The sequence below is a fragment of the Macrosteles quadrilineatus genome, unplaced genomic scaffold (genome assembly GCF_028750875.1).
Source record: "Macrosteles quadrilineatus isolate MER2022 unplaced genomic scaffold, UCM_ALF_1.0 Scaffold_6__1_contigs__length_79288215, whole genome shotgun sequence".
Lineage (NCBI taxonomy): Eukaryota > Metazoa > Arthropoda > Insecta > Hemiptera > Cicadellidae > Macrosteles > Macrosteles quadrilineatus.
The window spans coordinates 64,030,266-64,270,996 of NW_026542599.1; the positions used below are offsets into that span (position 1 = coordinate 64,030,266).

Genomic DNA, 240,731 nt, shown 5'->3' on the forward strand with positions numbered 1-240,731 from the left:
GTAATGGAGCTTAAATATGGTTACTCTAGGATTGATGGTGTAAAAAAACAACACATAGGTAATAGGTTAATAAATGAATGACTGAATTATGACTTGAGTAAGATAACAAATACACATGTCACTATTGTGCATTCTTATAACATTTTGAAACAGTCAAATAAGTATTGAAATAAAAAGCTAAAATGTATAATATTGTGGTTTAACCCATACACATTTAAAGTATAGAATATACTACTAAACAGTGTTTAACTAAAATGGAAATATTTGTACTGCTTGAAAATTATGATTAAATCTAAATTAAACATACAGATTCCGTACAGACTACATTCTATATATGGTTGGTGTCAAGTATTGAACTATTATTTGTCAAGGGTTAGTCAGTAAGAGTATTATATTACAGTGGGACAAATATGCATAGGAATTATAGTGAAAAACTACAGCATAAAAAAAGTAGTGCATTCCAGACTGGATTAGTGATACAACTGATTGTTCAACTTGGTAACATGTTTCCACCTGGCTCACCTTACTCTATGCTCTAATGATAGTGAAGTTTATACTCTATGTGCTAAGGGAAGTTAGTGTATCCCCTCGAGAGGAGAGTAGGACTTGTACTGATAGAGATCTGAACCACCGTAGCCGTACAGTAGCTTCCCCTTGCCGTTCTCATCGTAATAGGGGTACCTGTACTTCGGCCTGGAACACCAAACACACACAGGGAAGATTAAGATTAAGAAGAAGAATAAATTATAAAATTCTCTTGGACTGAGAAAACTGATAATATAAGCCCAAATTCCAATGCATAACGGAAGCTTCTATTGCGACTCTATGCAATAATAACTGTGGCCTGGAAGTTGATCTTACTAATATGCTTATACAGTGCTGGATTTGCAAAACAATTGTTTAGGACAAAAATGCAATTATTTGGCTCTATAGGGGGTGACGATAAGGACGTCCTCTTGATCGCAAGATATATTGACAATTTTTCCACAACCGCAGGGGAGTCCATTCAACACTTATTTAGGTTTTTTCCTGTTTAGTTGTTCTATGGGTTCTTTGAGCAAATTTCCCATGCAAGGAATAAGCTATCCAATAGTCAATGCTAATACTAGGTGGGACAGTTAAGAGCTAGATCCGGGAGCTATTTTCTTTTTTCATTTATAGTTAAAAGTACAATTTATTCAAATTTGTATTCCTGTATATAAATGTGGGTCATCCATAAAGTAAAAGAACTTTTTAGCATGTTATCATTGACTCTCCACTTCTAGTAGTGGTGTACAGTCAATAATGTTAACAAAAAACAAAAGAGTTCAAGACCAAACTTTATTTACAAATCCACAGTACTTCTATTCTATTTAATTCAAATTTTTTCAAATACATTTGTTTATGCTGTAACGTTGGAACATGTTTTCTATTCGAATGTTATTCTCATTGGCCGCAGAGATTTGAGCCATTACTGCATTTTTAAAGTTCCTAGTCATTTAATTCTGAGGCTTTTTGACCCTTTACTGTCTATGGTACTCAGTTACCTTTTTTGACTACTGTATGTTTTAAAAAAACTCCACTGTCCACTCTTAGTTTCACTTTTGGCCAATGACTTGGCCTGTCTTGATCATGAGTGTTTTCTACAAATCATGTCTGTCAGTGTCTGAGATCATCAATGTAACTTTAGTGGGTTATTAGCACAAGCTTTATATCCTTCGAAGCAAGTCATGTAATCACCAATTTACTATTTTGCATTTCATGATTTTAAAGTTGTTTACAATTATAAATATTACAGTTCCACCTGAAAATCTCTATACTCAGCCAAAACGTTTATATCAAAATTTGCAAACAAGTTTTTCTCTATGTTGGGATGGCTTATGGATGAACAGTTAAAACTGAACATAAATTAAAAAGCTAGTATGCCAACAAAATTTATTAGAGAGATTTATGTTTTATTGTTCTGTATTTGCTAAAACTAGACTGATAAAATGTAATTGACAAGCCACGTCACAAGGACAGTAGTGTCATATTATACAAGATACAACTTTTTATATACCTTTCATAATATATAATAATAATATAATACCTTTCAAAGTATTGGAAGTTGGGGGCTCTCGGTTGAAGGGACTCGCAAGAGTTCAAAATCATCACCAACACAAATATCGATAGACAAAATGCCTGGAACAATAAACATGCATAGTGTTATACGACATTTTAAAAATAGTTATTGCTTCTTAATACAGTAAGGTTTCTTAATTATTTTCATTGAACCTGGGGACCGAGTCATGGCTCTGTATAATTTATTTTGATTGTAAAAGCAATAAAGGAAACTCACATTTTTATTTACAACTAATTTTGGCTTTTATTATTTAAGTTTCAGTGGAATTTCAATTTTTTATGATGAAAATGTTAACCTGGCAATCCACAACATATTAATATATTTTACAGTCGATGTCGATGGTAAAAATTACTCGTTTATAATAGCATCTTATATATTAAAAAAAATTGGTTGTTCTTTTCCGAGTTCGATTGGCTCTTCTACCCGACCGATTTTCATGATTGAGGTCTCAAATTGAAGGTATGCACGCACAGATTTGCCATCAAGCATCGGCATATATTTATCTATAATCCCACTCGGCTTATACGTAAAAGAAATTTGCTCCCCATGTATTTCTTATGGGAGTTAAATTTGGTTTATCTTTGCCGAGTCCGATTGGCTCTTCTACCCGACCGATTTTCATGATTGAGGTCTCAAATTGAAGGTATGCACGCAGAGATTTGCCATCAAGCATCGGCATATATTTATCTATAATCCCACTCGGCTGGTACGTAAAAGAAATTTGCTCCCCATGTATTTCTTATGGGAGTTAAATTTGGTTTATCTTTGCCGAGTTCGATTGGCTCTTCTACCCGACCGATTTTCATGATTGAGGTCTCAAATTGAAGGTATGCACGCACAGATTTGCCATCAAGCATCGGCATATATTTATTTATAATCCCACTCGGCTTATACGTAAAAGAAATTTGCTCCCCATGTATTTCTTATGGGAGTTAAATTTGGTTTATCTTTGCCGAGTTCGATTGGCTCTTCTAACCGACCGATTTTCATGATTGAGGTCTCAAATTGAAGGTATGCACGCACAGATTTGCCATCAAGCATCGGCATATATTTATCTATAATCCCACTCGGCTGGTACGTAAAAGAAATTTGCTCCCCATGTATTTCTTATGGGAGTTAAATTTGGTTTATCTTTGCCGAGTTCGATTGGCTCTTCTACCCGACCGATTTTCATGATTGAGGTCTCAAATTGAAGGTATGCACGCACAGATTTGCCATCAAGCATCGGCATATATTTATCTATAATCCCACTCGGCTTATACGTAAAAGAAATTTGCTCCCCATGTATTTCTTATGGGAGTTAAATTTGGTTTATCTTTGCCGAGTTCGATTGGCTCTTCTAACCGACTGATTTTCATGATTGAGGTCTCAAATTGAAGGTATGCACGCACAGATTTGCCATCAAGCATCGGCATATATTTATCTATAATCCCACTCGGCTTATACGTAAAAGAAATTTGCTCCCCATGTATTTCCTATGGGAGTTAAATTTATTTTATCTTTGCCGAGTTCGATTGACTCTTCTACCCGACCGATTTTCATGATTGAGGTCTCAAATTGAAGGTATGCACGCACAGATTTGCCATCAAGCATCGGCATATATTTATCTATAATCCCACTCGGCTTATACGTAAAAGAAATTTGCTCCCCATGTATTTCTTATGGGAGTTAAATTTGGTTTATCTTTTCCAAGTTCGATTGGCCCTTTTACCCGACCGATTTTCATGATTGAGGTCTCAAATTGAAGGTATGCACGCACCGATTTGCCATCAAGCATCGGCATATATTTACCTACTGTATTGTTTGACCAAAAAACGTAATTTGATTCATTTTCGGATTCTTTCTTCAATTTAAGATGTATTTCACCAGTTATATAATTATATAATCCTATATATTTTGGTCTAAGAACCTCCAGAGAAATACCGGCTTTCATTTAAGCTATTAGTTTTTCAAATCGGGCGAGTTTCAAGCAAACGCAAGGTGAACAACAAACATTTTTTTTTATATAAGGTAATTGTATGAGTAACAATCAATAGCTCCAGTAATGTTTAGGTTTTTTATAAGTTTTAGACTCAAAATAATCAGTCAATTATAGGCTTTAATTTGAGCTATTGATCGTTTGAATCAGTTAAGCTCAAGATACTGTTTTACTCAATCACAAATCATGAACTTGGTTAGGCCTATATCTCGGATATTATATTCATTTTATCGCTGCGGAGCAGCATGGGTCCTCTAGTTAATACTTAAATCATTGACTATTGGATACTGAAGTATACATCCCATCTATATGGAACAGCTGTCGCCATTTATTTTACTAAAAAAGAACAATAGTTATGAGAGCCAGTCACAGAATGCGTTAAGGGTGGAAACACCATGCCATCGTCCTGTTGTCAATCATCTGAACTTTTTCAAGTTTACATTTTTGTTTACGTCAAAACAGATGACCATGATACAATTTTGTTTACATCTATAAATGGGGTTATCTGTTGTAGTTGGTGATGCTTAGGTGAAATCAAGTAAAATGTTGTAATGATATTTGTATAGAATGTAATGAAGAAAATGACTGTTAGATTTTGTATTGTGATAGGATTTTGTGTTCTCATAGTATGTTTCATTAATGTTGTAGGGAATTCAAGTAAAATATTGTAATGTTATTTGTTTAAAATGTCAAGAAGAAAATGACGTTATATTTTGTGTTTTCATAGTATGTTTCATTAGTATTCGTGATTTTTTTAAGATACCTCTAAGAGTTTGCGCACACAATGAAAATAATAGGGATATGATGAGAAATAATAGTTTTTACCCTTGTCAACTATAGGTATAAAATATATCACATGTTTTGAAGTCACGGCTGCTAGTGTACATAAAATAAATGTGTAATGCTATCAAACTATTCAGTGAAATTATGTTTTGTTTTGAAAATAAATAATGGATGGAAAGGTAACTATTTCATACAGCAGATATAAAGAACCGCATTATCTCTTCCCGTTAAATCACAGGTATTGCAGTTCATAGTAGCCTATTGTATATTAAGATTTGACAAGTATTAATATAATTTTTTTTTTACTAAATGCACACTGTAGTTTGCTGTAACCGTTTACAAATGGGGTGTGAGCTTGTCTAGTGGTGTAGTTTCTTCGGTCCACGGGTCCCAGGTACTAATCCCGCCAATCCCCAATGGATTTTATCAAAGTAATAATGCCACAAAATCTAGTCCTAGTCTGTGTCAAAAACAATCCCCAGCTAAAGCCTAATAAAAAAACCATTTACAAATACTTTTTTAAGGTAGAGAAGTGAATCTCTTTTGACATCTAGTTGCATCAGTCCTCCCACTTCACAGAATGAAAGAAAAAATATAGTTCCATTACACAAAAATCTATACTGTACATGAAATTGAAAGGGGTACAGATTGAAACGATGCCAGTGTAGGCTAATTAGTATTTCATCAAAAAATTATATTCGACATACTGTATATTTGTATTTGAAAATATCTAAAATTGAGTAATTATTCAAATCTGACTTCCATAAAAAACACAAAATTGTATTTAAAACTATTTTAGATTCATATCATATTTATATCATATCATATATTAGATATATATTATTATGATATAGCATGATTTTCCATTGGTTTAGTTGCAGATTGCATTTCCCTGGCATTAGTTGCACAACATGAAGCTAGGGGGGAGGACCTAGTTTCACCAGTAATGAAGTAAGATTCGTAACCTTTCTTGGCAAACTGGGTTAGTTTCGTTTTCTCCCCTCCACTCTACCTTTTGGTTCAGGAGATGTAATGAGAGCATTAGATCACAAACTGATAATTTAGATTTTCCTGTATAAAAAATTGAAAACTAAACCAGATTTAAAAGGAAGAAACCAAAACCCCATAGGTGAAGGTGATAAAAATGGTGCCCCCACATTTTTTTAAAATGTAATTTGCTCGAATGAAAAAAATGCAAAGTTTTTGTTTGGTGTTTCTTATAATCACAGATAAAAACAGATTAAACACTTGACACATTCACATTATAATATATCAAATATGAAATGTATTTCCTAAAATGGTACATACTAACCTGCCTATCACTAGTTCTGTTTTATTGTGTTACTTACCATATCAAAATAGTGAATACTCAAATAATAATGATTTGGATCATAATGCCTGTCTGTGTGATAGTTAATACTAACGTTTTTATTTTATACAACAGTTCTTCTGGTGCAATACTATTTTTTAGTTGATGCTTGAAATGATTTTTGCAGTTAAGTATTTTGGGGCTACATTATATTTGTGAAAACAGTACAGTACTTGAATTTTGTATATCCGCTCTATTTCATTAAGGTTTACCTATTTAATTATAATTTTTTAAATATTTACTCAACTGGTTTATGAAGGCAAATTTTAGTTTGATTATCCAATAATATCCAGGTTATGCTAATGTTGATACCAGTAAACCTACATGAACTACACGTCTCTTTTCAATCTCTGTTACAATATTGTGTTCAGTACCTATATTTATTTATTTATTTATTTGTAAACGGTTGCACCATTTTTACATGAAAAATACAATAATCTTACATACAGAAGAATCAGAAAAAAAATCACAGGCCAGTACAAAAGTAGTGAAAAAAACTGGAAAATAAGACTTCAATAACAAGACATAAAAAGATAAATAACAACTATAAATAACAAACTATAAATAACAATCTATGAATAACAAACTATAAGTAACAACTAAAAATAACAAACTATCTGAACAAGTTGACAAAACGAGAGATTCGAAAAACAAAACCAGTATAGGAACAATAATGATGCAATGCAGTAAGCCGAGTGAAACATATATTTATATGTTTAATATAGAAACATACACATATTTTAAACTGTAATTTGTTGTCAAGATCATCAGTTCATTTACTCTCTTTGAGAAGACTTTAAAAAAATATTTTTCTTTTTAAATTTAATTTCAATATACCAATATCTCAAAATTCTATAACATGTGTGTATTGAGATTCTCACTGTGAACATTGTACATTAAGAAATAATACTACACACTTTTAGAGGTACTATATTACCTAAACCGTTTCCTAAAAGCATTGACAATCTAATCTAAAACTGTTATCGTTCGTTTTCATTACGTCATTGCGCGACTACACACAGCAGCGCAGCATTACGCAGGTTTGAGTGCATGTTGCGCCACCGGCCCCCTCCCCTCACCCCACAGTGTCCTGAAGTTGCGGTTACTGTTGCCTCAGCTTTTACTTTCAACTGTGAACAGTTTGAGTGGGGGGAGGAGAAGGGGGGAGGACATACTTTCATTGTTGGAGTGGAAACTTTCTTCCCGACGATGTTAGGTGCTTCTAAAATTGGACGATTCCCGATTCGTTGAAATGTATCAATGTACGAAAATAAACACAATTGGAAATCGATATACTCAAAGGTTTAGTCAAAGATGTCAACTGAAGCAAATTAAAAGCGGGAATTTAGCCTTTGAAATAGTTTTTAATATGCAAGTCCCATTATTTTGTTTATGAATTTAATGTTGTTTTTGTTGTTGTACCCAAAGTATTATAAGGCTTACGTGTATTTTTAGCTAATTTAATTTAGCCTATTAACAATCATTATTTAGTCAGGGGGATATTTATTTACAATACTGTTTATACGATCGCAAAACTATTCGACACTACATGAAATCGAGGTAAAATTAAATTAAATAAATGACTATAAACTTTTCCAGAAACAAATTATCTCCCTATGTATTTGCAAAGTACTTTAATGGCCGTTTGAAAACGTTAAGTTTAACTGGATCAATGGTAACAAATTAGTCGCCGTTTTCCTTATCGTCAATGCAAAAGACGACAGAAAAAATATCTAAATATCTTAATTATGCGTCCATTTATGTGAAGGTGCCAGCATTTACAATACTGTTTAATCATCGACTATAATTAATTATGTCATCTTCTGTGATTTTATTCTAACGTATAAGTTCTTAATTCGATCGCAACTCTATGTCCACTAAAATTCAACCATAATAAATACCGATTACGAGTGCAAACATGAAAAAGTGAAACCGTGTGTAACACTTCCGTCCAAATAAATAGTGCGCCTCATTGACGAAGAGTAATGTTGTTAGATCCCAAAGAATAATTATAAAAATATAAAAATAATTTACTGCCGTGTCGTAAATGCCTTCATGGTTTGGCAGTGTAAATCCCACAATTACTAATTCCATCTGATTGGGAATAGTTACGCTAAAAGTGTACAATGATACTACACAGTACCCTTTTCACGCATGTCTAAAGCTATAGTTCTTTTCAAGAGAATTGTCTCTAAAATTAAAATAAAACCATTTGTGTCAGTAACAACCCTTGATGAATCAATACAAGAACACACTATGACTATAACACTGTATCGTATGAAAGGCCACTTACCAGCTGATGCCCCGGCGGCCTGGCCATGACGCCGGGCGGGAACTGTCTGACAGGGTGGCGGTGGCGACGACTGGAGGGAAAGTACGGAAGAAAGTGAGAGTGTAGACGCCAAGTCAGAGTCGAAATCAAGAAGGCAGTGGCAAAGGCACTTCTGGTCGCCCCAGAATGTAGGAGGCACTGGGAGAACTTAAAGACTAGAACCATTAGAACCATAAACACATAACCACTGGATCGAAACTTTTTCTTCGCTTTTTGTTCTGACGTTTTTCATCAGATTTACATTTTGCAAGCAACATTTACACATTGCAAAAGCAATATTGTGGCTTTTTTACTTTTAAATAACCGTTTGAGTTGAAACAGATGGATATACTCTCGGTAATCTCAGTTGCACCTCGTTTTTCGCTTTTTATTTCATGATAAAAATATAGGTACTGTATATGTGCAAAGGTACTGGGTACTGTAGAACTCCCTAGATTTCTCATCCTTATCCAACAGTTGAAGCCAGTTTTATTGTTATTATTATAATTATAGCATTGACTATAAGGTTATAGTTATATTGTTTATTGTTATAGTGTTTATAGTTCTGTATATACTGTAGAGGTCGTGTTATGATTACAATTTGTTTATTGTTATTTTCAGTCATTTAAGGTTTTAAAGTTTCACCAAATAAAACGATCTAATCATAAATAATAACTAGTCCCCTAGATATGACCAAACAGTAAAGCACAATCACAAATCATTAACCCTAAAATAATATAAGCAACATTTTGTCGACACTAGCGATCAGTGTCAACGGGCATGAAACAGACACGAAAAACAAACTTCAAAGTTTACAATGGGATGAGAAGTCTACTTGTGTTGATTAGTATATGATACAACTGTTGTAAACGTATAAAGTAAACGTCCACGTATTTTAAACGTGTTAATGTTGTAATATAAATAATAATCAAGACTGGGCAGTAGTGGTCTAAGCAAGTCGTTCAACTTGTTTGTTCGACCGCTTTCACTTTCAGTTCTGTAGTTGTTTGTTATTTGTTTGTCCAGACGTGTTTTTGGTTGAGATTGTATGTTTTACATAAATCTGACAATGTAGGGTTGATTTCGCCTTCAAATTGTCAACGAAGATGACAAATTCAAATTCAAATTCTCAATGAAGATTGTGTTTAGATCCCGATTAAAGGTTGATCCTGGACGATGGGGCAATTATTGGTTGGACTATCAATTAATCAGAAAATCTAACAAAAATGAGACTTTGCATTAATTAATAGCCTATAGCAATAGAACAGGGCTTGGACCGTTCCCTTACGAGAAATCAAAAACAAAAGGCCAATGGCGAACAACAGAATGCATGCATTCTAGATACTCCTTTTATCTATGATAGAATCACTAAGTATGAATTAATCTCTGGAAATGTGGACCATTGTTGAATCTATTAAAGTGATAACGAGTTGGTACTAGTGAGTTTCTGGTTGGAATTGGGAATTGCTAATAAGCCCGACAAGAAGATACCAGAAAAAATCCATATATAAATCCCAATGTAGCCATGAACTTAAAAAAAAAAAAAAACTAAAAGTCACACCCCTATAAAACTATGTACTTAAAATGTAATTTGTTTCTAAAGGGAACTTTCCATATAACTAATGTTAAAAATACCTCAGCTGTAGGCCTACTTTTTTTGCTATCCCTTCAATTTAATAGGCTACCTTATTAACAAATTAAGTGTGATTATTTGTTTGTATTACTGTATTCTGTTTTGTTTATTTCAGCTTAACTTAACCATGGTGGAAGGAACTAAACAAATCAATAGTTTTATAATTATTACTTATGAAGTCAAACTGTGTGAAGCCCGTGGTTAGTAGCTAAAAGGGAGTATGTTTTATCCATGGTAGCAGGTAGCAGGTAACAGCTAGTTTGTCTAAATTATAATCTTAATTTAAAATTGTACTTAGGACTTTATAATTCAGTAATACCCTCGACCATTAGAGCAGACAGCGGTATGGATCACAAACATAAGCAAATGACGTAACTGGTCCGAATCCTTTTATATATATTATATACACGTGAAGGCGATTTCTACGAAGCACTACTCCTCCCTTAATAATGGGCGGATTTTTACAAACTATATGTCCAAAATTAAGTATTTTTTGTGTAGACGCCCCCTTTCACCAGTTTCTTTAATAAAAGTCCTCGGGCTTTGCCCCACAGGCCATCAAAATTCCAATGTATTTCGTATGAAGAACATTTATTTACCCAGCTGTTATGCTTCGTTCTGCTATTTAATTTATTTTGTTTACAAGGATAAAATTGTTAATTTAGCCAATGAATTATACTTTTGCATATATTTTAAATGAAATACACCATAAGTACCTAATACGTTAAGAGATCTTCATTTAAATAATCAATAAGCACGATTGAGCCTTTGCCTATAGGTTTCCTGGTAAGTGTGTTGTAACTGTTTCTTATAGTATCTTATAGTAACACCGAATTTTACTCTTTTCTGCATTCTTACCCCGTAGCGAAGCACGGGCAGAACAACTAGTCCTATACTAATAGCTTTAACATTATGGTTTATACTAATAGACCTAGCTTTAACATTATGGTTTAGACATTTTCATTGAAGCATTGTTAAATAATGTTTAATATACCCATTAACATAATTTGTTTATGTTAATGATCCATACTGTGTCCATTCAAGTATTCGTGCAATACCTATTTCATACAGCTTCTCGTTTCGGGTTGCTGATGTATTATCAGGCCTTAGTTGTTAAGAAAAATACTAATTGGCGTTACTATTCAGGCAATTGAAACAACGATGGTGGTTTGCACGGAAATAAATTGTAAATTTTAGCTATATAATATCAACAGTTAACTGCAATGCTTTATTTAAAAACTATATCCACCACGTAGGTGTAAGTTAAAAAATTATTCGTTTTACTTTCCGTATTTGCTAAATCATGCGATTTTTTACTTGGGTTTGCGGTCATCAGCCTGTAGTTAATTTTGGTACTGATGAATACTTAACCATTAAAAATTTGCATTGTTGCAAAATGACAACCGGTCTTTTTATTTTGTTTTAATTTTTTTACCCGCTTAAACAATACGTGTAGTAGCCTATGCGGCCACGGCCACCAAGATTTGCCCGCCAAAACTGCAGTAGGTGGCCACGGCCTAGGAGATCTGCTCGAAGAAGGTGAAGGTGAAGGCAGCGGAGGCTGCAAAAGAAAGTAAAAGTGAAAGTCTTTCACTTCCGCAACTGACGTCATCATCTTCTTCTTCCTCTCGATAGGATTTACACGATGGTGGTGACGGCCCATTACCAATGATAAAATGGTATTTTTTAATTTGAAGAAACCCCAGGAATTTGAGTTGAGACACTGTGATTGAGAAGTGGACATTGTTAACTGAGAAATTAAAATTTGTAATTTGAGATCGTAGCAAGGATGGAGGCAATAGCGTCTCATTTTGAATTGCTACTGACCAGTTCAATAAGGGACTGGTGTAAAAGTAACTTCCAGCTTTATTTAGTAAGTAGGAGTTGTGACAGAACTTCCATTTCCATTCGTAGTTTTGAGGTTCGGATTTGATATTATTGGAACTATTGTGTATAATAGTACGTACAGTACCTAATCATTCCAATTTAAGAACCAAATTTATAATCTTTAAAGAAGGACAATATTACAGTAGAGCAGGAATACATGCCTGGTCCAGGTAGACGGCGCTGTGAGATCACGATATTCCGCCATTTTCCCTGGCGCTATGAGCACGGCGCTGTACGATCACTCTCTGGAGGACTCAGCGTGTTTTGAGTCTTGAGTAGCGTGTACGCCTTCTATGCAAAAGCGAGTTCCAGATATGGATTCAGATAGAAAGTAATTCTATCTAGAATTCATGAATTTTTAGGGTTTTTTTTGTATGCCAATGGTGTTTTGTTTAACTTTTTGCAAGGGATCGGTTCAAGTCTTGTTCTTTTGTTATCTTAACTATCAATTGTGAGTGTTTGGTAATCTTAGGATTGGTTAAAACACAAAGGCTGCTATTCAATCAGTTTATCTTTACGAATTCTACAAGTATATTTCACATAGTAAAACAAGCGGATTTTACATGACTACCACAGGTTGTGGTTGGCTTTTTAAAAGAATGTCACATGTTAACATTTTATTCATTCATATCCCCGTCCTCGTGGATGGTAAATAATGCTTCTTCAGTATTGAAAATCGCCAACAAAGGTTTGGCCGTCTGTAGAAATCGCGGGAGAAAGCAGCACATAACGGTTACCTGGAGTGACGTCACCACCAGGCCAACACCAGATACAAGGGAATATCTTCATGTTTCACGTGTGAATTTGTGTACAAACAATGTAATATAGTGTCTTTGGTTTTTGATGGTGCAAGTGAACTTTTTAAGCTATTACAAGATATTTAGGTCATTTTGGAGTTTTTAATTTAAAAAATCCTTGTGTTTCATTATGAAAATGCACTTGCGTTGATGTTGGAAAAATAACTAACTCAATTAGTATGCAAATAGGTCTTTATTGATAGCATACTAAATGATGTATGATTGGTCGTAGCTAATCAAGAAAAGTTGGTAAACTTCAACAATCAGGATCGGACGAAAATAGTTTTGACTACTGTAAGTGCATAACAAGTAAATTGGACTAATGTGAGGCCCTCCATCCAAATATCACTTCTTGGCAACTAGCACCCAGGACGAGACGGGTATTGAGAGTAAATACAAGTTATTGCGCATCAGTCTGATCAGTTCATGTCAACTTCCTTCACGTTCCCAGTCACCGCTTCCCCGTGATCGGCACCCCGATGTCTCGGATGGCTTGTTGTTGCCTCCTCTCCTCCTCACGACCATCTTCCCCTAGCCCGAGCCTCTCTATGAGCCGCTCGGAGTGATGACCGTGGAGAGCCTCGTACCCAGGGTTGCGTCTCTTGGACACCTGGAATATTACAGATCAAAGTTGTAGCAGTAGGATTACGAAATAGTCCATATAGTTAAAGGACTACACTAATGCCAGTTGGGAGAGACTACGGCGACCAACGGCAAGAGATGCATAATCGTGCAGCAGGCCATTTCTATTTTGATGTTGGAGGCAGTTAAAAACACTTGGTTCAATTAAGCCAACGACAGAGTATACTGCTGTAGCACTGCAAAACAGTTTAATTTCTTGTACATTAACTGTTTACTCACACCAAACTGAAAGACGACTGATGAGCTTTCACGCACTTTAGTTCATAGCTACTATCACAGTTCAGAAAAATCCAAGCGATAAAATTTCGACAGCAATATATTCTAAATAAGAGGTTCATTCAATTAAATACGGTTGGTGACCCAAGTATTCAATTAAACATGGCCCAAGTCTTGGTGACTGTGGCATCTTGCGCCATTTCTTCTACAGTTACAGTTCCTGCAGTTCACATTATAGTTCCTCCTATTGTTAAAGCATCTCAATGCTTCGCTCCTAGGATTTTTAATCTTCGGAGCTTGGCAATCAAAAGTCTTTTTTTGTAAATATCGGATCAGTTGTAATCTAGGGTACCTATATAAATGACTAATTGTAGTACCATTTTTATACAGGTAGTTTTGTTGTTACTATTTAAATGAACTACGTTATTAGTAATTTAATTGTGTGTAATTGTTCTAGCAGTGTAGGTTGTGTCGTAGGTTTGTTTTCAACAAGTATACTATGAGACAAAAGATTGACTGGTCAATCTGTCAATCTAGTACAGGGTGATTCAAAATGAATGACCCAGTTTTAACGCTTTATAACTTTTATACTATTAAACTTACCGCCATAAAATGCACATCAAACGAAAAAGCAACTCAAAGAGTTTATGCCTTCCAAAGACACATCATTTAACAAAATCGATCCAGCAGAACTGTAGATTTTATTGTACAAAGTTAAAAAGTAATCCCCAACTTTTTTTATCACTAGAAATTTGGAGGTTACTTGACGTTTTTGCAAATAACTTTTAAATGGTGAGGAAATCGACCAAAGTGGAAGGTAATATTCCGAAAGAAAATAAAATTTCCTACAATCTACTATTATGCATTTTTTGAAAATACTCAAGAAAGGTACCAAAAAATGCCTCAAAATGAAAGAAAAATTGAAAATCCCCGTCTTTAATGTAGACAATAAACATAGCAAACATTAAATTTCACAATTTTTTATTTTAAGCCAAATTTAAGCTACATTTATTGAGTATTTTAAAGAAATGCATAATAGTAGATTGTAGGAAATTTTATTCTCTTTCGGAATATTACCTTCCACTTTGGTCGATTTCCTCACCATTTAAAAGTTATTTGCAAAAACGTCAAGTAACCTCCAAATTTCTAGCGGTAAAAATTTGGAGATTACTTTTTAACTTTGTACAATTAAATCTACAGTTCTGCTGGATCGATTTTGTTAAATGATGTCTCTTTGGAAGGCATAAACTCTTTGAGTTGCTTTTTCGTTTGATGTGTATTTTATATCGGTAAGTTTAATAGTATAAAAGTTATAAAGCGTTAAAACTGGGTCATTCATTTTGAATCACCCTGTATTTATTGGTTCTAAAGCCGATTTTTAGATTCATCTGCTGGTTAAACAAGACATTCGAAATATCGTATATTCACTTTATCCAAATGCTACAATTCTCTGTCGGATGTAAAATTGCAAGAACTTTCGAGCTACTGTATGATTGGCCTCAAAACGAGGAAACATTCCATCAAGTGGTTGATGAGCTTTGACACTACACTAGAACCACAGACAATACAGTATTATATTGTCTGTGGTCGTTTTTTTTCCTTTTTTGGGGGGGGGGGGAGCGAGCTGGCGTAGTGGTTAGAGCGCGGGACTTCAGTCCCTGAGGTCCCGGGTTCGATCCCCACCAAGTCACCAATGGATTTTATCTAAGTGATAATGCCGCAACCCCTAGGTCTAGCCTGAAGTAATTGTCTGTGATAGTACGGTACCTCTGGGTCAAAGTCCCAGGGCTGCTTGGCGTGGTAGGTGGGAGAACCGACGAAGGCGAAGCGCAGCGCCTCCAGAACACCCTTGATGGTAGGAACCTCCTGGTTGCTGGGGAACCTCTGAGCAGGGACAGCGGCTGAGGCAACTGCTAGAACCTGGAACATAAGGCAAGAAGTGTTCTAGTTAGAACGGTATAGTGCAGGAAGTTTACAGTTCGGAGAAGACTCTTTTTACAGGTATTCCTATAGCTTAAGGTGGGTTAAAAGAAAAAGTACACGAATTATTGGTAACAGAATAAACTTTATCACTATGGCCCAGTGGCGTAGCCGGGGGAGGAGATTTTGGGGGTTACATTGAGAGGATTTCACAGCAATCGCGGGTGAAGATAATAAGGTTTTCGTAATCATGGAAAATGTACAAAATGTCTCCGACAATTATTGACCAATTTGTTGTTCAAGACTAATACACGACAGTTATATCAATCCAAAAGCAAGTACAGCATTTCAAACGGAAATTTAAAAAGCTCCAATAATAAAAATTACTGGAGTTGTCGAATCTATTTATACCTATTGTACTAACGCTACGCTGTATTAGACCATTTTATATCGTGCTGATTATTAGTATTATCATGTAGTACTTCAGGTAGGAAAATTGTATACAATATATTTTCTTCGTTAGTTAAATAGCTTAAGTTAGTTTACGAAAATGTTTTAGTTTCGAACTTTGGACTTGGGGTGTTGGGAAAATAGTCCAGGTTGCGTTGAAACCGGGATTTATTGAACGCCTTCAAACTCCCGACACATTTCTCACAGCTTTACTGCTTTGAGTTCGTATGTTTTGGCTGCCGGTGCTAGTGAAACCGTCACTGTAGTCCTAGTTTAACTATAAAAACGCAGGCTAGGTATCTACATAAAAATTACCAAGAAAATTGATAATAGTTACATCGCTCTTGTAATTGAATTGATCCAATAGAGTGTGTTCTTGTGAGTTGGTACGGGCGCGGTGGTTTCAGAAGGTCCTGGTTTATTTATCATTTCAAAACATTAATCTCGACAAAATAAACACATTGCTAAAAATCTATTAAAAAACAAACTTTCTCTACAAATATTTAATGCATTTTTTGATAAGCCTACTGTTTTTAAAATAGAGAAATGTGTGGGCTTCTTAATATTATAATCAATGTGTTAAATAGCTGTTACGTTTACTTTAGATACTCATTGACTATACATGTTATTAAGGCATTCTTTAAAACAGAATTCTAAAACTGCAATGTGTTTATTCTCTGGTATATTTCTCTGAGAACCGCAAATTCTAGTAGAAATTAGTTTTAAAGGAATTTTTTACTTTCACTTTAAATACAATAGTGATTGAAAAATAATATTTTAAGGGTATTCAAGATTGATAGTGAAAATTCATTATTATGGTTAGATTACGGTCGGTCGAATTGTCGGGCTACGAAAAAATCTACATTCGCAACAGACTTTTAGTCTTTATTACATGTGGCAGTCAGACGGTTCATAAAAATGAAACACGTGTAGTGGGTGTGTGTAATGTGTTATGTCCATACGACTGTCAGATTTTATTAACAATTGATCGTCAAGCTACGTACCAAGGATCCGATTACAGTATTCCAAAACTATATAAAATGAACTAATATGGTGATCTTTCCATCTATCAAAAAACACTGACCACTTTAGCCTGACCTAATCAACCCTTCTCACGTTTCGGCTGTGGTTTCCTAGACGCGTATTAGATGCGCTGCGTGTGCGCATCTAATACGCAGCACACTTGTCTTATGGAGTTTCGTGTAAGCGGTTTCCAAGGCTGCGTATCTAATGCGCGCGCATCTAATACGCGCGCACCAATAGCTGCGTATTTCACTGACTGCTCTCAGAGCAGTCAAATCTGAGTTGCGCTGCGTTTTAGACATGTCTCGTGCAATGGATTCGGAAGTAAATTTTGTACATAAGGCAAAATTCTCCAACAACGACGAAAAATTAATTGAATTTGTATCTTCTAACAACATATTATTGAAGTACTCTGTTCATACAATTAAAATTTTATAGTATTAAATTTCATATCACTCGTTATGTAGTGTTAATTTCCCCATAATGTGTGATTTTAAAATTGAATTCCCTTGTTACATGTTCCCTACAATTAATTTGTCCTTACATATTTTCTTATTGTTGTTATTAGTAAATAAACCTAATCTTGACAAATATTCATTTCATGTCAGCACAACACCAATTCCCAGATATAAGAGCCCCCATAATTATTTTAAGAAGTCCTGAACATTTTAGTAATAAGCCAATATTAATTACTAGCATAGTAGGCCTACCCAAACTTCTTACGGGGTTAGCGTACTGTATAAGTATAAAACGCTTATTGCAGTTATACTTGTAAAAGGTATTTTCATCGATTCGGTAAATCCCGAATAGGTAAATGTAAACACAGGAAAAGCAAAGTTGGACAGAGTAAATTAAGATTTATTGTTTACATTTTAAATTGAAATGTTTGCTTTAACGCTACAGTTAAACGATCCGTGAGGGCCACGTACAGTTCCTAATTATATACTTTTCTCTGCTTACGCTTCTTCAAAGCTTTTAATGCCAACATATAGATATCACTATCTAAATCATCGTATAACATCATAGTAGCCACTAGTAATCTCTCCCGTGAACTTTAACGCACCAACCGTGTGTATTGTATGCAGTCTAGGAAACCACTCACGGCAGCTGCGTTTTGGGACCTGGACAAAAGCCGCAGCGCATCTAAACCGCTGCGCATCTATTACGCGTCTAGGAAACCACAGCCTTCGGCAGCCGATCTAGAGTTATCATCTTAAAAATTATAAATAGTTATCACAACCATTCAATTAATTTTGCATTTATATTTAGTCTAATTAGTTCAATTTACAATTTAATTACATCTTGCCTTTTGGATACTAAAATCACTTGACTGGAAGCATGGCTGTATTATTGTTTATTCAAACCAATTATTCATAAACAATATGAATTATCTTTGTTGTAAATTCTCTTATCGTTGGATCGGATATTTAAAATTCGCTAACGAATTTATCGGTGGTGACGTTGCTTGACCGCAGCAATGATAGGCGTATAACGTTTCCATCGGTCATGGCATGAAATGATTGTAATGAAATACGTTTGAAATTAAATGCGCATGAACGTAACCTAAAAAACACAGCATAAAGACACAACTTGCACAAACTCAATAATGTCAAGACTGGTCCAGTAGTGATAAGACGAATATTAGATCAGAAGTTGTAATATTCGTGGAGCCTAACTGTAGTGCGGGAAGCCCGGTATCCCCAAGAGCTAGAAGTGGTTGTAACTAGAAGGTGGTTCGGAGCACACCAAAGTTGTGGGTCTACCTATCTAGAAAATCCAAAGGCGACGAGAACCTTTTCTGTGCAGGAGAACTGTTTCACTAAAGTCAAACGATATACATATCCCTGCAGGAGTTTGCAGAAAATTGACCATTTATTCTATTTGTCATACTCTTGAATCAACATCGATATGATGAAAATCGAATAAGCTATAAAGCCCACTTATCTTTAGGATAACAAAAGTTCCGGTAAATATCCCTTGAGAAACCGCGTCACCAATGAGCTCAAATGGCTTGATTTTTTTACTGCACACGTTTAATCAATTTAAATATGTATACAGATCTTTTTTGTTCTGCTTGAGAATATCATCAAGCCAGAATATAAACCAGTTTGGTTTGGGAAAATGAACGGTTTGATATTCCTATTTATGACTGGGAATCTGAAGACTCAAGAAAGACCTTGAACTGTGAAAGTGTGACTCCTCGAGTGGAACTGCGACAACAAAACATTTCAGACGTTACATCACATCACATCCATCCACATGCATGTGTCAGAACCAACGGCAAAACTAAACATGTATCAATAAACAACACAAAATTAAGCCTGAAATAAACAGGTACGACTTTACAATTAATTCATGGTTTGCGACGGATTTGTTATTACCAACGCTGCGGTTGTTTAAGGGCAATTTGAGATTTACTCTGCCGTTTCTTTGAGAGCCAAAGGTCCTAGATACACTAGCAAAAGAACTATGGTTGGGCAACACGTTCCGTAAATCTCGCAACCCGTCTCAATACAGTAATCTGTTTTTACGTCAATTGTTTTTATTCCCTACGTCTTTTATCTTTAAAATGTCAAGGAACAATATTATGTAGGTACCAGTATTTAAAGTGTATAGAAATCTAAATAAAAATGTTAAGTAGTTTATAGCAAATTTCTCATATTTTACTTATGATATTACGATAATAATGCGTTACTTGACCATGCTTACAGATATTAATTCAATCCTAGATTTAAAAACCATTCTTTGAATGTGACTCTAAAAATTATATACCCAAAGTCTAAATGTATACTTAAAGTGTTTTTAAAAGTGTTTTCCTAAAGTGTTTAAAGTCCAACACTATCCATCTGTGTTTAGTGTTTTTACATGTTTTTCAATCCATCTTCATTCTGCTATTTTTCAAACATTATAAATTATTAAATTGAGCACAAATCTAGTAAAAAACGCCGGAAATCTTAAATTATGTATTTATGTGACAAATCTAGTGCATAACATAAAGGAAGACATTGCAGTTGCACTGGTTAACAATTTAATACTCATAATTTGTCAATAATACGAGCCGAGACCTCCGTTTAAAAACTATTTTTAGTAATTTCACTTTGTCGCCAGTTTTTTAATTAAATTCATAATTCATCGTAGTTGAAGTGAGCCACCAAAAGATTAATCTAAATGACTATTTTTTGTCGAATACACACAATGTGCTTTACCAAGTCAAACTTTTAGAATGACTTATTATGAGTTATAGCAACTGTTATGACCCATCAACTTTGTCAGCAAACAAAAAATAAGGTACCTAGCCTATAACATAGAATTTAGACACGCATTTTGTGACTGGCTCACACAACAACATGTTTTTCAATTAAAAAAAAAATGGCGACAGCTGGTCCTAGATGGGATGTCTACTTCAGTATCCAATAGTCAATGCGTATACATTATATATTTTTGGTCGAGTTTTCGACCACTGGACGACCACTCGTATATAATTAATAGACAAGTGTGTTTAAATAATTGGAAACCTTTATCTTCAGCTCGTGTGCATCACAGGGAAAATACCCTACTGTTAGAAAGATATTTGTATGTAGATGTGCAAAATCTTTTATAAATTAAAATAGAATAAAAAACCACAAAAAATGAATTTAAAATATAAAAAATAACATGGGTTGCCATGTTGGTGACGAAATAACTACAAAATATAAACAGAAAATCAAAACAAATTGAATAAATCCCAATCACATGTTTTATTTACAGTGAGGGGTAAAAATAGAGTGCAAACATCACAATATATACTTTTGGTCGAGTTTTTGACCACGGGGCGAGCTCTAGTATTATATTAAATATTAAGTTATTATATATACCTTTAATATTATATTTATACCACATTTAAAAAAAACATTCGATTTCACGAGTGCTTAGGTTTGCTACTACGGGGTAGGTTAACAGTGTTTTTGACCAAATGAGTATAGTATAGGACGAAATCAATAAATTTACCAGATTTGATCAATCCATAAACAAGTAAGCTATGAAAGTTTTCGTTTTCTCTATTAGAATAACTTGGGAATAAAAATGTACAGTTTTTTTGGGGATTTTCTCCGTTAAGTTTAATTGTACAACACTTCAATATACAAAATTATTTGTTGTTTTAATCTCTACACGATGGCTGTAATGAAAAATGAGTATTACCATATTTTAAGGGAACAAATTAAAAATAAAAATGTTTTGAACATTATAAAAACATTTACTGTAATACCATGTTTCTACGACCGGATCTTGCTGGTTCGCCAACTCATTCAAGTTTTAGCAAGTGCTGAAACCAAATATTTCATAAATTATACGTAGATACAATTCCGAACGAATAGTGTTTTTGGCCTCTGGAGACATCAAAATGAAAAGGGATATCGGTCCCAGGCAACCAGGTCTAGTCTTGCCTACGATAATAGGTACTTTTCTTGGAAGATTCGCTAAAAGTCTGTAAACGTGTATACTGTAAATGGATATTTTTAATAATTTAAGTAAAATCCTCATAAGGTCTAATAAATAGTTGTATATTCAATACTGTTAAAAATGTATTGTTTCAATATTGTTAGGTCAATTATAATAAACGAGAGGGCCATGTCAATTTTAATTGGGCTCAAAGCTAGTTTCCGATGCAAAACGAATAATGCAAAAGCCTTTTACCTTTTAAAGATTGCTTCTTAGTTGAGAAATATTTAGATTCAAGAAAACAATATGTTTTTAAGACAGTTATTTGGATGAAAAAAAACTACGTACAAAATTACAATATTTCAAATACTGTATATCGATTGTAAATCTACCATAGACCGACTATTAGCACAAGTAGACTTCTAATCTTATTGTAAATTTTGAAGCTCGTTTATCATGTCTAGTTCAAGTCCAGTGACACTGATCCATTCCAATGTAGCCTACTTGTAGTCGAGGGTCGCCGAAATTTTATCCCCCTGGAATTTTACCCCATGGGCAAAGCTGACGTCACTATGACGTAGTAAGCTGAGTGGCCAAAAGTTTGTTCGCGGCCGGAATTTTACCCCCGCGGATTTGGAAGTCTAATGAAAATAGTCAGAGCGTGATTAGTTATATTAGCGATAAAAACCGGAATTTTACCCCCTGTCCATATAACTAGCGTTTAGACAACTGAAGATGTACGGGCCGGATTTTTACCCCCGGAATTTTACCCCCGGAATTTTACCCCCTGGCTGATTTTAGAAAATGAATGATTGATTTTTTTTTCTGTTTTTAATTAATAGTAAACATTTCGTTATTTAGTAGCCTATCTCTATTTATTTATTTTGTAATCTCAACTAAGTAAACAGAATTCGCTGTTTCATTTTAATCATATTAACCAACAGTTGGCTTCAAAGATCCAATCCTGACATTCGAATCTCAAAATTAGTTAATGTTACATATAAATTAAGATAGGCTATTTAATAATAAAATGTTTACCATTAAATTAAAACTGAATGACGATAATTAATCATTCTCACTAATTTATATATCTGGCCAGGGGGTAAAAATCCGGGGGTAAAATTCCGGGGGTAAAATTCCGGGGGTAAAATTCCGGGGGTTAAAATTCCGGGGGTAAAATTCCGGGGGTAAAAATCCGGGGGGTAAAATTCCGGGGGTAAAATTCCGGGGGTAAAAATCCGGGCCGTACATTCGAGGTTTTTATAATTTGTTATGTTCTGATTAAACTCACAACCGTGAAAATATATGTTTAATTCAGCGTTTAATCCATCGAGCTGATGTCGCGAAACTCAAAAGTTCGCGGCCGGAATTTTACCCCCTGGTTTGTGACGTCACGTTTGCCCAGGGGGTAAAATTCCAGGGGGATAAAAATCCGCTACCCCGTAGTCGACATCGGCACACTCAGATGTAGCCAAACATGAAATGCGTCCAAAACTCTTCAGATGACACGATACCGTCAGATGATAAGTCTACTTTCGCTATTTTAAGTCGGTGTAAATACTTACCACTATCAGAAGAGCTATGCTGATGCCGGTAGAAGCCATGTCCAGCAGATAGATGATTGCAGCAGGCGCTTGGCCCACTGACTGACTGAGCCATGAAAGTGGGCCGGCCTTGGTTACGTCACAGAGTATAAGTATTAAGCAAGCGCAGTCGCTACCTGCCGTTGTACGCATCATCCCGCACCCGCATCACACACATGAATGGTAACAATATAATCTTTGTCTTTTGAGTGCTCTCAACGATTCAATCACTATCTGAACATTGTTCGATCATATTTAGCGAATTTCCCATATAGGGAATAAGCTATTACCGTAGTACTCATGGTAAGACCTGGGCCCGGGACCGATATACTTTTTCATTTTGAGGTCCCTAGAGGCCAAAAACACAATCCGTTCAAATTAATACATAAAATTTCTATCCAAACAATTTTGTAGAACTTAAAAAAACCAAATAATTTAGTATATTGAAGCGTTGTATTAAGCGCTTAATGGTTAGGCTACGGAGCAAATTCCAAAAAATTGTAAATTTAAAATTCCCATGTTATTCTTATAAGTAAACTGTTGTAGTTTGCTTGTTTATGAACAAATTTTGATCAAATTTGGAAAATGCATCCATATCTTACTAAACTACTGTATTAACATTTGAAAATAATTTTAACCCTTCCTGTTGCAGCAAACCTAAGTACAACGTTAAACTAATTATATTTAAAAATGTGATATTTTTAAGGAGTCATAGTGTAAATCCAATCAGTCGCTTAGTCGGCAGCCTCGGCAGGTTTGCTGCAGCGGGGGTTTTAAGTTAACAATGGTCCAGTCCACAAGGAATTCAATATAGGCACACTTATTTTTATAACGTGTGACGTGTATGTTTTAAAATCATTTATATAGTACATGTTTTATAACCATTCTAACTTAGCAATAAATTTAAAGTTAAACCAAACTCTTGTTAATTTCTTGTTCTTATTTTGTTAACACTGCTGTGAATAATGTTTTAAACCATCATTAAACCATAAATAAATGCTGTAAAAAGTTAATAAAAACGTCTGTCATATGACAGATGTTATTATTTTATTTGTTAATAATTAATGTACAATGAAGTATTAAACAACACAGTTACTCACTTTTACATCAATCTACATCTTGTTAATTAAATAATTTCAATTGTATCAATCTTTCAATCATCAACTCAAACAAAATATGCGTGCACCACACAGGGCTATGGCACTAATAGGCTAATAAAGAATAAATTATAATAAAACACTCCCGAACTATATTGAAGGAAAAGCAGCCACGTGTCTGTCCATTGCTCCTAAAATCTACTTATCGCTTCCGCTGTCTGATCCTGATCGCTCGATCGCTCTCTATATATGTCATACCGATCGCCCCCAACTTTGCCGATCGTTTCCGAGTTCCGACTCTACCAAACGTGCTACTGTAATGGCTTAAAACGGAAAATCCTTACTTGGCCACTCAAACCTAAGAAGTTTTTTGGCCTCCGTCAACATCAAGCTGTCTCCACTGCTGCCGGTCTGCCGCTGAGTCCAGCCTCCAGGGAAGCATCCATTCGTTGTAGATCCCTCTGTACTTTTTCTCTCCATCGCAACTAACGGTCGAGTGCCTTGTGGTTGTCAATTTGAGACCCTTTTAAGTAAGCAATTTTTCTCTTCTTTCCACATGACATGCCCATCTTATAGTCTCCTACTATTTACTTTTGCCACAATGTCAGGATCCTTACAATTCTCGGAGATCACGGTTTTTTTCTTATTCTTTATTTCTTATTCGTATTATAAAAACGCGGCATACTTTAATATTTGTATGGTAACATTTCCCTAACGTTCCACAAACTAGCAACGTTTTTATATTAGCCTACTCAAGTACTGTCATATATAAAACATATATGCTAATTTATATTTTCCTATTTAGGTGTTAAAAGTCTCGTGTAATTGACCGCACTGCACTTTAATTAAATTACATATGCTCAATTGAATTGTATAAGCATAGTAATTGGTATGTGTAAACCATGTTTTATCTATGGTGTAAACTCAATGATAGTATACAACTGTTTTAGTTGCAATTTCATTTAAAGTTGTCTACCCTGTCTGTCATCGTCATCGTCTGCTGGCAAGTGTAAGTGTAAGTGTAGTGTTTTGTATGTTGTGTGTGTTGTGGTTGCTTTTTTTTGTTTTTGATTGCAGGATAAGGAAATCTGACTCATAAATGATAAAAGAATATTGTGTCTTTTTACGATGCAGAAGGAATTCTAGGCCAAAAGTTATTTTTCAATGATAAAAAAATGTGAAAACATGAATTAGGCCTAGGCCTATGTCAAGTTTTTGAATATTTTTCACTAGGCTAGGCCTTGTTCATCAAAAATATACCCGGTAAATATTATCACCTATGTTATAGTTTGTGTAGAATTTGCAGTTTTTGGTATAATACTTATTTACTGCTTTTATGATTCAATTTTCTCAGCCACAACATTTTCTAGGGAATGAATAAGTTTAAATGCAGTTTCAATTAAGAATAAAGTTTGGTTAAGTTAAGTTATTATCTGTTATTCTTGGCCCTACCAATTGAAATATTACTGTTCAAGTGTTTTTGTGGAACAGTTTTAAAGCTTAAAGTAATATAAGGTTGGTACCTAATAAGTAAGTTATGCCTTAGACAAAAAGAATTAAATATAGACCATCAGCTGTGCTGCGGTTACCATAGGTTCTGGCGCACACCACTGGGAGCGCTATGTAGTTACAGACTACACACTACGTAACTACACTGTGCTACCAGCGGTGTGCGCCAGAACATATGGTAACCACAGCACGGCTGACAGTCTATATTATTTTTGTCTATGGTTATGCTAACCTTTAGTGGAACAAGCTCAGCTGATAGAGACTAATCCAGACTACGCTCGAATCAAGTAAAATATAATGATGGTAGAGAGGCTCTGGTATTGGTGCGACAAATTTGCTGAAGCTTTCCAACAAGAGGATGCAGCCTGTGACTTCGGAAAATCCCAGTCAAGAACTAGATCCTGTTCTACAAGACCTGAGACGTGAATCTAACCTGCTTCAACCTGAAGTTGGGAATTCTATTTAATCTGAAATTGAAATTGAAATTGAAATAAGTGGTCTAGTGGCTATGATGGGGTACCAGTTAAAGTAATAAAATTTGTTAGGGATCCACTCATCAAGCCATTAGTTCATTTAGTCAACGCTTCGTACATTTCAGGAATTTTTCCAGAGCAACTCAAAATTTCAAAAGTGGTACCAGTCTTGAAAAAGGGAGATGACACAGAAATTCAAAATTATCGTCCTATTTCTATTTTACCTTCGACATCAAAAATTTTTGAAAAAGCCATGTATTTAAGATTGGTAAAACATTTGAATGATAATAATCTCTTTTGCCCAGAACAACATGGTTTTAGACAGGACAAATCTGTCAATACCGCTCTAATTACTTTCATTGAGTCAGTAATTGAATCAATGGATGAGAAAAACATAGTACCTAACTGGAATTTTTATGGATTTATCTAAAGCCTTTGACAGCATATCCCATACCAAAATTGTTGAAAAATTAAGTAGTATAGGCGTCAAAAACTCATATTTAAATTGGTTTGAAAGTTACCTTCAAAATAGGAGTCAATATGTAGAAATATCAAAAACAGAAGGAAATCAAGTGATAAAATATCAATCAATTTTGCAACCAATCAAACACGGGGTACCACAAGGGTCAATACTTGGACCTTTATTATTTATTAGTTACATCAGGGATATGCCAAACTATCTAAGTAAACTTAAGGACATAAAAAATCAACTAATACTAGATGCAGACGACTCTAATCTTATTATGTCCGCAAAGACTGGCTTGGAAATGGAAATCAATTCATTCATAGAATTAGGTAAACTTCAGGATTTTTTTTCATCCAATAATCTAATATTAAACTCGCAGAAGACTAACTACATTCATTTCACTACAAAACAAAACCGAAACAAGAATGATTTTAACATTTTTATTGATAATAATATAATAGAAAGGGTAGATAAATCAAAATTTTTGGGAGTTTATATCGATAACCATCTTAGTTGGGACCTGCATATAGACCATCTTTTAGCAAAAATAAACTCAGGAATTTATGCCTTAAAACGATTGTATTATCTTTGTAATTCAAAAGTTCTAAAAAATGTTTTTCATGCCCACGTGCAATCCCATATATCTTATGGAGTTTGTGTCTATGGAGGTACAACCAAACAAAACCTTTGTGAAATTTTAATTAGTCAAAAAAGAGCTATAAGAGCCATGTTAAATCTCGAGTTTGATGAATCTGTAAGGGAGCATTTTATTAAACAAAATATATTAACCGTCTATAGTTTGTATATCCTTGAGTGTATTATGCATGTCAGGAAAAATAAAGCCAATTTTACAACACATGAAGACATACATAAATACAATACCAGAAATAAAAAAAACATAGTCTTACCTTTTCACAATTCTGAGCTATATAAAAAGAAACCATCCTATGCCGGTTCTGTATTCTTAAAACATATCCCAAAAGAAATATTGAACATAGAAAATCAAAACAAGTTCAAAAGCGAACTCAAAAGTTTTTTAATCAGAAATGCTTTTTACTCTCTTGAAGAGTTGTACAATTTAATCAGTGTGAATGCTGATGCTGTATGACTGAATAATTCAATGCAATGTTAGATTAAGGAACTGTGACACTATTTATTGTATTACTGTACATAAAACAAATAAAGAAGTTTTGAATTTGAATTTGAAACAAACATGCGCCGTTCCACTAGAGTCAGAAGGCATCCCACCTATCTAAGAGATTACATTTTAAAAAAAGATGGGGGAATGTTATGTCATGTGATTTCTATTGTACTGTCAAATATTTCATCAGCTGTTTTATTTAAGATTGTTTTTGTCTATGTATGTAATGTTTTCACTTTTGTGTTAATTCTCTCATATAAAATGTAGCAGATTTTTAAGTTGAATAAAACCATATAAATTTGGTACACTTCCATATCTGTTGGCACAAACAACCGAATGAAAATATCAATCTATATATCGATTTAGGTAAGGTTAACATAACCTAACTAACCAAACGATATAAAATCAAATAATCAATATTACTCATTAGGTTGTTTATGCCAACAGATATGGAAGTGTACCCTTGGTCTCTAAACATTTCTTTTCATAACATTGTTGTTTTTTTATTTTTTTATGACAAAAGATCGAGAAGGAGGTAATAAGAGGTTAACTATTCTTAACATTCTTAAACATTTTACTAACTTTTAGGCTACATTTGTTTAAATTGTCTTCTTCTGTTTTAGGATGAAGTGAGTAGCTTAAAAAAGTCTTTTTTTAGAAGAATTAAAAGCGATTAATAACAATGGAACTGCTACTTGAAAATGCTCTAAATCCAACAGTTCACCGAATGTTAGTGAATGATTTAAACAACAATGATCGTTGGCTGAACATCGTTGAAAAACTAAGAACTTACAGGTAGGCCTTAGTCATTTTTCCTCAAGATTTGTTTTCATTTGTGTTTTCTGTTAAACAAATTTATGTTTCTAATAGTAGGTATTATAGTTTAGAATATAAAAACCTAAGCAGCACTGCAAAGTTTCTTAGTTTGGGTTTAGATAGGCTGCTCAACTCTTATGACCATATAGAGCTCATATCCAGAAGACTTAGGGCCGGCGCGCACTATCCCGACCACGACCACGACCACGACTCCGACTGGTCGGATACGACCAGTTTTATAATAGGAATAAATGGGACAATGGTCGACTGGTCGGACCCTGGTCGCACGACCAAAATTTTCCAGTTTGGTCGGGCCCGACCCGCTGGTCGTTGCAGCCAGAAATAGCACACAATGTAATGGGACGACGCGCACTACCCCCGACTTGCCTCCGACCCGACCAATACACCACTCAACCCCCAGAAGTATTCCTAGATCAATCAAACGGCGAGCACGGTTTTTTGCGCCGGTCTGTGAAGTGACTCATTTGGTAAAATGTCGCAGGATTTTGACACTTTTGAAACCTGTCTTCAAATTGACGTAGCACTTTATAAAATGTTGCAAAATGCCCTTTTGTAGACCTGGCAGTTAACATTGGATGTACCCAGTATAGTTTCTTCTTCCGCTTAACGTACCTACAATACAAATGCACCCCAGCAACTACTTATTCAACAATCATCTTGACACTGAAGTTTGTAAAACATTGTTGCCTTGGTCGGGTCGTGCTCTGGTCGCATGGTGAATGACAACGATCGGTCGGGCTTTTGGTCGTGGTCGTGGTCGGGATAGTGCGCGCCTGCCCTTAGCTCAGGAATTTTCGTGAAAAGAGGTCTTTCAGGTGTACCTTGAGTGCCTATTATGGAGCGATTTATCCATTCTTGTCGTATTTAATGGCAGTCTGGAGCTTTGTGAGTGTTCAATTAAAGTTTGTCTTCTGTCTCCAAAAAAATGCTCTAAGAGCAGCATTTAGAATATCTGGTTGTACTTCTTACAATCCTCTTTTCAAGGAATATAATATTCTTACATTTCCATCCATATACATAATGAGTTGTCTGTCGTTTGAAAAAATAAATTATCTTTATCAACCGCAGTACCATCCAATGCACAGTATATACGCTCTCAGACACAAAAACAATATTAAGCTACCTAGGCACAGGCCAATATTCTTTGAAAGACACCTCTTTTACAACAGTACGGTACCGTATCAGGTTCTTCAATGGGCTACCTGAACCCCTTAAAGTGGAGCAAGTCAGCGAAAAATTTGGGAGAGCGGTGAAACTTATAGGACTACTTCTAGAACGAGCTCCCTACTCTATAAAAGATTTCTTATTTTGCCCTTTGAATTTTGTTGTTGCATTTTAGTTTTCATAGTTTTAGAATTTAGTTTTATTATATTTTTGTGAGGCTATTATAACCTACAGATTTTCTGTACAAAATAAAGATGATTTGACTTGACTTTAGATTTTGTCATAAAAAGCTTAAAGTATGCCTAATTTGTATAAATATTTTAGAATCCCAGTGTTCCTTAACGTCAATAGAGCAAGAGAGCTGGAGAGAAGGGGAATTAGTGCGGCCCAATGGCTTCTCGAGGAGCTGTTTGATAGGGAATGTTCGTACAATGAGTTTTGTGCCATGCTGCGAGAATTTGATATGTTAGAAGAGTTGTCCCTACTAACTCACGCAGGTATATCATTACATTTTTAATTTCCCATTTAGATCTATAAGTAACGTTTCATACTGAAGTAGGTGGATCTAACTAACGAAGGTTGAAATGGGGAATGACTAAATGATCCTTTTTTATGTACCTGTGGCGATTGTCAGAATATAAATACCTTAGTTGATGGTGGTTGCTCTTGGTAGATTACCCACTCTTTATAGTATGAGTAAAGCTTAAAACAGTTTTCTTGTAAAATTTTAATATTCCATAATCAAAATATTTTTTATAGAAACATTGGTGGTTTACATTCAGGCCGTATTTTAAATTCCGGCGGCTCACACTAGAGATAGCCCCACAAATCTGATACTTCAGTGAGTAAAAATAAGAATAAGACATATTTATTTCCATTGATCTTTATAAATGAAATAGGACACATAATTTTTTGTTAACATATTTACAAAGTGATTCCGTGTTTACAGTAATATATATAAAATTGTAATAATTAACTCAAATAAAAACAAAAGCTTTATTTTAACTTACTCTTCAAAATCTAATATTTATTTTACAACTTTATAATCATCAATTTTGTAAAAAGGATTTTAACCATCCAGTCATACAGTTTATTTTTAAAAATACTGTAAGAAACTAATTTTGCTTCTTCAGGAAGCTTACTAAAAAACTTAATACAATTTAATTTGTGTGAATTTTCGGTTTTTGCCAATCTGTATCTATTTTCTCCCTTGACCAGCCTTTATATTTTTAGATGACAGGAGTACAAAGATTACTCTCAAATTCACGAAAGGTGCTATTGACTGGCTCTTTTCTTTTAAGATATTTCATTACCCTGATAGTTTTTTTCTGCTTAATGAGTACACTACTCAATGCTTCATCTAAATTAGTTTTTGCTGTTGCTCCATATAGAGCATTTCTGTATGTGAATGAATTATAATGAGAAATAAAAACTCTTAGAGTCTCTAAACTGCATATTCTGGACGTATGTCAGAACATTTCATGGCCCTCCCAATATAGATGTTTATCGATAATAAATATCAAATTATCGATAATTAGATATATTATTGTCACTCCCAAACCCATATTGATTTTCACTTAACATTTTGCACTGGTGGATATAGACAACAAGTTGGTCTTTAAAAATGTTCTCTAATATTTTAGCAATTACACTTAACAAATATATCAGACGATAGTTACTCATGTCTGTAAAACCATTGGACTTGTGCAATGGAAGTATTTTGGCCAAATTCAGTTCATCTGAAAAAAAAACCAGTTACCAAAAATGTCAAGTTATCAATCAATCAGTCAACCAATTACTTGCGGCTTACCAATGCGGCTTGATTAAGAACAGAACGTACAGATACATTGTGTTAAGATTAACAATGTACAGGAAGGGAGCTCACAGAGAATGGATGTTTTCTTTGAGAACCAAGGCCAAGATACTATCAAAGCCCCTGGATGTAACCTACAGTGTTTGAATGTAAAGTTAGTGTTGAGTGAGTAGCCGGTGTCTTTTACAACTGAAGCTCCGCCTGAATTGTTTGAGTTGGGCAATTCAGAACCCACCAAAGTAAAAAAAATATTAAATTAATTTGTTATTTTAATCTTATTGTTGGATGCCCTTTAGTCGAGTCAAAATCAGGTTATGTTCAAAATTGTTGATTAAAAAAAAAATACTAACTGTTATACTATAAACTGTTTGAACAGTTTTGCAATCGTCAGTAGGGAAATATGGTCCTGTTTACGTTAAGTAAGGATATTCGACTAACACTACTGCCTCAAATTGCTGAGCGCGGCTATTATTTTTCATTAATATGAATGTTTCCAGAGCCTATGATTATCCAAGTACAGCCGGGGGGAGGAGAGGACATAGTGAGAGTGGAGAGTGGCAGTGTGTTAGAGCTGACTTGTGTGGCTTCTGGGATACCTCGACCAACGTATCAGTGGTACTACCATAACAATGTGTTACCTGGCCAGAGCAACAACACGCTCACCATATCTCCCTTCAGGTACATAGATGTTATAGTTAAAAGGAAATCCAGATATATATGCTTACTCCGGGATGTGGGTATTTTGCAATGTAATGTGTGAGCTCTTTATTCAGCCCAAACTAAATATTCAGAACAAGCTGTAGGCAAAACACATTTGTGCTTTAAATTTAATACATTTAAAAATTGTGGTTTCGAGTACAAACATACATACATGTCCTCTCCCATTCCTGTTATCTCCGGGTCTGGGTGTTTTCTAGGCCTCTCCACAATTCCTCTTCCTCCACTTAATGCCACTGCACTCCTCTTGCTTCCACATCTCCTCTCACCTCATCTATCCACCTTCTTCTAGGTCTTCCTCTTGGTCTTCTTCCGTGCGTGTGGAGTTCACTCATTTTCGGGGATTTTATAATTTTCCATTCTTTTTAAGTGGCCGAACCATCTTAATCTCACTTTCTCTACTAGTTCTCTCAAACTTTCTTCAGCCATTCCTATTCTCAACTCTTCATTCCCAATTCTACCTAATCTTGTTTTTTAATATCATTTACAGTTTGTTTCCATTTAATGTTTTGAGTTTAAGACAAGTTTATAAGTGTAAAAATTAGTACTTTTTTAAGCTATTCACAGTGAATACTTTTTGTTCATCTTCAGTCTTTTAATTATTCTGGGGTCATGTCGACACATAAACTTCACAAATTTAACTTTTAAAAAACATTTAGGTAGGCCGACCACATTTAATAGAACAACAAACCGACACAGATTGCACGGGAGACACAACGGAACTCTGTATTATTCGTAATGTTTTCGACAACAAATTCAGATTCAACAAAAAAGTATTGAATATTGGATTACTGCTGGCCTGTTCCGGCTTAGGGTGGTCTGTAGAAGTGTTGACAGGTGCGGGAGCATAAAAATCCTCAGAAGATTGAAGTGGTTCATTCAAAGTCTTTTTGATCTCTATATTTGACTGAGATAATCCTGGAATATTTAAGTTATCAGGTGGATTCTCAAGTTTAGATTTTGGCTCAGCATCTTTGGTTGAAAAAGAATCCAACAACCCCTTAGTCTTTGTCAGAAGAGCAGATTTCTTTTCTTCATCCCCATCATCCATTGAAGGCGCGCTACTTCAACTGGTTAATCCGTAATTGAGGTGATCAGTCTCAATTATTTATGAATGGGCTAAAGTGGTACACAAAAATTGTTACAGTCTGGTCTATTGCTATTGATGTGTTTTTAAATCTAGTAGCTATCTACTAGTACTATTGTGAGTAGGCGTGGTTTGGGACAGCAAGACGTTGAGCAAATGTTATTTTGTGAGATGAATTTTCAGGATGTCCACCGAGCATTTGTCATTAATTTCTATGACTTTCCATGACCATTTATCATTGATTTCCATGACTAACAAGCTTTACTCGAAAGTTATAATATAACATACACACATGAATAATACTGCCTGGATAAGTTATTTCACAGAAAATACTGAAATATGTATTAACAGATAACAAAGGAGTACAATAGGTACAACAATGAACTAATAGAAACTCAATACTCATAAACTAAAACCTCTGTAACAAATTTAGTTGCTTTACTTTTACGAAAAATCCTGAAAAATGCTACAATAGTCAGGGTTACAGCCGACTAGAGCATTGAAAGGTCCCCTCAAATCCTTCCACCATTGGGGATTTCCATGACTTTTTGCCTATTTCCATGACTTTTAATGACCAGAATTTTTTCCATGACTATCCCTAAATATCCAGAATGTGAACACCCTGATTTTGGTTTAGTTGTTTTGCCACTATTGATGTTGGGTTATTATGATGACTGGAATTGTGTCCTGAAATCATACTATTGGTGTTGCCAATTCATTGTTTATTTCATAGAGAATACATCTATTTGTATATGCCTTTTTTATTTTCTATTGAATGGTCTTTTTGGAAGGCCTATTACTTTGCGCCACTCATCATACAATCATCTCCATTCATACTTGGCTTAAAATACCTACTTTGTATGGTCGCCATTTCAAAGAAAAGTATAAAAAAAGTAAAGTATAAGTAAAGTACTTTTTTGTATTGAAAAATATACAGTTACTCAAAATTCAGCATGAACCTATTCAAGATATGTAGGTTTTAGTAGCCTTATAAAAATAGTATTTTTAGTAAATAGAAATTGGACACTTTATTTAACTTTGAATTTGGCTTGCGTTTGTGTCGTTTGAGTTTAACTTTTGTGTTTCAGGGAGGAAAATGTTGGCGTTTACTGGTGCCTTTTACGCCAGGAAATCAGAGGACACATCAATGAAACACATTCCTCTGAGGTTAGTTGATACTGTTGTTGTTGTGGAATCAGCAACAGCCTAAGATTTGTCTGACCCAAATGTATGCATGTTAGGCATATTCCATTCTATTCTCTAAACAATCAAAATGTATTTGACGTCTAAAATAAGTCGTGCTTTTCAAATTTAAATTCAAATTCTTTATTCACTCATAAACATCTTAAAAAGTACAACGTACAAGGATAGGAGTGTTGTCATAATCAAAATAAAATAAAAAAATACTATAACTAATAAATTTACACAACTCAAAAATTATTACTACTGACATCAAGTAAAAGTTACTATTATACAAAACAACAAATAAGATAAAAATCCTGTTAAAATTAATTAAGCTTTTTTTCAAATTTTTGGCATAATTGTTATATTAACTGGTTATCATGTAGTGATTGTTTGCAGGTAGTGGTAGACCTGATGGCAGTTCACCCTGTGTTGTTGGTAGACCTACCTCGTGTCAGGTCTGTACCTAGTAGGCAGACTCTGGTATTGACAGTCCAATCAGAAGGTTACCCAGCACCTCACTTTGAGTGGTTCCGCAGCTCTGATCATGTAGTGATTGTTTGCAGGTAGTGGTAGACCTGATGGCGGTTCACCCTGTGTTGTTGGTAGACCTACCTCGTGTCAGGTCTGTACCTAGTAGGCAGACTCTGGTATTGACAGTCCAATCAGAAGGTTACCCAGCACCTCACTTTGAGTGGTTCCGCAGCTCTGATCATGTAGTGATTGTTTGCAGGTAGTGGTAGACCTGATGGCGGTTCACCCTGTGTTGTTGGTAGACCTACCCCGGGTCAGGTCTGTACCTAGTAGGCAGACTCTAGTATTGACAGTCCAAGCAGAAGGTTACCCAGCACCTCACTATGAGTGGTTCCACAGCTCTAATCATGTAGTGATTGTTTGCAGGTAGTAGTAGACCTGATGGCAGTTCGTCCTGTGTTGTTGGTAGACCTACCTCGTGTCAGGACTGTACCTAGTAGGCAGACTCTAGTATTGACAGTCCAAGCAGAAGGTTACCCAGCACCTCACTATGAGTGGTTCCACAGCTCTGATCATGAATTGATTGTTTGCAGGTAGTGGTAGACCTGATGGCGGTTCACCCTGTGTTGTTGGTAGACCTACCTCGTGTCAGGTCTGTACCTAGTAGGCAGACTCTGGTATTGACAGTCCAAGCAGAAGGTTACCCAACACCTCACTTTGAGTGGTTCCACAGCTCTGATCATGTAGTGATTGTTTGCAAGTAGTGGTAGACCTGATGGCGGTTCACCCTGTGTTGTTGGTAGACCTACCTCGTGTCAGGTCTGTACCTAGTAGGCAGACTCTAGTATTGACAGTCCAAGCAGAAGGTTACCCGGCACCTCACTTTGAGTGGTTCCGCAGCTCTGATCATGTAGTGATGGTTTGCAGGTAGTGGTAGACCTGATGGCGGTTCACCCTGTGTTGTTGGTAGACCTACCTCGTGTCAGGTCTGTACCTAGTAGGCAGACTCTAGTATTGACAGTCCAAGCAGAAGGTTACCCGGCACCTCACTTTGAGTGGTTCCACAGCTCTGATCATGTAGTGATTGTTTGCAAGTAGTGGTAGACCTGATGGCGGTTCACCCTGTGTTGTTGGTAGACCTACCTCGTGTCAGGTCTGTACCTAGTAGGCAGACTCTAGTATTGACAGTCCAAGCAGAAGGTTACCCAGCACCTCACTTTGAGTGGTTCCGCAGCTCTGATCATGTAGTGATTGTTTGCAGGTAGTGTTAGACCTGATGGCGGTTCACCCTGTGTTGTTGGTAGACCTACCCCGGGTCAGGTCTGTACCTAGTAGGCAGACTCTAGTATTGACAGTCCAATCAGAAGGTTACCCAGCACCTCACTTTGAGTGGTTCCGCAGCTCTGATCATGTAGTGATTGTTTGCAAGTAGTGGTAGACCTGATGGCGGTTCACCCTGTGTTGTTGGTAGACCTACCTCGTGTCAGGTCTGTACCTAGTAGGCAGACTCTGGTATTGACAGTCCAATCAGAAGGTTACCCAGCACCTCACTTTGAGTGGTTCCGCAGCTCTGATCATGTAGTGATTGTTTGCAAGTAGTGGTAGACCTGATGGCGGTTCACCCTGTGTTGTTGGTAGACCTACCTCGTGTCAGGTCTGTACCTAGTAGGCAGACTCTGGTATTGACAGTCCAATCAGAAGGTTACCCAGCACCTCACTTTGAGTGGTTCCGCAGCTCTGATCATGTAGTGATTGTTTGCAAGTAGTGGTAGACCTGATGGCGGTTCACCCTGTGTTGTTGGTAGACCTACCTCGTGTCAGGTCTGTACCTAGTAGGCAGACTCTGGTATTGACAGTCCAATCAGAAGGTTACCCAGCACCTCACTTTGAGTGGTTCAACAGCTCTGATCATGTAGTGATTGTTTGCAGGTAGTGGTAGACCTGATGGCGGTTCACCCTGTGTTGTTGGTAGACCTACCTCGTGTCAGGTCTGTACCTAGTAGGCAGACTCTGGTATTGACAGTCCAATCAGAAGGTTACCCAGCACCTCACTTTGAGTGGTTCCACAGCTCTGATCATGTAGTGATTGTTTGCAAGTAGTGGTAGACCTGATGGCGGTTCACCCTGTGTTGTTGGTAGACCTACCTCTTGTCAGGTCTGTACCTAGTAGGCAGACTCTAGTATTGACAGTCCAATCAGAAGGTTACCCAGCACCTCACTTTGAGTGGTTCCGCAGCTCTGATCATGTAGTGATTGTTTGCAAGTAGTGGTAGACCTGATGGCGGTTCACCCTGTGTTGTTGGTAGACCTACCTCGTGTCAGGTCTGTACCTAGTAGGCAGACTCTGGTATTGACAGTCCAATCAGAAGGTTACCCAGCACCTCACTTTGAGTGGTTCCACAGCTCTGATCATGTAGTGATTGTTTGCAAGTAGTGGTAGACCTGATGGCGGTTCACCCTGTGTTGTTGGTAGACCTACCTCGTGTCAGGTCTGTACCTAGTAGGCAGACTCTGGTATTGACAGTCCAATCAGAAGGTTACCCAGCACCTCACTTTGAGTGGTTCCACAGCTCTGATCATGTAGTGATTGTTTGCAAGTAGTGGTAGACCTGATGGCGGTTCACCCTGTGTTGTTGGTAGACCTACCTCGTGTCAGGTCTGTACCTAGTAGGCAGACTCTAGTATTGACAGTCCAATCAGAAGGTTACCCAGCACCTCACTTTGAGTGGTTCCGCAGCTCTGATCATGTAGTGATTGTTTGCAGGTAGTGGTAGACCTGATGGCAGTTCGTCCTGTGTTGTTGGTAGACCTACCCCGGGTCAGGTCTGTACCTAGTAGGCAGACTCTAGTATTGACAGTCCAAGCAGAAGGTTACCCAGCACCTCACTATGAGTGGTTCCACAGCTCTGATCATGAATTGATTGTTTGCAGGTAGTGGTAGACCTGATGGCAGTTCGTCCTGTGTTGTTGGTAGACCTACCTCGTGTCAGGTCTGTACCTAGTAGGCAGACTCTAGTATTGACAGTCCAAGCAGAAGGTTACCCGGCACCTCACTTTGAGTGGTTCAACAGCTCTGATCATGTAGTGATTGTTTGCAGGTAGTGGTAGACCTGATGGCAGTTCACCCTGTGTTGTTGGTAGACCTACCCCGGGTCAGGTCTGTACCTAGTAGGCAGACTCTAGTATTGACAGTCCAAGCAGAAGGTTACCCAGCACCTCACTATGAGTGGTTCCGCAGCTCTGATCATGTAGTGATTGTTTGCAGGTAGTGGTAGACCTGATGGCAGTTCACCCTGTGTTGTTGGTAGACCTACCTCGTGTCAGGTCTGTACCTAGTAGGCAGACTCTGGTATTGACAGTCCAAGCAGAAGGTTACCCAGCACCTCACTATGAGTGGTTCCGCAGCTCTGATCATGTAGTGATTGTTTGCAGGTAGTGGTAGACCTGATGGCAGTTCACCCTGTGTTGTTGGTAGACCTACCTCGTGTCAGGTCTGTACCTAGTAGGCAGACTCTGGTATTGACAGTCCAAGCAGAAGGTTACCCAGCACCTCACTATGAGTGGTTCCGCAGCTCTGATCATGTAGTGATTGTTTGCAGGTAGTGGTAGACCTGATGGCAGTTCACCCTGTGTTGTTGGTAGACCTACCTCGTGTCAGGTCTGTACCTAGTAGGCAGACTCTGGTATTGACAGTCCAAGCAGAAGGTTACCCAGCACCTCACTATGAGTGGTTCCGCAGCTCTGATGATGACTGTGCAATGCCTAACATTGTTCTCAATGAGTCGTCCAACTTGATTGAGGTATTCTAATTAATATTTATGCTATATATCTAAGAATTGTTGTATACAAGAATAATATGCTTAAAAATAGATGCAACAAAAGTAGCACAATAGATGTCTAATTTTGTGTTTTTCTGCCTTTAAATTAAAAAAAAAAAATACTTGTATGGAAATAATTTAGTTAAACATTGTGTCAGATTTAGTCCTCATTTAAATAACATTATGTTTAATGAGTACTACTTAGGTTTGCTGACACATGGAAGGTAATAATGTGTTTTTGGTGAAATGTTAATAGTTTAGTATGGAATAACTTATATTTCCAAATTCGGTCAAATAAATTCATAAGTGAGAAAACTACAACAGTTTACTAATTCTTAAAAATAAAAAAATAACTTAGGAACTCTAATTTGCACTTTTTTCATTTTTTCCCTTAACTATTAGGCACATAACAATGCTACGACATACTAAATTATTCCATTTTCAAGCTCTACAAAATGGTGTAGAAATAGATCACACACTAGATTCATATTCCTGATATATGAATCTGAACGTATGGTGTTTTTGGCCTCTGGAGACCTAAAAACAAAAAAGCAAGTCGGTTCTGGGTCCAAGTCTTACCATGAGACCAATGGTAACAGCTTACTAAGTTTTGTAACCCGTGTGGCAAGGGAGGAAACTTTGACTTTGGCATGCGCAAAACAGGTGCGGGGTGATTGGCCGCAGTTTTGGCATATGGGATATTTGCCAAAAATGTAAGTACGGTAAATTAAAATACTCACACTAACTTCAAACATTCTTTTGGCAACACTGCTTAACAAACTTAATGATGAAACCCAAAACTCGTCTAAACTTCAATAGAAAGAGATGTAACAAAATTATAACTTTTTTCTTAGCAATATAATTGTTATTCTTTCAACATTTTTGTTTAGGTGAAGAATGCAGGACTATATGATGAAGGTCTTTACTGTTGTAGAGTTTATAATGAAGCTGGGGAAATCTTCTCCAGTACATGCAGACTCTCTGTAAGTAGTTTAAATTATTTGTAATTTTATAATTAGTTTATTTCAAGGAGTAATCAGTTTTCCCTAATTTTCCATTGGGCCTTTGAGTTATATATTCCATTATTTCCTCCATATCACAATGAAATATGTGTTTATACATTCTAATCAGGCACTCAAAGACTGTAGGAATTGTGTATTAAAATCTTTCATTAAATTATCAAACGCACATTGCTTGATCATTCCCCCCCCCCTCCCCTAAATAATAAAGAAGTGCACAACGATTAGTTTTATCAAATTGGCCAGGGTAGAATGCTTGTCAGACCTACAAGTCATTCTAAAAGTTAGGCAACCTATATATTAATAGGCAAGCATGTTTCTTTAAAACCTTTTTTCTCAGCTCGTGTGCGTCACAGGGAGATCTACACATACTGTTGGAAAGATATTTTCCTGTAGATGTGCAGAATCCCTTTATAAATTAAAATAGGCTCAAAAATAAGCAAAAAAAATCAGTTTACAAATTTGAAAAAAATAACATGTATCTTATGGGTTGCCATGCTGGTGATGAAATAACAACAAAATGTAAACAGAAAATCAAAACAAATGGAAGAAATTCCAATCACATGTTTTTATTTACAGTGTAGGGAGAAAATAGAGAAGTCTGTACATTAATTATTTTTGGTCGAGTTTCGACCACAGGACGACCACTAGTTTTTTTAAATACATAAAATTAACACTTTGATGACTATCATTAATAAGCATCGGTAATAATTGAATTTACAGATATTTTTAGGTCTTGTATAACATGGCGTATCTTGTGGAGTTTGTAGCTCAGTCAAGATAGGCTATTATAAACAACCCGAGGAGTTATTTTGTTTTAACGTACAGTTTATCTCTATTTTTCCTTCTACAGGTATTCGAAAGACCTCCAGATGACTACTTAGGTAAGAGTTGTTTATCTTACATAAAATTGAAAAGCATTTGTTGTGTGTAATCGTTAAAACTATATTTCTTGTTAATCAAAAACAGGGAAACAGGTGATGCCTATTTAAATCTGCCAGCTCTCTCTTTTCTTATTTTGTCATAGTATCAGTGTAGAATGTCAATTAGTCTCCATTCACTCATAAAGTGTACTGATATAAAAATACTATTCTCTCTTAAGGTTTTGGATACCTGCTGTGTTTATTTTTACGATGCTTCAGTTCACACTAATGTGTCTTTAGATGGACATTTTTAAAGAGTTTGTCTACAAGTCAGAAACGACATTTAACGACAATAAAACATGTAAGCACAGCTCAAAATGAAAATGATAGTTTTACTTCACAGGAGTGCAACCAGACTCAAAGTTAAATTCATTTGTTAATTAGGTATTCTTGTTAAAGGGCTCTTTGGACGGGGGGCCACCAGTTGACCGACAAGATACTTGGTCGTCTTGCCACTAGACCGTCTTTTTTAATTAAATAGATAATTACTGAAAACCAGTACGTCGACAAGTTATTTCATCGTCAGTCCAGTTGACCGGCCTGTAAATCTAAATTATTATACACGAGAAACCAACTTGTCGTCAATCCTCCCGACCGACTTACCACTTGCTCGTCTTTTAGGTGGGGATGTGTTTGAGCGGCAGTGCCAGCGGCGCGCGCAGCTGTGGAGGGCCCTGCAGGCGTACCAACTTCTGTATCTTGTAGCGGCGGTTTTCATTCCGACGATTTTCAGCTATCACAATGCAGCGGACTAGTGATGTTTTTATTACGTTTAATTGTTTGTTTCTCAATCGATATTTTGTTATACACAGTACAGTGAATATAAATAGGCCTATATTAGTTTACTTCAATGAAATAAATGTTTTATTTAACTAAATAAATAAAAATACGCCGATTGAACAAATAAAATTGTTACAGACAACAGGAAGTCCTTATATGATCAAAAAAGTGTTTATCTTTATTAAAAAATTACTGAAATTTGTAAACTTACTGCTGGCGACAAGGGTGGTGCCATGCATAGGTTTATCAATAAATAAGATAAACATGGACAACCTTATGCAGCTATAAGTCAGGAAACATTTGTAGAAACATTAAAATGCAATACCAATTTATGAAATATGATAAAATATTTACAGGAAATGTTGATTACTGTATATACATCGTGAGTATCTCCAGCAGTTACACACTGGTGATCTTTGAGTTAACTCTTTTAAACTCATTGAATATTACTTTTTTTCGTTTTGAAATAAATTCTGTAATACTTTGAAATTGCTCGAATTTGAGCAACATGTACACGAGTTTGTATATTAAATTAACTAACATATTTATGTAATAGGAGGGTCAAATATTGTGAACAGTGGTGAGGTAACTACCGTTACATTTATTCAATTGAGAGATAAATACAAATTGATAATACCGGTTATTTGCTTTGTTGTCTATTTTTCCCTCTCTTAAAAAAATAAAATAAAGAATGAATTTAGACTTTTGGTGACATTAGTTTGTACTATTTCTCCTTAAATGACACTGCTGTCTTGGTAAGCAATAGTTATCTCGGTAAACTATTTATTTGCTGAAGTGCACAGTGTGCTACTTAGCCTGAGAAACATCTTTTGTTTTATGATTTTGTTGTAGGCCTATTGAAAACCTTGTCTAGAAGGAATTCCCATTGCCTGTGTTACCGGGGAGAAGTTTTTCTTAGTAAAGTCTGTAGACGTCTTCGGTTTTACACAGAAACATGTAATTATAATTGAAGAAGTACATGTTTTATCCTCTCACGTTGTTGCATGGACAATACTATGGTGATTCAATTCTGTGTACTTCAATTGTCTAACTGGCCCTAACTGACGCATCCTTGTTCTTTTTTTTACTAAATAATGTAGTCTTTACTTCCGTAGATCTTTGCGTTTTATTGTGTAACTGTCCTCAAGTAAGTCTGTGTTCTGAGTAAGTACTTCAAATGCACGGCACTACTGTATATTCAGATTTTCTAATGAACTAATATAAGGATAAAAAGAAGTATAGACATGTATGTATGACAGAGTATGTCTACTCCTTTTATCTATGGTACTATTTCCAAGTTCATCTGGACGACCCTGCAAATCGTTTCTAGTAAAAAAAAATATTTGGTTTATGTTTATGAACTTGTATGAGTGTTGTTAACTAAAGCTAAATTCACATCAAATTAATTAATTTAATTTATTTTAATAGTTTTCTAATTAATTTCAGTTTTAAGAACATATAGTAAATAAATCCTTGTTGAAACGGCTGTACTATCCATGCACTTATTGTCAAACTATATGTTCAAAGATTCCTGGACGGCAATGTTATGGAGCAGAGGTACTGGATCTAGGGTTAATACAGTTTTGTGACGTAAGGTATATCATTGCAGAAGTAGTTAGCTCAAGAATTATGACGCGGATGACAAAGATTGGTAGTTTTTGCTATAATAATAAAAGAAATATCAAACCCCAAGTACATAAAATCATTCACAGTTTTTTTTCACAGTCTATTGAATAGCCTGCAGTTAAGTTCACTCTAATGAAGAATATAGACGTGGCCAGAGTTCCAAACTATTTAAGTAACAACTGTTTACATGAACTATCCTAGTGTGCAATGTACTTATTGAATTTTCATTAGTAATATATCATGGCTATATCGTTTATGTAAAAGTATCAAAAGATAGTAAAACGAAAACGAAACAATCAACCAAGACCAGTGACCGAAACAAGTGTCGAGCTGGCGGCGCCGCGCCTACCTCGGGATTCCCCGAGGGCAATAATTCATCTTTGAAGTAACACCGGTAACACTGACTCACTGGCCGACACGGATACCCGCCTACCACCCCCTTTGTGTCGTCACCCTATGACCACCGGTCGGTCAGCCACCCATCCAAGGAAACTCTAGACATCGGCGGCTCTTTGTAGTTCGTTGACCAGCGTATTTTCTAGAGTTGAATGTATACCCTCACTCACACCAGGGAATAAGTAAACTGTAGTAGTTTTCTTGTTTATGAAAATATTTGCATCAAATTAGAAAAAAATCATTTATTTATTTATAAAATGTTATTATTTTACACAAAAAAACACACTTTTACCCTCCCTGTTGCAGCAAACCTAAGTACTTGTTAAACTTATTCTATTTAAATATGGAATAACTGTGATATTTTCAAGAAGTCATTTTAGTGTAAATCCAATCAGGCAAATAGAAATTTGCTTAGTCTGCAGGTTTGTTGCGGTGGGGGTATATTTCGTCATAAACTCTTTTCCACTTAAGAGTCTTCAATAGTAAAGTGGCAACTAAAACGCGACTCCAGCGACCCAATTCTGGCGGCGCTCTAGAACTACCCGAAGGCCTTTTCCGGTATTACGCGTGCCGCATCACACAAGTAGTTTTCCCGCGCCCCTATTCAAACGCTTGTAGGCGAAGAAAAAGAAAGCGAGTTGACGACCGAGGCTAGGTCGACCCGATCGACTTCGACAGCTGTTTTACTGTCTCTCTCCCTCTCTCTCTCTCTCTCTCTCTGTCTTTGGATGTGTAGGGTTGGCGAGGGTTGTAAAATTGCTGAAAGTGAAAGGGACGTGGCTGGCGCTACGTTCCTAGTTTTTGGCCTCTTGATGCTAACACTGGGTCGGCTACTCGAGATCAAACAACAGCGTGTGTTTAGTACAAAATTGGGTCCACAGTCACATCTATCTATATCTATTTACTTATTTAATACGCAAGCAGGATTTTTGTGACAATTACTCATCCGAAACTACTGAACCGATTGACATGTTTTTGGTGTCATTGGAAAGAGCGTAACGTGAAGTTGTGCAGGAAACTTTCTTTTTAGGTAAATAATTAGAGAGTGAGGCCCTGGGACCCTTTAAAGTTTCGTATTTCTCCATAAGATTAACATGGGAAACAAACATTGTTTTGAAACTCCAGCTGTTGTCAGGAATTAAATATTAACTAGTGTACTTGTTGCTCGAAATCGAGCAATTGCAAAGAAGTACAGGAGTTATTTATAAACAAATGAAATAATTAATTGCTCCCCATGGAAGCATGAGAGTTCTGTAGAGTTTAAAGTAGCCTACACCTTATTGTCTACAAATTGGCTAAATAACTTAGGTACAGTACATTATAAAAGCTGACAGACTTTTTATGTTGACTTAAATTGTAAGCTTACCATTTCCCGTCCATGGGCAGTTTGATAGTTAAAAAATAACCCTTTAAACTGGAATAGGACTGTTATGTAAATTGTGAGTATTTCCATTAGTTAATAATCTTTTAGTTGACTCTTTTAAAATCATCGGAAATTATGACTGTTATTAGTTTTTTAACAAGTCATTTGTTTATATGTAACTCCTGTACTTCTTTGCAATTGCTCGATTTCGAGCAATATGTACACTAGTTAACCTATAATTTTATACAATAGCTAAAATATTCCACATTCCAACCAAATTTCTGGCCGAAAGTAGTTTTTAATTGCATTTTAATTGAATGATTTGTAACGAATCGAATTGAACCATAATTGTGGTTAATACTAGGGACTAACAATTAAGGGACACTAGGTTCTAAATACTACAAGTGCAGAAGGGCACGGTACCCATTCGAGCCGTGTCCATATTTTGTTAAATTAATAGTAGTTTACAGCAACTGGATAAACATTTTACAATATTTATGTAGAAATATGTGCATGATTTAGAAAGTCATTAAGCTGGAAAACTGCAATATACTACAGACTTTTCAGAGAGGTTACGTATTCATTCAGCTTAGTGAAAACATAATATAGATACGTATACAAATAAGAACTTGAACTCTTTGAGAGCCATTGAATGTTATTAGACGAAAAGGGTTGTGCATGTTTACTAGCGCTACTCAGCAACAAAAACCATTTAATTTATCTCTAAAATGTATATTATTAAAGTGCACTGAGCAGCAGCCTAAAAAATCTATGTAACTTACCTATATAGTTACAAAATACTCAAACTCGCATTGTGACATTATAATTCGGCTAATATTTCTCCAACAGATAATTCATCTACAGAGAAGAATTTTATTGTACTCTTACCGTGTCTAATAACATCCAAAGACAAAAACCTTGCCTAAAAATGGTACCTGTCTTAACAAATTATTTGCAGTGGCCTATATTACGGACCGTGGCTCACTGGTTGGTAACATTATTGAAAATAACACGACATTTTGGCTGTAAAAATGGCCCAATTAGTAAATACTATTTAAGCAGCTACTGTCATAACAGAAAGGTCATATTCCTTTTAAACTAGATCACATCATCCTTTATAAGATACGTTGATTAACAATGCATGTAAACGTCAATAAATTACGTAACAGCCAATTTATTTTTTTGCTTTTTGGAAATGCCAAATTTCTATGTAATTTCCATTATTTGTTGCCAATGAAGCCACACACCCATATAAATGAGGAGACCCCTAACAGTTCAAGAATAAAAGCTAACTTCACTTCAAGTATATTCCACTACACCTAACATTCCGTAGAGAGATTATATTGACATCTTTATGAAATTGATAAGGCTGAGACAATTAACTGACATCCCCCATGTCAAGGAATTCCAGTTTTAACAGTAACCCCACAACCAATTAATTTCTCCCACCAATACTATTTTAATACTATTTAAAGGTTCTTTCAAAGGAAGAGATACCAGACTAACATATTAATAAAAACTCCGATTACGTACAGTATGGGAAATATTTTATTCATTGAATGATCAACTATATTTGGCAACTAACGCAATTAATATCATTTTAGCGAATTTCCCCTATAGGGAATAAGCTATTACCGTAGTACTCATGGTAAGACCTGGACCCAGGACCGATTTACTTTTTCGTTTTGAGGTCCCTAGAGACCAAAAACACCATCCGTTCAAATGTATATATATATAGATATATATATATTTATACATAAATATACATATACATATTTATATATATATATTTTTGGATTGGTTTTTCTATGATTATTCTAAAAAAACTCCCTCCAAAAAGTTAACATAAAACAATATAACGAATAGAGACTAATCACACTATAACACTAGAACAGTTCCAGAATTTGTGTAAAACTGGTTTACAAATTGTTATACTGTACTGTATATACAACTTTATTTTACTTGGGGTTTTCTACGAAATAAACTAAAACAAAACTATAATGCGACAAGATGGTAAGGTCATAAGAATACTAGAATGATAAAATCGTCCATAAAACAACTACAAAAAAAAAAAAAAAAAAAAAAAAAAAAAAACTAAAAACCCCGCCTATGCCGTTTGAGTTCCAGTACGGGATGGGACTGGTTCTGAAGACTAGGAGTTTCCTTGTTTTTTTTTTTTAGTCATTTCTAGGAAGAGGCACTTTCTAGTTTACAGCCCCAATGTGCGGCTGTTTAGTTTGATCACATTGTTGCCGCCCTTTTCGGGACACTAAATCATAATATCCACAAAGGCAACACACAACACTACTAAACTTACCCATATTCGAAACAGATGGCTTTTAAAAACATTGGGCCCAATCAATAGATTTTAAAGTACAGAATTTAATTATGACATTTAATATGATTAAAATCTAATCTCTAATTAAATTTTAATTAGAGTACAGGTAAAATAAGCATCGCAACGTAAACAATGTCAAGCGTAAGTATTTTATGACGGTTTGCTAAACAAATTTTAATTTAAATGTGTTAAAATTTTGGTAGCATGAACTAACGTTTCGGAATCCAGACAGATAACGCAAAACTTATACAGTACGGTATGACATAAATTATAAATTAAATGTAACATGACTGTAAAAAATAAGATGGGACAACAACGATAATTAAGTTGTAAATAGTGATTTTGTGTTGTCTTCACTTGATGTTGATGTTCATTATCTGACAAGGTCATTTGTTTCTGTTTAGTAATGTAAAATGTGACAATGTTTGATTAAAACACAAGTATCAGGAGACCAAGCTTGCTCGAGGTGTCAGGTTATTTCATAAGTAGCGATGCATATTTGGCTAAATACACTCTCGCCAATTCAGTCAATACAAAAAGACTATTTTAATGTCTATCGTATTTCGTATTCGTATTTCAGGAGAAGACCTCTCGTTCATCTTTACATGCAAACACTACGTAAAATACCTTCTGGGCCGTGACAGACAGACAGAAATTGAGATAAAACACTAAAAGCTTTTTAATGTATAAACGCAAAAATAACCGAAAATAAATAATTCTGAACAGTGTACAGACAAAACTCTAATTTTATTTGTGATCAACTACCGTACATTAAAGTAAACAAAAATCAGCTGTGTGTGGTTTCTAATGCTATTCTTATGGAGACAATGTTACGTTATATATAATTTTGTGTTGAAATTTGGGGAAATTAACTATTTTTCCCGCCATCACGGGATCGAGTCCTTTAATTTGAGCCCTCTCCCGTCCTTCTACGACTTCCCAGTCACCCACAATTTTGAGGTAAAGACCGCGGCTTACGTAATAACGTAATTAATATATAGATATGAGGAGTTTACTTGTATGGTATAATGTACCAATCGTAATAGATGAAATGATTGAATCCATTGCTAAACAGCTGCTTATTTGCTATAGCAGAATTGAAAACAAGCTCATTTTGATAGGTTATCTATACACAAAACCTTATTCGTTTTCTAGTTTAGTTTGTTAATTAATGATGCATATGACGAAAAATATAGTTCACCACACGGGCAATTTTCAACTCTCGCTCATTTACCGACCTCGGCTTTGCCTAGGTCGTAAAACTTGACCTCGGGTCAAAAAGAGTCACTTGAGGTCCTAGTGATTAAATATTCTAATAAGATAATTGTTTTGACGCTAATATGCAGTTTGTAACAACTGTAAAAAATAAAGATGTTTGAGTAGCCGACCCTGTAAGTCAACATAAAGTTTAAATGAGTGTTTTAAAGTTTGTTTAATATTTATGCCAATGTTAGTAATTAACAATGTTTAATATTTAGAAAATCATAAAAAAATCTTACTTTAATAAAAACAATTGTTATTGTAGGCGTACCACTATCACACACTGTACACTACTGCAATGTCTTGTTTGTGTTTTTATGCCATATATTAGGGTCTTTTGTCTTATATATCCTTTTGTGTTCCTTGTTCACTTATAATAAATCAACATTAACAATTCATTATAATTAACAAGGGAAATCTAATTTTTTAACACATTTTACAACTAAAATTAAGTCTATTTGAATGATTAGCCAGCTGTACACTTTAATAACCCCAGTATTATGTATTCGATATTGTTACTTATGCATTGTAATTACATTTTAACGTTGGTCAATTTTAGAAAAGGGTTTGTCAATCATTAAATTTTAAGTTGTTATTTCATGACAACGTAATACGAAGTTGACGTACCACTTTAGCATTGCTCTGCATTTTACCCAGAACTGAAAGAGTAATATTTTTTTTTATTACAATTAAATAATATCTCATGAACTGCCATGCTGTAATAGCTAGTTTCCGGCGTAGGGCTATGGGAGTAATAACACCCTGGATGCCCCAAACTCGTGCCGATTATTAAGTATTGTGTGAACCCAAATCAGCTATTATTATTTCTTTTTCTTCGCCTCCATACTAGGTACATGGCTAAAACCTTCTTTTGCCATGGTGTTAGCATCGCAACTACTGAGCCACAACTGAACAGAAAATAATAAATATTCAGGCGTGAATAATATTCTAATTAATAACTATAAACTTTTTAAAACCTCATACCATCAAAAGAGTACTAGTTGGAGCAAGGTAATAAGAAAAAAAACCTATAGTTTACCCAAGAATTGAGAGTTTTAAAGCAGGAAAGAGCTAAAGACCCCCTACAGTGACAGTTCCATGTGACGTCAGGCCTCTGCCAGACCATAGGACACTATACATACAACATACAACCATGATATGAGTCATGATGACATACTGTTTTTTTGGTCAGATATTGTAGAGATTTAAATCATATACATTGTATACTTATTCCCATACTGATGGGTTGAGGCGTTCGAAAGTTATGGGACTTTGAAATCTCAAATTTAGACAACTTTCTTCACCCAGAAAATCATATTTTCAGTCTTACAGTATTTTCAATTAAATTCTCAACAGTTGATACAATTTGTCCTCTTGATTTAATGTTTAAAGGTATTTCAAACCTACATCCTTATTCCTTATAAAGTAAAATTCAGAGACATGCCGGGAGACAGCTATAGTGTAAGAGTTCCTTATCTATTATCAGGCTCATGTAACCTATATCCTTGTCCTTCTACTGTCTGTGCTGTAGTTTGACCAAGTTCATACAGCACAGGTCAGTTTCATACAGCACGGACAGGATATAGGAATATTCTCAAGTCATTAAACAAGCCAAGTACAGTTAAAAAAAAAATAAAATCGAAGATGCAGACGGAGACTCCAGAAAATTGCGGCACATCGTAAATAAGGTTGCAGGACGTCCAAGTAGGAAGGAAAAATTCCCAATAGAAGCATTCTGCGCGCACTATGGCACTGCCACCTCTGTCCAGATAATAATTGTATGCAATAATTTAGATTCAATTTAATTATTAATTAAATTAATTTAATTATTAATCATTCCCTAAGACTTTTGAAGCATGGCTTTGCATAATTCCATATTCACTTGACATTTCCCACCCTCCAACTTGCCTCCACTTCCTCTACGTCGTGGACCTGTTTCCATCATTCCCTAAGACTTTTTAAGCATGGCTTTGTATTATTCTATAGTTACTTGACATTTCCCACACTCCAGACCTTTTGCCCTTGCAACTTGCCTCCATTTCCTCTACGTCGCGGACCTGTTTCCATCATTCCCTAAGCCTTTTTAAGCATGGCCTTGTATAATTCCATCGTCACTTGACATGTCCCACACTCCAGACCTTTTGTCCTTGCAACTTCCCTCCACTTCCTCTACGTCGTGGGCCTGTTTCCATCACTCCCTAAGCCTTTTTAAGCATGGTTTTGTATTATTCCATTGTCACTTGATATTTCCCACACTCCAGACCTTTTGCCCTTGCAACTTGCCTCCATTTCCTCTACTTCGCGGACCTGTTTCCATCATTCCCTAAGCCTTTTTAAGCATGGCGTTGTATAATTCCATCGTCACTTGACATGTCCCACACTCCAGACCTTTTGTCCTTGCAACTTCCCTCCACTTCCTCTACGTCGTGGACCTGTTTCCATCATTCCTCAAGCCTTTTTAAGCATGGTGTTGTATATTTCCATAGTCACTTGATATTTCCCACACTCCAGACCTTTTGCCCTTGCAACTTGCCTCCACTTCCTCTACGTCGTGGACCTGTTTCCATCATTCCTCAAGCCTTTTTGAGCATGGTGTTGTATATTTCCATAGTCACTTTATATTCCCCACACTCCAGACCTTTTGCCCTTGCAACTTCCCTCCACTTCCTCTACGTCGTGGGCCTGTTTCCATCACTCCCTAAGCCTTTTTAAGCATTGTTTTGTATTATTCCATTGTCACTTGATATTTCCCACACTCCAGACCTTTTGCCCTTGCAACTTGCCTCCATTTCCTCTACGTCGCAGACCTGTTTCCATCATTCCCTAAGCCTTTTTAAGCATGGCGTTGTATAATTCCATCGTCACTTGACATGTCCCACACTCCAGACCTTTTGTCCTTGCAACTTACCTCCACTTCCTCTACGTCGTGAACCTGTTTCCATCATTCCTCAAGCCTTTTTAAGCATGGTGTTGTATATTTCCATAGTCACTTTATATTTCCCACACTCCAGACCTTTTGTCCTTGCAACTTCCCTCCACTTCCTCTACGTCGTGGGCCTATTTCCATCACTCCCTAAGCATTTTTAAGCATGGTTTTGTATTATTCTATAGTCGCTTGGCATTTCCCACACTCCAGACCTTTTGCCTTTGCAACTTCCCTCCACTTCCTCTACGTCGTGGACCAGTTTCCACCACTCTGATACGTCTCAGGAAGCAAGTGATACAAAATATGCCACAGAACATGAACAAGACGCAAGTGATACAACTTACTACGAGAGAGCTCAATGACGAAACTGACGAAAAATCCAACGCAAAACCTGGTACATATATATATATGTATATATATGTATATACTAGCTGTTGTACCCGTGCTTTGCAACGGGAAGAAGACACAAAATACAAACATTTTGATCTTTACATTTGTTGTATAAAATAGTTACACATATAGGCTACCACTTTTAGAAACAAAATTTGGCTGCACTTTAGTATCTGTCCTACACTCATAACAATGAAAAATATCGATATAGGCTATGGATTATTCTATATATTCATTTAAATTAATAGTACTGTGCCCTGTCAGTAAACTTTATAACTTGTTAATGCGAATTTAATATCACAGAACCAACTTGTGTATTTGAAACAGCTGACGAAATTCTTTTATTCGTTTTAAATATTACTCATAAGGTTAACATGGGAAATTCCAGAGCCACTGGGGCGGAGCCCGAACGGACTTTTGAGATAAGAATGCGTCTATATGTTAATCGGGAATGTGAGCTATCATCACACCAAATTTCAGCCCAATCCGGCCAGTATTTTCTGCGTTTACTTGTCACAAACATACATCCATACATCCAAACTTTCTCATTTATAATATTAGTAGGATTAGTAGGATATATATATATATATACCATAATACCATATAACCACACTACAAATTTAATTCTACGATATACGGTACGTAGTTTTATCCAAACAAACGATCAAAAACAACGAATGAAATTTTTAATTGACTTAATAGTCAATGCATATAAGCGAGTCTTATCTTTCGATGCAGATTAAATAATACAAAGGCAGAGGAATGCGCGAGACCAAGGACAATGTCACGGCACGGTTGCTATAGAAACGACGCAACGAGAATTGCGCGCCAACGTCAACTTAACGCCAGACTGTGTAAACACGCCGCGTGTGTAGTGTTCGACGGAGCTATAGTACTTTCAGTTGGCAATACTGGCTTCTAGCCTCGAGTGAGGTGGTTCAACCATGAGAAGCGCCTCAAACTCCTGGGTAATCCCCGGTTAGCTCCTCCCACTCTGCCCCCTATCCCCACCTAAAAGACGAGCAAGTGGTAAGTCGGTCGGGAGGATTGACGACAAGTTGGTTTCTCGAATATAATAATTTAGTTTTACAGGCCGGTCAACTTGACTGACGATGAAATAACTTGTCGACGTACTGGTTTTCAGCATTTATCTATTTAATTAAAAAAGACGGTCTAGTGGCCAGACGACAAAGTATCTTGTCGGTCTACTGGTAGGCTCCCTCTTTGGACACAAAATTTATATGTTTCATGGTCACTGACCACTTTGTCGTCGCAAAGAAATGAAGATTGTAATAGTCTTGATATTTTGTTAAATAGCTGGTGACAGAGACAGATGTTGCAGTTCCATCAAAGTCCCACTAAGGAACCAAAGGGAATTGTCAAAGTAAATCAACCCAATGTTCAATATAAAATGTAAATTTAAATATTTTATCTGTCCACTAGCAAGTGCCAAGGTGGCTTTGCTGATAGGCAACGAGGATTACCTCGATGCAGAACTGCAAGGGCTGCATGCTCCCAGTAATGACGTCGCAGTTCTCGCCTCAATATTGTCCCGTCTCGGCTTCCATGTTGTAGCACTGCACAACCTAACTCGGACAGAAATGTACAACGCTTTCCGCTGGTTCTGCAGCATTCTTCCAGAGAACGCCTATGGTTAGTGGAGTGAGTTATAATATCAAGAGCAACGAATTTTAAATTATCATATTCAAACATGGGTGCATGCAATAGATTTAGTCAACAAATCAGTATTAGAGTAAAAATAGTTTTTGACGTAAATTCTGAGTGGGGAATACAATTGTATTTACTGAACAGGCTAGGCCTACCCCTAGAACCAAGCCACTCTCTAATTTCTTCCCAGGAGTACTCAGAAAGAACCGACAAAATCCAGGGATAGATACAAAAGTTGTTCCACAGTTTTGACTAATTAATTTATTAATTATTTAATTCAAATTAAGGTTTAGAGCTTTAGAGGTGCTCAGGAAATCCTGCAGAAGCTCAGGTGGAGCTTTCGTCATCCTCACCTTTGTTAAAGTGTTTTGGAAATTTTACCTAACTTTTAGATTGACTCCGTAGGTCCGACGAGTAGGCCTATCAATCAATCAATCAATCAATCAATCAATTTATTTATTGAACTATAATGAATACATGCATATTATACAATAGGTGCAAAAACCATACAAGGCTTGTCTGCACCAACATATTATGAAAAACATTTTTAGTTAATTAATATATAAAGTTGAGTTCAATCAGCAATCAACACAGTTCTATGAGTGTCCTAACGTGTTCCATTGAGAGTTACATGCATAATTATATTACCAAAAACCACTGATATTTAAATCCAAATCTCATGAAAATAACAATAAATAAATAACAATAAATAAATAGTATTACCAAGAGACAATGAGAAACAGCACAATAGACTATAACAAATAAATAACAATATCTTATAAAATTTATAAATCTAACAAAACAGAAACAAATATAGCCAACACCTGAAACAAGCATATTAGTACAGGTAAAATATGGTTTTATAAACAACAAAATTTGTACATTCATGAAATTTCACCTGTGAGTTACTAATAATATGAGAAATGAAGATCCGATGAGTCCCCAAAATTTAGGGCGTCCTAAGGCCCTTTTTGGGGCCCTTTTTGTTCCGAAGGGCCCTTGTTCCTGAATAATTTTGTTTTTACGTTTAAGGTCGAGTGAGGTGTGGTTTTCGATGGTTTTAGTTATTTTAAATCGATTGGGATTAGTTTTAAGTGTATTAAACCACACCATACAGGGTGTTTCGAAATATTATTAATTTTTACGATATTTAAGAATTTATTCATAAAGTAATCAAATTAGTTACCACCATGCTCTATATAAAAGGGGATTATTGAAAATAATTGTAATTCTTTTTCTACGTAAGTGGAAAGGATCACAAGGAGTAAGAGAAAATATTAAATACCCCCGTCACAGCAAACCTGCAGACCTAGCGAATTTCCGTTTTACTTACCTACTAGATTTTCAATTAAATCTAAAATAGCATTACGTTTAACGATTACCTAGGTTTGCTGCTACAAGGAGGCTAATAAAGTGTGTTTATGGTAAAATATTAATATCCTAGTATAAAACAAATAAATTTGACAAGTTTGATCAAAATATATCCATCAACAAACAAACAAAATCATTTTACACTATTCTACATAAGAATAACATGGGAATTTTTAATTTACAATTTTAGTATTTTTATCCGTAACTAATAACCATACAAAAACACCTTAATATACTAAATTATTTGTTTTTAAGCTATTTAAAATGTTCTAGAGAAAAATTGGGAAACTTTGTGTTTTGAGGGTAAAGTAAATAAGAAAACCCAATTTTTACCCCATAAACCTCGTTCCCATTGTTCAGGACGAAAATTCTTGTACCGACAATGCTGCTCTGATGTCTTGGTCAGTGCTGTCCTGGTCGACATAACCACGAAAGATAACCGTACTTGTATTGATTGAAAATAGGTTTGAGGAACTTAAGATACAAGTTGCAAACGTCAGTATGTATGAAAGGTGTTTTTGAACCACATTGTTCGTGCTTTAAGATTGGTGTTGCCTGTTCTGCAATATGCAAGGTTTTAGGTTTGTAAAGGGGAATCCCGCTTGAACACCAACTTGGACAAAATCAGTAAAGATGGACAAGTTGCTAAGAATAATAAAAATGTTAATGAGTCGTCTGAGAATAATTATTGTGATGATGAAATTGTAAAGAGAGATACTACGGAAATTGTAGAAAAATAGCTTTAGTTTAATAGTTAGCCTAATAATTAGCTTTAGCTTCATTTTAATATGTAATGTAAGGTTTTATACAAATACAATTGTTTTAATTTTTAATAAATAAAAAAAAAACCTAAATAACTACCTAAGAAAAATACATACTATCAATTTGAAATTGGTCTTAATAGATTTACATAAAAAAACACGTTAAAAGATTATTCACACCACCTTAAAAGTTGAAATTTTTGCTTAGTAACCTATGTTATTATGTTATAGTGTAAAACTTAATCCATCCCCTTTTAGCGAACATCCCATATAGGAGATAAGCTATTACCGAAGGTCTTAAACATAGACATTATAGTAAAAACATTATGGTAAAACATAGACCCGAAACCGATTTACGTTTTCATTCCGATGCCCGCAGAAGCCTAAAGCACCATACTCAAAATATTATATATGTGTTTGTATACATATATATAATATAATATATCCATGTTATATACGTGTCCGTAAACACGATAACTCGAGCAATTTTGGTTAAATTTTTACGAAACCGGCATAATCGGTCCATGGAACAGGGTTTTATGTGGTAAAAATTTGTACTCTTTGGCCCTCAAAAGACAAAGTTTCCCAATTTTTCTCTAGATCATTTTAAAGAGCTTAAAGAAAACAAATAATTTAGTATATTAACGTGTTTTGTAAGTGTATCAGTTACGAATAAAATTCAAAAATTGTAAATTTAAAATTCCATGTTATTTTTAAGGAGAATAGTGTAAAATGATTTTGCTTGTTTGTTTATATAGATATGTCTTAGTAAAACTTGTCAAATTTATTTGTTTTATACAAGGCTATTAATATTTTACTATAAACACACTTTATTAGCCTCCTTGTAGCAGCAAACCTAAGTATTCATTAAACTCAATGCTATTTTAAATTTAATTGAAAATCGGGCAAATGAAAATTCGCTTAGTCTGCAGGTTTGCTGTGACGGGGGTATTTAATATTTTCTCTTACTCCTTGTGATCCTTCCCTCTTATATAGTAAAGAATTACAGTTATTTTCAATAATCCCCTTTTATATAGAGCATGGAGGTAACTAATTTTATCACTTTATGAATAAATGTTTAAATATCGTAAAAAGTAATAATATTTCGAAACACCCTGTATTTAGTGGTTTAATACACTTAAAACTAATCCCAATCGATTTAAAATAACTAAAACCATCGAAAACCACACCTCACTCGACCTTAAACGTAAAAACAAAATTATTCAGAAACAAGGGCCCTTCGGAACAAAAAGGGCCCCAAAAAGGGCATTAGGACGCCCAAAATTTTGGGGACTCATCGGATCTTCATTTCTCATATTATTAGTAACTCACAGGTGAAATTTCATGAATGTACAAATTTTGTTGTTTATATGGAGTGTTTTTGTATTATTTTACCTATACTATATAAATAGATAATAACTTAAACATTCAGATAACATTCACTGACAGAAAGACCAGTATCTATATTAAACCACTCCACATTCTTTCTTTCAGACTAGTTTTAAAAGCTCGATAAGTGGTCAAATTAAAAAAATAATTTGGCAAGTTGTTGAACATTTTTGGTACAAGGACTTCTAGAGACCTGCAACCATATTTATTTTTAAATCTGGGAACATTGTAATAGTTTCTTCTCACCCTGTAATTATGATTATTTACCTGTTTTAGCTCGTTTTGAAATAAATAATCTGTATAAATTAAGATCATGAAGAGTTTACTTACAGGCAAAGTATCGGTGAATCGAAAAATTTCCAATGGTGGCAGTTGACTTGCATCTAAAGGTACAATACTCCTGATTGTTTGTTCCTGAATATTTTCTATTTTTTTTAGATGGGTCATTGAGGCATTACCCCAAGCCCGTAAACCATAACGTATCACAGATTCACACAAGGACCTGTATATTAACAATAAGACATTGTATGGCAAGACACATTTTAAATGAAACAGCTTAAAAGTACATGATCTTATCTTTTTGCAAACATAATCTATATGTATGTCCCACTTAAATTTGTGATCAACATGTACACCTAAATATTTAAAATTATTAACATTTTCCAACAATTATCAACTAATGAGTAAGTGTTGCAATGTAAACAGTCAAAACTGTGGTATTTAATATTTACTTTGGAACACTGAAAAGCAGGTGAATGAATATGAATAACCTTTGACTTGCTACCGTTAATTATAAGGCCATTATCATGACACCATTCTAACAAGTTATTTACTGCACTCTGCATATCTGCTTCAGCCTCTTTAATGTCTTTCTTAGCAACCACAATAGCAGTATCATCTGCATACATGTATGTATTAGCCTTTTTAATATATTTGGGAAGGGTATTTGTATATATAATGTATAATATAGGTCCAAGAATACTTCCTTGAGGCACACCTGACTTAAGTTCTACTTCTTCACTTGTAATGTCTTCTATTTTAACTATCAATTTTCTACATGTCAGATAATCTGAAAACCAATTAAGAAATCTACCTCTTATTCCTATACTCCTTAACGATCCTATTATCTTTTCAAATTGCAGCGTGTCAAAGGCTTTTGTAAAATCTACAAATGTAACCAATATTTGATTTCCTTTATCTATCTCTTTATTTACGTTATTAGCAAATGCTTGCAGTAATAACTCTGTGCTTTTGTTTTTCTGAAACCCATATTGACACTTATCTATAATGTTATTCTCTGTCAGATATCTGTTCAGGTTTAGGGATATGTATCGTTCCATTATTTTATCTATTGCACATAATATTGATATAGGGCGGTAATTTTGATATAAATTGTGGCATCCTGATTTATAAATTGGTCTTACAATAGCTGTTTTAAGTCTGGTGGGAATTCTACCCTCTGAAAGTGAATTATTTATAATATTGACTATAATTTCTGAGACATCGGCACTACATTTTTTTAAGTCATCAACTCTAATTCCGTCAATACCTGGACTTTTTTTCTTTAATTTCATTAAAATCATTTCTATGTCTTGCTTTTTAGCTTTTGGGATATATAGAGAGGTGTTTTGTATTATTTCCTCAGTTTGTTCAACATCAATTAATTTAACATGGCATTTATGAACAATGCTATTTATTTCAGTTGTAAAAGTGTTTGAAAAATTATCACATATCTGTTTTAAAGTACTTCCTTTATTTACCATATATTTTTGTACCATCTCATCAATGCTCTGCTTTTTCTTCCTTCCCAAAACTATATTAATCTCTTCCCATGTCTTTTTTATATCTTTTTTATTTTCCTCAAAAATCTCGCCATAATATTTTACCTTTGCTCTAAATATATCTTTATTTATAAGATTCCTTAAATTTCTATATTCATTTATTAAGGTTGTATTCTCTGGATGTTTCTTAATCCACTTAAATAATTTATCTCGTCTCTTAATCTTATTAACTATATCCCAGTTCATCCAGGCCTTTCTTGGCTTTTTTTATGTCCTGTACGTGTGATTTTAGCCTTTTCATAAATAGAATTAAACCTATTGTACAATTGTTGATAACTGTCATTTGAGGAAAGACCTGCATTTTTTAGTGTTGTCCAATCTATATTTTTTATGCCCAGATTGATCAATTTTTTATCTAGTTGTATTTTATTAGAAATAATATTATTCAGGTTTAAGTTTCCCTCTCCTACTTGAAGATTCAACAGGCAAGGGTAGTGATCAGATATCTTTATCTTGACCACAGCTGACTTTGGCCTGCTGTTGTTTCCTCTAATGTAGATATGGTCAATAAGAGATCTAACCAGTTTTCCTTGTCTTACTTCCTCCCTAGTATATATACTGGTCAATACATGATTTTAAACCATTGGCTGCCATTAGGTTTTTATATTCATTCACATTGTTACAAAGTTTATCTTTTAAGTTAATATTAAAATCTCCAAGTGAAATAACATTTTTACTCTTAATATCTATTAATACTTCTTTTAATTCATTTATGAAAACTTTCTCATTAGTTTTAGGTGGTTTATAAACAGCTAACATGCAAATAGACATATCTATCCTCCTAAAATAAATTTCAAATAACATATGCTCGAAACTTGTCTTTTGTACATATGGCATTTTTTTAATGGTGTGTTCTTTTTTTATGAAAGCACAAATGCCTCCACCCTTACTGTGTTCTCTTAAATTATACACAACATCAAAATTATCCAAATTGAAAAGATCAGTGAGGCTTTGTTTTATATTAACTTCTGTAAAAACAATTACATCCAGGTACTTAAAGTAGTTATTAAATAGTAATACAAATTCATTCCAGTGCTTTTTTAAAGATGCTATATTTAAATGTAAAAAAGTAGCACCATTTTCAAACTTACTGTTTCTACTAAGAGATGTCAGTTCTAATATATCCTGACAACAGATAGATTTAATTTCTTCTTCCTCTACAATACAATCTACCATGGAAAAAATTTAATAAAAATATATCTACTAGGACTTACATTTTTAAAACACTACTTTATCTTCTCTAAGTCTGCTTCATTTTCAATATGGATAACACTGCTGTCGTCTTCCTTTCTCACTCGAACCATCCCGTTTTTGAACCAGGTGTACTTATAATTCAGTCCTTTTGCCTTCTTCTTCGCCTTTTTTAGTAGGTTACGGTAGAAAAAGGAGAGATTTTCACTTATGTAGATTCTTCCCCCATTCTCCCCGGTGACCTCCGCATTAGTGACAACAGTCTTCTTCGCTGCCAACACTTTATTCCGCACTTTCCTACTGACAAATTGTGCTATAATTGTTGCTGGTCGGTCCTCGGTTTTAGTTTTAGGTAGGCGATGGGCAATTTCGATATCTTCCTCCCTCAAATTCACACCTACTTTTTCAGCAATCTTCATCACCAGAAATTCGACATTTTCATTTTGTACTTCCATTACCTCATTAAATTCCAAATTTTTATTTCTACCATATTGTTCAAGTTGGTTCATTTGCATCGAAAGTTCCACAATCTGCTTGTCCTTTTCAACAATAGTTTCTCTCAATTGTTTCAATTCATTTTCCAGCTTTGGCAAACACTTTAATGCTGCATTGAATTCATCATATTGATTTGATAAAAATTCTTGACTAGCCTTAATATCATTAGTAATTTCTTTAAGAGAATCCATATCCGCAGATATAACTCGAATGAGATCCAGTTTTTTATCTACACTTTTCAAAATGTCCTCTGTTGAATATCCTTGAAAAGTGTCATCCTTAATCTTCTCTACATCTGGGGTCCCTTGATTACTTGGACCTTGTGCTTTCTTTTCAGTTTTTGATCCTTTACATTTAAGGCATTACCATTTCAGTTTTGCATCCTCAGACATTTTATTAAAAACAGATTCTCTTAAACCAGCACAGTGATAGTGAAATGTACGCTCACACTGTGGCTCCACACATTTTATAGTTTTTTTAGGCTCTAAAATAGGGTCCTTACATTGGTCACAAGCCATGGTGGAAAAAGAGAATTAAATTAAATAAATATAAATATAATTGAATAAATATAAAACAACTTACAGTCTTTAAAAACTTGAAAATTCCTACTAACAGGAACACAGTACAGTATAAGGAAAACAGCACAGAAACTGATAAGACAACAGCGAACACATAACAAAATAGAAGCGCTACTCGGAGCGCAGGAGCGTGGCAGTCTGACTAGCCGACAAAACGGACAAAGATGGCGGCGCTAGCCTAGTCCCAGCGTGTGCAACACGCTGGTCGTCTGCTATGCTTGGAGTCAGTGTTGTTTACATAGGCTTTGTTTAAATGTAAAAATACTTTTGTATAAAAATTACTTAAGTTTTTCTGGAAGTACATTGTCGTATTAGTATATTGTTGGAAATACAGTATCTTACAGTAAATCGATTGTTTTTACTATAGTAAATCGATTTTTTTTATCGCGGGAGAAATTTTTGTTTACAAATATCTGTTTAAAAACATCTTTGTTCGCATTATAAATCTGTCATATTGGTGTTATTTCTTGTGTCACGACAAACACGATGGTATTTTGAACGACATTTTTAGCGCCTTATCAACGATGTTAGTATTATACGTTTTAAAAATAAACATCAGCATAAAAACTATTGCGAGGAAAAATTTTAAAATGCATGGAACTGTTAACAATAAACCTACCAATAAGCCATAACAATTTCAGAAAGATTGGCTGAGTGGTTTGTTTACAATTAAATTTTAAACTTCAGTGTTAGTGCAGAGTTTCTTAAAAATCGGTACTTTTTAGGATCTTTCAACTATATAAATTTTTCTGGTAAACGGAAATTTTTTTAATTGTTACCACGTAAAACGTATTTAAACCAGCTTATATTTATTTTTTGTCTCAACAAACTCGGATAATTCATCTCAAGAGATATTTAGGCTCAAACTCGAGTGCACATATTTATTTCCCTGACAGTAGTCCCGGCGTTTGTGTGCAGCGCGCTAGTCGTCTGCTATGCTTGATGAGAATAGTGTAGATATGAAGTTAATGATATTAGTGTAAAGGAAAACAATGTAATTGAGGACTTGACGAACAAAGTACTTGGACAATGTGTAGGAGTAAATTTGTTTCCAAATAGTACATATTTTTAGGATATAAAACAATATGGACAAACATCATTTTTGTTTAGTACCTAATTAAAATTATTGCTCAAAAATATTTCAATATAAGAGTTCGCTACTACTGTAAAATAAGTAACGAAAGTCTTCACAAAAATAAAATCAGGCAACATCTCAATAAAACTGTAATTTTTGGGACAATAAATTGAGTTTAATTTTACAAATATATTTGGGAAGTTTCATTTAACTTACAGAATTATCTTTAGTTTATCTTGGATGATATTGAAAGCTAATTAGTTCTTAAAAAGTTGTGCTAAACAGTTTAAAATTCTACATAGACAATATATTTGAAAATTTCTTTAATATATACAATATTACAGTACAACAGTATAAAACATTAAAACACTGCACGCTTAACAACGGCCCGGCGGCGCAGCGGGCGTGGCGCGGAGCAGCGGCAATGGATCCCTTTTGTACCTGATTTTTTAGAAAACCGAACATGATAAAAATTTTTGGTGAATCGGATAGTCAAATTTGGTTATTTATCCACAACTTTCCCGCTGACGAAATTTCTCTGACAAAAAAATAAAAAATTTCCTCGCAATACAACTTTTTCATGTCTGAATCTGAAAAATTTAACTACATAAGTATTAAACATATTTATAACTCAATTACTATCATAAATAATAATTTTATATTAACACCATCGTTTTCCTCAGTATCATATCTACAAGTGTGCAAAATTTCAGAATTTTTTGTCAACTATTAATGTTGTTTATGATCGTGTATTTGTCGCGGGGTTTTTAATGCGAACTGAGCTCGCGGGTCTTGGATTCAGGCTGTATGACGGACCAAGATGGCGGATTTGGCCACACTTTCAGTGCATTTGGTTAAACGCTGTGTCCTCTCTATTATTATTATTATTATTATGTGCTCGCTGTAAGACAACCTCTCTCAACCACTGCTGACTACTGACTATAATGAGGGGGGGGGGGAAAGGCGCAGAGAATTTGTTAAGTAGGGGTTAAATTCAAAGACCGCAGGAGACGAAGATGATGTTAACACGGGCGCAGGAGGTGTTCATGATTTTGCCGTTGTTGTGGAAGATGACGATCACGTTTTCGTGACCACGGGAGACGATGATTATGTCTAACTGGCCACAGGAGATATTCATGACTTCACCGTTATTAAGTAAGGCGACACTCACGTTTTCGTGACTGCGGGAGATGATGTCTACACGGCCGTGAAATATGTTCACCATTTCTCCGTGGCTGCCGCGATCGGAAAAGACGAAGTGACGTCTCAGTACCTGAGCAAGATGCTAACTATTTTTCCGCAGCCATAGGAGACGTTAATGTTTTCACCATGAACGGAGAAGATGAAGATTATATTTTCGCAATCACGCAAGATGTTTACCATTTTTCCGCGGCCACATGAGTCGTTCATGATTCCTTCGCGATCGTAGGAGACGAAGATGACGTCTCAGCGCCTGTGCAAGATGCTAACTATTTCTTCGAGGCCATCACCTTAATTGATTTCACCGTGGTCGGTGGAGATGAAGATGATTTAATCCACGATCGCGCAAGATGGTCACCACTTCTCCGTGGCCACATGAGTCGTTTGTGATTCCGCCGGGATCGGAGACTAAGACTAAGTCTAAGCGTTCGCGCAAAAAATTAATAGACTTATTTATTAGCTAGTCTCTTAGGTCTTTTTGTTTATCCAATTGTTGGAAACAAAAATGAAATTCATCAAGTTGAAGCAATATAACGTGTATTTATAAGCCTTTAAATTCTAACCTTTAAAGAATCAGAATAAGAAGAGGGGCCTCTCTGGTAAGAGCCGCCGGGAGCCTCATAGATTCTAAGTACAGTCCTGGTTGTAGGGCACAGGTCTTCCTTCAGCATGAGCTCTGTAGTACGTGATGGCGAAGGTGGGAAGGGGAGCAGGAGGGGAGGACAAATAGAATTCACTCTCAACACTAGTGCCTGGTGCTAGCTAGGCACCACTTAAGTGTATCCTAATGTTTTTTACTTCTCTGTGGGTATTAGCACTTTGTTTTCTTAACTAACATAGACGATCACTATGGTAAAATCAAAAATGTAATTTTAATTTTAGATGACAGCTAGGCTCTTACTAGTGCATAGTCCAAGTATCTGAGGGATTGATATTATTACTGAACTAAACAACAGACATTCTTTCCAGAAAGATTACAGTCCAGTAGTCTATTAGGTCAATACCTTAAAATAGCTCTCTGTGTTTTATGTGCCTCAAAAAGTATTTTGATTCCTTGAAACTAGTTTTTGTCACACAGCCTTCTTCTACTTTGCCGGGCACGGGTTCTCCAAGCTAGCATCCAAGTTCATGATGCCCATAGACTGTCCCAAAGAGGAGATTCAGCTTCATGATTGTCTGTGTGATGAACAGCTGACTCAGATATTAGCACAAGGAGAGCAACTGCAACTACTCGTCATGCTGTTTGACTGCTGTCTCGTAGAGTCAAGGTACACTGATAAATAACTATATGTTCAATTGCGTCCAATTTCAATATTGTTTTAATAAAACTCGACATTGTTTCATACATTGTTTGTTTTGGCTTCTATAAATGCTACGAATGAAGATAGTATGAAACTGAAAACCGAGGATAAAGAATCAATTCTGTACAAACTCATTACCAGATAAAAATTGTTGTCAGTTACAGGCTCAATGTTTGTTTACTGACCAAGCCATATTATCAATTTAATGAATAATTATTTTATATGAATTTGTCTGGCTGTTTTGTTTTAAATATAATACGAGAGCTTGCTCCGTGGTCAAAAACTCGACCAAAAGTATGTATTGTACAAACTTCTCTATACTCGTACCCCACGCTGTAAATAAAACATGTGATTGGAATGTCTTCCACTTGTTTTGATTTTCTGTTTATATTTTGTTGTTATTTCGTCACTAACATGGCAACCCATTAGACCCATGTTAATTTTTTTTTAAATTTTAAATCCATTTTTTCTTTTTGTGATTATTTTTTAGCCTATTTTTCTGCATATTTTCTGCAAGGGATTCTGCATATCTATACGAAAATATCTTTCATTTGGTACCAACCGCGTGTAATTCGGTCCATTAGTATGGCCAGACAGCTGTCATATATTTTGCAAAATTTGTTTAGTATACAAGATACTTTCACCAAGATAGAGCCAGGGTTCAGTTTAACGAAACTGCACTGTAATAAGCCTACCCTTAAGGAAATTTTTAGGGAATATCCCTTAAGGAAGATTTTTCTTTGGACATAAAAGCATTTAAAATTATTTACTAAATTTGTTTGTTTCAGCTTCTTATTAGCACTTCACCAGCTTCCATAGGAGATGTTTTTATCTTTCGCTGCTGTTGCATAGATAGCATTTGTTAAACAGCTGTTTTATTGCAGAGATTTATCTATCGGGAGGACTGAGTTTGAGCATGACCTAGGCAACTGCAACATTGTTCTAGGAACTGCAACCAGAAACTATCAGAATGCTTACGAGAGCGATGCAGACGCCAATGGCTTGTTTGTCAACCATTTACGAGAACATCTGGAAGACAATCTACCCATCATAGAGGTGCTGCGGGCTAATCAGAGAGGCAAGTACCAGTATAAATGTATGTAAGAGTAAGAATGAGCAATTTTGGGTTTTGTTTGAGACAAAGTAATCACTTAATGCTAAAAATAATTGCTGTATCACAGGTGTTTTATTGATTTGTATCTCTGAGGAAAGTATTCGATATATATTTATACTTTTTGACTCAATACCCCATATGGTAAAGAATAGCATCCAATGAAAAGCAGCCCTCCCCCAAGAAAATTTGGAAACAACTGGTACAAATTAGTTATTATTGTCTGGCCTCTAAATATTAATGCTTTGTTAGTTTTTTCATAATGTTTGGACCCATATAGACATGAAAGTTTAAATTATTAGACAAGTTTAATGACAAATAATGGTTAAACATACCTAGGAAGCAGGTGCCTGCTTCCTGCCATGTCCACGGCAGTGCGTGTAGTTGATAGGCCTATCACTATAGTTTTTTATGTTTTGTGTAAAATGTGTATTTTATTTATTCTGACGACACATCAAGTGGATCCTTTTGTTTGCCTGACGATGGCGGAGATGCTTAAATAGCCGCCGAAACATATGTAGCAACTTCGACACTACCTACATGTTAAGGATTGTCTGACGAGGTATGTTTAACCATTATTTGTCATATTAACGCAATCCTGGGGCTATGAAAATGAATTTTAATTTTTACAAGTTTAATATCGTTCATCACTCATTTATGACTCAGGTTATGTAAGGTAAAACTTGCTCACACACTTGCAGGTGTGGCTCCTCGCATCAATGAGAGAAACTTGTAACACATGCCAACCTTCGCAAATGCATCAACCATGTACATTCACAATCATGGTCTTGTATCAACTATCTAGCATAACAAGTGACATTATTGTAATTGTAGTGCAGGCCTCTAGGTGTGCGGCTATGTCACCCATGCTTAAATCCGGCACTGAATATTTGTTTTAAGATTTCAAGCTTATGCTATTTTATCTGTTGTCAGATTTCAGGGAGAAACAACAACAGCCAACCATCTTCTTTAGTGGAGCTGACAATTGCAGCCTCACCGATCCCGTTGTTGGTAAGATTCTAATTGTATCTCAGTAAATGTAGTAAATTAAATTGCAATTAATATAAAATGAATGAATATATTGATTTTTTGCAGCTCTTTATTTGTAATAATGATTTTATTGATTTAACTTGTAAATACCCCCGCTGCAGCAAACCTGCCGACTTAGCGAATTTCCTTATGCCTGGATTGATTTTCAATAATTCTATTAAATTAACATTTATGTTTGACGAGTACCTAGCTTAGCTGCTACAGGGAAACTAATAAAGTGTTTTTTTTATTAAAATATCAATAGCCTAGTATGAAATAAATAAATCTGCCAAGTTTGATCAAAATATACCCATAAACAAGCCAACTACAACATATTATAATATTCTCCATAAGAATAACATGGGAATTTTAAATTAATCATTTTTTGAATTTTCTCCGTAACCAATCACTTTACAAAAACACTTTGTTGATATACTAAATTATTTGTTTTTTAAGCTCTTTAAAAAAGTCTGGAGAATTTTTTTTTTAAATTTTGTGTTTTAAGGGTAAAAAATTAGAAAACCCCATTTTTACCCCCCATAAAACCCTCCATTAAACCCTGTTGCCATGGTCCGTTCATGCTGGTTCGCAAACTCATTCAAGTTTATCCCGCCTTACACCTTCAAAACCTCTGGGGACATCAAAATGAAAAAGTAAATCGGTCCCGGGCCTAGGTCTTACCATGAGACCTATGGTAATAGCTACTTCCCTAAAGGGAAATTTACTAAAATTAACTATATTTAAATATATAGTTTTTGTTTTTATATTACCATCAACAGAATAACATTTTGTTTCAGAGAATGCACAATTAGAAGAAAAACTAAGATCAGAGGTTGATTTTGAGGTTGAGAAAAAGATTTATTTCAAAAGGATCAACAAAGGATTCACCATTCACATTACCAAAAACAAGAATTGTTTCTTGAATTCAGTTGATTTGCAGTTCCCTGAGGACTTTACTTACAACTTTTCTGTTGAAATCAACTCCCAGGTAAGGTTTAATCCCAAACTATGTTAGTTATTATCGCTTGAATACTTAAACTTGCCCCTGTTAATGCGTTCACTAGGCTTGTGTAGTAGCAAAAGTCAAGTAAGTCAGTTATGCCGGATAAATAATATTATAAATAATAATAATAATATAAATAATAAATAATGCCTCTTTGAATTGTATATACTGTTAAAAACTGTACTGAATGTGCTCTGTTGTAAAACTGATGTTAACTCGTTTTTAAACAACTTTCATGATTTTTTCAGGATGTTAAGTTGGCTGTAGAGCATAGAACAGTTACAATACACAATCTACAAAGGGTTAAGGTATGTACTGTAATATCATTATTATATTTTATTTACTAGCTGTAACCCGCGGGCTTTGCCCCGTTTAACTTCTTAATTTTCAAGATTATCTCGTTCGCATGGCTCAATCACGTCCTGGTTGAAGTTTGTTCGCTACGCTCACTCACCTTTAGGTTGGAGCTCGTTCGCTACGCTCACTCACCTTTAGGTTGGAGCTCGTTCGCTGCGTTCACTTGCCTTCAGGTTAGCTCGTTCGCTACGCTAACTCGCCTCCAGGTTGAAGTTCGTTCGCTACGCTCACTCACCTTTTGGTTGCAAATTAGCTGTTGTCATAAATGTAAAAGAAATAATAGTGCTGCACCCTGTTGGTAATCCTTGTAACTTTAATGCTATTGAACATCATAGAACAGAACCAACTTGTTTAATTGAAACAGCTGTTAAGATTCAATAATTCCATTTCTTATAAGGTTAACATGGGAAACTCCAGAGCCACTGGGGCGGATCCCAAAAGGATTTTTGAAATAAGAATATGCCTATATGTTAATCGGGAATGTGAGCTATCATCATGCCAAATTTCAGCCCAATCCGACCAATATTTTTCGCGTTCACTTGTCACAAACATACATCCATACATCCAAACTTTCTCATTTATAATATTAGTAGGATTAGTAGGATATATTGACTGGCATACTGGCAAACTAACAGCAGTTATAATAGCTGCTGTAAACTTAAATTGAATGACCCTGATTTACACATAATCAAATGGAAAACACTGCTATCCGAATTATTTATCTCTGATGTTGTATCTAAACAGTTTAAATACATTTTTTCAAATGCATTATATTACCCAAAAAATGTGTTCAATATGTCGTTAGCAGTTGTTCAGTAGTATACAATACTCTGTGTTTTGGCCTAACACAATCACCATGCTTCTTGAACATTAATCTTTTTATCAGCTTTGGCGATTCACTCTTCATTTATCCTATTCATAAACATAATATGCAATAAAGATTATGAAACAATGGAAAAACTAGATAGGCATATTATCAGTGTTATACTATGATAACCCTGGCAAACTAGACAGGCCTATTACTGGCACTGGAAAACCAGACAGACCTGTTACCTTTATTTATTTTTACTTGTTAAAAATATTTATTTATGCTATATTCGAACCTTTGTAAAAATAGATCCAACTGCCATTACTGCTATAAATATGGCCGTTACAAATTCTGGTAGATTGGTCATGTGTACAGCAACAAAAAGCTGTAATAAACATTGAGAACTGTCAAAGTAGGATTGTTTTCAGTTATGTTTATGTTCTAATAAGAAATATGTGATATTGTGCATGTAGAAATTGGTGTAGAAATGTGTGGGGTAGAAATTGGGTTTTCCCATTTTGTCCCAAAAAACATATGATTTAGCCATTTGTTTCCAAACCATTTTGTAGAGCTTAAAAACCCAAATAATTTAGTATATTGAAGTGTTATTATGCATCTAATGGTTACGGAGAAATAGTTATTTGTGCAACTAGTGAGCAAAGGGAGCAATTGACTCACTCGAGAGAAATACTTAGGCCTACTCATGAGCCGTAGGCGAGTGAGGAATGGTTTCCCGAGTGAGCAGTGAGGCAATTGCACTTTGCACTCGAGTTGTACATTATATTTTTCCTACAGTTACCATAAAACAAATACATTGGTAAAGATAGTGACATATTTTAAAACAAAATTTAACTTTTAATATGACATTTAATGATACAACAGTACAACAGCTTACCAGCTGATTTACAGCCAGTGCTGCCAACGTATTTCACGCGCATACGACCTTGTCTGCATGTTACGCGCTCACTTTTCGTGCCTTCACGTTGCAAATCTGGAGTGAGACAATGTTAACATTGTCTCACTGATGAGCGAATTGGCCACTTTGCTTTCTCAAATCAGTGAGAGAACATTGTTAGGTAACTGTAGGAAAAAATTTTAACCAATAACTCCCATGTTATTCATATGGAGAACAATTAAACTGTTGTAGTTAGCTTGTTTATGAACATTTACTTACTTACTTACTTACTGCAGTGGCCATAGGTACCCCAAGTGGTACTTGGCCTCGCCTACACATTGCCTCCAGCCTTCTCTGTCCTGCGCCTGGTCTTCATTTCTACCCAGCTTCCTCAAGTCCCGTCGCACCTGGTCCTTCCATCTCAGTTTAGGCCTGCCTGGTGGCCTTCTGCCTTCTGGGTCGTTCCTTAATACACTGCTTAAGGTTGTGCCATGTTCTCTTCTGAGGACATGACCCGCCCACCTAATGCGTCTGCTTTTTACCTCAGCTGTTATATCTGGGTCTTTATATAGCTCTCTTATTTCGAAATTATGTCTAATTCTCCAGAATCCATCTTCTTTAGTTGGGCCATATATTTTCCTAAGAATTTTGTTTTCAAAAGTTACTAACCGTTTTTCTGATTTTTTGCTCATTACCCAACACTCAGATCCATACATTAGTGTCGGTCTAATTATAGTTTTATAAACTCTTACTTTAGTATTGCGGGATAACAGCTTTGAGCTCAAAATTTTGTTACATGCATGGAGGCTTCTGTTTGCAGCATTGAGTCTGTTAGTTATTTCCAGTTCTTCATTATTATCATTTGTTAATAAGACTCCCAGGTAGGTGAAATTGTTCACTTTTTGGAAAACATGGTTTTCTATCTGCAGGACTTCATTGTCCTCTTCTTGGTCATCTCGTCTACCACATTGCATATATTTAGTTTTTCTATCATTTATTTCAAGGCCAACCATTTATTTCATGTTTATGAACATTAATTACATTTATAAAATACATACACCTACATTTCTTACTTAACTGCAGTATTTAAACTTTACAATAAAAAAAACTTTTTTACCCTCCCTGTTGCAGCAGACCTAAGTTATCGTTAAACTAATTATATTTGAATAGGTAATAAATATGTGATATTTGTAAGGTGACATTTTAGTGTAAATCCAATCAGTCAATTGGAAATTCGTTTAGTCTGCAGGTTTGCTGCTTTGGGGGTGTTTATATGGTTTAAACGCAAAGAACTAGTAACTGCAATACGCATTTGATACGTATACGCCTATCCCGTACGAAGGACCTTTGCAATACCTCTATATATTTTAATATCTTTATATATTTTAACAGCGCAGTGACTAAAAAGGTGCGTTTTATAATATATATGTCGTTTGGGCGTTGACTGTATATAGTTAACAAGTTAACGGTATGGGCTACGTCGGCTTCTGCCAACAGATAGTGGGGGTTGGGTTGGGGGAAGCTAGACCAAGGACACTTTGCCCGCCCCGCAGTGCCACTGACTGTGAGCGCAATCCAGTAGTTCTTTAGTTCTTTGTTCTTTACATCACTTCGGTTTGTTTGCTGAGTTGAGACTGTCGAAAGTTAGTTGATTGTTGCTTTGTTCGTTTATGGTTAGCTGCAGAAGTGAGTGGCACTCGTCCGCCAGGTGAAATTTTCTTTGTAAGAGACAGTGCATTGTATTTTTGAAATAATAATAATAATAATTTTGAAAAATTAATTACATTAGATTTTTACTTGATTTTTAGCAGCAAACGTCTTGATTATGTCAGAAAATGGAACATTTGTCGCTCTTACATATTTAGCACAAATTGTGAACTACTTTATGATTAACACTCGACGCGTTATTTTGAATAAATAGTCATACCAGACGACAACCAATTGTTGTGTTCTGTAAGGGCTGATTTGTTTTATGATGGTTACTAACAGCCAGTGTCACTTTGTGACTACAAAATCCGTGATATAGCCTATTTGAAATAATTTACGGATTTCTATTGCAAATCTTAAAAAAAGAAAAAAGCTAACGTAAGTTCTTATTTACAATTTATAAAAATAAGATTGCAATATTTTACTTGAATTCACTACAACATCACCAACTCTAACGATTTTCGTATGGATGTAAACGAATTTGTAGCATTTTTATCTGTTGTTATGTAAACAAATTAAAATCTATATAAATAGAATTACAGTTTTGTCTGTACATTGCTTAGAATCATGCAGTTTTTGGTTTTTTTACGTTTCATAGCCTAAGAAAGCCGAAACGAGTCTTATCTAAATTTCTGTCTGTATGTCTGTTTGTCCATTCTGTGACTCCGTCTGTAACGCCAAAATGTCATTTTACCGGCCTATTCCTAGAAAACTAGAGTACCGATCAAGGTTCTAATCATTTTTCTGTATTTACTGGATTGGTGAGAGTGTCTTTGGCTATAAAAAAATTGCCTCGCTTCTTTGAAAACAAAATAACGAACCACCAAAAACCCAATTTTGTTTGATTTTTGTCAAATTTTCTCCCAATGTTTACTATTACATTTTATGAAATAACGATCAGCTGTTTGGATTAGTTCTCACTTCTAGCTGTCACTGATATGTTTACATTAAAAGTTGTTCACAAATAACCATTTCCGATCAAGTTTAGTCAGCACATCCCGTACACCCAAACCAAGTGAGATTAAAAACTTTGTGCCTTACTTAACCGGTTTAATTAATCGCAAGTGCAACGATTGTTCTTGAGTTTTGATAACCGGGGAAAATGCCGTGAATTAGTGTTGTATCAGTGCAAGGAAACTTAAATTTTTTTTAATCATCGTCACCAATACCGTAGCTTACAAAGGTTTCCACTCATTGACGGTGATTGAAGGACAGTTATGTAAAGTGCAAAGTAAAAAATTACAAGTGCAGTGAGTGGGTGATCGTGGATGTTGCTGCGATCTTGGAAGATCTTTCTGATTTCGCTGTGATCGTACCGTAACGGAGGTTTAACTTAACAGATGTAGCTAAACTCGCTTTTCCAATGTCTCACTTTTGGTTTCTACTTACTTACATTTCGACAACGATATCGGTACTTTTCCTACTTAGGAAGTAAAACTACAAACGTACAAAACCCCAGATTTGTGCGTTTTTTGTCACATTTCCTCCGAATGTTTGCTAGATATATGTACCGATTATCGTTTAGAGATTACGTAATCTTTTAAATAAGAAACCTTTGTTTGGATAAAGGTGGTTTCTTCAAACTGCCATTAATATGTTAACATTAAAAGCTTCTTACAAATAATGCTACTAATGGGAAATAACTTTGATTTTCGAAAACTTAAAAACTTTTAAAACCAAAGGAGATTAATAACTTCTGTACTGAACCACATCAAGTGAAAGTTTTTTTAGCAAACCGTAGTAAGTTTTCAAAGCTTAAATACAGTTTGATTAGAAGGACAGTTTGAATTAGTCGTAAGTACTACAGTTCTCTTCTCAAATGTAAACGTTGGTTTTTGGTACTACTACTTTTCCTTAGAACCGGTGGTAGCAGTAAGAATAATTTCAACATATCACTATTTTCACTATTTATTTATAAACACTGCACCTTATTGCTTATTAAATTTAACTGATGTCTTACTGAATAATCTTTAGCGTTTTCTGTCTGGACTCAAAAATGTTGTGTGAACTCAATTCTGTATTTGTGTGTGTATGTCTGTTGGTAACGCATTAATGTCCTTATTTTTCGTGGAAAAGACAAGAGCACCATTGTTAATAAAAATTTAAACCCGAATAAAGTGTGCAGTAGTGAGGTTGAGGAAGTGTTTTAACTACTTTTAACCAGTGTGAAAAGTAACTTTAAATTACAGGCCTACCTTAGGGCTATGCCTCATAGATCTATACTGTAAAGCAATTCCTTTCGTCGTTTGATATAAAATATGGACTAACACGATCGGGTGATATTTAATTGCGAAGCATTCGTTTTGGCTTTGAAACTGTCAGATATTGTATTTGAGAAGGTTTATATGTATTCCTAAACAGTTATAGTTTTGCCATCATATCTGGAAAAATGCACACTAAATATGCAAACCAAACTCCTGTTCTGAATATAAGGGGTCTTTTATAGTATTCGTGGGTTTTAACTTACTACTAGATTCCTGTACGTAGAACGGGCAAACAGCTAGTGTTGACATGAAAAAGTTAAGATGATTGACAACTGATTGATGATTGACAGATGATTAATAAACTCTGAAATGTTAAAAGCCTTTTGGACGCAGGCCCGTTTTTGACCCTGTCAGCGCCCTAGGCACAACTAATAGTAGCGCCCCTTTTCAATATATAACAGGGTGTCCACCAACCGGGAAAACTGGGAAATCTGTGAATTATGCGTGAGTTTTTTTAACCGGGAAGTATGCATGAAATTTGTATTTCTACCTGGAATTTTCAATTTATCACGATCGCGTATGACAACAGTGACGATTCCGTGACCGCGGGAGACGAAAAAATGTCTCCACAAGGCCGCGAAGGATGATCAGAACTGTCCGCCATCCCAAAAGGCGATGACGCTATCTACAGAGTCACGAGGGATGATCAGAATATTGCCGGATATTCTGATCACGGAAGACCATGGTAATGTCTGACCGCAGGAAACAGCAAGAATTTGGCCGCGATCGCGGAAGACAATGATTATCTCCACACAACTGCGGGATATTATTAACATTTTGCCGCAATCGCGGGAGGCGGGAGGCGATTACGACGTTTTCACGACCGCGGGGAGGATTACCATAGCTACAGGACTGCGGGAGATACAATAATGATACGAGAGGGATGATCGTGCAAAGCGATGATCATGACCGCAGGAAAGGACCAGAATTTTGCTATTCACAGAAGACGATGATCTCCACATGGCCGCGGGAGATGATTACCATTTTGCCGCAATCACGGGAGGCGATTACTATGTTGAATTGGTTAGGTTGAAAAATTTTTGTGAAAAAGAATCTCTAAAAGTTGTTTATCTCTCTTACATCCATTCAGTGATATCATTTGGGCTATCTCTTTATGGTGCAACTACTAAAGAAAACTTAAACTCTATCTTGATAATGCAAAAAAAAGCCATTAGAATTATTCGTAATTTACAACCCAGAACTTCAGTTAAAGATTATTTTAAATTAGAAAACATAATGACTGTTTATGGAATGTATGTTTTTGAAACTGTTTTATCCATAAAAAATAGATTTCAGGAATTGGAGCTAATCGGTAACAATCATGAATATAACACCAGAAATCGGGGCTGTATCGCAATGAGCTATCACACTCTGGAACTTTTCAAAAAGAAACCTAAATATGCTGGTTCAAAATTTTATAACAAAATTCCAAAAAGCATAACAGATGAGGTGTCAACAAAAAAATTCAAAATTAAATTGAAGCAGTACCTCATCAGCAAAGCTATATATTCTTTCGATGAGTTGTAGGAGGTAATGTCAATTTTTGCATATATTGTTAATTCTAAGAAACCTTTGTTTTTCATTTTTCAATACCTGTATATTTGACACTATTTATGTATGTATTGTATACTACTAACAAATAAAGATTATTTGAATTTGAATTTGAATGTCAACACGACCACGGGGGACAATATAATGATGTCTTTACGGCCGCGAGTAGTGATGAGAATTTGCTCGCGATCGCGCAAGACGATGATAATGTCCACACGACCACGGGAAAATATCTGAATTTTGCCTCATTCGTGGTAGACGATGATAATCTATTTACAACCGCGGAATATGTTCATATATTGCCGCGATCATGGGAGACGATAATTATGTCCACACGGTCGCGGAAAATAGTCACAATTTTGCCGCAACCGCGGGACACGGCCGCGAAGGATCAATCAATCAATCAAAACATTCTTTATTCATTATAGTTTCACATTACATGAACTTGAATAGAGTCATAAGCTAAATTCAAAATTGCTTACTGCTAATTAAATACATAAAAAGAGTACAAAAATTACTTTACTTGAACTTTTAACAAAACCATGACTTTAAGGATAACAGTATTTGGAATTCAAATTAAGTTAGGCCTAACTGTTTTTTACTAATACTAAAGAATTCTGTTACTGAGTAGCAGGGAGTTCTTAAAAAATATTCCTTTAAGAGCTTCTTGAATTTATTAAATTTTGTTTCTTTTCGGATGTGAGCTGGTATAGACTGGAGAAATTTTAGCCCTATGTAAGATGTCTTTTTAGTGTAAAATTCGAGATTATGCCGAGGTAGGTTAATTTTTAATCTGGTGTTATATACTAATTGTTCTGTTGAGCTGGATGATAGTTGGATCTGTTTTGCATAAATTATTGTTTCATAAATATAAAGACTATAAACTGTTAATATTTGTAATTCACGAAAGATGCTCTTGACTGGCTCTTTCTTTTTAAGATTTTTCATCACCCTGATAGCTTTTTTCTGTTTAATTAGTACTTTATCTAAATTAGTTTTTGTTGTTGCCCCGTATAGAACAATTCCATATGAAATATGTGAATGTATTAATGAGAAATAAACAACTCTTAAAGTGTCTAAACTGCATACTCTGAACATCTGTCGCAGCGCATGGATACCGGAAGATACCTTTTTAACCACATAGTTCACATGGCCCTCCCAAGATAGATGTTTATCGATAATTAGACCAAGAAATTTTGTTTGCTTTACTTGGTTTATTCTTTCTGATTTTATGCAAATGTTTGGTTCAAAATTTTGTCTACGTTGTTTAGTGGAAAATGATATAAAATTGGATTTTTCTGTGTTAATAAGCAGATTTTTTCGGTCAAGGAATTCTTTTATGGATAAAAGACTCTCCTGAGAAAACGTTTCAATCTGTTGTTTTGATCTTCCGGGAATAAGCACATTACAATCATCAGCAAACAGACACATAGACCCGCCGTTACCAGGAATCGCTCCTGGCATACCTCTAATATAGCAGAGAAAAAGTAGAGGCCCCAGGATCGATCCCTGCGGCACCCCATATTTCAGCGTCTGATGCTGAGATCTACATTTTTCAACGTACTTTGTGCTTGCATGCTCCACAACATAATCCAGTTCAACAAATTGGTTTCTGTTTTCTAGATATGATGTAAACCATGCAAGCTCTTTTCCATAGATTCCCATTTCTTTTAGTGAAGTCAACAATATACTATGTGACACGCTGTCAAATGCCCTACTAAGATCTAAAAAGATTCCTACAACATTTTCTCCTCTGTCAACAGCATTTATTATAGTTTCTATGAATTCAATACCAGCTGTTATTGTTGATTTGCCCTGCCGAAAGCCATGTTGTTCTTTATCAAATAGTTGATTATTTTCCAGATATTTATAGACCTGAATGTAAACAATGCGTTCAAAAATTTTTGAAAAAACAGGTAAGAGAGAGATAGGGCGGTAACAGGAGGGATCAGTTTTATTACCTTTTTTAAAAATGGGAATTACTTTAGCCAATTTTAATTTTGAAGGAAAGATTCCTGAAATAAGAGAAGAGTTTATGATATGTGTTAGTGGTTTCTGGATAATGTGTATTGATTTTTTAACTATGGTGATTGGAATTTCATCAAAACCTGCAGAGTACTTGTTTTCAAAGGAAAGGACCACTTTAGTGAGGTGTTCTTCCGTTATTGTGTGAAACTTAAATGACTTATCTGTAGGTAAAATATTTTTCTGGATATCTGTTTTTTGTGTAAGTGAAGGAGAAATGTGTGGCAATATAAGCTTTTCCACAGCTGATACAAAGAAATTATTTAAGTTGTTACTGACAGCTACTGGATGCTTAAGGAGTTTACCATTTTGCTCTATACATATCGGTATGTTGCTGGTAAAATCACTTTTTGAGTTAAGCTTTATTTCACTTTTAATTATGTTCCACGTTGCCTTAGTTTTATTAGAAGAGTGTTTTATTTTCTCATTATAAAATGTTTGTTTGGCTTGGTGTATTGATTCTTTTAGTTCCTTTTTCTTAACCTTTATCTTTTGATATGTGTCAAAATTTTGTCTTATCCTACCTAGCTTTTCCAGTTCATTTATCTCACTCTTTTTTTTAAATAACTCCTTTGAATTCCATTTACATTTACTATATCCACTATCTGCACTTAAAACTTTGGGAAAATTAACATCAAAAATGTAACTAAAAATAGAAAAAAATGCATCATACTTTTTATCTACAGATGACTGGTAAACATCATACCAAGTCTCATTGCCTAAATCACTGAGAAAGGTTTTTAAGTTATTCTCTGTAAATTTTCTGTGCCTTTTCTTTGTTTTCTTTTTATTCTTACTTTTTAAATCCACAATTTCAAGAAGTTGTGCATCGTGATCAGACACATGAGTAATGATTCCGGTTACAATTAATTGCACATGATCTATATTAGTGATAATATTGTCTATTGCTGATCTAGTTTTCAGTGTAACCCTAGTAGGAAAATTTACTTTATATGACATATTATACATTCTCAAAATGCTCAAAAATCTATAATACAATGAGTTATGATTTAAAATATCTATGTTTACATCTCCAGCTATAATGATGTTTTCATATTTCTTAGTCAATATATCTAGTGTAGTTTCTAGTTTGGATAAAAAAGGATCATTGTATTTATATTCTGGAGTCCTATATACACCCATCAGTACAAAAGACATGCTTTCAACTATTACTTCAACCAAACAGCACTCAAACTCCTTCTCTGATGTTATATTTTGTATTCCTTTTAGTGCAACCTCTTTAATATTAAGTGACGAATTTGTGAGGATTAATACCCCTCCTCCAGTGGTTGTAGTTCTAGTCCAGGAAGATGCTATTTTGTAGTTTTTAATATTGAAAAATGATAAATCTGTTTCACGCATATTTATTTCTGTCAATATAATAACATCTGGTTTAATTTCATCAAGGTTTACTTCTAATATTCCAATACGAGTTGATAAATTTTGGACATTTTGGTGAAGAATTAAAAAGTTTTGAGTGCTGCTTGAATTGTAACAATTTAAATTACTACCGGTACTACATTCTTGCAAGTTTTCTCCAAAAAAGGATGCATACTATTGTTTAATACACTAGGGTTATCTATGGAAGCAGGAATTTGGGTTTCGGAGGTTGGTAGGGCATTACATTCGGAAGAAAGCAACTGCGGGGCATCACCAATCACTGCACTATTTACCCCAGAGAGAATCGACCCCCCATCACTAGACACATGCACAGGCTGCTGCTCTTGACTGGGCTGGGCAGATCCCTCCTCTAGACAAGTCTGCGAAGATACGCCGCCACTCCCTGAATGATTCTGGTCTGTCATCAAATTGGATATATCAGCTTTTCTTTGAGGTGATTGGGTAGAAATTTGCTGTTGGTCTGAGATGGTTTTGTCCACTTCTGTTTGCAGATGATCAATAACAGTTGCACCTTTGGTGTTGAAGCTCTCCTGCTGTCTTGAATATGTTTTAGCAGTATCATCTGCCCACTTGGAGGAAATAATTGTTTGCAGCTTCATTAAAAATTGAGAGTGGGAAAGACCATTCCATAGTTTTCTCTGTGCTTTTGGCTGATTGTAGGATACAATACTGATATTTGCATTTGTATATTTTTGGAATTGAAAAATATTGTTTGCAAAGTGTTCAATGTCCACTCGGTCTCGCACACACCCCATTACAGAGCAGATGAGATGATTTAGGTTTTCCTTTTTAAAAGTTTTACTCAGCTGTTCAAATGCTTCATTATAATCTTCTACTGTAGGTTTCCCATTATAATCTTCCTTCGTTACCAGGCTGAAGATTGTTGCTCCATTTTGTACTGATTGCATGGTCAGTTTAGAGTCAATGTAATCAGACTTCTTAGGTCTACAAAATTTTCTTCTGAAAGCAACAGCTACACCTGCTGACATATTTCTGCTATGGTGGAGGTCTGCTGATATGGTGTGAGCAAATGCCACCTTAGGATCACTTATGAATTGATCAAACATGTCCCACATACTGCTTTCGACAATATTGATGTGGCCCTGTTTAATAGGTGTCGAGTTAGGGAAATTCTTAACTGTTGTTGGATCGAAAAGACTCTTGATCATAATTGAAATTTGTTTCTTTCCAAATCTATTGAAGTGGAGGCCATGCCTGGTATACAGGTTACGTGGCAAATCATTTAATGGCAAAAAAGATGCGTGGCTGAATTTTTGTACAGTTTTTTTTAAGTCCATATTGAGATAGCATATCCGGTTATTTAGAGCTGGGTTATGGTGCCTGTATGGTAATCCGGAGACAATAATGTTTGTATGAGAAGTATCCTGTAAAACATTTTCAACAACACTCTGTAAATTTTTTTCTGCCTGACCTATCTCTTCATTTGACCCACCAAGAACTACCAACGTATCAGATTTAGTGAACGACTTTGTTAGTCCTTTCACATCCTTGACCACATCAGAAATTGTGGCATTTGGTTTAAAAATGCAGCTAATGTTATAACCGCTATCTGGCCATGTACTATTTAGGTGGGAAACAATGTGCCTTCCATGGCTATCGGCCACAATCAGGAGTTTAGGTCTATTGTCTGGTGGATTTTGACGACTTCTACTCTGTAAAGGTAAATGAGTGGGAATATTTACAGTGGGTTTTTTGTTAGCATTTACCGTATTAGATTGACTACTTTTCAATTTCTTAATTTCTTTCTCTAGAAATATAATCTGCTTGTGTAAGGATTCTACTTTTAAATCAGGTTTTACTTCCTTCATAATTGTCAGTAAAGCATCCTTTTCAATAGACAATCTATTATTTAAGACATATGCAACATATGATCTTTTTCTGATAAGGTCACCTTCAGTTAGTTTTAGTTTACCAAGATAATCTACATCCAGACATGAGTCATCACTCATGATGTCTAGGATCAAACTTTCGATAGCAAAAATTGAGTATATGGCACAGTCATAGCCATTTAATTGGGTTGGAAAAGAAGCATGAGTGAAATTCAAGTCATGTAGGTCAAGGTAATCCATCAGTTTACTTGCAACGGTTTTTGCATGATTTAAGACAATGTGTGCTGAAGAATCTACATAAATAATATTTTTCTTCATCTTATCGATTACAAGTACGCTCCAGTGAGAGCCACCAGCCTTATCTAGGGATGTGGCATCATTAATCGGGATGATGAGATAGTTGTAACGCTCAAGATTATGTCCGTCCAGGAAATGTTTATAATCATCCATATTTTTTACTATGTGTGCAATCAGTGGATTTAATATGAGGCAAGATTTACTTGAAAGCCACAATTTTGAGTCCAAAACTTGAAAATATTTTTGCAGGGTGTCATCAGATAGCCAACTTTTAGATAATAGTTCACTACATGTTGATATCAAAGTTGTCGAGATATCTGTCTGGGCTGAGGATGTCATTGTTTTGAGTGATGGTGATGGAGTGGATGGAGTGGAGGGATTAACAGAAGTTTACCGCGATCGCATGCAAATACTTGTGCAAATACAACCACCATTTTTTTTATTTTTCAATTTTTTGGCGCCCCCCAAAAAATCCAATTGCCTCGCGCCCTAGGCACGTGCCTACCGTGCCTTTTTGGTAAATCGGCCCTAATTGGACGAAGGGCTTTCACGGGTTATCATCTAAACCCACAAAAGGCACATCTAAATAATTGGAGCTTTAAAATTGATACCCAAAATGCCTAGGAAAATAAATATTTAGGGGTCAATGTGCTGAATACAAACATCCAAAAATTCTTTTAATAATATAAATTTCAATGGTATAATATATTTGGGAATTTACCGCTATGCTAAAATCCATTCTGTAAAAAATAATTTTTACTATATTTCAATTTTTTTATATCCCTGGATGCAGATTGAAAATTAAAGTAGTTCTGGGTAAATGGGTAGTAGGGGTATATGTGTGTGTAAGTGTGAAAAAATGTGTGTGTAGGTATGTCAAATTTAATTAAACCATAGGAATTGGGTAGGTAACAATGCTCGGTTGCGGTCATAATATAATCGCATCGTTGGGGTCCGATGCAGTATCAGTGGAACTGGAAGTGTGGTGAGAGGACAGAGAGTGAAGAGTTAAATTAAAAGGGACTGTGTGGTGTACGTGTAGGTACGTGCGCGTGTGCGCTGTAGCGATCCGGCAGCACGGCGTACTCTGTCTAGTGTCTGTACTGCGAGTGCGCCAAGTGCGGGCCGGGCCGCCGGGCGCCGGGCGGGGTGCGCTGCCAGCACTCTCTGGCAGAGAAGGAATAAAACAATTGACGCACGCGCTGTCTTTCGGAGGTGCAGACCAACTAACTGAACCCACGGACCTGGCTCAGCTCCGGCCATTACAATGGGCCCGTATGTATGCGTTGTCTTTTAAGGATTTATAGTCAATGGTCATAGTGAGAACGTTGACCTCTCCAAACAATGAATGGCTTACAATGAGCGAGAAATGGTTCTTAGAAAATTGTCCTTTTATTAATTTGTGTAAGACAAGTTCTTGTTGTGGAAAGTATAAGATAAGTCTTATAACACTTAAAACATATATTTACGCTTATACTGTTACTCACAAGACGGTAAATATACAAAAGAAAGTTCTTGTTGGGCAGCTGAGCTGTTTCCTCATGGCGAAAATATTTTCCAACGATGCTGTGATAGCAGCCATGATATATATTCATTAGCACCTCTTTTTCCAGGAGTGACTGGAGCCTTCGAACCATATAGCAAACTGCCAAAAGGCTCACAGATGTATTATCGATATGTTGGTGCCATCTAAGATCATAACTGATGGTTAGGCCAAGATATTTTACAGAATTGTTAATGTTAATGCTGGACCCTCCTAAGCGCAGTAATGGGCAACAATCGGGCTCTTTTTTACGCCACTGACAAACTAGGAGACCCGATACTGACACTGGCAAACTAGAGAGTATTTTTACAGACACTGGCAAATTAGACAGACCTATTACTGACACTGGTAAACAATACAGACCCATTACTGACACCAGGGGCGTCGCCTAGAATCTGGGAAAGAGAAAAGTTGGGAATTTCCTTGCCACGATTTGGGACAGTTGGGAAGTCAGATACAAGAAAAATATATTTTTAAACTAAACAAAGTTTAAATATTTGCGAAAATCCATCAAAGATAAAAATGTCTTTGACTTGGACAAATAAACTTGACGCTTCTTTGATTTCATTTAACTTTGATTAAACAAGGCTAAACCATGGCTAAACACACCTTATTTTAATAAATCAATAATCAATTAGCGGTATAGCTTGTTGGAATTTCGTTTACGAGAAATTTTGTTCCTTATTGGACTATGTTGGCTACCTTGATCCTGTCCTGTGTTGATGATTCTGAATGATTCGTCTGCGACTGCGAGACTGCGAGTTTGAATTTTGAAAGTGCAAGCGATGTAGCTCTTCAGTTTAACTATGTTGTTTGTTAGTGTTTGCAAGAAATTCAAAAATATTTTTCATGTCAGTCACATGAAATATATTTTATACCTTTTTTGTGGTATTTGGAGCAGGCTAACTGACCGGAGTACTTGCTAATAAGCAGATTAAAATAACATTAAAGATAGGTGTTGTGTATCGGTATTAACTTTAAAACTCTATTTTTTAATAACCTAAATGAAATATTTATTCTCTGAATATATTAAAAAAAAACTACACAAGTTATTTATCATTCCTATAAGGATTTACAAAAATGAATCAACTAATCACTCTGAAACAGATCTACGTAGACAAAACAAAAACATAACCTAAAATTTGATGTTTGACTTTCACTCGTTTGATTTTTGTCTAAGTTCTAGTTTGATGAAGATGAAGGTTAACATTTTTATTGTTTTATCTTTATGTATAAGTTTATTATCAACCAAGTTGAACGTTGTTATTTTATACGAGTCTTATTTTAGGTTTATTCTTTTCTAGACTAGAATAATATTATTCACAACACTGATATTAATATTTCATCATTACAAACTTGTTTAGGCCTACCCTAGTTGTAAGTTTTATGAAAGTTAAAATGTGTTGATCTTAACTTTTTAAAGTATTTTAATTTTATTATTTTGTAATAAAATATTTTTTCTATACTAATTTGTACTAGGCTTACTTTATATCCCTAAAATTTTACACTGCTACGTCTGCTACCACAATGGTTTGTAAAGTTTTTTGGATATGAAACATTACTTGTTCAAGTTTTTTGAAGTCATAAAATTGCATTATGAATTGGTAGACGTTTTAGAAATTGAGTAATTTTGTATATATGTAAAACTAGGTATGTTTTGTTAATAGAAGTTTATTAATAATGAATTGAGTGTGACTGCTGTGTAGTATAATTTGTAGATTTGTAAAAAAAATACAGAAATTGATTTCTAAAAAAAAAAAAAAAAAATAGTTGGGAAATCTATGTTAAGCAGTTGGGAAATTTGAGGCTTCTCCCCCCCCTGGAATTTAACCAAGCAACGCCACTGACTGACACTCGTAAACTAGACAGACCCATCACTTGCACTTGCAAACTAGACATGCCTATTACCAACAATGATAAGCTAGACAGACCCATTACTGACACTGGCAAACTAGACAGACCCATCACTTGCACTTGCAAACTAGACAGACCTATCACTTGCACTTGCAAACTATACAGGCCTATTACCAACACTGATAAGCTAGACTGGATCATACACTGACACTGGTAAACGATACACGCCTATTACTCACACTGAAACACTCAAAACTATAACTATGAAACATATTATAAAGTCAGTGTATTTGACCACTGAAGTATTCACAGACACTGTAGAAAGTTCCGTTCAACTTCAAGGACCTTTTAGACCTCTCCTAAATTTTGTGAAATCTTTTTCAGCCTTCACTTGAGGCAGGAGACTATTGAACTGTTTAACAGAATTGTAGTGGTAGATTCTTTGGGAAAAAAGGGGAAATACTCAGGAATGGGTAAATTTAATATGTTGCAAAATGAATACACCTGGAGTTTATTGTAGAAAAGAAAGAGAAAATACTTTTTTTGAGGATAAAAGATAAAGTTTCTAAGATGTAAACGTATGGGAAAGCTCAAATTTTAAATGATCTGTAATTATCTCTGCATGATTGATGTTTAGGAAGAAAAAACACAATTCGGATTGCCCTTCTCTGAGGCCTAAATAAGAACTAAGTCCTCACGCTCGAGCATCTCCAAAGAGTAACAGCGTTAGTCAGATAAGGATAAATAAACCCATAGTAGGCTGATAATAGGTCATAAGTGGCGGCTGACTGGCTAAGGACTCTCAGCAAGAAGCCATTCACAGATACTTTCTTGCTGACATCTTCTTCAGAAGGAGGGATAGTGGTATCGTTAAGGAGAATGTTGAAGTCCTGGTGGGACTGTTTTGACTGCCGGTTAGAAATACAAAACTGGACGATTTGGGTCTTTTGAGCATTCCAGTTTAGGTGATTTTCCTCACACCACTGAAGAAGAGAATTTGATTCAATAAAGGTGACAAGTTCCTGTTCCTACATACAAGGTTTGGACATAGTTAGGCAAGTGTTGTCCGGAATTTATTGCCCATTCACTAGATGGTAGATGGTAGATTGATGAACAAAAGGAAAAGGATTGGTTCCAGGTCTTACCGCTGTGGCAACCCCTCCTCTCCACAGCTTCAGAAGAGACATAGTTTCTTAATTGGACGTCAATAATCCGCAAACTAGACAGGACTATTGCTGACAAACTAGACGGACTCATTACCTATACTGGTTCTGGAAAACTAGACAGCCCTATTACTGACACTGGCAAACCAGACCAGAAAGGGCTATTTTCTGACACTTGACAAACTAGACAGTTCCATTACTAACTGACAAAATAGACATGCCTATTACTTACACTGGCAAACCAGACAGTACTATTTACTGACATTTGACAAACTATACAGTTCCATTACTAACAGTAGCAAACTAGAGTCGGGACCACATAAGTTTGCAGTTGAGGGAGGAGCCTATTTACCACATGGGTTTGAATGAACCAATGAGAACCGTGCGGTGTTGCCAAATCTAATAATACCAGCTGATTTGAAAACATTGCTTAGTATATTTTATTAGTGCGATGTGTCAACGTCGCACTAGCCTTGTCTTGTGATTGGCTGCCACCAACTGCAAACTTACGTGGTCCCGACTCTAGACAGGCCTATTACTGATTGATATGATTATTTGCTTTCCTTTACACGTATTACTAACACTTACAAGATTTTTTGCTTTGTTTTAGAGTTGCTTGTACATCACTGTCTTCATCAACGGACTGAGAAGAGAAGACGAGGGATTTGTAAGTGGACCTCACGACAGTTGTGAGTTTACCCTCAACTGTCCCATCATACAGAGACAGCTGTGGCACAACCCAGGGACTTACGACCCCATACTCAACCCAACAATGCTGGGGTCATAACTTTATCTGTCTCTTCCAGATTCTCATCCAATGTGATTTTATGTTTAGTGATACATTTTTAAGGTATATACACAGTAGACTCCCTCTCGTTCAGAAAAAAATCCACCTTGTCAACATTAAAAAAAGTGTAAACCATCAGAAGCTAGCAAACATTTTCATAAGTACAGTACAACCAATGAATACAAAGCCTATAAGAAGCACAATGCCTTTGTTTTAAATTCAGTCTGGTAATATTTTAATTTTGAATAGTTCCAGCGGCCAAGTCAGCTGACTGAGTGAGAGAGAATGAGACATAGAATTGGCTTTAAGAGAGAGAGGGATAAAGCCGGGTTTACACGATGCCAGTTGGCGAGACAATTGCCAGGAGACAACTGACTGGCTTGGAATTACTGGCATCGTGTAAACACTTCAGGCCAATTGGCAAGCCAATTGTCCCGCCAACTGTCCCGAAATTCAGTTGTCTCCGGGAGTAGACTGAGGACAATGAGCTGGGCCCAGTGAGGCCCCCACCCCTCGAAAACCCAGTTGTCGTGACAATTGGCACCGTGTAAACGGTGTAGAGGCCAATAGCACTGTCTTTTCTTTTAGCAGTAGTACCCTGGTTCACTGTAAAATGCATGGGCAAGTGTTGGCCACGTGTGAACAGGTTCTCGTTCAACTTGCCTGGCCTACGACAATTCCAAAACCACGTGATGCCAATTGGCAAAGACAATTGTCTTGCCAACTGGCATCGTGTAAACCCGGCTTAAGTGCGACTGCCACCCGAGCGGTGGTAGCGGCGGCCGCGGGAAACTCATTTTTTCGGCAAATTCCAGTCTGACTATTCTCTATAAGGATTTCGCTTCTTAAAGGGTTTGTATTAATTGGTACAACTGACCAAACTAAAAAAAAGGAAAACCAGTGACAAGATCTGTACAACCTAATGTGCTATACAATTGGGTTGTGAATACAATTTTTATGGGCATAGTAGCCGTCTGTAAGAGAGTCCTTCTTGGATCATGCTTATTGTCATCCGGACCAAACAAGAGAGAGCATACTATTGTAGTTGTTTCTAAATTTTTTCTACACATCAGTAATCATTGTTTTAATGAAGTGTTGAGGTAAGATTCATCCAGTTTTTTGAATCTTTGTAATAGTAGGTGTTTTCAAATTGTTCATAGTTAAGTTGCATCAGATATATTTTTAATGTATTCTTAACTTTGCTGTTTTACCATGAAAACTATTTTTTTTGTTTTAAATATAATTATTTTTACAAACTAAATTAGATTTTTTTTCTCCCACTTTCTTGGTAGTGCCCTTTCCTTTTAAATTGTTATACTATACACATTGCAAAGGTAAAGTTGACATTCTGTATGAAATTCCTTTAATCTATATATTAATACGCAAGCAGTTTTCTTTTCACAGTCATAACTCAATAACGGCTTGACGGATTTTAACGTTTGAGGTGTCAAATTAAAGGTATTTTCACGTAGATGTGCAAATGCGTCTCAGAATATTAAGAAAGGACATCACTTAACCCTCCGAGTGTCCATAGTTTAGGCCTTAATGTCCACCTATTTTTGGCCCCTTTGCAAGGTTTTATTAAAACGGATCTGAGAAGCTTAAAACAATGTTAATTCTAATGTTCTATATACCATTTTGTTTGGAAAATCATGGGCTTCAATATTATATATAAAACATAAGGAACATTTTTTCAAAAAAAAAATTTTTAGGTAAAAAAAAATATAATTTCGAAAATTAAAAAAAAAAAAATAAGTTCGCGCTCAATGAAATTGTATAAATTATAGGCCTATAAATATTTGAAAATAGCCACTTTGTTCTAAATTTAATGAGGATTACAAATATATAATCATATAGCGAGGTAAGTTATCAAATAAATAAGTTATGAGCGAAAAACGGATTTCAGTACATAGCGTTTAGCTAAGAATGCATAGCCTAACCATAGCTAGGAATCTGGCTGATAATTTACATCAATATCACTACCTACTTCTTCAGGATCATCAACCAGCACTTCAAAACCACTTAAATCTTCTTATAATGCACCACGTATATCACTACTTTTGATTTTTAACACTAAAACAATGATAAACGTAATAAAACACATCAGTCATCGGTCCGGGGGAACCTAGCTGTTTACAAATACACGCACGTCAGCTGTCTGCTACAATATTTTCGGAACTAAAATGAATAGCGCTTAGAGACAGACCTCTGGAGAAAGCTTAGAATATTACGGAAAGAACGATACCTAACTCGATCCAGTTCAATCCGATTCAGTCAGTCATAGAGCCTTCGCCGTAAACGATGTTTGTGCGTCTTAAAAGCGACGCGTGACCCTACACAAAGTGTGTTGTGCGTCGTTTTTATGACGCGTGACACTCGGAGGGTTAAGTACAGTTTAGGGCTAAAGTTTGGGAATGGTGGCGCTATCTGTTGACATTAGATCAAACCATCAAACTCAATTCCCTTTGTTTACAACTAATCATATGGACGTAGTTTGAAGCAAAACCACGCTTTCAAACTCAATTCTTTGACAATGGACCAGGGTTTTTCCGTTGTTCCGTTGTGTCAGCGGTAATTGGTTCTCTGTTAGGACGTCGGGTTCGTAATGTTGTCTTCTCCGGGGATGCGTGGTCTCCACAGCATCCCGGCAGTTTGATTGATGGCCAACTTTTTGAAAGCGTTATCACTTTGGCCAGTTTTTTTTTTTCAGTAATAATCCTGATAAGTATAACACAGAGCCAAATTGTTATTGAGCTCAATAATATTTCATCTTGGATTGAACTTGCTTATAAAACACTATTAAACAACAAATTAACCACGTTCCCTTTTTTTAGCGAATTTCCCATATAGGGAATAAGCTATTACCGTAGTACTCATGGTAAGACCAGGGACCGATTTACTTTTTCGTTTTGAGGTCCCTAGAGGCCAAAAACACCATCCGTTCAAATTCATATGTATATATATTTATATATTATATGTGTCCGTTAGCGCGATAACTCGAGCAAAAATGATCCGATTTTGATGAAATTTGGTATAAACGTGTAAACCTACATTTATTCGAACGAGTTTGCGAACCAGCATGATCGGACTATGGGAACGGGGATTTATGGGGTAAAAATAGGTTTTTCCTATTTTTGTCCCTAAAAACAGAAAATTTTACAATTTATTTCCAAACCATTTTGTAGAGCTTAAAAAAAACAAATAATTTTGTATATTGAACGTTGTTGATGCGCCTAATGGTTACAGAGAAAATTCCAAAAAATTTTAAATTAAAAATTCCCATGTTATTCTTATGGAGAATAAGTCAACTGTTGTAGTTTGCTTGTTTATGAACATATTTTGATCGAATTTGGAAAATACTTTCATTTCATACTAAACTATTAACATTTTACAAAAAATACTTTTACCCTCCCTGTTGCAGCAAACCTAAGTACTTGTTAAACTAATTCTATTTAAATAGGAAATAAATGTGATATTTTTATGGAGGCATTTTAGTGTAAATCCAAACAGGTTAACGGAAATTCACTTAGTCTGCAGGTTTGCTGTGGCGGGGTTATTTCCTTTTCTTAGATCCTTCTAGGGCTTTTAGAAAAACAATCTGTAATAGCTATATAATTTATTTTACAAACTTAACTATTGCTATGGCTACATATGTACAGAAGGTTTAAAGTGATTGATGGCATTGATCGTCCAGTCGTCTTGCACTCCCTTAGTGAACTCTCGGATGAAACGGTAGTTGAGGACAAAGATTTTATCACTGAACTCTGGCTGAACCCCGATGTTTATTGGTATCTCAGTGCCTGACTCTCGTAGCTCTCTCAGTCCAAGCAACGCGTGATAGCACATTGTTATCTCCACGAATCTGCTTTGGTTTTCGCCTTCATTTTCTGTAAAATTATAACTATGAAATAATTGGCCTACGTTGAACAAATTTTTAACTTTGATCACTAAAAAGCACTCGTTTATTAAATTCTGAGTTAGAAGCAACAATATTTAGATACAAGACATTATGTTAGGGTAGGGACATAGCTAACACAGAGTAAAGGTACCTGACCCTACTTAGTTAGCTCTATTTCATTGTTATAATTAACTTTGAACTTGTAAAGGATTCTAATAAATTTCTAAGTGAATTTATCAATAAAGTGGGATAATAGATAAATATATGCCGATGCTTGATGGCAAATCTTTGCGTGCATGACTTCAAATTGAGACCTCAATCATGAAAATCGGTCGGGTAGAAGAGCTAAACAAACTCAGTGAAGAAAAACCAAATTTACTTCCATAAGAAATACATGGGGAGCAAATATTGTTAGTGAGTCGGTGGCTCAGTCGGTAGCGTCACGGACTTCGGGCCCAAGGCAGTAGTGTCGTGGGTTCGGATCCTGGTCACTGCCGATAACATTTTATCAGTACAGTTCACCTTTGTACTGTACCGGCTCACTCCTTGCTTTGCTGTAAACGATCCACGCACGGGCGCTTAGTCTATGTGGACGGGCAAATGCAAGGTTAAAAGAGGCCGCCAACCTCTTTTTTTTAAATAAAAGAAAGAAGAAATTGTTTACGTACAAACCAAGTGAGACTATAGTTAATTATATACCGATACTTGATGGCAAATCTGTGCGTGCATACCTTCAATTTGAGACCTCAATCATGAAAATCAATCAAGTAAAAGAGCCAAACGAACTCGGAAAAGAAAAACCAATTTTTTTTAAATATGTAAGACTAGCAGAGTACCCGGCCTTTGTACGGGGTTGGCATAAAAGTATACAAAATGCTTAATGCAGTTATACTTGGCTTTGCGTTTGCAATGGGAGAGGACACGGTTTAAGAAAATTTGGTTCTTTTAATTTACGTTATGCTGTAGTATAACACATCTATCATAGCCTTAATTTTCTACCACTGCACCTAAACAATAGAAAAAAGTAAAGTTCTCATTCTATATCACAGCTTTTTGTTGCTAGTTGGTTCAAATTAGCTGTTGTCATAAATACAAAAATATTAATAGTGCTGCACCCTGTTGGTAAACCTTATAACTTTTTAATGCTATTTAACATCATAGTACCAACTTCTGTAATTTTGAAACAGCTGACAAAATGATTTAGTTCCTTTTAAATATGAATTAGTGGTCGAAAACTCGACAAAAAATATGTAATGAAGCCTAGGCGCATTGACTATTGGATACTGAAGTAGACATCAAATCTATATGGACCAGCTGTCGTTATTTTTTAATTAAAAAACGTGTAGTTGTGTGAGCCAGTCACAGAATGTTTGTCTAAAATTATATTTTCTACCTAATTTTTTGTTGCTGACAAAGTTGATGGGTCATAACAATTGCTATAGCTCATAATAAGTCATTCCGTTTGACTTGGTAAAAGACATCGTGTATTCACAGAAATCAGTGCAATCTATTGGCGGCTCACATCAACTACGACACATTCAATTAAATTGGCAACAACTTAAATTTTGTATGGTTATATTGGGTATGGAATGTCTAGTTGTAATTCAAAGGTACAAGCTTCTCTATTTTCACCCCACACTGTAAATAAAACATGTGATTGTAACACAAACGTTGTTGATTGTCATGTTGATTGTGATTCTATTGGTTTGATTTTCTGTTTATATTTCGTAACCAGCATGGCAACCCATAAAGCCCATGTTAATTTTTTTTTAATTTAAAATTCATTTTTCGTGCTTATCTTTGAGCCTATTTTAATTTTTAAAGGGATTCTGCACAACTACAGGATAATAGCTTTCTAACGGTATGCGTAGATTTTCCCTGCGATGCACACAAGCTGAGAAAAAAGGTTTTAAAGAAACATGCTTGCCTATTAATATATAGATAGATAGATACTCATAAGGTTAACATGGGGAACTTCAGAGCCATTGGGGTGGAGCCCGAAAGGATTTTTGAGATAAGAATATGTCTATATGTTAATCGGGAATGTGAGCTATCACCATACCAAATGTCAGCCCAATCCAACCAGTAGTTAATGCATGATTGATATAAAAAATGGACCAAAATAGTATAAAATAAAATATGTTTTTAATACACTACAATTAATTATGAAATAAAATTTTTAGAACGAATGGTATTTTTCTTGGGTAATGAAATTACCTACAGTAGACTCCCTCTAGTTCGGCTTCGGTTGGATCGGCCGCCGGATGGTCCGGCCCGGTCTCAGGGGGACAAGTCATATCGTCATGGGCGAATGACCTTTGACAGGATTCAACTTGAATGTTTAGTTTCCGACCATAGAAGTAAACAATTCATGTCAGTTTAGTTGACGGGTGCTTCTATGGGTAAATTGTTACATATTACCTATGTAGAACTATGTTACATAACCTCAAAAATACCAAAAACATTTAATAAATAGTTTTTCTTCAGTCTAATATGTTAAAATGCAGTGTATAATTAAATATTTTGGACCATTTTGTATGCGGTAGGTTCCCCCATTATTGTTTTGGAAACACCACGGTTTATTTGACAAAAATAAATTAAAGCAAAACAAAGAAATAGCCATCGTTAGCATCAAGGTCAAGCTATCCGCTTGCACTAAAAATCATCAGCTCTTTTCACAACTGATGTCTGCTGTGCACTTGCTATCTTACAACAGTTTGTGATTGGGTGATTAGTAACCATGGCAACTTGTTGAATGTGTGGTTGAAGAGAAACCAAAGAAAGAATAGAAGAACAAAGAAGAAAGAATAAGCGGTGTTGTACGTCATCCAGTGTTATTTTTATCCTATTTTACGACTGTCTTTATTATCTTTATGACTAAGTACTGTAATTTTATTCTGTTTTACAAGTTATTTAATGTTTTTATCGACATTCTTACGTTCTGAAACAACATTTAGTAGTAGCCTATGCTGACTACGGTAGCAGTAGCTTGCAGTACTAGACTTTCTATTGTTCTGTTCTTTACGTGATTTATTGCTGTACGCACAGTGTTGTGTAATTTTTGTTTTGCTTGAGTAAGCGTGATTTTAAACGTTACAGTTTTTTTTTTATATTCAGAACCAAGGTTAATGACTTCATATCACGATTGCGCAATACTATTATTTGTATTTTGATTATGTAAAATGCACTACATCCGGTTGGTCCGGCCGTTTTGTAGTCTGGCCAGTGGTCCGGTCCCAAGGTGGCCGAACTAGAGGGAGTCTACTGTATGTAACTTTATTTTAGAGATATATTGACCTCAGATGATTCACCCCCCAGTTAACTGAGGTTCTACTACAATAATTTAACATTAAAAACTCATCTCTCTTTTAAACACTTTACTGTACTACAGTACCTATACGAAAATATACTATTTTAACAAGTTTTTTACTTTACTCGTCCTTTTTTAAGGTAATTTCAATAATCCTTATGATTTGATCATCTGGATGGGGTCCGTCCAAATTAATCTGGATTACTGACATTCCACCATAATTAATTTTATTGCTACACTACAGTATGTAAGTAAATTCTTTTAGACTTCAAATTATAAGTAGGTTGTTAAAGTAAAGTACATTTTTAAGTAAGCGTATCTTGTCAAATCAATTATAAATTATATGGTAACAGTATTTTTTTACACCCGTCACCGCCACTTATTCACTGTACTTAACCTAGGAAATTTAAATCCCTCACATGAACTAAAAAAGAAAATAAATTTATTACACTAAGTGGTCAAACTAATTTTAGTTTCTAAAATTAATGATATATGTGTAACAGTGTAAGTATTTCATATGGCAGATCTAAAACCAGAAATTATTCTCTCCCACATCCTCTTCTCCTTGCAAACCATGGGTTGGGTATAGCCGCTAGTATATCTATCTATATCTATAAAATCCAATGTATGTTTGTTTGTATGTTTGTCCTTTATGGACTCCAAAACCGCTCGACAGATTGTAATGAAGATTTCAGGCATTATTAAGCATTATTCAAGGATGGTTTGTGTGAAGTTTGGTGCAGAACCGTCAAAAGGGCTCCGCCCCAGTGGCTCTGGAGTTTCCCATGTTAACCTTATGAGTACTCATATTTAAATGGAATTAAAGAATCTTAACAGCTGGTTCAACTAAACTATCTGATTCTGTGATGTTCAATAACATTAAAAAGTTAATAGGTTTACCAACAGGGTGCAGCACTATATTTTTTTAAGTTATGAGAATAGCTAATTTGCAACCAAAATGTGAGTGAGCGTAGCGAACGAACTTCAACCTGGAGGCGAGTTAGCGTAGCGAACGAGCTAACCTGAAGGCAAGTGAGCGCAGCGAACGAGCTTCAACCTAAAGATGAGTGAGCGTAGCGAACGAACTTCAACCAGGACGTGATTGAGCCATGCGAACGAGCTCATCTTGAAAATGAACGAGCATGTGACATAAAACCACAATAGGACAGGACGACGTCTGTCGGGCCAGCTAGTATCTATATAAAATCCAATGTATGTTTGTTTGTATGTTTGTTTGTTTGTTTGTTTGTCCTTTATGGACTCCGAAACCGCACGACAGATTGTAATGAAACTTTCATGCATTATTAAGCATTATTCAAGGATGGTTTTTGTAAAGTTTGGTGCAGATCCGTCAAAAGGGCTCCGCCCCAGTGGCTCTGGAGTTTCCCATGTTAACATTATGAGTACTCATATTGAAATGGAATTAAATAATTTTAACAGCTGGTTCAACTAACAATTTGATTCTGTGATGTTCAATAGCATTCAACAGCTAATTTGCAACTAAAAGGTGAGTGAGCGTAGCGAACGAGCTAACCTGAAGGCAAGTGAGCGCAGCGAACGAGCTCCAACCTAAAGGTGAATGAGCGTAGCGAACAAACTTCAACCAGGACGTGATTGAGCCATGCAAACGAGCTCATCTTGAAAATGAACGAGCATTTCACATAAAACCACATTAGGATGTTAGCTCAGGGCTGCCTAATAGATTTTCTGCAATTTTAATCGTTATTATTTTGTCAAATTAGTCCCCTTGGGCATATATTTTTTTACTGCATGTAATGTCAAAATTTGGCCTCGATCGTGGAAGACGATTGATGCTGATGTTCCATTGCCGCGGAGGCTATTCAGGGGTTTGCCATGACCGCGGGAGACAATGACGATGTCAACAATGTCACAGGAAATTATCAGAATTGTGCCGTGGTCGTGGAAAACGATGATGATGTTTCTGTTACCATGGGGATATTCAGAATTTTGCCCTCACCACAGGAGACAATGACAATGTCTACACAACCGTGGAAAACATCAAAATTTCGCGGAAATGGTGGAACACGATAATGACATTTCCGTGACCGTGGGAAACAAGGATGTTGCCTACATGGCCGCGGGAGATGATCTGGAGATGACGCGCACCGAGTCGATTACAAGTTTCATAAGCAGGATTGTCAAAATCGTCAATAGATAGCTCCTAGGACCGACCGATGCAAAAGCCGAATCGCTCCGTATAGGGCGCGCCTAGCCGGACCGGTGTAGTGCGCGGCGTCTCATTTGATTACGTGTATTTTAACATTTTAAAAAGGACGGTCGACTAAGTGCGCGCTGTGCTGAAGACGACAATAATGGACAGATAATTTATACAGGACAGCGGGAGTTGTTCATGATTTTGCCGTGATCGCAGAAGACGATGATGATGTACCATTACCGCGGGAGTAATTCAGGGTTTTCCTGTGACCGCAGGAGACAATGACGATGTGGGGGGGACTTCACCTCTTATCTCGCCCCCCTCAATCTAAAGCTGGATCCGCCACTGGCTTAAACTGTGATTTTTTGTTCAAACTCTAAAACAAAAATTTTAAAAATCCAAAAAGAAATTCACATGGAAAATATATTTAAGAATCGCATAAAACTTTCTGCTCAATAATCAAGCTTACGGTGCATGATTAATATGCTTTAGCGTGAATGCATGTTTTTTCTGATCGGTGCTTAGACGACCACTTTTTAGCATCTGACGGGCAACAACAATGCAAAATGATTGAATCCTACCGACTCTTAAGTAAATAGCCCCGGACCCAGGGGTGCAAGAGGTTTTAGGTTTGTTGGGGGTGCAAGGAAGGGTAGGAGGAGGCCACAATGACATAGTAGGTCCATAGTGCATCACATGCAAACTTTGGGCCTGAGCAAGCTGGTGTAGAAGTATATATAATGGATCTTATCAAAGTGTTCATCAAAGTGCGATATAGATGAAAATAACAACTGGTTTTAAATCATTTATAATAACCCTGAACACTAATGGACTTAAGAAACAACAAACTAACAATCCATATTTATAGCTCAAACTCCTTTATGACAAAATAGGCTATATTACCTCCGTCTGTAGTTCATAGTTTCTATCATCATGTGCTGGCTAATTTTATTACAAGGGCAACATTGTCAAAGCGTTCAACATGCCAAACATAAAAAAAAATACATAATACAAAATACAACATGTTTTATATCAATTGTAGCCTGGAAGTACTACTCTTTGCGAGAGGCTTTCTGTCCCGGATGAGATCATAAAACGTAGAACACATCATGGTGGGAGGCTTCACTTTCCAAGGGTCACCTTGGAATTGGGAAAGAAAAGTTATCTTTGTTCAGTACGATTTAAGTTAGTTGTTTAGTGTTTTATATTTATTTATTAGTTTTGAAACATTGCAAGCTTTTTTCAACAAATCTGCTTCACAGTTTAGGCTAAACAATGAGATATTTACTGTTGTGTTTCTGATTCACTAGGTAATATTAATAAATCATCACTTAACAGCACTTAAGAATGTGTGGTTTAACTGTACGGTGTAGAACTAAACACTCACTGTCTTCATTAGGGAACATTACCCCGACCTCGTACGGAAAACAGAAAAATATGTCATCTTGTCGGATAGCAAACTCCTGTCGTTCTTTGAGTGAGAGTGTTTGCATTGTCTCTCGCACCTGCGTAATGACTTCAGGTGTAACCAGACCCACCAAGCTATCCACATCTCCTTTGGCGATGAAACCAGACACAATCTCTACCGCCTAAAACAGAAATAAGGTAAACCTTAATGTTGCAACCTTAAGTGCTTGGCCATTTTAGTGCTGATGTTTCCTTGACCCACATTTGTTTGTTTTGTTTGTGAAAAAAGAGAGACACCACCTTCCAGGTTCTTGGTTGTCAGTGATGTATTTGTAAATACACAGAGTATTTACCTGACTGTGGGAATAGTTGACGAAAAGAAAACATTTTTAGGGTGGAAATACTGTTCATTTTTTTAAATATACAAATACCGGTACAGGCCTATTATCTAAATTATGTCTTAAGACAGCAAAAACTAAAAAGCCAAACAATTATTTAAGAATTTGTAAAGAAAAATCAGAAACTTGTTGATTTCCCTTTCAAAGAATAATATTTACTTTCACACCTGTTATTCACACCTCACTAACACACGTAATAACATTTACAGAAAGTAAATCCAAATCGTCTAGAAACTGAAACATTTATTTAGGCCTACATTCGTTCGCCTATTGAGGTTAAAAATAATGAAATTTTCTAATCAAAAAAGATCATTACTTATACCATTTCATATAATCGTCCTAAAAATAAAGAGTATGTGTTTCAAGTGTTATTGGACTATTTATTTTAATTTTCTGTTAGTAAAAGTCCTCAAATTCACAAAAAAATCAATATAAACATAGGTTTTGCAATCCCGTTAATCCCGGGATTTCTAGGTATCAAAAATCGGCCGGGATCCCGGGATTGAGACCCGGTCCCTAAACACAGCTTATAATATTGTGTGATTAAGGCCCGATTTCACCAAACACTAAACCACCGTTAAACTATGCTCTAACTGTAGTTACCTAACTCTTAACTGACAAAATAAGATTTCACTACTCGCCGTTAGAGCTAGTTTGGATTAACTCGTCATAATATTTAATTAACTGCCCAATCTAGACCGACAGGTTAAATTCTTTAATTTTTCGTTAAGTAAATCTCAGCTGGCTAGGTTTTATATGTTAAGGCCAAATGCTAGAAGAACATACAATAAGAATTAGCTTTTGAAAGGGATACTTAGTGATCAAGAGTACCGTACCGTAGCTTATGTTGCTTGCCGAACTAGGTGGATACGAGAAAGGGTTAATGATTTGATTACTAAGTCTTAGATACGGTATGAATTTTTAAAACCTTTGTTTTTTCTTTAGGTTATCCCATAAGGTTTTTAGTAAAGGCGTATCTCTGGGTGTGTAATCAGCGATCGCGTTGAACTGATTGGCGATCAAGAGCCACTCTTTTATTCTGGCTGAAAAGTGTTTTTCTATCAACATTATCAAATTCTAAACTGTAGGTTCCTTAGTTGCCATTGGCTGTATGGGCTATTAATAAAAAGCTGTGTCTAAGGAAAAATGTGGGTCTTAGTCACTAACAAGACTACAAGATCGCGCCACTCATCCTAGACACATTTCCATTCATAAGTTACTTGGCTTAACATACCTTAGGCCTATATTTGTATGGTCGCCATTTAAGATTAAAGTAAGGAACAGGAAAGTAGGTAAAGTACCGTAAACAGCCCCAATTCCGGCAGGTTAAGGTAAACTCTTCAATAAATATGTTTTTAAAGGGAGAAGCCAATAACTTATCAGCATGGGACTGATTTTATACAGACCTACACATTTCTAGGATTAAAAAAACACACTTTTTATCAAAATATTTCTTAAAATAAATTGTATATAAGAGATATACTTAAGGTACCTTATTTTACCTCCTTTGCCCAATTCCGGCATGGCATAACCCTAATTCCGGCATCCGCCGGCCTAATACCGGCACCCTTTGTATACACCTTAAGTTAAGTATATTTAAGCATATATTGGTCAGATAAATTGTATATATTGACTAGCTTTTGATCAGATGCATATTCTTATCTTTGAAAGGCTGAGTAAAGTTTCTTTACAACTATTTCATACAAACATTCTACCTGATCCCAGCTTAGGGTGGATGCCATTCCTAAACATTAGTGGGAATGCAATGACCTCATCCAAATATTCCACCTTACCCCAGCTTAGGGTGCAATCCATTCCTAAGTTAGTCATTGGTGGGAATGCAATGACCTCATGCAAACATTTCTCCTAATAACAGCTTAGGGTGCATTTAACATTCCTCAACAGGAGTGGTGTGAATTGTGCAATGACCTCACCTAGGGGATGTTCTAAAGGCTGTGCAAAGTGTTAAGAGCTTTTAGGCTCTATCTTTCGTTCCTATAATAAAATATGGTGATTTCTATAATAAAATAGTAATCCAACACTAAATCAATTTGAAACTGATCAGAAAATTAACTTAGTTTTTACCATATTATTCATCTTAAGTTAGCGAATGGTGGATGTTGACATCCTTATGGGCCTAGTGCCTGTAATGTTTGCATTTAGTTTCAGCACTACGTAAACTAGGCCTAACTTACTTAAAAGTATCTGAAGACCATTTTTATAGCAGGGATAGTCATTATTTAAAGTAAAAGTTAACAAAAACGGCATGAATAGCGCTGATTCAAATAACCGGACAGGTATGCCGGAATTAGGACAAGTCCAATTTATGACCTCCCCATCGCCGGCAGACGTTTTATAAATTTATTTTGTAAATTTCAAGGGTGAAATACAGTTAGTTAGGTTAGTTATGGGGTTATGTTCAATTAAATATTCAATTTTTAGTGAAGAATCGTAATTTATTGAAGTAAAAGCTTATTTAAATCACTTGTATTCTTAGAGAAATCAAGAAGAAAACTAGGTGACAGCACAAATTCTTAACCTACCAACATTCTAACTGTCACTAAATGTGTAAAATAGGCCAATCAGGTGTTATAATTTTTTTTTCTACAGATGAATAGTTGATGTAACAGCCAATAACAAATAAGATGGCTATTTCACATGTTAAAGTGTTGTTAAATGACGTAGAAGTCACCGCTGCCGGTATTTGGGCCCCTGCCGGAATTGGGGCTGTTTACCTTACCATGTGACATGACAAAAAGGTGTCTTTAATTATTTAGGTACCGGTAACATATATTGCTGCACATACCTAACTTAGGTAGGCCTAACTGTAACGCTTTTGGATTAGGCTACATAGGCCTACTAACAGTTTTCCACACCAGACCTGTTATTTTATAGACATAAGTTAGAGGGAGAGAGAGAGACAATCACTTTCAAAATCGTTGAGATGTGACAGGCGTCAAGGTAATGTTATTGTTATAAAAGGTGAGATTAAACAGGTGTAGGGCGTGTACTTCAGATAACAGGGTCTCTCCAGTTCATAAATTCTTTAACAGTACTTAGGCCTAGGCTATAGAAAGGACGTTGGGACAGCCACTGCTTCAAATGAGATTTCACTTGGTTGGGACACACAGACTTCAGTTCTTCTGGTAGAATATTGTAGAATCTAGGCATATCATAGGTATTCTGAGTTCAGTTTTAAAAGCCAGTCCCACTGACGAGGATATTATAAGTAACCCCATTCACAAAATGTATGTGGCTTTAGGTGTAGAAATACAACAGCTGAGGTTTGCCAAACCGTAAATTAGCTGCAACATATAAGTTACATTAGCCTAAGCAAAAAAGTAGGGGAGGAACTTCCCTCAAACTGCCTAAATTATGTGAACGGACTAGGCCTATAAGCTTCCCTAGGTTTTGCCGTGGTAACTTAGTAAACACTAAAATAGGGTTGCACTTTACTTTACGTCCTACACTCATTTGAATGAAAAATATCGATGTCAGTACCTTCTATCGAATACCTTCATTGACCATTCCACATACATTTGTAATGTCTATTGGAAAATAAAGCTTTGATTTGATTTGATTTGATTTAGGCTATTTAATTGGTTAGTTAGGTTAGGTTTTAACCTATCTAACCAAACTTGATATACCTATCGAATGAAATAATCTTAGATTGATGTATTCATATGAATGAGTGGAGGACGTAAAGTGCAGTCTAAAATAGCCAAATAACTTAGGACTACATTGAATTTAAATCAGGCCTATTATAACTTAGTCCTTAGGATTATTACCCTACCTGTTTAGAGCCATTGACAAAGTTCGGTAAACTGAAGTCGCTGTCAAAATAACGCATTATTATAAAATTTGAAAGGACCCAGTTACGGATGGTTTTAAAAACACTAGGCCATACAACTTGGGGAAACTGCATGATTTTCGGCAGTTCGCGTTCTCTTTTGGAGCAATATGAGCGATTATTAACTGAAGATTCACTTAGTAAATTTAAACTGGCTATTTGTGAGGTGTCATTGTTTTTATATTGATATTGCTGCGGGACGAGTGCACTGAACTTCCTTGTGACATTACTAAGAACAAGTTTATTTGCCTCATAGTTGGTTGAGGATAGATTACAATATTTACTGAGGATTGAAAACTTGAAAGTGTTTGAATTAAGTCTAACGGATAATTCTAACGCTGCTTTATGACACATTATAATGTGCATCTATCTAATCCTGACTAGACAACAGGGCAAACTCAAACAAAACAACTATATGATACTAATTACTAACAACACAAGTGAAGTCACAACTCACAACAGTCACAACAACTAACAACATAACCTAACATTTGATTTATCAAACAAAATAATGCTGGGGGGTGGAAGTTCTACCAGATAAAAAGCTGACTTTTCTACCATGTAACCACACTATTTCAACTATTATTATTACGCTCCTTTCACAATTACGATTTCGCTCGTTCGGTTATTAATCGTATTTGTAGTCAACCATTGGACTGGAACTTATGGCCCCTTTTACGATTACCTACCAATTGTGCACGATGTTCACCAGTATAGTGACCGTAGGTTGTGTTGTTTCGTTGGAATCCTGATGTGCGGCAAAGTATAAACCGTACGACAAAGTATAAACCGTACGGCAAAGTATAAATATGCAGCAATTAGCAGCTTTCTGTACTATAAACAGTACAAGGAAGCCAACTTTTTCGGGTGACTGTAGGAAAAATCTATTTTTGTACATTTAAAGTGAATTCAATTTCATAGTCCAGTAACCAAGGTTTCGTATTGTCAAAATACGTACACAAATGCCACAAAAGTGCCGGAAGCTGAATTTTTATTTCAGCTGCAGTATTTTTAATACGGTCAAAATGAGAGCATTCTATTGGCTGAGTGAACACCATTACCGCAACGATACGGCTTGTATTGTAACCATCGGCCTCGGTGGTCTACTGGTCTACTGGTCTAATGGATAAAGTGCTGGGCTGAGTGAGAAGCTAAAGGTATCTGGTTCGAAACCTATCGGTGGCACTAACTTTTTATCTAAGATTTTTGCATTATCAGCAAGTTTGGTTAGGTTATGACAGTTTAATTTTATAATTAAAAAAATTGAATTTGAGGCATTAATAGTTTTATTTTATGAACAGAACTATTTTTTTATAAGTGAACCTTCATTCATTTTTTTCATTATCAGCAAGTTTGGTTAGTTAGGTTAGGTTATAACATTTTAATTTTATAATTTAAAAAATAATTTTAATTTTTTTTTGTTTTATGATTTTTTTTTATTTCTAATTTTAAACTCTCATTTTGTCCGTATTAAAAAAACTGCTGCAGAAATAAAAATTGTGCGACCCGGAATGGATCATTAACATAAACAAATGACGTTTTTGGCCCGAAAATAAACATTATTTAACATTGCTTAAATGGAACTACCAAAACATATGTTAATGCTATTAGGATAGGATTCGGGTCAACAACGTCATTTGTTTACGTTTACGATCCATACCGGTATTTTTCTAGGATTCGTGACAAATACCATAAGCTGCCTAAAAAAAAACAGCTGTTATAACCCTTCTTGCGATTGCCACATCGAAGATGGCCATGGTGATAATCGTGTCTACAGCTAGTGCTAGTGGACCATATGACCATGCGGGTGATACGGCCCCTTTCACACTACACGATTTGTTTAGTCGTACGGGTCACGGGAGCCCTTCCCGAGTGCAGACCGTTCGATGCGTATAGCTATGAGATTTTTTATTTACAGTTTATTTAGGTTATTAGCTTAGGTATTTAGGTTTTGAGTTGAATTATCGGTGCATACTATCACAGCCACCACTATACCAAATTATGGATGTGATTGACTCCGAAGTTTTAATTTCACTCGTTGAATCGAAAGTTGTGTTATATGGGACAAAACGTTGGACATCTAAAGACAAAATCGCTACAAGAAAAGCACGAGAAATTAAATGTTTAATGTTATGTTACCATTTAAATAGTAATTTTTTTCTTAGAATGTACCATAGACTGAGTATGTTTTATCTATGAATGTACTTTATGGCCACAACCAGCATTTCAATTGGTTGAATATAATTCCTGAACTCTGTTCTGGTGGAGTGGGGGTACTGATTTTTTAATCGTTCGATTTCAAATCGTAGAGTGTAAAAGCAACAGACCCACGGTCAACATCTACCCGTACGATTGATTTACACTCGTACGAGCGAAATCGTAGTGTGAAAGGAGCGTAGGTTGTAGTAAAAATTTGTTCCGGGCTTTATTGAGGTGCGGCACGACACGGCCACCTTCAGCTCCAGGCCGTGGCCATCAAGTCCGAAGTGGCAACGTAATGTTCTAACAGCTGTTTTGTTTGGAAGCAACTAATGGTATTGTTTGTGGGGTCTGACTTAGGGGAGGTACGAATGAGGCATTTAGTTCAAAGTTCCTCCGTGAACAGCGCTGTAGTAGAGAGCACTTTGGCAATGAAGGTTTACTAATCGCAAAAATAGTTCTGTTCATAAAATAAAATTATAAATGCCTCAAATTCAATTTTATTATTTTTTAATTATAAAATTTAACTATCATAACCTAACCGAACTAACCAAACTTGCTGATAAAGAAATAATATAACAAAAGTTTAGTAATCGGAAAAATAATTCTGTAAATAAAACTAGAAATTGCTCAATTAAAATTTTATAATGACTTAATAATAAAATTAAACTGTAATAACCGAACCAAACCAACCAAACTTGCTGATAATAAAAAAATCTTGGACAAAAAGTTAACGCTACCAGCGGGATTCGAACCCGGGACCTACAGTATATCAGCCTTGTATCAGCCCAGCATGCTAACCATTAGACCACCGAGGCCGATGTCTATTGTCCGTTTTGTTACGGTAATGGCGTTCCCTCAGCTAATAAGAAGCCCACAGCTGTCATCGTAGCCTCTTCTATACCTCCCCTGAGTAAATACCTTGTTTGTGTATTTTATAAAAATATGCAAGCTTGGTGGTTACTGGGCTATACTTCACCTGCCAGAAACAGTTTAGAGGGAGCGAAGCTGTTTAGTTGTTTCCCAGCGCGTCTGTTAACTGTTTGTGTTTGTTTAGTTTGGGTTTGGATCTTGCATCCGAGTGGGGCCTTGATCCGATGCTAGCACTCGACCACTGTCACCGTCACGATCCAGCGTCTTTGACACGGTTTCCACTTAGGCCTAAATTAATTGTTTACAGACAACAAGCAGTTTCAAAAACCTGCTTTCTGACTAAACTGTTTAGCCCTGACAACTAATGTCATTAAACTGTGGTTGTTTTTTCGGCACATCCCTATGTCATGTCAAACTGTCAGTCAAACATCGTCCATCGATCAATGAAGAGTGATGAGTGATGACACATTAACCTTTAACTCCGTGTTTAAGGTGGCTGTGATATAGCACAGACAGAGGTTTGGAGACTTTAAGTCAAAATACGTTACCTAGAACTAGAAAACCCATAATCAATGCTACAGCGATCAGACCGGGATCAGTAGAATAAATCTTGGCGTTTGGGTTGGCATCTTCGATCAGCTGAATCAAAATAAGTCAGCTGGGGAGCTGGTCCTCCTTCCGCGCTGAGTTGAGGTTATGTTTGTTGTTTGTTTATTTTATCTAAGTAAAATATTGAAGGGCACTTCAATCTAATCTGCATTACATAATTTTGCATACAGCAGATACGTTACAAGACACTTCATTTCATTACTCTAATATTGTTTTAATATGTGTGACAAGAAAGGTGACTTGGAGCTAATAAAGAAAAATATCCAGCGCTTTCCAAACTTTCCTAAAACTGGAATAACATTTATGTAAGTAGGGCCTATAACATAACCCTAGTCTCTAAGTTAGTTCCTTATCAGAATACACTGTGCCTTCACCTTGATTGTTTTGTTTTTGATGTTTGATCCGCCAATGAAAGAATCCACTTAATCAAATCAATTATAATCATAAAAAAGGTGGTTAGATTACAAATTTGATTAGGCTAGTAACTTCACATTAAGGTAGGCGGGTACACTTCCGTATCTGTTGTCACAAACAACTGAATTAAAATGTTGATATCAATTATTCAATATATCGTTTGGTTAGTTAGGTAAAGCTAACCTAACCTAACCTAACTAACCAAACGATATATCAAATTAAGTTAAACAATCGAGTAGTAAATATTACTCATTCTGTTGTTTGTGCCAACAGATATAGAAGTGTACCCAAATGTTAAAAAAAAAAACAAAAAAAAACACTTCTTTTATAAAAGAAACATTTTGATGTTAGAAAAAATTTCTCAATGTTTACAACAGAAATGTTTTCCCACCAGAAGTAAGTAAAGATTAAAGGGTGTTCCCCGAATCCTATACATGTAAACCTACGTTAGATATGGTAGTCAGCATTGTCATGTGAATTGAGTGCAACAATGCCCTAAACTAAACCTTTCTTACTTCCAAGAGAGCTGAACTAGTGTTAACATACTATAAACAAGAATTTTTTTGTTAGGCTACATAAAATTTTGTCCCGATAAAAGTTTATTTTTAACAACAAAGTACCCGGTAGTGAACATTTTATAAAAGAAGACTCACGAGTCATATAATGTCACTTTTATAAACATCAAGAAGTATTTGACCTTTGAAGAAGACATCTAAATTGGGTGAGATTACTCCTGTAAAAAAACCTTTATTTGGAAGCCATATTATTAGAAAATTGTAGGCCATAACTTAACTTTTTTTAACTTTCACTAAGTTTTAACATCAAGAAACTATTTGAAGTAACCAAATAATTACCTAAATCACAAGATTAAATTACGACGCTGAGCGATCACCCCAACCCGAGATTCAGAGTAGGCCTACAGGTAACAAACCCCAGGTCTAAATTGAGAACATTGTATTAGCCTAGTAACTTCAAGTACCGGTAAATTCTCCCTACATTATATTGTTTACCCTGATTGTAAATCCACCTTTTATGTTTGTTACTGTGCCTATTATAAATCTTCAGTGAATAAAATTAAGTTTTTGTATTGTAAATTTGGAGTTTCCATTTTAGGCCTAAGTTAAGATTTATTGCATAAGTTTAAAAATGATTTTTATAAGAATGGTACCGGTACTAACTTTGTGTTGATAAACTACAACTAAATATAATTTTTCAGAGATATATTTTCTGTGTTGAGAAACTACAAGGCATTCTGTGCTCTAAAAGAAATTATAATTGATCATGTGAAAACGTTGGAAGGAGTGGATGTGGTTGCTGCATTAGAATCCCGAGGATTCCTATTTGGTCCCGTCGTAGCTCTAGAACTTGGATTGCCGTTTGTGCCCATCAGGAAAAAAGGGAAACTCCCGGGAAAAGTAGAACAAGTCAGTTTTACATTAGAATATGGCCAAGTAAGTACAGTACAGCTTAAATAAATTCAGTAAATTACTATCCTTGGAAATTTTGGTAGGACCTTGGTATCACAAATCTGGTGGGGGTATGATACAAATTTAAGGCTTAGGAGTAAGTCTTTTTGGACAATAGACAATTCTTTATTCCGTTAAACGATATTACATTGCAATCGGAAAAGTCAGTAGGTATATAATTTCAACAAAGTTGTACTCCAATAAGTTATGAAGGTGCTATACCTTAAATTTGAGATACCAAGGTGTTGGATTCTGACAATGATGTTACATCACAACTTAAACACAAATTTTAAACGTGCAAAGCCTTTATAAATCTAGCTCAAGCTACTTAAGGGTAACTGTGGAAGCAAAATAAATAAAACTATTTATCATGCAAACGAAAGGCATACTGAATTACATTCTATTGAAAAATCGCTCTTGATATGGCAATGTTTTTATCTCGACACTGTATTAACCTTGTTAAAACACATTTTCCCAGGCTTCAAACTCGTCGTTCTTACATCCTTCTTTATTGATAAATCCACCTTTAGCCCTCTTACTTTCCACAGTTTTCCAAATCCTCCATCAAGTGATAGGCAGAATCCTACAAATTCCCTGGTGATTTCAACTTGTTCTTCAACCTACTGTCAACTGCCTCAATCACTCTTCTTTTTTCGTCTTATTATGTCAATGTTTTACTCTACATTTGACTAACGACATGACGTCCGATGCATACAAAATAATCCCAATACCAGCAGACTTATTAGCCAATAACCATTGCCAAACAAACAAAGAAAGTTGGATTTTAACGTCTCAACAGGAATCAAAACACAGGGTGACTTGCACTGTACAGCTTAACTTAGAGTTATTGAAGCTCATTGTGAAAGGTTCGGCTTATAAAGGTAAACTTTGAGTTTTTAAGGCTCGACAGAAAAATTTCAGTCAAAGAGGTTGTGTTATATTGATCAAAATCCGTTTAAATTTTACTTACTTTGGTTCAATGTTGAAATCCATCAACTTATTTATAGCGGTTTTTTATAACTTGTTATTCATGGGGATTTCAAGGGGATTAACAAATTTTTGATATCAAGGAATTCGATATATCAAGGTTCAAGTTATTAAGTAGGGGACTGTATTAAAAAAATTATTAGGCTATTAAATTCCACACAGGTTTTCAATTTCTATTATTCCAATAAAAGGCCATTAGCATATTACAATCAATTAAATTTTTAAGTTTAATAGTAGGCCTAAACAATAAATTTATGCTACAATTTTCTTTACCTAGATCTCTGATTTTTTAAATTATTACATCTAAAAGTCATTGAGCTACTGTAGCAAGCACATCAAGTGCCTTTTGCACTTTTGTTGGAAAAAAATGACAAGCCAATCAAAATTGAATGTCTGATTTTGTTACCTATGTCTAAGGAGTGATGAGTAAATGTTGCGTGAGACTGTGGTGCATTAACTTAACTGTAAAAATTGTTGAACCAATTTAACAAAAAGGACTAAGGTGGTTGGCCTAGTTTAGTGTTTGATGAAATGGTGGACAAAATTGGTTAAAACCATGAGAATAGCTAATTCCCTTTATAGGAATTTTTTTATAATCCATAAAAATTCCTATTTCACAACCAGGGAACATTTTCTTAAGTTTTTAAGGGATTTGGTTTATTAGGTTACTGTTAAAAATAGGTTGGTCACCACAAATTTTTTGTCTGGTGGTGGATTTCAAAGATTCATTATTCATTGGCCTTTGTCGTTGACCCTCTGGTGAGGGAATAGACTGAGTCGTTGTTTAATATAAAAAAAAAACACAAAAATAAAGACTACACGCACACATAAAATAAAACTGTGTATTCTAATTGTGTGTAGATCTTAAGGGATGACTACAAAATTGGACTTGCTGCAGCAGGGAAAAATTATAGGGCATTGGGGCGCCAAAATGTTAGATCCTGCCCTGACTTTCTGGATGGTTCACAGAAATCATTAATTTTTATGATTGTTGTTAACAAGAGATTAAAATGTTATAGTGAAATTGCCGTATCTCTTACTGGGAATGAGAATCTTGAATAATTATGGATATATCTTAATATTGCAGAATTAATATCAATGGATATTACCAGCAATTGAAAAGTAACCATTACAAGGCGAGTTTTCCTACTTTACAAAATCGGCTACGGCATAGGAAATGGCATGCAACCTTCGTTTTTCATGTTATAGCACGTAAGATACGAGATAAGAGCTGTATCTGACCCTTGTCTGAAGTATTGTTGCCAAAAAACGCAGCCGTATTTGGCAATTAGTAGAAAACCCCACCTTAGGTAATTGTCATCTATCACTAGCTTGTACAGTCGTTGGTTTGGTGTTATATATACAATAAATAGGTGCGTGCTAACAAAATGTTTGTCTTGCCATGACTTATAATGTTGTCACGAAATATTACTACCGGTTACTATTTCAACTAGGCTTATACTAAGCTATATAAGTTTTAGTTGTTGCCACAAGCTCCATTGGCAATAGATTAGTGAGGTTCTCCTGGCACTTTTTTTTTTAGGTTAAAGAAACTTTTAGGGGCCTACATACATTTATTCGTTTTTCTTTTAGGATGTTTTTGAAATCCAATCCGAGAGTATTCTTCCTAACCAAGGAGTGCTGCTTCTAGATGACTTGTTAGCTACAGGAGGTGATTATTTTTTTTATTCCTTTAAAAGTTAAACAAACCGGCAAATATGAATGTAAAATAACCAGCGAATATAAATACTAGCTAATATAAATGATATACCAATGATTCCATTATTTCAAAAAGTAGTTGTCGAAGAACAATTAATTATCCTATCGACATGTGTATTTATATATGTATTTATTATAACTGTGGAGTTACAAGTTTACAGCGTGTTCGATGCGTCTGGTATAATTATTCTAAATAGCAAACTCTTCATGCTATAATGTGCCAATCGACATTATATTTTTGTATCTTGGCCAGATTTGGCAATTCAGGAAGAAATAATCCTGCATGGATCCATATGATAAGCAGATGTAATTTTTTTAAGACTTGCCTGCTTTGAAAGAATCGCGCATTTCACTATACCTTATAGGGTCTGTTTTCTTAAATTTTGTACATTTAACATATGAAAAGCATTGTTTTCAAACATATGTTCTATATTCAACTATCTCAACACATTGCCAGAAGTAGTTGTGTAGTGCGTTTTGGGCATTTATTGCTCGTCTTCATTTTCTCCAAATAGCAGGCACTCTCTGGGAAAGCATTCTGAAATTGTCCTTAATATTACACTCTTATACGTTATACAAATTTAGAATTTACACATCATGTTGTCACAGTGGTAAAGTAAACCTACCTAAAGTCAGATCAAATAAATACATGCAAGAAATGTTTAATGGTAACAGCTTTAGGTCGGGAAACATTTGTAGAAAACACTAAAAAATAAGGCCGGGTCCAAAAAATGCCAAAATGTTTTTACAAGAAGCGTTTATTATTTCAAAGCGCTATTAAATAGCGTTAGTATTTCAATTAGTTACATAAGCATTTAGTCGGGTCTTTTAAACTCATCGGAAATTATGACTGTTATTACTGTAGTTTTAAAATAACTTCTGTATAATACCGGCACTTGACAATTGCTCGATTTCGAGCAACAGGCACACTAGTATGCTATGGTTCTTTGTTTACATTTAAGTTGTTATTTTATAACCATCATGGCAACCCATAAGGCCAATGTTAGAAATTAAATAATTTAAGTTACTTTTAAATTATATAGGCATATCAAAAATTGAAATTGGTTCGTCTCAAATCATCCGAACATTTTTCAAAACAACCTTGGTAAGTTTGGCTAAACTATGTTCATCCGTTATTGAGAGAAAGTGTTAGAATGAATTGAAGCCGATCCCAAAGAGCTTTGCTTGCTCCCCTCTATAAAAACTAGTGTACCTGTTGCTCGAAATCGAGGAATATTGTTAAGTAATGCTAGAGTTATTTCAAAACTAATACAGTCATAATTTTTGATGAGCTTAAAACACTTAAAGATTATATAACTAATGGAAATACAGTACCAATACCCAATCTGTTTATAAAAGTTTGATATAGGCCTAATCAACATTTCTTGTTAATATTAGGCCTATAGTTTTTTTTACATATGTTTCCTGATTTACCCATTTCCCAATTTACCGATAACCATAAGTTTGTGCTTGTGTATCTTCCATCACTGTCATTGATAATGTAGCCTACATTTGTGCATTACACAAATACTAGATACCTGATTTCCTACATTATCTTTCTATCACAATTTTTGTTTCCGTTAATTGGCAATATTTTGGGTGGTTGTTGTAAAAACATCAATTATATTTATTTAAAAAAATTAGATTTAGGCCTGACAATGTTCTTCTGGTGGTTTTTGTTTCCCTTGAATAAGAATAGTTGAATCCATCAATAAAAACTAAAAAAAAATCAATAATTTTTAACTTTTCATCTTGTAAACCAATTAGAAGAAGTCCAAAAATCCTCTGGCAACGTTGCAGTCAATTTTCAACATTGTAGTTTTAGTGAAAGTTTTAATCTCACCCCCATCCCCTTACCCACCAACCAACCTCAAGCCAACATTACCAGATCAACTCAATAGTCAGACAGAGACAAATCTAACGTCTCTGGTCAGGGCATGATCTCGCACGCTCAGGTTCCTGCTCCCGCATTGTAAATTGATCGGAGATATGTAGGCCTACATCGGGCTTCATTAAAACATACCTTTTTCAAGAACCTGGCAACCATAAGGTTAACCTGCATAGTTAAAAAAGTTTGATTTGAATTAATTTTGGTCCACAGGTAGTTTGGCAGCCTCTTGCCAGCTGATCTCCCAGTTGAAGGCCAAAGTTGTGGAATGTCTGGTCATCATTGAGCTGACAGATTTGAAAGGGAGGGATAAAGTCCCAGCTCCAGTACATTCCTTTATCCAAGAGACTGAAAACTGACTGCAATACTCCCAACAGATTTGCTGAACAACAACATTTCATTCCATGCCAACTGTAAAGTATACATTCCTTTTTGATGGACTACTGGTATTAATTTACTTGAGATTATATTTTAAATCAAATTAGACATCTTTTTATTTATCCTTTATTCCGGATTAAAAATATAATAATTGTCTTGTACAAGAAATGAAGTTGGAAATGTGTTGGTTTTACAAAGGTTTTACCCAAATACCTAGGCTACATATTAGCCTAGACCTGGTATCAATTTTTTTCGTTTTGATGTCCCTACAGGCCAAAGCACCATTAAATTCAAATAGAGGTTTTCCATGAACTCACTACCTACCTTGTAAGGTATCATTCCTAAAAAAAAAACACTTTTAAATTTTCCCAAACTCAAAAACTATTCGCACAGCTGCCATTTTTACACAAAACTACTTTTAACGGATTTCCCTTTAGGGAAGTAGCTATTACCGTAGGTCTCATGGAAAGACTTGAGCCCCGGACTGATTTACTTAAGCCAAAAACACAATTCGTTCAAATTTGTATGTATGTAGAATCAGAATCAGAATTACTTTACTCTTGAACATAGAGTACAGAAGAGGCGTCAAAAATTACAGAGATGTAATTATAAAATAGCATAAAGTTGTTGGGCTTTGAGGCGCTGTCGGTAGTGATGGTTATTACTATGAGGGTTGTTTGATATATGTATACCTATACATGTATATATATGTGTGTCCGTGAACGCGATAACTTGAGTACCTAATTTTTGTTCGATTTTGATTAACGTCAGCTTGAAGGTGTGAGGCGGGATAAACTTGAATGAGTTCGCGACCAGCATGATCGGACCATGGGAACGGGGTTTTACGGGAGTAAAAATTGTTTTTTCTCATTTTTGAACATCAAAACACAAAATATCCCAACTTCTATGTAGATAATTTTAAAGAGCTTAAAGACAAATTATTTAGTATAGCCTATTTAAGTGTTTTGTGCGGTTGGTTATAGAGAAAAAAAAAATTTAATTTAAAATTCCTAAGTTATTCTTATGGAGAATATTGTAAAATGTTGTAGTTTGCTTGTTTATTGATTTTTTTTTTACAAACTTGGCAAATTTATATATTTTATACTAAGCTATTAATATTTTACCAAAAACACACTTTATTTATCTCCCTGTAGCAGTTTAACCTATTGTAATAATGATATTTAAATAGATTGCATTAATTGCATGCTATATCAATTCAGGCAAAGCAAATGGAAATTCGCTTAGTTTGCAGGTTTGCTGTGGCAGGGGTATTTTATTCATAAAGGCTTTTTGTATATTGTAGATGATATGGCAACACGCATAATGGAAGGAAAACTGTTAGAGAAATATTGGATTAAAAATCTTAATTGGATTGTTATTGTTACCAAATGAGAGAAAATATTGATGTAATTAAGTGCCTCACAGTACTTTTAATTTGGGTTGCATTTACAAACACTTGCATATTATGTGCTTTTTTTGGGGTTAGGAGGCAATTTCCTCCCAGCACTTCAGTTTTCTTGTGTTATGGATAACCCTGAACTGCTAATACTATTGCTTCGTGAAACATTAAGCCAATCATAGTACATACACCTACCTAAGTTATAACATCCCTAGCTGTTACCCGCAGGTTTTGCCCCGTTTGACTTCATAAGTGTTAATAAAACTATTGATTGTATCAAAATATAAAATAAAAGATGACTATGTCCTTTCAGCCTGTGGTTATATTGGCTCTAATCATGAAAAAATCTGCTCAATTGGTCAAAAAGTAATTACTTTATTGACATCATTCATATCTCTAATATCTCTAATCATTTGCTTCTCCATCCAAGTCATTGACTTGATCAGTAATGCACTAAAATTATTAACACTCTAATCCGTTTCCCAGAAATTTCTTTGGGGTAAAACAAACTCAATAAGTTAGGTTTAAAACATTCTTATTAGCTTGCTTTCTTGTCCGGTACAAATTTTGCAATCTATATTAAACCAACTTCCCGATGAGCTAGAGACTTGAAACTTGAAACATAACCCACAAATGGATGACAATACAATATAAATAATTTTATTCTCATTTTTCCCTTGGTATACGCCTCATGGGCTTCCAAAGTATCAATGTTTACATTTTGAAAGAATGTAAATAGTTAAATGTATCAATTTTGAAGTCAGCTGTAAATACTTCAATTTGACAGTTCAAAGAGCAGAGATTAAGAGGTACAGGTTCTGTTCCCGAGAGATTCTAAATATAAAAAGATTTGAATAAAAACTACTCAGTTTTCCCATTTAATGCCAAAAGAATCAGTGTACCAAATTTTAGCCTCCTAGGGAAATGGGAAGTAGGAGAATTAGTGATTAGTAGTTGGAATGAGTGAGTGAGTCATTTAGTCAGCCAGTGTCGGCTTTGCATTTAATAGGTATAAGATTTATGTTGTATGTGTTCCTTTATGAGAATATAGGTTAAGTGGCATGAGACAATGTTCACTGTGTTTGACGTTAGAACTTAAAAGTAAGCTAACGGAAACAGCCGAGCACTGACGAAAACCAGGCATTAACAGGAAGTATCTGTTGAAGATAACAGCCAATCACCTGTTAGACTCGTGGATTATCGAGCAGTCACAGAAGTACCCAAGAAAAAATTTCTGTCCGTGGTCCTTTCCTTTTCCATTCCTGCATAAAACATATTGAAGCCATGCCACCTCTACCAAAATAACATAAAAATGAAAACAAGAAAATGTCGGTTGTATGCTATTGCGCTAGAATTCTAAAAGTGTCGTGTCGTTTTGTGTCATATATGGTGTAATGGTTTCAATTTAATAACACGGAAAGCATTCAACAAAAACTGTCCCTTCCGTTTCTATGTTTTTCTATGTTGCAGCTGTGGCAATGACACCTTAATTTAAAAAATTGGTAATTATATTGGGCGAAAAAAGGATGTTACAGAGAAACTCTTTCTGTTTTAAGGGTATATAAAAAGTGTATTGCTTTTTAGGTTGATGGGCCATATGGGAGTGATGTAATGAAGAGTATAAACATCAAACAGATAACAACATGCAATCGATGATTATTAAATCCATACATTTAATTGGAAAGTGGTTTTAGTCTGTCTCCAGTAAATTGAGAGAACATCTGGGCGTAGAATCATGATGATGAGCAGTTTTAGCTGAAAATGTATTACCGGACAAACACGATTTTAGGACAAACTAGTTTCGACTAGGACGATCTAGTTTTTTCTCATCGCCCTAGGATAAACTAGTTTGGCCTTATAGATTACATGCTGAACCGGGAAAGCTGAAACCTGGTAAAATTTGTTTTGAAAATTGAATAATGTTAGTCTATGGGCTAGTTGACTTAAAATACAATTTCAGCTCTCAAGCTAATGTTGACGATGAGTATTTACCAATACTAAGGCCTGTGCAGGTATTTTCCACAAGAACTTTGGACAGCCACCATTTTGTAACTGATGAACCTTTTAAGACACGGTTTCCGGCAATGAACTCCACTTGACTAACCCTTTAAAATGATGTGCAATCAACCTATGTTTACATTAAAGATTATATACCTACTCCTCATGGGCGGTCACCTGGTGAAGGTCAAAAAATTGTAATGTTGGTAAAAAGTAGTAAAAAAAATCGGTCCCGCGTCCAAGTCTTACCATGAGTACTACGGTAATAACTTATTCCCTATATGGGAAATTCGCTAAAATGTGACTTTCAGTTACATTTTTCTACATAATTTATTAGATTTTTGTTGGCAGTTCTAACTGCAGTAAACTCGTTTTTAGGCCAGAAATAAACTACTTACAACATTTGAAGAAGCCGTTATCGAGATCTTTGTGCAAACATACATACATACAAGCAAACATTGCTCCTATTAGAGTATAGGATTTGTCTATGGTAGGACTAAGGGAACAGCTGGTTGTATTTGATTGAAATTAAAAAAATTATTTGCATTATTTTGTAGCTTGAAAATTTGTGTTTTACTGCATAACACTTTTTTAAATCGTCAAATGAATTCAAAAATCAAGATATGTTAACTATTAAGTTTTCAAAATCTGTTTCTTAGCAACTAAATAACAGAACAGTAGAATCTTGATCATTCGAAATTGGTGGGCCAAGCAAATCAATTTGAATTATCAAGAGTTTGATTTATCAGGGAAAAAATACCTAATCCATTCTATTTACAGAGAGTTCTACTAAAACTTACATGACTACTGCAATAACTGTTTTTTTCCGCAATTGAAAGCGGTTTGTATTTATGCTTAGATTCCATGATAAAATGACAAATAATTTATAATGTGAAGGGAGCCCTAACTTTCAATTATAGAATGTTTTTCTGACAAATATTCGAATTACTGTGTGACTTTGAATCATTGAGTGTTTTGCTGACGAAACTTTGAATTACTGCGTGTTCCAAATTGGCCTGCCTTTTATTTGGACTTTGAAATACCGAGTGTATCAAAAAACCATGGTAAAATTTGAAATATTGGGAGATTCTCTACGGACTGAGCTTTTATTTTGAATTATCGAAAGTTTTGATTTCTTGAGTGTATGAATTACCAAGAGTGGACTGTATATTATTTAATGTGTTCCAAACAAATGTTGAAGGAACAATTCATTTGCAATCAAGTTTCATCTAATATTTTAAGGGATAGCATCCCTTGTCTTCTATCACTACTTTTTGTTTATATTTAATGGGTGCTCAAGAGAGAAGATCAGAAGTGCTTGATAAGTTTAATCACTTCCATCCCTAGGCTAACAAACATTTCACAATCATGCAATTACAGATGAGTATATTGTTTTCCTAGTTCAAGTATTTGGTGGATTATGTAAAAAGTGTTAGCTTTTTATGGTTTTTTTCACTGAGCAGTATACATGATATCAAGTGTTGCTTATTCATTTTACTGGAAAGGTGAGAAAAGACACTTTTCTGTGAGTACATTCCCTTGGTGAAAACATCATAGACTCTTTAGACCTGCAACTGTTTAGGACCTGTTAGGGGTATAAGAACCACAATAAAACATCGTGCAAGGTTTTTGTGTTACTTAGGCTAAGATAAATAAAACTTTCCATTAAGTTATGGGAAATCTGACAGCACTAATGGAATAGTGTTTTAAGCTAGTAGTAGGACAATTATTGTTGTAAATCAAGAAGTTCTCTCTTTAGTTTAACAGCGGTCACATATCTTTAACTTAAATTTTTGTGAGCAATAACGAGGTAGGCTAGTAATTTACATAAAATAAATATAATCTGTATATTTAATAGGCCAACATGAATTTTGTGATAATTGTTTTGAAGCTGCCATGCGCAATCACAATGGTGTCGCTCGCTAGGTCGGGTACGTAGGTTTGCCATAAAACAAAACATTTTTAAAATCCCATCAGGGCTCTGCCCTAGAGTGAACTTCAAAGATTTCATGTTATTCTTATGGTGAAAATGTTTGTTTACACTTGAACAGATGAATAGCCTACTTTGAAATTAACACTAAAATATTTTAAACAGCTGACTAGCCTATATTAAAATAAAAAATAAATGAAAACATTTAAAGGTAAAATGAATTTAAAAGTCAAAATACAGTACAGTTACCATACAGTATTTTTTTGTGTTTTCTAATATCTTTATGAGGGCTAAAAGGCCGTTTAGTATGAGGGCTGAAAGGGGGATGTAACAGAGAAACCCGAAACCCCCTTATTGTGTAAAGTAGTATAATATTAGATGATTGATTATTCTAAATTAGTTAGTCATCCAAAAACCTTAAGCATTTTCCCTATAAAGAAATACTGCAGAAAACATTTGATTTAAATCGTTATAATTGTATTTACATAGGTTTTGTTATTCCAAGTTATTTATCACACGTACGATTTTATATGCTAACAAAATGATTACACATAGGATAAATTTAATCAATTAGAAAACTAGAATCTCGAATTTAAATACAATAATTAATAGAAAACTGCCTTTATGCACAATATTGATTCTTCTAGCCTTTAATTGTTATGGTAAACTGTCGTCTTTACTGACGGACTAACAACACTAGTTTAAATCTCGAAATAAAGATATAAACGTTTCCAGAGTTTATAATTAGGATTCTCGTAAAACAAATCAAATACAACGTCCTGCTGGTTCGCTAGTCACACCCTGCGCTACCTAGCGAACACTCGCGCAACTAGAGTAGAGTCGGAAACGTAGATTCTAAACCCACAATTACTAATAAACAACTCATTAAAAAAGCCCAATCGACTGTTTGTGGATTTCACATCAAAATTTACACATTAGTCATACACATTACTGGTTGAATACTCTGTATGAAATTCATATAGAGGTTTAAAACGTAACTATAAGTTTCGATTCTCACAGGGAAGTTGCGTCCATCACTCGGCATATATACTGGTCGGTTGCTATGCACTGCCGGTGGACCGAAGCTTCTAGGTGTCAAATGAGGCAACTCATTAATACTGTCAGACATCTCTAGTTCATGTAAACTGAGATGCACAGCGCTCTTCGGAGCAGTGGTCAACTCCAGATAATGGAGGTTACAATATCCAGTCAAAGTATCGGATACAAAACTTACACCTCAGAAGCAACCATTGTTCACCTTAAATTTTTCATTTTTGATAATCGGAAAATTAATCACTTTAACAATTCATCAACTATTGTGTCTAGTGATGTAGCTTTAAAATATACTGTTGAAGACACAAAAACATTAAAAACAAGCCTGATCCCATTACTTTATATCACAGACAAGAAAAAAAATTATTCTTGATTTTCTCTTTATTTTGACGCATAGAACCATATCCCGGAGTTTGGATATTCGAAACTTTCGTTTATTTACAACTAACTTTGGCTTTTATTATTTAAATTTCAGCGGACTTTCAATCTATATTACTGTATGATGGAAATTTTAACAGGGCCGAACTTACCTAAGGGCGGACGAGGCGAGCGCCCCCCCCCTTGCACAGTAGTTTTTATTAATAACTTCGAAAATTAATCAGACACTTGCCGAATGGCCTTCTTTTGTAACATCTTTATTGTCGTTATCCTATATTTAAGGTATATCGATGGGTATTACCATAGATAAAAGGAGTATAGACATGTATGTCTACTTCTTTTAATCTATGGTATTACTATGAACAAAATCCTTGACTCTAAGGGACTTTTCCTCAGGGTTGCACTGGGCCCCGCGCTTAGGCCTAGTTTACACGAGCATAGCTGATAGGCTGTGGCCATGGTGGAAGTAAATATTCAATATCTTCTAAGCTATTTACTTCCACCATGGGCTGTGGCTGTGACGGACCAGTTTCAGTTTCAACTTCAATGAAGCAGTTCACACGAACGTACGGTACGACCGCGGCGATCGAGTTGAAGGGGGCCATTCGCTTGGGGCAAAAAATACAATAAATAATATAAAAACTCTTGTTCTAACGTAGAACGTAACTTGTACAATTGTGTTGGGTTAAATGCGGGGATTCAATGGCGTTCAATACTTTTGAAAAATAAAACCATTGTTCTGTTTTATGTTTTATTAAATGTTATTCTTTTACCTCTAAGTATATACCAATAATGATTTTAAGGGACAGAAATATTATATTAACCATTCAATTAAAAGGTTTTGTAAAAATAGTAATTAAGTTATACGTCGAAATTTTGATCTCCAATTTAGTAGTTAGAGTCAAAATCATACAGCACCAGTACGATTAAAAAAATAATCTATATAGACATTTTTTATAACTAGGGTCGTCTGATTGACAAAAATTACATTTATTGGGAGCGGGCGAGCGTTGTTGACTGAAATCGTAAACAAGCAATAAGCAGGAGCAGCTGCAACAATAAATGATAGGTCCGTGAAGTTGGCGTACCCATATTAGCGTATCCACTTTTGATCATACCAATCGTTAGTTCATCGTTAGTTCTCGATAGTTCCCAAATTTTTTCGTTAGTTCTCAAAAAATAAAAAAGTTATAGCCGATTATAAGTGGGTACGCTAACTTCACACTTCCGGGTTCTAGCACGCGCCGTTTTCTGAGGAGAAATGTTTACATCTATATACCAATCGTTAGTTCTTCGTTAGTCCTCGATAGTTCCCAAATTTTTTCGTTAGTTCTCAAAAAATAAAAAAGTTATGAGGCATACAAAGTGGGTACGCTAACTTCACAATTGTACAATTTCCAGCGGGAACAGTTTTTTTACTATAAATGCCTATATCTATATACCAATCGTTAGTTCTTCGTTAGTTCTCGATAGTTCTCCAATATTTACGTTAGTTCTCAAAAAATAAAAAAGTTAAGAGGCATACAAAGTGGGTACGCCAACTTCACAATTATAGAATTTCCAGCGGGCACAGTTTTTTTACTATAAATACCTATATCTATATACCAATCGTTAGTTCTTCGTTAGTTCTCGATAGTTCTCCAAAATTAACGTTAGTTCTCAAAAAATAAAAAGTAACGAAGCATAAAAAGTGGGTACGCCAACTACCCAACTATAGAATTTCCAGCGGGCACTGTTTTCTGACTATAAATGCCTGTATCTATATACCAATCGTTAGTTCTTCGTTAGTTCTCGATAGTTCTCCAATATTTACGTTAGTTCTCAAAAAATAAAAAAGTTACGAAGCATAAAAAGTGGGTACGCCAACTACACAACTATAGAATTTCCAGCGGGCACTGTTTACTGACTATAAATGCTTATATCTATACACCAATCGTTAGTTCTTCGTTAGTTCTCGATAGTTCTCCAATTTTTACGGTAGTTCTAAAAAAAAATAAAAATGTTACGAGGCATACAAAGTGAGTACGCTGACTTCAAAAATATAAAATTTCCAGCGGGCACCGTTTTCCGACTAAAAACGCTTAAATCTATATACCAATTTTTAGTTCCATGCATTGTAATTTGATTCATCTTCACACAATGAAAATCAAAGTAACACTGACATTAGAATAACTATCACATTATGATTCTCTCGAAGAGAAAGGATTGCTTATCAGTTCCAGGATAGCGCTTATCTGTGATATCCGCAATAGTAGTTGCAGGTGTCACTCGGTTAGATTATTTTTTAGGAGTGATAATTTTGATTACGGTATCAAAATGATTAACAGTTGAATATGTTCAGTTAATTAGAACATCCAAAAAAGACAACGCTTCCAAACATTGGTTTTAGATAAGCAATGAAATCATATTTATACCTACTTAGTTGTGTGAAAAAGTGCATTTTATAAAAAGTCCATCATGGAAACAAAATAAACTATCCATCAAAATGAAAACCAGAGTCTGCTAAGTAAAATGGTATAAAGTAATTTATAAGCAGTGATTATTTGAATTGGATTAAGCAGATAAAATATGTACGATCAAAGAACTTCTGTTTGGTTAATTAAACTAATCGTTTGTATTGTTTGTATTTGTTTGTGTTCGGTATTAGTATTATAAAATTACATCATTAAACGTAACACGTTACGAGTGACAGTTGCACGGATCGAGACTGGAAGGTCATACGGACTTGAACAAACTGGAGACTGGAGTAGTGAGTAGAGGTAATACCAGAATATGACCCCACTTTCGGCGTTTTTGGACCTAGGACTTTTGAATTTTTTTGGTGAAAAAACACCCAAAATAGGTAAAATATGATGGTTTTACCCTATTTTTGGCGTTTTAGAGGCTATATGGGGGCATTTTTTGGTTAAAAAATGTTATTAATACTGAAAAAACAAGCCTGGAAATGAAGAGCTTTTTTTGACCACTTTTTTTTAAAACCCAGCTCTCGGCACGTGAACTCGGACGCGCTCCCGACCCATAGGTTACTTCTGATCCCCAGCGATGACAAACTAAAAGTCTTATGAAAAAATGTTAGAAACAAAAATTGAGGAACATCTAATCATCTATACTTCTTCCACTGAAAGTTTTTCTCTGACCGAAAAATAAAAAAAATCCTCGCTTACTTACTTTTTCATGTTTACTTTGAGTAAACTTTTTATATTTTTCTTAATTAATAATTATACAGTGGCATAAATTAAATTATATTTATATTGTATTAAACAGTAGTTTATGTAGAATTTTAATATATAAATTTTATGCTATAAATATTTTTTTAGAAGCTAGACAAACATGTAAGTGATAGAAGGCGCATCACTTTGAACATCGTCATGCCCCCGACAGTGCCGTGCTGGTAATACCTAGAGTTTGAAACTATTGCTATTGTTGAAATTATATTATAGCACATTTACATACAAAAGAAACTGGTAAATGGTTTTAAATTGTTTAACTTTTTATGCTGTATTATTATGTTGAAGGCTATTTTGGTTGCTGGAATTTTAGCTGTTTTGTTGTATATCAAGCCTTTTTTTTTAGATATAAGTATTTTTAAACAATAAATCAGACCTTTATTTACTAATGCTATTATTATATTACAATGCATTGGCATACAAATGAAAATGGTTTGATTTATTTGTACTCATATAAAATAATATAATTCTTTTGAGTTATAGGGATGTCTGGTGATTAAATCACAAATTTAGAATATTTAATAATGGACTTTTAAAATAATGGAATTAAGTATAGACTTATAACATTTTCATGATAACTGTTTGATTTATTTGTACTCATTTAAAATAATGTTAAAATAGTATTTGATTTTTATGTTGTATTATTGTTTTTTGTTGTTTAAAAGTTGGAACTAACATAGTGTACCTAAATTTAACCATTTGTCGTATCTCAAGCAGTTTTTGAGAAATAAGCATTTTAAAACGATAAAGTCACACCAGTAATGCATGGAGTTTGTAACCATTACCAACACTGATATTATGTTATAATACATTGTCATACAAATGGAACCATTTAATTTATTTACCAAATGGTATTCATATAAGTTTTAGATTTTTAAATTTTTACCCTGTATTATTGTTTTATATCAAAAGTTGAAATCAATGTAGTGTGCCTAAATATGTTTATTTACTGTATCTCAAGCAAATAGATAGAATAGGATAAAGAGGTGTTTTTGGTGTTTTACCTATGAGAATAACATGGGGAGATTTTAAGCCACTTTTTAAAAAATCGTGCTTATTTATACATTTCTATATAAATGTCCAACTCCAAAAATATTTTCAATCCATATTAATGTCTGTATCATGTGAGATTTGTACCAGTTGGTTTGAAATATTTATAAATATAATGTGTTGCTGGAATCACCTTAAATGGCAAGAAACACATAGTGTTGGGACCTCTGGTAAAATATTGGATTTTTTCTAGTTTGGATTAAATATTTGTGAAAAATTGAAAAAATATGTTTTTTACTCAACTATTTTAGCGTCTTGAAACATGTATTACCGAGGAATCAGGCAAATATTTCGTGCCGAAATTATATTTTACCTTACGTGAGAACTTGGAATCATTATTTAAACTCAGTCCTGCTCCACAGTATCATTGCAGGCTTGCTTCTTGTCCCAAGTGGTGAATTGTGTACAGTTTATGTGTGGTGCAAAGACTGGGTTTTCTTTTTAGTTGTGACCAGCTCATTCCTAAGATGCTAGATGGTATCCACTTTGCCTCTGAACATAAGCAAATTGTAATCTTCAGTTTAGGACTTAAAATTAATGTCGGATGCAATGCCTCTCTAATCGGAAGTTTGGGTTGTGATGAGCTCAACCCCTATCACCAATATCAGCATAGATCCATTGAACTATTATGTGTTATTGTACTTTGTGCTGATTAATATGTGTTTGGTAAATTAGCATGGCACAACACACAATCCCACATCTTGCTAATCGTAGTTGGTAGTTTAACTTAGCAACGATAATAACAAATTATTATGTCATTGCATTATTATGTCATGTCGGGGGTCTATTTGGTGGTCAAAGTAGAAGTAGGGAGCATTGACTTTCTACAATCATGATGAGATATCCAGCCAGAGCCTCAGACTGTAATAAAAAATAGATGCAAATGCAAACTCTAAAGGCCCTGACGACCATGTTGTATACTTCCAGGCTGGAACAACCTTTACTTGGAATATTGTATATAAATTGTTTGTATACATAAGACTCTTTTAGTGAATGTACTCTTTGATGAAAATACAAAATAAAGATGAAAACTACTTTATGCAAAGAAGAGAAAGTAATTGTGAAGGGTAGCTACAAACAATTGCATTTTAGTGAGCAATGAAAGTTGCTATAATTATTGGGATTGTTTTGGGTAAGTTTATAGATATGCATTGTGTTTACAGGAATTAATCATAGTGGGGATGCCATTTACATCGAGACATATCGATTTAGTTAAAGTGATAAAACGAAGACCATGATAGTGGTGGATAAAGATTTTATTTGTTGAGCAATCGATATGAGAAGGAGTTTCTTGTTAAACAATAACCTGGAAAACCAATACAACATAATGCACTGTCATCCCTCATTGGTATTGTAACTTACAAGCTCTGTTGTTCTTTACTCATTTTCAAAAACATATAAATTATAAAATAAGCCATTTTGTTGTTTATTTTACTGTTATGTATTGTAAGTGTATATATTGAAATAAATGGTTAAATAAATGTAAGTTGAAAAATGAGCCTTATTTTGTCACTAGTTTATTTACATTGATTTGAATCACATTTTTGAACTAACAGATGATTAAATTATTAATTGCATAACATTTGAAACATAGAGATACAACATTTACATTATTAACTGGAAACTATATATCTATATTATTGTATGAACATAATTTCTGTATTTCATATATGTAAAAGCAATGAGACCATGCTAAATTACAGGATTCAATAACAAAGGAAGCTGATATTGTGCTATATACCTGAGGGTGTAAATATAGAGGTGGGTATTTCCATAGAGACCTAATGACGAATTAGAATGTGAAAGTTCTATGGTAGAAATATCAAGTATGCAAGAGTGATCATCAGAGGTAACATGGTCATCAGGCAATTCATAGAGAGGGGTCAGTCAGGTTGAACTAGTATATTGCAGTGATTCATCCAATATAGATACAATAGTTACAAATAACCAGAACCAATTACTGGACATTGTAGTTACCAGTTTTCCTATCCTACTGTTAAAATATGAACCTCATTTTAATATGAGTTAGTGAGTTCATGCCCGGAAACATGAATGTAATAATGGTTCTAAATGTATTTATCTTATTTTATGCTAGATTTCACTATGTGTGCTTACTCTATGGTAAAATTCTTTGAGATCATTTAATATTTAACACACTTAGATTAGTGAATAAATCATCAAAGTGCGATATAAATATGCTGGGTGAAACGTATTAAAACTTGCTTCCAGTTTATCTATTAAAGGATTGTCAAACGTCTCGGTTTTGCTAACTATGACCTGGTGTCCCGAAAAGGGCTCTTAAGACCATAAAATGACAATACATAAAGTTTGGACTATTGACTGTGATGTGAATTTATGCATACTTTGTCATACAAATTTTACACTATAGTATTTTTACGAGTTCTGACTGTGACTGTGATGTGAATTTGTGTGTATTTCATCACATAAATTTCACACTATTTTCACTCATTTCACACCACTATTATGATGTGTTGTGCCTGCATGAGTGTGTTGAGGCATGAATATCATAGACTACCAAGCTATAAGGACGTATGCTAGAACTGATCTAACCTCTGCCAAACCCTGAATACGAGCCTGGAGGCACAGACTTTGGACCAAGGATCAATAATTGTAAATAGACAAACCTGTGTGATAGGACATAGAACACTGAAAAATACAAATGTTAGAAACTTTAGTCTTTTACTTATTTACCCTTACCACCCTCTGTTTTGGAGGAAACTGCCTTACAACCAACATTATGAAGATTGCATTAATACTCATGATCTTGGTCATTATAAAATTTATCAAACATAAATCTGTATTTGCCATTATTCATAGACCTTTCCTTGTCTATTATGAAAAAGCTATCCAACACTGGTGGTAAAGACTTTTATATTGATGAAATGAAAAGTCATTATTAATATGATTGTTAAATATAAGGTTTAAAATTTATATTGCCTTGTTTGGATAATATTAGAAAATGTACGTTATCGTATAAATGTTTGTGTACTTTCTAAGTAAAAGCAGTTAATATTTTTATGTTGACCCATTGAGAGAAATTGTATACTATTTGTACTATAAAAAGTCTATTCATGCATATCAGTCCAGTAAAAGTTCTGTTACAATCCAGTCATAGGTCAGTCTCAATTGCATCCATAGTTTCTCAGTCAACCTGTCAGTCATTTGGTTACAGTCTGTTTTCTAACTCTTCATTAACCAATATTACATAACATTTTTTATTTAAAACACCATATTCTATAACATTTTCATTGGCCAGTTGTTGTTGATTGTTATAAACAGTACTTGATATACAAACACATACGTTGTCATCAGTCAGGCGTCCAAACAATTAAAAAATATCGTTGAGAAGAAATCGGTTGTTGTATTTAACAACATAAAGGTCGATTCACAAACGGTATGTAATAGTTTAATCACGTCACAGTGTATACAACAACTGACTGTGACTGTGATGTGAATTTGATTAGTTGTGTGAAATGTGTGAAAATAGTGTGACATTTTTGAAATTGCTTCCAGTTTATATGTTGTCATTAAGCAAGCGTTTAAAAATCCAACAATATCGTTGAGAAGAAACCAGCTGTTGTATTTGACGACACAAAAATCAATTCACACATAACACGTCACAGTTCAATCACATCAGTTATGACACAGTGTATACACCAACTGACTGTGACTGTGATGTGAATTTGTGTGTACTTCGTCACACAAATTTTACACAAATTTCACACATATTTCACACATTTCACACAAATATCATGATATTTGTGTGAAATGTGTGAAATATGTGTGAAATTTGTGTAAAATTTGTGTGACGAAGTACACACACAAATTCACATCACAGTCACAGTCAGTTGGTGTATACACTGTGTCATAACTGATGTGATTGAACTGTGACGTGTTATGTGTGAATTGATTTTTGTGTCGTCAAATACAACAGCTGGTTTCTTCTCAACGATATTGTTGGATTTTTAAACGCTTGCTTAATGACAACATATAAACTGGAAGCAATTTCAAAAATGTCACACTATTTTCACACATTTCACACAACTAATCAAATTCACATCACAGTCACAGTCAGTTGTTGTATACACTGTGACGTGATTAAACTATTACATACCGTTTGTGAATCGACCTTTATGTTGTTAAATACAACAACCGATTTCTTCTCAACGATATTTTTTAATTGTTTGGACGCCTGACTGATGACAACGTATGTGTTTGTATATCAAGTACTGTTTATAACAATCAACAACAACTGGCCAATGAAAATGTTATAGAATATGGTGTTTTAAATAAAAAATGTTATGTAATATTGGTTAATGAAGAGTTAGAAAACAGACTGTAACCAAATGACTGACAGGTTGACTGAGAAACTATGGATGCAATTGAGACTGACCTATGACTGGATTGTAACAGAACTTTTACTGGACTGATATGCATGAATAGACTTTTTATAGTACAAATAGTATACAATTTCTCTCAATGGGTCAACATAAAAATATTAACTGCTTTTACTTAGAAAGTACACAAACATTTATACGATAACGTACATTTTCTAATATTATCCAAACAAGGCAATATAAATTTTAAACCTTATATTTAACAATCATATTAATAATGACTTTTCATTTCATCAATATAAAAGTCTTTACCACCAGTGTTGGATAGCTTTTTCATAATAGACAAGGAAAGGTCTATGAATAATGGCAAATACAGATTTATGTTTGATAAATTTTATAATGACCAAGATCATGAGTATTAATGCAATCTTCATAATGTTGGTTGTAAGGCAGTTTCCTCCAAAACAGAGGGTGGTAAGGGTAAATAAGTAAAAGACTAAAGTTTCTAACATTTGTATTTTTCAGTGTTCTATGTCCTATCACACAGGTTTGTCTATTTACAATTATTGATCCTTGGTCCAAAGTCTGTGCCTCCAGGCTCGTATTCAGGGTTTGGCAGAGGTTAGATCAGTTCTAGCATACGTCCTTATAGCTTGGTAGTCTATGATATTCATGCCTCAACACACTCATGCAGGCACAACACATCATAATAGTGGTGTGAAATGAGTGAAAATAGTGTGAAATTTATGTGATGAAATACACACAAATTCACATCACAGTCACAGTCAGAACTCGTAAAAATACTATAGTGTAAAATTTGTATGACAAAGTATGCATAAATTCACATCACAGTCAATAGTCCAAACTTTATGTATTGTCATTTTATGGTCTTAAGAGCCCTTTTCGGGACACCAGGTCATAGTTAGCAAAACCGAGACGTTTGACAATCCTTTAATAGATAAACTGGAAGCAAGTTTTAATACGTTTCACCCAGCATATTTATATCGCACTTTGATGATTTATTCACTAATCTAAGTGTGTTAAATATTAAATGATCTCAAAGAATTTTACCATAGAGTAAGCACACATAGTGAAATCTAGCATAAAATAAGATAAATACATTTAGAACCATTATTACATTCATGTTTCCGGGCATGAACTCACTAACTCATATTAAAATGAGGTTCATATTTTAACAGTAGGATAGGAAAACTGGTAACTACAATGTCCAGTAATTGGTTCTGGTTATTTGTAACTATTGTATCTATATTGGATGAATCACTGCAATATACTAGTTCAACCTGACTGACCCCTCTCTATGAATTGCCTGATGACCATGTTACCTCTGATGATCACTCTTGCATACTTGATATTTCTACCATAGAACTTTCACATTCTAATTCGTCATTAGGTCTCTATGGAAATACCCACCTCTATATTTACACCCTCAGGTATATAGCACAATATCAGCTTCCTTTGTTATTGAATCCTGTAATTTAGCATGGTCTCATTGCTTTTACATATATGAAATACAGAAATTATGTTCATACAATAATATAGATATATAGTTTCCAGTTAATAATGTAAATGTTGTATCTCTATGTTTCAAATGTTATGCAATTAATAATTTAATCATCTGTTAGTTCAAAAATGTGATTCAAATCAATGTAAATAAACTAGTGACAAAATAAGGCTCATTTTTCAACTTACATTTATTTAACCATTTATTTCAATATATACACTTACAATACATAACAGTAAAATAAACAACAAAATGGCTTATTTTATAATTTATATGTTTTTGAAAATGAGTAAAGAACAACAGAGCTTGTAAGTTACAATACCAATGAGGGATGACAGTGCATTATGTTGTATTGGTTTTCCAGGTTATTGTTTAACAAGAAACTCCTTCTCATATCGATTGCTCAACAAATAAAATCTTTATCCACCACTATCATGGTCTTCGTTTTATCACTTTAACTAAATCGATATGTCTCGATGTAAATGGCATCCCCACTATGATTAATTCCTGTAAACACAATGCATATCTATAAACTTACCCAAAACAATCCCAATAATTATAGCAACTTTCATTGCTCACTAAAATGCAATTGTTTGTAGCTACCCTTCACAATTACTTTCTCTTCTTTGCATAAAGTAGTTTTCATCTTTATTTTGTATTTTCATCAAAGAGTACATTCACTAAAAGAGTCTTATGTATACAAACAATTTATATACAATATTCCAAGTAAAGGTTGTTCCAGCCTGGAAGTATACAACATGGTCGTCAGGGCCTTTAGAGTTTGCATTTGCATCTATTTTTTATTACAGTCTGAGGCTCTGGCTGGATATCTCATCATGATTGTAGAAAGTCAATGCTCCCTACTTCTACTTTGACCACCAAATAGACCCCCGACATGACATAATAATGCAATGACATAATAATTTGTTATTATCGTTGCTAAGTTAAACTACCAACTACGATTAGCAAGATGTGGGATTGTGTGTTGTGCCATGCTAATTTACCAAACACATATTAATCAGCACAAAGTACAATAACACATAATAGTTCAATGGATCTATGCTGATATTGGTGATAGGGGTTGAGCTCATCACAACCCAAACTTCCGATTAGAGAGGCATTGCATCCGACATTAATTTTAAGTCCTAAACTGAAGATTACAATTTGCTTATGTTCAGAGGCAAAGTGGATACCATCTAGCATCTTAGGAATGAGCTGGTCACAACTAAAAAGAAAACCCAGTCTTTGCACCACACATAAACTGTACACAATTCACCACTTGGGACAAGAAGCAAGCCTGCAATGATACTGTGGAGCAGGACTGAGTTTAAATAATGATTCCAAGTTCTCACGTAAGGTAAAATATAATTTCGGCACGAAATATTTGCCTGATTCCTCGGTAATACATGTTTCAAGACGCTAAAATAGTTGAGTAAAAAACATATTTTTTCAATTTTTCACAAATATTTAATCCAAACTAGAAAAAATCCAATATTTTACCAGAGGTCCCAACACTATGTGTTTCTTGCCATTTAAGGTGATTCCAGCAACACATTATATTTATAAATATTTCAAACCAACTGGTACAAATCTCACATGATACAGACATTAATATGGATTGAAAATATTTTTGGAGTTGGACATTTATATAGAAATGTATAAATAAGCACGATTTTTTAAAAAGTGGCTTAAAATCTCCCCATGTTATTCTCATAGGTAAAACACCAAAAACACCTCTTTATCCTATTCTATCTATTTGCTTGAGATACAGTAAATAAACATATTTAGGCACACTACATTGATTTCAACTTTTGATATAAAACAATAATACAGGGTAAAAATTTAAAAATCTAAAACTTATATGAATACCATTTGGTAAATAAATTAAATGGTTCCATTTGTATGACAATGTATTATAACATAATATCAGTGTTGGTAATGGTTACAAACTCCATGCATTACTGGTGTGACTTTATCGTTTTAAAATGCTTATTTCTCAAAAACTGCTTGAGATACGACAAATGGTTAAATTTAGGTACACTATGTTAGTTCCAACTTTTAAACAACAAAAAACAATAATACAACATAAAAATCAAATACTATTTTAACATTATTTTAAATGAGTACAAATAAATCAAACAGTTATCATGAAAATGTTATAAGTCTATACTTAATTCCATTATTTTAAAAGTCCATTATTAAATATTCTAAATTTGTGATTTAATCACCAGACATCCCTATAACTCAAAAGAATTATATTATTTTATATGAGTACAAATAAATCAAACCATTTTCATTTGTATGCCAATGCATTGTAATATAATAATAGCATTAGTAAATAAAGGTCTGATTTATTGTTTAAAAATACTTATATCTAAAAAAAAAGGCTTGATATACAACAAAACAGCTAAAATTCCAGCAACCAAAATAGCCTTCAACATAATAATACAGCATAAAAAGTTAAACAATTTAAAACCATTTACCAGTTTCTTTTGTATGTAAATGTGCTATAATATAATTTCAACAATAGCAATAGTTTCAAACTCTAGGTATTACCAGCACGGCACTGTCGGGGGCATGACGATGTTCAAAGTGATGCGCCTTCTATCACTTACATGTTTGTCTAGCTTCTAAAAAAATATTTATAGCATAAAATTTATATATTAAAATTCTACATAAACTACTGTTTAATACAATATAAATATAATTTAATTTATGCCACTGTATAATTATTAATTAAGAAAAATATAAAAAGTTTACTCAAAGTAAACATGAAAAAGTAAGTAAGCGAGGATTTTTTTTATTTTTCGGTCAGAGAAAAACTTTCAGTGGAAGAAGTATAGATGATTAGATGTTCCTCAATTTTTGTTTCTAACATTTTTTCATAAGACTTTTAGTTTGTCATCGCTGGGGATCAGAAGTAACCTATGGGTCGGGAGCGCGTCCGAGTTCACGTGCCGAGAGCTGGGTTTTAAAAAAAAGTGGTCAAAAAAAGCTCTTCATTTCCAGGCTTGTTTTTTCAGTATTAATAACATTTTTTAACCAAAAAATGCCCCCATATAGCCTCTAAAACGCCAAAAATAGGGTAAAACCATCATATTTTACCTATTTTGGGTGTTTTTTCACCAAAAAAATTCAAAAGTCCTAGGTCCAAAAACGCCGAAAGTGGGGTCATATTCTGGTATTACCTCTACTCACTACTCCAGTCTCCAGTTTGTTCAAGTCCGTATGACCTTCCAGTCTCGATCCGTGCAACTGTCACTCGTAACGTGTTACGTTTAATGATGTAATTTTATAATACTAATACCGAACACAAACAAATACAAACAATACAAACGATTAGTTTAATTAACCAAACAGAAGTTCTTTGATCGTACATATTTTATCTGCTTAATCCAATTCAAATAATCACTGCTTATAAATTACTTTATACCATTTTACTTAGCAGACTCTGGTTTTCATTTTGATGGATAGTTTATTTTGTTTCCATGATGGACTTTTTATAAAATGCACTTTTTCACACAACTAAGTAGGTATAAATATGATTTCATTGCTTATCTAAAACCAATGTTTGGAAGCGTTGTCTTTTTTGGATGTTCTAATTAACTGAACATATTCAACTGTTAATCATTTTGATACCGTAATCAAAATTATCACTCCTAAAAAATAATCTAACCGAGTGACACCTGCAACTACTATTGCGGATATCACAGATAAGCGCTATCCTGGAACTGATAAGCAATCCTTTCTCTTCGAGAGAATCATAATGTGATAGTTATTCTAATGTCAGTGTTACTTTGATTTTCATTGTGTGAAGATGAATCAAATTACAATGCATGGAACTAAAAATTGGTATATAGATTTAAGCGTTTTTAGTCGGAAAACGGTGCCCGCTGGAAATTTTATATTTTTGAAGTCAGCGTACTCACTTTGTATGCCTCGTAACATTTTTATTTTTTTTTAGAACTACCGTAAAAATTGGAGAACTATCGAGAACTAACGAAGAACTAACGATTGGTGTATAGATATAAGCATTTATAGTCAGTAAACAGTGCCCGCTGGAAATTCTATAGTTGTGTAGTTGGCGTACCCACTTTTTATGCTTCGTAACTTTTTTATTTTTTGAGAACTAACGTAAATATTGGAGAACTATCGAGAACTAACGAAGAACTAACGATTGGTATATAGATACAGGCATTTATAGTCAGAAAACAGTGCCCGCTGGAAATTCTATAGTTGGGTAGTTGGCGTACCCACTTTTTATGCTTCGTTACTTTTTATTTTTTGAGAACTAACGTTAATTTTGGAGAACTATCGAGAACTAACGAAGAACTAACGATTGGTATATAGATATAGGTATTTATAGTAAAAAAACTGTGCCCGCTGGAAATTCTATAATTGTGAAGTTGGCGTACCCACTTTGTATGCCTCTTAACTTTTTTATTTTTTGAGAACTAACGTAAATATTGGAGAACTATCGAGAACTAACGAAGAACTAACGATTGGTATATAGATATAGGCATTTATAGTAAAAAAACTGTTCCCGCTGGAAATTGTACAATTGTGAAGTTAGCGTACCCACTTTGTATGCCTCATAACTTTTTTATTTTTTGAGAACTAACGAAAAAATTTGGGAACTATCGAGGACTAACGAAGAACTAACGATTGGTATATAGATATAGGCATTTATAGTAAAAAAACTGTTCCCGCTGGAAATTGTACAATTGTGAAGTTGGCGTACCCACTTTTTATGCTTCGTAACTTTTTTATTTTTTGAGAACTAACGTTAATTTTGGAGAACTATCGAGAACTAACGATTGGTATATAGATATAGGTATTTATAGTAAAAAACTGTGCCCGCTGGAAATTCTATAATTGTGAAGTGTGCGTACCCACTTTGTATGCCTCTTAACTTTTTTATTTTTTGAGAACTAACGTTAATATTGGAGAACTATCGAGAACTAACGAAGAACTAACGATTGGTATATAGATATAGGCATTTATAGTAAAAAAACTGTGCCCGCTGGAAATTCTATAACTGTGAAGTTGGCGTACCCACTTTTTATGCTTCGTAACTTTTTTATTTTTTGAGAACTAACGTTAATTTTGGAGAACTATCGAGAACTAACGAAGAACTAACGATTGGTATATAGATATAGGCATTTATAGTAAAAAAACTGTTCCCGCTGGAAATTGTACAATTGTGAAGTTAGCGTACCCTCTTTGTATGCCTCTTAACTTTTTTATTTTTTGAGAACTAACGTTAATATTGGAGAACTATCGAGAACTAACGAAGAACTAACGATTGGTATATAGATATAGGTATTTATAGTAAAAAAACTGTGCCCGCTGGAAATTCTATAATTGTGAAGTTGGCGTACCCACTTTGTATGCCTCTTAACTTTTTTATTTTTTGAGAACTAACGTTAATATTGGAGAACTATCGAGAACTAACGAAGAACTAACGATTGGTATATAGATATAGTCATTTATAGTAAAAAAACTGTGCCCGCTGGAAATTCTATAACTGTGAAGTTGGCGTACCCACTTTTTATGCTTCGTAACTTTTTTATTTTTTGAGAACTAACGTTAATTTTGGAGAACTATCGAGAACTAACGAAGAACTAACGATTGGTATATAGATATAGGCATTTATAGTAAAAAAACTGTTCCCGCTGGAAATTGTACAATTGTGAAGTTAGCGTACCCACTTTGTATGCCTCATAACTTTTTTATTTTTTGAGAACTAACGAAAAAATTTGGGAACTATCGAGGACTAACGAAGAACTAACGATTGGTATATAGATGTAAACATTTCTCCTCAGAAAACGGCGCGTGCTAGAACCCGGAAGTGTGAAGTTAGCGTACCCACTTATAATCGGCTATAACTTTTTTATTTTTTGAGAACTAACGAAAAAATTTGGGAACTATCGAGAACTAACGATGAACTAACGATTGGTATGATCAAAAGTGGATACGCTAATATGGGTACGCCAACTTCACGGACCTATAAAAGATAATGAGCTGATAAGGGATCCTGTCTAGTCCTGTCTGTCTCACGCACTCGCATACACATACATACAATGCCTTATCGCCTATCCAAACAACAATTTAAATCACTTTACTCCCAGAGTGTAATTTTGTGTGGCATTTTAATTCTTAATAATTCTGCAAACACTACACAGCACAAAGCTGAAGTTAGTAATGTTGTATTGAAAGTTTGTGTTGTATTAATCGATGATATTGGATACATTAAACATTTTTCAGTTACTCATATAAATGTTTGCGATTGGATGGTTATTTTAGACTTGTATTGCAACATTTAACTCGTCAAGGAAAAACACAAACTTGTTAAAGTTCTTCTTAATGGTACTTTTCATGCTAGGACTTTAACATATTATACAAATGAGACTTCCACACCAAAACCATTATGAAAATAAACATGAGTCATATTTTATGATTTTATATTTTTAGTGCCGCCAATAAATGTAGGGAAAAAGGGGTTTTAATTGCCAGGCCAATGTATCAGAGTGGGAAGTGACATTTATAGGGAAAACTAGCTGTTGTACCCGTGCTTTGCAACGGGAAGAGGACACAAAATAGAAACATTTTAATCTTTACATCTGTTGCATATAATAGTTACTCATCGGCCAACGCTTTTAGAAACAAAATTCAACTTTTATGGCCTTAATAGAAAAGTTTAAGTTATGACTTTTAAATCTGGTAAGTAGTGGATACCACCATTTTGGTTTTGATTAATTTTAAATATTGTGTAGGCTGATATGCGAAACACTGACCAAATCTTCGAATAAAACTTTCACATACATAATTTACCTTAATCTCCTTTAATTACATATCTTTTTTCTTTATTTTTGACATTTTAAATTTCAATTTTGAATATGCAAAAATACTAATTAATTTAAATGAACATTTTTTTTATTTCACTCTTCTTCATATTAAATCACAAATCCTTCCATCTTCAGTTTCTGAACTCACAATAAATCATTAGCAAAACTAAGTCAGCTGTTATAGCTTAAGCAAATAAGCTTTAGAAATATTGTTGTGCCTTATCAATAGTCTTTTGAAAACTAAACTTTTCAAAAGTTTAGTTTTTAAGTTTAGTTTTTTTTTTTTTTTTGTATTAAAGAAACTATATCTATACTATACAAAATTTTAAACAAATAATTTAGCATTAAGGACAGCAGACAAAACTAATATGATTATCAAAGCGTGGAGGACCAAAAAATGTAATAGCAAATGCAGTATATGTTTCATTGCATCTCTGATTCTACTCTACAAAAATATTAACAAACAACTTAATATACAAACCAGTTCTTTTAATCAGTTCCATCGTCCATTGCCTTTACATTTTCACACTTATTATTAAGTAAACATAGCAACAGATATTTCATTGATTTTAGAAACAAAAGAACACTGTGTACTGCTTAGTTTTATGATATTTTCCTTGGTTTAATTTAATCAGTGGTGTGGCAATACCCAAATAATAAATTTATCAAATAAAGTAAATGTGAACTGAAAGCTATGTTAAGATAAAATAAGAGTATTTTGTATTACCATTTGATAATTAAATATTAGGCCTATATGTATACACTGTTGTATACACATATACAACAGATTTTAGAACACAAAAATCGACGTACAATTTAGTTATTGATGATATGCTTTAGTTTAATTTAACCATAGGTTTAGCAAAACACAATAACTAAATTTACCTAAATATACATATAAAAAAACAATGTGATGTGCAAGTTATCTATTATATTATTAAAGCGATACAATCAAATTTTATGTAAACGGTTAAGGCCATTTACCAAATAAAAATATAGACATATGACAATATCAAAATGAAGCTTAGAGTGAGTAGATTTGCCGAAAAGTATTGATATGGACGAACTCCCTAAGGGCTCTGCCCCACAGGCTGATTTCCAAAAGGCTACGCCTTGCATGTTTTGGAAGTTATTATTTGATTAATTTAGTGAACAACAGCTGGCCAATGCAATTGACAATATAGTTTGTTTGTTTACATTTTTGTTTACTTATTTTATTATTTACTTTTATGTTCTTAAAAGAGGCGCAGTGAATGGACAGTGAAGCTATTTATAGCTGTTTTTGTTACAAGTGAGTAACTAAAGGTGTTCGAAACATGATGACTATGCGATTAACAAACCATGTATGTTGTTCGTTCCAAGAGGTTGTCACCGATCTTTAACAGATCGCAATTTCATTGAAAAGTATTAAAGTAAAGTATTAAAGATGTCGTGAAAGAGAGCTGCGTGTTCAGGTACAACCTCGGCCAACCTTAGGACGTAAGGTATGAAGGTTCCACTGCTTTTAACATCCTTTCAGATGACAATTTCTCGAACTTGGGCCCTTTAAATGAAATATAAAGTCAAAGTTGATTAAATTAATTTAATGGTGGTTTCTGTTCACCCGTAAATTCGCGGGTAGAACCTCTTGTGTTAAGTTAATCTAACACATGTTAAGCAGTTCAAATTTATTTAAAGTAGCCCCCAAATTTATACAAAACATCTATACATTGTAATTTTCTTACTGTTTCCATGAAAATATATCAATAACATTATTTTCATAACACTTAAGACACTTTAAAAATTGAAAGCAGAGCCTGAGTTGATAGAGCAACGCTTTTAGAATATTTTTTTTATTTCTATAATCATTGACATAGTTTTTGAATAAATGACCTTTGATAAACTTTTAGATTAAATAAACCAACCACATAGATATGTGAAATATTATATTTTATTTCATTGGATCAGCTGTCTTAAATTGTGAGATATGCAATTTGGCAGTTTGTTCTTGTTTACATTGAAATGCCAAGGCAAATGTAAACATTGTGAGTATTCCCATTGCAGCCATGGAGACCAATCAATATTTACTTTTAAAATCGTCACCTCAGAACTTTTTAAGCCAAAGGGGCAAAGTCCACGGTCAGTATCGAAGTGTGAATAGTCCTATAATGGTCCTTGGTATGGTAGCTATATTTTTGTAAAATTTAAGCCCAGTGGGTTCAGTAGTTTTTGCACCTATTAGTAATACACATACAGACAGACACCATTAGATTTTTATATAATAGTATAGATATAGATAACTATGCTCTAAACCTTATAATGATTAATCTATAAAAAGTAAACTTTAAAATTGTTTTGACTTGTATCTTATAAACGTAGTAAAAGGTTTGTTAGTAAAATCATAGTACTGTTACAAGTCAGGAGCCCCGCGCAACAATAGCCAGGCGCCGTCTCAAAAGGGTTGTTTGTTTACACGGGTTTCTCCTAGCGCACCACTGATAGACAATAGACCCATGTCAACGTACTACCTCAATAGGGGCCCTAGAACCTTCTACGCTTCTACGGCGTAAACACCTTTGTCTAGGCTACCAGGGGTCTCCAGAATGTTCCACGGCAAACCTATATAAGGGACCGTCTTCCGGCACACGGCAGTTGAGTTGAGTTGAGCCTTCCGAGAATCGTCGCGGCAAGCGCCCGTCGGTGTTAGCGACCAGTGCTAGTGCTAGTGGCAGTGACAGTGTAGTGACGGTGTAGAGACAGTGTAGTGACACTAGTGACAGTGTAGTGACAGTGCTGTAACAGAAGTAGTGATAAATCCTGTAAAGGTTAGCTGTAAGTAGAATCATTGTAAATTAGAATAGGCTTTAGCTAGGTTAGATAGGGTTAGTTAGGTGTTAGGTAATTGAAATATCTGTAAATATAGAATAATTAGTGTAAATAAAATAGCTATTTTTAAAAATCGCCAAGTTTTATTGTAAAGAACCTGCTAAGCCCGCAACAATTGGTGTCAGAAAGCGGCATTATTTTGGCGATTTTAATTGTAAAATATTGAGTTTTATTTTAGTTGTATTAGATATAAGCAAGATTCAGGGCCTTTGTTATATATTAGTAATTTGTGTCGTAAGTTTGTTTACGTACAAAGTTTTGTTAAATTTGCGTTGTCAAAAAAAAAATAATAATAATAATTTATTGTGAAAGTATTTTAATTGTTTGGTATAAAAATGGCTTTCAAAGGTGTAAAACTTGATGAATTAAAAGTAGCTGATCTTAGGAGAGAATTAGAAGAACGAGATTTAGATACTACTGGAACAAAATCAGCCCTTCAGGCACGCCTTAAACAAGCTTTAATTGATGCAGGTGAAGACCCAGATAACTTTTTATTTGAAACATCTGATATCAATAAAATGCTAAAAAACCTAGAGTCAAAGATGTCAGAAAATAGCAAAACATTAGAGTCATTGTCAGAAAATAGCAAAACATTAGAATCAAAAATTTCAGAAAATAGCAAAACATTAGAGTCAAAAATGTCAGAAACTAGTAAAGCTTTGGAAAACCTAGAAGCTAATATTGAGTCAAAAATGTCAAATGTAGAATCAAAAATGCTGAACAAGTTAGATGAGTATTCTAGCAAAGTTGATGATTTAGAAAGTAGGATGAATGAAATGGATGAAAAATTTAATTGTATAGAAAAGAATCTAGAAGGTAGGTTAGTTGATAAGCTTAGGCAGGAGTTTGCTGCATCGGGGAGCTTCACACCTACGTCATCGGCTAGCACTGGCGAACTGCAGCAGGACAACGCCCTAGAAACGATCTCCAAGCCAGCGCCGACCATTGCTGCCGTTGCCCCTCAGAATATCGTTCCTAACTTCGATGGCAAAACCCCCTGGGAGGACTACATGCTTCTCTTCGAGACAGCGGCTATGGTCCATGGGTGGACCGAGGAGACAAAGGCTTCGACGCTGTGCCTTGCACTACGGGGCGATGCATTAGCTGTTCTGCATGCTATGCCAATGGCGGAGAGGAAGAATTTCCCAGAACTAGTGAGGAGATTGGACATGCGCTTTGGGCATCGACACATGGACCAGCTCTACCGATCACAGCTGCGGAACCGGATCCAGAAGTCCAGTGAGTCACTCCAGGAGTTTGAAGCCGACATTGCTCGCCTGGTGAGAAACGCCTATCCATCGGTCACGGATGATGTCTACGAGAGTTTGGCGGTGGATAAATTCCTAGACGGTCTACGTGAACCTGAGACTCAACAGGCAGTGAAGCTCGCCAGACCAAAGACGCTGAGTGACGCACTGACACAGGCACTGGAGTTCGAGGCTGTGCGACAGTCGGTGAGGGGCCAGGCTCGAGTCCGCGTGGCAGACGCAGAACCTACAACTCCACTGGACATCGAGGAGCTAGTAAAGAGAGTGCTGGAGGCACTAAAAACTCGTCGCCGGCAGATACGCTGTTGGAGCTGCGGACAGATGGGACATCCCCGGAGTAAATGTCCTTCGACCACACCAGAACCGAATCAGGAAAACTAAGGAGGGTTGATGGAAAGGGGCAACCGTCAGCCCGCGATTGGAAAGCCCCGAGGAAAAGTGGTAAAGTTGCTTCACTGGGAAGTCAGTCGAGCAGTTTCTACGTCGACGGAAAGGTGAACGGGCGTCACCAAAGCTGTCTTCTGGACACCGGGGCGACTATGACCATCCTGAATCCAAACACTGTGTCGACGGAAGATATTTCACCAACATCATGGTCTCTACGTACAGCTACAGGTCAGCTGGCTCAGGTCTATGGGCAGACGGTTGCTACCTTCCACATCGGCGGCTGCGTGTTTCAACACTGCGCACTTGTTGCCGACATAGACGAGGACGTGATTTTGGGAACCGATATAATGGTGAAGTACGGACTGAAGTTGGACATGTCAAGAGGACTAGTGACTCTCGGAGACGAAGATGTCATACTTCGGCGTGGAAAAGATATCTCTGCACGCGTACTTCTACTGGAAGACACAACGCTACCAGCGCGCAGCCAGGTCATCGTTCAAGCCACAGTCGAAGGAGATTGGACTAGTGGGCAAAGTGTTCTGCTGGAGCCAGCAAGTGACAGTGAATCCCAGCTTGGACGTGGTGTCTTTGTCGCCAGATCCTTATTTAACTTAGGACATGAAAATCCTGTGCAACTGATGAACTTGAATGGTTTTCCTGTTACGATTAAAAGAAGAGTAACGATCGGAACGTGCGTGGCTGTTAATTCGGTGGTACGTCAACTAAAATCATGCCCGCCATCTCCAAATGGATTACCGAAGGAGCTAGAAGAGTTCGTGGAGAGCACCTGTCAGGAGCTGACGCATCAACAAAGTGCAAAAATAAAGGACTTTATTACTAGATGGCAAGATGTCTTTGAGTACGGAAGTGGCCCTAGAGGAAGGACGAATATAGTACAACACAAGATAGACACCGGAGATGCAAAACCCATACGTCAGGCCCCTAGACGACTCCCACTGGCAAAACGTGACGAAGCCGAGAGAATCATAAAGGAGATGGAAGCGGATGGTGTCATCGAGCCTTCTAGCAGCCCTTGGGTGTCACCTGTGGTACTAGTGAAAAAGAAAGACGGCTCAACAAGATTTTGCGTAGACTACCGCCTTCTCAACAATGTCACCAAGAAAGACAGCTACCCTCTACCCAGGATTGATGACACACTCGACACTCTGGGAGGATGTCAGATATTCTCAACCTTAGACCTCAGAAGTGGCTACTGGCAGGTCGGGCTCGCTCCTGAGGACAAGGAGAAGACAGCGTTCTCTATTGGGACAGGACTTTGGCAATTCACTGTGCTTCCTTTTGGACTTTGCAATGCCCCTGCTACTTTTGAAAGGCTCATGGAGAACGTCCTCAGGGGATTGTCATGGGAAACATGCCTGGTATACTTGGATGACATTATCGTCCTAGGCAAATCCTTCGAAGACCACCTGAAGAACCTGGAGAATGTCTTTATGCGACTGCGGATCGCTAATCTCAAGTTGAACCCCAAGAAGTGCAACTTGTTCCGCAAACAGGTTAATTACCTCGGCCATGTTGTATCAGACAAAGGAGTATCTGTGGATCCGGAGAAGATCAGAGCTATCACTGATTGGCCAATACCTCAGGATAAACACCAAGTTAGGAGCTTCCTTGGGCTGTGCGCTTACTACAGAAGATTTGTAAAAGGTTTGCTAATATTGCCAAACCACTAACTAAATTGACCGAAGACAAGAGAACCTTTGTTTGGGACAACGACTGTGAGAAATCTTTTGAAGAGCTGAAGGCCAAATTATGCAGCGCACCCATATTGAGCTATCCACGACCAGACGGAAAATTCGTACTAGACACGGATGCCAGCAATACCGCCATTGGAGGAGTCCTTTCTCAACTTCAGGATGGAGAAGAACATGTGATCGGATACTTCAGTAAGGTACTGTCAGCACCGGAACGAAATTACTGTGTCACCAGGAGGGAGCTTCTGGCAGTGGTGAAGTCCATAGAACACTTTCACAAGTATTTGTATGGAAGAAGGTTCCTCTTGAGAACGGACCATGCCGCACTGATATGGCTTCTAAGATTCAAGTCTCCAGAAGGGCAGGTTGCTAGATGGTTGGAAAGGTTACAGGAGTATGACTTCGAATCAGTCCATCGTGCGGGACCGAGCCACAGGAATGCGGATGCACTTTCAAGAAGACCATGTGGAGACACCTGCATGCACTGCACACGCAAGGAAGACAAAAGTGCACCAGTTCATCGCGTGACCGCCGTTGACGACGAATGGGACAGTAAGAAACTGTCAGAGGACCAGAAGGAAGACCCAGACCTAAGACACGTCATGCAGTGGAAGATGGACAATAAAGGAAGACCGCCGTGGCAGGATATTGCTCCATTGTCTAAGAACGTCAAGACCTACTGGGCGCAGTGGAACTCGATTTTAATGGAAGAAGGAGTTTTGAAGCGAGTCGTCGAATCGGAGGAAGGGGGGCACCGAAAACTCCAAATAATAATTCCAAGGAAGAGGGTTCCTGAAGTGCTAAGGGAAGTGCACGATGGAATTTCTGGGGGCCATCTAGGGGTACATCGTACACTGGTGAAAGTAAGGGAGCGCTTCTACTGGGCTAATCAGAAAGATGACGTCATAGACTGGTGCAGAAGATGTGTGACCTGCGCAGCATCAAATGGCCCTGTCAACAAACGAAAAGCCCCAATGAGAAAATACAACGTAGGTGCCCCGTTCGAGCGCATTGCCATTGACGTTGCAGGACCGTTCCCCATGTCCGATGCTGGAAATAGATTTATTTTGGTTGCAATGGACTACTTCAGCAAATGGGTAGAGGCCTATGCATTGCCTAACCAAGAAGCGGTAACAGTTGCAGATATATTAATCAAAGAACTGGTTAGCCGATTTGGCGTCCCGCTCGAACTTCATTCTGACCAAGGAAGAAATTTTGAGTCAGCGGTATTCTCTAGAATGTGTGAAGTTCTTGGTATCCGGAAGACTCGAACAACACCTCTTCATCCACAGTCAGATGGCATGGTAGAACGCATGAACAGGACGATGGGAAGATATCTGTCAAAGGTTGTCTCCGAACATCAGCGGGACTGGGACCAATACCTGCACCTGTTCCTACTTGCTTATAGGAGTTCTGTCAACGAAACCACCGGCCAAACTCCAGCCAACGTAGTTTTCGGGCGAGAGCTACGTCTTCCATGCGATCTGCAGTATGGATTGAAGCCGGATGAATGTGTGGTTGGCGAGGACTACGTATCGGATCTGCGGAAGAGGATGGACGAGATACATGAGAAAGTTCGTCGCAACATATCTGGAGCAAGTGACAGGATGAAGGAGAGGTACGACGTGAAGGCCGAGAAAGGAGGGTTCACACCTGGTGATCTCGTGTGGCTACATAATCCCCGAAGGCGTCGTGGTTATTCACCTAAACTCCAGAACTCATGGGAAGGACCCTATGAAGTTATTTCCCGTTTAAATGACGTCATCTACAGGATTAAGAAACAACCAAATGGCAAACCAAAAATAGTTCATTTTAACAGGCTTGCACCCTACAAAGGAGATCACGGCCAACAAGTTCGGAACCTCTCAACCGAGCCAAGAGACGTCGTGCCTGAGAGACATGGAAATGAGGGACTGAGGTTGTTATACAAGGACCTCTTCACCTTGCCAGTGGAATATGCCTTGGCACACTGCGTAGCAGAAGACCTGAGAGCGTCGCGAGGTATAGCCACAGTCTTCAGGAAAAAGTTTGGAGGGACCAAAGATCTTGAGCATCAGAGCCCCGCCATTGGCACAACCCTTCACCTGAAGCGCAATGGACAGCATTTGTTCTACCTCGTTACGAAGGAAACATCTAACAAGAAGCCGTCCTACGAATCTTTGAAGAAAAGCCTGCAAGACCTGCGAGACAAGCTCCTTCGGATTGGAATCAAAAAGCTGGCTATTCCAAGGCTGGGATGTGGTTATGACGGATTGGAATGGAAGATTGTAAGAAATATGGTGCAGGAACTTTTCGAGGACACTGGCATCGACATTGTGGTCTGCGTATACAACCCATGGGGAACCTCCGGTGGACCAGAAGATCGCAAGCTTCAGGGGAAATCTGTTCTGGGACAGAACAGTCTTAAGGAGGGGGTAGTGTTACAATTCAGGAGCCCCGCGCAACAATAGCCAGGCGCCGTCTCAAAAGGGTTGTTTGTTTACACGGGTTTCTCCTAGCGCACCACTGATAGACAATAGACCCATGTCAACGTACTACCTCAATAGGGGCCCTAGAACCTTCTACGCTTCTACGGCGTAAACACCTTTGTCTAGGCTACCAGGGGTCTCCAGAATGTTCCACGGCAAACCTATATAAGGGACCGTCTTCCGGCACACGGCAGTTGAGTTGAGTTGAGCCTTCCGAGAATCGTCGCGGCAAGCGCCCGTCGGTGTTAGCGACCAGTGCTAGTGCTAGTGGCAGTGACAGTGTAGTGACGGTGTAGAGACAGTGTAGTGACACTAGTGACAGTGTAGTGACAGTGCTGTAACAGAAGTAGTGATAAATCCTGTAAAGGTTAGCTGTAAGTAGAATCATTGTAAATTAGAATAGGCTTTAGCTAGGTTAGATAGGGTTAGTTAGGTGTTAGGTAATTGAAATATCTGTAAATATAGAATAATTAGTGTAAATAAAATAGCTATTTTTAAAAATCGCCAAGTTTTATTGTAAAGAACCTGCTAAGCCCGCAACAGTACTGTAGTAAGTTATCAAATAATTATTTTATTTATAGTTTTCATTATTTTTTGCAAGGGATATTACATTTTAATGTATTGCAAAAACATGTGTAAGTGTAAGGTACCTGCTAGGTATATTACATTTTTATAAATACAGTTACAACAAGAACAAAACATAACACCGTACATTGTAGCTATTTTCAGACTTAAAATATTACATAAAATTAGTTTATGCAAATACAGCATACTATTCTAACAGGTTTACATATTAATTCACCTTTAGATTGCCTCATTAAAATTAGTGTGCATATGGGTCATATCGTGTACCGTATGTTCTCGTATAATCATACTAAGCCCCATCGGCAAATTTGCGCGGGGCCTCCGTAGTCCTAAGTCCTTCCCTGAATTTTAACCTGGCAACCACAACACGTTATTATTGTTGAATATTTATTTCACGGTTCGAACAAAGTTTGCAGACAGTTTCCGCAGTCCTTCAAAGATTAAGTTTGTGTAGGAGAGAGCCAAGTAAAATAATCAGTATTTGATTTTAATCGGAACTGTTTTCCTCTATTGAGTAGACTAAATCTTCAGTGGGGCGCACTAGTGTACTGTAATAATTTTTCAATAGTAAAACTGATGTTTTTTCCTTTGTACTGTATATTGTCATTAGCAAGTACACTGTGGGTGGCTCGTTATAAACACATGTTACATGTCTTTTGTCCCCGTTTCCGTTTTCCTTGTTATTGTTTCAACCACCATAGTTATTTAGCAACCCATAAGGCCAAAGTTATTTTTTTTAATTTTCAAATTAGTTGTGTCTCTTTTCGGGATCTTGCAAGCATGAAAGCATTCATACATACATACATAAAACATTGCTCATATAAGACTCAACATTGCTCAGTATAGACAATTTTATTCGTTGGTATTTGATTGTATTCGGAACTTCAACTATTTTTTTTACATAAAAATAAGAATTCCACTTTTTTAAATGGCTGATATTTTTTAATATGGCAATTTCAAAAGTACGGTATTTGTGACATCTTGTATTTTTTTTAATTTTAGACAGTAAATTAAATTCAAACTTTTGTATCCGTTAAATGTTTCTCTAAAACTACTTGTTCAGGAGTTACAGCGTGTTTTACAATTTGCCAAAGGTCACTTTTTGTACATTCTGCATGTTGTAGCTCATCAATAAGTAAGTTTGGAGAAGAAATACAAAGAATAAATTAGTCTTAAAATTAAATCTTAATTCTAAAAAGATCATAAAATACATTGAAAATATACACGTTTTAGTTTTACGAAATAGCCACCAAAATTGGAGTTTAGATTTCAAATTTCTTATGAATCTATCCCTGTATTTTAGGAGCTACAGCATGCAGAATTTATGCAAAAAACCACTCTTTCCCAAATGTAACCAACATGCTGTAACTCCTCAACTGGTAGCTTTATGGACGAATTAAGATCGCTTCAGCTCGTTGCACAACATTTACCTGCGTGATGTAAAAACGCTCTTACTACACGTGTAATGTAAATAGCTATTACATTCGAAAATCATAATAAAATCCAAGTTGCGCCATAAGAAATTTTAAAGTTAACTGCCATATTGGAGGATGGCCGCGGTTTTTTTAAATTGGAATTCATATTTGTTCATGTCATAAAGAAAAAAGTTCCGTATTTATTGTTTTCTCTATTTCTGATAGTTTCTGATATGGTAAAGTACCTAATACAATAGTAAGGTAAGTATAGCTCGGCGAGAACTAGGCCTACACCAAGTTAACCATGTAGTTTACACACCAAACCCATAGATATGTATGTGTTTTTGCCGTCATGTATTACTCTACTTATAGGGAGAGCGTTGGATGTTAACCTATAGAAAATGTTGCAGGAGAGGTGATTGTGTGAATCATAGGTATTCCGACGGACAAGGGTTGGGGCTGATGACTCACCCAGCCAGGTATTGTTCTGTTCTTCGTGACGTTCCAATCCCTACTGGACTGAGGCTGAGGACTTCGTCCTCTTCAGCCAGGGAAAGGATATCAGCAGTAGCAGAGACGTGTAAATAACGAGAGTGTGTAATAACGAAGCGCTATTCTGCCACCGCTGCCGGTTGTGGTTGGGTTGAGTGGTATTTGTTTTAGTGAGGATGGGTGTACGGTTGGATTGTGGTTTTCTGGCAGGGTGTTTTAGTCGTGGTTGGGTTGGGTGTTGCGAGTTTATTTATTATCATGAGTTGTGAGGAGGGGGGGGGGGGTTAACTGACATTTTTATTAATACAACACCATATACCAAAATCATTAATACCCCCGCCGCAGCAAACCTGCAGACTAAGCGAATTTCCATTAACCTGATTGGATTTACACTAAAATGCCTCCATAAAAATAGCACATTTATTTCCTATTTAAATAGCCTAGAATTAGTTTAACGAGTACTTAGGTTTGCTGCAATAGGGAGGGTAAAAAAGATGTTTTATAAAATAGTAATAGTTTAGTAAGAAATAAAAGTATTTTCCAAAATCAATCAAAATATGTTCATAAACAAGCAAACTACAACAGTTGACTTATCTATATATATAAAATCCAATGTATGTTTGTATATTTGTATGTTTGTATATTTGTATGTTTGTCCTTTATGGACTCCAAAACCGCTCGACAGATTGTAATGAAACTTTCAGGCATTATTAAGTATTATTCCAGGATGGTTTGTGTGAAGTTTGGTGCAGATCCGTCAATAGGGCTCCGCCCCAGTGGCTCTGGAGTTTCCCATGTTAACCTTATGAGTACTCATATTTAAATGGAATTAAAGAATCTTAACAGCTGGTGCAACTAAACAATTTGATTCTGTGATGTTCAATAGCATTAAAAAGTTAATAGGTTTACCAACAGGGTGCAGCACTATATTTATTTTTAATTTATGAGAACAGCTAATTTGCAACCAAAAGGTAAGTGAGCGTAGCGAACGAACTTCAACCTGGAGGCGAGTTAGCGTAGCGAACGAGCTAACCTGAAGGCAAGTGAGCGCAGCGAACGAGCTCCAACCTAAAGGTGAGTGAGCGTAGCGAACGAACTTCAACCAGGACGTGATTGAGCCATGCGAACGAGCTCATCTTGAAAATGAACGAGCATATGACATAAAACCACAATAGGACAGGACGACGTCTGTCGGGCCAGCTAGTTCTCCATAAGAATAACATGGGAATTTTAAAATTAAAATTTTTTTGAATTTTCTCCGTAACAATTAGGCGCATAATAACGGTTCAATATACTAAATTATTTGTTTTTTTAAGCTCTACAAAATGGTTTAAAAAGAAATTGTGAAATTTTGTGTTTTTAGGGTCAAAAATGGGAAAAACCTATTTTTACCCCATAAAACCCCCCATAAACCCCCGTTCCCATAGTCCGATCATGCTGGTTCGCGAACTCATTCAAGTTTATCATAGTTTTAAGAGATGATAACTTCGGCCTCACCCGTACCTAGATTTGGAAGGAATTCTTTAACACTGATTTTAAATAAATTGAGAGAAGGTGAAATCACAAATGGCTAAATCATTAAAATGAGAGCCGATGTTACGAAAGAGTATATGAGAAATGTAAAAGGAGTTAGTTGAAGAAAACAAATAATTTTTGTAATGTAGTGATACCAACTCTTGAAGAATTAAAATGTGTTGTGTGAATGTGCAATTCCATGGAAAAAGTTATTGTAATTTTTCAAAATATGAATTAATATATTTTTACGTAAAGTTGGCGAATAGAAAAAAGGGACGTTTCCTCAAATAAAGCGACTGACGGGTATCGTCTGCATCTTCCAAATCCTATTTTTACTATGGGTTTTTTGGCAACATTTAAAGGTTCCATAATACTTCTATTACAGCCACCCCATGCTATGATACCGAAAGACAACAATGATTGAACACAGGCGTGGTATGTCATTCTTATTTCTTTGAATGTTAGAACGTCACTCATTTGTCTAAAAGCAAAAATGAATTTTCTTATTTTGTTTTTTAAATCATTAATGTGAACGTCCCATTTCAAACGCTCGTAAAAAAACACCCAAGCACCCAAGTATTTGTACGGATTTACTTTTTCCATGCACTCACAATCACATGCAATGTTATATTGATCACCACACTCGTGAATAATAAGGTCATGTAGATTGTAATATGTAATCTTATTAAAACAAATTGGCATGTATTTTGTTTTATTAATATTTAATGAAAGTAAGTTTTGATTTAACCATTTATTTACAATCGTAAGATCATGCATAGCCTTATCTCGAACCTCGGACCAAGTTTTTACATGCAGGAAAATAAGACTAGCCTATTGTCTGCAAATAAGAAAACTTTTCTGAAAATATTTAACTTAGAGATGTTATTAATGTATAAAAAGAACAGAATAGGCCCAAGGGTGCTGCCTTGGACCAAGCCGTAGTCTACAGGCATTCTATCACTAGATACACCACAAATTGAAACAAACTGGGATCTATTAGAGAGAAATCTTTTGAACCAATTAAGTGCTACGGTGCGAATTCCTAAAATTTCCATTTTATTCACTAATTTTGATCGATCCACCGAATCAAATGCTTTTTTAAGATCAAGAAAAATTAACATTGGGTGATTTTTATGAGAGATCTCTTTGTTGTGGAATTTTCAAAGAGATGACCCGCCTTAACGAAGACATCTCAAATAAAAATCACCCAATGTTAATTTTTCTTGATCTTAAAAAAGCATTTGATTCGGTGGATCGATCAAAATTAGTGAATAAAATGGAAATGTTAGGAATTCGCGCCATAGCACTTGATTGGTTCAAAAGTTTTCTCTCTAATAGATCCTAGAAGAAACACAATTCTTCGAGATCTAGCGAACTACGTCACGACACACAGACAAAATCAACTGATGGTTTAATTAAATAAACTAGAGGACCCATGCTGCTCTGCAGCTTTAAAATAAATATAATATCCGATAAATAATTAAATTTATGATTTTTGATTGAGTAATACAGTATCTCGAGCTTAACTGATTCAATCGATTGATAGCTCAAATTAAAGCCTATAATTTACTGATTATTTTTAGTCTATAGGACCCGTGCTGCTCTTCAGCGTTAAAACAAATATAATATCCGAGAAATAATCAAATTTATGTGAAACAAAAACATATAGAAAAACATTACCAATACTGGAGCTTTTAATTTGTAATCATATAAAAACCTTATGAAAAATAATTTTTATGTTGGTTTTTCACCTTGCGTTTGCTTGAAACTCGTACGATTTGAATAAATAATAGCTTAGATGAAAACCAGTATTTCACTGAAGGTTCTTAGACTAAAATATATAGGATTCTAAAATTATAACTGGTGAAGGTAGATCTTAAATTGAAGTAAGAACTAGAAAATAAATCAAATTATGTATTTTGGTCGAGTTATGCAGTAGGTAAATATTTTCCGATGCTTTATGAGAAATCTTGCCGTGCATACCTTCAATTTGAGACCTCAATCATACAAATCGGTCGGGTAGAAGAGTCAAACGAACTCGGAAAAATACCAAATTAAACTCACGTAAGAAATACATGGGGAGCAAATTTCGTTAACGTGTAAGGCGAGTGGGATTATAGATAAATACATGCCGATGCTTGATGGCAAATCTGTGCGTGCATAACTTCAATTTGAACCCTCAATCATGAAAATCGGTCGGGTAGAAGAGACAAATGAACTCTGAAAAGAGAAACCAAATTTAACTCCCATAAGAAATACAAGGGGAGCGAATTTCGTTTACGTATACACCGAGTGGGATTATAGATAAACTAGCAGAGTACCCGTACTTCGTACGGAATTGGAATATAAGTGTAAAATGCTTAGTACAGTTATACCTTAGATTATCAATACAACGTTATACTCATGCTTTGCGTTTGCAATGGGGTAGGACACAGTTTGATAAAATTTTCTTCTCTAAATTTATGGTATTGGTATACTATAGTATTAATCATCTACCATAGCCATAATGTTCTACCACTTTACCCAAACAATAGAATAAGAAAAAAATAAATTATTAAAGATGCGCAAAATATCACAAATTATTCGTGAAATTAAAAACATAAAAATAACTCTAAATAACAGACAGTTCTCATTGCGCACGGACGTACGGTATCACAGTTTTTTGTTGCTGCTTAGTTCACATTAGCTGTTTTCATAAATGAATGGTAAATCTTATAACTTTTAATGCTTTTGCATATTATAGAACCAACCTTTTTAGTTGAAACAGCTGACTAAATCCTTTAACTCCATTAAAATATGAGTAATCATAAGGTTAACATGGGGAACTACAGAGCCACTGGGGTGGAGCCCGAAAGGATTTTTGAGATAAGAATATGTCTATATGTTAATCTGGAATGTAAGCTATCATCATGCCAAATTTCAGCCCAATCCGTCCAGTGGTTTATGCGTGATTGAACTTCAAACACACAAACAAACAAACAAACAAACACACACACTTTAACATTTATAATATTACTAAGATATATGCCGATGTTTGATGGCAAATCTGTGCGTACATACCTTCAATTCGAGACATTAATAATGAAAATCGGTCGGGTAGAAGAGCTAAACGAACTCGGCAAAGAAAAACCAAATTTAACTTCCATAAGAAATAAATGGGGAGCAAATTTAGTTTACGTATACACCGAGTGGGATTATAGATAAATATATACCGATGCTTGATGGCAAATCTGTGCGCGCATACCTTCAATTTGTGAGACCTCAAACATGAAAATCGGTCGGGTGGGTAGAAGAGCCAACGAACTTGGCAAAGATAAACCAAATTTAACTCTCATAAGAAATACATGGGGAGCAAATTTCGTTTATGTATAAACCGAGTGATACTAAAGGTAAATATATACCGATGCTTGATGGCAAATCTGTGCGTGAATACCTTCAATTGGAGACCTCAATCATGAAAATCAGTCGGGTAGAAGAAACAAACGAACTCGGCAAATATAAACCAAACTCCCATAAGAGTCAGAAAAGAAAAACCAAGTTTTTAATATATACGATTCCAAATCGCTAATGAAAACAGTATTCGTGAGGAATACTTATGACGATGACGTCGTTTTACATAAAAAAAATCGCTGTGGCTAGAGTATAGGGCCTATAGTTGGCTCGCGGTATGGCGGCAGATACAGTAGTCACAGTTTTAGGCCCTGTACACATGAGGGCGGCAGCCGCCGCGGTTGCCATTGCGCGGGAACCGCGGCGGTTGAAAGTACAAAGGAGCAAATGGGACCGTTCACATGCAACCGCCCACTTCCAATCAACCGCAACAAACCGCGGCGGTCGTAGATTTCTCTTCGACCGCCGCGGCTCCCGCACGGTTGAAGTTACTAGAGTTGGCATGAGAGCGTACACATGAGGGCGGTAGCCGCCGCTAGTAATACCAGAAACAAAAGAACCCTGGGCTGTTTCGAGCTGCGCATGTTTGAATGGTACGCCACACCTACCGGCGCGAACCACGTGATCTTTTCGTTTCTGCACAGGTCGTTTTGTTCGTGGTATGTCTATATAGGACCACAGACATCTGCGCGCTTGCCCTGTGGATATCGCTCTCTGTGTTGGTGAAGTGTGTAGCTGTGGCTGGAGTTGATGTAGTGCTCGTAGTGTAAGTTTACAATGGCCATGCGTGCTGCTGTGGAACCAGAAAACTTTGACACTGAACTGTTCATTAAAGAAGTACAAAAAGAAGACACGTTTAGGACAAAAACGATTGCGTGGCAATAGTTAGTTGAGTTTTTTGCTGAAAAGAATTGTCAAGCGTTACGCGTTTAAAAGAAAAATAATTGGGTAAATACAGTACTGGCTGTCGAGCGACGGTCAATTCACACCGCAACCGCAGCGTAACCGCGGCTCCAACCGCTTCCATGTGTATAGGCGGCCGCCACTGCGGCCACCGCGGCGGCTGCCGCCCTCATGTGTACAGGGGTCTGTGCGCACGTCCACGCTAGGGCGGGGAGTGTTTATTGCTCGTTTCCAAAAACATATGGCGCACACGGCAAGCCGTCAGTGCAGCGGCTGAAAGTTGTGGGCTGTGGGGGTAAGCCGTAATTTTTAGGACGGCTAGTACTCAAGGGTATGCACGCCCAGAAAGCGAACGTTCAAGTCTGCGACTGCGAAACTTGGTTTAACCCTTGGGCTCACAAAACTGTCATACCCTCGTCAAAAACCTGCTCATCATGGGAGCGCCCGCTGCATATCTGACCTTAATTCGTTTGTCACACTGATCATAAAGTTTACCAGACCATGAGGACGAATTTCCCGGTTTGAGCTAGAGCCCTATACAGTATTATAGATTAGAATATGCTTATATTGGATATTCTGTACCTGCAAATACCACCTCTTCAGCAAACCTGCAGACTAAACGAATTTCCATTTACCTGAATTGATTTTCAATCTAATCTATTTAAATGACATTAGGTTTAATGAGTGCCTAGGTTGGCTGCTTCAGGAAGTGTTTAAGTGTTAAGTGTTCAGTGTTTTTTACTAAAATATAAATAACTTAGTATAAAGTAAAATACCCCCGCCGCAGCAAACCTGTATAGATTAGAATATGCTTATATTGGATATTCTGTACCTGCAAATACCACCTCTTCAGCAAACCTGCAGACTAAACGAATTTCCATTTACCTGAATTGATTTTCAATCTAATCTATTTAAATGACATTAGGTTTAATGAGTGCCTAGGTTGGCTGCTTCAGGAAGTGTTTAAGTGTTAAGTGTTCAGTGTTTTTTACTAAAATATAAATAACTTAGTATAAAGTAAAATACCCCCGCCGCAGCAAACCTGCAGACTAAGCGAATTTCAACTTTTCTGATTACATTTTTACTAAAATATTTCCATAAAATAGACGTAGTACCTGGGGACCAAGCTTTGCTAGGGGAATATCGTTAGTTAACTCTGAAAGCAGTCTTGGTATTGCAGATACATGAATCCATTCCCCACTTTCCGCATTGCTAGCCTTTACTAATTCTTTCACCATTTCCTGTGTCGTGGACATGTTTCAATCTCTTCTCATAGCATTTCAGTATTGCAGATACATTATTCTAACTGCTACAAATTTTTCCAGTTCCCACACTCCACACTGCTCGCCTTTTATACTTCCTTCACCCCTTCCTAAGTCGCGGACCTGTTTCCCTCCTATCCTATAGCATTTACGGATTGCAGATACCTTAATATAATCGTCATAAACAGTTTCCACACTCCGGATAGCTCACCTTGACTACTTCCTTCACTACTTCCTATGTCACGGACCTGTTTCCCTCCTTCCCATTGCATTTTAGGATTGCAGATACCTTACTCTAATCGTCATAAACAGTTCCCACACTCTGGACTGCTCGCCTTTACTAGGCCTACTTCCTTCATCACGTTCTACGTCGCGGACCTGTTTCCTTCCCTTCCCATAGCATTTAAGGATTGCAGATACCTTAATCTAATCGTCATAAACAGTTCCCATCCCACACTCCAGACTGCTCGCCTTTACTATTTCCTTCACCGCTTCCTGCGTCGCGGACCTGTTTCCCTACCTTCCCATAGCATTTAAGGATTGCAGATACCTTAATCTAATCGTCATAAACAGTTCCCACACTCCGGACAGCTCGCCTTCACTACTTTCTTCACCATTTCCTACATCGCGGACCTGTTTTCCTCCCTTCCCATAGCATTTTTGGATTGCAGAATGCAGATACCTTAATCTAATCGTCATAAACAGGTCCCACACTCCGGACTGCTCGCCTTTACTACTTCCTTCATCACTTCCTACGTCACGGACCTGTTTCTCTCCCTTCCCATAGCATTTTAGGATTGTAGATACCTTAATCTAATCGTCATAAACAGTTCCCAGACTCCGGACAGCTCACCTTGACTACTTTCTTCGCCATTTCCTACGTCGCGGACCTGTTTTCCTCCCTTCCCCCCACACTCCGGACTGCTCGCCTTTACTACATTGTATTGAGTAATCTCCAGTATAATCTTTGCTCAATACTGTAGTAACAACAAACTGATGTTTTCCTTTTGTACTGTATTTTTAATTTGCTAGTATCATAGATTAAAAGAAGTAGACATACTCCTTTTATCTATGCTAGTATACTGCGGATAGACAATTTACGAGTCTTTTGTTTACTTTTTCCTTTTAGCGAATTTCCCATATAGGGAAAAAGCTATTACCGTAGTACTCATGGTAAGACCTGGACCCGGGACCGATTTTTTTTCCGTTTTGATGTCCCTAGAGGCCAAAAATACCATCCATTCAAATTCATATATATATATATATATATATGTGTCCGTTAGCGCGATAACTCGAGCAAAAATGATCCGATTTTGATGAAATTTGGTACAAACGTGTAAACTTACGTTTATTCGAACGAGTTCGCGAACCAGCATGATCGGACCATGGGAACGGGGGTTTATGGGGGGTTTTATGGGGTAAAAAAGGGGTTTTTTTTATTTTTGACCCAAAAAACATCAAATTTTGCAATTTATTTCTAAACTATTTTGTAGAGCTTAAAAAAACAAAAAAATTAGTATATTGAAGCGTTATAATGCGCCTAATGGTTACGGAGAAAATTACAAAAAATTGAAAATTTAAAATTCCCATGTTATTCTTATGGAGAATAAGTAAACTGTTGTAGTTTGCTTAGCTTGTTTATTAAAATATTTTGCCCAAATTTGGAAAATGTTTTTATTTCTTACTAATTATTAACATTTTACATAAAAAAACACTTTTACCCTCCCTGTTGCAGCAAACCTAAGTATGTTTTAAACTGATTCTATTTAAATAGGGATAAATGTGATATTTTTAAGGAGACATTTGAGTGTAAATCCAATCAGGCAAATGGAAATTAGCTTAGTCTGCAGGTTTGCTGCGGCGGGGGTATTTATTTAATTCAGCCAAGTTGGTTACTTAGCAACCCATAAGACTAATGTTTAAAAAAATGACTTTCAGGTTAATTTTTTCTACGTAATTAGATTTTTGTTGGCAGTTCTAACTGCAGTAAACTCGTTTTTAGGGCAGGAATAAACTATTTACAACATTTGAAGGAAGTCGTCGGAGCCGTTTTCGAGATCTTGGTGCAAGCTAGCAAGCATACATACATACATACATACAAGCAAACAGCGGCGACCATAAGCTATTAATATTTTACAAACCAACACACTAGTCCAAGCATGTACAGTAACTTTACCAGTGTACTTTACAGTAGGCCTACAGTGGCAGTAGGCAGCTGTAAATTTTTTTTTTATAACCCTCAACAAATTAATGAAAAGCGTATTAAGCTATAATGTATTGTTCTTTTTTGACCGTAGTTTTTAGTAAAATCGCCATACCAGTTTGCACGTCTTGGGGAGTATGCAATATGCATTGCAAAGAAGAGGTAGGTTGTGTTTGAATGGTTTGTATGTGAAAAGTAGTTTTCTAGAATGACGCTTGGCGCGCCACCCCTTCCGTACCAGCGACTTTGCCAAACGGCCCAATCAGCAATCAGCAGAGCAGCAGCAGAGAGTATCTAGTGGGCAGTGGCGAAAAAGAAACGAACTGATGACGTGAACGAGACCTTGCCGTCAGACCGTCACCGCCCACCTTCGTCTGTCTAGAATCGGGACAGCGGAATTGAAATCCGAACTGAACAGTGAACATCTCTGATCGCGGGTTTCTGTCATCACCGAGCCTGTTTTAAATTACGCGGGAACAAAGTACAGTAGCCGTTTAATGTTAAATATAAGTCTAAATATGTTAATTGAAAATTATTTCTAGAATAATTATTAAAAATTACAAAAAGCTATATAAGTCCAAATAAAGATGAATTACATAAAAATCCTAACTATTATTAATTGTTGTTTACACTGTTTAAATAACAAAAGTATAGAAAGAAAAAGTTTAATTCCATGTCGTTCTAAATTATAGCTTACAGGTAGGCCTATTTTCAGCTGTGAACATTTTAAAACTAGTAACATACCTCGTGTTAAAATTCCTGGTCTTCAAAATAAAATTTTCTTAAAATTTAACAATTTAACACATATATTGATACACACTCACACACGCACACAAATAGTATTTACATTTATTTACAACATATTTTCTTCATCTTGGAAACTGTAACAACAAAATGAACATACAAATTTGGCTATTTTAAATGAGAAATATCTTATTGTGAATTTTCTATAGGCCTACTTGTTTATTTTGTTTGTTTGTCAGTGTCCCAAGTTACTCAGCATGGGTCTACGTTTATGTTTGTAGGTACCAGTACCTCTGTGAAAATATCTGGGATGTCAGTGTGTGTGTTCAAGTTCAAAAGCTTTTATTTCAGTAAAAGATTTCACTAGCATACCACTGGGCCGAGTGAATACAAGTATAACAAGTATTTACTTGCGAGTAAATACTTTCAAGTATTCTCTTGTTCAAGTAATCTCTTGTGAATAAAAGCGACTCTTTACTTGCAAGTAAATACTTCTTAAATGAGATGGTATACTCACTGATCTATCGGATATGAGGTATACTTGCAAGTATGTACTCTCCATTTTAAAGTAAACATTATACAGTACAAGTAAATATATATATATTATAGGCTATATATGATAATTATATATATTATTGAAGGTCTAAGAGGCCTTCATTTAAACAAGTAAAATGTGAAGGTTTTGCATTATTGAGACTTGTGGATGGATTTTCATTAACAAATAGCTTGAACACAACGAAGGAATACTACAAAGGTTCCATCTTCAACCCAAGCATTATTTTGCGGAAATTACTAGAGTCATACATAATTTAAATAAGTGTATTACACTATACTGAATTTGTTACATGCATTTATCAACAAGTAAATTTAAACAAGCATGGGTTACTGATAACTAGTTGAAAAACAAGTATTTACTCTTTAGGCAAGTATTTGCTGGTGGTTATTCCTACCAAATTTATAGGTTTCTAGGGTATATACTTCCTTGGAAAGGCTTTTTAGAAGTACAAGTAAATACTCATGCTTATTCACTTCTGTTCTAGTAAATACTCAAATTATGAAAAGTCAATACAAGTAAAAAATGTGAAGTACAAGAACTTTAACTAGAAAATAAGAATGTGTCAGCTGTTACTATTTCATTTAATTTATAATTGATGGTCGATTATTACGTAATGATTACAAATTATTAAATATATTTTTTTTGCAAAGTTTTATTTACAATCTGTTTTAAATTAAACGATAAGTAAATATGATGACATTTATATAAATTAAATAAAAATTGGGGGAAAATTATTAAAATGTATTATCTATACTAATATATAAAAATGAAATGGTGTGTGTTTTTTGTGTGTGTATCTGTCTGCTACTCAATAACGCAAAAATACTGAACCGACTGGGCTCAAATTGCACACACATGAAGCTACAGTTCCGAGGATACATATAGAATTCCCGCTATTCCCGCTTCGATATTGTCCTAGGGCTCTGCCTGCCCAGTGGGCTTTCAAAAATTTGAGGTTGTAGATTTAAAAGTAAATATTGATTGATGGTATCCATGGTAACAAAGAACAAACCTACAAAGTTTAAAAATATAAACAAGCAGAACTAACTGTCAAATGAGTTTTGATTTCACAATTCCACACAGCTGGTTCAAACATATTAAATACTGCACGAATATTAGAACAGAGAGGGTAAGGATTATACATTTAAAATAATGATGTCACTAGCCCGAATGTAAACATTATTTAACATTACTTAAATAGAACTGTCAAACCATATGTCATTGTTGACAAGACAAGCCAATAAACGATGAAGTACCCCACGCGACCACGCGACAGACAGCATTGAATTTGCTTTTAAGTTCGGCACTGCTCGGTAAGATTCGGAAGCGTTCGGCACAGCGCAGTAGTGGGGGAAGCGTCGTTCCGATTTCAAATTCCGCTGTCCCGTTTCTAGACAGACAAAAAAAGGGCGGTGACGGTCTGACGGCAAGGTCTCCTGTTGTGACGACGAGTAGAGTAGTGTAGTGAGTGAAGTGACAGGGGACGTGCGCGCGCGTGAGTGTTAACAGGGGTTGACTGTGGTAGTGTGGTGTGGTGCAGTAGTGACAGTGGGAAGAAGTAGAGACACTATTCCGGGCGGGTTAAGGTGCGTAGTGTGGTAGTGTTTAGCGCGAATTATACATCGATGGTTAAGCGTAGCGATTTAAAGTAGTGAATTACATTAGCATTGACTTTGGCTCTTGGCTGGCACCATAAGGTGAGTGTCATCGATGATATTATTGTCATATATACCGTATACAATACCTAACAATAAACACAAGTACACCAAACAATATTCAGCGTACATACATCCTAATTTCTTAATCACCTGCGCAGTTGCACCGTGTCCCTTTAAAATAGTCTTATTTTGGTAGATAAGGTAAAAAGTGCAATATAATATAAGTAGTATCATAGATAAAACGTACTCCCTTAGTAGATTTTCCATCCTTCCTTATGGAAGTATGGAACAGCTGAAGCCAATTTTATCGTTAGTTCCGTCCGGTGGACTGTAGCCTATGTCGTGTTTTGTTTACAATTTGTTTCTTGTTATTTCAGCCATTCAAAACCCCGTTTAACCAAATAAAGCGATATAATCATAAACAATAACTCATCCTGTAGTTATATGACCAAACAGTTAAGCACAAACCATGAAACTAATTCTAACATAATGGCATAATGGAAACAAAATTTTGTCGACACTAGCCACCAGTGTCACCGGACATGAACTAGACACGAAAAGCGAGATTCAAAATTTACAACTCACTGTTGTTAATTATTCATTGTTACTTGTTATTTAATTTTTTTAGAGTATAACTTATTGAACAGCCGTTCTACTCATGATCTATACGGTAGTTGATTTGTTACTAAGCATGCACAACAATATGTACTTTCACTGTATTGGCTATAACCGTTTAATGAATAAATGAACAATAGATGGGAAGTCTACTTGTGTTGGTAAGTCTATAGCAGTATAAGTTCAGTATTACCACAGAAAACATATTGATATTACCCTCCGCTCAATTGGCGGACCTGAGGCCGCATACCTAGTTTATAATCTGAGTAGGTAGTTTTACATTCAACTGTTAGGCTGGGCGCACACTAATCCAGCATTTCACCTGAAGCAAAATGTTGCACAACGATTTGCTTGAAGCGTTTTGTTTAGGGATTTGCTTCTCCAGTGTGCGGGAGGTTCAAGCATGATTCAGCATTTGGTTTCAAGCAAAATTAAGAAAAATAAATATTAGAATTACATACCGTATTATGTTAACTGGTCTCATACTACAGTATTGTTTTAACATATGTGACGAGGAAGTCAACTATTGCTGTAATGTCAGTTTTTGCAAAATGCTGGACTAAATAGAAAGACAATCATTATCGAATAATTGCTATACTATTTAATATGAAGGGATTTAAATACCCTAAGAAATTGTTATTAGCTAACTGTTGTGATGATTATATAAATAATGATTAATGAACTGAGTAACCTTAGTAATTTCTTAACTATTTTACAACTTTGCATGGGCTGTATGACTACCAAATGGTAGCAAGAAAAATTAAACAACAATATTGTTCAATAGAAATTCAAAATATAATTGTTTTAAGTTTTAACGCAACTTCAAAATTCATTTTTCAAAGAAGAGTTATTTTTTAAACAACAAACGGCCAATTGAATTTTGAAAGCTAATAAGCTTTACTAGCTAGAAGGGATTTTGCGCATGCGCAGAACGTTTTGCTCCTTGAAACATCAAACATCGTGCTGTATGGGATCCATTCGTCCAGCAACGCCAGCAACTGCTCAAATTTTTAAAGGCGTTGCGAGGCGCCTCGCAACGTTTGATTGATCAGTGTGCGGCGTCCCGTTGAAATACATGGGAAGCTCGTACCCAGCAAAACATTTTGCCTCGCAACACTTGCTTCAGGTGAAATGCTTGATCTGTGTGCGTCCGGCCTTACTGTTCGAAGGAACAGCAGCTGTTTTAACAGTTCGCATTTTAAACCGTCATAAAGCAAGTTTTTGTCAGTATAAATCGATCTTTGGGCATGGACTCTAGGTGAGTTGTGGAAACTGAACAATAACCTTGTATACTGAACTGATAAGTGTCTCAGACTGATCGAGCCCAATCTCCGACAGCCAACTGCTTACCGAACGTTTATAAACTGGATGAGATACCTGTAGATCTCTAATCTCTGATGATGGTATATTCCTATAAAAAAAAATTCGCAATATAAAAAGCATTGCTAAAGTTTGCAGACTTGAAAACTCGGGGTACCTGCATACCTACATTTACAGCTCCTCTGGTGGGATAGTTATGCGTGATTGGCGGCACTATCAAATCTTGATTGGAGTAGGTATATACAAGTAAAGTGTTGATAAAAAGTTGACGCACCGAAAGTAATTGAGTGTTTTTGAACAATAAATTTGTAGAGAAACGCCTGTTGAATTGAAAAGCTATTTTAATAATTAGTGTTTGTATGACAAACAGTGGCTTTAAAATATTACTACTAGCTCCTCCCCATACTATAATTCCATATTGAAGTACTGATTGGACAAATGCATAGTATAACATTTTTATTTCATTAACGTTAAGAATTTCGCGTACGTTTCTAAAAACATAAATTAATTTCCTAAGTTTTGTCTTCAAATATTCAATATGGGGTTCCCATCTTAACCTACTATCATAGATTAAACATACTATCCAATATCACTCCCAAGTACTTGTAATGATCTACTCTCTCCAAATGTAAACAACCACAGGTAGAGACACTTGGATCTCCACAAACATGCATCACTAGTCTGAGGTTGGCGGGAGGCTCACTACTTTGTCTGAGGAAAATTGGCATATATTTTGTTTTTAAAACATTCATTGATAATACATTTTGGGAGAACCATTTTTCAATAAGGAACATATCTGTTTACGCTACATTGAATGTTTGGTCCCAACTATTACCTTTGAATATAACTGCAGTGTCGTCGGCAAATAAAAAGAGCTTTCCTATGATTGGAAGTTTGTCTAAATTATTTATGTGAATAAAAAAAGGATGGTCCCAGCGTACTGCCCTGGACAACTCCGTAGTCTATTTCACGTATATCGCTAAAATTGTTGTTAATAGAAACTAACTGGCTTCGTTTATTCAAATAACTAGTAATCCATTTTAGGGCCAAACCACGAATTCCGATGGGTAGATATTGGGCGATAATTGTTAAACTCTTGCTTTGTGCCAGATTTATACAAAGGAACTACTTTCGCTATCTTAAAACGATCAGGAAATTGTCCAGACATAATGCTTAGATTAACTGAATATGTGTTATCTGCCACCAGTGTCATTTGCCACCACTCTAGGATTTGTGTCATTTGCCACCACTTTATACCTGGCTGGGTGAGTCATCAGCCCCAACCCTAGTCCGTCGGTCATCACCCCTCGAGGCACCGGCCGATGGACCAGGAAATACCTATGATTCACACTATCACCCTCTCCTGCCACATTTTTATGGGTACAAATTCCAACACTCTCTATAGGAGTAAAGAAATACATGACGGAAACGCTCATTCTATCTGTGGTGTTGTAGTGTCACATAGTCAGTGGTATTCTAACCAAGTATTACATTGTAGGCTACAGTAGCATAATTTAATTATATACATTTTATTTGATTTGCTTAATAGTTATAGTTGTTTTTTCACTTCATTTGTGTAATGGAAATAGCAACAACCATTCGCGGAAAGCCGCGAGCTTTTTATCAGGGATTCGCGTTCAACTTCAAGAGGAATAAAGCAGATGGAACAATAGTTTGGCTTTGCTCCAAAAACAGGTTAGTGAAAGTGTTAGTCTAATTAATTTATTTAATAGATAGTAACAGAGCCCGTTGTGGTTAGATACAACGGCCGCTAATAAAATAATGGTTATAAAATCTATACACCCCTTTACTCACCAATATTAATGGTACAGATTAGGCACATAACTTTAGAATCACACACATAATATGGAACACACTTTAACCACAAATTCAAACGGTGAACAACAACATGTAAAAATACCTCCGCCGCACCAAACCTACCGTCTAAGCGAATTTTCGTTTGCCTGAATTGATTTTCAATTAATCTATTTATAACATTTAGGTCTAACGAGTACCTAGGTTTGCTGCTACAAGGAAACTAAAAAAGTTTGTTTTAAGTAAAATAATTATAGCTTATTATAAAAACAATTAATTTGCCAAGTTTGATCGAAATATATCCATAAACTAGCAAACTACAACATTTTACAATATTTACCATACACATGGGAATTTATAATTAAAATTTTTTTGAGTTTTCTCCGTAACCAATAATCGTACAAAAACACTTTGATATACTAAATTATTTGTTTAGCTCTTTAAGAAGGTCTATAGAGAAATTTGGATTTTTTTTATTTGAATGTCAAAAATGAGAAAAACCTATTTTTATCCCATAAAACACCCGTTAAACGCTGTTCCCATTGTTCGATCATGCTGGTTCGCAAACTCATTCAAGTTTATTCTGCCTTACACCTTCAAACCAAATTTGATCAACATCGGAAAAAAATTACTCAAGTTATCGTCCGAATGGACACACACACATATATATTATTTTCTTGCATATATATATATATATATATATATATATCTAACTAATATTATAAATGTGAAAGTTTGTGTGTTTGTTTGTTTGAAGTTCAATCATGTATTAATTAATTACTGGACGGATTAGGCTGAAATTTGGCATGGTGATAGCTTACATTCCCGATTAACATATAGGCATATTTTTATATCAAAAATCCTTTCGGGCTCCACCCCAGTGGCTCTAGAGTTTCCCATGTTAACCTTATACTCATATTAAAAACTCATATTAAAATAGAATTAAAGAATTTAGTCAGTAAAAAATAAAATAAAAAAAAAATGATGACGCCTATGGCTGATTTTAAACTCGCCTATATGCAATATTTGCACATAGCCAGTCCAAAGCCTGGATAAAGAGTGATGGGAATCAGTTAGCTCATTTGTCTACACTCCTTTAATCTATGATTATAGTAACTAACTATAACGACTAGTTTCGTTGAAAAAATAATACAAGTAATGCAAGTCTTTTTCTACTGAGCCTTTATAAACTACGAGTATTTCATAAGTTCCGTCACCAAATACAGAGTTTTCTGTTTGATGAGTAATGAATTAAAAATAAGAGTGCCATTTAAAAACTGTTTTAATGACATATTAAATAAATATTTCGTAAATAAAGGGTGAACAACTTAGTGCCACCATTGCTATCTCAGACGCTATTAGATTTTGAGAAATAGGAACTTCAACTATTTTCTTGTGACAAAAAAATATGAATTCCACTTTTTTTAAATCACCACCATTTTCAAATATTGAGGTTAACTTTAAAATTTCTTATTTGACAACTTTATGATGATTTTAGCATGTAAATGCAATTTAAATCGTTTTTGGTAGTTGCATTTCTTTTATAAAACTACATGTTTAGGAGTTACAGCGTGTTAAATTTGGAAAGGAGTGCCTTTTTGTGAACATTTTTCATGACGTAGCTCATGTAACAATAAGATTATGAAATACAGTGGGCTTATAAAATTCATAAGAAATTTGAATTTAGATTGCTATTTTTTGTGGTTTTTTTTTTTTTTTTTAACTTAAAGGAATAATTTAAATAGGCCTAATATATCCTATATATATTTATATATTATTCAATATTTATATTTATATTTTATTATCTTTTTAGAATTTAGATGCAATTTCAAGACATTTATAATTTATTCTTTGCATTTTTTCTCCAAACTTACTCGTTTATAAGCTATATCATGCTGAATTTAACAAAAAGCTACTTTCCCCTAAATTTAACACGCTGTAACTCCTTTACGTAGCTTTATAGAAATAAATAAACTAAAAACGCTTTAAATAGTTCAAATAGTTTAAAATGCCTTAACATAGATATTCTTATACTGTTTAAATTGTTTAGTTTAGACATAGATAAAACATAGTCTATGGTTTAGACTCACAATGAGTGTTTTCTTTTGCCGAACAAGATGGCAAAATTAATTTTCACAATTCACAGTTGTAACTGGAGTTATAAACATGAAATAAACATAGAAATAAATAAACTGAAATCGTTTTAAATAATTCAAATAGTTTAAAATACATTAACATGGATATTCCTATACTGTTTAAGTTGCGATTATGTGAGTTTAGACTCAAAATGTGTGTTTTCTTTTGCCGAACAAGATGGTAAAATTAATTTTCACAATTCACAGTTGTAACTGTAGTTATAAACATTTATTCAATATACAAAAATATAGAAGTACAACTACATAGTTGTGACACATAGGAACGGTCACGGTGGGAATTCCGGGGCGGGAATTCCAGGAACTGACCCTACTGGTGGCAAATGACACTGGTGGCAAACGACACTGGTGGCAGATAGTAGGACACCAGATTAACTAGGTGTTTGAGTGAGTTTAGGAAAGATGGGGACAAGGAAAGTTAGGGCCAAATAGGGGTTCGGCCGGGGGGGAGGGAGAGATTAGCTGAACTAGGCTCTGAAACTACTCTTTTAGAACGAATCGTTCTCCTGTTTCAGTTCACAGAGAGCTACAGTAAAGGGGGTTGACTTCAAAATCATAATTTGAATATTTCCAAACAGTAAACCAGCCATTTTTAAAAGTTAATGATAAAAGTCAGTCAAGTACTGATTGATCCAGGCCTAATCGCCTAGGTTTGCTAGATTCATTTTTACGCATTTTGGGTAAGTTAAATATATATTACAGAAAATATAAACGCATTCTATGCAACAATATTACTGAATATAATGTAATGACACATTTTTAAGATATGCTGACGTAATTAGTTTAAAATTCAAATATTTTTGTTTGCACATTGCGTCGGATCATGGTGTATTTGGTTACTTTCATGTCTGATGGACGTTTTATCTCTGAATTTCTGATCCGCTGTCATTTTGTCGGAAACGCTTAAGAAGACAATATTTTATGCGGCCTACTCTGAGATAATTACAGGACTGGTCAAGATCGAATATTTTGACATATATTTTAAACGAAAATTTAGTGATTATTTTTAAGTTGTTCAAATCGGTTTACAAGGCTTTGTAAAAATAAAGCGAAATATGTTACATTATATTACCCGATAGTTAAAGATTTTCTGGCCAAGGGATCCTTGGCTGGATGGCTGGATCCGCCACGCGATTAAACTCTTTTTTCTTATATTCACTAAATTGGTGAAAATGGCCCAATGTATTTTTTGAAATATAATTACGTACGTTCGTTACAATTGCTTACAAGGCATTTTATATTTATTTTGTTTTTTTATAAAAGGCTTGCTGCTACGGGGAAGATATTGAGGGGTGTTTTTTTTCCAAAATGTTAATAGCTTAGTATGAAATAAACTAAATTGCCAAATTTGATTGAAATATATCCATAAACAAGCAAACTACAACAGTTTATTTGTTCTCCATAAGAATAACACGGGAATTTAAATTTACATTTTTTTAAATTATCTCCGTAACCGTTAGACATATACGTAATATCCTAATATGACTGGACTAATACAACAACGCTTCAATATAAAAAAAATATTTCTTTAGCAAAATCCTTCCGCTGCATATTGAGATATATATTTATTCTATTTATTTGTCTATAATATTACAGACACACAGACAAACAGACATAGCTCGTATTAGAGTTTAGAATTGAAGATGCATCAGCTGTTAGAGTTGTTGTTATTTACTCGTATATTTTGTTTGTTTACTTTTTTCCAGAGTTAATATTTTATTCTCATAATAGGCTAGGTGTTTACAATTACAATAAAGTTTTACTAGTTTTGATTATGCTACACAGTTTTATTTTTATACAATATATTTTCATTTAAAATAAGCAATAAGTACGATTGAGAGTTGCCAGTATAATTTTAATGGTTAACGTGTGTAAGTGTTTTTTACTTAATTATTATAATAATAAAACTAAATCTACAACTTTATAACAAATAATATATACTTCAAAATCAGGTAACCCTAAAAGCTCTCACTTTTATGTATATGCTCGTCGCCGTATGGCTTATAACAACACCATCAACGTTACAGCTTCTTTGGCATAGTTATATTTATTTTACAATAAAATAACTTATAACTTAAAGATACAGGTGTAAGTTTGTAGGAAGAACACATTTCTAAACAGATCGGCATTTGTTTTCAGACGAAATATTATATCGTCACATTGTAGGTAAGTGACGTTTGCAGTAAAGAATTGAAGAAAACGTGTCCAATATCATACAAATCAGTGTTTTGGATAATTTTGTATATAAATATTTCAATCAGTATACACTGACGACGAAGGAATAAATTAGGCCTAAATTACCACCACTTTTAAGAATTCAGAAAAAAATAGTTTTATCAACAGCTGATCCTTAGAGTTCCTCTTTTGCGATTGCCACGTAAAACCAAAACAATATTTAGGTTGGAAATTGGAGGTCAATCACACTTTCGCAACTACACAAAAGTTAACTGACCCGAGTGACCTGATACCCCAATAACTGGCCTGTTTGAAAGGAAAATCTAAGAAATTGCAAATGAAGTCGATTCGGAGAAACGTGCGAGGGGATTAACGGGACATCGCTGTATTCTGTTCACTCATATTTCCTTTACCTTTCCAAGTACTGAATGTTTATGGGTTGGCTTAGATTAAACAATGGGTGGAATACATTGTACCAGATGCCTACGACCACATTTTACAACAGGTATTTCTTTAATCTTTCTCCGTAATAGCTAGTCACGGGTTGTTCCTGAATTATATTGTATTATTGTTCTAATACAAACGAGAGAAATTCGCCCTTGTTCACCGTCGTATAACATAAATAATTGGAGGCTATAACATCATCACGAAGTTGAAGCTATTGTTTAGGAAATATTCAAGTGTATTTTTTATTAAAAAAATGTATGCTTGAATAATCATTTACAATTCGAGTTTACTCCGTGATCAGTAAAATAACCCTACAAAAACACTTCAATGTACTAAATCTGTTGTCCCTAAGCTCTACAAAAGTAACCATTTAAACGAGGTGAAAAATTTAAGGGGAGATACAACTAGATATAAATACAACAAGTCGTAGTTACAACTAGACCTAGGTACAATAACAATAGAGAACGAGTCGATTTAAAGAGTCGTTCTCAGAGCTTAGTCAGCCTCCGTTTGCCTCGCCCTCGGCTCAAAACCCGATTTGTCCCTAAGTTTCCGTGTCCCTAAGTTTCCTCGTCCCCATCTTTCCGGACACCGTTTGGAGTAGAGGTATCAGTGCCGGAATATAATTTTTTTAATAAAATCGCCGAATTTCCAATAATTCCATCAATACCAGGAGCAGATCCACCACGCAAATCCCTAATGCATTTAAAGTTAAGTTATAAAGGGTTTGTGTGATACACCATGTACAGTAGGCCTACGGTACATACGTTGTGTGGATTTTTCATAGACTTTGTCAATGCGATCGTAATTGTTAATCTGCCTCAAAAATTAACATTTATTCGTTGCTTTGACCAAGGGACCTACGTATTTTTGACTGCAAGCCCTGAATAATTGGGCCAGCTTTTTGCGAGTTTCCCATGTAGGGAATAAGCTATTACCGTAGTACTCATTGTAAGACCTGGACCCGGGACCGATTTACTTTTTATGCACCAAAACTCAATGTTCCGCTTCAAAATAACTCGACTTAAGTTATATGGTTGAAACTTCGTATGAGTGAAGTCAATAAGTCTATGACACTATTGGTTTTAATTAAAAGCTTAAAAGTTAGTATTTTCTATGTAAAATCTTCAAATAAAGTCGGTACTTTTACATGAGTGTTTAAATATGACATGAAAAAGTTCGTCGGCTGCTACTTTTTTTTATTTTTGGTCAGGTAAGTTAAAAAACGGTGGATTTTGTAGCTAAAGAGTTGAATCTTTTGGATCATATTTTTTTTTAAATTTTTAGCTGGTGTAGTTTGGTTGTAATTTAAATTGTAATATAGGGGCTACCCGCCGCGCCGCGTGGCGTCATGCGGGCAGATTCTGCCCACAACGTCACTTGTAATACAGTTTAGATACTCAAATTTGGAGCTATACAGAAAAGTTACTAAGCTAATTAGAAAAACACGGATTACCTATAAATGTTCTTCGTTTTATTCTTTGTATTCATCTAAAAATTAAAATTTTTTAGCTCTTTCAAAAAAATTAATATGACAGTCAGAATATAAAGGAGAGTTGTATAAAGAGTTTCAGAAACTATCTTGTCACTTTGAAAATTCGTAGATTGTAAACCAAACATCAGAACTTTATCAAACTTTAATACGATATAGATACATATTATAAACAGATTTGTAGCTTTTCAGAATTTTCATTTCGCCCAAAAAGTTTTTGTTGTTAATTATGTAAACTAACTTTTTCTAAGAAACGGTAAACGCTAGAAGAAAAATCAAAAGCGTATTTTGAAGGTCATTGTGTTAGTAACAGAAATATTTGTAATACAAAGGCGTATTGTCATGGATACGATTGCTATCGACTAACATTTAATTAGTTGCGCGCGGCACTAGGGCTCATTACAGCCGGCAGCCGCCATCTTAGTTAAGATTAGTGAAAAATACTGGCTTCACGTCGCGGCCAACATGCTCCATCTATTGGTCTTATGTGATCGTTGGAGCGTCCCATGTAATTTATTGTTGTATTGAAAGTTGTAAAACAGTCACACCGTGTGCGCTGGGCCGCGCCAATTCCCTTTTAACTAGTATAGCTTGGTGGTTTTCAAAATTCAATTGATCATTTGTTGTTTAAAAAATAACTCTTTGAAAAATGAATTTTGAAGATTCGTTGAAACAGTTATATTTTAAGTTTTATTTCCATTGAACAATTTCCACGTACAATATTGTTGTTTAATTGTTCTTGCTATCACTTTAGAAATCATACAGCCCATACAAAGTAGTAAAATAATTAAGAAATTACCAAGGTTAGTTAATCTTTTCATTAACACATTCACTACCAGGTCGCACAAGAATGCTCACACAGAGGAGTGTGACGGCTGGTAGGTAACGTGTTAATCATTATTTTATATCACGACATTATCTAATAATATTTTTTTGCGGTATTTAAAATTCTTCAATAAAATAGTATAGGAATTTGGCAATAATTGTAATATTACCCTGGATATGATTTAATTTCCGAGAGGAAAGCTGACTATCATCAGATTGATTGGGTAAACCCAATGTTTTCTTTCTATTTAGTCCAGAATTTTGCAAAAACTGACATATACAGCAATAGCTACGTTGACTTCCTCGTTACACATGTTAAAACAATACTATTAATACAGGAAAAATACTAAATAAAAATGAAAAAGAAAAAAAAATAGTTCTGGGATGAAACTTTAGTTTTAACTTAGTTTTACCAATAGAAGTCAAGATCCGATGAGTCCCGATGGGGGAACATGGTTTTTAAGGGGTGGGGAGGGGAAACTTTGATATAATTCATGCTTCACGATTTGAAGTCATTTATTTATTTATTTATTTACGGCAAAATCGCCATTTGTACAATCAATTACATGCAATAACAATTTGTGGACCAATAAATACTATTATCATGCTATAAGATTTACATCTTGCTATTTGGTTGTGCTTTATGAGTACATGCTAAACCTCATGAGTATTAAATATATATATATATTAAATATGAGTGTAACATGAGTATTTAGGAAGTCGTTTTCAAGGTTTGTATACACGGTGAATCGATAGGAACCATATTTAGGTCAATATAACCACATCCATAAGAGATTTAACATATTGGTCACATCGCATTTTAAACCGTCATAAAGCAAGTTTTTGTCAGTATAAATCGATCTTTGGGCATGGACTCTAGGTGAGTTGTGGAAACTGAACAATAACCTTGTATACTGAACTGATAAGTGTCTCAGACTGATCGAGCCCAATCTCCGACAGCCAACTGCTTACCGAACGTCGTTAAATTATTGTTAATTTATCCCGTAGCATAATATAAATGTTTGTTATACCCGTAAATAATCAGTGTTGGTTTTTGTTATAATTTACTACTTTACTAATTACACTACTATTTATCAACAATTCCTATGATTTTTGAGAAAGTTAGCTGCATAATGTAGATTTTGTGAAACATATTTTTGTTATAACTTTTTTATTACTTAAGATACAACTTTGTACCTCATAAACTTTTCTATTTGCCCTATTTTTTGGATTAAAACGACGTTTTGACTGATGTCCCATCTCGTACCGTTCTCGACATAGAGTCGTTTCAATGAATAGCACGATCCGCCATATTTGTCCCCCTATCCCAAGTTCTCGACCACCTGAGTAGGCGACATGTGTATTTTTATCACTACAGTCCGTATTACAACTATCAGCAAAGATATTTGATATTACTTCTTTGCGACCCTCACAAATAATTAAACTTTCGGTTTCGAAACAAAAACTACACGAATAGTCCATTTTTACATATTTTATACAATAACATTTTGATTGGATACGACCTCGGACCTAATAACCATTATTGTAGGTAATAATTTTAGGACTACAAAGACGTTTTAACCATTGTTCTATCTTTTACCGTTTTCGAAATGCGTTTTAACGCATAGTGCAACCCGCCATGTTTGCCCCCTCCCCCCCACCTTATCGACCACTTTTGAAATAGACGACATACGTAATTTTGATCACCACAGTCCATATTACATTGCGTATTACTTTCATGCATGCTCAAACCCCCTCAGCTCCTTTAGCCACCGATTGACAATGTTTTATGTGATCACTGCACTACAATGCCGATGACTTGCATAGCTTGGTCATTTCTGTTTTGAATAAGTATATTGTAGTAAACTTGTTCCCAGGTGGACATTGCTTTGAACAAGAGCCTGAGCTTTTACGTAATTGTATTAATTAAAGCTATTTGTAAAAATATTTTAAAGTTAGACATCACCATTATTGTAAAACCGTCAGAGTGCTTCATCGCACAAAAGCAAAATTAGAAATCACTTACTTAAAACTATTTCATTTCTGGTCCAGTAAAAATGTAGGCTACACCATGTTACTGAAACATTTTTTATGTTGATACACGTCGTTTTTATCTAGATCCTAAGTGGGCTAGTTGACGATGTATTTGAAGCACGAACAGTGCAATTTTTGGTGTTTCTAGACATATCCATATGGCTGACATGGCTTCACAACCCGTAATGCTATGCTAGTAGGTACAATATAAATACAGTATAATAAATATATTGTATATAGGAGTGCTCTATCTATTGGTATTTTGTGATCGCTGGCTGGGTGAGTATGACTATCAAAGTGGGAGCAAGAAAAATTAAACTGCAATATTGTTCAATGGAAAAAAATATAATAATTGTTGGTTTAATGAATCTTCAAAATTCATATTTAAATAGCCTATGAGTTATTGTTTAAACAACATGAGTTCAATTTAATTTTTTAAGCCACTAAGCTTTCTTTACTAGTTAGAAAGGATAACCCCAGCACCAAAATCCTAATAAGGATCCTGTTAAAATATTATAGACAGACAAGATAAAAGACTAGGACTTGACAAAAGATTGTATTTATTTTGACTGTTTACAAATCATAATAATCAATAAACATATGTTAGTTAAACTGTATATGAAATAAGGCAGGCATAGATTAGACATAGATTATTTATTACAGATCCAGTTGTACGCTTGATGTTCAAGGCCGCTTGGGAGAGTCAATAATACGTAATCGCATGTTCAACCATAGACTAACCATCACAAGGGAGTGTGTTTTATCTATGGTTCAGCATTATTCTGCATTTTTAGCTTTGGAGGTGTTAAAACTACCTTTTATGGGGACGTGTTGTCCAATTCGCCAAGTATGCTGGATTTGTGGAGACCGCTTTAACATTATTTAATCAGCGTAATTCACAAGCCTTAACTGATCAACGAATATTTGTACTGTCAATCCCTAGCTTGGACTTTGAACCTTGTAAAGAAGCTGGTAATTCCAAGTGAGAGGGTGCACCGACCCCCTTTGCCATCCTACTGCAGGTACAGGTACCCCTTGTATTCAGGGTTGGGATATTGGGACTTGAAAATATGTACTGTAATACAACAGCAATTCCAAACTACCGCAGGGTATTCTAGGGATTGCATTTGGAAGGAAGTGCTAGGTCCTTCCTGGAAATATGGACCCCACGAGAGCTGCACCGTACGAACACAACGCTTACGACAACGACACCATTACGATGGTTTGTGCAAACCAGGTTTGCGCAAATAAATTAGAGCGTGTGAACGGGGCTTCAGTCATAAAATGAAAATATTCATTTTACGATTTGCATCCGCAATACAACAACTATTTCATTTTACGATCTGCACGCGCATCCGCAATAACAACGATAAGGCTTGTTTTATTGTGTTCACTTTTGATTGTTAATAAAATTGCCAGCATATTAAAGTAAAAATATGGACTCTCATAAAATACAATAGTTATGTCTTTTACTTACGTCTATATCTATATATTTAACTAGCTGTGTGCCCGTTCTACGCACGGGGATCTTTTCGTAATCAGTTGAAACCTTCTTATATAAAGAACAGCAGTTGGTTTGCATATTTTCAGATATGCTGGCATAACTAATATATATAAACCTTCGTAAATACTATATAAATGCCTCGCAATTAAATGTCACCCGGATCGTGTTGGTCCATATGTTAAATCCAATGATTAAACTAAAAATGCTTTATAGATCTTTGATGCATAGCCCTTGGGTAGGCATATAATTGAAAGTTACTTTCCGCAATGGTTAAAATTATTTAAGGTACTACCTCAACCTCACAATTTAACACTTCATTCGGGTTGACATTTCCACCATCCTTGCTCTTGTCCTTTCCGTGAAACACCAAGAAATAAGGACATTAAAGCGTTACCAACAGACATACACACAAAAATACAGTACTTAATTAGGCAATTTGCTACGCTTTAAGCATAACAAAGTACATATAAAATTAGTATTTTAAATCTTTGTTAATGTCATAAAACTTTATCATAACAATTTATAATTGCTTGGACCGAAGATGACCCGAAATGCTGTCGAAATGACGGCTTACTATATGAAATGAAGTACTACAGACGATTTAGATTGGTAATTTAAAATAAAAATTACCAAAATAGGCCACGAACTATTGATACATAAACAACGTAAAGTGTAAACAATTCATGGTGGTTTGCTGAATAAATGTTTTACTAAAATGCGTTAGCTTATCGTTTTCTGGGCATAAACTAACATTTTGGAATCCAGACAGAAAAAACAAAACTTAAACAGTTAAGACATCAATTAAATTGAATACGCCTGTAATAAATAAGTTGCAACAGCAACGATAACTAATTTGTAAATTACAGTGATGTGTTGGTACGTAAATATGATTCTTGCTGCTACCAACGGTTCTAAAAGAACCAGTACCAAAAACCAAATACAAACAACTTTTTGTTATTTAAAGATTACGTATCCTCTAAACAATGATTGGTATAGGCTATCTATTAACATTAGAAGGAAATGTGACAAAAATCACACAACGTTGGGTTTTTGGACGTTTGTAATTTTATTTCTTAAGTGGTAGGCCGCGTATTCTAGGGAAAAGTACCGGTATCAAGGATCGTCGTCGAAAAGTTTGTTATGAATAATTGGGTTGGTGAGTAGGAACTATTGACTATATACTGTACTAGCTGTACCCGCGGGCTTTGCCCCGTTTAACTTCTTAATTTTCAAGATGAGCTCGTTCGCATGACTCAAACGCGAACGTCCTGGTTGAAGTGCGTTCGCTATGCTCACTCACCTTTAGGTTGGAGCTCGTTCGCTGCGCTCACTTGCCTTCAGGTTAGCTCGTTCGCTACGTTAACTCGCCTCCAGGTTGAAGTTCGTTCGCTACGCTCACTCACCTTTTGGTTGCAAATTAGCTGTTGTCATAAATTAAAAAAATAATAATAGTGCTGCACCCTGTTGGCAATCCTTGTAACTTTAAAGCTATTGAACATCATAGAACAGAACCAACTTGTTTAATTGAAACAGCTGATAAGATTCATTAATTCCTTTTAAATATGAAAAATCATAAGGTTAACATGGGAAACTCCAGAGCCACTGGGGCGGAGCCCGAGAGTCCGATCAGAATAAAAACAACTTAGTTTTCCTATTTAATGCCTAAAGAATCGGTGTACCAAATTTCAGCCTCCTAGGTAAATGGGAAGTGGGAGAATTAGTGATGAGTGAGTGAGTGAGTGTGTCAGTGAGGGCTTTGCCTTTTATATATTTAGATAGTCAATGGTAGCAACAGAAAAAAAGCGAGTTTAGCATCATCCGTAAACCTCTTGTTACAATCACCCCACTGCAGTTATGATTTTTTACTTTACACTTTACACAACCGCCATTGAAGCGCCGTCAATGAGTGGAAACCTTGTTAGTAAGCTATTGGCGACGATCATTATTAAATTTTAGTTTCCCAGCCATATACAACACTGATTCAAGGTCTTATTTCTGGTTATCAAAACTCAAGAACAATTTTATACACAAAGAAATTCTGGTTCCTGACCTGGATGATGCCTAGTTATTTAATTTCATTTACGGGTACATTATTACACTATATTATTGCACTTGCAATTTATCAAATCTGTTATGTAAGAAAAACATTTTTGATCTCACTTGGTTAGGATTTGCTTTCAAAACGTAACCGAAAATGGTTGCGGTTTTTGTAAACAACATTTGTAAACATATCAGTGACAGCTAGAAAAAATTATCTTGATTCGAACAGCTGTTTCATAGATGATTATGTGATAAAGGTTGAAATTTTATCTACAAAGTAGTGAGGCCATATTTTAGTGGCTAAAGACACTCTCGCCAATCCAGTGAATACATTAAAATGACTTGGTATTCTCGTTTTCCTGGACAAGATAGCGTAAAATGCCATTTTTAGTGTTACAGACAGACAGACAGAAATAGAGATAGGACTCGTTTCTGCTTCTATAATGTATAAAACGTAAAAATAACCTAAAAATATATAATTCTGAGCATTGTACAGACAACACTCTAATTTTATTTATATAGATAGGCCAACATGAACTTTTTGATTCTTTTAAAGCTGCTACGCGCCAGATCACCAAATCGCATCAGATCACCGTTGTATAGGTCGTGGCATGGTGGAAGTAAATATTTACTTCCATATACTTATACTTATATTTACTTCCACCATGGGTCGTGGCACGTAGATTTGACATAAAACAAAACATTTTTGAAATTCTATCAGGGCTTTGCTCCAGTGGCCTTTAAAGTTAACATTATTGTTTGTAAGGGAGAAAACGTTTAAATTTGAACAGATTAATAAATTTTAAATCTACACTAATATTTGAAACAGCTGATAATATTAAAATTGAAATCAATGGCTACATGACTAAAAAAAACAGGACGTAATGCTCGCCAATCATGACGTCACAATAGAAGACGGCGATGACGTAGGTATTTATTTATTTACCAAGAAAAGATTAAAACAATCAGCTGATCACAAACGCAATCATTACGTTTGTCTGAATTGAATTTCTTTTTGTCTATGATGATATGAAAAAGCATTAAAAAGTTATAAGATTTACACACAGGGTGCAACACTATAATTTTTTTGGCATTTATGTAAACAGCTCATTTGAACCATAGATAAAAGATAAAAATATATGTTTTATCTATGTTTGAACTAAGCAGCTAAAAAAACTGTGATACGCAATGAGAACTGTCAAAGTAGGATTTTTTATAGTTACTAGTGAACCTGTGCGGCTCAACACCCCGCAAAATTACATATGAATTTAGAAAACAAATTCATTGTGTTATTTAATGGTTCAACGTCAAAAATTAAATACTGTAATAATAAATCCTTATAAGAGAAGCAGTCCAGCCATTTTCTAGCTGTATGTGCATTTTATTTTGTAAATTAATAAGTGTTCAAGTATGTTATAGGGTAGTTATTTTTAAAGATTTTTAAAAACATATTAAAAAAAAAAACTTTTTATCATATCAAACCAATAGGCCTATTTAGCATGTTTTGAGGGTCAAAAAAATGCTGCTTGAAGAAAACACTTAAACAAATAAACACTAAAAAAACAATATTTTAACCACAAAAGCACTTCCATGAATACTACGATTTTAGTCATGAAGTTACCTTACCTTCAGGAAGGTGTTAAGTTACTTGGCTTGGTGCTAACTGCAAACTCAAAATGCACCCACAAGTAAAAGAATAATCAAGTTATTGGTTGTGTAACCTATTTTTGTGTAACAACATTATTCACATAAAGTAGACGATTTTTTGTTTGATTTGTCGATCACCTGTTTTGTTTAAAATGAATTGATAATGTCAAAGATTTGTAATTTTAAATACATAAATAATTATTATAGTAAAGTTTTCTAAATCGTGTTATCTTAATCTCAACTAAATACTAAATTTTACTATTCGTAGAATTGAAATAAAGTAGTAAGATCCAATATGAGTAAACTTTAAGGTATACAATCCTTGATTGAAATGTAGTATACATTAACAGTCATAATACACAGCAATTATTTTGTAGTAGACTTTGACTATGTTAAAGTAAGAAACATATGTTTCTGTAAATAAAGATCATCTCCTATGTTATCCTTATGGAGAAATATGAAACTTTAAAGGGTGCCAGGGACTCACTCTCTAATTATTTCCCTAAAAAGAAAGTTTCCTGCACAACTTCACGTTACGCTCTTTCCAATGACACCAAAAACATGTCAATCGGTTCAGTAGTTTCGGAGGAGTAATTGTCCCAAAAACTGCTTGCGTGTTAAATAAGTATAGATGTTTATGTTTTTAATGTAATGAATAGTTTGTGATTTTTGCGAATTTTTGATATTTTTTTTTATTGTTTAGGTCAAGTGGTAGAACATCATGGCTATGGTAGATGTGTAATACCATAGTATACCGTAAATTTTTTTAAAGATGCAAATTTGTATCAAACTGTGTCCTCCCCCATTGCAAATGTAAAGCTTAACTGCAATAAGCATTTTAAACTTATATGCCAACCCCGTACGAAGGAATAGGTCGTGCCATTCCTTTACGATAGGATATTCGAGATATTGGAGTATTCCTTTACGAAGGAATACTCAGCTATATTTATAGTATGAAATAAAGTACTAAACACAGTTTAGATTTGTACTAGTGTGCCTGTTGATCGAAATAGAGCAATTGTCAAGTACCGTTATTATACAGGCGTTATTTAAAACTGCAGTAATAACAGTCATAATTTTTTATTTCGATAAGTTTAAAAGACTCCAAGCTTATGTAACTAATTGAAATACTCACTCTATTAATAACGGGTTGAAATAATAAACACATATTAATTGTAAAAATAATTAATTATACAAAATATTTTTTTAGAAGCCGGCCTTATTTTTTAGTGTTTTACACACATTTTTACCGACTTATAGCTGTTACCAGTAAACATTTCCTGCATGTATTCATTTGATCTTACATTAGTTAGGTTTTCTTTACCACTGTGACAACATGATTTGTATATTCTTCATGAATTTTTACTTGCAAAATAAGTTGCATAGCAGAGCTGATAAAAATTATTCATCTCTCCAAGTGATTGTGTATCTAGATTCCTTACTGTTAGACCAAGCCTCTCTTCTACTCTTCTCGTACATATAAGATTTCCTCTTAACCTCCTCTTGTTTTCAATATTTATTCTTTAAACTTTAAGCTCAAGAAATTGTTTGTCCTTCTAACAAAACTGATTAACTGTTTGGATTGGTCTATAACCTCCTGAATATTACCATATTACAAACTGATAATTTTTACTCCCAAGAAGCTGGTGAGTTTCTTTTTATATAGCCTACAGCTGTTTTTGTTTTAAAATTTGTTCAATGTAATTCTTAAGATGAAAACCCGACCTTTGAAAGGGTCTCCCGCCCTTAAGGGTAGGAACTTTTAAGTTATAAAACCTTAATGCAAAACTACGAATTGGGCCGAATCTTTTGACACCTTAAACGTTGAAATTGGTCCACAAATAAGGGAGGAGTAGTGTTCACAAAAAACAGCCCTCACGTATTAATATAAGAGATTGGTAATATACAATAAACAGGCCACGAACTATTGATAGCTTACGTAAACAACGTAGAGTGTAAATAATTCATGATGGTTTGCTAAAAAAATGTTTCACTCAAATGTGTTAAGATTGTCATAGCATACACCAACATTTTTGAGTCCAGACAGAATACGCAAAACGTATTAAATATTACCTTAAAAACCAACAGAGAAGTGTGCTTAACCCAGATTTGTGTATAAGGGGACTACTATCACTAACTTTAAACGTACAGGAAATTGCCATAATTATTTAAATAAAAAAATAAAATAAAAAGCAAATCCCTTGTAGGATTATATTTTCTTTCCAATGACACATCAAACGTTATTTCTAAAATACGTAGGCTAATTCAACCATATCAATATGTTGTTGATTGTAGTAAGATTTTATATTTTGATTTATTAGTCTGTTCTATCTTCATGTATGACATGTATAAGCCTGAAATTTGACGTTTTGCCATCTTTGTATGCATATGTAAACTGGAGTTTTCCGTTAATAAATAAATACATTCTATGTAAAAAATAAAGGTGCTATATGGTTCAAGTTCAAGAGATTACATGGTTGAATGTATATTGAGTGATAACGGTAGTCGAGTCAAATAAATGGTATGAGGGCCTAGATAAATTGAAAATAAAATACATTCATTAATCTGTTTATAATAATTCACAAAGTAACCCATTAGAAAGATATGGGGATCAATCCAATATGGGCTATGGCCGACTGCTACTGCCCACTCGGCGACTGTTCAATGTCAGTTCAGTTCAGTGTTCACTGCAGAGGGCAGAGGGCCTACAGCACAGTCGCGGTTGTTGACGGAGGGTTGTCATGTTGGCAAAACTGTGTATTGTGTCTTTTTGGCGTTGGCTGTTGAGTGTTGGTTGAGGGCAGGGTAGTGTGATGACAGAAGATGTGATTGGCGCTGCGGCAGGTCACGTGACGCGGGTGTCGAAGCGCAGTGGCAGTCGCGCACTCTTCACCTTCGATTTTTTCATTCGACTGCCAGACTCCGACGAGTGAACATCGAGGAGCATCTGATGACGTCATCTACAAGCACTTTCGACGCCGGAGGGACTGAGCGTGGGCCGCCTTCGACGCCGACAGCACCATCGGTGATCTTTCCTGGAGGGACTGTGCGTGGGCCGCCTCCAACGACGACAACCGAGGGAAGAAGAGGGACTGAGCGTGGGCCGCCTCTTCTGTCCCATGAGACTCTGACCGCAGCAGTCACCGGTTCGCCCAGCAGCGGCGAAATCCTCGGCCATCAGTATACGGCCTCCGCACTCAAGGCACCTAAGGTGGACTTCTGTGTTCTACGCCCGGGAACCAACGGGAACGGCAGCCTTTCTCCCCCTGGTGTTCCGCAACCGTCTCGCAGCCCCCCTGACCAGCCGATGGACGATATCATGGACCACACCACTGACACTGTTGCAGCCCACCCCAGCAACTCCATCCCCCCTGGACATCCCTCTCGAGGGAAGGAAATCTGGGCCTGGGGGAAGACCGCTGCTGCGGTAACCCGAGCGGGTGATGTTATGCGGTGTGCCACTGCCAACCCTGGTGGAGGCCCGTTCACATTCACTGGCAGCGAGGGGACCACCTGCCAGGGGAACCTATGCTCGACTGACCTGAAAAACGGCCTTTCTCAAGACCACCAAACTTCAAAAAGACAGGCGCCTCCATCTCCGCCTGTCGGACGGAAAAATCGAAAGACAACACCCTCTGATGTAGACCAAGCAGACAATTCTATGGAAGAAGACACCGACACGCCTCGCAGAGAGCCGAGACCCCCACCCATCCTGCTCGACATACCAAAAAGCTGGCCAATGCACTGCGTGGCCCTAGGACAGCTTGTTGGAGGCAAACTGAACGCCGCCTGTACCGGAAGGACGCTCAAGATTAGAGTCGACACAATCCGACACTTCAGAGCAGTGCAAAAGTATCTCCAGGACGAGCATATCGCCTTTCACACATTCGCACTGAAGAATGAGCGGCTACTGAAAGTAGTGATAAAAGGCTTACCTTCTACTCTCACACCGGCGGAAATTGCAGCGGAGTTCAGCGATTTCTCAGTTGTGGAAGTTAAACAGTTGAAGACCCGCCGAGGAAATCAGACGAATCTGTGGCTGCTAACCGTCAAGAACTCTGAGGGTTCTGCCAAAGTTGAAGAAGTCTACGGCATCCGAAGATTATTCTACTGCAAGGTGGAAATTCGCAGATACAAACGCCCAGATGGACCAATTCAATGTCACCGGTGCCAGGGCTTTGGCCACGGTTCCGGCCAGTGCCACCGACAACACAGATGCGTCCGCTGCGGAGAATCACATCCAACTGCACTCTGCTTTAAAGAGCCAACTGCCAAAGCCAAGTGTTGCAACTGTGGTGAAGGCCACACGGCAAACTACAGAGGCTGCGCATCCTTCAAGGCGCAAAAGATGTCCTACGCAGCAGCTACAAGAGCTACCCCAACGACCAAACAGGCAGCCGTCAACCCTGGACCATCCTCAACTCCAGCAGAGACCCAGCCAGATCACGAAGATGCTACCACTCATGCAAATGATGAAGAGGGGTTTCAAACCCAGAGAAGGAGGAGGCAACGAGCACCAAGGAACCCGGCAAACCGGGGCAGACCACCCGGCCCCAGGTCTCAAGTCCCAGCTACTACTGAACAACCAGCTATCGAGACTGAACAACCAGCTATCGAGACTCCTAACCCGAGGGTGAGGATGACTCCTCGCCAACGCATCGAGGTCCCATCTCAAAAGCAAACCAGCCCTGCCCAGCAGCCAAGCAGCCCTGCCCAGCAGCCAAGCGGCCCTGCCCAGCAGACAAGCGGCCCTGCCCGGCACTCAAGCAGACCTGCTCAGCCACAGTGTGAGTCCACCAAGGAGTCCACCTCAGTCCAGTCCACCAAGCGACCAGCATGTGCCACAGAGCTCTCCGAACTACTCTCCACCCTGAGGAGCATGGTGTCCGTCGTGGAACGCCTTGTCGAGTCACTTACACAACACCATGGGTAAGCTTCGAGTCGTTTCACTCAACGCCAACGGGGTAGCTGACAAGAAGTATGAAATCACACAACTTCTACAAGACCTTAACGCAGACCTGGCTCTAATTCAAGAGACACACCTTCGTCCTGGAGCACCATTCAACCTCACCAACTACCAAGGCTACCGCACGGACAGACAAGGTGCAGCTCGGCCCAGTGGCGGAACGGCGATCTTTGTTCACCGCAGAGTTCCACACAGACCGGTGCCTGTAAACCAATTACCTGGACTCGAAACTACAACAGTGGCTGTACACTACGGAGGTGCAGAACTTCACGTAACCTCTGCCTACAGGAAGCCTGCAAGAGGACTAGTACTCCAGCCTCAATCACTAGATGTGCTGCTGACGCCCCACTCACCTGCCCTGGTCGCTGGGGATCTAAATGCAAAACACCAAGACTGGGGTTGCCGAGTCACCAACGCCTCAGGCCGGCGGCTTCGCAACTTCATCGGGACCCGCCCTCACGTCCAGCTCCTGGCTCCTGTGGAGCCCACCCACTGGCCCACAAGAGGCGACCTTCCAGACATCCTGGACATTGGTCTCACTAGTGCTCTGGGATGCCGTGTAGAGATCTTCGCTGTGACAGACCTGTCCTCAGACCACATCCCCGTCGTCTTCGATTTCCCGGACGACAGAGCCCCAACATACCCCCCGAGAAGGGCCCAGAGAATCAACTGGATTCGGTACTCAAACTATCTAGCAGACCACTCCCGCCCGCCCCCTCCGCAGGCTGAGACAACTGATCAGCTTGACCAACAAGTTGAGGAGCTGACGACATTCCTCCAGGATGCCATCACAGCCTCGTCATCCCCACCCTCCAAGGCGGACCGAGTTCAACCTCTACCTGCAGAGCTGCGCCAGGAAGTTCTTCTGCGACGCAGATTGAGAAGAGAATACCAAAGATCTCGATGCCCGCGTGCGAAGGCCGTCTTCCAACGACAAGCCAGACGCTGCTCTCGACTTCTGGCGGAGCACAGAACTGCGAGTTGGGAAGGCTTCGTGGAAGAAAGTGCCGGCGAGCCCAATGGAGTATGGAAAATTGCCAAGTCCCTACGAGGAGAGAAGAGGTCCATACGTCCACTGCACGGCCAAAGAGGACTTGTGTACTCCCCACAGGCCCGAGCGGAGGCCTTTGCCGACACGATGGAAGATCAATTCACCCCGCACGCTGACACCTATGATGAGGACCACTGCGAGACCGTCGAGAACTTTCTGGACAGCCATGACCCGGAAGTAGAAGAGGATGAAGTCACCCCTGTCACGACCGAGGAAGTTACTGAACGAATAAGGGCCCTTCGACCACGGAAGGCTCCCGGCCCGGACTCCCTTGGGACCCCTGCCATGAAGAACCTGCCAGCTTGGGTAGTAGTCTACATTGCCGCTGTCATGACATCCTGTCTCCGACTCTCACACTTCCCGGCCATCTGGAAGAAGGCGACGGTCATCATGATTCCCAAACCTGGCAAGGATCCTCTGTTCCCGGAAAATCATCGGCCCATCTCCCTGCTGCCAGTCTTCTCGAAGATCTTTGAGAGGATCGTCTTAGCGAGGTTCCCCGAGGACTTCTTCACTTCGATCAGGGTGGAGCAGTACGGCTTCAGAAGGGGACACTCGACCACCCTCCAACTCCGCAGAGTCATTAACCACATCTCTGACGCCCTTCAGAAGAAGTTCCACGCTACCTCCATCCTGATCGATGTCAGCAAGGCGTTCGACAGGGTATGGCATGAAGGACTACTTTACAAGCTAGCCTCGTCTCCTCTCCCTGGTAGCCTGTGGAAGCTGATGCGAAGCTACCTTCATCACCGCAGCTTCAGCGTCCGTGTTGACCAGAAGATATCCACTAGTCGTCCCATCTCATCTGGTGTACCACAGGGTTCGGTGCTGGGCCCGATTCTGTACCTGTGGTACACAAATGACATGCCAGTAGCCCCAAGAGTTCAGCTGTCCCTCTATGCTGATGATGCACTTTTCACAGCGACTTCTGCCAACCTCAGGATGTCGAGGGTCTACATCCAGCGGCAGCTGGACATCCTACAACCTTGGCTAACGAAGTGGAGACTGAAAGTCAACGCGGACAAATGCGACGCCATCTGCTTCACACGCTCCAGACGGCAAGCTGACGGACGTTCACTGAACATAGACGACCAGCCAGTTCCCTGGAAGAAGACGGTGAAATACCTGGGGGTGCTGCTAGACAGTGGCCTCACCATGACGCCACACGTGGACAGAGTCTGCACTAGGACTTCTGCTGGGTTGACGTGCCTGCGCCCTCTCTTCAACTCGAAGCGTCTACCCGTCTCGTTCAAAGTACGACTCTACACTGCAGCCCTGCGACCTGTGCTTACCTACGCAGCGCCAGCGTGGTATCACCTCGTCTGCAGAACAAGTCGCAAGAAGTTGCTAGCGGTCCAGAGCAGAAGTCTCCGATCTGCCACCAACTCACCGTGGTATGTGAGGAACGTCGTTATCAGGGCCGCTGCAAAAGTCCCCACCATCAGGGAGTACGTAGACGGGCTGACGGAGACCTTCGAGCAAACGTCAGAGAAGACGCAGTGGGAACACGTCAGAGACCTCCTCCAGCAACCAGTCCCACAACTGCGACGCAGAATGGCAGACTGAACTAGACGAAACTCCAACAACACCATGACAGGCAACTAATCAGTTGCCAGGGCTAAAGGCCCACAGCTGTCCTGAAGCCATGACCCCAGGAGGGATCGATACTTCAACAAAGTCGTAGTGGAAAACTACAGTCACAAAATCGGATCGGATCGCGCACTCTTATCTTCTTCTTCTCTTCAGTTCGTTTCGGTAGTAACTAGTAACTAGTCAGACGTCAGTCCAAACAAAACAAACTGCTTGACAGCTGCCCGGACGATACGCGTGCCGCTCCGTTCTGTTCCCAAAATATTGTGCGACGTTTGTTTAGTGAAATATACTTTGGTAACCTCGTTCAGTGATTGTGACAATTTAATTTACTTTAAATTCACTTATGTGGTGTTAATCGTGAATCGTGAACAGAAGTTAAGGCGTTTTGTGATTCTCAGAGACTTTGTTGCCAGAATGTATACTTCGCTTGTTCCCCTACACTACGAGACCTGCCTGCCAAAGATGGGAAAAAGGTACTGTACAACCATTTACATATTATTATGGCAGGAGAGGTTTAAGTTCTTAATTTATTTTGCTAGTCCCTAAGGTTTCAATTGTTTTCTAAATGGATTTGGTCCCAAGTTCCAAGCTAGTTTTATGTTGGTGGTCCACAAAGTATTAGGCTGAAATGTGTTCTCATTTTTAGAGTCTAAATTCTAGAGTTAGCTTGAAGACGTGATTTTTGGCTTCGTATGAGATGAGATTAGGTAAACGTATAATATATGTTCCGGTAATGGATTAATTTAAAATCATATCTTAATGTTTATATTACGGGATTAAAAACATACAACACAAATTACAAGCATACGCTAGCCTATTGTAAAACACTGTTTATAAAGGAAAAACAAGCGTATGGTAATGCTGGTATCCCTATTATCATTAGCCTACTTCATTGTCGATCAGATGTTAAAAGCATTGTTGCATGATAAATATCTATAAGGTATAGGCCTAGTGTTTTAGCGAATTTCCCTATAGGTCCAAGTCCAAGTCTTGTTGACTGTGGCGACTAGCGCCACGTCTGGGGAAGTGCTTGCTTGCTCGCTAGGAGCATATACTTCCGGTCTGCTGTGGGTCTTGTCCTGGTAGCTCAGCTACCTGTAGACGTCAACGTCGTTCCTGGGGGTTACTCGTTGATCTGGGGGAGGAGCTGTGGAACATCCTCAGCGACCAGGTCCCTGATGTGTTCCCAGGGAGAAACATCCGCCGTCTCTAAAACGCTTAGGCCGATTCTACACGAGCGTGAAAACCGCGACGGGACCGTCGCGTGACCTCGCTAATATTTTTTGCAAACTACACGTGGCGGGATCCCCGTCGCGTGAAGTCCGCGTGAAGTCCGCGTGAAACCCGTCGGGCCATTCTACACGAGGCGGTTCAGACGCGGGATGGACACGGTGGAGCTAGGTTGGAACAAATTTGTTGCAGTTTACTTGTTTGTGGATATATGTTGATAAAATTTGGCAAATGTATTTATTTCATCCTATACTATTGACCTATGGTCAAAAAACACGTTTTACCTTCCCCGTAGCAGACAAAAATGATAGAAAAATGTAATCAGACAAGTTGAAATTCACTTAGTCTGCAGGTTTGCGGCGGTGTGGGTATTATAACTGGTGACAACTTTAACATGGGGATGGAACATGGTGGAAGGAAAAAACATGTTTTTCCATGGGGATGGAATGTAAAGGTACAGGCTTCTCTATTTTCTTCCTACGCTGTAAATAAAACATGTGATTGGAATTTCTTCCATTTTTTCTGTTTATATTTCGTTGTTATTTCGTCACCAGCATGGCAACCCATAAAGCTCAGTTCATTTTTTTCAAATTTAAAATTCATTTTTGTCCTTATATTTGAGCCTATTTTAATTTTTAAAGGGATTCTGCACATCTACAGGAAAATATCTTTCTAACGGTATGCGTAGATTTTCTCTGCGATGCACACGAGCTGAGAAAAAATGTTTTAAAGAAAAATGCTTGCCTATTAATATATAGATTGGTTTAAATTGACAATGTTATGATTCGTTAGTTCCAAACCATGTTAAAGCAATAATATGTTAATTTAAAACATAAGTTCGGTGTTGGAATTATGTGGTTAGTTCGACGATCCTCTTAGATTAAAGACCTGAATTTTTTACTTTGACATGTTGTACCCTTGAAATTTGTTGTCCCAATTGCTTTGTCGGATGGTGTCAATCGCTTAGTAAAAATGTCCCACGTTTCAATGCATGTCAATGGCTTTCAGAATACAGTATGTATTATTTTATGTACAAACTTTGTTTAAATATTATAAATATTTTAAAATTATAAAATTATTTTAAAATTTACATTTTGCTATCAGCATGCAAACACCGTTGATATTACTTGAACATTTGTAATATAAACGCCACAGACTAAGTACATTTCTTCGCTTTTCAGAGTGAACCATGATGTAATCTTAATCATTATTAAGTGCAGGCCGAGCCTCTAACTCGCAAATAAACTTTTCGGTGTCGAACATGTTTAACACTAGAACGCAACTGTAGTACTATGCCTACAATAGATCAGAGTTGAGCTGCCGCGTGCGGTAACAACGCTACGTGTAGAATGGCTGGCGGGATTCCCGACGCGGGTTTGACGCCGACCTCGACGTCAACACCGCGCCCCCGCCTACTGCCGCGTCCTTCCGCGACGTGAATCCCGCTCGTGTGGACACGCCAATTTACCGCAATGGTTCCTGTCGAGCGCGCGGTCCCGACGCGGGAATCCCGTCGCGGTTTTCACGCTCGTGTAGAATCGGCCTTACCGACAGGTGGCATGGTGAGACCTAGGCCCGGGAACGATTTACTTTTTCATTTTGATGTCACCAGAGACCAAAAACACCATTCGTTCAAATTTGTATATGTTTATATGTGTGTGTGTCCGTGAACATAATAACTTGTTGTGTAATTTTTGTCCGATTTTGATGACATTTGGTTTGAAGGTGTAAGGTGGGTTAAACTTTGATTAGTTTGGGAACCTACATGATTGGACCATGGGAACGAGGTTTTATGGGGTTAAAATTTGTTTTTTTTTTAAGTTTTGCCCCAATTTCCCAATTTCTCTGCAGACCTTTTACAACAGCTAAAAAAAAATGTAGGCTATCTCAAAGTGTTTTTGTACAATTAATTATTGGTTACGGAGGAAATAAAAAAAATATTATTTTAAAATTCATATGTTTTTTTTATGTTGTAAAATGTTTTGGGCCTAGTTAGCTTGTTTATGAATATATTTTGATCAAACTTTGTAAATTTATTGATTTTATACTAAGTTATTAATATTTTACTAAAAAACACACTCTTTACCCTCCCTGTAGCAGCAAGCCTAGGTACTCATAAAACCTAATGTTGATTAAAAACATTTAATTGAAAATCCATTCAGGCAAATGGAAATTCGCTTAGTTGGCAGGTTTTCTGCGGCGGGGTAATTTGGTTATTAATCTGTACCATACTATTACTAGGGTGGTCTGCCGTTACACTTTAGACGCATAAATGAGCGAAGCATTATTTAAAGATTGTCAATATTTAAAGCAGCTAACACCCTACAATAAATGTTACCTTTCAACAGATTCGCCGTTTGTTTGACCGATATTATTTAAGTTCTAAAGAATGACAAATTTATCTGATAGTTCATACTGTACCTTTGTAGTGAAACTGGCTATCCTAACCATTTGCTTGTACTTTGTATATGGGCATAGCAGGATGTACTCGTGCAATCAACATTTGTTCTACAATCGTCAGGTCAGTTAATTCGTTCGGGACACTTGACACATCCATTATTTAACGCCGTGAATTTAGTTGCATTTGAACGACAACGCGAACAAATCGGTGTTTGGTTTGAAGCTGTTAGTTGTTGGCGATGACAGTTAGTGCAAGTGTAAAATTTTAGTGCATCTAATTCATGTTGGAATTGATTAGCTAACAACAATCATAATATTACAACAATCATTTACTGCCTATCATTTTCAGCTTCTTCCGCCACTGCTTCATCTGGTTCTTCTTGTTCACGACGCCACTCTCTTTAATTTGCATTATTGGTGCGACGACCAATATTACGACGTGGCCTTTGAGGCATGCTCAAAACAAATATAGCAGAACTGTTACTTCCATTGATAAACTGTTACATTCCAACTTTAACCTAGGATGAAAGTAAACATTGAAATGTAAACAAAACAGTTACAAACAATTAACATATGTTTATCTTATTTAAATGAAACGAGATAAACCCATATGTCATAAAACCAATATAATTTTTATTTCAACTTACATTAAAATAACAAGCGAAATTGCGTGACCCGTAAAATAAAATCCAGAAGGAAATTCGCAAATATTTTTTACCAAAACATTGTGCTCAGTATTCTTTAGCTGTTGGCCAAATTTCATATCAATTTGGTCAAGCCATTACATTCTGAAAGAAGTTACAAAGTGAGGGAAAGTGAGCTTCGCTCGCTCGATTTTGTCATAGGGCTCTGCCCCGTGGGGCGTGGGCTTTCAAAAATTTGTGGTGAGGGATTTAAAAGTAAATATTGATTGATGGTATCCATGCTAACAAAGAACAAACCTACAAAGTTTAAAAATGTAAACAAGCAGAACTAACTGTCAAATGAATTTGGATTTCACAATTCCACACAGCTGGCTCAAACATATTAATTACTGCATGAATATTAGAACTGAGAGGGTAAGGATTATAAATTAAAAATAATGATGTCACTACTAGCCCGAATGTAAACATTATTTAACATTACTTAAATGGAGCTGTCACACCATAATACCATTAGTAATGTATTAATGTAATTTCATTAGTATATGATTGTTTTAGTTACTTCATATGTTTATATTTATGATCTATTATACTATTATCAGTCTGTTCTAATATTTGTGAAATGCTGTAATACTATTTTCCAGGGAATAATTCGTTGTAAAAGAAATCATTCATGGATATAGGAAATAATTAAGATTCCATAATCATTGCCGTATCAACTTAGGCCCTTATCTTGAGTTTTATGAGGTTTATTTTTTTTATTTTTTTTTTGTGTAAACAGTAATATAATCCCCTGCTGCAGCAAATTTATAGACCGAGCGAATTTCTTTTTGCCTGATTATAATTTCACTAAAACATGTTAGAAAACTACCCTATTTTCCATATTTATTTCTATTTTCCCATTTTTTTCTATTTTTCGGTTTGGAAGTATTGTGATAGCTTTTCGTTCACAGTGAAATCCATTTAACACATTCTTTTATTAGGCTATACCTTAAAATCTATCATTAGTTTTGTATCGTAAGTGGCCTAAATAAGTATTCACAGTATGAGTTAACAAAAACGTACTATTATCAAGTTAAGTAATACAGTTAAATTTTGTTTCTAGATTAAATGGTAGGAGTGAAACCATTTGGCATTTTCAAAGAACCAACATTGTCTCTTTTGCATACTGACCCCGTTGCAAGGCATGGGTGGGTATAGCTGCAAGCAAATACCAATGAATACACAAGTTTGTGTATTCATTGCAAAATACGAATAGTAGCCCTTGTTTGCAGTAGCTGGGTTCAAATAACAAGCGACCGGCGCTAAATTGTGACCAACGGGATTGATTTATTTAGTGTCTTGTATAAATTAGAGTTAATCATTTACTACCACAAAGTCTTCTTTTTTCACCAATTACAATTCCATAATACCCCCACCGCAGCAAACCTGTAGCTAAATCAAATTTCCATTTGTGTGACTTTATTTTCAATTAAATCTAATTCAATAACATTAGGTTTAACGAGTACCTAGGTTTGCTGCCTTGCCCACAGGGAGGGTAACAGAGTGTGATTTTTAGGAAAATATTATTAGCTTAGTATGAAATAAATAAATTTGCCAATTTTGATCAAAGTACTGTATATCCATATACAAGCAATATTACAACAGTTTACTTATCCTACTAATATTATTAGTAAGAAAGTTTGGATGTATGCATGTATGGACGTTTGTGACAAGTAAACGCGAAAAATACTAAACCGACAAGGTTGAAATTTGGTATGATGATCGCTGACATTCCCTATTGGATTAACATATAGACATATCTTTTCTCATAAATCCTTTCAGGCTCCACCCCAGTGGCTCTGGCTCTGGAGTTTCTCTTATGAGTATTCATATTTAAAGAAATTAAAGAATTGTGTCAGCCGTTTCAACAATACAAGTTGGTTCTATGCTATTAAATATCATTAAAAAGTTATAAGGCTTCCCGAAAGGGTGCAACACTATTATTTTTTTTTGCATTTATGACCGCAGCTAATTTGAACCAACTAGCAACAAAAAGTTGTGGTACATAATGAGAACTTTACTTTTTCCATGGTTTAGGTGCGGTGGTTAATACTGTTAATACTGTTCAATGAAATGGTGATAATACATACTGTAGTAGGTATTTTAAGCCAAGTATGAATGGAGATGAGTATAGGATGAGTGGTGCGATCTTGTAGTCTTGTTAGTGACTAAGGTGGTAGAACATTAGGGCTATGGTAGATGTGTGCTACACTATAGGATACCGTATAAATTAAAAGACCAAATTTTCTTAAACCATGTACTCTCCCATAACTGCAATACGCATTTATACTTATATGCCAAACCCGTACGAAGGACGGGTACTCTACTAGTCCATATATAAATCCCAAAGTACCCATGAATATTTAGAAAACTACAAGCCACACCCCCATAAACCATATACTTAAAATGTTCGTCATGACGAGAAACCTTGTGCAGCAAAACTATCCATCATTTCATAAATTGCCCTTTGAGGTCGTAATTCCTTTCTAACGAGAACTTTCCATATACCTAATGCTAAAAATACTTTAGCTGTACTTATTTGTATATTATTCTTACTATCTATTACCTTATTAAATTCAGATGTGATTATCTGTTTGTATTACCGTATTCTGTTTTGTTTATTTCAGTTTAATTTAACCAACCAATAGTTTGGTTTTTATTAATGCTTACGAAGTCAAACAGGATGAAGTCCGTAAGTAACAGCTCGTTGTAAATAACACACATGGTGTTTTTGCAACCTCAGTACTTATGTATTTATAGGTAGGTCCTGGCTGGCGAGTGCTGGGTGGAAGGGACAACGTAGAGAAAGACACAAACAATGGTTCACCACTGAGCTTTAATAATAACTTGAATCACCACTCTTGTGTTAAAAAAAACGTACCATGCACTCAGCATAACAACGCTGGTGGCGCTGCCTACGAATTGACAGGCAAAGCTCTCTCAAAACACTTAATTCTTTTTACCATGCGGTTGGCATTCTGGGTTATAGTAGTGTGTTTTCTGTGGCTAGGTGTTGACTATAAACATTTGGCTTAAATAACAAATAAGTTCTTACCGATTACATAAAACTGATAAAAAAGTATCGAGCTTTGAAATTACTATGTAGATAAATAAGTATGTGTAGATATAACAGCCTCTCATACATTGCTCAGTAATATCAGTAAATCTGTATGTAAATGTAAATATCCATCTCCCTTTTACAATGTATGAGCGGCTGTTATATCTACACATACTTATTTATCTACATAGTATTTTCAAAGCTCGATACTTTTTTATCAGTTTTATGTAATCGGTAAGAACTTATTTGTTACTTAAGTCAAATGTTTATAGTCAACACCTAGCCGAGGTTCTTGGTGGTGTACGCAAACTTCGCATGTCAAATTACACTTCCTCAAAGGTCAGGCCTTGTCTCACCCTCGTCAAACATCAACCTGGCGGGTTGTACGCAGTCTTCGTTAAATTCCAACTGTACGCAAATTTCGCTGTACCTACGCAAACTTCGCGACACCGGTTGGTTGGCTGGTTGGTGGGTTGGCGGTTGGTGGGACTTGTCAAATAAGAGGCGATGGCGTCATCCTGTTGTTTTTAAATAGTAAACAAAAATATGTCAACATTATGATTGCAATATAAGTTTATTTATTTACCTAACCCGGCATGTTAAACTTCCCTATCCCAAGCGTGATGTATACAACTTCCTTACTTCTCGAGTGATGTAAAGCTGAAAAAAACTCACTCGGTGATGTAATGAAACCTATTTAAATAACATTGAGTGGATAACTTAAAAAAATATACCTCTATGGAGCCAACGACGTTCAACGCTGGAAATCAGCTGTGTGTTTGAATTTTATTATTATGCTTTGAAGAATTTTCCTAACCTAGCTTTTGTTTGTAAATGAACGTTACTGTTAGAAGATGAGTGAAATTGACAATGAAGCATATTGCTCGTAAGCTCCTGAATATTGTCGGGTCAGGTAAAATCTTGTACGTTACACGTTACGCAATAGCGTGTTTACATCCCTTCGGTGAATTATGCAACTCGCCTTCGCTCGTTGCACAACATTCACCTGCGTGATGTAAAAACGCTCTTACTACACTTGTAATGTAAATAGCTATTACTTTACGAGCAACCCATTTTAACAAGATCATAAATACAACCACGATGGTTCAATAAAAGTTAAGTAGGTGGGCCTGTAGGGCATTGACAAAAATAATTACGGTAGGCGTAGTAAAAATAATTACAGTACCAGGAAACTTAACTATTTTCACCATTAATCATTGCTTAAAAATAAATTAGTATAACAAACAATTGATAATGTTTCGAAACAACTTTAAATACACAGGTTTTAAAGCTCAATAACTTAAATAAGTTGAAGTCCATCAAATAATGGATAACCCCAAATAAATAGCATGGTTAGGTTAGCGTTAGAATGAATTGGATTTGACAGCATCCCACCAACCGATCACACGGCCAACCTAACAATACGAAACAACGAAAACAAACCAGCAAAAACAGTGGCACGTTTTTCTCTAATTTTCAACCAGAGAGTAGTGATTCCAGTTACCTATAATCTATTTATCTCAATGTGGGTCACGCGCTTGGGGTAGTTAGAGCTCGTGTTTTTCCTGGTGTGGTGAAGCCCATTTGGCGGGGGGGGGGGGTGGGTGGGTAGGTAGAGGGGGTGGGTGGGTAGGTAGAGTGCAGAGCGCACAGAGTGCTCTCTGATAGAGTGGCTCTGGACCGGTTTTGTAGGGGTGGGGGTACGCCGAAAATCAGTCTGCGCTCTCACCATGTCCGAGCAACATCGCGGATACACTCTTTTTCAAAAACATTCGGGATGCCAGTTCGATTATCTTCAAACTTAATTTGTTAGTGGTGTGAAAATACATTTTTAAGGTATGTTTAAGCCATAGTTTCGTATGATAGTAATGCATTATTTGTAGGCCTACTTGTTTTAGCCCACGAAAAATCGGCTAATTAAAGAGTAATTTTTGAAGTAGCCTATTAAAATAGCATACTAGTAATATAGTAAATTTTATAAATATGTTATCCTCCGTTCATAAACATTTTAATATTCCTCTTTATGAGGTAAGAAATTAGATATTTATTGAAAATACTCATTTTTGTTATGGAACTAGTGCCGGATTTAGGGTACTTGAAGCCCTAGGCCAAATTACTTGAGCGCCCCCCCCCCCCGTGGTGGAAAGTCCTTGTGATTGCGGGAGTAATCGTGAATATCTCATATTCATCAAGGGGACATCATCATTGACACACGTGATCGTGGATGAAATCGTGGGCATCTCTCCTAAACCAAGTCAAAGCCATCATAGGTATCCGTGACCGCGGCAAAATCGTAAACATCCCCCGCGGGCTGCAACAAAAGGACATCACCCTCGACACTCGTGACCACGGCGAAATCGTGATCATATCCCGTGAGCTGTGACCTTGAGGACATCATCGTCAGCATCACCTGCGACCGCAGTAAAATCGTGAAAATCTCCCGTGGGCCGCAATCATGGGAACATCATCATTGACAACTCGCGACAGCGGCTAATTCTTGAATGTCTTCAGCGGGCGGGCTGCGATCATGAGGACACATCACCGTTACCCGCGGCCGCGGCTAAATCGTGAACGTCTCCCGCGGAGTGCAATCACGGGGACATCATCATTGGCAACTCGCAACAGCGGCTAATTCTTGAATGTCTTCAGCGGCCGGGCTGCGATCATGAGGACACATCACCGTTACCCAGGGCCGCGGCTAAATCGTGAACGTCTCCCGCGGGCCGCAATCACGGGGACATCATCATTGACAACTCGCGACAGCGGCTAATTCTTGAACGTCTTCAGCGGGCTGCGATCATGAGGTCACATCACCGTCACCCGCGGCCGCGGCTAAATCGTGAACGTCTCCCGCGGGCCGCAATCACGGGGACATCATCATTGACAACTTGCGACAGCGGCTTTTTTCTAAATGTCTTCAGCGGGCTGCGATCATGAGGACACATCACCGTCACCCGCGGCCGCGGCTAAATCGTGAACGTCTCCCGCGGGCCGCAATCACGGGGACATCATCATTGACAACTCGCGACAGTGGCTAATTCTTGAATGTCTCCCGCGGGCTGCAATCACGGGGACATCATCATTGACAACTCGCGACCGCGGCTAATTCTTGAATGTCTCCCGCGGGCCGCAATCACGGGGACATCATCATTGACAACTTGCGACAGCGGCTTATTTTTAAATGTCTTCAGCGGGCTGCGATTATGAGGACACATCACCGTCACCCGCGGCCGCGGCTAAATCGTGAACGTCTCCCGCGGGCTGCAATCACGGGGACATCATCATTGACAACTCGCGACAGCGGCTAATTCTTGAATGTCTTCAGCGGCCGGGCTGCGATCATGAGGACACATCACCGTTACCCGCGGCCGCGGCTAAATCGTGAACGTCTCCCGCGGGCCGCAATCACGGGGACATCATCATTGACAACTCGCGACAGTGGCTAATTCTTGAATGTCTCCCGCGGGCTGCAATCACGGGGACATCATCATTGACAACTCGCGACCGCGGCTAATTCTTGAATGTCTCCCGCGGGCCGCAATCACGGGGACATCATCATTGACAACTTGCGACAGCGGCTTATTTTTAAATGTCTTCAGCGGGCTGCGATTATGAGGACACATCACCGTCACCCGCGGCCGCGGCTAAATCGTGAACGTCTCCCGCGGGCTGCAATCACGGGGACATCATCATTGACAACTCGCGACAGCGGCTAATTCTTGAATGTCTTCAGCGGCCGGGCTGCGATCATGAGGACACATCACCGTTACCCGCGGCCGCGGCTAAATCGTGAACGTCTCCCGCGGGCCGCAATCACGGGGACATCATCATTGACAACTTGTGACAGCGGCTAATTCTTGAATGTCACAGCGGGCTGCGATCATGAGTACACATCACCGTCACTCGCGGCCGCGACTAAATCGTGAACGCCTCCCGTGGGCCGCAATCACGGGGACATCATTGACAACTTGCGACAGCGGCTAATTCTTGAATGTCTTCAGCGGGCTGCGATCATGAGGACACATCACCGCCACCCGTAGCCGTGGCTAAATCGTGAACGTCTCCCGCGGGCCGCAATCACGGGGACATCATCATTGACAACTCGCGACAGCGGCTAATTCTTGAATGTCTTCAGCGGGCTGCGATCATGACGACACATCACCGTGACCCGTGGCCGCGGCTAAATCGTGAACGTCTCCCGCGGGCCGCAATCTCGGGGGCATCATTATTGACAACTCGCGACAGCGGCTAATTCTTGAATGTCTCCCGCGGGCTGCAATCACGGGGACATCATCATTGACAACTCGCGACAGCGGCTAACTCTTGAATGTCTCCCGCGGGCCGCAATCACGGGGACATCATCATTGACAACTCGCGACAGCGGCTAATTCTTGAATGTCTTCAGCGGGCTGCGATTATGAGGACACATCACCGTCACCCGCGGCCGCGGCTAAATCGTGAACGTCTCCCGCGGGCTGCAATCACGGGGACATCATCATTGACAACTCGCGACAGCGGCTAATTCTTGAATGTCTTCAGTGGCCGGGCTGCGATCATGAGGACACATCACAGTTACCCGCGGCCGCGGCTAAATCGTGAACGTCTCCCGCGGGCCGCAATCACGGGGACATCATCATTGACAACTTACGACAGCGGCTTAAGCAGGAAACCCACTGGTCCGACACTCTCCGACACGTCACCTTCCGTCAAGGCTCCGACACCTTTCGAAAAAAATACTTTGCATTATTTTAAATGGACTGTAACCCACTAGTCAGACACGACACCTTCCGATCCGACACGTCACGACAACATTGCTCTCTGGGGCATTCTTGTCGGATGTCGGATCCGTCATTTCTCCACTCTGCGTGCACCAGGCCTAAATTTACTGCCTAGCTTTGTGTGTGATCACAATATGTGGAATGGATATGGAACATGTGATCACAAGAGTGTGATGATTTTGTACAACTATTGGTTACGGAGAAAATTCAAAGAATTTTTATTTTAAAATTCCCATGTTATTCTTTTGGAGAATATTATAAAATATTGTAAGTTTGTTTTCTGATGGATATATTTTGATCACACTTGGTAAATTTCTTTATTTTATACTAAGTTATTAATAGGCCTACTTTACTAAAAACCACACTTTTTTACCCTCCCTGTAGCAGCAATCCTAGGTACTCATAAAACCTAATGTTAATTAAATACACTTAACTGAAAATCAGATCAGGTAAATAGAAATTTGCTTAGTCGGCAGGTTTGCTGCGACGGGGCTATTATTGTTTACGTTTTGTACTGTACTTTTTGCTAGTTTCCCTGTAGTACAGTAAATGTTACCGGAATTATCAAGGTGAGTATAGGAAGGTCCTTGACCATTGTAATCTCTCATACTAACAGAGATCGTCGTTAAATGTTATGGACTTTTTTCATTATTTGCTCCCTAACTACTGCTTGTTAACAGTATGTGATCACATGTTCCATCGCAACTGGCACTGTAGAGTGGTGGTGTATTTCTCGTCGAACGGAGCCCGTCGGACCAATGGGTTAATGCACAGCCACCTCTAATACAAGGCCGCGACGTTCGAACTGGCAACGCTGCAATCACACCCCCTCTGCGTCCGTCTTCACACGCGCTAGGCTATGAACATCAATTACAGTATTGCTGCTCTGTATCAATGAATGAAAGTATTTAAATACGTAATAACATATTTTAGTAGATTTTAAGGTATGGTAAAATAGACAAAATTGTAATCTAGGTTGTTTATTTAGTGAAAAATTGCAACATACCGCAATATGTCTAAAACTAAAAATATACAAACATAATGTTTTTGGTTGCATTTATCGTATTGTAAGTACGATGAATGTGGAAATAGATGAACTTTAAATATTTCCTTTGTTTATTTGATAATCTACACTATTATATAACAATCTCATGGTGTCTGTTTAAACTGACTTTCCGTTGTCGTATATATGTGTGTAAAGCCGCGTTTACACCGGAGTTTGAAACACGAGTTGCAAACAGAAATTGCAAACATCTCTAAAAACGCCCATTTTCAGACGAAACTTTTCGCTGTTGCAAACAGTTTTTCGGTGTTTGCAACAGAAATTTTTGTTTCCACTTGAAGTCGGTAAAGATCAAAGGGAGTTGCAAACTCTTTGTTTGCAACACTAGTTTCGGTCACTATGAGCCGATGAAACACGAAACAGAAACATTTCTCCGCCATCCCCTACGCTACCACCTCCTGTCTCACTCACGTGATCACTCGCACCACCCTGTATCTCGACTCAGTACCCTGTCTGGACGGCTACCTCGTTATTGTTGTGACTTATCTCGTATCGTGCGTGTTGTGAGTGATGATCTACTGAGTGAGATGGAGTGAAGAGATTACAATATTATTAAGTTAATTAGCTTTTATAGAGAACATGAAGTGCTTTGGAATCAAACTATTTCTGACTATAAAAACAAAAACAAGAAAAACTATGCGTGGAATGACATTTCACGGGAAATTAACTTAAGCAAGGCAGAGGTCCAAAATAGGATGAGGAACCTCATAATTCAAGATAACAGAGAATCTAAAGGGCAATAAGTCTGGATCGGGGGCCGACAATGGGAAAACCAAGTGGAAGTTTTTTTTATCAATCAATGATATTTCAATCAAGGTCGAAATTATTTCAAACATTTTCATGAAACATGGAAACAAAACCATGAAATAAAAATTGCAAACTTTTATTTGAAACTACTGTTTGCAACTGGTGTTTGCAATAAAAGTTTGCAACTTTTTGTTTGAAACTCCGGTGTAAACGCGGCTTTATTCAACATAGTAAAAACTACTAGACAGACTGTGCTTAAATTTTACAAAATAAAGCTACTATACCAAGAATGGTTATACAGTAGGACTAACTTATTGCCACTTCAATATTTGTAGATACTTTGGGATTTGTAGAGACTAACATCTAACAATTTGTTCAGATAAAATTAATTTTAAATTTTTAATAGGAATATTATGTTTTAGTCTACCTGAGGAAACCATAAGTTAGCGACAACAAAATTTGAAGTTTTCATTTTGAAGGCATACTGACTAAAAAATTTCTTTTCTTTGAATAATTACTAAGAAAAACGTTTGCCATTTTGTAAACGATTTCAGAAGCTAGGCCTCCATATGGTTTTCCATAATATTAATAGAATTTTGTATCTCATCAACATTCAGACTGGATTCGGAGACTATTTTGCTTTTATTGTTAGATGGTGCAGTAGGTTACATATTTTTTTACTAGTAGGCCTACTTAACACAAACACCGGCTTATTTATTTGAAGTGGCATTTATTTAAGTTATTTTAATCACTTAACAACAGCATTTATCAATAAGATAGACAAATAAATAAGGAAATAGTACGGTATTACTACCTAAAACTTGCTTCTCGCGTCTTTATTTATACGAATCATTGTCTTATTCTTACATTTTTTACAAATTTAATCTAAGCTCATATTCGTGAAAAATGTTTCACACAAAAACGAGAATATTTTTAAGATTTCTAATTTGATCGAAGAATAGTAGAAAGCAATTGTTGCTTACGCGTTGGATCAAGTAGAATCTTAGAACACTGTATGTATTATTCATTTTTTAATTGAGCTATCGTAATAATTCTTGCATCCAGGCACATCACATCTATCTGGCATGCTGTAGTAAGAAGTTTAATGTCATTACTAATTATTAAAGGTAGTAGAAACGCGATTATGTACGTAGTGTACGCGACTCCTCCATTCACTGTAAGAGCCTTATTATGCGCGGCCACTCCAGTGGCGCGCGACCGCGACTGCTCAAAGGCCACTTTTAGCGGGCCATGTTACCATATGGAGCTTATTAAGCGACGCGACTGCGGTGGCGAGGCACGCGACAGTCGCCGCGACTGGCCACTCCAGTCCATCGATGTATAATAACTATGTAGAGTTATTATACATCGATGCTCCAGTCGCGCACCCTCACTACTAGTCGCAAGCCCACGCGACTGTCGCGTCACCAGCGGGCCATGTTATCATATGCTGTATATTACGCGCAGCCACAGTCGCGGGCCACAGCGGACCCTACTCTCTGCCCTCGCCTCAATCCTGATTTTTGTTTCAACATTTTATTATATTAATTATTTATTAATAAATATTGGTTTTCTTTTCCGAGTCGGTTCGGCTCTCCTACCTGACCGATTTTCATAATTTTGGTCTTAAATTAAAGGTATTCACGAACAGATATCTACTGCATTACTCGACCAAAAAAATAAAGCCGTATTTTGCCAGTTCTGATTACATTATCCTATATGTTTTAGTCTAAGAACATTCAGTAAAATGCCAGCTTTGAATTTTCAGCTATTAATTATTAAGATCGGACGTACGTGAAGCACGCTACTGAATCAGGAATCAACAATAATAATTATTATTTGAACACTTACCTGCAATCAATTATTCGTAACTCCACTTTGAGTTATTCTACATGTCTTAGTCTTAAAATAGGACTACACCCCTTAAAACAAAGGCTTTCATTTGAGATTTTGACCATTTGAATCAGTTAAGTTCATGATACTGTCTGTAGCCTATTACTCAATTATTACTATTATTGTGAATATGATGTTGACCCGGGCAACGCTGAGTTTTGCTGCTAATATTGTATTACTATTATGATTAAATCAATTAAAAACCATTAAAATATTTAATTCAAAGTAAGTGCTTGCCTCTCCTTAGCTGAAATTAAATTTATTTATTTTCTTATGCGATACGGATAAGTCACCTTAAATTCTTCCTAAAAGTTATAAAAAGAACGTCTCGTCTCCCAAAAAAAAAAAACCAAAATACATCTTGTCGTCATCTCTGATATCATCATAAAAAAACTGAAAAATACCCCTGAAGGTCTTATTTTTAGTAACGGATTGCCTCCAAATACTTTTGTTTCGTCTACTTTTACGACGCTTAAGTAAAAGTCAAATAAATAGTTCAGCTTCTTTACTTATTCACCCTGAGAAACTACATGTATGTCTGTTAAAAATTCGGTCAGACGCGTGGCCTCGCCACACCTGTCGCGCGTCCTCGCCACACATGTGGCTACCCCAAGCGACTGGCAGTCGCGGTCGCGCGCGACTCGAGTGGCCGCGCATAATAAGGCTCTAGGTAAAACGACCGAACGCCAAGACACTGATGCGACGTTGCCGCTTTTCACTCGCCGCGGCCTTGTATTAGAGGTGGCTGTGGTTAATGCCTTAAAATTGCGGAAGGCGTCGGAAGGTGTTGGAGACTTGACGGAAGGTGTCGTGTCGGACAGCGTCGGACTAGTGGGTTTCCTGCTTTATTCTTAAATGTCTTCCGCGGGCTGCGATCATGAGGACACATCACCGTCAAATCCGGTACTGTATGGAACCCTTAATTAGCCTACATTAATATGATCACACAACTCGAGCGATAATGATAATTTTAATGATAATAATAATGGGGACGATTTGTAAGATCATTTACAATATTGTAATTTATAATTATTCATACACCAGTTATCGTATTTCTTTGTTATTATAAACAAATAAAATAAAATTAATTAAATTAAATCCTTTGCGCACAATGAAAGTTAAGTTAAAGTTAAAGTTAAGCTGAAGTAGCGTCGTCATAGTTGAAACACATAACACGAACACGAATAACATTTTACAATTACTAATGAAGACACAACGAACAGGCCTGTCGCACACACGGTACCGGTTGACAGTCATGTGAAAGCTCCCATAAGAACCAATGCACCTTCACCGAATTGTGCGGCGTGGACGCCGCGCGGCGCTGTCGTCCGGCTGAAGGTGCATCCGGCGGTAACTCGCATACCGGTGTCGCGGGCGCGCCGGACATAGTGTGAAAGGACTCATATACTCCCATAGCCCTACGCCGGATCCGGCGGGCGCCGTACGGCGTCCGCCTCGCGGCGCTGCGCCGGACAAGCGTGTGTCTTCACACTAGTACGGTTTCGTGCGGCGCGTGCCGTACGGCACTCCTAAATATTTATTATTTTCAGTTCAGTTGTGGCTTTTAAATGAATACTCCACTTAAAAGTTCAAATTAAATGAATAGGATAATTTTAAATATAATAAACTAGTGCACCTGTTGCTCGAATTTGAGCAATTGCAAAATATTAAAGGAGTTTTTTACGAATAACTGTCACTATTTCCGTTGACATGTGAGAGTCAACTCAAAGATAATGTAACCAATCACTCCACTCCAGTTATCGAAACTGGAAACGAACTCACCCTGAAAACGAACGCTCACTCCACTCCATCTATCAAAACTGAAAACGAAAACTCTTGTGTGTATCATGTGTGTACAGTACTATGAACAGCTGTAATTAATACAAATTATTCGTCCGTTTAACTAAACAAAATCTTGTCTTCATAAGATATACATTGGGATTTTGATGGCCTGAGGGGCAAAGCCCGAGGACTTTTACTACAGGAATTGGTGAAAGGGGGCGTGTACACAACAAATACTTAATTTTGACACATCGTTTGTAAAAATCGGTTCATTATTAACGGAGGAGTAGTATTTCGTAGAAATCACCTTCACGTATTATAGTATTCGTCATATCTGAAAATATTGTATTCTAGAAGTTAAAAAAAATGTTTCATTACGTATAAATTACTAAATTATTAATTTAATACTAAATATTCTCCTCTAGTTATTAAAGGAAAATTTTTGTTTTAATACTTAAAGTTGGTCGATTTGCATGGGATTAACATAAAAATATATGTTTTGTAATAACTTTAAATATATTATTTTCCGTTACAACGATATTTTTTTATTATATTTTTATTATATTTGTTGTCATGAGAGCCGAAGCCCCCTGACTGCTTACCCGGTACCTATCCTTCAGGACATACCCGGGCCCCATGATGTAGGCCGAAGCTTACGCATCAACCTTTATCACATCATGGGCGGATGACTTAAGGTCATCAGGCTCGCCGGCTGCCGAAGCAGACCCTTCGAAAAAAGGGTTGCCCCTCAATCCTAACCAGGGATTCCGGCTGCTTGTTTAAGCGTCACTCCACCTGGGTTCCACTAGGTCGGAACCTAGAGGTCCATAGTAGAGCGCCCCGACGCATTTAGTGCAAGCAACACTCGGGACCTATCTAATCCCTGACAGGCAGAACCCGCCATCAATAGCCAGGAGGAAGGGGACCATCAGCACGCTGACGGGGGGAACCCCAACCTCCCATTTACACCGCTGCCCGATCGAGGCCTTACCCATTGCTGGGAAACCAGAGATAACCAGAGCGATAGATCCCCAGATACCCCTGGCGGGCTCGGACCCAGCACCCGATCTACTTCGTTTGCCCGTCAGACCCAACATCACTGCCAGGCCATCAGGGTTTCCCAAAAGGAGGCAGGTATAGAAGTGGGACCCACCCGGATGAACCTATCCACCAGAGGTGGCGACACCCTTGACTCAATTGAGGTTCCGGGAAGAACCCCCCACACTCAAGATAACCATACCGTCCGTGCTCAGAGACAGGGATTGGTTTGCATAAGTACCTACAAACCGTTGCCCTCACACTGCGGAAAGTTACGTTGCCCTTGAGTGTCCCCGTGAGCTGCGGGTACTTGCCCGTTTTCACCTCCAGGAAAAGTTACTTCCAAAGTCGAGGATTTGCCCACTGAATGCTGGTCGCACACAACAAGCAGGCCGAAGCCCAAAGAACCACAGACACAGGTAGGTTAGAGATTATGATGTACTTCCATCTCTCCTAGAGCTAAACACCCCTCCATCCTGGATAAAGGAATGTCACTGGGACCCGATGCCCAGTCGACCATGTCTGTGGCCAACTTGAAAATGCCGATACCAACACGGAGCATTTACCTCCCCTCTGGGGGCTAGGTATTTCACCTCCCAGGACGAGGCTACTTCCAAAGTCGAGGATATGCCTCACAAAATGTCAGTCGAACACAACAGGTAGGACTCAGTCACAACCACAGTTACAGGTAGATGAGGAGAGGCAGAATTAACGGCGTCACTGAGAGCTAAACACCCCCCCCCCCCACCCTGAATGGAGGGAATGTCACTGGAGGCTCCCCCTAAGGGGCTGGCGCTTACCAGTCGTCCATAACTGTGGTCTACCTGAAGTGCCGGGTCTGACACCGGGCAGTTACCTCCCCTCTGGGAGAGCTAGGGTCCGCGTGGTCGCCCAGGCCACGAACCCACGCAAGCGTGAGCCCCCTGCGGTTTATATCGTTACAACGATATATAATTGTTTAATTAACTGTTGCACCCTCTTGGTTAGGTAGTTTGCCTAAAATGAGACAGCGTAGGGGTCGGGCCGTGCGGCGCGCGCCGCACCGTGTGAAAGCTCCCATAAGAACCAATGCACCTTCACCGAGTTGTCCGGCGTGGACGCCGCGCGGCGCTGTCGTCCGGCTCAAGGTGCATCCGGCGGTAACGCCTCTTTCACACGAAGCGGCGCGCGCCGTACGGCGTCCGCCGCGCGGCGCTGCGCCGGAAAAGCGTGTGTCTTCACACTAGTACGGTTTCATGCGGCGCGCGCCGTACGGCACTCCTAAATATTTATTATTTTCTGTTCAGTTGTGGTTTTTAAATGAATACTCCACTTAAAAGTTCAAATTAAATGAATAGGATAATTTTAAATATAATGAACTAGTGCACCTGCTGCTCGAATTTGAGCAATTGCAAAATATTAAAGGAGTTTCTTTTTTTACGAATAACTGTCACTATTTCCGTTGACGTGTGAGAGTCAACTCAAAGATAATGTAATCACTCCACTCCAGTTATCAAAACTGGAAACGAACTCACTCTGAAAACGAACGCTCACTCCACTCCATCTATCGAAACTGAAAACGAAAACTCTTGTGTGTATCATGTGTGTACTATGAACAGCTGTAATTAATACAAATTATTCATCCGTTTAACTAAACAAAATCTTGTCTTCATAAGATATACATTGGGATTTTGATGGCCTGAGGGGCAAAGCCCGAGGACTTTTACTACAGGAATTGGTGAAAGGGGACGTGTACACAACAAATACTTAATTTTGACACATCGTTTGTAAAAATCGGTTCATTATTAACGGAGGAGTAGTATTTCGTAGAAATCACCTTCACGTATTATATATAAGTATTCGTCATATCTGAAAATATTGTATTCTGGAAGTTAAAAAAAATGTTTCATTACGTATAAATTACTAAATTATTAATTGAATACTAAATATTCTCCTCTAGTTATTAAAGGAAAATTTTTGTTTTAATACTTTAAGTTGGTCGATTTGCATGGGATTAACATAAAAATATATGTTTTGTAATAACTTTAAATATATTATTTTCCGATACAACGATATATAATTTTTTAATTAACTGTTGCACCCTCTTGGTCAGGTAGTTTGCCTAAAATGAGACAGCGTAGGGGTTGGGCCGTGCGGCGCGCGCCGCACCGTGTGAAAGCTCCCATAAGAACCAATGCACCTTCACCGAGTTGTCCGGCGTGGACGCCGCGCGGCGCTGTCGTCCGGCTGAAGGTGCATCCGGCAGTAACTCGCGCGCCGTGCGGCGCGCGCCGGACATAGTGTGAAAGGACTCATATACTTCCATAGCCCTACGCCGGATCCGGCGGGCGCCGCACGGCGCGCGCCGCGTCGTGTGAGGCCCAATTAACTCGCGCGCCGTGCGGCGAATTCGCCGCGCGGCGCGCGCCGGACATAGTGTGAAAGGACTCATATACTCCCATAGCCCTACGCCGGATCCGGCGGGCGCCGCACGGCGCGCGCCGCGTCGTGTGAAAGAGGCGTTAATCCTGCATCGTTCTTTGCGTAGTGGTGTTATCAGCTGACCTTTGTACTCCTGCCTTTTGTCTCTTGTCCTGGTCTAAAATACTATTGAAAATGATGTGTGATTTATATTGTAGTTTGTCATTTAATATTGTGTCATCAAAATTATTTTCTGTATTTGTATAGGCTCTGTAAATTTCGTATTCTTCTAATGTGTCCAATTTATTTCCTTTCTTGCTTGTGTGGAGTATATCGAGGCCAGTGTTCAGATCATACATGTCATGGTTTTTGTCAACCAGGTGTTGAGCAAAGGATGATTTTTGTTTGTCGGCTCTTGGACATGGGTGATGTTCTTTGTACCTGGTTCCGAATGTCCGTCCAGTTTTTCCTATATAAAAGCTCGGGCAACTAGCACATTTAATTTTGTATACACCTGACTTCTCACTTTTGTCGATTACACGATCAGAAACGTTTAATTTATTAATTATCTTGTTGTTGGTCTTGAACGCCAATTCGATACCATGTTTTTCAATTCTTTCGTAAGTGAGTACTGAATTGAATGTGAGTACCCTACACATACATACTTCTTCTTTTGTGGTTGGACGTCTCCAGACTTTTTGTTTTTCATCTTACTTAATAACCTGTCAATCATATTGCTGTTGTACCCATTAGATAGCGCTATGTGTTTTATCAAATTGAGTTCTTTATTAAAATTGTTGTCTGACATTGGAACATTTAACAATCTATATAACATACTATTATAAGCGGCATATTTCTGTGATGGTGGATGGTATGACGTATGGATGGTTTGGTTTGACGTGGTTGGCTTACGATAAATGCTGAAATCCAATCTATTGTCCAATTTTTCTATTGTCAGGTCTAGAAAATTCATTTTGTTTGACTCCTCAATTTCCATCGTGAATTTCAAATTTTGGGGCAATATTGTTTAGATATTTGTGTAATAATTCCAGTTGTCGGACGTTACCATTAAACAAAAGAATAGTGTCATCTACATATCGTTGGTACTGCAGTATTTTTTGTTTCTGTTTGTTACGATCTGATAGTATAAATTCATTTTCGATATAATTCAAATAAATGTCGGCGAGTATGCAAGATAGAGGGAAGCCCATTGCTAGGCCCTCAGATTGTGAGTAGAATTTTCCTTCAAACTTAAAATAATTCTGTTGAATTACTTCTTTCAGAAGGGCTAAAAATTCATCGACTGCTTCTGGCAACATATTTGAACTGGAAGTCAGGTGACCTTGGACTAATTCCAAAGTTTTCTCCACCTATACATTGGTGTACAAATTAACGATGTCAAATGAAACATGAAACCAATAAATCATGCATCCTTATGTTTAAATCTTTAGTTTTTTCAATAAAATCATAGATGTTTTTTAGACTAAAATTATTCTGGAATTGGAACTGGTTTCTTAAAATTTGTTCTAGCTTTTTAGCGAGTGAGTAAGTTGGTGCAGATGTGTGGTCCACCAACGGTCTTATTGGGACGCCTTCCTTGTGCACTTTAGGCAATCCTCGCAACACTGGTGCAGTGGGGTTGGTAACCATCAGGCGCTTTATTTCCTCGTCGCTAAAAAGTACCTTACTATTATTTACAAGTTTCCTAATTTTCCTTTGGTACACTTTGGCGGGGTCTTTTTTCAATTCTACAACGTTTTGAATGTTCAACGTCTGACGATGGCATTATAATGCCGAAACGGCCGTAACTCAAGTTACAACAGATTGAGCTGTAGACGAAGGTAAATACCTATTTTTAATTTGTTTGTTTGTTTGTTTGTGTGTTTGAAGTTCAATCACGCATAAACCACTGGACGGTTTGTGCTGAAATTTGGCATGATGATAGCTTACATTCCCGATTAACATATAGGCATATTCTTATCTCAAAAATCCTTTCGGGCTCCGCCCCAGTGGCTCTGTAATTCCCCATGTTACCTTATGAGTATTCATATTTAAAAGGAATTAAAGAATTTAGTCAGCTGTTTCAACTAAAAAAGTTGGTTTTATGATGTGGAAAAGCATTAAAAAGTTATAAGATTTACCAACAGGGTGCAGCACTAAATTTTGTTTGCATTTATGAAAACAGCTAATTTGAATTAAGCAGCAATAAAAAACTTTGATTCGCAATGAGAACTAGGATTGTTTACAGTTATGTTTATGGTTTTCATTTTATAATTAACTAGCTGTAACCCGCGGGCTTTGCCCCGTTTAACTTCTTAATTTTCAAGATTATCTCGTTCGCATGGCTCAATCACGTCCTGGTTGAAGTTTGTTCGCTACGCTCACTCACCTTTAGGTTGGAGCTCGTTTGCTACGCTCACTCACCTTTAGGTTGGAGCTCGTTCGCTACGCTCACTCACCTTTAGGTTGGAGCTCGTTCGCTGCGCTCACTTGCCTTCAGGTTAGCTCGTTCGCTACGCTAACTCGCCTCCAGGTTGAAGTTCGTTCGCTACGCTCACTCACCTTTTGGTTGCAAATTAGCTGTTGCCATAAATGTAAAAGAAATAATAGTGCTGCACCCTGTTGGTAATCCTTGTAACTTTAATGCTATTGAACATCATAGAACAGAACTAACTTGTTTAATTGAAACAGCTGTTAAGATTCAATAATTCCATTTCTCATAAGGTTAACATGGGAAACTCCAGAGCCACTGGGGCGGAGCCCGAAAGGATTTTTGAAATAAGAATATGCCTATATGTTAATCGGGAATGTGAGCTATCATCATGCCAAATTTCAGCCCAATCCGACCAGTATTTTTCGAGTTTACTTTTCCCATACACACATACACACATACAGCAACCACCTCTTTTTTATAATAGTATAGATAGATAGATTTGTGATATTTTGCGAATTGTTGATAATTTATTTTTCTCTGTTGTTTAGGTAAAGTGGTAGAACATTATGGCTATGGTAAATTAAAATACCCCTGCCGCAGCAAACCTGCAGACTTAGCGATTTTCCATTTGACTGATTGGATTTACACTGAAATGTCTACTTAAAAATATAACATTTATTCCCGATTTAAATAGAATTAGTTTAACAAGTACTTAGGTTTGCTGCATCAGGGAGGGTAAAACTGTTTTTTTTTTGTAAAATGTTAATAGTTAGTAAGAAATAAAAACATTTTCCAAATTTGATCAAAATAACTTCATAAACAAGCAAACTACAACAGTTTACTCATTCTCCATAAGAATAACATGGGAATTTTAAATTTAAAATTTTTGGAATTTTTTCCGTAACCATTAGGCGCATAATAACGCTTCAATATACTAAATTATTTGTTTTTTGAAGCTCTACAAAATGGTTTGGAAATAAATTGCTAAATTTTATGTTTTTTGGGTCAAAAATGGGAAAAACCTATTTTTACCCCATAAAACCCCCCGTAAACACCCGTTCCCATGGTCCGATCATGCTGGATCGCGAACTCGTTCGAATAAACGTAGATTTACACGTTTGTACCAAATTTCATCAAAATCGGATCATTTTTGTTCGAGTTATCGTGCTGACGGACACATATATATATATAAATATATATACTTTTGTGCCCACCCGGTTTGGCAGTCAGTGCGCTGGTAATTTACTCGGTGTGGCAGTCACCCGCCCGAAAGCCAGTCAGCTCTCCCATAAGCCAGTCAGGTATGGCTTCCCGTGCACTTTATACGTATGAAAACAGCAAACCGGTGCTGCTGCCTGTGTCGATAAGCGTAACAGCAATACCAATGCGGAGACTGTCTCATCGTGTGTTCTATCGTGGAGTAGTGTAGCCAGTACGGCACCCTACCCTACTTTGTAGCGGTAAAACCCAGCGGTCTGTAACCTTCGTTTACTCCTTGTTACTATTTGTGTTGGGATAGTGATTAACTACGTGTTAATGTTTAAACATGTTCATACTCCAAATAAATATGATGCACCTCTAATAAGGATCGTCAAATATTAATTAATTATAATTGGTTGAATCTTGATCCTACCCGTTCATCATCTCATATTTTAAGTTATTTTGATTTTTTTTACCTTCAGTTGAAATTTTAGTCAACTTCTCCTTTATACAATATTTTTTATCCTAGTATTTACAGTGTTTCCACGGACCGGGAACTATACGGATTTTCTTCATCTCGAAAAATATACGTGAATCTTGTCCGAGATACTGGAACTGTTTTTTACGCAATTGCGTAACGTGAAGGAGTAACTATTACATATGACAACGATATTATTCTTTCTGATAAGAATAACCATGAAACTACACTCGAAAGATAAAATATTTTTATAATAATTTCAATTTACAAACAAACTATTACAGGAATTATATTTTGGGACGGATGAATGATAAGGAAGCAACAAAAAGTGGTCACGAGTGCAAATACGGGGGGGGAGGGGGGTACAATATAACGAACGCCAGAAACGATTATTTGTTTACTTTTCAGATTCCTTATCAAATCTCTCTCTCTCTCTCTCTCTCTCTCGCTCTCTAACAATGTACAGATTGTGGACTTTACTATTTAAGTTTTCCTGCAATTATTTCAGTTCAATCCCATACCTATCCTTATGGTTTCCTATCTATTATTTTTCAAAATAAATAGTAAAGCAGGTTAAACTATTTTTTATTTTATTTTCTTGAAACCAAACACTCTTTACCATCCGGTATTCTGCAGAGTCAAATGTTTAACACTGTGTTTATAAAAATTGAATGGCCACACAATTTTGTGTTTTATTTTTTTTTACTAATAGTAACTGGGATATTTATATATACCAATAAGTGCTGCAAGCTGTAATAAATGCTGCTGATTAATATCAAAATAAGTTATAATTTATTTTGTAGCCTATAATACATCGGTCATTGAATACAAACCATATAATGGGTTTTCTATTTGTAACTTTAACTTGCAAATACAGTAGAACCTCGCTTAACTGGAGCCGCATCATCATGATGCCTATATATTATATAACCTCACAAATCCCAAGAAAATGTTTTATTAACTGTGTTTTTCAGTCTTATATTTCGATATGAACGATATATTTAACTATTTACGGTAATTTTTATGTGCAGTATGTTCCCAATTATTGAAATATTACAGTTCATTTAACAAAAATAAGATGGAAGCAAAACGGAGAAATATCGATCAGTATCGTCAAGGTCAACCTATACGCTCGTACCTACAGACTGACAATCTTGCACTGACACTGACATACTGACAATCGTCTGCTTCTGTCTGCTGTCACAACACTACAATATTTTGTGGTTGGGTCGTTGGGTGATTAGTAACCATGACAACTTGTGGATGTAGAGAAACCAAAGAAAGAATAGAACAAAGAGAAATAATAAGAGGTGTTTTACATCATTTTTATCTTATTTTTATCATTTGTTATTATTACCAGAAAGACTTAAGTACAGTACTATGATTTTATGGTGTTTTATGAGTTATTTAATATTTTTATCCCCATACTTCTGTTCTGAAACATCATGTAGTAGTAGCCTAGGATGACTACGGAATCAGTAGTCTTCTAGTCTACATTTTCATTTTGTTTTGTTCTTTACGTGATTTATTGCTGTACAGTAAGCAAGTTTTGTTTTGTTTGAGTAAGCATACGGTGTAGTTTTTATTAGTAAACCAAGGTTAATGACTTAACATATCACGGTTGCGCAATACCTATTGTATTTTGACTATGTAAAATGCAAATTTATAATCACGTTAACGTCCATTTATATAGTGTCCCGGAACGGCATTGTTCCTGAGTAAGAAACATATAAATATCATATTTAAACTATCCAGAAGTCCTTAGTTACTCACACGGGGAAAAAAGTTTTAGACCTAAATCATTCGAAACCTGTACATTACATATTTTTGGTCGAGTTTTCGACCACTGGACGACCACTAGTTAAAGTTAATTGTATTACAACAATCTTTATAGTAAGCAATATAAGCTTGAATCGGACTTATCTGCCTTCAGCTAATCCATCATATGATAGTACGTTAGAGAGTATGCCCATGCTGAAGTTTTACTTATACTTGAAGAATGACTTAATTTAGTACCAAGAAATAAATCACACCCCTTACATACACTGTGCTGTTTTAATGCTGTGTAGTTGATTGCTACTGTATTAACCTGTGATCGCATATTAATTCATTCATTAGGAACGTATTTAAAAAAATACTACTCTTATTTTTTTTTATTTCTATGATTTATTTACAATAACAGAAATGTGTAAGATTAAAATAAATTAATGTGTTACATTGTCCATTTAAAGTTACATCATAGTAAATTAAAATTCCACTGAAACTTAAACAATAAAAGCCGAAATTAGTTATAAAGAAAACACGAGTTTCCTTTATATTGCTTTTACAATCGAAATATACATACTGAGCCACGGCTCGGTCCCCCGGTACTTTTCATTTTAAATATTCAAATAAAGTCGATTATTTTTAATGTTTTATGAAACGTGACATAGCAAATTTCCACGGAACTTTTTTTGTCGGCTACTACTTTATTTTATTTTTTGGTCAGGTTAGTTTAAAAACAGTGGATTCTGTATACAAAAAGTGAAATGTTCTAAATCATATTTTTTTTATTTTTGGCTTATGTACGTAATTTAAATGGTACGAGAGGGGCTTCCCACCGTGCCGGATTGCGCCGTGCGGGCATATTTTGATCCAGTGGCGGGTGTTTGGTGTTTTGAATAAGAATACTGAATTGCTCGTTTTAAGATCGTATCATTACAAATCCTATCATTTTAAGATTTGCTTACACTTACGAGAAATGCATTTTCCATTTGTACATTTCTCAGGTACAAATTTTATGAAATAACGTACATTATTGCGTTGTTTGACAAGTAGCTGGGGACCAAGCTTTGTTCGGGAAACTTTACACTTTGAGAGTATTCCTTGGTCAATGTAATGCTATCCCAAAAATAATAATTTGCGGTATTTTTTTTCTTGACATTTAACTTCTATTCAAATAATAATATCATAGTTTACTGAAATGATGAGATAGAAGAGTTTTTAAAAATTTGTTTGGTTCCCCTAAATGGCCGAAACTATAGAAATTACCCAGTATTTTTCACGCTGAATTCAAAGAAGGCTATTAGTAGTATGAAAATCTTCCCACCTTCCTTCCTTTGAAGTATTAGTCACTGCAAGAACTTGGACTCGCTCCAAAACCAGAACCGAAACGTTTAATTTACCCTCAATTTTTAAAATGTAATAAGTTACAATTTTCTGGAAACTCAGGACACTTTCTGACTGAAAATAATTACGGTTGATCCTTGTTGGTGAGTACCAAAAAGGAACCTTAGGTATAAACATAGTTGTATATCCAAGTTTGGTTGTCCTTGATATTGCACTATTTCATTGACACTGACAAATTAGGGCTAGGCTGCACTATAAGTTAATTGGAAGTTTATTTGATATCTAGTCCTAAGCTTATAGCCATCTTAAGGCAAACATAACCAAAACCTAACCACAGACATATAAATATAAGTGATATAAATATAAACACTCATCCTCTGTAGGCCGAAAGCTACCTATCTATATTTTTTTGGGTTAGGATTAGTACTTTTTTGAGAGAGTGTCATTATGTACTGAGCACACTTAGATGATATAGGGTATCAGTGATTTATGAAATTATTTATTTATAAAAAGCAACCTAACGGAGTTACCTTAATGATGCACACAGTATTTAATACAAAAATTAAAGCTTATGCCTATGTATATTAGTTTTAAAACAGAGTAGAATAAGGCACCTATAATCTAGATTAGGCATTGATTAGTGTTTATAAACTAAACATGGATGAACCACTAAGTCAAGCTACTAATCCAGTTGTTCAGGCTAGGCTAAACTGAACTCTGAAAGCATCCATCTCAAAACGGCCACAACTTAAGAACAGATCCTAGAATTTGATTTATTTTAAACTTTATTTTTCTGAAATAGATAGCTAAACTGTCCAGTGCAATCATCCCACACTGCAAATAGCAACACTCAAACTTAGTTAGGTAAGCTAGTGGTAGGTTACAACTAATTATTATCCCTGTGACCGATTCAGTGTAACATCTGACATCAGTCAGAATCAGACGACATTATTGACAACGACACTCGTCGTGTCGTTTCTTTAATTTACGGTATAATATAGTATAAAAAATCTACCATATCCATAATAATGTTCTACCACTGCACCTAAACAGCAGAAAAAAGCAAATCACCAAATTCAAATCACCAAGATTCGCACAATATGACAAATTATTTATAAATTTAAAACAGTATATCTTCTGTGCCAGTAGTTAATGCGTGATTGAACTTCAAACAAACAAACAAACACACAAACTTTCACATTTATAATATTAGTAAGATAAGATGTATTAATTAAATATTAATTACTAGCTGTGTGCCCGTTCTACGCACGGGGATCCTCTAGTGGTCAGTTGAAACCTTCCTAAATAAAGAAAAACTATTGGTTTGCATATTTTCAGATATGCTAGCCAAACTATTATATACAAACAAATACAGTATCTGACAGTTTCAAGTAAAAAAAATGCGTAATAGATCTATGAGGGGTACACTTCCATATCTGTTGGCACAAACAACTAAATTAGTAATATTGATTATTCGATTGTTTAATTCCATATATATAGTTGTCTCTAAACACTTTACACAACCACCATTGAAGTGCCGTCAACGAGTTGAAACCTTATATGTAAGCTATTGGTAACGCTTATGTAAAAAATGTAAGTTTCCCAGGCATATAGAACACTGAGTCAAAGTCTTTTCCCCGGTTATAAACCCAAAACTCGATAGAAATTCTATACACAAAGAAGCTCTATTTTCATTTACGGTTACCCTACACATTATTGCACTTGCGATTAATTAAATCCGTTATGTAAGGAAAAACGGTTTTAATCCAACTTGGTTTGGATTTGCTTTTGAAACTTGATCTGAAATGATTGCGGTATTTGTAAACAATATTCAATGTAAACATATCAGTGACAGCTAGAGAAAAATAATCTTCATCCGAACAGCTGTTCGCTATTTCATATGATGATTATGTGATAAACATTGTGAGAAAACTTGACAAAAATCGCACAAAATTGGGTTTTCCTACAGTCACCCGACAAAGTTGGCTTCCTTGTACTGTTTATAGTACAGAAAGCTGCTAATTGCTGCATATTTATACTTTGCCGTACGGTTTATACTTTGCCGCACGGTTTATACTTTGCCGCACATCAGGATTCCAACGAAACAACACAAAACAGCGTGGTTCTATTATGCACGTAATCCGTGTACGCTTGGAAATAGGTTGGCAACACTTAAAGATAATAATACTATGAGCAGCTGATTGACTATTATAACTACGATTTAACCTGTCATTTCGTGTTTATAGTTTAGGTATTTCTGAACTTTCTGGACTTTTCATTTAAACGTTTTAAAAACATTCCTACGATCTTAATAAACAAGAAAATACCTATAAAGCGTTTTTTTTAGGCGCGGAAACCACTTCAAATTACAAAAACATACGGAACTATATTCTCAAAACGCGGAGTACATTTCTTGCCGAGGAAAAATAGCGGAGTGATACAGACCGCGGGTACTACTTTCTCTAGGGCACCTATTTGTGTTGCCAGCTGAACCTAAAAACGTGTTGTATAGTGTTTGAAAGACTAATTATTTATATGCTTTATAGTGACTGTAGGAAAAATATAATGTGTAACACGAGTGAAAAAGGCCTTTGCTGCACTCGAGATCATTCCGAGCTGCGTAAACATTGCTCTCGTGTGCAGCAAAGTGCCACTTTCACCACTAGTTACACAAATAACTATTTAAACGTCCGTAAGTTTTTTTTACAAAGTAGCGAGGCCATATTTTAATAGCTAAAGACACTTTCGCCAATCCAGTGAATACATTAAAATGATTCGAGGATCTTGATAGGTACAGTACTCTCGTTTTCAGGAGAAGGCCGCGTAAAATGGCCTTTGGACCGTGACAGACGGAAGATAGACAACAACGGAATTTGAGATAATAATTGATGATTGAGATAATAACGGAATTGAGATGAAACTTTTTTCGGATTCTTGAATGTTTAAAACGTAAAAATAATCTAAAAGTTGATAATTCTGAGCAACGTACAGACAAAACTCTAATTTTATTTATATAGATTAGTACCTGTGGTGATTTTTATTAGAAATTTATTGAAGTAAATAAAAAGCAAAGTTAAAAACCATCTGACCAGTGTTTTTATTTAAAAAGTACGTAGGCCTATTTGATTGGCTTTGTTTTCTGAACTAAAATATCTATTTCCTGATCTATTTTTAGTTCCTGTTTTCGAAACATAATTTGGCAAAACAATTATTTATTCATTAAACAACTTGATCGAAAAATAATTTCTAAACATTGGAGGACAATTAAAAAACTTTTGAATTCTAATAAACCTAGCTGCCGTACCTGTGTTTTACATCGGAGAGGATTTTGAAGAGAAAAAGTTTGATACACGTCACATATTTCAAATCCCACTCCAAACACGTCATGTTAATACGTTTACTTCCTTAAATTAAGAAAGTCACAATCTCCAATTAACAGGCTCGTAGCAAAAATTAAAAGTTTCACAATTCGAATAGTTTCTACCTTTTGGACCGCAAAATCAAAGAACTTTATTGACAGCATTTAAAGCTGACTTCGTTAAACATTCTGTTATCTACATTCTTCAAAAATGTAAACATTGTGAAACTTTGGAATCCCATGGGGCGTAACTCAAAGAAAACACGTTAAATGTAATCGGTATATTTGTTAACCAGGTACAGGGCTACCTCTTGAATTGATATAGATAATAAATCGAAAAATAAAGAAATATAAGTTGATTGATTATTGGCTCTTACAAAAGGGTAAACAATCAAGGAACATGATTTAATTAAGTAACCACACATCACTGAGTCTATATCTTCATTCTTTCTTGTAAAAATCGCTTTGATTGTGGCTATATAAAATAGGGAAGTAATATTTCACTGTACAACGAGCTCAAAAGCTCGAGAACCAGCAATAAGATGGAAATAACCGGCAGAACCTTTAACCATCCACTGGCTCGCTAGTCGCTACCCCAGGTCGGTCAGTAGCCGGGTAGCCCATCAATGGAACCCGTTAGGCTCGCCCCTACCTCTCGCCACAAAAGAGACAAGAATTTTGCCTTGTTCCACACGCCTTTGATTGTTTGAGGCGGGAAAACTATTTGTGTGCTACGGCCCGCGCAACACAGGATATTGTTTTCGTATTAGTTGGCCTTTTTCCAAGATGACCGTGACCGTTAACTTATTTTATGGACTCCCTTGGAGAATAATTCAAAACTACAAAGAACATTTCTAATCCCACAGTATACTAGCTATTTAAATTATAAACACTTTGGTGTTTGAAAAATATTTTTGGACGATAAATTTTGCAGCTTTTTGAAATCATCCAAGATGGCCGCTTGTGCGACTATAAAGCAATAACTTCCCACCTTACGCTTGCGAATTAGTACGGTACATATTTGTATCCACAGTTGCCAGGACGACTATTAAGACGACCAAAGATTACATTGACATTTAGGTATTTAATCTGTAGAATAGTAATTGTTAAGTAATCTGGAAGACAACTAATTAAAATGAAGTGCGAAAGATGGGTTATGAGAGTGCTCAATGCCTGAAGCATAATCCATTTGTTTGAGGTGCGGATTTTCAAGCTTGTAGAACAAATAAATATCACAAAGTAGAAGGGCAGGAGTGAAAGTGACTGAAGTGACGGGATACCCGGGTGGATTTTCAGTGACTGGATTCCAGTGGTATGCGGTAAAATATATAGTGACTGGCTTAGCAGCACAAATTTTACGTGACTGGCTTTCCCATGCAAATGCGGTGGTGACTGCATTAGCATAGCATTTTTTACGTAATTATATTTTAGTATTTTTAAGAAAAAAAGAGATATATACGTTCAGATATGTCTAGGCTTAAGATATTTACCAACATATATTATATATATATCATAGTCTTGAAATATATTGGGGGGTGCAACTGACTGACTTCCAGTGTATATTTTATGTGACTGGCTTCCCGGGCGCGGCCGTGTATATATATATATATAAATATATATATATATATATAAATATATATATATATAAATAAATATATATATATATATGAATTTGAACGGATGGTGTTTTTGGCCTCTAGGGACCTCAAAACGAAAAAAAAATCGGTCCCGCGTCCAGGTCTTACCATGAGTACTACGGTAATAGCTTGTTCCCTATATGGGAAATTCGCTAAAAAGAAAATTAAAAAAAAAATCATTTTATACTTATATTCCAACCCCGTACGAAGGACGGGTACTCTGCTAGTATTATAAAAATGTGAAAGTTTGTGTGTTTGTTTGAAGTTCAATTACGCATAAACCGCTGGACGGATTGGGCTGAAATTTGACATAATGATAGCTCACATTCCCGATTAACATATAGGCATATTCTTATCTCAAAGATCATTTCGGGCTCCGCCCTAGTGGCTCTGTAGTTCCCCATGTTAACCTTATGAGTATCTATAATATTAAAACGAAACAGTGTTTTTAGCGAATTTCCCATATAGGGAATAAGCTATTACCGTAGTACTCATGGTAAGACCTGGACGCGGGACCGATTTACTTTTTCATTTTGAGGTCCCTAGAGGCCAAAAACACCAACCGTTCAAATTCATATATATATATATTTATATATATATATATATATGTGTCCGTTAGCGCGATAACTCGAGCAAAAATGATACGATTTTGATGAAATTTGGTACAAACGTGTAAACCTACGTTTATTCGAACGTTATTAATAGCTCTGATTCTTTGTGTCTTCGTTGTGTTGAACGAGTGTTTTCCACAGTCGTGTTTAACACCATTACAATCAAATTCTTGTCCTAAAAATCGCACTTTTTCAACAAAGTATTGAATTTTATCCTTATTCAGTTGAATGTGGTTTTTCTTTGCCACATTGATAACTTCAAGTACAATTTTGTACAACACCTCTTTGGTTTCTGCTGCACACAGTATATCTTCAAAGTAGGTCTCCGGTCCTCTGCGATGTCGTGGCGGCTGCAGAGTTCCCTGATGTGGTCGAACGCCGACTCCGCAGCCTTCTGGAAGAGCTTCGCTGATTTCGCCGTGGTGAAGTCCTCCGCGTTGAAACCCCAGCCGATGCTCTGGTGGTGGTGTTCTGGACGAACTAGGGCTTGCCGGTGATCCGGCGCAGTGTCCTCGACTGGACGGCTTCCAGTCTCCTCCTCCTCCTTTTGGTCCTGCTGGCAAGGGCCCACCAGGCCTCCGAAGCGTACATCATGCAGGAGCGTGCAATGTGTAGAAACATGGTGATCTTCGTCTTCAGCGGCAGAGGGATTCTCACGTTGAGGAGTGGCCACATCAGTCCGAGAATGCCGGTAGCCTCAGACACCTTCCTGTTTACATGATGCCAAGAGCAAAGCTTCGAGTCCAACGTGACGCCCAGGTACTTGACCGTATGTCTCCACGGGATCGGCGTTGCATCCAGCATCACTGCGGGAGGTTGGCCACGTCGTCTATTCCGGCGCTTTACGAAGCAGACGGCGGTGTCAGGCCCCTGGGACAGGACATCCATCTACCTCTGCATGACTCTGGAGGCCAACTATTAATTGTAAATTTTCCAAAACAACCGTTTGCAAAAGTCTTGAGAGAAACGTCCACCAAGATATTCTGTACGGAACGTAGGTCAGGGCGCAGAATCACAATTCTTACTGGGACAAATTTAGAGCATCGTCGGTCAAATCAACGATAAAAACCCGCAACCCGACCCAACCAAAACCAAACCTCCCTTTCCGAAAACCACAATCCAACCGTAAAGCTATCCTCAATAAAAAAAAATACCACTCAACCCAACCACAACCAGCAGCGGTGGCAGAATAGCGCTTCGTAGTTACACACTCTCTCGTTATTTACACGTCTCTGCTACTGCTGCTATCCTTTCCCTGGCTGAAGAGGACTAAGTCCTAAAACAGCCTCAGCCCAGTAGGGTTTCAGCTCTCTGGATTGGAACATCACGAAGAAGAGAAGACAGACTCGGCCACTAGTGCACCGGCCCCGGCAACAGCTACATTTAGAAAGAAAAGAAAAATTATGAAGATTCCGTTTTCATTTAAAACTGTATATCACTAATCGGTGTAACTGTTATAACTAAATCTATAGACTTGACAAAAAAAGCTTTGTTAAAGTAAGGGAGAGGGTGTTTATAGCGACTACCAGGTAATCTGGACTGGCTATAAACGCTTAACCTAGCCTCACTTAATGAGGGGATAGTCTCAAACCCTATCCAAAACAAAGCTATATTATACATAACCGGTGTTAATATACATAATTTTCACCATGGAAGGCATAGTGGAAGAACTGCACAAACCTGCTAGGAAAAACTATACCAATCGTAATGTAGATGTTGAGGGAATAAACGACTTGTACCAAGCCCACATAGTAGAGATGCAGTCGTATTGAATTGTGATTCTGCTCCCTGACCTACGTATAGAATTACACCAAATGATATTTAATATACAAAAGAACCATTTTATTTAATTCTTAAACACATCAATGTAAACAGAATATTTACTAACAAACACTAATAAATCAGCTGATGAATTAATCACTTACAGATTTAACTATCTAACACTTTTTACCTTTAAAAACAACCCAAAATAACTCATTTAGCATAAAGTCAAACATACTATATTTGGTAGCTTTTAATGGTAAAGTTAAGCCCTCTTTCAGCTGTTTTTAAACATCTGTTTGTTTAACATTTATTATACACTATAGCATATATAAAATAAATTTTTTTTTTTACAAAGGATCGAACCCATAAACCTCTTAAACTCCCACTATACCAAAAACACATTTTTTACACATCTCAAAACACATAACATCCAACATTTGACAGTATTTATGCTCAACGGTAAGGTTCTGCTTAAGCATTATACACTACAACATATATAGAATAAAGTGTTTTTTTCCAAAACCAACTAGGTTAGGATTGAAGCCGTAAACCTCTCCAGCTAGGTTAGCATCAAACCCGTGAACCTCTAGCATATGTTAGGATCAAACCCGATAACCGGAAATGACATGTTTGTGGTTGGTTAGAATCGAACCTTGAACCTCTATACTAAGACAGGTTTGAACCCTTGAACCTCCAATAACATGTTTTGTGGCTGGTTAGCGTCGAACCCATAGCGTATGTTAGGATCAAACCTCCCACTATAATACATAACAATTGGTTAGAATTGAACCCGTGAACCTCCAAATGATTGGTTAGGATTGAACCCGTGAACCTTTAAATAATTGGTTAAAATTAAACCTCTAAACCAAACCTCCAATATTTACACACACCCTGTATATATAAGGTGTCATAAGATACAATGAATATATAACATACAAAGTAAGGTGTCATTTACCGATATAAAACCTATGCCCTTAACACTGCTGTTGTAGCTCAACCAGCTAACGCGTACAACAACCAATCAAAAGACTCGGGTTCGAAACCCGATCAAGCCAACACTTTTTATCCATAATTTAATATAAACACCTACATCAGCTGACGTCACGTGATCAGCTGATCATGCGCATTCGAGATAAACAGCTGAGAGTACCCTATCTACACCTAGGTCATCTCAAGGTCAATTTCTGCCCAATCGCTGCGGATCCTACTACCAGGTAATCTGGACTGGCTATAAACGCTTAATCTAGCCTCACTTAATGAGGGGATAGTCTCAAACCCTATCCAAAACAAAGCTATATTATACATAACCGGTGTTAATATACATAATTTTCATCATGGAAGGCATAGTGGAAGAACTGCACAAACCTGCGAGGAAAAACTATACCAATCGTAATGTAGATGTTGAGGGAATAAACGACTTTACCAAGCCCACATAGTAGAGATGCAGTCGTATTGAATTGTGATTCTGCTCCCTGACCTACGTATAGAATTACACCAAATGATATTTAATATACAAAAGAGCCATTTTATTTTATTCTTAAACACATCAATGTAAACAGAATATTTACTAACAAACAATAATAAATCAGCTGATGAATTAATCGCTTACAGATTTAACTATCTATCACTTTTTACCTCCTTCTTTTTTTTACGAGGACTCTACAGCTCCCATTCTTTGTCTCATCTGGTCGGCATGCTTCCTTTTTATAACACCTCCACAAAGTACATCATATGAATACAGTCCATTTCTATTTTTCACCATTCCAGCTGACCAACCATTTCCATGTTCATTCTTAATTCACACATCTTCTCCTTATTCAAAAGATCGAAATTTCTTGTTGTTTCTCCCTTGTTCTTTCCAAAGCTTCATTTCCATCTTTTTCCTAAGATTAGGTTTCATATTGTCAAAAATTGTTGGTAGTCTACGACCGAGAAACAATTCTGCCGGAGCCCTACCGGTTGTTTTCTGAGGCGAGTTTTGGTAGCTAAAAAGAACATTTTGAAGAGCTAGCATTCCATCTCCGACCTCTGACCGTGCCTCTCGTATGGCTTTTATTTTTTCTTCAGTAGGATGTATTCCATTTCGGTCGATTGTATGTCCCAAGTAAGTTACTGACTCTTCAAAAAATTTGCATTTGCTAGATTTTGCTTTTATACCAGATTCTTTCATTCGTTTCAAAACCTCTCTTAAATTTCTTAGATGTTCGTTCTCATTCTTTCCAGTTATTATAATATCATCCAGAAGAACTCCAACCTGTGGTATTCCAGCTAAGAGTCTTTCCGTATATCTCTGGAAAATACCTGGGCTGGATGATATCCCAAAAACGTTTGTATCTATAATAACCACTATGCGTTGCTATTACTAAATACTTTCGGTGTTCTTCTGCAACCTCCATTTGTAGTTAAGCATCTCGTAGGTCTATATTGGAAAACTCTTGTCCACCTGCAACTTTATTTGTTAGTTCCTCAAATGTTGGAATAATAGCATTTTCTGGGACCAAATTTGGATTTAACGTGACTCGAAAATCTCCACAAATTCTTATTGAACCATCGTCCTTCTCTACGTTGACTGTTGGAGTGGCCCATGGAATAGCTGTAGTAGCAGGATCTACCTCTTCAATGATATCCTCATTGACAAGTCTTGCAAGTTCACTCTCAATTCGTTTTTTCAAGGGAAATGGAACCCTGCGCGCAGAAAAATGTTGGAGGTTTGCATCTTCTTGAACGTGAATTTGTGCTTTATAACCCTATATTTTCCCATGTCCTTCAGAGAATACATCTTCAAAGTCTTTTAGTACTTCCTTAACCCTCACATCATCCATCTTTTGTTGTTTTAGATTTTGCTTACATCTCACTTTACTAATAGTTACATCAGGAGGGAGTTCCATATTAAAAGCTAATATCCATGGTAAACCAAATAATGGTTTCTCATTTCCATTTACTACTGCTACTTTTAATCTACGTGTCTCATTACCTACTGAAACATTGACATAACATTCACCAAGTATATCTAAAATATTGTTCCTATATGCCACAAATTTTGGATTAGTCTTGTCAAGTCGTGGTGAACCAATCTTCTCCCAAAGAGGCTTACCTATCATTGAGGCCCAAGCTCCTGAGTTAAATTCCATGTTTGTAGCTACCTTCTTTAACTTTAAATAAATACGTGCTTTACAAATATGTCTTCTTTCCTTTTTAACATCGTTTATTCTCATGTCATGAGAGTCTGCTTCAGATTCTTTATCTTCTGATTTTTCATGCAAATTATTCACTCGTTTTTGCCGACATACCTTTCCAAAATGTCCTATTTTTTTTGCAATTCAAACACTGTTTTTGGTAGGCTGGGCATTTGCCAAATTCATGTTTTGTTCCACATCTACTACATGGATGATTTGTCTTTCCGTTATATTCCACTTCTCTCTTAGACCCCATATTGTTTCTTCTTACTTGCGATACTTCCAACTCTTTAACGTTATTCTTGAATATTTCATGACGAGCTCTTTCCATTGAAGTGGCCAGTTCAAAAATATCTTCAGATGTTAACTTGTCACCATTTTCTTTTACACCATCAGGCCATCGTTGTCTAATTTCTACTTCAAATTCTGGAAAATTTATACCTCCTGCCAATCTGTCTCTTATTCTTTCATCAAACTTATTCTCATACTTGCAAAATTCTGCTAAATAAATTCACTAAATGATATTCAAGATACAAAAGAACCATTTTATTTAATTATTAAACACATCAATGTAAACAGAATATTAACTAACAAACAATAATAAATCAGCTGATGAATTAATCACTTGCAGATTTATTTATCTACCATTATGTACTGTACAGAATATGCTTGGTGGACGTTTCTTTCAAGACTTAAGCAAACGGTTGTTTTGGAAAATTTACAATTAACTGTTGGTTTTTTTTCGAAAGAAAAAAAATATTAAGATTCCGTTTTTATTTAAAACTGTACATTACTAATTGGTGTAACGGAGTGTGTGGATTCCAAGACATAGACAACGTTTTATCGCGTGTTGAATAGTGTCGTCGCTGCGACAGTACCCCCACGCAACACTGTAAGCAGTTATGAAAACGTTTGTAATCCGAATGTGCTACTTTTGATTAATGTAAAGAGCTATAATAAGGTTAAGCGAAACATTGGATTAAATCAAATCAGCTACTGCATGTTGAGCGATCCATCAGTTCCAACACCAGCCACTTAATTCCCCCTTGTCTTAGACACAACTCGAGACGTTTTCCGAACAACGGTTGTCAGTGTGTGTCAATTCATAATATCAAAATTTGATATTTTGTCATTAGATTAGTTGGTTTATTTTAGCAAATAATAAAAAACCCCAACAAAATAATGTTCGTGTTATATAATAATAGTAGACTTAACTTGTGTGTTACTGAAGTAGTTGTAGGTGTACACTTAACGCGACATCGGTCATGGCATAGTCGCACACTTGGTAAATCACATGTGCCGTGGGGAGAAATAATTTGTTTCTTGAGACGATATAGTTAATATGTTGTATTTTTGTGTGTGAGTCAGAAACAAATACACATTCAAGAAAGAAAACATTTATATACAATTCGAAAATTGTTTTGTAAGTTGTTATCTATCCATGACGGAGAAAGTAGGCTACACGTAGGTATTTTTGTTGTTTTTTTATGAGTGAACAGTAAAACGAAGTATAAATGACAACAATAGACGAAATTTGTTGCTCTGCTAAGTTAGGAATGAAAGGCCTAAGGTAATTCACAGTGCCTAAAATTCGTTGAAGTTCTGTCTTATTCTTAGGTATTTCCAGTTCATTAATAGCTCTGATTCTTCCACAGTCGTGTTTAACACCATTACAATCAAATTCTTGTCCTAAAAATCGCACTTTTTCAACAAAGTATTGGATTTTATCCTTATTCAGTTGAATGTGGTTTTTCTTTGCCACATTGATAACTTCAAGTACAATTTTGTACAACACCTCTTTGGTTTCTGCTGCACACAGTATATCTTCAAAGTAGGTCTCCGGTCCTCTGCGATGTCGTGGCGGCTGCAGAGTTCCCTGATGTGGTCGAACGCCGACTCCGCAGCCTTCTGGAAGAGCTTCGCTGATTTCGCCTTGGTGAAGTCCTCCGCGTTGAAACCCCAGCCGATGCTCTGGTGGTGGTGTTCTGGACGAACTAGGGCTTGCCGGTGATCCGGCGCAGTGTCCTCGACTGGACGGCTTCCAGTCTCCTCCTCCTCCTTTTGGTCCTGCTGGCAAGGGCCCACCAGGCCTCCGAAGCGTACATCATGCAGGAGCGTGCAATGTGTAGAAACATGGTGATCTTCGTCTTCAGCGGCAGAGGGATTCTCACGTTGAGGAGTGGCCACATCAGTCCGAGAATGCCGGTAGCCTTAGACACCTTCCTGTTTACATGATGCCAAGAGCAAAGCTTCGAGTCCAACGTGACGCCCAGGTACTTGACCGTATGTCTCCACGGGATCGGCGTTGCATCCAGCATCACTGCGGGAGGTTGGCCACGTCGTCTATTCCGGCGCTTCACGAAGCAGACGGTGGTGTCAGGCCCCTGGGACAGGACATCCATCTATCTCTGCATGACTCTGGAGGCCAACTATTAATTGTAAATTTTCCAAAACAACCGTTTGCAAAAGTCTTGAGAGAAACGTCCACCAAGCATATTCTGTACGGAACGTAGGTCAGGGCGCAGAATCACAATTCTTACCGGGACAAATTTAGAGCATCGTCGGTCAAATCAACGATAAAAACCCGCAACCCTACCCAACCAAAACCAAACCTCCCTTTCCGAAAACCACAATCCAACCGTAAAGCTATCCTCAATAAAAAAAATACCACTCAACCCAACCACAACCAGCAGCGGTGGCAGAATAGCGCTTCGTAGTTACACACTCTCTCGTTATTTACACGTCTCTGCTACTGCTGCTATCCTTTCCCTGGCTGAAGAGGACTAAGTCCTAAAACAGCCTCAGTCCAGTAGGGTTTCAGCTCTCTGGATTGGAACATCACGAAGAAGAGAAGACAGACTCGGCCACTAGTGCACCGGCCCCGGCAACAGCTACATTTAGAAAGAAAAGAAAAATTATGAAGATTCCGTTTTCATTTAAAACTGTATATCACTAATAGGTGTAACTGTTATAACTAAATCTATAGACTTGACAAAAAAAGCTTTGTTAAAGTAAGGGAGAGGGTGTTTATAGCGACTACCAGGTAATCTGGACTGGCTATAAACGCTTAATCTAGCCTCACTTAATGAGGGGATAGTCTCAAACCCTATCCAAAACAAAGCTATATTATACATAACCGGTGTTAATATACATAATTTTCACCATGGAAGGCATAGTGGAAGAACTGCACAAACCTGCTAGGAAAAACTATACCAATCGTAATGTAGATGTTGAGGGAATAAACGACTTGTACCAAGCCCACATAGTAGAGATGCAGTCGTATTGAATTGTGATTCTGCTCCCTGACCTACGTATAGAATTACACCAAATGATATTTAATATACAAAAGAACCATTTTATTTAATTCTTAAACACATCAATGTAAACAGAATATTTACTAACAAACAATAATAAATCAGCTGATGAATTAATCACTTACAGATTTAACTATCTAACACTTTTTACCTCCTTCTTTTTACGAGGACTCTACAGCTCCCATTCTTTGTCTCATCTGGTCGGCATGCTTCCTTTTTATAACACCTCCACAAAGTACATCATATGAATACAGTCCATTTCCATTTTTCACCATTCCAGCTGACCAACCATTTCCATGTTCATTCTTAATCCACACATCTTCTCCTTATTCAAAAGATCGAACTTTCTTGTTGTTTCTCCCTTGTTCTTTCCAAAGCTTCATTTCCATCTTTTTCCTAAGATTAGGTTTCATATTGTCAAAAATTGTTGGTAGTCTACGACCGAGAAACAATTCTGCCGGAGCCCTACCGGTTGTTTTCTGAGGCGAGTTTTGGTAGCTAAAAAGAACATTTTGAAGAGCTAGCATTCCATCTCCGACCTCTGACCGTGCCTCTCGTATGGCTTATATTTTTTCTTCAGTAGGATGTATTCCATTTCGGTCGATTGTATGTCCCAAGTAAGTTACTGACTCTTCAAAAAATTTGTATTTGCTAGATTTTGCTTTTATACCAGATTCTTTCATTCGTTTCAAAACCTCTCTTAAATTTCTTATATGTTCGTTCTTATTCTTTCCAGTTATTATAATATCATCCAGAAGAACTCCAACCTGTGGTATTCCAGCTCAACTTCCAGCTAAGAGTCTTTCCATATATCTCTGGAAAATACCTGGGCTGGATGATATCCCAAAAGGTAAACGTTTGTATCTATAATAACCACTATGCGTTGCTATTACTAAATACTTTCGGTGTTCTTCTGCAACCTCCATTTGTAGTTAAGCATCTCGTAGGTCTATATTGGAAAACTCTTGTCCACCTGCAATTTTATTTGTTAGTTCCTCAAATGTTGGAATAATAGCATTTTCTGGGACCAAATTTGGATTTAACGTGACTCGAAAATCTCCACAAATTCTCATTGAACCATCGTCCTTCTCTACGTTGACTGTTGGAGTGGCCCATGGAATAGCTGTAGTAGCAGGATCTACCTCTTCAATGATATCCTCATTGACAAGTCTTGCAAGTTCACTCTCAATTCGTTTTTTCAAGGGAAATGGAACCCTGCGCGCAGAAAAATGTTGGAGGTTTGCATCTTCTTGAACGCGAATTTGTGCTTTATAACCCTATATTTTCCCATGTCCTTCAGAGAATACATCTTCAAAGTCTTTTAGTACTTCCTTAACCCTCATATCATCCATCTTTTGTTGTTTTAGATTTTGCTTACATCTCACTTTACTAATAGTTACATCAGGAGGGAGTTCCATATTAAAAGCTAATATCCATGGTAAACCAAATAATGGTTTCTCATTTCCATTTACTACTGCTACTTTTAATCTACGTGTCTCATTACCTACTGAAACATTGACATAACATTCACCAAGTATATCTAAAATATTGTTCCTATATGCCACAAATTTTGGATTAGTCATGTCAAGTCGTGGTGAACCAATCTTCTCCCAAAGAGGCTTACCTATCATTGAGGCCCAAGCTCCTGAGTCAAATTCCATGTTTGTAGCTACCTTCTTTAACTTTAAATAAATACGTGCTTTACAAATATGTCTTCTTTCCTTTTTAACATCGTTTATTCTCATGTCATGAGAGTCTGCTTCAGATTCTTTATCTTCTGATTTTTCATGCAAATTATTCACTCGTTTTTGCCGACATACCTTTCCAAAATGTCCTATTTTTTGCAATTCAAAGACTGTTTTTGGTAGGCTGGGCATTTGCCAAATTCATGTGTTGTTCCACATCTACTACATGGATGATTTGTCTTTCCGTTATATTCCACTCTTAGACCCCATATTGTTTCTTTTTACTTGCGATACTTCCAACTCTTTATCGTTATTCTTGAATATTTCATGACGAGCTCTTTCCATTGAAGTGGCCAGTTCAAAAATATCTTCAGATGTTAACTTGTCACCATTTTCTTTTACACCATCAGGCCATCGTTGTCTAATTTCTACTTCAAACTCTGGAAAATTTATACCTCCTGCCAATCTGTCTCTTATTCTTTCATCAAACTTATTCTCATACTTGCAAAATTCTGCTAAATTTTTCAAACGTATTCCAAATTCTTAAAGGCTTTCACTATCTTCTCTGATGCATTTTTTAAACTCCATTCTAGCTGAAAATATAGTTTTTCTAGCTTTGTATACTGACCTGAAACCATTACCTAGTTCTGCCCATGTAGCCTGATGTAGTTTCAAAGGCAGTAGAAAGTTTGAAATTTTTCTTAATGGTGCAGGACCCACATATGCAAGCAAAAGATCCCTTCGAGCATCCTCTGCTCTCTGAGAGTCTTCTCCCAATCCTTTTACCTTGCATAATAATAGAAAATGTGGTTCATAATCGTCCCACCTACTAGACTCATCATAGCTTTGACATTTGAACTTCCAACGCAAACTGAATGTGTTTTCTGAATGTGAGAATGTGTTTTCTATCTTTGATTGTAATGTGTCTTCTTTAGTTTCATACTTCTCTTCTTCGTTGAAATAACTATTTCTTCTTTTGGTCCGTTTACTCATCGTCGCCAATATAGAATTACACTAAATGATATTCAAGATACAAAAGAACCATTTTATTTAATTCTTAAACACATCAATGTAAACAGAATATTAACTAACAAACAATAATAAATCAGCTGATGAATTAATCACTTGCAGATTTATTTATCTAACATTACGTACCGTACAGAATATGCTTGGTGGACGTTTCTTTCAAGACTTAAGCAAACGGTTGTTTTGGAAAATTTACAATTAACTGTTGGTTTTTTTTCGAAAGAAAAAAAATATTAAGATTCCGTAACGGAGTGTGTGGATTCCAAGACATAGACAACGTTTTATCGCGTGTTGTATAGTGTCGTCGCTGCGACAGTACCCCCACGCAACACTGTAAGCAGTTATGAAAACGTTTGTAATCCAAATGTGCTACTTTTGATTAATGTAAAGAGCTATAATAAGGTTAAGCGAAACATTGGATTAAATCAAATCAGCTACTGCATGTTGAGCGATCCATCAGTTCCAACACCAGCCACTTAATTCCCCCTTGTCTTAGACACAACTCGAGACGTTTTCCGAACAACGGTTGTCAGTGTGTGTCAATTCATAATATCAAAATTTGATATTTTATCATTAGATTAGTTGGTTTATTTTAGCAAATAATAAAAAACCCCAACAAAATAATGTTCGTGTTATATAATAATAGACTTAACTTGTGTGTTACTGAAGTAGTTGTAGGTGTACACTTAACGCGACATCGGTCATGGCATAGTCGCACACTTGGTAAATCACATGTGCCGTGGGGAGAAATAATTTGTTTCTTGAGACGATATAGTTAATATGTTGTATTTTTGTGTGTGAGTCAGAAACAAATACACATTCAAGAAGGAAAACATTTATATACAATTCGAAAATTGTTTTGTAAGTTGTTATCTATCCATGACGGAGAAAGTAGGCTACACGTAGGTATTTTTGTTGTTTTTTTAATGAGTGAACAGTAAAACGAATCATAAATGACAACAATAGACGAAATTTGTTGCTCTGCTAAGTTAGGAATGAAAGGCCTAAGGTAATTCACAGTGCCTAAAATTCGTTGAAGTTCTGTCTTATTCTTAGGTATTTCCAGTTCATTAATAGCTCTGATTCTTCCACAGTCATGTTTAACACCATTACAATCAAATTCTTGTCCTAAAAATCGCACTTTTCAACAAAGTATTGAATTTTATCCTTATTCAGTTGAATGTGGTTTTTCTTTGCCACATTGATAACTTCAAGTACAATTTTGTACAACACCTATTTGGTTTCTGCTGCACACAGTATATCTTCAAAGTAGGTCTCCGGTCCTCTGCGATGTCGTGGCGGCTGCAGAGTTCCCTGATGTGGTCGAACGCCGACTCCGCAGCCTTCTGGAAGACCTTCGCTGATTTCGCCTTGGTGAAGTCCTCCGCGTTGGAACCCCAGCCGATGCTCTGGTGGTGGTGTTCTGGACGAACTAGGGCTTGCCGGTGATCCGGCGCAGTGTCCTCGACTGGACGGCTTCCAGTCTCCTCCTCCTCCTTTTGGTCCTGCTGGCAAGGGCCCACCAGGCCTCCGAAGCGTACATCATGCAGGAGCGTGCAATGTGTAGAAACATGGTGATCTTCGTCTTCAGCGGCAGAGGGATTCTCACGTTGAGGAGTGGCCACATCAGTCCGAGAATGCCGGTAGCCTCAGACACCTTCCTGTTTACATGATGCCAAGAGCAAAGCTTCGAGTACAACGTGACGCCCAGGTACTTGACCGTATGTCTCCACGGGATCGGCGTTGCATCCAGCATCACTGCGGGAGGTTGGCCACGTCGTCTATTCCGGCGCTTCACGAAGCAGACGGCGGTGTCAGGCCCCTGGGACAGGACATCCATCTATCTCTGCATGACTCTGGAGGCCAACTATTAATTGTAAATTTTCCAAAACAACCGTTTGCAAAAGTCTTGAGAGAAACGTCCACCAAGCATATTCTGTACGGAACGTAGGTCAGGGCGCAGAATCACAATTCTTACCGGGACAAATTTAGAGCATCGTCGGTCAAATCAACGATAAAAACCCGCAACCCGACCCAACCAAAACCAAACCTCCCTTTCCGAAAACCACAATCCAACCGTAAAGCTATCCTCAATAAAAAAAATACCACTCAACCCAACCACAACCAGCAGCGGTGGCAGAATAGCGCTTCGTAGTTACACACTCTCTCGTTATTTACACGTCTCTGCTACTGCTGCTATCCTTTCCCTGGCTGAAGAGGACTAAGTCCTAAAACAGCCTCAGTCCAGTAGGGTTTCAGCTCTCTGGATTGGAACATCACGAAGAAGAGAAGACAGACTCGGCCACTAGTGCACCGGCCCCGGCAACAGCTACATTTAGAAAGAAAAGAAAAATTATGAAGATTCCGTTTTCATTTAAAACTGTATATCACTAATAGGTGTAACTGTTATAACTAAATCTATAGACTTGACAAAAAAAGCTTTGTTAAAGTAAGGGAGAGGGTGTTTATAGCGACTACCAGGTAATCTGGACTGGCTATAAACGCTTAATCTAGCCTCACTTAATGAGGGGATAGTCTCAAACCCTATCCAAAACAAAGCTATATTATACATAACCGGTGTTAATATACATAATTTTCACCATGGAAGGCATAGTGGAAGAACTGCACAAACCTGCTAGGAAAAACTATACCAATCGTAATGTAGATGTTGAGGGAATAAACGACTTGTACCAAGCCCACATAGTAGAGATGCAGTCGTATTGAATTGTGATTCTGCTCCCTGACCTACGTATAGAATTACACCAAATGATATTTAATATACAAAAGAACCATTTTATTTAATTCTTAAACACATCAATGTAAACAGAATATTTACTAACAAACAATAATAAATCAGCTGATGAATTAATCACTTACAGATTTAACTATCTAACACTTTTTACCTCCTTCTTTTTACGAGGACTCTACAGCTCCCATTCTTTGTCTCATCTGGTCGGCATGCTTCCTTTTTATAACACCTCCACAAAGTACATCATATGAATACAGTCCATTTCCATTTTTCACCATTCCAGCTGACCAACCATTTCCATGTTCATTCTTAATCCACACATCTTCTCCTTATTCAAAAGATCGAACTTTCTTGTTGTTTCTCCCTTGTTCTTTCCAAAGCTTCATTTCCATCTTTTTCCTAAGATTAGGTTTCATATTGTCAAAAATTGTTGGTAGTCTACGACCGAGAAACAATTCTGCCGGAGCCCTACCGGTTGTTTTCTGAGGCGAGTTTTGGTAGCTAAAAAGAACATTTTGAAGAGCTAGCATTCCATCTCCGACCTCTGACCGTGCCTCTCGTATGGCTTATATTTTTTCTTCAGTAGGATGTATTCCATTTCGGTCGATTGTATGTCCCAAGTAAGTTACTGACTCTTCAAAAAATTTGTATTTGCTAGATTTTGCTTTTATACCAGATTCTTTCATTCGTTTCAAAACCTCTCTTAAATTTCTTATATGTTCGTTCTTATTCTTTCCAGTTATTATAATATCATCCAGAAGAACTCCAACCTGTGGTATTCCAGCTCAACTTCCAGCTAAGAGTCTTTCCATATATCTCTGGAAAATACCTGGGCTGGATGATATCCCAAAAGGTAAACGTTTGTATCTATAATAACCACTATGCGTTGCTATTACTAAATACTTTCGGTGTTCTTCTGCAACCTCCATTTGTAGTTAAGCATCTCGTAGGTCTATATTGGAAAACTCTTGTCCACCTGCAATTTTATTTGTTAGTTCCTCAAATGTTGGAATAATAGCATTTTCTGGGACCAAATTTGGATTTAACGTGACTCGAAAATCTCCACAAATTCTCATTGAACCATCGTCCTTCTCTACGTTGACTGTTGGAGTGGCCCATGGAATAGCTGTAGTAGCAGGATCTACCTCTTCAATGATATCCTCATTGACAAGTCTTGCAAGTTCACTCTCAATTCGTTTTTTCAAGGGAAATGGAACCCTGCGCGCAGAAAAATGTTGGAGGTTTGCATCTTCTTGAACGCGAATTTGTGCTTTATAACCCTATATTTTCCCATGTCCTTCAGAGAATACATCTTCAAAGTCTTTTAGTACTTCCTTAACCCTCATATCATCCATCTTTTGTTGTTTTAGATTTTGCTTACATCTCACTTTACTAATAGTTACATCAGGAGGGAGTTCCATATTAAAAGCTAATATCCATGGTAAACCAAATAATGGTTTCTCATTTCCATTTACTACTGCTACTTTTAATCTACGTGTCTCATTACCTACTGAAACATTGACATAACATTCACCAAGTATATCTAAAATATTGTTCCTATATGCCACAAATTTTGGATTAGTCATGTCAAGTCGTGGTGAACCAATCTTCTCCCAAAGAGGCTTACCTATCATTGAGGCCCAAGCTCCTGAGTCAAATTCCATGTTTGTAGCTACCTTCTTTAACTTTAAATAAATACGTGCTTTACAAATATGTCTTCTTTCCTTTTTAACATCGTTTATTCTCATGTCATGAGAGTCTGCTTCAGATTCTTTATCTTCTGATTTTTCATGCAAATTATTCACTCGTTTTTGCCGACATACCTTTCCAAAATGTCCTATTTTTTGCAATTCAAAGACTGTTTTTGGTAGGCTGGGCATTTGCCAAATTCATGTGTTGTTCCACATCTACTACATGGATGATTTGTCTTTCCGTTATATTCCACTCTTAGACCCCATATTGTTTCTTTTTACTTGCGATACTTCCAACTCTTTATCGTTATTCTTGAATATTTCATGACGAGCTCTTTCCATTGAAGTGGCCAGTTCAAAAATATCTTCAGATGTTAACTTGTCACCATTTTCTTTTACACCATCAGGCCATCGTTGTCTAATTTCTACTTCAAACTCTGGAAAATTTATACCTCCTGCCAATCTGTCTCTTATTCTTTCATCAAACTTATTCTCATACTTGCAAAATTCTGCTAAATTTTTCAAACGTATTCCAAATTCTTAAAGGCTTTCACTATCTTCTCTGATGCATTTTTTAAACTCCATTCTAGCTGAAAATATAGTTTTTCTAGCTTTGTATACTGACCTGAAACCATTACCTAGTTCTGCCCATGTAGCCTGATGTAGTTTCAAAGGCAGTAGAAAGTTTGAAATTTTTCTTAATGGTGCAGGACCCACATATGCAAGCAAAAGATCCCTTCGAGCATCCTCTGCTCTCTGAGAGTCTTCTCCCAATCCTTTTACCTTGCATAATAATAGAAAATGTGGTTCATAATCGTCCCACCTACTAGACTCATCATAGCTTTGACATTTGAACTTCCAACGCAAACTGAATGTGTTTTCTGAATGTGAGAATGTGTTTTCTATCTTTGATTGTAATGTGTCTTCTTTAGTTTCATACTTCTCTTCTTCGTTGAAATAACTATTTCTTCTTTTGGTCCGTTTACTCATCGTCGCCAATATAGAATTACACTAAATGATATTCAAGATACAAAAGAACCATTTTATTTAATTCTTAAACACATCAATGTAAACAGAATATTAACTAACAAACAATAATAAATCAGCTGATGAATTAATCACTTGCAGATTTATTTATCTAACATTACGTACCGTACAGAATATGCTTGGTGGACGTTTCTTTCAAGACTTAAGCAAACGGTTGTTTTGGAAAATTTACAATTAACTGTTGGTTTTTTTTCGAAAGAAAAAAAATATTAAGATTCCGTAACGGAGTGTGTGGATTCCAAGACATAGACAACGTTTTATCGCGTGTTGTATAGTGTCGTCGCTGCGACAGTACCCCCACGCAACACTGTAAGCAGTTATGAAAACGTTTGTAATCCAAATGTGCTACTTTTGATTAATGTAAAGAGCTATAATAAGGTTAAGCGAAACATTGGATTAAATCAAATCAGCTACTGCATGTTGAGCGATCCATCAGTTCCAACACCAGCCACTTAATTCCCCCTTGTCTTAGACACAACTCGAGACGTTTTCCGAACAACGGTTGTCAGTGTGTGTCAATTCATAATATCAAAATTTGATATTTTATCATTAGATTAGTTGGTTTATTTTAGCAAATAATAAAAAACCCCAACAAAATAATGTTCGTGTTATATAATAATAGACTTAACTTGTGTGTTACTGAAGTAGTTGTAGGTGTACACTTAACGCGACATCGGTCATGGCATAGTCGCACACTTGGTAAATCACATGTGCCGTGGGGAGAAATAATTTGTTTCTTGAGACGATATAGTTAATATGTTGTATTTTTGTGTGTGAGTCAGAAACAAATACACATTCAAGAAGGAAAACATTTATATACAATTCGAAAATTGTTTTGTAAGTTGTTATCTATCCATGACGGAGAAAGTAGGCTACACGTAGGTATTTTTGTTGTTTTTTTAATGAGTGAACAGTAAAACGAATCATAAATGACAACAATAGACGAAATTTGTTGCTCTGCTAAGTTAGGAATGAAAGGCCTAAGGTAATTCACAGTGCCTAAAATTCGTTGAAGTTCTGTCTTATTCTTAGGTATTTCCAGTTCATTAATAGCTCTGATTCTTCCACAGTCATGTTTAACACCATTACAATCAAATTCTTGTCCTAAAAATCGCACTTTTCAACAAAGTATTGAATTTTATCCTTATTCAGTTGAATGTGGTTTTTCTTTGCCACATTGATAACTTCAAGTACAATTTTGTACAACACCTATTTGGTTTCTGCTGCACACAGTATATCTTCAAAGTAGGTCTCCGGTCCTCTGCGATGTCGTGGCGGCTGCAGAGTTCCCTGATGTGGTCGAACGCCGACTCCGCAGCCTTCTGGAAGACCTTCGCTGATTTCGCCTTGGTGAAGTCCTCCGCGTTGGAACCCCAGCCGATGCTCTGGTGGTGGTGTTCTGGACGAACTAGGGCTTGCCGGTGATCCGGCGCAGTGTCCTCGACTGGACGGCTTCCAGTCTCCTCCTCCTCCTTTTGGTCCTGCTGGCAAGGGCCCACCAGGCCTCCGAAGCGTACATCATGCAGGAGCGTGCAATGTGTAGAAACATGGTGATCTTCGTCTTCAGCGGCAGAGGGATTCTCACGTTGAGGAGTGGCCACATCAGTCCGAGAATGCCGGTAGCCTCAGACACCTTCCTGTTTACATGATGCCAAGAGCAAAGCTTCGAGTACAACGTGACGCCCAGGTACTTGACCGTATGTCTCCACGGGATCGGCGTTGCATCCAGCATCACTGCGGGAGGTTGGCCACGTCGTCTATTCCGGCGCTTCACGAAGCAGACGGCGGTGTCAGGCCCCTGGGACAGGACATCCATCTATCTCTGCATGACTCTGGAGGCCAACTATTAATTGTAAATTTTCCAAAACAACCGTTTGCAAAAGTCTTGAGAGAAACGTCCACCAAGCATATTCTGTACGGAACGTAGGTCAGGGCGCAGAATCACAATTCTTACCGGGACAAATTTAGAGCATCGTCGGTCAAATCAACGATAAAAACCCGCAACCCGACCCAACCAAAACCAAACCTCCCTTTCCGAAAACCACAATCCAACCGTAAAGCTATCCTCAATAAAAAAAATACCACTCAACCCAACCACAACCAGCAGCGGTGGCAGAATAGCGCTTCGTAGTTACACACTCTCTCGTTATTTACACGTCTCTGCTACTGCTGCTATCCTTTCCCTGGCTGAAGAGGACTAAGTCCTAAAACAGCCTCAGTCCAGTAGGGTTTCAGCTCTCTGGATTGGAACATCACGAAGAAGAGAAGACAGACTCGGCCACTAGTGCACCGGCCCCGGCAACAGCTACATTTAGAAAGAAAAGAAAAATTATGAAGATTCCGTTTTCATTTAAAACTGTATATCACTAATAGGTGTAACTGTTATAACTAAATCTATAGACTTGACAAAAAAAGCTTTGTTAAAGTAAGGGAGAGGGTGTTTATAGCGACTACCAGGTAATCTGGACTGGCTATAAACGCTTAATCTAGCCTCACTTAATGAGGGGATAGTCTCAAACCCTATCCAAAACAAAGCTATATTATACATAACCGGTGTTAATATACATAATTTTCACCATGGAAGGCATAGTGGAAGAACTGCACAAACCTGCTAGGAAAAACTATACCAATCGTAATGTAGATGTTGAGGGAATAAACGACTTGTACCAAGCCCACATAGTAGAGATGCAGTCGTATTGAATTGTGATTCTGCTCCCTGACCTACGTATAGAATTACACCAAATGATATTTAATATACAAAAGAACCATTTTATTTAATTCTTAAACACATCAATGTAAACAGAATATTTACTAACAAACAATAATAAATCAGCTGATGAATTAATCACTTACAGATTTAACTATCTAACACTTTTTACCTCCTTCTTTTTACGAGGACTCTACAGCTCCCATTCTTTGTCTCATCTGGTCGGCATGCTTCCTTTTTATAACACCTCCACAAAGTACATCATATGAATACAGTCCATTTCCATTTTTCACCATTCCAGCTGACCAACCATTTCCATGTTCATTCTTAATCCACACATCTTCTCCTTATTCAAAAGATCGAACTTTCTTGTTGTTTCTCCCTTGTTCTTTCCAAAGCTTCATTTCCATCTTTTTCCTAAGATTAGGTTTCATATTGTCAAAAATTGTTGGTAGTCTACGACCGAGAAACAATTCTGCCGGAGCCCTACCGGTTGTTTTCTGAGGCGAGTTTTGGTAGCTAAAAAGAACATTTTGAAGAGCTAGCATTCCATCTCCGACCTCTGACCGTGCCTCTCGTATGGCTTATATTTTTTCTTCAGTAGGATGTATTCCATTTCGGTCGATTGTATGTCCCAAGTAAGTTACTGACTCTTCAAAAAATTTGTATTTGCTAGATTTTGCTTTTATACCAGATTCTTTCATTCGTTTCAAAACCTCTCTTAAATTTCTTATATGTTCGTTCTTATTCTTTCCAGTTATTATAATATCATCCAGAAGAACTCCAACCTGTGGTATTCCAGCTCAACTTCCAGCTAAGAGTCTTTCCATATATCTCTGGAAAATACCTGGGCTGGATGATATCCCAAAAGGTAAACGTTTGTATCTATAATAACCACTATGCGTTGCTATTACTAAATACTTTCGGTGTTCTTCTGCAACCTCCATTTGTAGTTAAGCATCTCGTAGGTCTATATTGGAAAACTCTTGTCCACCTGCAATTTTATTTGTTAGTTCCTCAAATGTTGGAATAATAGCATTTTCTGGGACCAAATTTGGATTTAACGTGACTCGAAAATCTCCACAAATTCTCATTGAACCATCGTCCTTCTCTACGTTGACTGTTGGAGTGGCCCATGGAATAGCTGTAGTAGCAGGATCTACCTCTTCAATGATATCCTCATTGACAAGTCTTGCAAGTTCACTCTCAATTCGTTTTTTCAAGGGAAATGGAACCCTGCGCGCAGAAAAATGTTGGAGGTTTGCATCTTCTTGAACGCGAATTTGTGCTTTATAACCCTATATTTTCCCATGTCCTTCAGAGAATACATCTTCAAAGTCTTTTAGTACTTCCTTAACCCTCATATCATCCATCTTTTGTTGTTTTAGATTTTGCTTACATCTCACTTTACTAATAGTTACATCAGGAGGGAGTTCCATATTAAAAGCTAATATCCATGGTAAACCAAATAATGGTTTCTCATTTCCATTTACTACTGCTACTTTTAATCTACGTGTCTCATTACCTACTGAAACATTGACATAACATTCACCAAGTATATCTAAAATATTGTTCCTATATGCCACAAATTTTGGATTAGTCATGTCAAGTCGTGGTGAACCAATCTTCTCCCAAAGAGGCTTACCTATCATTGAGGCCCAAGCTCCTGAGTCAAATTCCATGTTTGTAGCTACCTTCTTTAACTTTAAATAAATACGTGCTTTACAAATATGTCTTCTTTCCTTTTTAACATCGTTTATTCTCATGTCATGAGAGTCTGCTTCAGATTCTTTATCTTCTGATTTTTCATGCAAATTATTCACTCGTTTTTGCCGACATACCTTTCCAAAATGTCCTATTTTTTGCAATTCAAAGACTGTTTTTGGTAGGCTGGGCATTTGCCAAATTCATGTGTTGTTCCACATCTACTACATGGATGATTTGTCTTTCCGTTATATTCCACTCTTAGACCCCATATTGTTTCTTTTTACTTGCGATACTTCCAACTCTTTATCGTTATTCTTGAATATTTCATGACGAGCTCTTTCCATTGAAGTGGCCAGTTCAAAAATATCTTCAGATGTTAACTTGTCACCATTTTCTTTTACACCATCAGGCCATCGTTGTCTAATTTCTACTTCAAACTCTGGAAAATTTATACCTCCTGCCAATCTGTCTCTTATTCTTTCATCAAACTTATTCTCATACTTGCAAAATTCTGCTAAATTTTTCAAACGTATTCCAAATTCTTAAAGGCTTTCACTATCTTCTCTGATGCATTTTTTAAACTCCATTCTAGCTGAAAATATAGTTTTTCTAGCTTTGTATACTGACCTGAAACCATTACCTAGTTCTGCCCATGTAGCCTGATGTAGTTTCAAAGGCAGTAGAAAGTTTGAAATTTTTCTTAATGGTGCAGGACCCACATATGCAAGCAAAAGATCCCTTCGAGCATCCTCTGCTCTCTGAGAGTCTTCTCCCAATCCTTTTACCTTGCATAATAATAGAAAATGTGGTTCATAATCGTCCCACCTACTAGACTCATCATAGCTTTGACATTTGAACTTCTCTATCTTTGATTGTAATGTGTCTTCTTTAGTTTCATACTTCTCTTCTTCGTTGAAATAACTATTTCTTCTTTTGGTCCGTTTACTCATCGTCGCCAATATAGAATTACACTAAATGATATTCAAGATACAAAAGAACCATTTTATTTAATTCTTAAACACATCAATGTAAACAGAATATTAACTAACAAACAATAATAAATCAGCTGATGAATTAATCACTTGCAGATTTATTTATCTAACATT

The 240,731-nt window shown here is 36.5% G+C and overlaps 6 protein-coding genes across 6 annotated transcripts; 3 read left to right on the forward strand and 3 right to left on the reverse strand.

Annotated features, from left to right (window-relative positions):
• Nucleotides 1-204: 204 nt before the first annotated feature.
• On the reverse strand, nt 205-8,604 carry LOC128997136 (uncharacterized). Its single transcript, XM_054422718.1, has 3 exons — nt 8,525-8,604; nt 2,069-2,160; nt 205-693 (listed from the first exon to the last, which is right to left on the reverse strand). Exons 1-3 carry the CDS (start codon nt 8,549-8,551, stop codon nt 576-578), a joined length of 237 nt encoding a protein of 78 aa, XP_054278693.1. The 5' UTR covers nt 8,552-8,604; the 3' UTR covers nt 205-575.
• A 3,961-nt stretch (nt 8,605-12,565) lies between these two features.
• On the reverse strand, nt 12,566-23,166 carry LOC128996961 (uncharacterized). Its single transcript, XM_054422517.1, has 3 exons — nt 23,095-23,166; nt 15,485-15,637; nt 12,566-13,469 (listed from the first exon to the last, which is right to left on the reverse strand). The coding sequence occupies exons 1-3, from the start codon at nt 23,131-23,133 to the stop codon at nt 13,311-13,313; spliced, it is 351 nt and encodes a 116-aa protein (XP_054278492.1). The 5' UTR covers nt 23,134-23,166; the 3' UTR covers nt 12,566-13,310.
• A 2,148-nt stretch (nt 23,167-25,314) lies between these two features.
• On the forward strand, nt 25,315-36,504 carry LOC128997577 (hemicentin-1-like). Its single transcript, XM_054423216.1, has 10 exons — nt 25,315-25,472; nt 28,422-28,593; nt 30,124-30,296; nt 32,110-32,290; nt 34,505-34,583; nt 34,998-35,147; nt 35,332-35,481; nt 35,666-35,815; nt 36,000-36,149; nt 36,334-36,504. Exons 2-10 carry the CDS (start codon nt 28,481-28,483, stop codon nt 36,502-36,504), a joined length of 1,317 nt encoding a protein of 438 aa, XP_054279191.1. The 5' UTR covers nt 25,315-25,472; nt 28,422-28,480.
• Nucleotides 36,505-37,183: 679 nt separating this feature from the next.
• On the forward strand, nt 37,184-87,671 carry LOC128997578 (mucosa-associated lymphoid tissue lymphoma translocation protein 1-like). Its single transcript, XM_054423217.1, has 14 exons — nt 37,184-37,318; nt 37,837-37,890; nt 38,004-38,153; nt 38,338-38,487; nt 38,672-38,872; nt 39,781-39,873; nt 40,763-40,793; nt 53,355-53,564; nt 64,559-64,748; nt 65,666-65,859; nt 66,826-66,903; nt 67,719-67,909; nt 68,173-68,232; nt 86,250-87,671. Exons 1-14 carry the CDS (start codon nt 37,184-37,186, stop codon nt 86,424-86,426), a joined length of 1,914 nt encoding a protein of 637 aa, XP_054279192.1. The 3' UTR covers nt 86,427-87,671.
• A 2,374-nt stretch (nt 87,672-90,045) lies between these two features.
• Nucleotides 90,046-101,901, reverse strand: LOC128996859 (m-AAA protease-interacting protein 1, mitochondrial-like). The gene is made up of 3 exons (XM_054422372.1): nt 101,409-101,901; nt 97,198-97,399; nt 90,046-90,313 (listed from the first exon to the last, which is right to left on the reverse strand). Exons 1-3 carry the CDS (start codon nt 101,829-101,831, stop codon nt 90,072-90,074), a joined length of 867 nt encoding a protein of 288 aa, XP_054278347.1. The 5' UTR covers nt 101,832-101,901; the 3' UTR covers nt 90,046-90,071.
• Nucleotides 101,902-105,236: 3,335 nt separating this feature from the next.
• LOC128996948 (adenine phosphoribosyltransferase-like) lies at nt 105,237-112,101 on the forward strand. Its single transcript, XM_054422495.1, has 4 exons — nt 105,237-105,451; nt 106,777-107,011; nt 109,607-109,685; nt 111,834-112,101. Exons 1-4 carry the CDS (start codon nt 105,366-105,368, stop codon nt 111,977-111,979), a joined length of 546 nt encoding a protein of 181 aa, XP_054278470.1. The 5' UTR covers nt 105,237-105,365; the 3' UTR covers nt 111,980-112,101.
• Nucleotides 112,102-240,731: the final 128,630 nt, after the last annotated feature.

Excerpts from the sequence above, each read along its gene's own strand:
- LOC128997136 (XM_054422718.1), bottom strand. The coding sequence starts at position 8,551 with ATGGCCAGGCCGCCGGGGCATCAGCTG. Across the intron at positions 2,161-8,524 it reads GGCCGCCGGGGCATCAGCTG|GCATTTTGTCTATCGATATT; the intron begins GTAAGTGGCCTT and ends TTATTGTTCCAG. Across the intron at positions 694-2,068 it reads AACTTCCAATACTTTGAAAG|GCCGAAGTACAGGTACCCCT; the intron begins GTATTATATTAT and ends TTGGTGTTCCAG.
- LOC128997577 (XM_054423216.1), top strand. The coding sequence starts at position 28,481 with ATGGAACTGCTACTTGAAAATGCTCTAAATCCAACAGTTCACCGAATG. Across the intron at positions 32,291-34,504 it reads CTCACCATATCTCCCTTCAG|GGAGGAAAATGTTGGCGTTT; the intron begins GTACATAGATGT and ends TTTGTGTTTCAG. Across the intron at positions 35,148-35,331 it reads GGTTCCGCAGCTCTGATCAT|GTAGTGGTAGACCTGATGGC; the intron begins GTAGTGATTGTT and ends GATTGTTTGCAG.
- LOC128996961 (XM_054422517.1), bottom strand. The coding sequence starts at position 23,133 with ATGGCTTCTACCGGCATCAGCATAGCTCTTCTGATAGTG. Across the intron at positions 15,638-23,094 it reads GCATAGCTCTTCTGATAGTG|GTTCTAGCAGTTGCCTCAGC; the intron begins GTAAGTATTTAC and ends CTTATGTTCCAG. Across the intron at positions 13,470-15,484 it reads CCTGGGACTTTGACCCAGAG|GTGTCCAAGAGACGCAACCC; the intron begins GTACCGTACTAT and ends GTAATATTCCAG.
- LOC128996948 (XM_054422495.1), top strand. The coding sequence starts at position 105,366 with ATGTGTGACAAGAAAGGTGACTTGGAGCTAATAAAGAAAAATATCCAG. Across the intron at positions 107,012-109,606 it reads TTACATTAGAATATGGCCAA|GATGTTTTTGAAATCCAATC; the intron begins GTAAGTACAGTA and ends TTTTTCTTTTAG. Across the intron at positions 109,686-111,833 it reads TGACTTGTTAGCTACAGGAG|GTAGTTTGGCAGCCTCTTGC; the intron begins GTGATTATTTTT and ends TTTGGTCCACAG.
- LOC128997578 (XM_054423217.1), top strand. The coding sequence starts at position 37,184 with ATGGCGGTTCACCCTGTGTTGTTGGTAGACCTACCTCTTGTCAGGTCT. Across the intron at positions 38,873-39,780 it reads AGTCGTCCAACTTGATTGAG|GTGAAGAATGCAGGACTATA; the intron begins GTATTCTAATTA and ends ATTTTTGTTTAG. Across the intron at positions 39,874-40,762 it reads CCAGTACATGCAGACTCTCT|GTATTCGAAAGACCTCCAGA; the intron begins GTAAGTAGTTTA and ends TTCCTTCTACAG.
- LOC128996859 (XM_054422372.1), bottom strand. The coding sequence starts at position 101,831 with ATGCACATTATAATGTGTCATAAAGCAGCGTTAGAATTATCCGTTAGA. Across the intron at positions 97,400-101,408 it reads TTGTCAATGGCTCTAAACAG|GCGGTAGAGATTGTGTCTGG; the intron begins GTAGGGTAATAA and ends TTTCTGTTTTAG. Across the intron at positions 90,314-97,197 it reads AATGTTCCCTAATGAAGACA|AAAATGAAGGCGAAAACCAA; the intron begins GTGAGTGTTTAG and ends ATAATTTTACAG.